Below are 288,358 nucleotides of genomic sequence, written 5' to 3'. Positions count from 1 at the left end.
CATTCATTTCTTCATAGTTTTCTTATTATGCTATAGGCCCATTTTGAAGTTTTTCTTTTCAAGTGTATAAGATTGATCACAAGTTTACCCGACACTGGATCAAAGTAATTCAGGTGAAATCAAAATGAAGTAGGTAAGCATGAATTGGTGATTGGCACTCATTCACTCACAGAACTTCCTCCACAAGCTCAAAGCCGAAGAAATATTTATAGTGTTTAAAATGTTCATGGAAGTGACAGGGGAGGCAGGAGGGAGCTGCATATCTTTAAAAGGCATCTTCTAAGAAGGACCTTACTGATCGTTGCTGATCAGTTGAACTTTTTTGATTGCTGGTCATTGCTATTGCATGTTACTAGCTTGGAACTAATTGAGGATATAGTTTAACCAACTTGTGTTTCCTTGTAGCTCTACCCATGAGAAAAAAAGCAGAACCAATATGGCTGTGAAACAAGGACGATTTTATTTGAGGCATAATACTTTGTCAGAAGATATACCCATTGTCATTATATTTAAGGTAAAGCTGCAGATATCTACTGAAAATTATAAAGAATTATTTTAATGGTTTATTTTCATATATAATTAGAAATTTGGAGCATAAGGAGTTCTAGAATAGAAAGATTTGTGGCATAGAGAAGTTGTCAGGCATGTGATATATTTTAAATTGAAAGCTAATAAGACTGGGTTTCAGGAATTTTTTGAAATAGTGATCTCTTTTTTAAAATAGGTACATCATAAAGAATTCCAAAGGTACAAAAGGGTATATATAGTGATGAGTAAGCTTCCCACCCACTTGTACCTAAACACAGTAGTTTTCCTACCCAAGGGCACCACTGCTGCTGGTTTCTTATGCATCTTTCTGGAGATAGTCTATGCATATACAGCACATGAATATGTAGTAGGTTTCTTCTCTGTTTTGTTTTTTACTTACGTACATTGCACACTGTTTTGCACTTGGCTTGCTTTCTTTTTTGTAGCTTGCATCTTGGAGATACTGTTATGTTAGTTCATACAGAACTACCATGTTCTTTTTAACAAATGGTTGCATTTATGGATGTGACATAGTTTACTTAATGTTCCCTCATCAGTGGACACATACCTCTCTTGCTCTTACAAAATTGCTGTAATATGTTATACAGGGCAAGGATATCTGTAGGCTAAGTTCCTAGCAGTGGGATTTTCCAGGTCAAAGAGTGTGGACCAAGTTTGTTTTGTTTTATGGGCTTCTGGATTCTGGTGAATTTCTTCCTAAATATGAATCTTTAATCTAAAACTGATTTTTTTCATCTTGTTTGTGAATTGTTGGCTTAGAACCCAGAAGAAATTTTCCCATTGAAATTATGTTTAAATGGTATAGTCTTCTCAGATAATTTTCAGATAATAGTGGCCCACTTCCCTGCTCTGGGACTTAAATATTATACACATTCTGTGAACAGTTTAATTATAGTGTTAATCATTAAGCAAACAGAAAAATAGTTGGCAGTATGTGAGACAGTTGATCCTCAGCATTTGCAGATTCTGTATTTGCCAGTTCTAATGCTTGCTAAAATTTGTTCATAACCCCCAAATCATTACTTGTGGTGATTTTACAGTTATTCGCAGACAGGTGCATGAAAAGAGCAGTGAAAAATTTGAGTCACCAAATTCTTATGTTCCCAGCCACTGTCAAGCACAGGTCTGCTTGCCTCCTTTTCAGATGTCATACTGTATACAAGTGCTCTTTTTGCATTCTGTTTAGTGCCATGTTTTTCAAATTTTTGTGTGTTTTGTTGGTGATTTTACTGTAAGATGGCCTCCAAGTATGGTGTGAAGTGCTGTCTAGTGTTTCTAACCACAAGAAAGCTGCAGTGTAGCTTATGGAGAAAACATGTATGTTAGATCAGCTTCATTCAGGCGTGATTTACAGGGCTGCTGGACGTGAGTTCAGTGTTAATGAAGCGATGAAATAAAGTAAGATGTCTTTCAACAGAAACATAGATAAAACAACTTTATGTATTGACCAGTTGAAGAAAATGTAACCAGAGGTTCACAGGAACCTATCTTTGTATTTCCCTTGGGAACAATGTTTCAGTATTCCCTAATTTCACTGTTTGTGGCAACCTTGTAGAATGTAACTACGGTGAGACTGTATATGGGTATAAAATGAATCTTGAGGACTAGGTTGATTAAAATAAAGAGCTCAGGTTATTTGAGGAATTACTGAAGAGACACTGAGTAATTCAGATAATTTATAAGTTGATAAGTCCCTGGTTGTTCATAGGTTTTGCATGCATGTTGACAAGTCAGGTGCATTAACTCAGGCCATATCCATGTCCTAAAAGCAATTATGTGAAGGAGGTTGTAGGAAATTTTTTTAGTGTTTAGTGTAGCTTAATGCACTTTTGATTTCTCTAAATGAAATAGTGCCATTTATTTTCTTTGTAGGGTGACGATGAGGATAATCATAATAGCAGTGCCATTATGTCAGGGGGACCAGAGAGAATTCTTAAATTTACTTTTTATTATCTTTCTTCAAAGTTTATATTTTTTAAGCACAGAAGTAATTTTGTCCTTTTTTTTTCTAGGAATTGCACAGCACAGTGCACAATGCAGTGTCTTGGGTACATAGTGGGGTTTAGTGAATAAAGACAATTTTATCTATGTAGAATTACATCTCCAGCAGAGGGCAGTATGTTACCATCCATCAGAAGGACTTTTATGGAAGATTTCAGTGCTTGAAAATGCAGACGACTGCTTTCCTTAGACCAAAAATTCTAAATTAATTATAATTAAAAATAAATTAATTATAATCTTATAGTACTCACATGGAAAATGGATCATTAGACACATATATGTGTTAAAACCAGAAAACCTTTATTAAGTACTTTTTTGGCTAAGTGATAAAGAATTGATAAGACAGTTACCTCTATCAAATTTGTTTAATATTATATTGTAAATGTATACATATATTTATAACTGACTTAAATCCTTTTTAGAATAGGGCAATAAATTAGCAATGTGCATTTTTACATAATCAGTGGTTGAGATATCAAACTTCTCCCTTTCTGATTTATAAAATAGTCCTTGCATTGTAAAAATTCAGAAAGGCACTAGAAAGTATAACTATGTTCTTGGATTTTTTTCCCCCAAGACCTTTTTGCCTTTGCTTTTGTAATATACACATTGATTTTATTTTTTTCACTTAGTAGTGAACTGTGACTAGTTTTCCTCATCTGTAAATATAAATCTACATCATTATTTTTAGTAAGTATTATATAGAATGCTTATATGTGGTATAATCTATTTAACCAGATTTCTATAGAGGAATATTTTAGGTGTCATTTTCCCTCAAGATTTCCCTCTTATACACAATACTGTGTGTCCTTATATATACATGTTTGTGCGTGTTGCTGATTATTTTGTGAGACTTAATTCCTGGGAGTGGAATTATATATTTTTTTAAAAAAATTGGTGCATGTCATTGAATTTTTCTCCTGAAACATAAATCGTTACATTCTAATCAGCAATGTATAAGAATGAAATATTTTAAAATTTTCAGTTCAAATAAGTTAACTAAATATATTGGTCACACATAGTCACTTTTTTTGGTCTCCTACTATAGGGATGTTTTGATAAACTTGTTTGATAACCACTATTAAGTCTTTTCCACCTGTGAGGCAGCATAGAATATTGACTATCTTAGATGGCTCTAGGTTGAATTCCGGCTTCTCCACTTATTGGCTCTGTGACCTTGGGCTTTCCCAAGATAGATTTCCCAGTCTTCCTGAGTCTTGGATAATTCATGTATACAGTGAGCATTTCACCTAAGAGGGTTGTTATGAGGAGCAAATGAGATAATATATTTTTTGAAAAGTAGACTGTGTAGAAAGACGATGCTGTTTCTCTTTGTTTGATTCTCCATTTAATGTCAGAAGCCCAGGAAAGTCAAGTAAGATACCAGAAAAGTCACCTCATTTCTCTTTTTGTGTTGTGTGGCCCTAACACTAGACCTTGACAGTCATTAGGACTTGATGGTTGTTGATTGTAGCCAACAATTGGCCAAAAGTGACAGAAGCAGCAGGGTTTCCAGACTCCATGCTGAGTCTGAATATGATGGATAAAGCTTTTAAGACCTTGATCAGCCTTATTTATGGACTTGAATCACTACAAAGGTTCTCCTGCCCATGAATCTTTCCCACTTTAGATTTTGCATCCCTCAGTATTCAGCAGTTGCACTCTGATGGCATCTGCAGTCTGAAAGTTTTTATGGAAAAGAAGACAGATATCAAGGGTCCTGGGTGTTGTATTATGTTGAAATTTTTGATCTTTAAAGAGAAAAAATTACAAGTGGGCCATCACAGTTCTTTTATTATCTGCTAGGACTGCTTTTGGTAATGTTGACTTCTGTCTGCTTTAATGAAAAATTAGCCATTTCTGAATTTCAGATATTTTAAGAACTTACCCCCTTTCCCTTCTTCACATAATGTATTTCAACATATCACCGTTAGCCTGGATATCATACTCTTCTGCTCATTAGTATTCTTTCTGTCTCTAAAAGTCACACTTTTAGTTGCATGTAGTTGGTCTCCAAGGAGAAGACTTCATGCTACTTTTTAAAGAGCATCTCCCCTTATTTTTATTCTTATTACTCATTGCCAGACTGGGTGACCTTCTGCTGAAACATATTATCTCTGCTGTTTTTTCATAAGGTTATTGAATAGCATTCACTTTTGACTTATTAGGTGAAATGATTTCAGATATCTGGAGTACAAAGAGTTCTGTATAAAGCTAGTTTTCAGATGTCTGAATTATGTCTGTAAAGCAAAATGGTTGGGCATTTTGCTGTCGTTTCCATAGCAATATGTCATTTATTTGTAGCTGTGACTTCCGAAGGCTAAATAGTCATAAGGTCAGTTCCATCTTTGGAGCTGGAGCACTGTTGATGAGAATCTGACTGAGTTATCTCCCTGTGTTTCAGTGATTTGATACGGAAAGCGTTTAGGCCTTTTAAAGCAAAGTTTTGCCACTGATCATTCTTTTTGCACAATTGTTGTCATTTACCGTGTGCTTGGCATGTCTTTGCTTCAAGCTTAGAACTACCTGGAGGGCCTAATCAGTCTGTTCAGATCCATGTTAGGCCACTTGAGAGTTTTGTACAATTAAAAAATTACTACTTAGATCAGCATCAGGACAACTTGAAGTGACAATCCATATGTCAAATAAGGAAGGATTTTTTTCATTATTAAAACCAAAATAGGCAATGAAGTGTATAGTCTTTTTTACTTGGAGATTACTGAACTAAAAAGCATTAAAATAATGTAGTTGGCCTTCAGGAGATTTTGTTGTGAACGTGCCTAAAGAAAGGGGACTAATCCGGAAATCCGCTGCCATTTCAGCTCCAGGGTTCTGTTTATGTCTCAGTGAGACCTTTTCCTCCTGTATCACTTTGCCTGCTTGGTTTGGCATCTGTCCCCAGTAGGTCAGTTTTAGTGTCTGAGCTTTCCTCTGAGAGGTGAAATGCCTTAGTTACAAAGTTTTATATCAAAGATTTTAGAGAAAAGTGACTAGATTCTACTGCAAATTATTGCTTTAGGTTTTTTTGTTTGTTGGTTTGTTTTTGTTTTTTAGTATTTGAATTCTGTTGAAACCCATGTAACATTATTTTGAGAGATTGACAAGTAAAAATTAACCTATATTCTAATTAGCTTTCTACAGAGAAATAGTCTCATCCAGTATTTCTGACTGGGTATGGCAGACCAAGGAGAAAGTGTAGATAGTTCTATATATGCCATCACCATCAGAATAGATGCAACTCAGTGTGTTTGAGCAAAGGATAATCTAGCTTTTTTTCATGTGTTTAAAAATTAGAAGTGATCATTTTTAAGGACTGCTCTTTAATCCATGAAAGACTAAGTGTTTTAATGAATTTCTTTAATTTTTAGAGTTTATGTCTAGTGTCCATTTGAATAAATGCATCATATCAAATTAGAGATAAAAAGACCTAAAAATTAACGTATAAAGAAGAGATCTGTATACTGGGAATTTCTTTATTTGTTCACTAAGCAAAAATTTTTTTAGAATAAAACAAGTTGTACACTTCAAATATTTTCTTCAAAGGTTAAGGGATTTAATTCCTAAAGTTGGTCTGTTAATTATCTGTGCTGAATAACAAATTATAGCAGAGTCTCCGTTGGTCAGTTGCTTGGTTGAGTGGTTCTGGCTCAGGGTCTTTCATGAGTCAAGGTGTCAGCCAGGGCGCAGTCGTCTGGAGGCTGGGTTGGAGCCGGAGGGCTTCTGTGGCGGCTCACTCACCATGGGAAGAGTTCCTCACCACGGGACCTTTCCACAGACCACTTGAGTGTCTTCCTGATGGGGCCGCTAGCTTGCCCCAGAGGAACAAGCAGGAGGCTGCAGTGCCTTTTATTACCGAGGCTCCAGTCATACACTGTCATTTCCACCTTTTCTCTATAGAAGTGAGTCATTAAGTTTAGCCTACACTCAAGGGGAGGAGAATTGGTCTTTATCATTTGAAGAGAGTGTCAGAGAATTTGTAAATATTTTAAAAACCACCACAGTTGGCTTATAAGGGACATAGGATGTATTTAGCTCCCTCAGAAAGCTTCAGAACTTTCAATAAGTTGACATCTGATCCTAAGATAGAAATCTTACTTATGCAGTACAGACAACTGAAACTCAGATGTTGACTGGAGGGGACTTGGTTTGCCCTCTCCTGGCAGAAGTGAAGAAGCTGAGGGGAGGAGGTGATGTGACAGTAGGGGCTTCAGGTCTGTTGTTGACATTCTCTCCTCACTTGAGGGAGAAGCCCTTTCCCTTGTATTAAGGATGATGTTCTTGATGTTCTGCACTGGAGCTCAGAATCCAATTTTCCCTTTGTGTCTCTCTTGTGTGGAGAAGAACTGAGAACTAGATCATCAAAGCTTAACTAGACAGTTACCCCAGTTCTGTTTTGTTCTGCACAGCTGAGGGAAGAATTTTAATGCAAATGTAACTTTTCCCCTAACTTCTAAAAAGCAGGTTACTTCTCTGCCAAGAGAGGTTTAGTAAGATTATGCTCTATTTCTTGGTAAGGCAGAATACCAGGTAAATGTGTAAAGGACTGAGCCTTGGTACCATATGGAATCTACCAAAGACCTGCATTGCTGTCTGCCACCTTGAAACACTTAAAGATAAATGGGTTTCTTAAACCCAAGTGTGTTCTTAGTTTTTAAGAAAGCTCCTTTAAAACCTACGTAAAGTATAGCTTGCTATCTCTAGAATAGTGAGGTAAAACATTGTTTAGGAAAATTTCTTTTATCCTGAAGTTACATTATTTGACAGTTCTCAGAAAAAATCTTGTGGCAAAACTAATTGGGATTCTGTTTATTTTCAGCCATGCATGTTTTCTGATTTACTGCTCTTTGCCTGTTTTATTTTGGTTTGTGTTTTTCAGTTTGCCTTTGTAATTGTGAGCAATCTCCAATATACCTCCCCACTTCCTTTTTTCATAGTGAAACTCATAGGATATTTTAAAATTATAGAAGATACAGTGCACATGCAGAAGTGCTTGAGAATGTTTGTTTTCCTCTTCTTAATCAAAATTTCTGTTTCAGGTTCTTCTGCAGCTTGGGCTATGGCTGCCAATGCCAGATGGCACCATTTCTGAAAAAAGAGCTAGCTTTTGCTTAGAAGTAATACCCACAAACAATGCCAAATTAGCATAAGCAAATGTCAGTGAGTTAACACAAAGCCAACACTCTTTCTATCTTTTCTTTCCTTCCTAGGCCATGGGTGTTGAGAGTGACCAGGAAATTGTGCAGATGATTGGAACAGAGGAGCACGTGATGGCTGCATTTGGGCCCAGTCTGGAAGAGTGCCAGAAAGCTCAGATTTTCACACAGATGCAGGTGTGTCTTTTCATGTTTTCCTTTGCTATGAAAGGGAATTGGAGATTTAGTGCTGCTCATTGATAAAGCATCAGATGCAGTGACTTTTGGGGTATGGATTTGGGAAGGATGGATGTTGGTGAGACGGGAGGAGTGGTAGAGATGCTTCTTTAACTCATTTTTTTAGGAATTGGAGGAAGGAGTTTGCCTAGACTAGTTATCAGCCTATGGTGTCAAACTAACTTAGAAAGGTGGCCAAGAGGCTTTTGTTCTGATACAAAAGCAAGTACTCTTTTTTTTCCTTATTTGCCTGAGTGATACATTTTTTTAAGCTACAGAAACTCTACTGTAGGAGGTTTTTTGTTTTTTCATGCATTTCTCTTTAATATTCCTTTTTATTCCCTACCTCCAGTTGCTTTCAGCATTCAGTTGTATAGGATCTGTCCCTTCTCCTGAATTCTGCATGTTACCAGCAACAAAGGCCTAGATCAGAGTCCCCTTTCACTAAAGAGCCTTTGTTGACTTGCTTAGGCACTCCTAGTTGGAACCTGTGGACTTTAGGACAAGACTCAAAGATGAAGATAGGGAACTATATATATATGCTAGACATAATAAAAATAATTGCACTTCCCTTCCCATGTGACAGGGAGCTCTAACATACTTAGGATTTTTACTTATATATTTGTAAAGTGCTTTGCTAAGTGTAAATCAGTAGTGACATTATTTGTAGCCATCCTGGGAGATAGGAATTCCGTACTATAGAAGCACAATAGACACTTCTTATTTATCCATATGTACATTGTCTATTCTGTGGGCTGCGTACAATGAGGTATAAATTCCAGGCTGCTTTTTTCTTGTCACCTAGGATGCTCTTAGAGATAGCATTTTCCTACTTAATGATCTGTTAGTACATGTTCTAAAAAAAAATCAAACCAATCTTGTTAATTTCATAGGCTAAGCCAAACATTTAGGAAGGTTAATTGTCATATGTAAGCATACATAATTCCAAAGCACAAGTCAGTAGGGATTATTCTCATCACTGCCTTCTTCCCTTTCTGTAGTTAATTAGCAGTCAACTCTAGTTATCAGGCCAGCAGCATCAGGAAAAGTTATTTGAATTTAGGAGATTCTATTTTTGGTCTTCACTGAAAGTGAAATATTTAGTGATCATGCATCTTTGTTATCAGCTGAAAGTATTGTGTCCAGAGGTTCCAAGAACATGAAGAGAAAATGTTAAGAAATACCCAGAAATTGGCTCAATTTTGGTAGATAACACTCTGTGCTTTAAAACTATGTAATACCTTGAAAGAACAATTTACCTTAATGATACCCCAGTGAATTCAATGAGATCCTTTATTCATTTTATTACAGATATCATCATTGTTGGCCAAACAACCCTAGCATCGTAAAGCTATTTGAGCAAGGGCTAAACAGTGGGTTGGAAAATCATTTATTTCTCTTAAATAGGTACTGACAGAAAATTTTAGCTAATTGAATTAGAAAAGTTCAGTTAAAAGAGGAGAGGAATATGCAATTAGTTAACTTAAGAAAGACAAATGTTCCTAACATGAGAAAGACAAACAGGAAGTAGAAGTTTGAGATGACTTGTTCTCTGCATGCTGGATTAAAGTGAAGATTAATTATTTGCAACCATTAAGAGGTTACAGAGGCACATATAATCCAAAATGGTTGATAAGTTGTAAATATAAATTAGGGCAACATGAATATTTTATGTTATTCTAAATGAAAATGTAGCAAGTATACTTTATGTTACATAATAGGACTTCTGACTGCATGGCACTTCAGTGAAGTGCTTAAAATCTGTGTTTGGTTTTGTTTTTAATGCCTCCCTTTTTAGTCTCTTCTCCATTTCTTCTGTTCACAAAGCCTTTTTGCTATTATATTGGTCACGGACGTTTCATATCATCATTGCCAGGGGCTCTGATACAGGGAAGAAATCATTTATTACCTTTTTGGGAGGATAGGATGCACTAGGGGTGTCATCTCGGCCTGCTTATGAACAGATTGGGCTGTTACCCCAGCCCTCACACTGTAACCCCCTGGCAGCTTTATTAGGTCTTCTAGGGAAAAGGTTGCTTCCTGCTACATCAGAAGGGATACTTGGTTCCATGTACTCCTCTATTTCTTCCTCAAAAAGTGAAGAATCTTTAGCCTCTTTCCCAAGGTAACTAGAGGACCAAAATTTAATGAAGATAGCCTTGTTTAGGGAAAACTGAAGTGCCTGCCTATTCATGGTCCCAACAACTGTTGACTCGCTTTAATTAGTTATCTAGTTGTTATTAACTACTAGGTTACTGCAGCGTCTGTTTTAAGGGTCTTATTTCATCTTACACTCTTACCTTACACATCTTACCTTTTAACAGGGAAGATCCTAGATTTGATGTGCAAATCTTAACACAGGAGTTGCATTCCATTCCAGACACTATACTAGTCATTAAGAATCAAAGAAAAAAATGACAGACACATCACATAGTAAGAGAGACAAATGTGTAAATAGATAATTAAAAATACAGTGTAATCTGAACATGAATGGAAGTACTCAATTCTTTGTACATAAGGAATTAAAATAGCAGAGAGAAAGGAGTGTAGTTAGGAAAGGCTTCAAACAGGAAGTGATACCTGATCTAAGTTTTGAAGCGTGGAGAAGAAATTTCCCAGACAGGTAATTGGGGACAGGAATTCCAGGATAAAGAATCAGGGATCCCAGGCCTTTCTTCTGACTAACTGAAAGCCAGTTTAAAAAAACAGAAATGCATTCATTGCTGTTACAAAATAATAAGAACCATATGATGCTCTTCTTTTTAAACTTTTTATTATGGAAACATTTCAACATATACAAAATATACAGAGTAGTATTATGAACCCTCATGTGCCTGTCACCCAGCTTCAACAATTAAAAACAATTTGCCTATCTTGTTTTGTCTAGATCTGTACTACTCCCCACCTATTGATTAGCTTTTAATATTTTATTTTTAGTACTCATTTGTACACTGCTATGTATAAATCTTAACAGCATAATTTTTATAAGGTACAGAATATTTCCATTACCCCAGAAAATTCCCTCATCCCCCTTTATACTCAGTTTTAACCTCCATCCTCTGATTTTTTTTCCCCACTGTTCTTATTTTTTCACCATAGATTAGTTTTGCCTGTTCTAGAACTTTATATTTGGAATTATGCAGTATAAGCTCTTTTGTATCCAGCTTCTTTTGTTGAGCATACTGTCTGAGATTCATCCAAGTTTTTCCTCTTTATGTCATTCATCCATGTACCTTATTCCTTTTTATTGTTGAGTAGTATTCCATTGTATGAATATACCACAATTTGTTATCTTTTCCTGTTGCTGGACATTTGGTTTGTTTCACTGTTTGGCTGTTATGAATAAAGCTGCCATAAACATTCCTGTGCAAGACTGTGCCTGAACATTTTGGCATTTCTCTTGGATAAATAGCTAGGAATGAAATTGCTGGATCGAAAAAGCAGTGTGTATATAACTTTTATAAAGTTGGAACTGCCAAATCTTTTTCCAAAGTTATTGTACCATTTTGCAATCCTCCCAGCAGTGTCTGAGAATTCTGATTGCTTCATATCCTCACCAACTTTCAGTGTTGTCAGTGTTTTTCATTTAGCCATTCTAGTGGGTGTTTGGTGGTATCTCATTGTAGTTTTAATCATGCATTTCCCAGATGACTAATGATTCTGAATACTTTTTCATGTACTTATCGCCTTCCTTTGTGAAGTGTCTCTAAATATTCTGCTCATTTTCCTTATTGAGTTGCCTTTTTATTGTTGAATTTTAGTCCTTTTTAAAAATTATTTATATATCCTGGATATAAATCCCTTGTCAGGTTTATGTATTGCAAGTATTTTCTCCCAGCGCATTGCTTCCGTATTCATTATCTTAACTGTAATGAGCAGTTTTTAATTTTGATAAAATCTGATTGTCGAGAGGGTGTTTTTCATTTGTTTGTCTTTTGTGGTTATTGATTTCTGTGTCCTGTTTAAAGTAATCTTTGCTATCCCAGGAGCGGGAGCATATTCTCCTGTGTTTTCTTCTGGAAGTGTTTTAATGTTTATATCTAAAATCCATCTTAAACTAATTTTGCTATTTGGTGTGAAGTAGGGATCGAGGTTAATTTTTCACTTTATGGATATTTAGTTGTTTTTGACACCATTTGTTGAGAAGACTTTCCCTTGCTCATTGAATTGCTTTGACACTTTTGTCAAAATTGATTGACCTTAAACGTGCGGGTTAATTTCCAGACTTGTTTTTCTCTTCCATTGATCCATTTGTTCTTATCCTTGCATCCCATTGTCTTGATTACTGTAGCTTTGTAGTTAAAAATCACATAATGTAAATCTGACTTTTTCAAGATTGTTTCAGCTATTCTAGGTCTTCTGCATTTCCATATAAGTTTTGGGATCAGTTTTTGTTTTTTACAAAGCCTTCCAGGAGTATAATTAGCAATTTTGATGTATCAGTTTGGAGAGAATTTTAACTGTAAGCCACCTTAACCACTATTAAATGTTCCAGTCCTTGAAAATGGCATAACCCTCAATTTATTTAGGTTTTGTTTTCTCTCAGCAATGCTTTATAGATTTCAGGATAGAAGTCTTATATGGTGTGATTCCTTTTTGAGAGGAAAAAAATACTACCACGAAATGATAACTATAGACTGGGATTCTCTCTGGGTGGAGGATGAATGGCTGATATACACATCTCATCTGTATTTCCTGAATTTCCTACAGTGATCATGTATCAATTTATAGTAAGGAGACAAATTATACAGGAAAAAGGGAACCAGTGTATCAAACAGTGTATAATGTTATTTTGTCATTGGTTTATGACAAATGTTGATTTTTAACTAGGACCAATTCAGCTTTCTCTATAACCAGAGTCCTTGTCTCTTCTGCTCATAGTGTTATATATGGGTAGCTGCTTAATAAATTCCCTCTGATGATGTCACTCAAATATAATTATAATATATTCTGTTTTTATAGGCATTAAAATATATAGGGAACAAAGTAAGAAGGCAAAGGATGTGGGGAGGTGGACCAAAGAAAACCAAAATAGAAGAAGCAAGAGAGCTCCTGGCTTCTACCATTCTGACCCATGTACCGGTGAGTAACCCCTTTGCAGCTGTGAGTAATGATCACTGTGTGGTCCGTGCATTAAAGTTAAAGAATTTTGAATACAACTTTACATAAATTAAAGCTTAGTTCCTTAAGAAAGGAGAGAATCTAAATTGGACCCTCCAGTGGACTACCCCACCAGAAATAATCTTCCATTATCAACAGTTTATTTGTACTTATGTTAGCTGCACTGTATCATAATCTGATCGTGTTTACTCTCTTGGCTCTTCTTTCAGTCCAAAATTATAGTTTTTTTAATATTCATACATATATTAGTTCTGCTGTTAGATTCACTGTTTCGAAGGACAGGGATGGTGCCTTAGGTATTTTTAAATAAATTTAAATAAGCTTATAGTGCCTTGCCCATATGGACACTTTTTTTTTTAATTGTGGTAAAATATACATAACATAAAACTTATCTTTTTCAAAAAAATTTTACCATCTTTATGTGTTCAGTTCTGTGGCATTAAGTACATCCTCACTGTTGTGTTACCATCACTATCATAGATACTTTTATTAAAATACTGGATGGCTGATCCTCTAGACCTTGAATTTTAGGTTCACATTGTCTAGCCTCCTTCACTTACAGTGAAGATGCTCAGGTCCAGAAAAGCTGCATGATTTGCCTTGCCACCCAGCTAGTTACTGGTCATAGAGAGAGAGCTAGAATCCCATCTTCTGACCCTTGAAACAGTGCTTAATATTTATTTAGTTAACTTATCATAAAACTGAGATCAACCATGTTGGCAAGAATCATTTTTCCCCCACTCCCATTTAATACATATGCTACTCTTTCTAAATTATAAAATTGTTAGTCAGACTATCTTGTTCACCAAATAGTCTGGTTTATGATGAGTTACCATGTGTGTTATTCACAAATGATCTAATTGAGGGTTTGCAAACTCTACCTTCAGGGGCTGATGATAAGTAATGGAAAATTGGGAGAACTGTAGAAGTAGACAGTGACTCCCTAAACACAGTAAGATTCAGTTTTCTTATTTTGATAAACACCTTGTTAGCCAACTAATATGGGTCTCTGATTTTGCCCTTTGGCTGCCATTTATTTGTGTGTCCTTGATCTGATTCAAATAATTAGAAAGTCTTAATGTTAAAGCTGAACTGAATTGTAAACTCTTTTAGATGATTAGAAGGACAGTTTAAGACTCAAAATAGCAAAAATGAATAGTAGCAGCAACAAGGGCTTTAGAGCCAGAGAGATAAGGGTTCAAACCTGATTTCTTACTTCCTGACTGATTTAAATTTGGGCCAGTCAACTCTCCTAAGCTTCAGTTTTCTCATCTGTACAGTGAGACTAATACCACTTCCTCACAGGGTTGGTGTGATGATTCAGTGATGAGATGTACGTAAAGCCCATGGTTACTGGCTCCCTGACATGGCCATAGCGTCCCCACTGGGGCCTCGCTTAGCTTGGTATGATAACTGAGGAGACCTTTAGGTTAAAGAGCCTTAGCTGATAGAATGCTAGCCAGAACGACATTCATTAAATTGATAAAGCTGAACATTAGCACTTTTGTGTGGCTGCAGTGGGCCTAAGCTGTTTGTTACATATAATCCAGGGAGTAGTGAAGTCAGAATAGATAAATCAAGAAAAGATTTTCATTTTCAAGAATGGGTTAGGGCAATATTTACCTAAGTATACTATTAGAGGGGATTTTAGATGATATAAAGACATTTTAATTTAAATAATTACGTACTTATCAGAAAAAATAGAACTAGTACATCAGATCCATTTTTGTGGTATTTGGGGTTTTATGATATAATTGTGTAGGATGAAGCTGATGAGGCTTGCTTAAAAATTACTTGCTTTAAGTTGACTAGAAATGTTAAGTAATTAGTAATTTAAGTGTTACAGAGCTGTGACAGTAGTCCTGATAGTGGTGCTTGATGATTGAAATGTAGAAGGCACTGGTTCAGATGTTTCTACATAGAGGGAGAAAGATCAGCAGGACACTGCAGTCCCCTGCACTTGTAACTTGAGGGTGACCTGCAGAGGTTTTGGCTCCGAATCACGGCCTCTCAGTTCCTTGGAGGCAGTGGTTCTCGAAGTGCGTTTTTCAGACTATGCAGTAGAATCAGTGTCATCTGGGAACTTGTTAGATGTTCTTGGACTCTACCTCAGACCTACTGAAACAAACATTCTGGGGAGGGTGTGGCCCAGCAATCTCTTTTAACAGGCCCTGCAGTGATTGTGATACACACTAAAAACTGGAAACCACTGCTCTAAGCTTTTGCCCCACTGCCCCAAGATGCCTAGGACTTCTTTTTCCTCCAAGATAATATTAAAAGGACTTCAGAGTTTTAGTGTCAACAATTCTGTTTCAGTGTTCCAAGCTCATTTGGTAGGTCTTTTTTCTCTCCCTCTTTCAGATAATCCAGAGGTTAACACTCCACAACAGGATATCCGAACTATTATTGGCATTCTAACAACAAGTGATGTCAGTTACTAGATTAAAGGATTCCTTCTCTCCATATCAGTAGGAAAAATGGGCTCAGTATTAACTTATTTTTTCAATTTAGACCTAGCATTTCCTTTTCAGTACAGGCTAAATGAGTTAATGTTCAAGTGCTTTTTAAAGTGCAGTGGGCCATCTGCTACAAATACTCATATTTATTTCTACTTAGAAATGTCGTGGGAGAATCTGCCAGTATTCCAGCAAAATAAAAATGTGATATGGACTTTGTTAAAAGTTGAAAATTTGGTTAATGAAAGTTTGCATTTTTTTATTAACAAAAAAGGTAAATACAACTGTAAGAGTAACATGTTCATTGTAACTTGCCACATTAAAATAAGGGGAAAAAAAAAAGAAGTAAAATAGATGTACCTGAATGGAGGACCATACAGTTTTGTAAAATACCAATTGAGAATGTAAATTGCTTATAGCTGCCCAAAGACTGGGTTTTTCTATTTAGTGGTAATTGGTGTTATGGTTGTATGGTTGTTTTTGTTTTTTGTTTGTTTTTGCTTTTAGGGATGCACTAGAGATTTTTCTTTTTAAAGAACTAGATTTATTTCCAGAAATAGGCTCACAGACATAGAAAACAAACTTACAGTTACCAAAGGGGAATCGAGGGGGAGGGATAAATTTAGAATTTGGAATTAATGGATACACACTACCATATATAAAATAAACAACAAGGACTTACTGTATAGCACAGGGAACTATATTCAGTCTTGTAATGACATATAGTGGAAAAGAATCTGAAAAAGAGTGCATATATATGCATATAACTGAATCACTTTTCTGTACTCCTGAAACATTGGAAATCAACTATACTTCACTTAAAAAAAAAAAGGTAACAAAGCAAAGAACTACATTTATTCCAACCTTTTTTATTGATGTAACTGTTTTGTGAGTGCAAGATGACAAAATAGCTTTCAGGACTGCTTTTTCTTTTACCACATTCCAAAGTTAACACATCCCAAAGTTCTCAGTAATAGAAAGAGAATAAATTGACCTAAAGAAGAAGTGAAACTTCCTTTGGAGGAGAATGAACTTTTTGAAACATATACAGAAATTTCTAACATATTCAGTATAATTCCTTATTAGCAACTAGTTGCTGTTGTTCTTTTAAATCAAGATCCCCTGAATTAATCTGTGATAGTGATGAACTTAATAGGAACTCATTGGGATCTTACTCAGTGATTAAGGAAAGTAAAACAAAGTTTATGATATGAATCTTCTATAGACAAGCCTTAGATAGTCCTTAGAATTGGCAGAAGCTTAGGCCATACTCTCAGACCTTCTCATTTTGGATGTAGAGAAAGAATTTACCCATTACCTCAGGTTTTGTCTCCCCACACAAGCAAGTTCAATGATTTAACCAGTTCTCATTTAGCTTACTGATTGGGCCAGATTGATTAATGTTGATTTTGATTGTACAGGAGAATATTAAATGAAATGTTTGCAGCAAATTTACTCATCAATCCATTCATTCCTTCCATAGATATTTGTTAAGTCCTGACAGTATTTTAGTACCATTCCTGTTACTTATCGCTGTGTAAGAAACATTTCCAAAACTTAATGGCTTGATATAACTGTTTATTGATCTCTCATGGTTCTATGGTTTCACTGGGCTCATTAGTGGGGAAAGAGGGTCATATTGGGTCTCATGAAGTTGCAGATAGGGTCATCTGTAGGCTCAACTGAGCCAGACATTCAAGATGGCGTCTTCACTCACATTTCTGGCTCCTCAGTGCTTTTCTAGTGCATCCTTTCTCCCCAGCAGAGTATCCTGGACTTCTCATATAGTGCTTAAGGACTCTTAAGAGAAAGAAAGTGATAACTGCTAGTTTATAGGCCAATCCAAAGGGAATGATGGGTTCTACCTCTTAATGAAAGAATGGCATGAAACAAAAAGAGAGAGAAGGGGTTGATGGTGGTCGTCTTTGAAGAAGAGCTACCACGGGTATTGAGTACAAAGATAAAAAAGTCGTTATCTCAGCTCTCAGAAAGTTTAGACTAGTTGAATTTCTTTGAATAGCGAGAATCATAACAATTCATTATTTTCTTATTTAAGTATTGTAACATTGGTTCTTTTCTTGAGACACCTTAAATTTTAATGTGCATCATGTTAAAAAATTGTTTTCATTTCTGAATTACAGGTTAAAGAATTCAATTTCCGAGCCAAATGTATCTATACTGCAGTGATGGTGCGAAGAGTAATTCTGGCCCAAGGAGATAATAAAGTTGATGACAGAGATTATTACGGTAACAAGCGATTGGAGTTGGCAGGACAGGTGATTTAATTATTTTATGTCAGAGATCTTATTTTGTTTTCCTCAATAAAAATTAATTTAGCATTTATTTTAGATAGGGAGGAAGAGACAGCTGAATGGAATGTAGGTTTTCTGTATTTGAAGTATACATAAACATTTCACACATGACTTACTATTTCTTTGACTTAAGAATTTCTTTAACTGTGAAACTGTTTTAGTGCTTTAAATGTGTTAATAGTATGTTACCTGTATTACATCTTTAGTTGAGATGTTTACGTTCATTCTGTTTAATGTAGGAAATGAAGTATGACTTTAAGTAGTACCATTTATTCAATTGACAAATATTTATTAAACCCTTTGTCATGTGCCAGGCATAGTTATAGGAACTGAGCATATGGGGGAAATAAAACACAAAGGTCCCTTTTCTTTTAGTCTGTATAGTCTGGTGAGAGCGAAAGATGATAAACTAAACAATCCCCTAACCTTTCTGATGACATAGTAGAAGTGGGTTAGTGAGGATGTCATTTTAAATCTTAGCCTGATAAATTATATCTTATTTTGAGAGTATGTATCCCTTCCAACTGGGTAGCAAGTGTCTAAAAGTCTTCAAAACTTCATGTTTCAGCATTTAGATCAGAAATTGCCTTTAAATCAAAGCTAGAATACAGACCTGGCTGCTTTTGATATTTTCTATCTTTGGGTTTTAAAGAAGTACCTTGGCGTGGTGGTCTCTGTTAATGTCCTACTTAGGGTTCACTAAGTTCTTAGGTCTGTACGTTTATGTCTAACCAAATATGAGACATTTTTAGGCTTTATTTCTTTAAATGTCTTTTTTGTACTATTCTCTCTTCTCCTTCTGACTCAAATTATACTGGTAGGCCCTTTGATATTGAGGCTCTGTTATTTTATTTTCAGTTTTATTCTGTTCAGATTGGATAATTTCTATTGGTCTGTTTTTGGGTTCACTTACTTTTGCTTATGTTGTCTCTAACATGCTATTCACTTGTCCAGTAAATCTTTTAGTTTAGATACTGTATTTTTTGGTTCTAGAAATTTCATTTGGGTATTTTTTAGCTTCTGTTTCTCTACTGAGATTTCTTGTTTGTTTATTACTACAACCATCTTTTCATTTACATTCTTGAATTTTAACAGCTGTTTTAGAATTTTGGTCTAATTCCAACATCTCAGTCATCTTAGGATCAATTTCTTGACTAGCTTTTCTCTTGAATATGGGTCATGTTCTCCTTTTTCTTCATATGTGTAACTATCTTGTATTGTATCCTAAGGGACAATGTGGATGATGAATTGTAGAGACTCAGAATTCTGTTTTATTCCTCTGAAGAATGTTCAGGCTTTTGTTTGCTTTAAGGGAGTCAAGTTGTCTGTAAACCTCTGAATTGTGTGTCCTTGCAGCAAACAGCTGAAACATTCTGTTTAGTTCTTTCAGTTATAACTGGAACATCTTGCAGCCCAGGATTTATGCTAAGTTTTATAGTTCTCCTTTGGGGTCCTTTGTCAGGGGCAAGTTTGGAGTCAGATTTTACAATTTTAGAAGAAATTGTATAAGGGAATAAATTGTCTTTGTTAGTATGAAGTATATTCAAAGCAGTATGTCTTCTTACTCAGGGGGATTTAATCAGTTAAAAGGGTGAGTTGCTACAGAAATTGACATATGCCTGCCTTTGTGTATGTGCTTCTTAGTTATGAAAAGTTTCTTGCATATAAGACTATAAATAACATGTGTGTATTTGTGTATTAAGATTTATAAAGCAAATATTCACATATCCCAACTCAGCTTAAGAGTGAACCCAACACTAGTGTGTTTGAATCTTCTGTGCACCTTCTCCAGTTCTCTGCTGCCCCTCCCTTCTGTCTGTTCTGAAGGCTTTGGGCAGGTGCCTGCCTATTTACCTGGTGCAAAGCTATCCCAACATTCCTGAGCACTTGCTGTGAGGTTGGGTGAAGAACAGGTTCACGTCTCAGGAGCATCCCTCAGCAGACCTGAGCTTCAGACATGGGTTTCAAGGCTTATTAAAGTATGAACTGTTACTCAGAATCCTGATACTGAAATAGGTAAAAGTTGAGCCCCTCTGGTTGAGGTGGGGTATAAGGGCTTGTTTCTCTGCTTATTTGCCCTTCCCCTGAAACTCTGTGAAATTCATAAACATAATCTGACTGCTCTGCAGAACCAGGTGTGGATTCTTCAGGAGGCCTGTCAGGGTCTTTGATGACCTGGCCCCTGTGCGCCTTTCCAGCCTCATCTCATACCTGGGCGAGCTGCTCACTTTTTCCCAAACACACCATGATGCTCTTTCGTCCTCTGTGCCCTTGAGCTATGCCTTCTGCCTAAGTCGCCCCTCCCTCGTCTCCCCTTCTCCTTCCCCATCATGAAGAGCTCCTACCCATTTATCATTCTTTGAGTCACCCTCTCTGAAACCATCCGTGAACCCCAGGAGTAGTTAGTTGCTCTGTCTTCCAAAAGCCAGTAACACTTCATTCAGGTCTTTATTTGCATGTTGAGTTACCTTATAGTTCTCTACTTGCACACTTCTTCCCCTGCTTTAGACTGTAAGCTCACTGAGGGCAGGAACCATTTATATTCATCTTTCTATCCCCAGATAAAGTGCTAGTCACCAAAGATGCAATAGTGAACGAGACTTGATGAGTCATCTGCTCTCAAGAGCATACATTTTGGTAGGGGAGGCAGACAGTGAACAAGTAAACAGTAAATAGATGTGATAATATTAGATGGTCATAATGTTCAAAGAAAATCAAAAACAGGCTAATTTATGTTAGAGAGTTGGGATGTTGGGAGGGGGATGAGGTGTTACATTATTCTGGTCAGGAAAAATCTCTTTGAAAAAGTGACATTTTAAGCTGAGCCCTCAGGCATTTCAGCTAAAACCTGAGTGAGGAGAAACCAGTCTCACACAACCTTGGAAACTGCATTCCGTCAAGAGACCCACACATTCCGTCAAGAGACCCACACAAGCATGTACATCTCCAGACAGTGCCGACATTGAAGGAAGTGGAAGGAGACGAGAGGACCAGTGTGGCTAGAGTGTGTGAGGTGTAGCGGTGATGAGAACCAGCATTGTAGGCCACGGGAAGGGGTTTGGATTTAATTTTACATGCAGTGGGAAACCATGAGAGAATTTTGATCAGGGAAGTCTGATTTTCAGTTTAAAAGATCTGATTTGGAGATGAACAGGCCAGGAATGGACCAGTTAGGAGACTGACAGTACTCCAGATGACAGATGATGGTGACAGGAATGATAACAGCAGGTATTAATTACCACATCTAAAAATTTTTAAACTAGAATTGAAAAACTATAGCAATCTTAGGTTTGGGGGGAAAAGTTAATGTGTTAAATACTTGGGAAGTTCTTTTTGGTTAGTGGCTGATGCTAACAGGTGGGTTTTTGACCACCTTCAGATTGACCACTGCTCAGGGAGTTATACGTATCCCCACCACCATCAATCCCAATTTTTACAGTTTTTTTAGTTGGGGAAAAAAATCCTGCTGTTAAATGAATCCTTTTTTAAAAAAGTTAGTTGTGTGGAGAACTAAGGAATGGAGTCGAGAGGGGAGAGGAGAGAGGAAAGACTATCTTGTTGCTTGAAAAATTAGAATTAAAAAGAAGGTTCCCATGTGCAAGGAAACATTGCTTTATGAACAACGTAAAGACATAAAAGGCATTGTGTTGGCAAAAATGTGTAAAAACAATAGCTGCTAATTTCACACCCCATGGGATGAGGGAGTATAAATGTGCTTCAGCTTTAGATAACGGAGCTGTATCCACTGGCCAAGCAGGTTCACAGAGCTTTCCCTCAGTCTCTTGCCACCAGAGGGCTGGCCAGCCAGCCGCCAATAGAGGTGTTAGCAAAACGTACCGATTTCGGGCTTAATCTTTTCACTTACCTTTTCTTTTTTGGTAATGTGTTCATTATTTGCTGAGCATTACTCTATTCTTTGTCTGCAAATTTTTTGTTTCTAATTCAGCTTGCTTTGTATGGATGAGATATGGAACGGCACCAAAATCCGGCACCCTGGAAAGCCAGGGATTTCCACCCTGTGACAAAAGAATGCCGTCTTGACTTCAGAGATTGCCTAATCCCAGCTGTTCTGATAATGTAATTAAGGCTGCCTAATGTCTTTAATTTTGCAACCAGTTTGTGTGAAAAGGAGAATTTGGCACTCTGAAGGCTTAAACACTAAATAGCAATCTCAAGACGCCTAATTAGAATTCTCTGACATTAAGCTAATTGGTGAAACTGTATTTCAGAAGCTTAACTTCTTTATTAATTTTTTTTAGCATTTTCATTGAAAATCAATTGATGAGCTGTCAGCATTTTTTCTTAAATATAATTTGCTCTTTAGTGCTCCTGTCTTAGGCAGGCTGAAAGGCCTCATATGAGCAATGAAAGGTATTGAATATTATCACCAGCATTCCATTCCTTTTAATCATTTTACTCTTGACCTAAATAATGTGGCTTATTGTGTGACTTGGCCTTGTAGCTCCTCACTGCTCTGTGAACTGGAGAACATTATTTCTCTTAAGTTGAAATTTTAAGGGTGGAGAAATTTATTAATGAGGCAGTAGTTTGTTGAGTGTGCTCTTATTTTTACTTGTTTAGTACCAGGACATTTCCTTGTAATCAGGGCTACAGCAAATTCAGTGGGGATCCAAAAAACTTTGTCATAATTTGAGACACAAAAGTCTAAGTGTAAGAGACTAATTAAAATAGAGCTGAGCTTTTGTGGTTTAGGTTGAGGGCATTTGCTTCTGTTCAGGATGATTATTCAAATTTCTTTTGCCAGTTTCCACAGGAAGTTGCTGAAATGGGCTTCTTCATCCCTTTCCCCCACCCCCTGCACCTGCTTCCATCCCCATATTCTTTCTTTCCATGAGGGAAACTGCTGGGTCTGAGTGGGAGAAAGGATTAAGCTCTCAGAGGAGGAAGTTTTCTTTTTAGAACACTTCTGACATGGTAAATTCAAGTCCAAGATCCTGGCTTTCCCATCTGCAAAGCTGGTTTTAGAGGAAAGGTGGAATGACATGTCTACCTTAAGAGGGAAGAACATAAAATCACATTGCACTTAGGAAATGCTTTCTTCAGCAGTGACTGGAAGAGGAGACTCGCTGGCTTTGAATGTCTTCTTCATTATGAGTCAAAAAAACTACCTGTGGTTATCAACATTCGAGGATACAGTGTAGAATGTAGAAAACTTTTAGCTTATAAGATTTCACTGAATTTCAGAATTCCTGTTTAAGTAAATAATGAGCACATGTATAATAGCCCCAAGCATTACATTACTGTTTTAAGTACCTTAGATTCCTTTTGGGTTGTCTGTATTTTCCATATTGATTTTAAGGTTTTTGTATACTTTGGATCCAACTTTTTATCAGTTGCGTGTGTTGTTGATATCGTCTCCCAGTTTGGAATTTTTTTTTTTTAACTTCATGAGGTCTCTTAATTCTACAAGTTTATAATTTTAATTGTCAATTTTATCACCCCTTTCTTTTTAATAGTACTCTTTGTATTTTAAACTTATGCCTTTGGTATTTGTTCTTTAGTCTATCTGGAATCGATTTTTGTGTATGGAGTGAAGTAAGGAATGCATTTTCATTTGTTTTTCAAATGAATAAGCAATTGTCCTAGCACCATTTTTTGGTCTTTCATTTCCTTACTGATCTGAAATGCCATCTCTATTATATGACAAACTTTAACATATGTGTTGTTTGCTTCTGGGCTCTTTGTTCTATCCATTGGTCAGTTTATCTATGCATTAATTAGTTCATTCATCTTCTTTTTCAGAAGTGTCTTGGCTATTTTAGGGTCTTAGCTGTTCCATATAAATTTTAGAGTTAGCCTCAGTCTTCATTAAAAATCTAGGGACCTTGATTAGAGTTGCATTGGAATTGTCAATCAGTTTGGAGAAAATTAGTAATCTTTAAATATATAGTCTTCTCATCCATGAATATTTTCTTCATTTAAGTTTTCTTTGGTGTCTTTCAGTAAAAGTTTATAATTTTCCCTATGAAAGTCTTACATCTCTTTAGTTAGATTTACTCCTAAGTACTTTAGGGGCTTATTTTTGTAGATTTTTTAAAATAAAAATATTAAGAAAAATCTCAAACATATACAAAAATCGAATAGTAAAATAGTAAAATAGCTCCCATGTATTCATCACACAATTTTAATTATCAGTAGAAGTCATCTTTTAAAATTTTATTTTTTTATAGAAGTATAGTTGATTTATAGTGTTATGTTAGTTTCAGGTATACAGCAAAGTGATTCAGTTAAACATATATAAATAAATTCTTTTTCAGATGCTTTTCTATTATAGGTTATTACAAGATACTGAATATAGTTCCTGTGTTATACAGGATTACCCTTGTTGGTAATCTGTTTTATATGTAGTAGTGTGTATGTGTTAATCCCAAACTCCTAAATTGTCTTCCTGCTCCTTCTCCTTTGGTAACCATAAGTTTGTTTTCTATGTCTGTGAGTCTATTTCTATTTTGTAAATAAGTTCATTTGTATCATTTTTTTTTAGATTCCACATATAAGTAATATCACATGGTATTTGTCTTTCTCTATTTGACTTCACTTAGTATGGTAATCTCTAGGTCCACCCATGTTGCTGCAAATGGCATTATTTCATTCCTTTTTCTGGCTGAGTAATATTCTATGTGTGTGTGTGTGTGTGTGTGTGTGTGTGTGTGTGTGTGTGTGTGTGTGTATCACATCTAATAGAAATCAATCTTGTATCCTCCTCAGCTCTCCATTCCCCCCATTGCACAAACTGGATTATTTAAACAAGTTCAAGTTATCAAATCATTTTAGTATCTCAAATCACATTCTATAAATACTTTAAAGGTATTATATAGTAAAAAAAATGCTAAAAGGTACAATTAAAAAAAATCATAATACCATTTTCTCACGTAAAATTTTAAACAGTAATTGCTTAATATCATCAAGGATCTATTATGTATTCAAATTTCTTTGATTTCCTTATAAATATTGTTGATGTTTACAGTAGGATTGTTCAGATAGGATCCAGACATGTTTCACATATTGCATTTGGTTGATATGTCTCTTAAATTCTTTTTGATCTATAGGTTCTCCGTATGTGTGTCTCTGAAAAAAACTGGACCTTTTTAAATTTTGCTTCTACCCTTCTCTCAGTGCAGGTTACCTTTGCCTGGGACCATCAGCAGGAGGGCTTCCTGACCCTTCTCTAGCAACTTAAAGGTTTCTTTTCATGAAAAAGAAAGTCCAGGGAAGTAGACAGGGTTTTGTTGCTTGTTCCAACAAAGAGATCTTTCTCAGATCTGCCGTACTCCAGTCTTTCATGAGCACCCATGGAAAAGAATTTGTGAGTGAGTGTGCATCCTCTTGGGTCTGGAACGCCGAGGGACTGTAAGCTTTCAAGATAGCCCAAATTTTAGCTGATTTCTTCTTTTACGGCACACATCTGCTCTGTCATGTGTCGCATCTCTCCTTGAAGAGGCTTGACACTATTTGCAATTTAGTCCACCTGGTTGCCTGGCAGATTGCCTCTTTGTTAGAGTCATTTGTGATTTTATAGATGATTCATCTTTTAAAAAAATTATTAGAGTGGTAGGGATGTTGTCTTGTGGCTTTCTATATCCTAAGTGGAAGTGGAACTTGCAAAAATCTTTCTTAAGCTTTCTTCGTCTTTTCCAAATCCTAGCCTTCCTTCCACCTCTGCTATTCATCTATTCTGTAAGATCATTGATTAATCCTGTTTCCCACTAATCTCAGTGTAGGGGCTTAAACACTTTGATTTTTTTCCCCTAGCATAGCCTAAACTGTCTCATTTCATGCTTTTATATTGGTCTCTATTGTGTTTACATCATTTTCTGCTGATTTAGGTTTGTGGCACCAGGATCTGGTCTGAGGATTGGCATCCCCGGTCCAGTTTTCACTGGTCTGGAGAGTAATGAGTAAGGATAAATGGTGTGGGTTTCATCAGCAAACTGTACTTACTTTTTTTCATCTGAGATTATTTGCTTTGTTTTTCTTTGATGTTAAAATATCCTTTTTAAAATGAGATGATGTCCAAGTGTTGGATATTATTTTATTTTATAATCTTTTCAATGAGAAATACTACATACAGGAAGAGAAGTACATAAAACATAAATTTCAGCTTAACAAATGGTCATGAAATAAATACCTTTGTAAACAGCACTTGGGTCAAAAAATGAAATTGTTCCAACACTCTAGAAGTACCCTACCCTCAGCGTTCCCCTACCTGATCTGAATTCTTTCCTCCATGGTATAAGCTCTAACCTGATTTTTATGGTATTTGTGTCTTTTCATTTTGCTACCTACTTATACCTTCCTAAACAATATCTTAGTTGTGCTGGTTTTTGGACCTTATTAGAGTCATATTATGCATATTCTTTTGTGTCTGGGTTCTTTCACTCAGTATTATGTTTTTAAGATTTATCCATGATTCTGTGGTTATTTTTTGTTCATTTTCATTGCTCTCTAGTATTCTATTACATATTTACCTATGCTACAGTTTGTCTAAATATTATTTGTGTGGTGATCAGTTTTTAGGTGATACAAATCATGCTGCTATGAACATTTTATATATATATCCTGATGCACATACAGACACATTTCTGTAGGGCAATGATTCTCAAGTTATCCTTCCCCCACCAGCATCACTGGCATCTCCTGGGAACTTGTCAGACATGAAAATTCTTGGGCTCTACCCTAGACTTGTTGAACCAGATACCATAAGGTTAGGTTCAGCGATTTGTGTTTTAATAATCTTTCAGTGTGATTACCCTGCATGCAGAAGTTTGAGAACCAGCAGCTACAGAGGAGATACCTAGGAGAGGAACTGTTGGGGCATAGAGATGGGTAGATAATGGCAAACTGGTTAGTGGTTGTACCAGTTCATATTTTTACCAGTGATATAGAAGGGTTCAGATGGCACCTATCTTTGGTGTTGTCAGACTTTTTAATAGTAATTCTTCTCCCCTGATTTCTTTTGAGTTTTAATAATATTTATTTGTAAAATTAAAAGCTAGGTCTCTGGTTAGTGAAGTCTCAGTCTGGGAGTGACTGGTATAAATTAAATGTTTTTGAATGCAGGCATTATGTCACCATCTTTGTTCTTATTCCCAGCATAGTGGTAAGCACACATAAAGGTACATACTTTCTCAAATTGAATTTTAAAAAACATATTTTTCAATTTTAAGCACTTTCTCCATATTGTTTTTTTAAACAAAGTTAAATAAAGACCTAAAGTTTAGTAAATAAGCTAGTGATACATTTTGAAAGTTCACCGTGTGCTTTTTTTTTCCTTAGCTTTTATCTCTTCTTTTTGAAGATTTGTTCAAAAAATTTAATTCTGAAATGAAAAAGATTGCAGACCAGGTGATTCCTAAGCAAAGAGCAGCCCAATTTGATGTTGTGAAACACATGCGTCAAGATCAGATTACCAACGGCATGGTGAATGCCATTTCAACCGTAAGTCTCCAGTCATTTGGGTGAAGTTTTATAACTTATTTTGTAAATCTGTTCACTGGGATAGAAATCTAAAGTACTTTGAGAATCTAGGTGACGTGTATATATATATATATATATATATATATATATTTTTTTTTTTTTTTTTTTTTTTTTAAGAATGCTACAAGTCACAATTTTTCTGCTTTGAAAGATAGTCTACAGTTTCGGTATCATCATAGGAATTTTGCTAGTATGTGACTTCATTGCCAAATTATAGTTTGTTACATGAGGCAGTTAGAAAATAGACACACTCTTACATAAAGGAAAACCTTTTAGTTTAACTGTTAATAACCATTCTTTCTGTGGATACTTTTCCCCATTTTTTTTCTGTAATAAAAGTGACATATTAGAAGTAGGTTTATTAATGATAACTTTTGCCTAAAGTAGTACAAACTGTTTCATTTCATTGTAGGTTTATAGTCCTCAGAGGGCCATCAGCTGTTCCTCACATGAGTGATGAATTCAGGCCTCAGCAGCTGCCGTGTATTCAAAGCCTCCGGCTGTTCATAAAGGGTTATCAGATAGGTTTTTGCTCCCTTTCTTAAAAGCGTCACAACTATAGGTCTATCTGATAAAGTCTGGTTCACGTTTTGCATGCCAGACATAGAATTAGTTTTATGGATGAGATTTTGTCTCAAGAAAAGAATAGTGTAGTATAACACTTTGATTCCCTGAACAATGAAAGAATTAGTGGCAGACCTGCTGCACTGCCTGACTTTAGAAATTTGCAGCAGGTCTGTTTGAGCAGCCCTTGCAGTAGCCGCTCTGTCTAAACCTGAGGTGCACCTGGCCTTGGGGCCTGTTTAGGCACGTTACATTTTTGTGGCCCAAACTTACCTGAAGGTGGATCCCTGGATTTTTGAAGAGAAGCCTTCAAAGAACACTTGAGCACACTTTTGTTAGAATGACTTTTTCTTGCTTTCTGACCCATGATTTTCAGGTCAGAATAGCTGTTTTGAGTAGTTCTTTTACCCCTAAGTGACACTGTTTCACCTGTGGGAAAGGACTGCTGCTTAGAAAAATCAGTGGTACCACGGTCTTGTTGCAGGTGTACCCTTGTCTGTTGGCAACCAGGAAAAGATCAGCGTCTGAAATTGTGAGTGTTGCCATATATACAATATTTTCAACAAGTAAATTTTCTCAGAGATTTTAGACCCTTTGTCTGTTTCTCCTCTCTGCCTCTTGTGAAACTCCTGACAAGTATTGGAACAAATTCTCTTGCTGAAGATCTTGGCTTCGCTCCCCATTTACTTCCTATGTGCCGACAGCTGTTGTCTTAGTTTAGTTCTGTGCGGAATATTTATTTACTTTTCTTGCTCTTACCCTCTGGCCATAAGTCAGTTTACTAAGTTCATTCTCATTCAGAGCATAGAGGGAGTTAACTGAATAGGCAATATAAGGAGAAGGTAACTTGTGGGATAAGTGTGTTTGCTCTGTTTCTCTGCTTTATAAAGCATAGAGTACTATAGATTTTAGCTCTTTCCCACCTTATCAAAAACCAAGTTTCTGAGATGATAAATCTTCACTGCAGTAATGACTAAATTTTAATGTGTGAGGCGCTCCCCTGAAGTCACATATTTTAATTCAAACAGATCAGTTTTTCTACTGTGAGGGTTTTCAATCTGGGATCCATGAGTTCTCCCCTGAAACTAAATGAAAATTTTATGTTTGTGGTTCTGCATGCATTTTTCTCAAGAGAACAGTCATAGCTTTCATCAGATTATCAAAAAACAAAAAACAAAAAAACCCCACTGTTTAGCAGATGTAATTTTTTCTCTTTTGAGTCAGATCATTGAATCAATCATTTTGACATTTTATTTTCTACTTTGCTTTTCTTTGCATATTGTTTTCTGTTAACTTATGTTACCACGAGTTGAAACAATTCCTAACCTTAATCTTTAAATTACCCTTGAGGATATTTAATGTGTGCAATTAATGTAACTATAAGATAATATATATAATATATTTCAATACATTTTATGCATAGGAGATAAAGTAAATTTAATGTTTAAGATTTATTTCATATGACTCTCTTTTAAGATTGACATGATAGCAAAAGAGGATGTATAATATTTCTTAATATGAACATATGTGTAGTTTTTAGCCTCGATTAAGAAGCCTATAATTATTCATTATCCCTGATAACTGCTATTAGTCTTTTTTTCTATTGCTATATTTTTCTCTAATTAAGACTGATTTTGGAAGACATACAAATGATGGCACATTCCAACATGAAATTATCTCCTTGAGCTTTAAGCTAGTTTTACCTTCAATGTGTGTAGAAATTGCTAGTGTTCTACTTGTTAGCTTACTGCTTCCAGTGGAAATCTCTGGTTGAACTGGCTTGTAATTCAGGATATAAGTAGTTCTTCAGAAGATAACTTGCTCTGATGTGATAATGTTGCTAGACACAGGTAATATTCATTAAATTCCTAGAAAACCTCAGTGAGTAACTTGTCTAAGTTTTCATTTTAATTGTGACATTTTGATTTCTGAGTTATATCATGGCTCTGATTTCACAAATAAGTAGTTCCTGTGATGAGCTTCTCAGAATGACTGCAGAGTATCAGGCAGCATATGAATGGATCAAGGTAGATTCATGTCTTTCCTCTTTCTACAGGGAAACTGGTCTCTAAAGAGATTTAAAATGGACCGGCAAGGTGTGACTCAGGTGCTGTCTCGCCTATCATATATATCTGCGCTGGGCATGATGACAAGAATCTCTTCCCAGTTTGAGAAAACAAGAAAAGTGAGTGGTCCTCGATCCCTCCAGCCGTCTCAGTGGGGAATGCTCTGCCCTTCAGACACTCCTGAAGGAGAGGTAAGGTCCCTGAGGCGTCTCTGCTATGTCAGAGGTAATGTCTGTTGGTGATGTTCTGCTTCTGTCCATCCCCCAGGCCATATCCTTTTTTGGGTCAGCCACTTATCTGGCAGAGAAATGTTGGTGTAGCCTGTCAGGACAATATCAATATCTTTCCATAACCAGCACCTACAGAAACATTTGATTTAGTATCTCACCTAAATAGAAATATGTTTCAGATTTCCTTGCTTGTTTTAGTTTAGCCCAAGAGTCAAGCCATGCAATGAAGAGGGGATAAGAATGTGAAGGAGAATGACAGAACTATCACCTTTGCTCACGAGGAGCTCTTTTTCAGCAACACCTTATTTTCCTTGGGTATACTTAGAGGACATCATAGTCACGGTTGCAGCCAGCTAGGAGCACACAGCCCAAGACCTGAAGTGGATTCCAACTCACTTATGGAGGAAACATAAGCCATTACCTAAACACCAAGGAGTTTAAATTTGTTTACATCCATAGCACCCACTACTTCCTGTATCATGGCCCTTTCTCCCACGTGTTTACTTGATTTTATTCGTTCTATTTGTAAACTTCTGGAGGAAGGAACCTTCTTAGGTTTACCATTGTATCCCCAGTTCCTACCACAGAGTCTCATTTGAAGTAGAGGCCCCCTAAATATATGCTGAGTGAATAAATAAGTTAATTATGACAAGTAAAACCTGTACATTCCAAAGTGTAGGAATTTGTTATGACTTGGGAGAGGTGAAAAATAGAAGTCCATACCGAATTATAATTTTTAGAAATTACCATTCTTCTCCTAATTTATCTTAAACCATATAGAAATTCATGCTAAAATTATACAGCTTGTCAAATTTGCATAACTTACACATCTTGAACTTTGGAATACTAAATTTCCCAGAGATTGCTTCCGCTAGTCTCAGTAAAGTACCTGTTTTGTGTATCACTATAGCAGATGGTTTTTAAGAATTGAAGGTGTAATCTTCACATGTCACAGGTGTCGCAAGTGTTTTTTCCTCTTACTTTGCTGTATTGCATCCTTGTTTATATGTTTGCTTTAGCTTTTTTTTTTTTTTTGGTTATGTAGAAGTTTAAAAATATTTTAAAATTTCCTATTCACATAGAAATAATTTTAGACATACAAAAAAAGTTGCAAAAACAGTACAAAGAATGTCCATGATCCTTCACCTGGATTCCCCAAATGTGACATCTTATGTAACTATAGCAAGTTACCAACCTCATGAAATTAACAATGATAGTGGTATTATAATCTGCGGACCTTATTCAGATTTTGCCAGTTGTCCCACTAATGTCTTTTTTCTGATCCAGGATTACACATTGCTTTCAGCTGTCAAGTCTCCTTAGTCTCTAAATCTGGAGCAGTTCTTCGGTCTTTGACTTTTTTGACCAAGAAGCTTTATAGAGTACTGGCCGATTATTTTGTAGACTCTCTCATTTCAGGCCAGAAGTTTTATATTTTTATCAATATTTTCCTTTACTGTTTTTATACAGTGTCATCTTAATGACTATGATGTTCTATTTCTGGGATTAACAATCTAGGTAATCAGTTTCTTTTGGGAGGGGACATTTATAATGCCATCATTATTTTCAGTTAAGATTGTACTGTGTTGAGCATTTATGTGTTTATATCCTTGCTTGTTACCTTAAGATAAATTTCTCTGGCTTCAAGGGTATGTACATCCTTAAGGCTTTGCATGAATCGCCAAAGCATCTCCTATGAGGTTGTACTGTTTTACATTGTCCCCAGAAGAATGGTGAGCTGTTTTCAGTCAAAAGATGTACTTTGTGTTACTAATGTTCATGCTTAGAAATGACAGTCTTCTGTTTTTTTAGGCATGTGGTTTGGTTAAAAACTTGGCTCTTATGACACACATTACAACTGACATGGAAGATGGACCCATTGTCAAATTAGCCAGTAACTTGGGAGTAGAAGATGTGAATTTATTATGTGGGGAAGAGCTCTCTTACCCAAATGTGTTTCTTGTCTTCCTTAATGGTGAGTATTTTGTGGAGACATGATCCTAAATGGTCTGTAGGGGATGGGGAGGGAGTTGACTATTATCCATGCATTTAAAGCACAAATACACTTCAATTCTGGACGCAGGTTGATCTTAATTGAAAGTTAGAAAAAATGGGAACAGAATCAGTTATTCCGTTGGCTGGGTCATGTGGGTTCTGAGAGGATACTGGTGCTCATCAGAGCTAAAGGGTAACGGTGCAGAGACCTTTCGCTTTCTACCCTTTGGCAACTGCCAGCATGTCTACAGTGGAATAAGGCTCAACACAGTATCTTCAGATTAAATGTGTGAGATACTCTGCAAAAATAATCAGATCAGCCCTTACAGTGAGATGAATTGTATTTAGCACCTCGATAACTCATTGTCAAAGGCCTCTGTCAAGAGGGTCTCTTTCCTTCTGCTCATGTTCCAGTTGCTTCTTTCATGTACTCCTTCCACCTCCTTCAGAGTTCCCCAGAGACTCTGCAGCAAGTGTGCCTCATCCTTTCTGCATGTGACTTGGTGGTCTGGGTGGCTGTCCCCTCACTGGTGTGCTGCACGTGCTCATCGTCACCTTCCCCCCACACTCTTCTCTCTCTTCCTCCTGCTCTGGGAGGTGTTCACCAGTTACTGCGTGGGCTGGTGAGAAGGAAAACGGGGCTGTTCACTGCCTGCCTCGTTCAGCAAATCCCAGCAGCTAATGCTGAATGAACCCTTACTCTGAACTTTCACCCAGTAACCTCTGAATCCTCGCACTTACCCTGGGAGACAAAGTCCATTTTACTCACTACTCAGTTGATGATGGCAACAAAAGCAGTTTGTTTTTTTTAATTTTTCAGTTTTATTCGGTAGAATTGTTATAGGTTGTCTGCACATATATAATATATATTGCTTATAAATACATATACACAATATACTGCACATTTAAAAAAATTTACATGTATGTACTGTTCATTGTTTCTAAGAAGGTTTAGAACTTTAGCTTTTTAAACTTACATAGTTATCAAAGGAATAAAGCCAATCACAAGATAAGAGTTAATTCAAAAAGATACACTATTAACAGCAACATTCTTTCTAATTGCCAAGATATGGAAACATCGTCAGTGCACATCAATAGGTGAATGGAGAAAGATGCAGCATATGTATTGGAATACAACTCACCCACAACAAAGAAGGATACCTTGCCATTTGAGGCCCTTCATTCACTTTCCTTTTCTTCACTTCAAAAACCAGAATTTTATAACTGTCATAAGCATTTCCATTGTGTCATAAACAGCAAAATACCTAGAAATAAACTTAATCGAGGAGGTTAACTATACTCTGAAAACTGTAAAACACTGGTGAAGGAAACTGAAGATGATACAATGAAATGGAAAGATATCTTGTGCTCTTGGATTGGAAGAATTAACATTATCAAAGTGACCGTGCTACCCAAAGCAATCTACAGATCCAATGCAACCCTGTCAAAATACTCACATTTTTCACAGAACTAGAACAAACAGTTCCAAAATGTATATGGAACTATAAAAGACCTCAAAGTGTCAAAGCAATCTACAAAAGCGATTTAATAATGGCAGTTAGTAGGTCCTAGGTCCAGTTCTGAGTTCTTTACGTGAGATCTATACATTTAATCCTCACATTGACCTTGTGGAAGTGATAGAGCCAGTGTTCAAACCCAGGGTGTCTGGACCCCGAGTTCATAGCCCAGCATGGTGCTGACGGACTAGGAAAATGAGGCTGACTTTACCAGCGTTATTCAGCCCACGTGTGGTGGGGCTGGCTCTGGACTCCAGTCCCTCTGACTGCCCCTAACCTGTTGCTCCCTCCAGCCTTGTGGACTGGCTTTCCCAGTGCTTGGTAACAGGATTTTCAAATGACTGCTCAGTGCCACCTATCATTTTTACTGAGTGGATGTTTTAAATCCCATTAGATTTATTTTTTATTTCAGTCTTAAATATTTTTACTTCATTCTGCCTAGGTAACATTCTTGGTGTAATTCGAGACCACAAGAAGCTGGTGAATACATTTCGACTGATGCGAAGAGCAGGATATATCAATGAATTTGTTTCCATCTCAACAAATCTGACAGACCGGTGTGTCTATATTTCCTCTGATGGCGGAAGGCTGTGCAGGTATATGTGGCTGGGAAGAGTTCTTAAGATCTCTTTATGTTTACTTCTGAAAGAAATAGACATGTTTTTATTTTTGAAGCTACTTTAACCTCTTTCATTGTTAAGATAAGTTTAATTTGCTTAGCAAACACCTCATGAATATGCATACTGGGTACTGAGGATTCAAAGATTAATGGGAGTCAGTCTCTGCCCTCAGAAAGCTCAGTCTGCTGGGAAAAGGCAGAAATAATTAGTTATAAGAAACAACTATGCTAGTAATAAATACTAACCATTATTTATTTTCTTAATAGATGTACTATGTGTAAGGCTTTGTCTACATTCAGCCCTATAAGATTGGATTATTATTTTCATTTAACAAATGAGGTACTAGAGTTTAGTGAGACTAAGTAAATTACCCAAAGCCAGATAGTGGAGGAGTCTGTTTCTTACTCAAAAGTCAGTAGAATTCATTTGACTCCGACAGTCCTGATTTTACTTACTATATTCTATTTCTATGAACTGAGCTTTAAAGGATGAGTAGGACTGTGTTACTTGGATAAAGGAGGAAAGGAGAAAGGCTGAGGAATGGCAATAATGAAGAGAGTGGAAGCAGCAAGAGATAAAATAACATTTGACTCAATAGAAAAGTTAAGTGTCTTACATTCATTCAGCACATATTTAGAGCTTATTTTGTACAGGTGCTGTGTCGAAAGTGTGTGGGTACAGAGATGAATATGACGTGGTATCTGGTCCTTTGGGATATGCAGGGACAACAGCTGAGGACATCACCTTGTTTCATAGACCTTCACTTGTTTTACCAAAGTCATTCTTTGTGGACCTCCGGTGGTGTTAGGGCACTAGCCATAGTTAGAGTGGTGGACAGAGCTTGGAAGTGTGACAGAGCTGGGAGGGTGGACCGCCATTGTTTGTGTCTGTCTGGCATCCATTTTTCTTTCCAGTTACCTCTTCATTTTCCTTTGAGGATTGCCCTTCCCATTGGCAGTCTTCTTGGGACGGTTAGTCAGGTGCTCTCTCCTGCTCAGCCAAAGGTCAGGCATCTGCCCCAAGCCAGGCCAGTCAGACTCTCTCTTCAGAGAATTTGAATCCCAAATAAAATAACTCAAAGGAGGAATTGGTTGGAATTGACGCATCCTGTCAGTAGTGCATACAAGAGACTGCCTATTGCTCTTGCTTTTCTGCATCCTTGGGACTGTCCTAGCTCCTTTCCTTTCTGAGGCTGAGCATTTTACCTTTTTCTTTGAGTCTCATCCTTCTGGTAAATTCTTAGCTTTTTGGTAAATTTCTTTAAAATTTCTTCTTATTTTTTTTAGTAAATTTCATCTGTGCTTAAATTTTCCAGAAATTTTATGGTTTCCATTCTTTGCAACCAGAGAGCCCTAACTGATGCTGTCTATACCTGTGTTTGAATCCTAGCATCCCACTTGCTGACTTATGTGACCGTGAGTTTATTACTTAAGTCTCTGAGCCTTGATTTCCTCAACTATAAAAATGTAAATAACAGTGCCACCCTAAGGTTGATATCAGGTGTGGTAAGTGCCCCGCAGGGTGCCGGGCAAATGTTGGGTGCTTACTTACAACTATTAACATGGTGCAATTAAGGGTGGGAGAAACAATGATATGCTCTAGGTTACTCTTTTTTAGCATTTTTCTCTTTCATTACATCCAACATAATGTGGCATAGCCTAAAGAAAACAAATTCTTTTTTAGAAGTGATTTTATAATGATACAACATAGATCTGGCAGGAAGAATTAATAGAATTTATTGAGTAGAGTAAAAAGGTAACTGAGGCAGCTCAGTGTAATCCCCTCTCTCTCCTACCCCTGCTCTGTCATCACTTCTGAGTCTCTTAACCTGAACTAAACCACAGCCCCCAAATGAAGGAGGCAACAGGGTCTCTGCCTCCCTGCCAAGAAGCAGCTAGAATTTCGAGGTAGTGTTGATTTCCATGAAAAGTTCACCCCATTCATTTTTCAGCAACTTGTATCCCCCTTTGATAATTGTGCAGCTCCTCTTCTTAACTGTTTAAAAGTGCTCATTAGTCCTCAGATAGTTATTTGGACTTGAGGGTGGAGCGCACAAGTGTCTGCTGGTTCCTTGCTCCTCTCTGTAAGAGCCGCTTATCCAAATAGCAACAGCCCTTGACGTTTCAGTGCTGCGTGCCATCCTTTGTGTTGGTGTTTCCTCGTGGTGGTGAAGCCCTCAGAAGCAAATCACCACTGACAGTTACAGGTTAATCTACCAGAACGTGTGGACCAAAGCTCTCTACCTTTTTTGCCCATTACATCAGTAGAAGTCACAAAGTGAAAAAGCTTTATTCTCTGCAAACTCATACCCACTCTCTTTGGTCGTGTGTAGCTTTAGGTGACGTGCCCAGTGATGTTTATCCTAAATCAGACCATGCTAGACAATTGATAGTCATCAGATCTTCACCACAAAATGCCATTATTATTCTTAGTGACAATTCTCTGCCTGCTGGCTTCATGGGCAGACCCATATTCCCAGTGTGAAGTCAGGAGACACTTTTGGTATGATGCATTTACAGTTTTTTGTTTTTTTTTTTAAATGATATTAAAGGTTTTGTTTCCTTTCTACACTTTATTATTTCATATTGCCTTTTCACCCAAAACCAAGTATTTCCTAAGATACTTGGAGGAAGCACTGTGTGTATGTATATATGTGCACATGCACACATGGGCTGGTGTATGTGAGAGAAAGATAAAATAGGCCCCCATGTACTTACACATGCAAAAAATACCTGGCGTCTTCAAGCAATCCAGAAATAAGTGTGATTATATCTACAGCTTCCCTCATTTCACTGTAGTAAACTTACTTACTGATTTAATTCTCCTGTTGAACTACTATAAATCGTTTTTTTCCCTATTCTTTTCTATTCCAGACCCTACATAATTGTTAAGAAACAGAAACCTGCAGTTACAAATAAGCATATGGAAGAACTGGCTCAGGGGTACAGGTAAACAGCCAGAGTAACACTCCTCAGTCTCCTTAATACTCATTTATGTAATCTAAACAGAAGTAACATTATTTGATCTGAGCTTTTAAGAAAAGTATATTTTCATTTTTAGTCTCTTAATTCCTCTCTACCAACTGTAGCAACCTGTTAAAAACCTATTCTCTGTGTGAACTTGCTTGGACATTGTGAAATATTTATCAATTTAGATTGTGAGGATTACAGTCTTACAGTCTTGGTGAAGTTAATGCACTATTAAGTGTTTCCAGTAAGAGAAGGATATGTTGATATAGACACAGAGGGTCTCTTATCATAGGGGTTTTTTAAAGTATAGAAGGTATTTTTAGAAGTGGGACCGTATTGACAAGAATCACAGATGTTTTACTGTTCTTATTCTGGTGATTTGTGATCGCTCTATGATCTAAGAATAACGTGTCAAGTATCCCAATGTATTGATACTCTTTGGAAGAGAAAGATGCTTTGGGCCTAAATGAAAGCACATATCTTCCATTATTGCATATAAAATGCTGCAGTGAAATAATTTTTAATAATGTCCATTTCACCAATATTTTCCTAGAAACTTTGAAGATTTCTTACATGAGAGTCTGGTTGAATATTTAGATGTAAATGAAGAAAATGATTGTAACATCGCACTCTATGAACATACAATTAATAAGTAAGTAGGATCCATAATAACCATAATTAAAACCTGTTCTGATTACAGAAACTACCTACTTTTTTCATTCTATCCTCAGTTCTTCTATTCTGTGCTTAGTAGGAACTGTTAGAAGTATACTGTCTTATAATGAAGTGTAACCCACTGTTTATCCCAAGAGTGTGACAAAACCACTAACAAATTATCTTTTTAATTATCTTTCCTGTTCATTTTACACTGAGTGTGTATTTCTTACAAGAAATTGCTCCTCTGATTTTAATATTTGTTTACTGCCAAAATTGAACTAATGCATCAGGCTACATAATGTGTATTTCTCTCTTCTAGAGGGGATTTTGTCAGTAGATGTCTGAATTCTTATTGCCAGTGCAGGGATTCCCTACATATTGTGTTGTAAAGGTATCTTTAAACTTACACACAATAGAGACATGAAATGGTAATATGTTCACAGTATTTCTTCTAGAACAGTGATATTTTTAGAAACATCTGTGTTCCATTTGGAACACATTAGAAGACATTTATATAACTTGCTTGTCTGATGCATGTGGCTGATGTGCGGCTTCCCTGAAACTAGTGCAGTTATATTGTTAAATAGTTAGGGAGTTTAATACTACCACCTGATAACCATTCATATCTTCAACCAAGAAAATACTTTTCTGTTTACTTCTGTCAGATCAAGTATACTATTTTAGTTTTGTCTTATTATAAGTTAGTAAATAGTGCTTTTCTGTCAGAGTTTTTATTCCTTAAAGGTATGAGCCTCATTTCAAGACTGACTGTGTATAAAGGAGAACTGTTATGTAGTAACCCCACAAATAGGAGTTCCACCCTTGTTACTCAAGCCAGAAACCTGTTTCAGCCTTGACTTCTCTTCTCCTCTACACTCACATCTAATCTCTCAACATACCATGTGAATTTTCAGAATATACCCGGAATCTGAGCTTTTTCACCACCTCCCCTTCAACCCTCCTGCAGGCCATTGCTGGTTTGGATCCTTGGAAAAGACTCCTGGCTGTGTTCACACTTGCTCCCATATAGTCTGTTCTTAATAGATCAGAATGTCTTGTCACTCTCTTCTCAAATGCCACCTCTTACTCCCCCCCAACCTCACCACCACCCAGTGGCTTTCCATCTCCCTCTGAAGCCCTTTCAGAGGCCTTCGAGTTCCTCCATGGAACTTATGGCTACAACATCATTTCTTCCCTCTCCTCCCTCACTCTGTTTTAACCACTGGATTCTTCACACACCACAGGCATGCTTCTGCCTCAGCACCTCTGCCTGGAACGTGCTGGAACGTACCTGCGTGGTTCACTCCTTCACCTCCTCCAGGTCCTCACCCAGGCCTCACGCTCTCAGTGGGTTTTCCTGACCACCCTATTCAAAGTAGAAACCCTCCTCTGGTCACCCCTTCTAGCTGCTTTATTTTTTCAGTGCTTAAATCCTTAAATAAAATCTGTAAAATGTGTATTTTATTGATGTATTTGTGTATTGTCTCAGTATCACACAGTCACCAAGCTATCTCATATATCAAATTAATTTTATTCTGAAAGTAGGAAAATAATGATACCAATTCATAATACTTATGACATTTTTTAAAATGTAGAAATGCATAAAGTGAAAGCATGAGTCCTCTTCCTTCCCCATCCCACTAAACTCCATCCCCAAGAAGTAGCCAGTGTTAATGGTTTAACATGTACTCTTCTAGATTTTTTCTCAGTGAATACAAACATACATATAGGGTCTCATACAATGTGTGAGACAATGGCAATCAATGTATTTTCAGTGTCTTGATGTTTTAACTTAACGTTATTAGCATTATCATCCTGGATATTTTTCCATATTAGTGTATGTGTGTGTATATACATATCTTTTATTATTTTAATTGCTTTTTATTTGTCTGATTACACATAAATAACTTATTTTACTTGTTCCCCTATTGATGATTATTTACACTGTTCCCAATTTTTTAACTGTTATAAGCTACAAGTTACTTGGTCTTAATTTGAGCTAAATTTAAGGCCTTTATGTACAGTGAATAAGAAGTCTCCTATTTCCTAGAAACTAAGGGTGATTATAATTTTGAATAATAATATTCCTTTCTGATTTGTAAAATTTAAATCCAGACTGTTTGGACTTTCAATAATTATTGGACAATATATGATCTTATGTATGTTGTTGTCATGAAAAAAAAAAAAGAAACTTAGATCTATACCTTCTTCATTTTCAGCTTACCTAAATCTTTATGTCAGAAAAAGTTACTTTTATTTGCATATGGAATGTCAAATTGGCTAATATGTAAACAAAACAGTACATTTTAAACAAACTGTTTTATTCTAGGCTATAAAATGTCACTTTAAGCTGATTCTCTTTAAAAAAAAAAAAAAAAAAAACAAAGAAAACAAAACCTAGAGCCCTTTCCCTCTGCTGACAAAGGCCTAAAGTGTCTGAGAGGATTGGGGTTCTGAGAGGTCGTAAGGTCAGAACTATATTCTTCAAACCAAGAACTACATGGAAGGCATCCTCTCTAACCAAACTAGGGACATAATTCAACACACGTGTATTGAAAAAAACAGATGGATAACTGGATAAGTGGGAGATCTTTTGCCACATACATTGCAGCTAATTTTCCATGATGTGTTGAGTTATCTTGGAAATCACATCTCTTCAGAAGTACTGTAAACTTTTGAAACAATAATTAAAGTTATGCCTCAGAAACACTTGAAGGGATAGAGGATCATTGGAGACCATAGATCCTGGATGTGAAATCTGTTAACTTTCAGCAAGACCTAAAAACCATCTGATGGCCCTTTCCCTCTCAGATATCTGAGTTGCTTTATCATTTAGCCAAAACTGAGTTTTCTGCCAAATACATTATGAAAGAAACAAAGATTCTAACATCTACCAGGTAGAGTCTTACTTTGTGCTCAGTACCTATAGCTGAGCTGTCTAGTAAAAATATAATGCAGATTACCGTATAACTTCAAGTTTTCTAGTAGTGAATTAAATAAGAAGAAACAAACGCAATTAATTTTAGTAATTTTATTTACTCTGATATAGCTAAGATACTATCATGTCAATATATAATCAATATAAAAATATTGAGATATTTTAATTTTTTCCCTACTAAGTCTTCAAAATCTGGTGTGCACTTACCCCACATCTCAATCTGGATGCTAAGTTTTCATTGGAAATACTTGATCTGATTTCGTAACATATAAACTTGAAAAAGTAGACTAATAAATGTAAGTGGTTACAGATATAACTAAAAGGTTTTAAATAACTGAGCTGAGTTATTTCAATTTAAATTTGAGCTTTAAAATGTAAGATAATTAAAATTAAGTAAAGTTAAAAATTACACATACTAGTGTAATTTTTCAAGTGCTCAATAGTCACATTTAACCAGTGGTTACAGTATAGGTCCCCATAGGTGTATGGTAACTATTCTTAAAGGGGATATATTCCTTTCTCTAAAATGGTGATATAGCTTTCTCATTGATATAAGTTAGAAAATCAAGATACTCATCCATGTGGATATTTTTGATATTGCATTTCTATGTGCTTAATACAGCCATTTCTTTACAAGTGTTGTTATTATTATTAGTTAATATTATATAGGCATTCCATATTGTCTCCCTTGTATTTCTACAAATAATAAAAGTTTCACTTTTCAGTTTCACTGAAAAAAATAATTTACTTTACTTTATTTTATTTAAGTATTATTTTTTCTATCAGTTTTACTAGCATCAAATTTTATTTTTGAGGATTTATTATATAAATTTATAATATATGTTCATATATATAAATTTGTACATATTTACGTAAATTTAAATTTTATTATACCTTTTAAGAGATGTTTATTTTAGTACTTGGTGCCTAAGATGTATGATTCTTAATTAACTTGATAGAGATACTACCCACTTGGAGATTGAACCCTTCACTCTTCTCGGCGTTTGTGCTGGCCTGATCCCGTACCCTCATCATAACCAGTCCCCAAGAAACACGTATCAGTGTGCCATGGGGAAACAAGCCATGGGTAAGATTGCCTTGTTGAAATTGGTTCTAATACTTGGATAAAAGAGTTAAGTCTTTATTCTTACCTCACTGGTATCGCATGTTTGGCCAAGTCAGGTGTTGCTAACACCTGAGTGTCACCAAACTCGGGGTTGCCTGTGGAATTCTGCAATGCTTGCAAGTGCCCCTGTCATGTCTAAAGCTTAAGCAAAAATGGGGAAAACCTCCCTGAACTTGACCCCTTGACCAAAGGGACATATAATGAATGTCACAGAATTTTGAGAGGGTAGATGATATAAAGGGAAAAGCCCTATATAAATGTCAGTTGTTAACCAGGAGAGATGGAAGAAAGAGCAGAAAAACTTAAGGCTAAGGGAGGGGAGGGAAAGACAATAGAGATAAAGATGCACAGTGTGTATTAGAATGTGCTTAGTAATTTTCTGGATGACAGTCATTGAACCCATTGTATGTTTGCAGCTGCTCCTATACCTCCCAAAACATTCAATTGTCATACCAATTTCTGAAGTTATTTTCCTGTCTTCTTTCTATTTTTTCCCCTTTCATTCATTCATCTATTAATTTATTTATCATCTGTAATAATTATTGAACATCAACAATAGACGAGACAGTGGGGCCAGAAATGAGACAGAGCCCTGTCCTCAGTGAGTTCACAGTCTAACAGGAGAGTCCAGCAAATAAAACAGTAGTTCAGTGTGGTCTAATAAATGCTGTAATAGACTGATAGTTAGAATCTAAGGGAGTAGGAGCAGAAAGGATACCTAAGGTTAGAGGGTAGGTTGTTTCTGAAGAACAGAACTGAACTGAGTCTCGAAGGACACTGAGTATTTTTCACAGGTATGGAAACATAAGCAAGCAGAACACGGGAAAGCCTCAGTGCTTTGGTATGGCTGTTTTGTGTTGTGTATGTGGGCATAGAGGCGTGCTGGAGAGATGACGTATGTTGAGGAGTTTGGATTTTGTCTTGAAGGGGATCCAGAGAGGATACCAACAAAAAAAATTTGCTTACAAACTTTTTTCTGAAATGTTTTTAAGACTCATTTAAATCCTGATAAGTTTAATAAGTTTTATTTTCAAATGTGTCTGTGACATCATTATGACTTGCCATCTCTGATTTTAAGTACTATACAGGGAGGTTCATAAAGTAACTGTAAAAGATTTTTGCATTGCCTTTAGGTAACAACCAGAATGTAGTTTTAGCTTCTCAGTTACTAACAACTAGCCGTATTTGACCATAGCTTGACAATTAAGAAATTCTGTTTTTCGTTATGGATAAAGAGTGTGTATTTCTTTTCAATATTGCCTTTTTGTTGGCCACGAAGAAGTAAGAAGCATGATGTCTTCTTACCATTTACCTGAATGATGTAATGCCTGGACAGTTCAGAATAATTCCCAGTGGGAAAATCTAAACAGCGGCTCATCAATTTAGCCTTTCCCATTCATCCTCAGCAGCAGTGTAGGCTGATTTCCCGCTTGTGCTTCTGACTTGCTAACAAGTTGAAATATACAGTACTGAATCCTGTGTGTCATGAAAGGGCTATCACTTCTATTGGGTTTACCAAACCATTTTGTTTCATGATGTGAATCCTGGCTGAAACAATACACCTTTTGTGTAGAACCTTCAGCAGAATTAACGGAAGACTAATCACTTTATCGCTAATGCCTCTCTTTAATGTGTTTGAAGATTGAAACAGAAAAGGCTGCATCTATCTCCACTTAGGGGAAATTTTTTTTTTTTTAATAAAGAAGAGACTTGAAGGAAAGAAATAATATTTGTATTTTTGTAACTCCCCTCCCTACCCAAAAAAAAAAAAAAAAGCCTTCATTTTGTAGCCATGAGTATCTGAAACGTTCGGTTAGTTACCACACACAGTTAAGCAGGATCAGTGTGTACAGAAAGCCAATTCAGTGTCTGTAGAGTTCTTTTGTAGTTTTCTGTGTGAAGGTTTTTTTTCTCGTTTTGTTTTGAGTGTCATTTGCAATTCATTGTCTGTGTTTTCTGAGGTTGGTGTATTCAGCTGCTCTGACCCTGGGTCCTGCACATTTAGCTCCTTGGATACAATCCTCTGACGTTACTGCTGACGCTAGGAAGACAAAAGCCAGTGAATATCTTAAGTAATAAAAAAAAAAAAAGCCTTTGTTACTGTTTATTATTATCAAACACCTGACTGGAAAGAAAAGCCATGAGATAAAAGTACATTTAAAGTTGGCACATAAGATAGTTGCATTTGTCTTTTGACACTGAAATAGCTGCAGAAATATTGAGTGAAGTCTGTATGCAAACTCGTAAAAGGAAAGAGGCCAGCAGAGGGAGAGACCCAGAGCAGAGACCCAGGTCTAAAGGAGACCTGGCACTTTGAGTTGGACTTCTCGGAGTCATTTTAATTCCATATACAGTATTGACAGCTGATAACTAAAAGTCACACTATCCCATTTTAAATATTAGCCATTGCTGAAGACCATATATACCTCAGAGATTCTGTATAGATTTTCTAACATAATATTTTAGTCACTGTTCATCTATTAGTCCATGTGGAAAATGAGATACAGTAGCCTAGAATTAATTCACTAAATATGCTTGCCAACCTCGAAAGTTCACTATATACCTTTTACTACCAACTCCTTCCATTCAATAGAGTGAAAAGAATAAGAGAAAGTCACTTTCTATCACTACAAAGGAGACCAAGGCAGTACAAACCACAGAGACTTGAGAGCCTTACCTTGTGCATAAGAGAGGGCTGACTTTAATCCAACATGAAACACCAGCAAAAGGTGTTTCTAAAATCTAAGCCCTTTCAATTATTCATAAAGTTCAAGTTTCCACACAGCATCTTACTGTGCTATTGAGAAACATGTCCCTTCCATGGGTATGACTCTGTTTGTTGTGACATGGTTCAGAGCAAGAAGTCAGGTGTGTGCAAATGGCAAGGTCTCCCGGTCACTCAGTGCTCCAAGTGAAGGCTCTGTGATGGAGCTGCATTGTGTGCACTCTCCCTGGCACCAGACACCAAGTTCACATGAGTCATGCTTTCATATCCTGCCTATTTTATTAGTTGGCAATCCTCTTGTGGAAGACTTTCTCCTGTCTAAAAGGATCTTTTAGTCACTATCAGTTCAGTTAATGAATATGCATCACGCACCTCCTCTAGCCCCCGCTGCTTCTCACTGCTCCTTCCCCCTTCAACTCCAAATTGCTGGGACTTTTTTTTTTTCTTTTAAGTCAGAAGCTAATGCAGCTTCTGTTTTGGTTTTTGTTTTCAATAGAGTCTATTCCTAAGCGGGTAGTTCCTTCTCTTGTATTCCTCACTTTATAGTAAGATGGGATGTTCTAGAAATAGGCTGGAGAATTTTGAAATATTAAAAGCACATAATATACAAAGATCCTCATAAAATGCCGTCTTATTCTACATCTCCTCTTCCCCCACTTTCTGCTTGAATTTTTTTTTAGAATTTTTATTTTTTTTTTTTTATCCATTTGAGGGTACAAAATGAAAAGATGTCTTGACCAAATTATCCCTGGCAATTCTTTTTTCTCTTTTAGAATTCTGTTGTTTAAAAAAATAAAATAAAGTCACTGAAGCTGTTTTGAATGTAAGCTTATATGATAGTTCCTGAGACTAGAATGTTAATAATGAGTATTTATGGAGGTAAAATTAAACTGAAGTTCAGTACATAGAGTTAGAGTTGGAGGTGGAATGGGTGGTACTGCAAGGTAATAGGTATATAATTTTATTACTAATATAGCTAATATTAGTCATAATGAGTGTTGCCACTTACTGAGTACCCAGCTGATTTCCATACATTTCTTTTTTTCAATAATAATAATCCTGTCAGGTATAATGTATATCTTTTTTGTTTTTGACAGGGAAACTGAATTCCAGTTTGGTCGAGTAACTTATAAGAGGTTACATTATGTCTGCTACACAATGATATTTATAAAACTTACTGAAAGTTTTCTCAGCTGAAACTAAGTTCTTTCCTCACTTTTTTTATTCACTATGGATCATGGTGAAGTCCATAGACCTGCTAGACTGTAGATTATAAGCTCCTTGAGGACAGGGACTATATCTGTGTTATTTATCACTGTATCCTAGCATAGTGCCAGCTTAGTAGGTACTTGATAAAGGTTTCAACAGCAAATAAATGGATCTCTGAGCACATTAAAATTATTAAATCAGATGCAGATTTTTGAAAAGAATTTTTGAAATGAAGAACTAAGTTGGAAAACTTCTACTGCCTGATACTTGGGCTTACCATAAAGCCACAGTAATGAAGACAGTATGGTATTGACACAAGGGTAGACATATAGATCAATGGAACAGAATCCAGAAATAGACCCACACATTGATGGGCAGTTGATTTTTGATAAATGTATCAGGGCAATTCAGAAGAAAGGAAAATCTTTTCAACAAAAAGGCTAAAATGTCTGAATAGCTATATAGAAAAAGTAAACATCAGCTCCTACCTCATACCATACAAAAAATTAATATAAAATGAATCACAGCCCTAAATGTAACAGCTAAAATTATAAAACTTATAGAAGGAAACTTAAGCAAAAATCTTTGTGACCTCAGATGACTTAAGATTTCTTAAAACACAAAAAGCACAAACAGTAAAAAAAAAAAAAAAAGAATTGAAAAAAGTAGACTTCTTCAAAATTAAATTTTTCTCTTTGAAAGACACTGTTAAGAATATGAAAGACACCATTAAGACACAGAATGGAAGAAGGTATTTGCAATACATATGTCTGATAAAGGATTTGTATCTAGTATATTTACAGAAAACTCTTTGATAATAAGACCACTCGGTTAAAAGATGGGAAAAAATAAAACCCCAGACACTTAACAAAGAGTAATAGGAATAACCAATAAGCTCATGAAAATATGTTCAACATCATTAGTCATCAGATAAATGTAAATTGAAACTGCAAGATATGACTATACACATTAGAACAACTAAAATGAAAAAATCTGACATACTAAGTGTCAGTGAGGATGAGGAACAATCAAAATACTAACACACTGCTATGAGAATGCAAAATGGTAAAATTACCTTGGAAAATTCTTCAGCAGTTTCTTAAAGTGAATTGTACCCTCACCAAACCCCTGAGAAATTCCAATCCTATGTGTTTACCCAAGAGAAATGAACACACAAAGTCTTGTGCATGAATGTTCATAGCAACTTTTTCCAGTTTTGGACTACTTAGTGAATACATCCCAAATATTTGTCAACAGATGAATGGGTAGACAAAATGTATATTCATAATGATGGAATATTATTCAGCAGTAAAAAAGAATGAACTATGCTACACACAACCACATGGGTGAATCTCAGAATCATGCTAAATAAAAGAAACAGCATAAGAGTATACCTATTATATGATTCCTTTTATATAAAGTTCTAGGAAATGCAAATTAATCTATAATGATAAAATAGATCATTAGTTGCCTGGGGCCAGGGACAGAGGGAGGGATCTTTTGGAAGTGTTGGAAATATTCTGGATCTTGGTTGTGCTGGTGGTTTCACAGATGTATGTAAATGGCAGAACTCATCAATTTGTATACTTTAAATGGGTGAAGTTTATTGTAATACAATAGTATTGATTAAAAAAAAGAAATTGGGCAAAGGAGGATGGAAAAAATAATTAAATGTATCAAACTTCATTTTATTCTTTTCAGTATACATTTCCTAAGCTATGTGCATCCTTACTTTTTTTCACCACACCTTAAAATAAAAAAAAAAAAAACTTCTTTACTGATTTAGCCTACATTTACATACCTTGCTATGCTAACTTGTGACTCCTTAAGAAAGTTTTCATCAAGAAAAGACTTTGTAAGAAAGATTATATCCTGGGTAATAAGAAAATGAAATCTTGGAGACTATAGTTACGGCAAAATGGGGCAGTAGAAGGAGAATTCAGCTTATAGGTATTCTTGTTGTGTTAGTTTATTATATATATGTAATGCCCTTAAGGAAGGTGAAAATACTAATAGATGCATCCTAGTTTGAGCATGCGCTTCACCCAGACTAGTCTTATAATTTAACTTCAGCATGACATTTCCTCAAAACAGCTTGCTTATTGGTAAATAGTCAGTTGTTCATGATTTTTATAAAAATTATGGGGTGCGGTGGCATTTGGAAGTTTTATAATATAGAAGTCATAGTTTTTAAATCATGTTGTAACCTATATACCTGTAGTCAGTGCTGCTAAATATGTATGTACATATATATATCTACAAGTTCTTTAAAAAGGCTTTAAAGAAAAAATTTATGTTGATATCATAAACACCAAACATTTGCTACAGCATTATACTGTTTATCCATTCAGTGGTCAGTTGTGATGGCCAAGAATTATGTTCTGGGCCTGGTAGCACAATTTATAGCAGGATCCCATCTCTTTCACCATTGTTCAGAGGCTCAGTCATCTCTGCTTCCCTGCTGCATAATAGTGCTTGTCTTGGGTTTCAGAGGACATGTCTGGCAGCCTGGTGGGACATTGCCTGAACCCTGTCTCAAGCTGGGTAAAGTATACAATTGGAGCTGAAATCTCAGCATAAATTTTAAATGATTTTTTGTAAAACAACAAACTTATTGTCAGTGAACTTTACCACAGTCTGAACAGTAGTGAATTTATTTCTAAAACAATAAGTGATCTATTACCAGATATCTTGCCCAGCTTATTAGTTGCCACTAAAATAACATTAATTGGCAGTTTATAGTGTAAACTTGTCAAAAGGTTCATGAGGTTCAGTTCAGGCATTGATTTTCAGCTGAATCTTGATAAATATTCTAGAGATTTAAGCACAAGTATATACCATCATAAAAGGTAAATTGCAATTCTTCAATTTAATTTTCTTGACATTTATTGCACGTCAGTTGTGAGCCCAGCACTGTACTGAATACTCATATCCTACAGATTTCACTGTTTCTTTCGATGGTAATTGTCAAGGAGTACTGTATCATTTTTGCTGCCCAAATAGGTTATTTTCATCCCTGAATTGAAATCACCATTGATTTAATGACATGAGTAAGAGAAAAAGGTAAAGGAAATAAAGATTGAGTTTTCATATCTGCTCACTTTAGAACTTAGCTCCATTAAATGGCATGTGAGCATCTTTGGTGTGTGGATGTTGTGGATGTGTCTCTGTGAGAGCACGTGCCACTTGAGGGAAAAGATGAGATACCTGGGAGAAGTTAAAGAGGCTCAGCAGGAGGACAAACGTGAGTTTCCTGGGTTTAAGATCTCTGAGTAGGAGACACTGTGTGTTCACAAGCCCCAGAGACTGAAAGCCTTTTGGGGAGCAGGTCTGTGAACCCTAATGAACCCCAATGGGGAACAAGGAGAAGAGGTAACAATCTGATTTCACTTCGAGTTGACAGTGATACCCCTCCCAGGTCCAATCAAGTGGAAAGGCTGATTGCTAAGGAGAGAAAAGCCCATCCATGATTGGACAGGGCCTTGGATTCCCTGGGGAAGGGACCCTACCTATCCCCATTTTATCTCCAGTGCTGGGCACAGAGTGTTTATTAATTGCTTAATAAATGAATAGTTGAGCAAATGAATAAGTTTATTCTCTGCTTCGCTCTCCTCCTAATTCTGTTCCCTTTGTTTTTACTGCTTTCTTTTCATTTAGAACCTTTGTAATTGTTGATTTCTTTTTATGAACTCTGTCCCACTGAATAAGCTCCTTGCCTGTCAGCACTGGGGGCGGGGGTGGGGTGCGGCACCAGGTTTCCCAGTTGCAACTGGAAATGTGCCTGGGACATAGTAGAACCAAATACAAAATTGTTGACTTACTTGTAAAATCAACCAGTGGAGACTAAAACAAAAGTTTAAATTATTTAGATAAGTGTACCTTGAGTGTGATTTTTCTTCTTTGTAGGATTTTTAACATAACTGAGAAAAATTGTTTTTAAAAATTGTTTATCACTATGAGAGTATTGCTTTAAATGTTTGACCTGAAGAGCTTCATTCTAATTAGTAAAATTTAAGTGTTAATCTCAGAATTCACTGCTACCTAATTATTTGATGTAATAGAATGTTGCATTTTGTTGTTTTCTCCAATGTCAATGAAGGTACCATTGGATACAACCAGCGGAACAGAATTGATACTCTAATGTATCTCCTAGCATATCCACAAAAACCCATGGTTAAAACAAAGACCATTGAGTTGATAGAATTTGAGAAATTGCCAGCTGGACAGAATGCAACAGTGGCTGTGATGAGTTACAGTGGCTATGATATCGAAGATGCTCTTGTTTTAAACAAGGCTTCCCTGGATAGAGGTAAGTGAGTTTTCAAAGCTCTAACACCAAAGGTGCTTTGTGTGGAATTAGATACAGGCATGATCAATGTGAAAATCACTTGGTGTCAAAATGTTCATGTCAGTTTCAAGTGACTTGAGTTTTGTAATATACAAACAGGAGGTGGTTATGTTTTTGATGTTGGCATTTTTTAAATGAATACTATATAGAGGTATAATTAGTTAAATGTATTACTAAGGAATCTTTTTTATTCCTTTGTTTTTTAAATTTATTGGTGACATGAGCGAGTTCCTCAACAGAAAATGTGTAAGGATTTGTTTATTCCCTAGCAGGAATTACAATAAATTAAATGTTTTTTTGAAAATACCTAGTTACTAATTCAACACCAAATCTGTTTGAGAGGGCAACAACAATATTTGGATGTAAAAGGCTTTTCTTTAATTGTAGCTCTCAGCCCCATAATGTTATATCTTTTGGCTAGCAAAATGATGAAAGTTAAAAGTACATAAACACAGACCCTGGCTTATCGTTCTTATGTTTTTCTTTCTCAATTTTTGACAGTTTACTTTTGCAAGTCCCCACTTGGCAGTTTGTTAGCCATCACCTGATCTGCCGTCTGACTTCTCTCTTCATAGTCTGTTTCTCTCTTTCCTGCCTGGCATACCCACTCTGCCTTCCCCTTCACTCTTCGTAGTTGCTAGGCAGCCATGATAGTACTCCTAGACATGTGTCTTTGGCATTAATGTTGGCTGCTCTTAATTTATGCCTCTTTTTTTTCCTCCAAATAACAACAGCCATGCTTTAAAACTAGATGTTTTCCTTTCTGATTAACTGGTAACGTTTATGTGGAAATCTGAAGACTCTGTGATATCTGTCAGAAACTCCGCAACACAATGTAATGATCTGAGTTTACTGTCCTCTCGCTTTTAAGCTACCACCTGTAAATAAAATGTCCATTTACACTTAGAGGAAAATGCCTCTGATTTCACGCAGTTCAGATTCTCACTGCACTCCAGCACGTTGCACTTAATGGCCATTGTACGGAATTTCAAGGTCGTGTAATGTTTCCAAAGCAGCTGGCTCTCTGAGCCGAGTTTATTATGGCCATACACAATTTACTAGGAACTGTAATGATGAAGACCTTTCTGGAAGACACGGACGCGCCTTCATCTACCGTCAGTTGTAAAAATTTGTTGTTTCATCACACGATCACCTTCATATTTTAAAAAATACATTAGAGCACTGAGATTTTACTTAGAAATATACTATTCCCTGATTGATTTTCTAAACTCATATTCTTAGATTTCTTGAAAGAGTTCTGCTTCTGGTGGAGAATCATAAGTGAAGGATTGTACAGCCATGCATTTATTTCTTCAGTAATAGCTGACATTTCATCCTGAGACATTTTCCTATTTAACTGAACTCTAACATGGCTTGGTATATCCTGGGAAGATTAGAGAGAGAATCCAGTTTAAAATAACTGTGGGGCCAAAGGAGAGAAAAGAAAGTATGCAGCCATAGCATCTAGGGAAATGTTATTTAGTGGGAAGGATTGACAGCTCTTTTGAGCAACTGATGAATCTTTTTATGGGATTCAGTGGTTGAGTTTTTTACTTCACCTAAAGATTTTCTTCTGTTCATTTTGCTTACTTTTCTTAATACTTAGATTATTAGTTGGTCCCAGGACTTTTCCCTCGTCCACTAGATAAATATGACCTAAAATGTAATCAAAGTAAACTAATCTTCAGGGCAAAAGTGAATGATCTCTCCCATTAAAATCATTTGATTGCTTCTTTGTATTCTCTCTCCTCTTTGGAGAAAAATTAATTTTTTTGTCAGCTTGTTTGAGACTTCTCTGAATGCCAAAATCAGAAAAAGGAAAACTTTCCAGAGAAGTTTAGCAGAGGTTATGCACCAGAATGATATGTAGGAGGAATGCTGGCTAGTTAGTGGACTTGGTCTGTCTCAACTCAGACACCAACATGCTGGGTGACCTTGGCCTCTTAATTTCTCTGCACCTCACTCATAGCACCTGTAAGATAGAGGAATTAAGCCAGGTGATGTCTAGGGCCCCTCCAGTTTTCACATGCTGTGGCTCTGTGCTCTAGAAGAATCCCAGTGACATTCTTAGGTTTCTCTCACCTTCCAACATGACCAGGTATATTCCATGCTGAAAAACGATAGTTGAGATTCCAGTGTTTATATGGGCAGTAGGTAGGGGAGAAATCCTGAGCTAGTTCTTCAAGTTATCGGATTGTTATTTGGTTTGGCCAGTCTCAGGTTATCTAAATGTAGTGCAGTTTTGGTGTGTTTATTTTGGGGGTACGGGAGGTAGAGTGGGATGGGTTGTTGAATAACACAAACCTATAATTTCTCATAGTTTCATATTACTGGTGGTTCTGAACCCATTTTTGGTTTCATTTTAGGCTTTGGACGTTGCCTTGTGTATAAAAATGCTAAATGTACATTGAAACGATATACCAATCAGACTTTTGATAAAGTGATGGGGCCGATGCTGGATGCTGCTACAAGGAAACCCATCTGGCGACATGAGATTTTAGATGCAGATGGTATTTGTTCTCCAGGTAAAAGCCTTTAAAAAAAAACATTTAAATGTATACTTTTTTAAAATTATGAAAGTTATTCAACAACATTTTTTAATATTTGGTATCCAGGGCAGAAAAAAATAACAACCTGTAAAGCCACTATCGTAATTCAACCAGGGTGGTCATTTTTGATGCATTTCCCTCCAGTCTTTTTCTATGCATATGTTTTTACATAGCAGTAATCTGTTCTAGTTACACATTTCTGGTTATAATTTTGAATCCATATTGAATCAATTTTGAGTCAGTATAATTTGAATCAAGAAAAGCTGCTTTAAGGAAGTGTTTAGAATAAGGTCATGTCTCTGCATCTACACTGATTTTTCATCGTTTGTGCATTTAGCTTACAGACTGACTTTAGAATTGTCTTCTTAAAAGTGTGACTTCATTGTACTTACAAACTTGTGATGAATTTTGTTGATGCAGCCCACAACCCCAGCTTTATGAGTCCTGTGGTCTAGTGTGGGAGACTAAAGTTAATCTAAAGATCACATGCAAACATAGGTCAAATTACCTGTGGTTAGGAAAGTAAGCCAGGTTAAGGAATTATATAAGGAACTGTGAGACCATTTCATGGCAAGAGGATTTGACCTAGTCAGGAGGATCACCTTCCCCAAGGAGGGGACTCAGAGCTGCAGGGTAAGTGGAGTTAACTAATGCAGAGGGAGAGGTGTGTCTCAGCGAAGGAAAGGCTTGTGCAGGTGTCCTGCAGCTCCCTCATTAAAGGATCTGAAGGAAGGCCAGTGTGGCTAAAATGAAGAGAGTGCAGGGGAGCCTGGCGGATGTGAGTCTAGAGAGAGAAAGGAAGGGAGGAAGGAGGGAGGGAGGGGCAGAGGCCGGACACAAGGTCTTGCAGCCTGTGTTATGATTTTCATTATGATCCTAAAATCAGTGACACAATCAGATACACATTTTGAAATGATCATTCTGACTACAGTGTGGAGAAAAGAGTGGAAGGGAACCAGAATAGACAGGGACTAACTAAGCGCTCTCGAGGCAGACCAGGCAACAGGAGCCGGGGTGCGGTGGAGAGAAGGGCTGGCTTGGAGAGGTTGCTGGGGGAGGAAATCCACATGGCCTTATCATGGATAGTGCTGTGTGGTGAGTGCTGTGTGGTGAGTGCTGCATCCGCTGTGCTGTCCTGAGCCACGTGGTACATGGCTTTCCCTCCTTTTTGCTGCCTTTGTTCTTGGGGAATTTCTCTCAGTCTTAACCTGGGTGCTGTGACTGTGCTATAGTAGATGGTCTTTGAGCTTACCAGGAAAAGGTGCAAAGCAAAGGTGAGAATAGCAAGAAAATCAAAGAAGTATTTGTATTTCCTCATTGCCCAAGCGGAGTTGATGGTGACTTATTATTACTGGTTGAAGTAACTATCAAGTGGCCCAAACCTGTTCTAACACTTGAAGAAATATTTAAAATTGCTACCTACTGACACGAATTTTCTCTTGTTAATGTGGTCCCCTATATCAGTTTCTTAATTTTATACACACTGTGATCTTAATCTATGATTTTTTTCAAATGGGCTTTCAAAGTTACAGACAAGCTCTATTGAATCCTAGTTCCCACTGTGTGGACTCTTTTTCTTCCATGTCTGGATTTCATTCATCAAGTCTAATCACACAGTTTTATGCCCCAATAATCTTTGCATTCCACGCAGATGACAGTGATTTGTCTAACACTCTTCTCTCTTTCTTAGGTGAGAAAGTAGAAAACAAACAAGTGCTTGTGAATAAGTCCATGCCCACAGTGACTCAGATTCCTTTGGAGGGGAGCAATGTGCCACAGCAGCCACAGTACAAAGATGTGCCCATCACGTATGTGTTGGTTGTGTCTTGGAAATACATAGAAAGGTTTTTTTTAAAAAGAAGGAATAGAGGAAATTAGAAGTTAGCTCCTGTGGCTGGTGACTCCCAGATAGACATCTGCCCAGTTTCAGCCCTTGGAACAGCTGGGTGCCCAAACCCAGACCCAAACCTATCCCAGCCTCACACATGCTCCTTCTGGGTTCCTTTCTTGGTGAGTGGCACTGCCATCCAGCCAGTCACCTGCAACATACACCTGACTCCTTTCCATTACCTGCTGCACGTGTTAATTCAGTAAATCCTGTAAATTCTTTCTCCTTAGCAGTTCTCTTGTCCTCTCAGTGACAGCTGTGGCTGAGGTGGGCCCTCCTCTCCTGCTGGACTCTTAGTTATTGACAACTGCTCATCTGCCTCCAGGCCTGCACCTCTCCACACTTCTCAGGTTCTCTCTGTTACCGCCAGAGTGATTTTTTTCTAAATTACTCATCTGCTCACATTACTCTTTTGAGTAAATAGAATAAAACTTGAGTAGACTGGGTAAAACTCTCAATGACAATGTTCCCTGTAGGATAAAGGCCAAATTAAATAGTAATACATGCGAGACCACGTGTGACCCTTGGCATGCCTCTCTAGCTTTACCCTTTTGTACACTCGCCCCATATTTCTACTTAATTGTCTCATTCTCCAAACATTCCATCCAGCTTTAGGCTTCGGTGCATGTACTCATGCTGCTCCCTCTGCCTGAAATTTCATTTTCTCTGGTCAGGTCTCAACTCTAGGGTCACCTACTCCGTGAAGCTGTCCTTGATTGCCTGCCCCTCCCTGCCACCACTGGCATCCCCAAACCCTAGTAGGGTTGACTGCCATCTCCATTGGGCCTTTCCTGTTCCCAATACCACGGATACCTTTATTGCACTTACCTTTCTCTCTTCCTTTATTGGTTGTGAATTTCTTTGGGGCAGGAACCATGTCTACTTAATCTTTGTATATCAAAGGCCTATAAGGATCTGGCATGGAGTAGACTCTTAACAATATCTGTTGTATGAAAAACAGGTAAGAGGCGAAGTGTATAAAAAAATTCATAATAGGAAAGCTTGAGTACATGAAAGGAATATTTAAAAAATGGTTAGCAATTTGGAGTTGAGTCTAAAAGGCTGCAGCTCAAATCCCAGGTCCACTTTGTATGAGTCATGTGTGCTGGACAAGTTCTTAAGGTCTCTTAGCATCAGTTTTCCTATGAATTTTCCTTATTTCTTATTTCCTATAAGAGAATAACGTGTGAGTAGCATGTGTGGTGAAGATTAAACTGCACTATGCCTGCCTCCTAGTAAATGTTCAGTAAATGCTAGCCATTTTAAGTTGGGACTTTAAAAGGGAAATTGTAGCATTTGAACTTAGTGTCAAAAAACGAAAGTCATTTTTCAGAGCCCCATATGAGAATGTCAAAATGTTTTGTGATGGGTATTAAGTAATATGGCCAGGGTAGATAGGGTCACAAAGGGCTGTTTGAAAACTCTGCTTTAGTGACTTCCTCTTAATATTAGCTACAAAGGGGCAACGGATTCATATATTGAAAAAGTGATGATATCTTCAAATGCCGAAGATGCTTTTCTGATCAAAATGCTGCTGAGACAGACAAGGCGTCCAGAGATTGGAGACAAATTCAGCAGTCGTCATGGGCAAAAAGGTAACTTGCTTATAAAACTGAAAATAATATTTATCTGTTAACTACATATATAAGAACTATACTTTCTAACTTTCTCCATTAGAAAAACTTAGTATGTTTGAAAAATTATTACCTTGTTGTCGAAAGTATTCTTGTTTCACTCCTCAGGTTAACGTGTTTGCATTCTAATGATATTTTAAAATGTACTGTAGTATTGCTTCTCTGTGATATTTATTTCATTCTACTGCAACTGCTCAGCCCCAAATTATAATTATAAATACATTCTAGATGATGTGCCGACTGAAGTACATGTGATTGTTCAAAAATAAATAGTAATACTGATTTTTTAAATGAAATGTATATATTAAAAATATTGTTATGATCTGTTGGGTCATAGTATCAAAGGATGTCAGCGCCAGAAGATACCTCAAATTATCTACCTCTTTATTTAACAGATGAGGAAGTTCAGACGCTGCTTGTTGAGCAGCCAGTCCAGGGTATCCAGCTGGTTACTGAGCTGGTGTTAGACCTCTGGTCTCCCAGCTCCAGTGCAATGCTTTGTTAACCGCACAGTGACCCATTGGCAAACCTCACTCTTTTCATTGATAGTTACTGCTGGGTTTTCATCCATTTCTAGTTTTGTTTTGTTTTTTATCTTCAAAAAACGTGGCATTATGTCACCGTTGATTAACTCAGTAGGGTCTCTTTTAGTCAGTACACCTAGCGCTTGTTTGTCCTGGAGTTTGACTTTTGGCTCTGTCTGCCACTTGCTAGTTTTAAGAACAATAGCTGCACTAACACTTCTGTGGCACTGCTGTGTTCCTGGCAGCGTTCTCCGCACTTTAAGTGTAGTAACTCATTTGTTTCTCACACAATCCTGGGGGGAAGGTGCTGTTATTATCCTCATGTTATAGATGAGGAAGCAGAGACACAGAGATATTAGTAGCTTGCCCAGGGTCCCCAGTTGATGGCAGAGCTGGTTTCTGAATGCTGGCAGCCTGGCTCCAGAGTCCATGCTCTGTGACTAACCACTATGCTATCCTGACTGTTAAGCAGTTTGAATACATCACATTGTATTGTTGGTAATTTTGACTATTTATTTGCCGGACAAGTATATAAAATATTATAATTTCTTTAGTCAAGTGAATCTGGCCTTAGTTGTCATTCCATCTGTGAAACTGTTTCGAACTAAGATGCTGTTTCATCGAAAACATTTTTAGTTCAGTTGACAGGCCCAAGATTGTTGCAGCCTATCAGTATTTTTAAAGAATTGACTTTATCTATAAATGTGAATTTGATGCCTCCACTTAATCCCTAAGATGCTAATTCTTGCCTTTGAGTGGTTTTAAGTATATCTTGAGGTTCTAGTGTTTTCCCCTGCTTATCAGTGAAAATCAAGTTCTCTATATTGAGACTAGTTCTCCTTCTCTCTTGGTCTTGCCAACTTCTGAGATACACTGGACAAGAGCGAGCTTGATACTCCTTGTATGAAGTGTTGGCACTGGAAGCTTTACGAGAATGCACACCCTGAGAGAATATCTCTGTTCTGAATCAATGTGTAAGCTTAAAACATCCCAAATCCTTGTGCTTTATTCTGTCAGAGTATTGTGCAAAGAGCTGAGGGCTGACATACAGTTGAGTGATTAGCCACTGTGTTCTAACTCCACTGAACTTCTTGAGGACAGGAACCATGTCCTTATATTCTCACACAGCCTGATAGAGGCTTTTCCACAGTAGATACTTAGTAGGTAGTTGATAACAGTTGAATATATGAATGAATTGAAGGTGGAGAAGCACGGAAAGGAGCAAGATTCCTCACTCTTGATGGACTGATTATACCCATGTTGTAATCTATACATTACATGAAGTGTGTATATGGATAGTATAACTAAGCAGTGCTTTTGAAAACGAAAACCACACTTAATTAATAATTTCCTGTAAATACAGACCTCTAGGTAAAATGCCAGCAAGTCTTTGTGCTTTAGCATTTTTTTCAAACTCTTAATATGATACGGATAATGTTCATTGACAGAAGTGGTTTCCAGTGATCTGAATGGTAGCAGATTTTCAGAATCTATTCAATCTGAGAGAGGCTTTGACTAGTACATCTTTATACGGAACAGAAAGAAGTCCTCCTGGGTCCAGATGACCTTTCACTTGTAGTGAGGAGTTTATCTTGCCAGTTTTCCTTTTCCAGATGGCTTTTAATCCAAGGGTAAAACCTTCTGATTAGCCTAGAGTCCCTTGATAGTCTCCTCTCTTACAGCTTCATTAGATTTATTGAAAAGATTGGGGAAAAACAAGCAAACAGAAAAAAACAGGTCATGTAAACTTTAACAGAGAAATGAAAGGAATGACATAGAACCCTTAATTGGACGTGATTTTTATTTAAGTATAATTTTTAATCAGATAAATGCACATGGCTTAAAAAGGTCAAATAGTACAAAAAAGAGACTTTTGTACTGAAAAAAATCAGTCCTTGCCTTTCTTCCAATTCTGTTTCCCAGAAGCAATTTCTTCTCATTCTTACCTTCATGTTTCTAAATAGTATTCTTAAACAGGTTTATAGTCATTCAGCCATTTTGTATATGCCTACGACTTCCTGTTATGATATATAGGAGGACCTATATATCACTATAGCACTTTGTTACCTCTTTCCCACTCCCAGCCTTCATTCCCTGCGTAGATTTATCATAATTTGAAGTTACTTAGTTATTTAGATTGCATTATTATGACTGCATAAATATTGTTCACTCCCAAACCAAGTAATTATTGAGTCTGTTTCCTTTGTTACATAACTTAATTTTTCAGAAGTTGATGATCACCTTATTTTAAAAATTTTGCTTTATTTTCTTTATTCTTATTACTATTCTTCTGTACCATCAACAGCTTCTTAATTTATAGTCTGTTAGGACCATTTTTTTCCCCAGACGATCTCTTTTATAGCACCCTCACACTTCCTGCTCCAAACTGTGGTGGTTACTCACTGGGCCAGACCTTCCCAGCCAATGTGTTAAGAATTGGAAATAGATGAGCTGAGACATTAATCCTTGAAACCCTCAGGAGTGCTGGGCAGAGCCTGGGGCAGCTGAGGCCTGAGCAGCTTATCTTGTACGCCCTAGAAATGTTTTCTGAAAAGGTTGGAAAGCACTCTGTACTAGTTTGCTAGGGCTGCTATAATAAAATACTACAGACTGGGTGGCTTAAACAACAGAGATTTATTATCTCTCAGTCCTGAAGGCCGGAAGTTACAGATCAAGGTGTCAGCAGGGTTGCTTTCTTCTAAGGCCTCTCCCCTTGGCTTGTAGATGGCTGTCCTCTCCCTGTGTCTTCACATCATCTTCCCTGGGTACATGTCTGTATCCAAATTTCCCCTTTTTATAAGGACATTAGTCATACTGGGTTAGGGTCCAACCTAACGACCTCATTTTAACTTGATTGCCTCTTTAAAGATCCTGTCTCCAAAAAGGGTCACATTTATCCTGGGAGTTGGAACTTCAGCATATGAATTTAAGGGGAACACAATCCACAGTGCACTCTAACCCTGCAGAATGTAGTCCTTTATGAAATTCCCGTTTGACACCTGTTTCTTGGCTCTTCTCATGTCACTTGACTCCCTACCCCAGCCACTACTCCCATAGGAAAATAGCCCGTTCATTAAATTGCTGAAAAAGTACTCGTGGGAAGGAAATTTTTTGAGGTCATGTGTGTCTGAACATGCTCTGTCCTCATGCTTGATATATACTTTGGCTGAGATTAGAATTCTAGATTAAAACATTCTTTTCCCTAAGGATTTCACTGCTACGTTATCATCTAGATGCCACGTTACTTACATGACTTGTAATGTTATTCTTGCTGATCTTTGTGTGTGTGCTCTGTTTCTCTCTCTCTCTTTTCCTGCCTTCCTCCTTCCCCACCCTACCTCTCCCTCCGGAAGCTTCTACTATCTTCGTCCAGTCTTGGAGTCTGAAATTCTGTAGACCCTTTCCTCATTCCTTGTCCTTGGAAATCAGGCACCCTCTTATTCTGGAAGTTCAAGTTCCTTCAAGTATTGGATATTGTCGTATATTTTTTGTTGGTAATTTCCTTTTCATCATTTTCCCTATGCCCTTTCTGGTTTTCCTGTTAGTTAGATATTAAATCTTCCAGATTGATGCTCTAGTTTTCTTTTCACCTCCATTCCCCATTTCTTTCTCTTATTTTTCTTTCTACGCAATTTGATCAACTTTATTTTCCAGATTTTTTTTAACCTACCAGTCATGTTTTTAATTTCTAATTAAAATTTTAAATTTAATTTCTACTCCTTTTTATCACAACAGGTATATATTTATATGTTTTTAGTTTTCTTTTGGATTTTAGCATTAGTTTGGGGTTTGGTTTTTTTTTTAAGTTTTCTTCTGTTCCTAATTTTGTCTCTTATTTCTTCAGAGGATTCTTTCCCTGCTGTGCATTTTAGGGAAGCTGTTTTTGTTGTTGTTGGAAGCTTTCCTTCAATGCCTCGTACCCTCTTAAAGGTGGTTGGAAGCTCTATGTCCCAGGGATAAAACTCGTTGACTGGTGGACGTCCTTGTAGGATGGTTAGGCAGTAAACCATTTTTCCTGCTGGTGCCATTCATTTTCTACATAGTAGGATTTTTCTAACTACTGCCTGAAGGTTAGAGCTGGGGATGAAGGTGGGTGCAGTGCTTAAGGCTATCAACTAACCTTCTGGAAGCCAGATAGGGGCAGGGGGCTGCAGCCCACTGTTGAGTACACAAACTTTCACTTAATTCCTCTGTATCAAGCCAGCACCTTACCCCACCCTCTGCTGTGCTTTCTCCCCTTGGATCTTGGGTCATTGTGGTTCGATTTCTTAGGTAAGTGTTGGGGTGGAAGGGGAGTTTCTTGGCTGTATGGGGTGGAGAATAGAAACTTGGGACTTGATGATTTCTTATACAGACATTAATTTCTACAAATATTTATTAAGTATCTCCTAAGTGTCCAGTGCTATTCTAGGCCCTGGTGATAAGCAGTGAACAAAACAGACAAAATCCCAGCCTTTGCGGGACTTATATTCTCATGGGTGAGAGAGAACTGTTAAATGCTGAGATGAAAAAGATAAAAGATAAGGGTGCAGAACAGGAAGCATGTTGGGGGGAGTGATTAGTGATGAAATTTTAAGTCAGATGGTTGAGGAACAGCACTTCATTGAAAAGATGACTTGGAGTGAGAGAGAGAAGTAAGGGCCAAACCCTCTCTGGCCGAAGGGCAATGGCGGTGAAAGAAGGCCTGAGGCTGCAGCCAGCCTGGAATGTGGAGGACTGGCCAGGAGGCCGGCGTGGCCAGAGCAGAGGGAGTGAGTGGGGAGGAGTCAGAGCTAAGGCCTCATGGGTCACTCTGTGAACTTGGACTCTCCCTCTGAGGGGGAGGAACACAGCTGGAGAGGTCTGAGCAGATGAGAAATATGGCCGGTCTTTTCCTGGCCAGCATGTTGAAAACAGCGTAGGAAGCAGTGATACCAGTTAAAAGGCTATTACAGTAACTCAGCTGAGAGTTTGTGGTGAGTGGGAAAAGCGTCACAGGAGGGAGGTGGTGAGACGGCATCAGCCTAGACACATTGTAAACGCAGGCCCTACTGGGACTGCTGATGGATGGGGAGGCTCTGCTGCTCTTAGTGCCGCACCTCATCCCGCGTTCACAGTGCCTTGTGTCCGCTTCCTGAGCCTTCCCAGGAGCGGGGGTGAGGGCTGGGCCAGCTCGCCTTCTCGTGCCTCCTGTGCGGGGACTTAGGTTTCCCTTTCTCCTTCTCGTAAGTTGCTTACTGGTCTTTCCTTTGTTCATCAGCTTTCAAAATTGTGTAGTTATCTCTTGCCCAGTCTTTTTCCTTATAGGTTTATACCTTAATTTTATCAAGTCTCAAGTTGGTGAGGTTTTGAGGAGTAGAGATAAACATGTGTTTCGTCTACCCTGTTTACTGGAAATCCATATGTCTCTTATTTGAGAATGTTCATTACAAGAATGTTTAGTGTGCTTTGTTTTTTTCACTGCAACTTATAGAACTGACGTTAAAATTATTTTAATAAAAGGTGAAAAGGGTCTTTAGAGCACCGACCTTTTGTCTGCTGACCAGAGCCTTGCCTCCAAGATATCTTGTTTTTATTGGGTTTTTTTAATCATTTCTAAGATTGAAAACTAACTTAAAAATGTTTAAAGTTCACACACTCAGAATTACAACATAACTGCTAATTATCAGAAGTGTGTTAACCACATTTTGTCAACTCTTAATGATCTGAGAATGGCTTATCCTTTTCCTGGATTATTATCATGACTAAGGTCTACCGTTTTGATCCTTTCCTTGAATGTCATCCTTCTGAAGCCAGAGACATAACAGTAGCAGAAGGCAATTTTTCCAAGTTCTCTTCATTTATAAATAAAATTGTAAAGATTCAAAAATAGCAATGGTTTTGTTAAAATTCTTGTATATGTTGTAAATATCAGAATACCTTGTTGGCTAACTTAAGTATATTTTCAGTTTATTGAGAATAGGAAACATGCCCTACTAATTTACTTACCCCCCACCCAGCGCTCAACACAGTGTTCTGCATATCATACAGTATCTACTCAGTGTGTCTGTGGAATAATCTATTAAATAAAATATCTTATATGTACAGATATAATAAGCCAAAATCTTCCCTCCCCAAATTAGTGTAACGTATTCTTCCTGCTAATATCAGAAATGGGATGTCTCATCTTTATCCAGACTGGCACCAGGACTTTTATCACCCTAGGCTCATAGCTTCCCAGTCCTCATTGACCACACGAGCCCACTGAAGCTATTTCAGCCAAAATAACCAAATGCACATGCCCACCCATATGTGCACCTTGGTCTTCAGTGAGAATCTGCCTTCACAGCCCAGAGAAATCTACTTGGTTGTATTTAAGTCACTGCTATGGGCTCAAAACCATGTTAGGCTCTCTAGGAGGTAGAAAGAAAATTCAGCCCTTGGCTAGTGTCCATGAGAAGTTGGCAAAAAGATGACTACAAAGGATTACATATAGTTAAATACTAAACTATACGGTGAAGACCATTTGTGATAGGGAAGTTGAGAGTTTATTGTGGATAGGGATAAAATCTCAGAGTTTGAAAAGACCGTTTAGAAACCCATCTTCCCCAGTATAAGACTCTTGGCAGATGGTTTTCCACTTTGCACATGACCTGTGAAGGGAGGCCCGTGCTTTCTGAGGCAACCGCTCTGTGGTGGCACTGCTCTGATGGTTATACTGAGCTGAGTGTGCTTTCCTGTGATGTTCAGGCATTAGTCCTGCCCTGCCCTGTGGGCTTACTGAATGGACACGTTCCCCATTTCTTCTGTTCATCACTTAAAGAAAGCTTTCAGGTTGATTTAAAAAAAAAAAAAAAAACACACACACACACACACACACACACAGCAAAGAGGTAAAGGTCCTGAGTGCTATGTGAGCAATTTTATCCCTTTATGCCTTGGTCTCTTCCTCTTTGAAATGGGTGTGGTTTCCTAGGAGTTGTTTCCGGGATTAAACAAAATGATGTGTATAAAGCAGTGACCACAGTGCCTGGTGCACAGCCAGCAGTCAGTAAAGGTGACTGCTGCTAGGTCTGTCCCACGTCTTCTCTTGCAGGCTGGGCACAAAAGGAAGGCAGACTAGGTGGGGTTTGGACTTGGAGGGCTGTGGGGAAGATTTTTTTCCTGAGAAAGAAAAATGGGGAACCCCAAGAAAGAGCAAATCAGTGGAACCTGCTGACTGACAGGAAGGAAAAAGAGAGCAAAAGAGAGGAAGGAGGCCACAGTGACTGGTTTTAAGCCTGGGAATGGGGGCACCAATCTCAAAGCAACTTTGTGCCTCATTGAGCTAGAGGGGATGGAGGACATCTCAAGTGCTTATATTATTAATTAACTCACTTGTTTCTCCAGCTTTCACTATGTACCAGGCACTGTTGTACATACTAGAAATACAGTGGTAAACAGGACTGCCAGGATCTGTGCTCTCGTGGAATTTATGTTTTCTTGGGGAAGGAAACAGAAGAAGTAAACGAAAATACAAACGCGATAATTTAAGGTAGTGATAGTGCTGCACATGAAGGCTGATGTGAAAGAGTGACTGATTTGCAGGGGGCTGGGGGGACCTTGATTTGATAGTCAGGGACAGCCTCTTGGAGAAAGTGACACATGAGCTGAGACCTGGAGAGTGAAAAAGAGCCATTGAAGCAAGAGTCTGGGAGAGTTAAGTTCAACAGCCCTGATGCATGAATGAACTCCATACCTTCAAGGACCAGACAAAAGGCCAGTATGGCCAGGCATATGCCTGAGGAGGAGTGTGGTTTGAGATAGGGAGAGAGAAAGGATAGGGCCGCATCCTACATTGCCTTGTGGCAAAAGGAAAGGAGTTTGGCCTTTATTCTAAAAATACTGGGGACCAGTAGGCCTGTTTGATGGTAAGTGTAAGCAAAGGAGTGACAAGATCTAACTTACCATTTTAAGACGTCACTCAGGATTCCATATGAAGAGCAGACTGGAGGGGACCAAGGAGGGCAGCAGGGAGACTGTGCCAGTGGTCCAGGCAGGAGAGGACAGTAGCAGTGGAAAATGGAGAGAAGTGATGGATTCTGGATATGCTCTGGAGTTAAAGCCGACAGGACTTGCTGATGGCTGAGATGTCAGGGAAGGAAAAGACAGGAACTGAAGATGAGGTTTGTGGCCTGAGCAGCTGACAAGGCTTTTTACCAAGAAGGGGAGGACTGAGGAAGGAATGGTTTTTTGGAGTTAGGTGGGGCAGGGGCTGAGAGTTTGCCCCTCAGATTTGAGGTGCCCATTAGACTCCAGGTGAGGATGTTGAGTAAGCATTTGAATATTAAGAGTCTGGAGCTCCATGGAGAGGTTAGGACTAGAGATATCTGAGAGTCACCTACGTGCAAATTTATGGTATTTTACCTTTTGTGTATTAATAATTTACAAACATTTTCATCTATATTCCATACTTTAACCTTTACAGGTCTAGTTGGTATTGTTATTCCTGCTATACAGAGTAGGAAATTGAGGGTCAGAGATGTGAATAACTTGCCTGCTGTAGCTTAGTGCTGGCAGAGTCAGGATTCAAATCCAGATTTTTGATTCTGAGTGCATTGCCCATTCTGTTAATTCTAGTTAAGGTGGCTCTTTTCTCTTTTGATATCCCATTGTCACTCTGCCCTCAAGGTTACCATATTCCCTGGGCCTGGGATTTCCCCTTGGAATAGACACAGCCTTTTCCTGAGACAGAATTCCAATATTTCTTAATGTAATTTTGTATTACTAATATATATATATAAATTCTAGTATTTCTTTGAGGAGGAAACACAGAATTCCTTCTCTTCCCAGATAAGCAGCTTTCCATAGCATTATTCTGCCACTAACCCAGAGGAAATGCTATCCTCACCTACCACATTCCAGAGATGCCTGCCAGTCCCCCATATTAAAACATGCTCTTAACACAGAGTTGTGTTTTCATATATTCCTTTCTTCCTAAAATCAACTCATTGTAAAACACTGTCCCCACTCCCTTTCTTTAATTGGTCCTCTGGTCAGGCTTCAGTCATCTTGGTTAAAACTCCAAATCTATCAAGAATTTGAGCATATGGAAGTAAATTTTTGAGTCCTCAACTTTGACCATTCTCCTGATTCATCTGACAGGATGGGCCAGAATCTTGACTAACAGATGATAGTTAGAGCCAGAAAAGGAGGGGCACTTGAGGAAAGTGACTTGCATAGCGATGACAGTGAGCTGATTTGGAGTATTCACATGTGGCAGGCACAGCTGGCAGCATCTCTATAGAGCAACGCAACAACTCAGCCCCTAGTATGGGGCCCAGAGAGGAGCTGGATGAGGCCTGAAAGAGTTGGATGTTGGCAGGTAAAATGTGAATGAAATGGAGAGTAGTCCACAACATCAATTATGCTGTGGTTGTCATGAAATGAGCTGATAAAAATTTCATAGTGTTGTGAGTGTTTAGGTTATATGTGTCACACCATGATTCCTGCAGTGATTTCTTTGTTTTGGTTTAGGGCACACCAGAGTAAGAGCAGTAGGTAGATGAACTTAGTTTTTACTCTTGAAATGTAGAATTGTTTGGAAGTACTTTTTTTTTTTTTTTTTGGTAGCATTACTTACAAGCTGACACTTGTGTGTTTCCTATAAGAAAATGTAAAGACTGTCTTGATGTAGGTTATCTTTATGCCCATCTCTTTTTTTCCTACTCCATTTAGAGCATTAAATTCGTTATTCTTGGTGTTCGGAAAATAAGACCACCTTCAGGTGGCCCTGAGGGTGGTCTTATTTTTGTCTTTTGTTAAAAGTTTATTTTGACAAAGCTGTTGTTAGGGATTCTTTTTGCATATACATAATGTGTAGATGGCATTTCTGTACCTAATGCCTCTTAAAATATCCTAGCAATTAAAGGAGACTTGAAAATTTAGTTTCATGGAACAGGAGTGTCTATCCTGCTCAAGTCTGATCACTTCAAAGGTGGTAGGATAATTAGTAGCTAAATGAAACCCAGATGCCAAGAGGAAGCTGTTTAGCTCTTTGTTATAAAAGCTCAGGAAGGGGATCGAAGAGGATGGAGTAAGTGGGTGATCTGGACCAGGAGAGTCGGTACTACACAGTTGGGAGTCAACATTAGTGCTGTGTGATAAGGAAAGCTTGACTGTAATTGATCCAACAGAGAAGGACCACTGAAGAAGTGAAAGTGTTTGATCAATAGCTATTAAAAATGTGACAAATCCAGTAAGCAGCATCACTCTCTGTGACCTCAAGAATGGAGGAGGACCAGGCAGAGAGCCATGTGTGGAGGAAGGAGAAAGTAGTTCATGAGGAAGACAGTGTCATAATTAACATGAAGTCTACTCCAGCCTGAGAAGCAGACAGGATTCACTCACTTTTTAGATAAGGGAATTCCAATACAGTCTTCTAATGAGAAATTCAAAGAATCTTAATGAAGTACATTCGTCCTTTAAGTCTTTGTGAGGTCCATTATGCATCTCATCAGTAAAAGCACAGTGAATCAGCTTGTCCCCAAGGGATCTGGCCTTTGGTCAAGAATCTCTAGAACGGTTCATCCTTTAGTAATATGCAAGATACTGGAAAAGGTGAGATGACTTAGTAATAACCTGTACACCAGAGTTGGGCATTTGTTGTGTGTTTGTTTACAAAGGAAAGAAAGTTTTATTTAGCTTTGTTTTACATTCAGTTGAGGGGGGAAATATTAAACCTCAAAATCTTGATCTCCTTTCCAAGTGTTCTGTCTAGACTTTCAGGTACTTTAGAGTGAAGCCATGACTTACATAGTAGATACATAATGATGCCCCACAGGGGAAGATAGAGCAGAACATGGGTCTGGAATGTTCTTCCTGTTTTCTCTTCATAGTCTTTCTTGATCAGCTTTATACCTAGAGTTAAAGATAGGAAGAGACATTCACATAGAAGGCTGATGGAAGTCAAGTTTGGGACTAGACTTTTTATTAAAATCAAAAAACTTATGTAAGCCTCTTGAGCTTTGGCGTAAGTTCTGTCTGAAGGGAACTCATCAAAGGCAAGCATTTTTTTTCTTGAGCCTTGCTTTCACATGATAGTGCACTTATTAGAAGGGTGAGCAGATTTCCTGCTCGGTTAGGTTTTTTTGTTTGTTTTATTTTTTAATCCTTTAATAAAAATTATCTGTCAGCCTAAGGAATTCCCAAGTTAAATTTCATTTCATTGCTTAGGAAACCAAATTATTATATTTCCAGATTTCCTCTTACTTTTGCTGTCATTCACAATGAGGAAGGAAAAAGTGGACTCCTTTGATGTAGGGGGGAAAAGGCAATATATCACTTCTCTGAAAGGACATTTCTCAGTCTCTCATGTGAAAAAGGATTAGCACCTCCAACAAAGGTCCTGTAGATCACAGAATCGGCAGCAATACCAAACAGTATTCCTAAGGAGAGGAAAAACTGTATTTGAGCAAGAGTGTTTGTCCTGGCAAACAGAAGCTTTTTAATAACTGCAAATCTGAGATAATGACACACACTCCTCAGTATCACCCCTAAGCCCTCAGACAGCTAGTATAAACGGAGTGAAGTCAGCCTTTGTTTTAAAATAGAAGTATAATCTTATCAAAATGCAGGATTTGGTTTTTTTTTTTCACGGAATGATTCATTGTGTCTACCTTTGGTTCATAAGGGTTACACACTTATGGATAACATTATGTGGAAGATTCATCTTTAATCCTCTCTTGTTCAACAAAAATTCCAATATAAGGTTACTTTCTTCCATTTTGTACTAATAAAAGTTATTCAACCACCTGCTGAATTAGTTTATTAAGATTTTAACTGAATATTAACGAGAAGAAAAGAAAGCCTACCCTGACTTTTCAACACATTAAAGACTCTGTATACAGTAGGCGTGAAGAGGCTGTAGGAAACGAGAAAACGTTCATTTGTGTGTGGCAGAAAAACCAAGGGGAAAGTTTGTTTGTTAAACAAGACTAGGCAGAAACTTTGCTTTTTCCAGAACTTTGCTTGTTATTTCCTTTTTCTCCATTCTGTTTTCTGAAACTGAGAAAATGAAAGACTCTGATTTAAAGTAATAATAATTACACCTTGTACTTATGTGGCACTTCAGACCGTCCAAAACCCTCTCTGCTAGTCTGAAGCTTCAAAGTCTGGATGTCTTTGGCTCCCTACTTTGCTTGATCCTGCTTGAATGAAAGATTCCAAATGGGAGGGGAGAAGGGGGACGATGGAGCTAACAGTGTGAGCCCCAAGATGGGGTATATGATGCCAGACAGTCCTTCAGAGTTTGGTTCCAAAAAGAAATTCTGGCGACTCTTACTTTAATGTTGGAAATCAAGATTGTTTTGTCTGCACAGATACCTTAAGAAGATTTTATTAAGTTGACTTTTTTAAGAACAAATTTTGGTCTTCAGTAGCTAGCCAGTAACCCTCTGACCTTTTAGTAAATATCCAAGTAAAGCTTTGAAATTAGGGTGTTTAGTGTTTTATGGCCCAGAATAAAAATCTCCAGTTCTGTTTCCAAATAGTGTAGCCTCAACACATTTTATTAAGCTCTTGACACATTCAGCCGTGTGTATTTTGTAAAGTTCCTATGGTTATTGTTTTACAATAGCTGCTTCCAGAAGCATTGTAAGGGTTTCAATTAATCAGCCCTTTGTGTGCTTCAGACTATGCAAATTTATCACATCAAACCATTCAACTGCTCATGGGAAAGCCGTGTAAAAACTGTATTGTCTTCTAGCACCTCCTCTCATTTAGAGTGATGTTTTAATAAGAAAGCTAATCAAGTTTTCTTATGCATTATTTATCTGTTAACATGTAAGGAAGCGCCGAATTAAAATTATGTCAGCCGGGATATGGCAAGTGATGTGATAGATCTGGAAGTGATTCAACAACAGAACAAAGCTAATATGATTCAACAGTTTTTGTCTCCTCCCCTCCCCCTTGGAATTACTTAAGGTGGTGGGGTGAAGAATAAAAGAAGGTTAATTCAATAAGTGGAAAGGGGGAAAGGAAGAAAGGAGTAGCTACCTGTGTTAGCCTTCGGGTTTTGATTTAGAGATTTAAATTTCTGCATATGTAAAAGCTTATCAAGATGAGTTTGTTCAAAGTAGAAATACCTCTTATTTAACACGAACAATCGAAAGCATTCCTGCTGCTTCTTCAGCCCAATTTACCACCATAATCATCAGCAGTAAGCTATTTTGCGTTCGAAATCCGCAGCCCAGGTACTGTGAAGTTCTGAAGTTATTAGGAGACACCATCCTGATGGTGTGAGATGATCTGAACTGCCCAGCAGAGTGAGCTGCTTTCGGCCTCTTCAGCCACAGTTAATACAACTGCGCCTGCTCTTTCCTTTCATTAAGTTGGTTTGCTTTGCATTGCTAGTTTGCTCCTGCTGAGAGTAATTAGGTTTCTTATATAATAGTAATTCCTTGTATTTATATGCCACCGTTCTCTGAGGACCTTAAAGTACCTCTCAGACATTAGCTCATCTGTTCTTCGAACACAGTTGCCTCACGAGATAGGCGCTAATTATTCCCATTCCAAAGGCCAACCAACTAAGGCTCACTAGAAAGTCGTACTTTACCTCAAGGTAACACAATATTAGTTGCGATGCACAGAGCCAAATTAAGGTCACCTGATACGTCACCCCACACAGGTCTGAGAGTCCAAGGGAATGAAGCCCTTTACAGATGATGTCCCTCCAGTCCCCATTTATAAACCTCATTGAGATCGGGCTTTGCAGTGCTCACTCCTTCACTAAACACCAACCCTATTCTTGAACTGTGACTGATAGAGAAGCATTACAGCATCATTTCACCTTCATTTAATGCACAGAGTGTTAAACTGTGCAGAATAAATAGCCTCGTCTAACCAGTACCTACAGAAAGTAAAGATAGGCAATTTTGACTCTGGTTAGTGTTATTTCAACAGAACATACTGCCTGATTGGCTCTGCATCACTTAGAGCATGAGAATGTGGTAAGCTGAACTATATATAAGTGATTTCATTCTCAATATTCAGTTAGGTTAATCTGCATGGGACACCTCTCGAGTGGAATTGAGTCCCTGAACCACAGCACTTGTCACACAGTGGATTAATTGAGGTCATTGAGGGAAATTATTCTGTTTTCTCACTCACAAAAGGAAGAGTAATAATATGTATCAACCTCAGAGTGGTAAACTTAATCTCTGAGTGGTTATACATAGAAGGTACACTTGCTAAATAAAAATTTTAAGAATTAAAAAGTGAGGCGGAATATGATCTTAAAAGGAGACCTGGCTATCAACAAAATAGAAAACCCTTTGCTAGTTGGGTCTCAACACATTATAAGTCACACTAAAAATAGCTCTCGAATTAAAGATGTTGTTACCATTGTCTTTGGCCAGTTGTTACGTGCCTTCCTGTCTTGATACGGTAATGTAATGCTTTAGTTTTTCCTTACGTTTTTTCTCACGTTTTTATGTTTTTTTGTCCCCCGCCATTTGGATTGAGATAGATCCATTACTAAAACTAGTCCAAAAAAAAAAAAAATCCACAAGTGACTTTTGAACAACTTGCTATTTATAATTAGAAATACTTTCTAAGAATGATTCATCAGATTAACTGGGCTTTTGCTGGGTAAACCTATTCTTAAAATGATTTATATGTTGTTCTACAAGGCCACAGAAATAGAAATAGCAAATTGGTAAAAGAGCCTCCAGTATCTGGGCCGTGACACAGAGAACTGTGGCAGCAGGTCCCCCAGATTTGCCTTTCCTGTGTGGCTTGATGGTCAGACTTGTGGCTTCTTTAGACTCCCTGTGTTCTTAACCTTTACAACATGAAATTAAGATTGATGGCGATGAAATAGTATTTTTTTGACTGGGTATTTGTTGCACCTTTCTGGTCTGACTTTCTGTGTTCTAGTTTCCCCTTATTGTCTGCTTTCATTTGTTTAAAGTTCTGTAGGGTAATCTGTGGTCTAATTCCCATTTGGCCTATATGAGTGCATTAAATGTTCCTGGGCCTGTTAAAATGGTGTATTTGCATTTCCCTGCCAGGAGGTTGTGCTATAAACAATGGGGTTGAGACATCAGCATGAGCCGGGGGATGAAATTTTATTTTAAAATCTGAAATGCTGTGTAAGCATTTAAGGTACGAATCAGTAATTGTTTCACAACAGCTCCCATTAGATATGGTTTATTTGTAGTCCATCCTCTTTTCAAGGATCCAGGGGAGTGTTAACACACTAAAGAGACTGCATATCATTTACATTTTTAAACCAGCATTAAAGGAAAATGACGATAACTTTTAAGAGTTCTAAATATTGGAAGAGGTTTTTATGCTTTTGTCCCTGGAGAAAACACGGTTTTAATTTTTCACTTGAAAATAAGAAAAAAAAATCCTTCCTACTTTGATTAAGGATTTGAATAATTCTGAAACAGAAATACGTTTTAAAAAAAAAAAGTCTGGTTCTAAGATTGAGAGCTCTCTTCTCCCCCTTAATGAATTCAGTAAAATACAAACTCTAAAAAAATCATCTGTCTAATTTGAGATTCGAGATCATGAAATTCTGTCTAAATATTTTGTTTTAACTTCTAAGCTCATTATGGTTTCTTTGTGTTAACTTGTATTAAAATCTGTCAGCTATGACTGGTCTCATAAGCACAGTCAGCGGACCAGAATAAGTTAATTATTTACTTGTGTCACTAGTGCTCTTCATCTAATGAAATGCACAGCTGTGTTAGATCTGCAGTTGGATGTGTAGCTTCCATTGTTCCGCAAGTCAGCAGAGGGTAGAAGCCGCAATGATGGAGAGCCCTCAGTTCTTTCTGCTGTTCTGGCTTTCTGTGTCGATTTCATGGATCTTTTATCATTCACTTTCACACAAAACAAACAACACAGGCCTGTCTGCTATGGGAACCATCTTGGCATATAAAAGGGTTTTCAGAGCCTAAAGCAATTTTAAGTTAGCTAAGATTTAATTTTTGGCTTACAGGTGCCCTTGATTCAGATGTGGCTAAAGCAGTTCCTATAACGGAACGAAAAAATCTGAAAGCTCTTTATATAAACAATATATTTTTAAATTGCAGTGTCAGAAAAGGGCTGATAAGAAAGTAACTTGCCAAGAAAGGAAGCTCTTTACCAAATATTAATCAGATTTCAAGCAGAGTTATTAGAGATTCAGATTCCAGGGGAGGGAATATTGCTTTCATTTTAATAACAAAATAAAGTTGAGTTAAACTCGTCAGCTATAACTGAGAACGCAAAATGCAAATCATCTCTCCTTACCCTCCCCCAGCTTAAGTGTGTCGTGCTTCCATGGTGTGTTTCTGTACCTCCTGCACCTCACTCCCACCTTCTCTTGTTGGGAGTGAACAGGCAGCTTCCTTTTGAGCAGACGCCGGCTTCCCCCTGTGAACTGCCACTGAAGGGGTGCCGAGGCTTTTCTCTGGTTTTGTTTTTAAGGGATGTAGCTGAACCCTCCATCTCCTCACCAGCCAAAGTGGCATTCTCACCCAAGCACGTCCCAGGACCGGCCTCTTTAAGGAATTGCCAGTTTTAACATTTTGTTCACTGCTAAACAATGTTGTTGTCGGTGCACCTAGATTTACAATTTGATCTCTTTCAGAGTAGATTTCCCAGTAGCCCTAGTGTTTTGTCAGATAATTTCAGTGTGGACAAGATGGATTTTTGGAGGGAAGAAAGGAGAGGCACACAGTCTGCTTGATTTAAATTCTAACACATTGTTGCTGAGTTTGAAATAAAGTGAACTGAATGTTTCTGTGCTTGATGTAAAAGAGCATATGTTCTTTATAATAAACAGTATAATTTCAACCAAAAAGCCAATTGAAGTACGTTCATGCTCTAGAATTCAACTCCATAAATCTAATTACCATATTGTTGGCAGCCACTAGAAATCCGAATATTGATAATGGATGTTAAATGGGCACATGGCACTCTTTTTCTTTAGACTTCAGCTCTTGGTGATTATACCACATTACAAAAATTTTATTTTAAAATAATTTGAGTAATTATGTAGAAATCAAACTGAGGAAGGAAACATTTCTTTGAGAGTAGTTTCTTTTCAATAGGTACAGATGGTTGATAATTTTGTATACAAGAGAAAAGGAATTTTATCTTACTAAATATAAAAGCATTTTTTCTTGGTCCAATGCCATACACTAGTTTTCTAATTCTGAATTATGTAGATTGTGGTTAGCAATTTAAATTATACTCCTATATCCCTCCTACCAAGAAAAAGAAATCAGGAATTAAAAACTATTTAAGAAACAAAATTCCCTACAGGTTAGAATAATATTTAGGGAGTGATAAAGTACAGCTAATTTAGGAGACTGTCGGTAGATTGCAAAAAGTTGGTGAGTTTTTGTTTTATTTTCATTCTTAGAATTCCATTCCTAATTCTAGCTTTTTTGTCCGAGAATAATTTGGTGTTTAATTTTCGTGTTCAATTTTATAACTTCAATCAGAGGTCACTTTTCTAATGTGCTGTAAGCTATAGGAATTAAAATTCCTTCAGGCAGTTTAGCCTCGGCCAGGAAAGCCCTGGCAGAAACCAGCCAACCAGCCAGGGCTCGGCAGCCAGTAAGTAGGCCTGTTAGCACACTAGCCACACACGAGTAGTCCTTGTCACAGTTTTAAAACCGCAGTTCAGACACACCCCTCGCTCAATCAGTTCTATGTTTGGTAGTCAGAGAACTTGCATTCCTGTGATTTGGGTACAGTTTGTAGCCAGTCATGAACTGGCTGGGGAGGAGTGAAATTGCTGCTGACTTGCAGTTTCAGGGAACTTGACAGGGCCGGGCCCAGTGAAGTGGCTGCTCTTCCATCTCCGCAGCATGAGAGGTGGGGCAAAGCAGCCTGACAGCACCATTGGGTGTCATGCCAGCAGGCTGGTCTACAGGCTTTCTGCAGGGACAGTCGTTTGGCAACTGTTTGTCTAGAAGGATTGTTGGAAATTGCTTTTGTTGCTCTTGATTGAGTCCATGGTAAAGGTTTGAGAGCAATGGAAATAGAGATGGCAGCGGGGAGATCCCAATTAAGTACGGTAATGATAATTCTTCCTTTCTGCCGACTTGCTTTACATAGCATGAATTCTTCTCTCTACCAGGTGTTTGTGGCTTGATCGTCCCTCAAGAAGACATGCCATTTTGTGATTCTGGCATTTGTCCGGACATCATAATGAATCCACATGGCTTCCCATCTCGAATGACGGTCAGTACGTTTTTCAGAGGCGCTGCTTTTAAGGAAGAAGGCAGGCAGTTGGTTTGTAGTGAGCGGAGGAGATGGGACCCTGAAACTGATTTTTAGAAAGGGCTCCTTGACCTCTTGCCAAATAAATAGGTTCCTAGACCCTGACAGTGGTGGACTGATATCCTCTGCAGAGGGAGTGGGGAGAGATCTGCCCTTCCCTTCAGGAGCAGTCTTCTGAACAGTGAACTCACCCCCTCAGCAGAAGAACCCCTTACATCAAACCTAATGCATCTCCCTTTCTGTGGTTACTGTTTTGTCATCCTGGCTCCACCACCTACCATTTATGGGACTTGAAAGTTGCTTAACCCTTCCGTACTTCAGTTTCCTCATATCTAAAGTGAAGGAGATGATGGTACCTATCCCACAGGGGTTTTGGAGGCATAAACTTAGATCACATGTCAAGCTTTTCTGACAGTCTGTTGCACAGTAAGAGAGGGATAAACATTTGCTATTATTAATTTATAACTCATTAATAGTTGTAGTCTTATAATCTTTGGGGGAAATAGGCCACAGCTAAATAAACAAACAGAATTCCTATACTACATTCCTGGGGCTCACTTAATTTGTTCACATCCCACAGGTGGGGAAGTTAATTGAACTGTTGGCAGGCAAGGCCGGCGTGTTAGACGGCAGGTTCCACTATGGCACTGCATTTGGAGGCAGTAAAGTGAAGGATGTGTGTGAAGACCTTGTTCGCCACGGTTATAACTACTTGGGGAAAGACTATGTCACATCTGGCATCACAGGGTGAGTGAGTGTTTAGACATTTTAAAGAAAAAGTATGATTTTATTAAAGTAAAAGTATGATAAGATAAAAGAGCCTTTAAGATACATAGTTTTTCTCTTTTAAGTAATCTGATACAAGAAAATCCAGATTTATGATGGAGGTGCTAGCTAATGCTATGGTGACAATCATTTTGCAGTATGTAAGTGTATCACATCAACACATTGTACACCTTACACAATGTTATATGTCAATTATATCTCAATAAAACTAGGGGAGGAAGAGAAAAGAAAGTCCAAATTTAGAAAACTGATAAATTGTTTTGTTGGTGAGGTGATCATTTAAAAAGAAGAAAAGATCTAATTTACCAAAACAGGATTTCAATGTAACTTTTAAAGAACACAGAAGTTGTGTGTAATGCAAAATCTCTTAACCATTGGCTTTTCTCTGCATTTCTATGATTAATGTCAGATACTTAGTGCTCTGACAGATAGCCTGAGGCCTCATATTTGCACATTCATTCACTAATGATGTGTTAAACACCTAACATGTGCTAGGTACTAGGTATATAGCACTGAACAAAATAGATGTGATCCCTGACCTGTGGAGCTGACCACTGAGATTTGTTACTAGACATTAAAAAATAAGACAAAAGGTAGCTTCTCAGCAGGGCCTACCCTGACTACTTACTTTAAAACTACAGCTCAGTATTGCCCATTTCCTGCTTTATTTTTCTATGTAGCATTCGTCATTATCAAGTATACTATGTAATAATACTATATGGTATCATTACCTGTCTCCCTGACAAGAACCAGGACATAGCCTCCATGAGAGCAGGGCTCGTCTGTTTTGTTTACTGTTTTATTTCCAGTGTCTGGCACAAGGTCTGACATACAGCAGGCACTCCATAATATTTGGTGAATAAGGGAATGAAAACATATAAATAAAAATATAAATAGCTCTCACCGAAATGAAGACAAGGAATAGGTTAGAAGATCCCTGTGAGGAGGCGAATATTTCAGTGAGGATATGAAGGATGGGAAGAGACCTTTTGAAGAGTGTTTCCTGCAGAGGAAACACATGTTGAACAAACACACACCTTATAAGGGACAGAGCTTGGTAAGTTCAGGGAACCAGCAGAGCCCAAACTGGCTGCTGTGCAGGGAAGAGGCAGTGGCTGCAGCCTGAGGGGAGGCTGGAGAGCGGGTCACACAGGCAGAGTGTGGGTCTTCCTGGTACCCTGGGAGAAACAGATGTCCCTGAAATTATCGAGAATGACAGGGTTTTGAAACTTGACTCATACATGGGTTTAAAGAATCAAATCAGTTGCTTAAATTAAGACACCTGTATTTTATGCCAGATAAAACTCTCGGACATAGTGTTTATACTGTTTTCTGAGGTTTTAAACTGCTTGAACGTAAGGGAATCTCAGCACGGGGAAGCGCGTGTGAGAACACAGAGTTGATTTTAGTGCTGCAAATTGAGTATCCAGATGTGATTTAAATGGTCAAAGTCTAATCTGTTAAAAGTACTGATTGCTTTCTGAAATGACCTATCCAGACTGTAATGATACAGATGGATGTCTTTAGGTATATCACAGTTGAGAAGTTACAGAAAATCGCATTACAGGAAAAAAGTGATACTCCATTTCAGAAATGACTCAGTGAAGTAGCTAAGGTCTTTTTCAAAGAACACAGTTGTCATTGCTAAACTGATCATGTTAGTCTTTGCTTCTCATCCAGAAAGAATGCAGAAGTTGACCAGAATGTGTGCAAAACCAAAAAATCAATTTGGTGGGCCTTCTAAACATAATTTTACTGGAAGATTTGGTTGAGTTATGTTTTGCTTCTATAGACAGCTGTAGGCTATGTCTCCACCACCCTCGCCTAGGCCCCCAGACAAGTGTTTTCATTTCTTTGCCATTTATCTCGGTGGCAAGGTTTAAGAGACACTAGTTTAGCTTGTTAGTTGAAAGTTCCACGAAGGGCTCACAAATGTCACCTGCCAACTTTCATCCCTTGTCACGTTTTTGAGCATAGCTAGGAGGAAAAATGGCATATGCATATGGCTTTAATCACTTGATGGAGGGGCATTAGGTGACAGAGTTCTAGAAATTCTGCCACGAGCAGCCATACAATACAGGAATAGAATCATATATTATTAAAGCTGATCTGACTCCCTTGTTGTACAACTAAGAAAACCGAGATAAAGAGATCATGCAGTTACCTCATGACAGAGCTGTGGGACAAGAAAGGGTCTCCTGACACCCTGTCCTTTGTGCCTTCCACTCTGTCTTCCAAGAATCTGGTTGTACTTCAGGCATCGGAAGGGTTTGATAGCTGCACAAGCCTTTGCTAATGGTACTTAAAGTGCTTAAAGTGTGATAAGGGGTGTACCAAGCAAGCAGGTCAGATGTTTTGATGTCCTTTCTGCCGTGTCTGTTGCTTCCTTTGCTCTTTCCACTATGGGATCTGCTGTGGCCCAAATTTACTTGGCTCAAGACTGGCCAGCGTGGCAGGAGGAGCACTAGATTTGCATCACTGTACCACTCACCAGCTCTTATTTAACCCTCTGTGCCTATTTCTTTTCTTAAAAATAGGGAAAACAGTCCCTCCCTCCCTGGATTGTTGTATGGATTAAGTCCTGGGTCAGTGGCACATGGTGGATGCTGCCTTTCTTCTGAGGAAGGAAATTCTGGGGCAGTTAAAAAAATTTTAAAGGCATCAATCTTCTGGCTACTCTTGCTCTAAACCGAAGAAAAAAGCTTTCCACTCTCAGAGCACTTAAATATTTACTTCCTTTTTAAACTCTTACTACAGTTTTTCTAAAGGTTCACTGAGTCAGCTGTGTAACAGACATTTACCGAGTACAGCTGTGTGCCAGGCAGGGTCATTAGCGCAGGGGCCACAGCGACAAGGAGACAAAGTGCTTATCCTGCAGAGATTACTTCTTGTGGCGAAGACAGGTGATAATCAGAGAAATAACAAGTGCATACTTTAATAACAAATGGTGACAAGTGCTGTAAAGAAAATAAGAAAAAAAGAATTGAGACAGTGTGTTGCTACTGGGATGCTGGGGTGGGAGGAAAACTTCTTCACAACCTGTTTAAATTTTTCTATCTTTCTTTTTTTTTTACTTTTTTTTTTAACTGAATGAAAGAGTCTTTACATTCTGTAGTGCTTTACAATTTTTGGAAGTTTCACACACACGATTTCATATACTCCCATAATAACCCTTTTTTTCCCTACCCTTATCTTACCCCTCCTCCCTTTCCTCTCCCCACTAGTAACCACTAGTTTGTTCTCTGTATCAGTGAGTCTGCTTCTTTTTTGTTTTACTCACTAGTTTGTTGTATTTTGTAGATTCCACATATAAGTGATATCATACAGTATTTGTCTTTCTGTGTCTGACTTATTTCACCTAACGTAATACCCTCCAAATCCATCCATGTTGCTGCAGATGGCAAGATCTCATTCTTTTTTATGACTGAGTAGTATTCCATTGTGTATTTATATATATCACATCTTTTTTATCCATTCATTTGATGGACACTTTAGTTGCTTCCATACCTTGGCAATTGTAAATAACTAAAAAATTTTGTATGGAAACAGGAGACTCCAAATAGCCAAAACAGTCTTGAGAAAGAAGAATCATGCTCCCTGACTTGAGACTATACTACAAAGCTACAGTAATCAAAACACTGTGGTACTGGCACGTAAACAGCCACATAGATCAATGGAACAGAATTGAGAGCCCAGGAATAAACTCACACACTTGTGGTCAGTTAATCTATGACAAAGGAGGCAAGAATATACAATGGAGAAAAGATAGTCTCTTCAATAAGTGGTGCTGGGAAAACTGGACAGCTACATGTAAAAGAATGAAATTAGAACATTCTCTAACACCATATCCAAAAGTAAACTAAAAATGAATTAAAGACTTAAAGGTAAGACCGGATACCATAAAACTTCTAGAGGAAAACATAGTCAGAGCACTCTGACATAAATCACAGCAATATTTTGGGGGGATCTGTCTCTAAAAGCAAAAGAAACAAAAGCAAAAATAAACAATAGGGACCTAATTAAACTGAAAAGCTTTTGCATAGTAAAGGAAACCATTGACAAATTGAAAAGACGACTACTGACCAAATGATATGACTGATAAGATGTTAGTATCCAAAATAGGTAAACAACTCAACATCAAAAAACCAGATAACCTGATTGAAAAATGGGCAGGAGAACTGAACAGACATTTCTCTAAAAAGGAAATGCAGATGGCCAACAGGCCCATGAAAAGATGCTGAACATCACTAATCATCAGGAAAATGCAAATCAAAGTGAGAGTGAGATATCACTTCACACCTATCAGAATGACTATCATCAAAAAGAATACAAATAACAAAGCTGGCAAGGATGTGGAGAAAAGGGAACCCTTGTACACTGTTGATGGGAATGTAAGTTAGTGCAGCTGCTGTGGAAAACAGTATGGAGGTTTCTCAAAACACTAAAAACAGAACTACCATATGACTCAGCAAGTCTCCTCCTGGGCATATATTCAAAAAAACCAGAAACACTAATTTGGAAAGATACGTGCACCTTGCATCAATGGTACTTTTTTATATTTTCATTTCTAACGTTTTTGTTCACTGTAGACTGAAAATCTTCTTTCCCATTCATTTAGTGATAATCCTGTTCATACACAAATCACGGCCTGCCAGTGATGAGTCCTAGAAAAAGCTGTCTCTTGTTAGCCCAAACTTAGTTTCTTAACCTAAAACTCTGACCTGTCTTTCAGGGAGCCCTTAGAAGCATACATCTATTTTGGCCCCGTGTACTATCAGAAACTGAAACACATGGTGCTAGATAAGATGCACGCCCGGGCCCGGGGACCACGAGCTGTCCTTACCAGGTAAGAGAAAAGCATTTATAATGTGGTCAAGTCGATCTTTCATCTCTTGGGTATAGCAATAGGCAGGAGTCAAAATTTGGGATGTTAGGCATCAACAAAAATGACATATATCTGATTAACATGAAAAAAATAGCAACCAATTAAAATCAATTCATAGACACAAGAGCAAGCCCATCATAGGTCTTGCCAGTAGTCTCCTGACAGTCCTTTACTGTGTACCAGTTTACAAATATGGTCCCATTCAAAAAGGTTCATTTATAGGAATGTAGATACACTTTACACGCACACATATTGATACACCTGCATGCTCCCATGTGTATACAGAAGACACATACGTAATGTTATTCAGTAGCCCAAGCCACAACTATCATTTTTAAAAACTGTTACTGGAGCATAAGGCGCGTGTATTTGCATGCTTATTTGAATAAGCTCTGGGAGGTTTGGGTTCACATGTGCCCCATTGGCCAGTGTTTCTTCAGTTTCAAGCATAGTGTCTGTGTGTTGGTGAATGGATATAATTGTTGGGAAAGGGAATTATAAATACTAAGTTTCACATGTTCTTAGTACTACATTTTATAGTTGGAGAAGCATAGTCTAGGACAGTGGTTCTCAACTGGGGCGATTTTTTAATGTCTAAAGACATTTTGAGATGTCACAACTTGGGGGGTGGGGAGGAAGCTACTGCATCTAGTGGGTGGCGGCCAGGGATGCTGCTAAACATCCTGCAATGCACAGGACAGCCCTCACCACAGAGGGTTACCCAGCTCAATATGGCAGCAATGCCGAGGCTGCCAGAGAGTTTGGCCCAATGGAGCCAGGTAGACAGAGATGTGAACTCATCTCCATCATGTAGCACTTCCAGGTGCCTTGGAGAGATGGCTTAGCTTCTCTTAGCTTCGGTTTTTCTCATATATGAAGAGAAGAGAATAATACCCACTTTTCAGCGGGCTAGTGAATGTCAGATGTTTGAACATAGAATGTACACAGTGTTGATCCATGGGAGAGGCTCAGCATACATGCAGTTCCCTGCCCACTTTCCCTGGCACTGCCTGGGTGTTGCAGTTCAGGGGCAGGGGGCAGAGGATGAAGCAGCTAGTGTTTGGGTTTTTTTAAAACCAGGGGAGAGGTATAGATGACTTAATTCCTTGACCATGTGAAACTGAGCAAATGCACATGCCTGTTGAAAAGACAGGCATACGTGTGCTTAAAATTGCAGAAGAGGGAAGAGAAGCTGAGATTCTTAAGGCAGTAATGACCTCAGTAATGAGACCCTACCTGCGTTAGGAGCATCTTTCCCTGAGTGCCATCCCCTTTAGAACTTCCATTTCAATTACAACATCCAAAATTATTTCAGAGTAACATTTCAAAATATGTTTCCTATTTTTCTTGCTTTGTTGTATAAAAAAGTTACTACTTTAGAATTCGTTTCGTGTATTCCATATGAATCTGCCTGGAGTGTATTTGTCTGTAGTCATGGATCTCAGTTGGTTAAAATCCAAGTTTGGGGTTCTGCCCACATGTGATCTGACCACCTTTACTTGTCTGGTGACCACAGGTGTAGGGATCCCCCTACTCCCACCCCAGATAAAAACATGTAGATGTTGTACTCAGTTATGAAGTGTCCACTACAGTGTGTTTATTTTGTAAGTTTTTCATATGTCAATTTTCTTTCAGCAGATAATCTACAACTTAAGTTGATTTCCCACTGTAACTTTCCACAACAACAAATATCAAAAGATGCTGTGGAATAAAGCAAGCAATAGGTTTATGGCCCACTCCTCCCTCTCAGACTCCCTGTAAGAACTGTCACTCCAAAATCAGCCAACCAAGGAGCTCCCTTTTTTTTCTTTTTTTCTTTTCTTTTTTCTTTTCTTTTCTTTTCTTTTCTTTTCTTTTCTTTTCTTTTCTTTTTTCTCTTCTCTTCTCTTCTCTTCTCTTCTCTTCTCTTCTCTTCCTTTCATCAGAACCTAGATGGGGTTGCCTGAGTTGTTTCAGAATCCCTTAATTGTACCTACATCTCTGGATCTTGGATTCTTACCCTTTTAAGATATTGTCAAGCCCAGCAGATACATAAACCACAGAGTGTCCATTCAGGGGGACTAATAGCTTCTCGGTTGTCATACAAGGAAGGAAGGACCTGAATGGGACAGACACAACTTTCCCAGCCTCTGGGGAGCCTCCCACCTGCCTTAGTTACACTGTTCTTCCAGATGATTCCTGATCTATTCTAAATTTTATAAAAGTCTGCTTCTTTCCCTATTTAATTTACTTCTTAATAATAAAGTTCCTTCCTGGAGCCCTGGCAGTAACTGCTGGGGGACCTGGGTTTCTTCCATAGTCCATTCTGCTTGGTTTTTCTGCTTTTAAATAATAGAGAACTCAGACATCTTTGAAAACACTCAAAAGACGTTCTACCCTGATTTGAGGACTGTACTATCCTGATAATAATGATAGAGATGGTGATAGTAATGCTAGCACTGCTGTTTTATATGATTATATATTCATTTATTATTGCATCATATAATATTATGTAATTACTACTTCCAACTAATATAGCAACTCCTAGTGTTACATCTCTTCTCATTTAAGGCTCTTTGGGATGGGTATTCTTACATGTCTTTTACAATGAGGCTGAGAGGCTGAGCAGCATGCTTTTGGTCACTGTCTAAAAGCACTTTGAATCCACTTGAGCCCTGCTCTAAAGCCCTGTGCTCTTATCCAGCACGTGATGTTGCTTTTTTTGGTTTAATATAGTAATGACACATTTGTCTAACTTGTTGTTTCAAAGGCAACCCACTGAAGGTCGATCTCGTGATGGTGGTTTGCGTCTTGGAGAAATGGAACGTGACTGTTTAATCGGTTATGGAGCCAGTATGCTTTTGCTAGAGAGACTAATGATTTCAAGTGATGCCTTTGAGGTTGATGTCTGTGGGCAGTGCGGACTTCTGGGGTACTCTGGCTGGTAAGTGGATACCACATGTCTCTCGTACCACATCCTTTGCCTCTTAAATCACTGTCCGGGGATTGACCCTGGATCACACCACATACTCGCCAGTCTTCGCCATCCAGGCATTCCTGGAATTCGGAATTTTATATGTACATGCTTAGTTTGTCTACCTAATGTTCTGCTTTCTACGACTGCTAGAGTTTAAACTCCCAGGGAATACAGGTTTTATCTTCTTTTTAAAGAAGCATCTCAAGTACCTTTTATAACACAATTTACCTATAAAGATACTAGCAGATTCATTGTTAGATGTCAGAATTACAGCATATTTTAACTAGAAACTTTTTATGAAGATTGTGTTGAATGCTCGCTTTTAAACTCGGACCCAAAAAGCCAGGTATGTTGCCCTAGATCTTATAGTAAATTGGTGACAGAGCCAGGACCTTGTCTGTACTCTCTCTGCTTTACACTTGGACTGTGAATTCCACGAAGACAGAGTCATTGTCTGTCTCAGTCATTCACTCAACAAACAGTAAGAATCTGCTAAGTGCCAGACACTGTTCTAGGCCCCAGAAATACAGGGGTGAATAAGACAGATGAATGGCTGCTTACAGGGAGCTTATCTTCTAGTTCATTCTAATTACATTCTGTCTTGTTTACCCCTGCTTTTCCAGCCTGGGACTTGGTAGATGCTAAATAAAATATAATTGCTAAATGATACTGACCCTGCATATGGATGATTGCCAATAGGTAAATTATGTAACTCATAAAGTTTTTAAGTTCTGTGTAGAGTTCAGTAGATAAAAAAGCCAGCTTAAAAGATGATGCTACATATTTCTTGTTGGTGTTTGTGTAGTTAGATCCCCTTTCCTTATTGTAATGGTTCACTCTACCACCAAAGAGCAGCCACTCTGCTTAGGGTTAGTCATTATCTGGAGCCCTGAAATACCCCTGTAGGAAGGAGGGCTGGTAGTTCCCTAGTTTCTTCTTACTTTTCTGCTAGAAATGAGGTCCAACAAGATATAAGGCAGTTGCTGCAGGGACAGGGAACAGCCCCAGCTCCCTCATCAGCCCTCACTCAACCTCTCAGAGCCCCTTTTCTCTGGGCAAGGGTGAGGGTGCATCCTCCGAAGGACAGAGTTAGGCCCAGATGAGCATTCATGGCTAGAGTTTGAGAAATACAAGGGCTACCTTTTTCCCACCGAGTCTCCCATCAAAGCCTCCTTCCAGAGAGAGCCCCAACTTTTTGCCCTCCTAAGCTACCAGTCTTCATGGTGAATAAAGCAGATCAAAAGCCAGAATGAGTAGGATTCTTAGAACACAGTATATACCTTGCTCATTAAATGACAAAACCTTTTAGCCAATTATTTTATGATTTTTGGTGTAAAAGAGTTGATTAGACTTGTCTGTGAAATCATTTCATTTTAAAAACTAACACAAGAGGTGCCATTTGCAGTTCGTTCCTTTCATGAGGTTGCAGAGATAGGGTGACGTTATTCTATGCATTAGCCTGGCTTTTTCTTATATCAGTGACACGGGGCGGGGAGGTTGCTTCAATTCTGAGATGTCTATTTGTCTTTTGAAATGCATATTGAGTTTGCTTTTTATTGTCCTGGCTGTGTAACAACAACAAAAGTGTAATAGGAAGATGCCTGGAACCTAATTTCACTATGCTTAGATCTTCAAATTTGGCACAAGGATTTTTAAATAATTTACTTTGAAAAGATGGTTCAGAGAAGTCATTTTATTAAGAATAAGGATCAGAAAACTTCAAAGAGTTTCCTTTTCTTCTCCATCTTCCCCACATTCCCTCCTGTGCCCCCGCCCCCCAACCAAAGAAGAAAGAGAGAGAGAAAGGCAGAAAGAGAAATAGAAAAAATAAAGCAGAACACCAGCTTTACTTATGCACTTTGAAAACCTTCCCCTCTCTTCCGCTGAATACTCAGGGAAACTCAGTGTAAGCAGTAATTGATCTCAGCGTTATTCTGTTAAATTCATATCTCCTTTCCTGCTTCGTTTCTGTCTCATTTAGAGATCATCTGATGGCAGTGCCTGATTTTGAAGCTCATGTGTTCAATGTGTATTGTATTTGAAATCCTTTGAAAGAGGACTAAATCAGGTTACACGGTTTAAGGGTCTTTACTGTAATTAAACAGGCCTGGATATACTGTATGTCTGATTTTGAGTGGCCTACTTATACCCTTGTTGCCAACAGAAAAAAATTCCTAATCCAGTCTGGTAGTCTAGCAGCCTCCTCGTGCTGCTTCCTGGCAGAGGAGCGTAATGATGCTGTCATTTTCCCGTCGTTACCTGATCGTGTGTGCTGGGTTGTGTGGGAGGGAGCACGGGCGTTTGTTGGAGGAAGTCGCTCTTTAATGAACAGCACAATGGAGGCTGAGTAATTAGAGCAGCTCAGAACCTTGAAACTGGCCTTTTGTCAGTGATTTGCACATTAGTAAGGCATTGCTATGGGGATGTTTACAGCAAGACTGTTGTTCTGCAGAAGACACGGAGGGCAGAAGTCACAAAAGAGAGGTCCAGAAGGAAAACAGTGGAGAAAAGAAAATCCCTATTAAGATAATTAGCTCTTAGAGGACATTTTACTGGACAGCCATTCCTCATGTGAAGCCACAGTCTCCTTCTTTTGCTGCCTTTGCCCTAAAAAATCAGTTTGTTTTCTTGCTGTTCGGGTCAGGTTTCTTCCTTTGGACATTTTCTAGACATAGAGAAAAAAATTACATATTTTTATTATGTGTATGTGTTTATATATACATGCATCTATGTATCTGTACACATATGCATTGGAACATTTTGAATGATGGAGAAATATTTAGTAATAGAGAAGATTAGTGGGCTTTCTGGATTATGAATCAGTACATATGGAAAATTTAAATAGATTAGTTTGTATTGAAGTCATGGGGTAATGTAATGGTCAGGAGAATCAGCAATAAGTTGCTCCAGTTAAATCCACTTCTCCAATTTAATTAAAGCATGAACATGATTCCTGAATAAATTAGATCAACCTAGGCACATTAAAAATGTAATTCTTAAACTGTCATGCATTGAAGAGGTCTGTAGGTAATCTTTTAGGAAAAGGTCATTTACTGTGTTTCTGTCGTTGCTACCGATGGAATCAAACACTCCACAGTGCTTGCTGAGCCCCTGCAAGTCCCCCAGTGGGGGCCCAAGCATGAGTCCATCATGGCTCAACCTGTTTGCATTCTCTTCTCACGAAGTTCTTGTCTGTGTAGTCACTCACCACCACATTCAAATTCTCAGCCTTGGTGCTTTTCTTTTCTAAAATAATAAAACTTTACTGATTGCAAAAAGTGACCCCTGCTCTTTGTAAAATACTCAGTGACAAAAAACGTAAAGAAAAAAATACAGTCATATTAATTCCTGTCACCCACAGATGACAACTATTAACATTTTCGTGACTCTTTTGGGGACATGTCTGTTAGCCAGTAGTTCTGTACTCTTTAAAAAAAAGTCATAAATTCTTTTGAGATTCTGATAATAGCAGAATAATTAAAACGTATACTCACACAAAAGAGTCTTTATTACATACGATTTTGGGGACTTCATACATTTACTGAAATGCATCTGAGGACCCCCTTGGGATCATGCTCTTTAGCAAACTGCTTTTTCTACTCCACAGTGTGTCCTGGACACTTTTGTATTTCAATAGTATGATTCTACATCATCACACTTAATGACTGCACAGTATTCTTCTGCATAAATGTCTTCTAATCACAGAACCAATTGCCTGTTGGACATGTGAGCCATCTCCTGATTTATGCTGTTATAAATAGTGTGACCGTGAACATTCTTGTGCACATATTTTGCCACTTTTGCGATTACTCAAATAACATGCACATCTACGTGTTTAATACATATTGCCTTACTTACCCTCCAGAATGGCCTTTTTCATTCACGAAGGAATCTCTCTCCAGTTCCCAGTCAGCAATGACTCTTCTAAGCCTTAGTTATTATTCCTCTTGCACTCACTTTCCCCTCTGTTAACTAGGAGGTTGTAGTTTTCTACCTATTAAGTCTCAAGATTTCTACTGGAAACCTATTGCCCCAGACTGTTGAAATGTAGGGTGAGGACCTATTTTGGTCTGAAACCTGAGAGAATAACTCGCTTTCTCCCCAGGGACTCTTCTTCAGTTGTAGCCATGGATTAAGACCTAGATTCAGTTCACTGGCTTTTGCTGAAAGAAGAGAAAAGAAAATTCTAATTGGAATAGGCAGGCACATTGGTTAGGAGCATGTGCTGTTATAAGGATTAAATGGGAATATATGCACACACACAGTTCTTTAGTTTTGCACAAAGGCCAATGTGCTGTAAGTACAGTAGCTTCCAATAAAAACAAGTAATCAAGCTTGAAGAGCACTGGAAAAATAAATAACATTTGATTGGACATCACCTTTCTATATGAATGTCTTATCTTTCCCATCACACTTCAAGTATCTCAGTGACAGAAATCAAATTAAACATCTTGCCTAGAATAGTATGGCATAGTAAATGCATTTCAAATACATGGAGATGGATTGAATCTGTTTAAAACACTTTCAACAACAAAAAAGTAAACCTGAGTAACTTTCAGATGGTTCAGATTTCTGGGCCTCATTCATAACAAGCATATAGGCAGCTATTCTGTATTTTAAGGAGAAAGGCCTAGAAGTGTGGAAGTAGCTGATTAAAATTTCGTGCTTTTACAATTGGGGGAGTGATACTCGTTTTGCTTTTACTTTTGTTACCTTGGATGCTTCTTTTTATTTTGGGGGCACATACATACTTATGTGACAGTGTGACTGAACGCTGAGGAATAGAAAACTGATGAATCTGGTAGAATGGTGATAGAATTTTGTCGAGTGAATCGTCACTTGCTCCACACCGGCCTCCGTTTCTGAGTTACTGTCCCTCTAACATGACTGACTTGGGTTTCAGGTGCCATTACTGCAAGTCGTCATGCCATGTGTCTTCCCTCCGCATTCCGTATGCCTGCAAGCTGCTATTCCAGGAGCTGCAGTCAATGAACATTATCCCCAGGTTAAAACTGTCCAAGTACAATGAATAAGGATGGGAAAGATGGTTACTTAAAGAGAACAACTAATGTGTCCACAGTGGTGAGGAGCAGAAGGGATAAGGACCACTTCTGCTCCTGTGAATACTGTTCTCTCTCTCAAAAAAAGAAAAAAGAAAGAAAGAACCACGAAATTGTTGGAGAGGCTTTTTATACATTAGAAGACTGGCTGAACAACCCTGATCAACGAGTCCGGGCCATGGGAGAAACACCAACAATGAGGACTGTAGCAAAGTCTGTCGTCCGTATTCTGAATTTGATTCACAAGTGAATGTGACCTAAAAGATAAATAAACTTTTATTTATGTTCTGGTATCTTGAAATTTATTCATTACAAAGACCTTCCTCCTTAAAAAGAATGTTTGGGATTAAATAAAATGCCAGATTCTTATGACACGTGAAGGACATGGAGAATCTGAGCAGATTAACTCGGCCTTTGTCTGGGGAGGCTGATCTGAGCGGTATTTGAAGGAAAAACACCTGCGGGAAGCCGGGAGTGTGGCTGATAAGCGGAGGCTTTCTTACCTGGTTCTCTGAGGGGTGAGTGTTCGCAACAATTGAATCTTACCTTTATACACCCAATTTTTAAATTCTAATCTTGGTTAAGATAATATCTTCCTGCAATCTTCAGCAATTTTACCAGATGTCACCTTTTCTTCAGGACTAATTGCCACTCATTTGAACCTCCGTGATCATACCATGCAATATTTGTTGAATATCTGAAAATAATTCCATAGACACTAAATTTTCCATCCCTTCCATTCCTGCCAGGATGTTAGCTGTCCACTTTCTTTTTAATCTGACAACCTTCTTCATCCATTTCTAAGTTGTTGTTAATTGCTCTGCTCTGAAGCCAGATAAATATTTGTGTTAGGGATTGTTTATAAAGTAAGTCAAAAAAGCTTTGAATAATGATCTAAGGCTGCATTCCCAGCATGTCACATTGAACATGTCCCACAGAATATTAATAGGTATTATACACCAACAAGAATCAAGGTCCAGTGTCAAATAAGTTTGAGAAACTGGGTGTCTCCAAGTTAAACATACCAAGGACTTTTTCAGAGCCTTTACCGAGCTACCGTGTACTGGGACTCTCCAAAAGGGGGAGCCAGGCTAGTCACTGAGTTGAGAACCCAGCCTCGACAGCACTTCATTTCCTTCACAATAAGTAGCCCTCACTTGGGTATGAGAGTCCTAGAGGCTTCACAGAGGGACGCGCTGCAGGTGAGCAGACCTTCCCCGCCGTCAGCACACGTCTCCAGTCACTTCAGGGGCTCCACAGGCTTTACAAATGCAGAGGCGTTTGAATGCCCAGGTCTTTGGTTCTGCCAGTGGTTCCTTCCTTGCACCCGGCTTTGTCGTTCTCAAAAGTTATGGTGCCTGAAGAAGACTGTACTAGGTTGAATGTATACGTACCATACTTTGTGGGCCATTTAAGGAGTTTTGTAGGGGGATTTTGACTTTCCCATTATGTGACAACTCCACTTATCAACTCTGCAGAAGACGCTGTTGCCCTGCCCTGTGAGGCACTGCATGTCTGTGAACACTCAGAGGGTCAGCCTGGGAAGAGCTGCACTCAGAACCTCCCCTGTGTGAGGCACTGTGCTGAGGTTAGAAAGAGCAGGACATGGCCTCTGCCTTAAGGAGCTCTGAACCCAGTGGAGGAGGCCGAGACGTCAGCGAGTCATGGAACGCTGTCCCACAGTCAGTGCTAAGGCTTACCCTCGGCAGTGCTGACGGAACTCCCAGGGCAAAATGATTACCTGTGCCCTGGAGATCTGGGAACACTTTACAATCATGATTATTCCCTTTTTAGAGCTGAAGACACTGAGCCACTAAATGGCTAACTTGCCCAGTGCCCCACCATTAATAGGGGAACAGCATGGGCTTGAGGCCAGGCTTCCTGATGTGGAGGCCTTCTTTGAGTTTCATCCATGATTCTGTTTTTCAGTCACTAAATATGACAGTTTTTTTTTTTATTCAAGCGCTGCTGAGTATTTGAATTTCTTAAACTTATTTTTTCAAAAACAATTCAGACAGTTCGGAGCATTTTGAGGGGAGTCGCCTAATCTAGGAAATTCTCAGTTCTCTTAAGTTAACAAAAATCTAGGAAGGTGGGCTCCAAACAACTATTCTTAGAGGGAAAAATTATGTTAGGTAGATATTTCAAAAATTAGCAGATGCTACATTTGAGTAACTAGTTGACTCAGAAATACTTAAATAAAAAGAGGCCAGAATTGGTATTAGTCCTACTACAGTTTTATTTTGTTAAGTTATTTGTAAGTTCCTTGCTTTAAAAACTACCATTTTCACTTCCATTTCCGGTAATGTTAGAGTAACCTTTTACAGGCCACCCTAGGAGCGCTTTTTCCCTCAAGGTTTTGCCAGGTTGAAAGTGGCACAGGGACAAGAGGCTTAAAAAAGCCAGGCCAAACCCACTGAGTGGCTGCAACCCTGACCTGAGCTTTGTCAGAGCCAAAGAACTGGGGAGACAAAAGTATGGGCTCGGAGTTGCCAAGACGCCAGGACTGGAAAGGCCAAGATCCCAAATAGAAAGAAAGCTCGTTGAGGTGAACCGAACTTCTCCACCACTTCTCCCCTTGTATTAGTCTGCTCTGGCTGCCATAACAGGATACCACAGACTGGGTGGCTTAAACAATAGAAATTTATTTTCTCACAGTTACGGAGGTTCAACGTCCAAGGTCAAGGTGCTGACAGATTTGGTTTCTGGTGAGGACTCTGTTCCATCCTGGCTGCAGATGGCCACCTCTCACTGTGTCCTCACCTGGCCTTTCCTCAGTGTGTGTGAGGAGAGAGCTTTGGGTCTCTTTCTCTCCGTAATAGGACACCAGCCTGATTGAAGTAGGGCCTCTGTGACCTCATTTGACAATACCTCCTTAAAGCCCCCATCTCCAAGTACAGTCACATTGGAAATTGGGGCTTCAACATAGGAATTTTGGAGAGATACGATTCAGTCCATAATATTCCTCAATGCATTTGCCAACTCATAACAGCACTGGCTGAACTGCTAGCAGTATCTTTTAAAGCTGAACGTGTCCAGCAATCCTGTTCCTGGGGTGTGTGTGTGTGTGTGTGTGTGTGTGCAGCAGATACATGTGTGTTATCAGTAGGCATGTACAGAAACGTTTCTAATAGCACTATTGAAATAGCCCTGACTTATAAATAACCTCTGTCCATTAACAGTGGAATTGATCATTGTGGGGGGTTTGCACCGTGGAATACTAATACGGCAACGAAAAGCCTCATACAGTGTTGTAGATAATCTCACAAATATAATAATAATGAAAAAAAGTTAAACACAAAAGAATATATGTTGTATTGGTTCCATTTAAATTAAAAAATAAGCGAAACTAGTCTATCATCTAAGAAGTCTTGGTAACAGTTCCTGTGCATAGTGGGTGGCTAGTGACTGTAGTACAAGAAAGGGGCTTCTGAGATGTTGGTCATATTTATTTGGCCTGAGTTGGTTACATGGATGTGTTTACTTTATGAAAATGCACTGACCTTATACATAGGATTTTTCACTTTTCTGAATATAAGTTATACTTCACCAAATAAGTTTTTAAAAAGAAGATATCTTCTAAACCTGTGGTGGTCTCTTAATAGCTTTGTCACCCCAAATATAGTATATTATCTTTGTTTTAGTTTATCCATCTTCAAAATGGAAAAAAATAATGGTACTGACACCTAAGGCTGTTTCTAGGGTTAAATGAGCTAAAACATCTAAGGAGCTCAGCCCAGTGCCTGGCACGTAATATGTCCAATGCTTATTACTGTTTTCATTGATGATATCATACTCCTCACAGACAGCTGTCAGGACTGGCCTTATCCTGTCCAGCTTCGTCAGAAAAGGGTTAGGAAGAGCAAACCTCAACTTTGCTTTGAGGAGGGAGTTTGGAAACCAGGCCAAGTGCAGGGACTGTAGGGTTTTGCAAAAGCTATTTGTGAAAGCTGCCCTGTTTCAGGGTGATGGGAGGAAGGAGGGTGATGGGATTAGAGAACACACTTCCCTGGAACGACCATATACCACCGACATCAAAGTGAGGCCCGTGGTCAGCGCGGGAGTCCCAGAATAGTTTCATGAAGCCCACAGAACCAGGTCTCAAAATGCTTCCATGTGCTGAGAGTTAAGTAAAGGGGGAGGGGGCTTGAGTGGGTGCTGTATAATGGGATAGTTTTCAGCTGCTTCAGAGCATTTGGGGCCAACACCTTGATTTGCGGTAATGAATCACATGAGAATGAGCACTTGAGGGCTGGTGGCTGGACCCGTCCGCTTCTCTGCCGTCTGAGTAATGGAGAAGCCAGTTTCTGAGAGATCTGTAAATCATTCCTTTGTGAGACGGATGGTCAGAAAAGTGACTGTAAAAGTAGCACCTCTTTACCATCCATATTTACTCCATATGTGTCTTGAAAGCAGTTTGTTTCATTTGCTGACTAACAGTTGGATTTTTACTGCATCAGTCCCATGAGGCCAAGGTTGGTGGGAAATTAATGTCAAGCCTCTTAAGAGGCCATTTTAAGTGGGGAAAAAAATAAGTGGTGGCAATCTAGAAGTGTATACTGTTTGTTACCAAAGCCAAGCTACCAATTTGGATTTCGGACACAGATCCCAGAAGCAATTAAGAGATTTGCTTCAGCAAATCAAATTTATTGTAATCAGGATGTCACAGCAGAAATCCTCAGAACAATCTGAAAGTCGCATTTTCACTCAGGTCTAAAATCTCAGACTGTAATCAAAGGAGTTAAAGTGTTTTTCAAGTCTAGGTAATAGCTCTCATTCCATGCATATAAATTTTAAGTCTGGTTAACTCCCAATCATCCACATTAATAAAGACTAGAAGTGAATAAATTAAAACAGGTGATAGATCCAAAAATCTTTTGTATTGGGTGCTGGGGTGAAGTTTATACTCTCATTTTTAATATAACTTGAATGGAGTTTTGGTGAATTTGCTATACTTTAAATAGGGACTGCTGTGAACACTGTATTTGAAGAAACTGGAATACTAGTACTCTTCAAGGTTAAGTAATGGTGACAGATCCTTGGAGGGGATGGGGTAGCCTGCCTCAAAGTGTGGTCCCTGGACCAGCAGCATGAGCATCAACCTGGGAACTTGTTAGAAATTTGGGTGGATCTATGTTTTAACAAGCCCTCCAGATGGTTCCAGTGCATCTAAAAGCTAAGACCCACTGTCGTAAGCTACATGAGGAGCTTTGGATACCATCCTTTCTTAGAGCCAGCCTTTAGATTTTTAGGGGTGTCAAAGAACCCACCCCTTGGGAACAGCTCTCCACGTTCCTCTCTGTCTTGTGGCGTGACTTCCCCTTAAGCAGCAGAGTGTATCGGACCGCACCTCCCTCAGGGCTCCAGCCCAACCTTCCCAGCCTCCCACACCCCTACCATTGCTGGTGAAGAGCCTGCACAGAGGAAATTGTTGGGTAAAGGCCAGATTTATACAGGGAAAGCTCCTCTCCGGCAGCCTGGGATGCTGCTTCCTTCTGCTGACTAGTTTCTGACTCCGGCCCTGAGGTTTCCGCTTTCTCCTTCTGCAGCTTCTTTCCACTCAGTACGGGATCTGCCTGCCAGCCCCGCAGACACATCCCACGTTAAAAGTGGCCTTTCTGAAGTGGCTCTTTGAAAAACTCCAGTTTCTGTCTCTGTCCCTGCTGGTCATTTCAGTCTGGTGTCCAGGTCCTCCCAGGAATGCCACCATGTCACACCCCACCCCCCCAAAGCAAAGCACAAAGTCAGCAGAGATGCTCTGGGTGCTGCACGGCTTCCTTGGGGCCCGCAGGGGAGCTGGTGCTGTGATTTTCCAAGTCTTTCTATGTGCTGAGCCTGCAAGAGTGGGTGGGGAGTCCCAGAGCCCCTGACCTTGGAGCTGCTGACTGAACATGAATTGGCAGTGGTGTTACCAACAAAGAAGGAGAGAATGAAGCCACTGTGCCCTTCTGTTCTGTGCACATACGCACAGCAGAGGCACCGCCATGCCCTGCACTGGAGCTGGAGGCCCCGATCTTCCCCTAAGACGCCAAGTCTCAATCTTCTCTGTTAGAGTATAACCTACCTGCCTCCCCACCCAGGCTCGTACCGGGGAAGAGTAGTTCCTACACCACAGGTTTGTTGTGCTGAGATGAGGAAATTCAGGTGAACAGTGCCTACGGCATAGTAAACACTCAATAAAGATTAGCTTTTCTCTTCTCATATATGTAAATACCAAACAAGACCAGAGTTTCTCAACCTTGGCACTATTGCCATTTTGGGCCGAATAATTCTTTTTCATGGGGCACCGACTTGTGCACAGTAGGATGTCGAGCAGCATCTCTGGCCTCTACCCGCTAAATGCCAGTAACATCCCCCTTGTCATGACAATCAAGACTGTCTCCAGACAATGGGTATGAAAGTGGTTTAAATTACAAAGCAAAAAACTGAAAAACAAAAAATTACAAAGCAAATGAGAACAATTTCCAACTGTTGTTACATGGATTTGTCCTCAGCAGACTGACAGCTGATGTGCCTCTGGATGGTGGAGTGACTATACTAACAAATGTTAATGTGAACCACAAAACCCTTGTTTTTTTTCAGCGTACCAGTTGTAATGGCATCAAATAAAACATGTCAATCCATGTCAGTCATTAAGTCAATTAAGTTTCATTTCTATTGTAAAATGGGCTTTTATATATCTGATGATAATGTTGCAGATATAAAAAAAAAATGTTAGTTATAAGCTCCATTTTTATTCACATCTGCCCACAGCCTGACGTAGTTTTAGATCTCGCCTATTTTTTTGCTTTTGTCAAAGACGCGTGCTGATTTTCATCTTTTACCCACTCAAACCTCAGCTTTGTGTCTGCCTCCCTGCCATGTGGCAGGTGCTGCTCAGCCCGGAGTCTACCCTGAAGCCAAAGACTCCGCCTTCTCTTTGAATGGTCCTATGGGAGTAAACAGGGTCATAAAGCCCTCCTAGCAAGCTGTAGTACTGTCTGCGCTTTAAGACGACAGCAGTAGGGCTGGGTTTCCAGAGCAGGAATCTCAGCAATTTTCTGTGTTACTGGAAATTTTCCTTCATCATTACTCTGGGTCTTGCATGTCCCAAGTAGGTCTGTGATCTGGCAGGACCTGAAATAGATCAACATCGGTCCAGAAAACAAAACAGGAGGCTGTTGGTGATTCATTACCTGCTCTTCCTGCAGGGAGAGTTACTCTAATTACGTCACTCAGTGTCAGATGTTACAAAAATCTGAGTAAATATTTGTAGATTGAGACAGGCACGGTTCTTTTAGTACAGATGTTGTAGGACCTTCTTCTTTTAAATAAAGTCAGGGATGCAGGTACACACACATGTGCTTCTGCTGTGTGTCTAGATCCCCTTGGCAGCTCTCTAATCAACCATGGCAGTCTACTCTGCTTTACCTGAATTTAGCCTCAGACCCTTGAATACCAGGCTCAGACAGACATCACCTGTTAGCTGGAAGGCAGGAGTGTGCCATGGTCGAGAGTGAGGACTCTGTAGTCAGGCTGCCTGCCTTCAAATCCTGGCTCCACTACCTACTAGCTGTATGATCTTGGGCAAATTATTTTGCTTCCATTTCCTCATCTGTAAAGTGAGGTAATAATGATACCTACTCATAGGGCTAATTGAATCAATTTATGACCCACATAATGAGTGCTCAATAAATCACAGCTCTCATTATGATTGATTGGAAGTAGCTTCTGTTAGGGAACCCACTTGCCATTCCTGTATAGTAGCATTTCTTCTCTTTGTGAATTAAGTCCAATTCATCTGTGGGATTTGTTACCTGTGTGAGGCAGCCTATCGTGCTGATAAAGCAAGGGTTTGATCTTGGTTGGAGCAGTAAGTTTAAACGTGCCCCTCACTTTTATTCAGACACTCCCAAATGTGCACGTCGGTTATACTGGAGACTGGGTCAAAGGTTGTGGTTGACTGAAAGTGAAGCCATTTGCACTCTTGGTAAACAGCTTCAAGTATGTACCTAATACTGGGTTAGGAGTGCAGTCTTCTTGTGTGGAAGAAATTCAAGATGTGCACATGGTGTCATTGGCCTTCCCATCCGGCATCTCCACTCCCTCAGTTACCAGATATATATGTATGTATTCATACTCAGCTATGTGCATTGAACTCAGCATCAGTGTCCCCCACACAAGAATCTGATGACCTCCTGAGAAAAAATTTGTGTATGAAGGATTATTTGGCTTATGTGCAAAGGGAAAAGTCTCCCTTGGAAAAACGCAGACCTTACACATTTAGCAGACCCTCATGTCCACAGAAACAGTCATTGGCAATTAGGCAACTGCCAAAAGATCAGAGGCAGCAGCCCGCACATGAAACAGGCAGCGCGGAGATCGCCGCCTTCTATCTCTGAGTTATGGGCAGCCGCGGCTGCCTCCCCCGGGCCCAGTCTGCTCTGAGTTTTTCCTGCTGTGGACAGAGGCCCCGGGGACTTTTACGCACCCCAGTTTTCATGCAGCTCACCGATCCTTTTGCACATGAATGAAAACCGCCTTTGATTTTGAATACTCACGTCTGTTTTGTGTAACACTTAACTGATGTGCCAGAATCATTCTGTATCTTAAAGGGGGTCTCGCACTGGGTTATTAAATCAGTCCTTCTGTGAAGAGTCACTTGCTCACTTAAAGGATAACCACCCTGCCTTTCTTAATGATGCTTATCTCGTTAAACCTGGATTAGGGAAAAGAGAGGCGAGCAGAACAGCAGCTGGAACCCAGCCAGAGCCCATCGATGAGTTGGTCCAGCCACAGAAGAGGCTTCAGAAAGATATTATTATCAGCTGACCAGCTGATCTGGAGCCCTCTAAGCCTTTCAGTCCTGCTCCTCTTTGGGAACCCTGCTTCAGAGCATTAACTGCAGTTAGAATCCTGGGAAGGCAATACAGACCTTGAATCAGTGGGTCTACTTCATTTGTTCAGATGATATAATGGGCTGTTTCATTCTCAGTGGAATTCCCCATCTCTGGAGAGATCCTAGGAGAAGTTAAATCATTAATCCATTCAACGAGCATTCTCTGTTTCTTCCAACTGGAGGGCTTTCTCCTAAGTCCTGGAAATGCAGTCATGAGTTAGATGCTCAAAATTGGGAGGGAAGACAGAGAAGCTACAACATAAAGGGGGGAGGCTGCTCTTTGCATATGTAACTTTGGCAAATTCAGCTACCTGCTCAGCATTGGAAAAGAGAAGGAAGCGTAGTATTTAAATAAGGCAGACAACTCTGCTCTCACCTCCCCAGTATCAAGTCTGGATTAAATGAAACCTAATCTACTGTCTCTTCATGCTTCTCAGTGTGAGAATCTCTGCTCTGGTGTGAGTCTCTAGGACTAAAAAGATTGTGGATGATTTTTGTTTTTGTTTTTTTTGTACATTACAGGCTTTAAATTTAAGACACTGTCCCATTAGGTGATCAACAAAAGAAATAGCCAGTTGTTCCAATGCTGAGTAGTTTATATTGTCTTCAAGGGTAATTTTGACTTTATGGGGTTTTCTCTTGAAATACTGACTGTAAAAAGCTAATTTCCCAGTGAGACTCGGTTCCTCTATCAGAGGGCGGAAGGAGAAGCAAACCTGTGACATCACAGAGTGGCAGTTCCTGAGCAAGTTTCCCAGAGGTGGTGACTTTTGGCAAGTGAATGGACATTAACCAATGGAAGGATAGTCTGGGGTGGGACGGAGGTGAAGAGGAGGAGGAGGAGGATGACGGGGACAGAGAGTAAGGAAGTAGAATCGACAGGACTTTGTAGGAGGTGAGAGAGAATGGAACCCAGGAGAAACTCTAAAGTAATGGCCTGGAAAGATGAGGAGCTACTGGCAGGAAGCCAAGGGTCGGGGGTGGGAGGTGATAATATGTTTCATTTGAGCATCCTGAACTGGGTGCACCTGAGTGCACCTGAGTCCGTAGTCCTTCGGGAGATGAGAGATGGGGCTGCAAGGCAGATTTGGAAGTTACTGGGGATTGAGGTTTCCACTTACAGTCTAGAGCTAGGTTCCTTTATTTCATTTGATTGTGGTCTTTAAGAATTTCTTTTTTATTTATTTTTGTTTTATCTTAAGTCTAGCTTCTATGCTTGTCTTCTCCACCCTATTCAATTGTAACCATTTACTGTTTATGTTTATATTTGTATTTTTTAGTATACACGGATATCCTCCTTTTCAAAAAATAGAAACATACTACATATACTTCTCCACTTTGATTTTTTCACCCAACGCTATATTCAGGAGACCCCTCCATAGTAGTCTGTAGAGTAAATGGGTCTCTGTCCATGGAATCACATACGATATACTACTTTGTCGGCTGCCTGTTACCACCTAATAACCCAGATGTCTCTTTCCTTCTTCCTCTCATGCTTTGGAAAAACAATCAGATGCACACCAGCTTTGTGGGGGTGAGGGAGTCCCCATGACAATACTTCTCAGACTTTTGTTTTCATCCATCAGTTAAAGATTACACATGTGTAGTCCATCAATTTTAGGTCAAATAATATGTAGAGTTTCAGCACATTTTGTAAGCAATAAAAACAATATTTTAAATTATTTCCACTTGTTTTAAATCTGTGAAAGGGATATTTGCCATTTTTTACCCAGGATTTATATGCAGCTTGACACTGAATGGCTAGAGACCTAGGTGAGGGTTCCCATCAGTCTTTTCTTATTTTTTTCTCAACTATTAATTTTTACTCAGTTAGAAAATCATAGGTCACAAGTCTTCAGTGGTTCTATTAGATAGTTCTGGATGTTAATTGTGGGAAGTGTTTCTGTTGCTTCTTCGAAGCACTTCAAAACTTAGCAGCTGAAAACAATAGTTTATTTCTCATTGATTCTGTGGGTCAGGCACTCATGCAGGGCGGTCCTTCAGCTCCATGCCATGTCAGCAGGGGTCTCTCAGCTGCATTCAGCTGTGGCTAGGCTGGGCTGGAAGCTCCAAGAAGGCCTCACCCACATGTCCGCGGCCTCAGCTGGAGTGTCTGGAATGACTGACAGCCTCTCGCTCTCTCTTCCTGTGGCTCCCCAGCAAGTGTCCAGACAGTTTACAAAGGCAGCTGGGCTCCAAGGGTGAGTGTTCCAAAAGGACAGCCCCAAGCACTTATCAAAGACAGCTTATTATTTGCTAATGTCCCAGTGTTGGTCAAAACAAGTCATGTAGCCAAGTCCAGAGTCAGTGTGAGAGGGACCACACAGGTGTGAACATCAACCAGAAGGCATAACTGGGAGCCACTAATGTAATAGTCTACACAGGAGACTTTCTTGGTCAAGCCTCCTTTCAGCTCTGTGTTAGACCCTAACTTCTGAATATCTCCTGCCCAACAGCTGGAATGGTAAGTGTTTCCATTTGGAATGCCGTGATAAATGCACCCTTCAGTGCAGCCTTAGGATTTCACCCTGGAAAATACTTCCTCGTTTCCACTGCAGCACTTGGATGTGGTTTTTTAAATGCTGTGACTATTGGTTTGTTCTGACAAGTAAAGAAGATGAAAGATTGGAAAGACTCAAATTTAGCACTTAAGTCATCTGTACCAGTTTGTCCTTAAGAAGTCTTTTTTTTTTTTTTGAGATAGAGCATTAATTTTTTTTCTTTCTTTATTTCTGTCAAAGTATAGTCAGTTTACAATGTGTTAATTTGTAGTGTACAAGCATATTGATTCAGTTTCATATATATATATTCATTTTCATACTCTTTTTCATTATAGGCTATTACAAGGTATTGATTATAGTTCCCTGTGCTATGCAGTAGGACCTTATTGTTTATCTATTTTATATATAGTAGTTAGTATCTACAAATCCTGAACTCCCAATTTATCCCTCCATCCCCTCCTTTTCCCTTTGGTATCCACAAGTTTGTTTTCTACGTCTGTAGAAGTTGTTTTCTAACTGTATTCAATAGAGTCCAGTCCTTTCGATAAAATGGTTACATTTGTGAGAGCTCCTCTGGGATCCTTTATGTTAAACAGAAGTGCTCAAAGTGTTAAAAAGGATTAGGGGACCTCAGGTTCAGTTCTCACTTGTAAAGAACTTGAAATCTGTCATTCCCATTCTTACAAGAAAAAATAGAATAAACTGAAAATCAACAACTTTTCTTGGACCCAGTAGAGACATGAGTCTGTAGAAATCTTGGTCCATTCAGGCTGCTATAACAAATTACAGTAGACTGAGTGGCTTATAAACAATAGAATCTTCTTTCTCACAGTTCTTGAGGCTAGAAGTTTGAGATCAGAGCCAGCATGGTTGGGTTCTGGTGAGAGTTCTTTTCTGGGTTGCAGACTGCCAACTTCTTGTTGTATCCTCATAGTGGAAAAGAGTGAGGGAGCTCTCTGGGCTCCCTTCTGTATGGGCACTAATCCCATTCATGATGCTCCACCCTTATAACCTAATCACCCCAAAGCCCAACCTCATAATATCATCATATTGGCTGTTGAAATTTCAACATATAATTTTGAGGGGACACAAACATTCATCCTATAATAGTAGGGCAAACTGCCACCTGAAAGCTAGAAAGACAAGTAAATTCAGAGACACATAAGATGTGCTTACTTGGAGCAGGGAAGCTGATGGAGCCATAAACTAATAGGAAAATTTAAATGGTAATTTGATGAATTTCAGGAGGATGAGCATGAACTAGCCTGAAAGTGAGAAACTCTGGAGCCTACAGGTTTAGAGGGGGGCGTCCACCTTTCTGTGGGCTTTACCTCCAGTAACCCCTGTAGGTTATGATGAAAATGCCAGAAAATCCCCTCATGGCTGTGGCAGAGGCAGGGGGAGAGTAATCACTGTGAAATATACCCAGAGTATTCTCCATAACAAGGACCTGTTCTCTAGTGGAAAAAAACTCTTCCATAGCCTTATCCCTCCTGGGGGAAAGGCATTCCCCCCTCTGCAGACTCCTCTAACCTCTTGTCTCCCTTAGGGGGAAAATCTATTCCAATAGAGAGTCATTTATGAAGGTCACAGGCCAGAGCACAGCTTGCCAGAACAAAGAGATTGAATCATAAGGTTATGGAATACACTCCCTCTACTCCAGCAGGGCTCCAGTACAACAACAATGGAATATAGCAGAAAGAGCTGTAAGATATAGACTTTCATTTTCACAGGTAAGCAGTGTTTAAGGAAGCTCAGAGTCAAAGGAGGAGACAAAAACAAGAACACGCGAAGAATTTGAATCCTTTACACGTACAGCTACAGCAAACATTGAATACAGTCCAGCTCCTAACCAGATTAAAGTAGTCCTCACACTAAAGACTCATTTCCTGTTATTCAATACAGCATGTCTAGATTTTAACAAAAAATTACAAGGTACACCGAAGGCAAGGAAAAAAAAAACAGTCTGAAGAGATGAAGCTTCAGAACCGGACTCAGATATAACACTGATGTTGGAATTATCAGACAAGGAATTTAAGATAACTCTGATTCACATATTAAGAGCTCTAATGTGAAAAGTAGACAATATGCAAGAAGAGATGGAAAATGTAAGAGAGGTGGAGATTCTAAGAATCAAGAGGAAGTGCTAGAGGTAAAAAACACCTTAACATAAATAAAAAATGCCTTTGACCGGCTCATAAGGAGACTCATCACAGCTAAAGAAAGAGTCAGTGAACTTGAAGATCAGTCAGTAGGAACCTCCCAAACAGAAGTGCAAAGACAAAACAAACAAACAGAAAACCCAGAACAGGACGTTCAAGAATTAATCTATCAATTTCAAATAATCTGTAACAATTTCAAAATCTGTAACATACATGTAATTGGAGTATCAGAATTAGAAGAAAGAGAAAACAGAAGAAAAGAAATATTTGCAGTAATAATGGCCAAGAACTTTCCAAAATTAATGCCAGATACCAAACTACAGATCCAGGAAGCTTGGAGAACACCAAGCAGAATCAATATGAAAAAAACTACAACTAGGCATATTATACTCAATTGCAGAAAACTAAAAACAAAGAGAGACTCTTGAAAGAATCTAGAGGGGAAAAAAAAGACCTTACCTGTAGAGGATAAGAATCATAGTGGACCTCTCATCAGAAACCAAGCAAGCAAGAAGAATGTGAAATTAGATGTTTTAAGATGTTGAAAGAAAAGCACCACCAACCTAGATTTCTATATACAGCAAAATTATCCTTTAATAGTAAAGAAAAAATAAAGAACTTCTCAGGCAAATGAAAACAGGAAAAACTGATAAACCTACACTGCATGAAATATTATGATTTTCTTCCAGCAGAAGGAAATCATATAGGACAGAAACTTGCATCTACATAAAGAAAAGAAGACCATTAGATAAGGAGTAAATGAAGGTAAAATAAAATCTTTTATTTTTATTTTTCTTAATTGATCTAAAAATAACTATTTAAGGTAATAATAATAATGACTTACTGGGTGATTATAGCATATGTATAAGTGAAAGAAATGACAGCAATGTCATAAGGGGATGAGTAAGAGGAATTAGGAATGCTCTATTAAAATATACCTACGCTACACGTGAAGCAATATAAGTGTTATTTGAAAGTGGACTTAGAATAGTTAAAAATGTGTTTTGGAAACTCAGGGCAGCCAGTAAAAATGTTTATAAAGGAGTATTATTGATATCCTAATGGAGGAGATAAAATGGAATCATATAAAATTCTCAATTAAAACCAGAGAAGGCAAAAGAAAAAGAGAAAAAGAAACAACAAATGCAAGGAATAGAATACAGTTACAAAGGTGGTAGATATTAATTCAACTATAGCAACAATCACTTTATTTTTAATATAAACTATCTAAATATGCCAATTAAAAGACAGAAATTGTCAGAGTGGATTTTTTAAAAAGACCTAATCATGATACTGTCATTATCTACTTTGTGTTCTTACATACACCTTATATCCTTAAAATAAATTTTCTATTTTTTATTAAGTTATATCCTAGTTTACATGTAACCCATTGAGTTCAAACTAACACTCTACAGAAGACTACAGTCATCATAAACAAGATAATACGTGCACATCCATTATAAAGAGAATCAAAAACAGAGAGTGCATGCATATTGAGGAAGGCTTCCTCAGATAATTTAGAACACACATGGGAAATGTGGCAGAAGCAAGCATAAAGGTTGCCATGTTATAAGCACAGTGACCAGGGGCAAAAAGTAAAGGGGTAGAAGACATACTACTCTAACACTACTACCCAAAATAAATCTGCAGTAGCTGTGATAATTTCACAGAAAGCAGACTTCAAACAAGGAAAATTATCAGGAATAAAAAGGTACAGTATATAATAATAAAAGGATCAGTTCTCCAAAATAATCCTTAATGTGTATGCACTTACAAAGAAAGCATCAAAGTACATGAACCAAAAACTCATAGAATTGAATGGAAAAATAGATAAATCTACTGTTATAGCTGGTGAGTTCAACACTTCTGTTTCAGTAACTAATAGACCACGCAGACTAAAAATCAGTAAGAATATTTAACCTGAATGGCACTGTCAGTCGCCTCAATCTAACTGATGTTTATAGAAAACTCTATCCAACAAGAGCAGAATATGTGTTCTTCTCAAGCTCACATGAACATTCACCCAACAAAGACCACTTTCTGGGCCATAAAACATACCTTAACAAAATAGATATAAGATCTCTATGAAGAAACTGCAATACTCTGATTTTTTAAATCACAGAAGATCTAAATAAATGGAGAAATATATTCCATGTTCATGAATTGGAAACTCAGTATTATTAAGATGTCAATTTTCCCCACTTAATTTTTGATTAACACAGTCCTAATCCAAAGTTATTTTGTGGATATCAACAAAATCATTGTGACATTTACTTGGAAAGGCAAAAGATTTAGAATAAGCAAAACAGTCTTTAAAAAGAACAAAATTGATGAACTTACCTACTCAACTTCAAAACTTACTATAAACCTCAATAATCAAGACATTGTGGTATTTGTGAAAGAATAGACGTATTAATGAAACAGAATAGAGAACTCAGAAATAGACCTACACAAATATAGTCTACTTATCTTTGACAATGGAGAAATAATAGTCTTTTTAACAAATGGTGCTGGAACAAATGGATGTCCATATGCAAAAAAGAAAAGAACCCAGACCCTACACCTTACACTTTTCATAAAAATTAACTCAAAATGGATCATAGACCAAAGCTAAAAACTTCCGGAAGAAAGCGTAAGAGAAAACGTAGGTGGCATTGGGTTTGGTAATGAGTTTATAGATACAACACTGAAATCATGAGCCATGAAAGAAAACTTGATGTTAGGCTTTGTTAAAATTAAATATTTGCTCTGCATAAAACAAGCCACAAACTGGGACAAAATATTTGCAAGACACGTATCTGATCAAGGACTTTTGTTAAAAATATACAAAGAATTCATAAACTTCATTATAAGGAACAACAGCTCAATTAAAAATGGGCAAAAGATCTGAACAGACACCTCAACAAAGAAGATATACAAATTTCAAATAAGCATGTGAAAAGATGCTCAACATCATTTGTTATTAGTGATTTCAAATTAAAACAATGAGATGTCAGCACACACCTATAGAATGGCAAAACTTCCACCGCCTTCCCCCCAGAAAACCTGACAATACAAATTGCTGATGAGTGTGCAAAGCAACAGGACTTACGCATTGTTGGTGAAAATGCAAAATGATACAGCCACTTTGGAAGACAGTTTGGTAGTTTCTAACAAAACTAAACATTATCTTACCATACAATCCAGTGATCATGCTGCTAGGTATTTACCCAATTGATTTGAAAACTTATGTACACACAAAAGTCTGCATAGGAATGTTTATGGCAGCTTTATTGATAATTCCCCCCAAAAGGGAAGTAACCAAGATGTCCTTCGATAGGTGAATTGATAATCAAACTGTGGTAGATCCATATAGTGGGATATTCAGCAATGAAAAAATAAGCAATAAAGCTACTAAAAGATATGATTGAATCATAATGGTATATTGTTAGGTGGAAGAATCTGGAAAAGGCAAAACTTTTTGGTAAAAAGATGGTAAAAACATCAGTGATTGTCAGGAGTTTGAGGGGAATGCAGGAGGTGGAATAGGGAAGGTGAAGCACAGATATCTGTTCTTAGGGTGGATAATTTATTGCATATAACACTGTAATAGTGAGTACATGATATTGTGCATTTGTCAAAATTCATAGAATTTTATAGCACAAAGAGTGAACCTTAATGTATGAAAAGTTAAAAAAATCATTAAGGAAGTTTGGGGGATGCCAGAACAGGATATAGAATATGACAAAACAATCTATGTTACAGGTTTGAAGCAACTTCATTGAAGAGAGTGGGAGGAAAATGTGCTGACCTAAGTAACTTTGGAAATTAGTAGTCTTTAAGACTATAGGCCCTGTACTCTAGTTGATAAAGTTGTTTCCTATGGGATATAGGTTAACAATTTCACTACCACTATGCAATACTGGAATTGGACAATTAAGAAAATGATGGTGTATGGTGAGAGCCAGGTTTCTTACTGTTGGAGAGGGAGAGGCAAGAGGGTGCCGAGAGGACCCTAAGGAGACATGATTACTAAATATAATATGTGTCTTAGGTGCGATTCTAAAATAGGAGGAGGGCATTAGATGAACACCAAAGAAATCTGGATAAAGGACTGACTTTAATGAATAGTCACAAATCAGTGTTGGTTCATTAGTTAATAAGTATACTATACCAATGTTAGATGTTAATAAGGGAAAATGGGTGTAGGTTTATGTGAACTCTCTGTATGATCTTTGAGATTTTTCTGTAAATTTAAACTGTTCTAAAATTAAAAGTTTGTTTAGAAAAAAGCATTGTAGAAAGTAAGAGTTCCTTGGAATTGCAATTAAGAATGATCTAAATTGATATTTACTATGGCAGCAAAGTAAGAAATGAAACAATATTAAAAGACAGAATTTTGAAGAAAGGATTAGAGAAAACCGCAATGAGATATGAATAAACCCATTAGAATAACTGAATTTTTTTAACTTAACAGTATTAAATGATGATACTGGCTTTGATGTGGAGACACTGGAACTCTTATACATTGTTGATGGGAATGTAACATGCTACAACCTCTGTGGAAAACTGTTTGACAGTTTTCTTATAAGTTAAAGATGCACTTACCCTATGACCCAACAATTTAATTTCTAGGTCTTTCCCCAAAAGATATAAAAGCGTATGCACACACAAAGACTTGTTCATGAATGTTCATACAAGTTTCACTCATAGTTTTCCCAAACTGGTAACCCCGCAAATAGGTGAATGGCTTAAACAAATTGTGGTATTTTTATGTAGTGGGATACTACTCAGAATTAAAAAGGAACAAGCCTACTATATATGAAACAAAGTGGATCAATATAAAAAAAAACAGTATACTGAATGAAAGAAGCTAGACAGAAAAAGTACATATGATAGATTCCATTTTCATAAAACTCAAAGGAAGACAAATCTAATCTATAGTGCTAGAAAGCAGATCAATAGTTGCTTGAGGCTGAGGATGGGAGGTGGAAATTGAGAAAGAGCAAAAGGGAACTGTTTAGTATAATGAAAAGATCACATATTGATTGTGGTGGTATCTACACATGAGTATATGTTTATCAACACTCAACCAACTGTATATTTGAAATGTGTGCATTTTGTTATAAATCATTTTATAATGAATTTTATTTTTAAAAAGAAGTAGAAGAGGAAATGGCAGATTAGAAGGTGAAGGAGATTAAATTTATGCAAAATTGACACCCCTGAAGAAGGATACCAAACAAATACAATAACAACAACAAATCTTCAAAGTACAATTCAAGAAAACGTTCTAGGGGGTTAAAAAAAAAAACCCTCAAAACTCAGTTTGACAGACCTGTCATATTCCAGGAATAATTGATACAGAAAAGTCAACACTGAAATTAGAATATCTACTAGATAAAAAAGCAAAATAAAGACTATTTGGAGCTTCCATGTAAAAAAAACAAATCACCTATGATGGGAGAAATTAAAGCCGGCTTCATACTTCTCCACTATGACATTAGCCCTGGAAGAAAGCTGAGCAATGTCTACAAAGACCTCAGATTGAAAAAAAAATGATCTATACCCAGCCAGATTTTCTTTTAAACATAAAAGCAAATAACAAATATTTTGAACATGCAGAATATATAATACCCATGAGCCCTTATTAAAGAAACTAAGAAATTCTGGCCAACTACAAGATGAACAGAGAAACCACAGAAAAAAAGAAGTAGGGGTGAGGAGTGAACTTTTTAAAAAAATGTAGAGTCATGCCTAAAGAAACTTCAGAAATTACATAAATATTATAAGCCATGACAGCTTAGAAATAACATAACTATTAAATGCCTGGAGGAGCAAAAGGGGAAAGAAGTATGAAATAGTTTAAATGTACTGATGAGCCCATCTTTTATAACCTGAATTCAAAAGGATTTTAAAATTGATGTCAACTAATAGATGTAAAAGGGTATTTAAGGGTATAAAGTTCTATAAAGATATGTAAAGGTAGAAAGGATATTTAAACATAAAGAGAAATACTAGAGGAACTAAAAATCATAATATAATTAACTGAAAGTTGGTGATAGAGGGAAGGAACCAAGACAGGAGTTGGGAGGGGGTAGAGATAGACAAGTTTTTTTAGAGTCAGTTATTGCTATTTGAAGAAAAAGAATTATATATTAATTATATAAAAGTAAGCCACTAAAATGACTTTAAAAACACTAATCCATTAAAATAACTGAAAACCTTCCATATCATCAGGAAATTCATGTACTAAATGAAATATAGAAAACACAAATCCCATAGTAAAAAAAAATTTAAAGGAATAAAAACTACATATTATAGCATAAAAAGACTTAAAAAGCACCAAATATATCTGTTGCTATTGATAAATTCAAATGCATAAACTAACTTATTAAAAGGAAAACTTCTCTGATCACAAAGTGGAACTCTTTTGCTATTTGCAGGAATAAGCAGACACAAAACATGAAAACCAAGAAAGTTTAAAAGAGAGATATGGGACAAATTCTGGATTTATAAACAAAAACAACTCAAAAATGATCACTTAATGAAATTCAGGGCAAAAAATATTAAACGGGGGTAAATGAAGGCAACTTATAAGAAGGGGCAAACTCCACAGTGAGGGCCTTACATTTATATTTATTTATACACCGATTATAATATCCTAATTCATAAAGCAAAAATATAGGCAATAAAAGAAGAGATAGAAATAGAAGTAGGAGACTTCATCTCTCTTAGCCTAAAAGATGAAGTTCACAAAATAGTAAGCTGAGAGAAGACCTAAATAAAATACTAAAGACACATTTAACATACTGAGCTTTACATAACCAAAGCAGATAATCATTATCTTCTCAAGAACTGTTCAACATATAACATTCTCCAGTCACGATGCAGGAAAACTAAAAAATCAATGACAAAACTAGAAAACAAAGAAAAACAAAAAACCATCACAACTGTTGAATCAAAAAAGAAATCAAAGCAAAAATTTTAGAATATTTAGAAAATAACAGTAGTGAAAACACTTCATATTTAAAATGTTGAAATATGACTAAAGTAATCCAGAGAGAAAAATTCACAGCCAAAGACATAATATTTATAAATAAGAAAAAATGAAAATTAATTAATAATCTAACTCAAGAAATTAGTAAAAGAACAATAGAATAAATATAAGGAGAGAAGAAGGAAAAACTAATATAAAGGTAGAATTTAATGTATTAGCAAGTAAAAAAGATATAGCTAGTAAGTAAAAGGGGTTATTTAGAATAGAAACAAGACTCTAATCAAGAATAAAAGGAGAAAGCACAAAAGCAAAATGTAAAGAAGAGTGATGAAAATAATCTTTGACTTAGAGTAAACTGAAATAATTATATATCTTATTTGTTCAGTTTCAAAATGAAATAAGTTTATTTTCCTGGAAAATATGACTGTCTAATATTAACTTTAGAAAAGAGAGAAAAATCTAAACAGACCATTACATAGGAAAAAAGTCTTAAAGATTTAGTCAGCTCACACCAAAACTAGCCCACATGGTTTCCCAGGGGAAACTGAACCAAAATTTTTAGGAACTGTAATGCTTTAAAATTTTTTTCTAGAAAATTAAAGAATATTGTTCTGTAAGATTATGCATTGAGATACTCCCTTTTTTCCCCAAAAGAGTAATAAAGGACAAAATACTCAAACAGAAAATTTATAAATATAGCTAGGGTCAAAAACAAATATCTCTGCACTGGGAAACAAGACAGTAACACAAGCTATAAACTTCAGCTAAAGAAACTGACAAACTGGGCTCAAAACCTGCTGTGGCAGCTGGGAGTTTGTCTTTTGCAGAGTCGCTTGGGTCTAAATGTAATCATATGCAGTCAGGGTCATCACCAGAAACCAGAGGCTGTACCAGGGCTTCTTCATCTGCGAAAGGAGGCTTAAAAATCATTGCCACCCTTGCAAGACTGGCATGAAGCTGTGGTCCCGGGGAGGTATAGTTTATGACCAGGAATTAAATCAAGCTGTCTGCTGACAGCTTGGGAGCATATTTGCCATTGCTTCAGTATCACCGTAGGGCAGGAACCCTACCTTGCCAAATAGGACCTGGCTCAGGACTGAAAGGACATGGTGGAACCACTTGGCTAGCTGGTAAGAGGGTAGAGAAAAATGGGATGGGGGAGTTTTGACAAAACAGACACACAGAGACTGAAAGAGTTTATTACCCATTAAATGTGTCTTCAGCAAGAAGAAAAGAGGAAAGCTGTGGGATTCAAGAAACAATGGTGAACACAGAAATTAATAAATGTGTAGATAAATTTAATTAACTGTAGACTATAAAAGCCATTAACATTTTGTGTATAGAAAAGTGAAACACATAATGGGAATCAGTATTAGGTGGGGCAGTGTTCAATGGGCAGTTAAAGCATGTTAAGATTCTTGTTTTATTTGTGACTTTAGGCTTTTTATAAGAAGATTAATTAAGTATATGTGCTAAAACTTCAAGGGCAACCATTAGAACAGAAATATACTCAGCACAGAGGAAAGTGAAAGAATATAGAAAATCTTATTACCACAAACTTGGTAACTTAAAACAACTGACATTTATCCTCTCAGTGTTCTGGAGGCCAGAAGTCCAAAGTCCAGGTATCAGTAGGGTCCTGCTCCCTTTGAAGGGTCTAGGGGAGAACCATTCCCTGCATCTTCCAGCTTCTCGTTGTTTCAAGCATTCCTTTGGCTTGTGGCTGCATAGCTCCAACCTCCACCTCCTTCACATGGTCTTCTCTTCTCCGTATGTCTCTCCCTTGTGTGTTTCTTATAAAGACACTTGCCATCAGGTTAGGGCCCATCTAGATAATCCTGGATGATCTCATCTCAAGATTCTTACTCACATCTGCAAAGACCCTTTTTTTTCCAAATGAGGTCACGTTTACAGGCTCTGAGCGTCAGGAAATGGATATGTCTTTTGGGAAGTTACCATTCAACCCACTATTACAGGTTAACTTACCTACTATAACAAAAAAAGAGATGCTAGCAAACTGGATTTTTAAAATACAGCTATACACCAATTACAAATAATATGCCTAAAGGTAAATCATCTTAATTTTATAGAGGCTAATTTATTTTCTTTCATAGTTAATGCCTTTTGTGTCTTATGTAAGATACTCTTATCTCCCCCCAGATCAGAATATTTTCACCTATATTTTCTATCAAAACTTACAAAGTTTTGCTTTTAATGTAAAAGTTTGTAATCCATATGAGTAGATTATTTTTATGGTGTGAGGTAGGGGTCAATTTCATTTTTTTCAATATAAACAACAATTTTTTTTCAGATTCACTTATGGAATAATACCTCTTTTTGATACTGATCTGCTGTGACAGATAAATGAATCTGTTTCTAGGATCTCTATTCTATCCAATGTTCAAATTGTTTATCCGTGTCCCTATACCATGTTATCTTGAATACTATAGCTTCATAATAAGTCCTTATAGCTGGTAAGACAAATCTTTTCTCTCTACTTCTTTCTCTAGTAGGTTTTGGCTTCTTTGGGCCTTTCATTTTTCTATATTAATTAGGAGACAATAAAGATCTAAATAAAGAAAACTATTATGTTCATGGACAGGAGATAATAGCATAAAGATTCCAGTTCTTCCTAAAATGATCTATGAAATTCCAATCACAATTCCAACTGGATGTTCATGAAACTTGATAAGCTGATTCTAAAATACATTTTCTCTTTGATCCAGCAATTCTGTTTCTAGTAATATATCCTACATATACTAGCACAAATAGGCAAAGTGAATGTACAAAGAAATTCACTACAGCATTGTTGATACTAGAAAAAAAGATTAGAAATAATCTAATATCAACACAGAAGGAACTGATTAAATAAATTATGGGACATCCATATGAAGCAATATTATAAAACTTTTTTTAAAGACCAAGCCAACTGCATATACATATATTATGTCATGAATTCCAACATACATTGTTTAGTGACAAAGGAACATAATAATTTAAATTACATTTTTAAATTATTAATTTTGATTGTAATTATTATCATTAATATTTATTAAGCATTTATTATGAGACAGGCACTTTTCTAAGTGACAGAGCGTGGCTGAAATGGTCTTACCCTAATGGAGTTTTGTTTTTTGTTTTTGGTTTTTTTAGGAAAAATAAATTTCCCAGGTACTTTATTTCTTGTTGTTGTTTCCTGTATATATATATATGTTTTTTTTAATCGACGTATAGTCAGTTTACAATGTTGTGTCAATTTCTGGTATACAGCACAATGCTTCAGTCATACATGAGCATACATATATTCATTTTCATATTCTTTTTCACCATAAATTACTATAAGATATCAAATATAGTTCCCTGTGCTATACAGCATGAACTTGTTGTTTATCTCTTCTATATATATCAGTTAGTATCTGCAAATCTGTAACTCCCAATTGATCCCCTCCCACTCCCTTTCCCCACTGGTAACCACGAGTTTGTTCTCTATGTCTGAGAGTCTGTTTCTGTTTTGCAAATAAGTTCTTTTTTTTTTTTTTTTAGATTCCACATATAAGTGCTATCATATGATATTTTTCATTCTCTTTCTGGCTTATTTCACTCAGAATGACAGTCTCCAGGTCCATCCATGTTGCTGCAAGTGGCATTATTTTACTCTTTTTTATGACTGAGTAGTATTCCATTGTATAAATATACCACAGCTTCTTTATCCAGTCATTTATCAGTGGACATTTAGGTTGTTTCCATGTCTTGGCTATTGTCAATAGTGCTGCTATGAATACTGAACCCTAATGGAGTTTTGAGAGGCAGCATTACCAGTCATCTACTATTACCAGAGAGAAGGGCAGTGCAATGGAAGCAGCACACTCTTGTATTGAACTTGGAGGATTCAGCCCTGTGTTTAGGAAGAGGGAGCAAGCAGGAAGACACCATGTCTATAGTGTGGGCAGTCCTACTCACCATTCCACTCAATGAGCACATGGTCAGAGAAGAAGGACCATCAGGAGATTAACATTGAAATAGTAATTAGAACATTGACTGAGTGTCTAAAATGAGAAGAATGGAGCATGATGAAAGTCTATGACATAAGAAATTATTTATTTGGGGCCTTTTGGTTGCAAGCAGCAGGAACCAAATTCAAACTGCCTTAAGGAAAAAAGGTGAATTTATTGGTTCCCATGTATGAAAAGTCCAAAAGATGAGAGAACTTCAGGCATGGTTGGATCCCCTGAAAAGGCATCATGGAACTCTCTCCCTTCATTTCCTGGCTCAGCTTCCATCCAGGTGGGATTTAGTCTCAGGCAGGTTCTCCTCTCAGGTGGCCTCCAGCAGATCCAGAATTTTACCCTTCCAGTTTAAACTCTTGTTTGTAAGAATTATTTTATTTTATTTATTTACTTATTTATTTTTTGATGGGGGTACTGGGGGTTGAACCCAGGCCCTCATGCATGCTAAGCATGTGCTCTACCACTGAGCTATTTTCTCCCCTCTTGTTTGCAAGAAATCTGACAAAGGCCTTGGCTATGTTTGGACCACATGCCTACACCCTGGCACTGGGAATGGAGTCAGTTCTGTATAGTTCAACCACACAGACTGAAGTAGATGGTATCAAAGAAAAACGGAGCGGTTTGCAGTAGAATGAGTGTGAATAAGTAGATGCTGAGCAGGCAGAACCTACAGTTGTCTGCAGTTGAGGCTGAAACTGTTTGGAAACCTAGGAGTAGCTATTTGGAATGTGGAATTTAAGATGAGGAGCTCTACCAAACATGAAAATATTTACCACTCTTCTGAATAAATGTTCTTGGAGTTGCTAAGCTGCCTTTTATTGCTTCTACCCTTGTGACAGTATTGAAGGGTCCCCTAAATTGGAAGGTGGTTGAGGAAGAGCCATGATAGCCTTGTCTTTTATTTTTGCCTTTACTTTGCATCTATCCCTGAGATTAGGAACATCATCTTCTTGTTACGTTCCTTGCACTTAGCCTGGTTGATAGTGGGGAGTAAATGAATATTTAACAATTAATGGATAAACTGATGAATAAAATATAATTTCTAACAGTATCTTTTGTTATTAAATCTTCTAAACTCTATTCTTGAAATGAGCTGTTTTGTCTTCCCACTTCAATTGCCATTCTTTTTTCTGGGTTTCCTGGCTCTTCTGCCCCTTGATTTTATATCCTGGGTCCTGATAACTTCAGGCCATTCATGTTTTGATGACTCACTTCAACTCTGTGTTAGATTCGTCATTCTTCTGTAGAAGTTGAACCCTCAGTTTTTATAGCTACATTTATGCTCAGTTTAAAAACTATATTTTTCCAGTCTCCCTTGTAGCTAAGAATGGTCATGACTTAGTTCTTGGTGATAGGAGATAAGCAGAGGTGTATGATAACTTCTGGGAAACTTCCGTGGTGTTTGGCCTCCAAAGATGACTCCAACCATTCCTCCCCTCCTGTTCATGCCACATTTCACATTAAGAGGTGTAGTGTGTCCACTGGTGCCCCTTCTCTGGGCTGGCCCTGTGATTGCTTTGATGAATAGAATGCAGAGGAAGGATATTCAAGGACTTCCAAGCTCAGGCCTTAAGAGGTTTGGAACTTTCATTTTCTTCCTGTTGGGACACCTGTGCTTGGAATGATCCCTTTTGAATGCAACTTCCATACTATGAGGGAGCCCAAGCAGCTGTGAGGAAAAAGCCTCATGCAGGAGACCTGAGGCTTCAGGCAATGGTCCCAGTGAGCTCCCAGCAAATAGCCAGTGCCAACTTGCCAGCCATGTAGTTGAAGTCACTTGGACCTATCATTTGTTCATTTGTCCCAGAATGTTGGCCAACACCAAGTGAAGCAGAGCTGTGCTGTCTACTCACAGAATCATGATATACAGTAAATTACTGCTGTGTTAAGCCACTGAATTTTGGGGTGGCTTGTTATACTTCACTAGAAAATTAAAACACTTTCCTTAAAATATAGTTGTCATAAACACTTTGCCTCTTCTTTTTCTCTTTCTCCTTCATGTGTATAGGAATGTATACATGATAAATAGAGCTGAAACAGCCATACTGGACTATAAGGTAATCTTAGGAATGTAGGTTATGCAATAGAAAATAACTTGAAGTATCTCTACTTTGTGTAAGAAATAAGCTTCTTTCTTAAATAAGCCACTGTTTTGAAGGGATCTATTCAAGTTGAATCTAATTCTAACTGTATTGACTCATTCTCAGGCACCATTCAAATGGTAATTTGCACACCCCCTCAGTTTTTTCAGTTTGCTTGTTCTTCTGTTCGTTTTTAAAATTAATTTTTGTTTTATCAAATATGTTTGTGTATACAGTTTTAAAGTCCAAGTACGTTGGGAATTCCAGGTTCTGACAAGGGGGACTAGTTTGAGAAAACATCAGGATGGGTTATATAGTTGAAATAGAAAAAGGAAAAGTTAAGAGATGTGGAAAATAGAAATATAAGCAGCAACATTCAAATAATGGAAGTCCCATAAGAAGAGGAAAAATAGAAATAGTAGAGTATTTTAAATGATATAACAAAGGGTTTCTCAGATTAGAGAAATTTTTAAAACCTCGAAGTACAAATACAGGTACTTAGACAAATAGGATCAATGAGGAAAAACATACCTGCATACATTTTTGTATCATTTAAGAGCATGAGAGATGAAGGGAAAAGTCTAAACAGGTCTAGATACAAAGTAAATTGCCTGCAAAGGGAAAAGAATCAGATTAATACCATATCTCTCAAAAGCAAGAAGACCACAGGGCAATATTATCAGTGTTGAGTTAAAAGAACTCAGGACCTAAAATTCCATATTCAGCTAAACTACCATTTAAATATGATGTCAAATAATTATCTTTTTAATCATACAAAGACCCTCTGAAAACCTTCTTAGAAGAAGTGCTCCAGCAAGGAGGGAAAAGATCAAAACTGGAAGGTAAATAAATAACTTGGTGAACTGTTATAAAACTCAGCAAGCATTACAAAAAGATAAACAAACAAAACTTCACATGCGTGGCAGTTTAACTAAAACTGATCAGCTAGATTGAAATTTCTTTTGCTTGAAATTACACATTCAATTTTATTTTTTTTTGGTGGTTGCTCATAACTACTAAAATACAAACTTGGTTTGATTTTACCCTGTGTAATGACAGGTAACAAGGAGGAAAAAACAAAATGTGATGAATAGAATACATGAAAGAAGACTGATATTATTTTTAAAGAATTTAAATATAAGAATAATTACAATAAGTAGAAATAGATAAAACAGAGGATTAATGTGTAACATTATTTACAAGATAAACACTTAAAGGAAAAGGATACAAAAAGATTAGAAGTATAGGGATAAAGAAAGACAAACCAGAGAAATATGAATTTTTTTAATGCAGCTATTTTATCATCAGAACAAACAGATATGACAAAGAAGGATGCTATATATTTGTAAAACACATTTCACTAGATACAATGATGATCATACATGTATATTCACATAAGAATTCTCTGAAATATATATATATTTCTTTTTTTAATGTCCATTGAAAGAAATAACTAAGTCAACAAGTCTAGTTAGTAGTATGAGATACATCAGTGTAAGCATTTGAAATACTCATGCAACAGAAAATCAGATCTGTGCATGTTACTGTATGTAAATTATTCCTTATCTCAGTTCAAGTCCTCCAAGAGCAGGAGCCAAAACAAGATTAGACATGCAAGACATTTACTGGGTAGAAGTTCCCATAAAGGGTAAAGGGAACAGAACAGAAGTAGATGGGGAGAGTCTTCATACTTCAGTGCACATCTGGTACCTGTGAAAGAAGAGGGGGAAGGCAGACTGAGTGGGAAGACTCACACTTCAACATGATTCTAGAATGTGTCAGCAAGGTGAAGAGGGAGACCTCAAGCCAAAGCCTGCACCCTGCACAGATGAACAGCCCTATCCCCCTGCTGTGCCCAGTCACTCAAGTGTGGCCTCAGCAGGCAAGAACACAATAGTCGTTCAACTATGTTCGTCAGCCATGCTTTCTACAGCAGGTTCTCTTGAGGGAGATCTGAGCACCACTTCTCCATGATTGTCACATGCCTAAATAAAGTGAAGAGAAAAGGACCCAATAGTGTTCTTCTACACCAGCAATAACCACTTGTGAAATGCAACAAACAAGATGTCATGCACAATAGCAATGCAACCATGACATCTCCTGGAATAAATCAAACCAAGGCAGACTTTTACCAAGGAACTCAATTTCAATGAAAGGGCACACACATTTTTTTAATGAATGGAGAAACTATACTATGTTCATATATGGAACAACTAACATGTAAACATGCTGATTCAACTCAAAATAATTTTAATTTTAATTGAAGGCCAGTTAAAATTCCTCAAGGATTTTTAAAATAAATCTGACAAATTCTCAAATATATATGGAAAAATTAGTGCCACGAGTAGCTAAATCTGTTTTTAAAAAGAAGAGAAGGGAGAACTTGCCTACCAAATATAAAGAAATGTTGCAAAGCCATAATAATAAAAATGGAGTAGCATCAGATCAGAAACAGGCAGAGATGAAAGAAAAATACTAGAGAGTACATGTGCAGAAAATTAGAATATGATTGCATTGGTACCAAAAGCCAGTGGAGAAAGTATGGATGATTTAACGTTAGTTGCTGTGGATGGAGTTGTGTGCCCCTCCCCTGCCAAAATTCATGTGTTGTGGCTCTAACCCCCAATGTGACTGTATTTGGTAATAGGGCATTTAAGAGGTAATTAAGTTTAGATGAGATTATAAGTGTGGAGCCCTAATCCTATAGGAACCCTCCGTCCAATGGCCTTAAAAGAAGAGGAAGAGAGAAAGGTCTCTCCATCTCTCTAGGTGCACACACCAAAGGCCATGTGAGGACACAGAGAGAAGGCGGCCATCTGCAAGCCAGAAGGACAACTGTCCTATGAAATCAAATCGACCAGAACTTTGATCTTGAACTCATAGCCCCAGAACTGTGAGAAAATAAAATTCTGTTGTTTAAATCACCCAGTCTTTGGTATTTCACTATGGCAGCCTAAACTGACTAAGACAATAGTTTTGGTGAAACAAGATGGTTAACTATATTGAAAAAATATATATGCAAAGATGAACTGCAGATGGATTAAATGTCTGGATGGAGTGGTAAAAAGATTAAGCTAATGAAAGAAAAATGGAAACTTCCTTTGTGATTTTGGAGAAAGATTTCTTAAATAAGACCCTCAAAGCATAAACCATAGTGTGGAAAAAAAAAGTTGGAAGTGACATCCCATCACTTTTGTCAAATTCTGTTCATTAGATGTAAATCGCTAGGTCCAACTCACCCTCAAGGAGCGAGAATTACAAGTGTCTGGATACCAGAGGTGGGGATGTAAAGGTTGCTTAATACAGGATCTAAATAAGCAGTTCACTAAAGATAAAATCTGATAAAACAAGAAAAGGTGCTGAACCTCAGTACAAGTTAAAACAGTAATTATTGACCATTTTTACTCCATGTTTGGCTAAAAAATTTTTAAGTAATGACATTTAGTGCAAGCAAGGGCATACATGCACTTTCATGTATTGGTGATGGAAGTGTGAACTGTTAAACTTTTGAGGAAAGCAATCCATCCAGGTCATTCAAATATTAAATGATCTAGCACTCTCCTTCATGGCAGTCTATCTGATAGAGACAAAAGCACCAGGGCTTAAGAACATATGTGCAAGGATGGTCTATTGTAACCTTATTCATGATGGTAAGAAATAATAACAAAAGAAATAAAACTGGAAACAGCCCAAATAACCTTCAGTAAAGGAAACATTGGAGAAATTATGGTACTAAAATATGAAATAATCTTATACAATTAATTTGTTTATGTTTGAGCATAGAGAAAGGTGTGGAATCACATATACTAAACTATTAGTCTGTGTTACCACAATAGGATTATAAGGGAGAAGGGACATTATCAAATAATAATTTCAATACATACTTATATATGATTTAAGTTTTTATAGCAAATGTATTAGTTTTGTTATTTAACAAAGGGAACAATAATTTTTAAAAGATAAATTTACATTTCCAGTTGAATTAAAATCTCATTGGAATTTCTTTTGAAATTACATTTAAGTGTGTACATTTTTTCTCCCAGTCATTTATGCATTTTAAAAGCACATATAGTCCCCAAGTATGACCTGTCTACTATATGTAGGAGCAGCAGCTACCAAGAGTAAAGCATTTCACTGTAATAAGTCAGTTCTTCTAATGAACAACAACGAGGAGAGAGATTTTTGCAGGACTGGGGACTTGGGTCTTCTCTGCATCTGTCAAATCAAACCAAGGAACTGAGTTTTGAAGACTCCATCTTGAGAAACGGGTGGAGTGCGAAGCTTTGTGCCGTTCTTAGTGAATATTATTTCTCACAAGTGAACTGCTGATGGAATCAAACAGGAGAGTGTTGGAGGTCATGTGTTCCGGCAAGGCAAGGACCTGGAGTGAAGGTATTCATGGACAAGATGTATGTTTTGTTAGTTGAGCAGAGGGCTCTTCCCACTACACAGCATGAAGTTATGCAAGACTGATCCTCTTTTAAATGGTATGGCAGACACTACTGGCTGCCTAACCATTCCTCTCCTTCTTCCCTGGTAACTGAACACAGATTTGGTTCGTGTACCTGGTATCTGTGTATTTCAGAGGAAGATGGACCCCCTTCTAGCTCCAGGGGAGAGTTTTGGCTCACCTTACTCTATCATGGTATTTATTTGCCCTTTGTCTGTTATTTGTTAAGGAATGAATAAACAAATCAAATTTTCAGTGGGATAGGAGGAAAAATCTTCAAAAAGCCTTTTGAGAAAGTTTTCCTACTCTTAAGAAAGGACAAAGGAAGAGAGATATTCTCTTTTCTCCTTCTAGTCTTGGCAAGGTGGTTATTTATCTTATAATTCTCTTTTTCTTGGTGTGTGTGTGCGTGTGTATATAAAATATATATATATATATTTTATTGGCATGTAGTCAGTTTACAATGTTGTGTCAATTTCTGGTGTATAGCATAATGCTTCAGTCATACATGAGCATACATATATTCATTTTCATATTCCTTTTCACCATAAGTTACTACAAGATATCGAATATAGTTCCCTGTGCTATACAGCATGAACTTGTTGTTTCTCTCTTCTATATATATCAGTTAGTATCTGCAAATCTCTAACTCCCAGTTTGTCCTTTCCCACTCCCTTCCCCCACTGGTAACCACAAGTTTGTTCTCTATGTCTGAGAGTCTGTTCCTGTTTTGCAAATAAGTTTGTTTGTCTTTTTTTTTTTTTTTTAGATTCCACATATAAGTGCTATCATATGATATTTTTCATTCTCTTTTTGGCTTATTTCACTCAGAATGACAGTCTCCAGGTCCATCCATGTTGCTGCAAATGGCATTATTTTACTCTTTTTTATGACTGAGTAGTATTCCATTGTATAAATATACCACAGCTTCTTTATCCAGTCATCTATCAGTGGACATTTAGGTTGTTTCCATGTCTTGGCTGTTGTCAATAGTGCTGCTGTATATTTATCTTGTAATTCTCTGAATTTATCCCTTCCTTCTTCATTCTTTCTCTTCCCTCTCTGAACTTCTTTTTGCAAACGCACATTTATTGACTCCCTCATAAGACATCTCCCTAAGACAGTGTTTCTTAAAAAGAGTCTAAGAACCCTCTGCATCATATCATATAGGGCATTTATTTAAAAATAATAAGGATGGGAGAATAAACCAAACTTAAAATAAAAAAAGGTTACTATAGGAGGAGGAGAATACAGAATCAACAGGACAGGAATAGAATAGAAAATCTTTCTTAATATACCTTGTGCAGATTTGATCTGCATATTTGGCTTTGGAAACATGCAAATGATTTACATGTGCTTTAAAAAAAAGAAATCGAAGTGGAAAGAAAAATCTAAATGAAACAAATAAATCAATTTCCAGTTTCAGTTCTCATGTAAAGAGCTTGGAAATCATTTGCCCCATCCTTACAACAAGAAAAGCAGACTGAAAAGCAATGACTTTTTGGATCCATTAGAGAATTGAGGTTGCAGGGCAAAGCATCACTCCAAAATATGGAGAGATGTGAGAACCTAGATAGAGCATCATAGCTGAGATCTACTTACCAGGAGCAGAAGACACTGGAGCCATGAACTGATAGTACATTTAAATGGCAATGTTCATGAACTGAGAGTGGAGACTGAGTGTAGACTAGTATGAGAGTGAGAAGCCCCTGGGGATCTCTGTCTGAAGGAAGGGGGCCCCTGAGTTTCCTGGGCTTTACCTCCAACAACTACACAAGGTCCTCAGGTTAAAGAGCTGAGAAAGATCCCTCATAGCTCTGTCAGGGGGAGGGAAAGACTAATAATTGTGAAATAGGCCCAGAGCTTTTTCCATAAAAAATGCCTACTCTCCAGGGCAGAAGACGACTAGAGCCTTGTTCCAGAACCCTGGGAGAAGGGCATTCATTACTCCTGCTGCAGCCCCCTCTAGCTTTCTCATCTCACCTAAGGGGAGGGAAGGTGGGAAGGACACTATAGAAGAATAAACACTTGTGAAAATTATAGTCCAGAGATACAGGCCCAATAAAAGACTGAGATTTAGTTGGAATATTATGGAAGGGTCCCCCTCCTTCACACCTTACCACCATACCAACGGGGGTCCAGTATAATAATGGATCAACTGAAAGAGCTGCAAGCCGCAGACCGTGTGTGAGGAGGCGTACTTAATGGAAGCCTGAAGTTGAAAGGGGAGCCACAAAGAAGGACACTAAGTGAAACTGAAACCTTTGACACCTACAGCTACAGCAGACATCAAACACAGCACATCTCCTCGCCAGATTAACATAAATCCTCACACTAAAGGCTCAGTTCCTATTTCCCAATGCAGCATGTCCAGTTTTCAGCAAAAAATTACGAAATGTGCCAAAAGGCAAGATAAAAGCAGAAGAGACACAGCAAACGTCAGAACCAGACACATCTGTATGGCACTGATGTTGGAATTATCAGACAGGGAATTTAAGATAACTGTGATTAATATGTTACAGGCTCTGGTGGAAAAGTAAACACCATTAAGAACAGGCAGGTAATTTAAACAGAAAGATGGAAATTCTAAGAAAGGATCAAAAAGAAATGTTGGAAATCAAAAACAGTTTAACAGGAATGAAGGATACTTTTGATGGGCTCATTAGTACACTGGACACAGCTGAGAAAGAGTCAGTGAGCCTGAAGATAGGTCAATAGAAACTGCCCAAACTGAAATGCAAAGAGGAAGAAGAATGAAAAAAAAGGAATGTAATGTCCAAGAATTTGTGGGGCAGTTTTAAAATATGTAATATATATGTTATTGGAATATCAGAAGGAGAAGAAAGAACAGAGCAAAAGAAATAGCTGAAGTAATATTGGCCAAGAACTTTCTAGTACTGACAGACACCAAATCACAGACCCAAGAAGCTTAGAAAACACCAAGTAGAATAAATACAAAAACAAACAAACCCCATCACACCTAGGCATATCATTCGTGAAATGCAGAAAATCAGAGACAAGAAAAAATTTTGAGAAAAAAGTCAAAAGGAAAAACAACACCTTACCTAGAGAGGGACAAGGTTAAGAATTACAATGAACTTTTCATGGTACATCATGCAAATAAGAAGAGAATGGAGTGATATACTTAAAGTTTTTTAAAATAGGACACCAACTTAGAATTCTGTATCCAACAAAATTAATGTCCAAATTGAAGAATAAAGACATTCTCTGACAAACAAAAACAGGAAATTCATCGCCACCAGACCTTCCTTTCAATAAATGTTAAAGGAAGTTCTTCAGAGAGAAGGAAAATATCAAAAACTCTGATCTATGTAAAGAAAACAGGAGCACTGGAGGAGGAATAAACAGAGGTTAAACAAAATCTTTTATTTTCCTTATTCTTAATTGATCTAAAAGCTTACAGTTATTTAAATGAATAATGGTGACAATGTAACAGGTGATTGTAGCATATGGATAAGTGAAATAAATGACAGCAATGTCGTAAGAGACAGGAAAGAGGAATTAAGAATACTCTATTACAAGGTACCTGCACTACATGTGAAGCAGAATAGTGTTATTTGAAGGTGGATTTAGATTAGTTATAAATGTATATTGAAAACTCTAGGGCAACTAAAAATTTTTTGAAGTATAATTTACTAAGAGGGGAGATAAAATGCTCAGTTTAAACCAAAGAAGGCAGACAAAGAAGTTTCTGGCAATGAATAGAAAACAGTTACAAACATGGTTGATGTGAACCCAAATACATCAAGTAATCACTTTAAATATGAATATTTAAATATGCTAACTGAAAGACAGAGATTGTCACAGTAGATTAGAAAAACAAGACTCAACTATTTGCTGTCTATAGAAACACACTTTAAATATAAAGACTCTGATATGTTAGAAGTAGAGGGATTGAGAAAGATATATGTACTCTGCTAACATCAATCAAAAGAATGCTGGGTAGTGCTACTGATTTCAGAAAAAGCATACTTCAGAATAAGGAAGATTATTGGCAATAAAGAGAGGTACTATGTGATAATAAAAAGGTCAATTCTCCAAGAAGATACAACAAATGAATAAAGTCAATAACTTATCTACACAGATTTTTTCCTGAGACTTAAAAACACAGTTATTTGTACAGTCTTTGCCTAATGACAAAATGCACCAAAAGAAAAAGATCTTAAACGATTTTCAGTAATCACATTGTTAATATTGACATTGATATTCTGAAACCATCACACGCATGCACACAGCTATAAAGAGCACTGTCCGATCCTTCAGGGACTCAGGGCCAAGTGCAAGGGACAGACGTAAAAGCTATTAATCGTGGCAACATGGTAAATAATATAACAGGGATATGGACAAGATGCTGGGGTGATATCCAGGAGGAAACGCTTAACTTAGCATACTAAGATCAGGAAAAGCTTCCCAGAGGAAGTAACGATTGAGCCATTATTTTTCCTTAGGGGTTGAAAAATGTAATACTTAATTGTATAACTCCTTCTTCACGTATTAGCTGAAATTCTCAATAAAAAAATTTTCCGTCAGTTCTTTTGTTGCCTTCAGATAGAATTTATATAAGAAAGGCAAGATAAATGTTTGATTTTCCTCTTTACTTATCAGTTTTCAAAATAGTAATTCTGTTCTCTAGATTCCTCCAAAGGTGAATCTCTTTGGGTATTTTGTTGTAGTGTATTATGTCCTCATAGCATTAACACATTTGATGTGCTTCAACCCATTAAGTTACTATTTTCAGTGCTAAAACTGTCCCATCTTTAAGGTGGCCCCTGTACCTTTTGACATGACCCTTGTGGTTTTTCATAACTTCCTTTCTCTTTGGCATGACCAAATGATCCAGGCTCATCTTTTATATTTCTTGCCCAGACATGGAATCAGCCATTTCTCCAAGGAGCTGGTTCCTTCCATGGGAAATGGTGTTTAGAGCATTTAGAAAGCTTTTAAATGGTGGTCTCCTGTCTCTAGTTTCACTCTGTTTAAAAACATTCTCTGTCCTTTATGCCACTGTCTGATGATCTTTGTCTAATGCAGATCTGAGCATATCCCTTACTTGATAATTGTCCAAGCTGCATCATCCTCCAGATGTTCAAGTCTAAGCTCCTTAGATTGGCACACAGGACCCTTTTTGGGCCTACCTTTGTGGTTCACATTTCTGTCTTCTAGTTTACCCACACACTGCCCTCCAACCATGTTGAAGCATTTTGTAGCTTTCCAACTGAGCCATGCATTTTGTCTTTATAATTACATATTTGAAACCATGTTCTGTTCATTGCCAGAAACTTCTTTTTCTGCCTTCCTTGATTTTAATTGAGCATTTTCTGACTATCAGTGACAATTGTGGGCAGCAATCAATTCAGCCGCAGGTGGTTCCAGAGTGAGCTGGAGATCCCTTCCTCCCATAGCAGCTCCAGGCACCCCACATAAGGTACTTATCCAGCTGTTTTATAGTTCTTCTTGACTCTCCTTCACTGAACCAAGACAACGTAAGGTAAACACAGTCTTATTGGACTATTTATCTCCACACTTTGCAGGGGTGCACCAAAAGTGCTCCAGCAATGTTTGTTGAAGTAATTACTTAACTATGTAATTAACAAATGAATTATTACCAGACATAAGGTTGTGCTCATATTGTTAATATAAGATCCATGAAGGCAGGAATTTTGTTTATCATTTGTTTATTTATCATCAGCCCTCCCAACATCATGTAAACTCCAGGAGGTGGAAGGGAAGGAAAGGAAGCTTGTCTATCCTATTCGCCACTGAACCTTTGCCTAGAACAAGACTGACTGTTCAGGTATTGGCTGAAATACAGAAAGGAAGAAAGAAGGGAGGGAGGGAAGAAGGGAGGAAGGGAAGGAAAGGAAGAGTGAGTCTAACTCTGCAGAGGCTTCTCTACTGAAGATGATCCAGGCTTAGACCCACACATAATGCAACTCTATAATGTAAATGTGCAATTGGAGATTTTTAGAGAGGGGATATTGTTTTTTAGATTTCATTTTTAAAATCAGTTGCACAGGGCTCTGAGTTTCACTTAGAATAAAGTGTTTCAGTCCTGTGCAAAGTGGGAAACTTGTGTCTAGTGACTTCACTGCACAGAGAAATCCATGATCTTGTGCTCTGGCGGGTCTATGTCACCTGCTAGCAGTCAGACTAGTGGACGGGCCATTCATAGTGATCAATAAGTGCTATAAATAAAGAGATAGGCTGACAGTAATAAGGAGGACAAGGTTCCAGCCCTCCTGCAGCTTGTGTTCTAGAGTGGAGAGGCATACAATGAACAGGGAAACAAACAATTTTAGACAGTGGTAAGTTCTGTAGAGAAAATAAAACATCAGACAAGTAAATAATTTCAGGAAGGTGAATGTTTTGACTGAGAATGACAAGGCTCTATGGAGACTAGAGCAGTGAGGACAGAGCATTCCAGACGGTCTAGAGGGATCCATCCTGCACTTTCCACTTCTCTGCTGCTCCTTCATCCATTCCAAGGGCTTCAACAGCCACCCAGGTCTACACAAGCAGTGCCACTCCATGCTTTTGTGGGGCTACCTGACTGTCATTGCTACTAGGAAGTTTTACGAGCACTCAAGTCACCTCTCCCTTGCTGCTAAATCTTCCCTCCTCCTGCCACTCCCCTCCTTCTCACATTGGACAATCTCTGTGAATGGTGTCAATAGCTCAGTTCGGAAACATGGACATCACTCCTCCATCCTGCCCCTCACTGGCTATAACCAATCAATGCCAAGTCTGATGGGTGAGACCTCCTCACTATCTCCTGAACTCAGGCATGTCTCCCTGTCCCCACTGCCATGTCCCTATTTCAGGCTATCAGGACTCTTCTCTTCTCTTTTCCCTCCCTTTCTTTCTTTCTTCTTTCTTCTTTCTTTCTTTCTTTCGGGTCTGGCAGTTATTGCAGGATCCTTCCTTCAAGGAGTCCGAAGGGGTACTCTTCCTGCTTTCGGGATCTGAAGGTGATTCTTTATTTGCTTTATTTCTTTCTTTCTTCTTTCTTTCTTTTCGTTCTCTTGCTTCTCTATCTCTCTCTCTCTCTCTCTCTTCTCTCTCTCTCTCTCTCTCTCTCTCCTCTCTTTCTCCTCTCTCCCTTTCTCTCTCTCTTTCTCTTTCTCAGTGACCAACACCTCTAGCAACCAGCCCCCATCTTGGTGTCACACTGTGGCCTCACTGATATCCCCAAAACATAAATGTAGTCCTGTATGCTCAGAAACCTTCCAGGCCAGGATACATTTCTTAGCATGACCCTTCTGATCTGATCCCCACCTACCTCCCAAAGAAGTGGCCTGTTTGTTACTCCTTCCTCCCATTCTAGGTGCAGCCGTGCCAGGGTCCAGCCCCCAAACATACTGCACAACTTCCTCTGTCCATAGCAACCCTCAACCCCCCTGCCTGGTGAATTCAGCTCCTGGCTTAGTCGTCACTTCCTGGAGGAGGCCTGCCTTTACACCACCAGCCTTGTGTCCCCGTTCTTGGTTCCCACAGTACTCACACTTTACCCACTGCCCCCCTGTGCTGTATTTGCTTTGGATTTCAAGCTCCTGAGGATAGGAGCTGGGTCATACATTGTTGTGTCCACAGCATCTGTGTAGGGCAAGAGAACTACACTGAAGCCTAGCTGTCCTCCTGTCTAAAAGTGAGGACAACAGTAATACGTATATGTTAGCTGTATTGTGAGGATTAAATGAGATAATGCGTGGAAAATGCCCATCACAGTGGAAGCACAGTCAGTATGTAGAGAGTAAATGATAGCTATTATTACTGTATAATGTTGTTAGCACTAAATCTGAACAAATGTTTTATTGAAGTTTGAAATACATTCAGGAAAATGCATAAAATCATAGGTGTCCAGAGCTTAATGAATTTTCATAAGTGAATGCCCCCTTGTCAGCAGCCCCCAGATAGCACTATTTTTAAGCTCAAATGTTACCCTCTCAGAGAGGCCCTCCCTGATCTCCCACCCCCTACATAGCACTCATCATCAGACATCCTATATAATCTAATTATATATTTCATATATTATCCATCTCCCCTCACTCCAACATAAGCTGCAGGAGGGCAGGAATTTTTTTTAAATCTAGTTTGATTATGCTGTGTATCAGTAATTGACACATTTTAAACTGACTATACTTCATTTTTAAAAATAGTTTGTTCACTGCTGTATCTTCAATTCCTAGAATAGTGCTGGGCACGTAGTAGATGCGCAATAAAAACTGACTAAGGAATGAATGAATAAGTGCTTATATTAATTTCTTTAAGCTCACGAGTGCTGCGGCACTGTCATGTCCGAGAACTAGTACCCTTCCAGGTTAGACAGCACACAGCAGGGACTGGGTGCACCCAGCCCAGCCTTCACCCTGAACTGTGCAGGGCAGGCTCTTTCTCCTCACTCCTCCCAGGCGAACTTGGCCCACCCCACCCCCACCTCCATTTTGCGTGTGTAATAATTAAAATAAGAATAATAGCAACAACCATAATAATAGCCCCATCTTCCCTCTGGAGACCACCCCCCTCTCCTCCCCACTGCATCCCTCAAGGATTTTCCCTGGACCTGAAGCACTCTGGGTGATGCACTCTCCACTCTGAGAGCATGCTCTCGGATACCACTGGAATGCACCTGGTCAAGCTCCCTGCCAAGTCTTCTACCTCTGGATGGGCCCCCTGCAGCCAGGCTGATGGAGGCTTTTATCATTCACCCATTTCGCTGAGGGAGAAACTGGCTGAGAGAAGTCTTGTCCACTCGGATCTTCTGACTCGGAAGCCCGCCGTCTTTGCCGCCATGCACACCGCAACCACGTGTGGTGATCACCACCGTCTCCTTTGGTAAGTAAAGGTTTTCATCCACCTCTTTCACTTCTCTAACCATCGCGGCCCGGAAGAATATGCTTGGCCCTGCTCTGGGCTCTGGGCAAATGTCTGTGAACAAAGTTTCTGCGGACACAAACTGGTAATGAACCAGGCACCAGCCGGAGCAAGAGGGGCCCCTCTCACAGCGGTCAGGCACAGTCATTCCGAGAAGCTGCAAGAAGAGAGTTGCAAGTAGAACAGTGAATGCTCAGCTCCTTTTACAATTACTATCTCTTTTTGTCTTCCCCCAAACCTTGAGAAGGGACACTTTTGCCTCATTTTACAGACGAGGAAACTGAGGCAAGGAAATAGTAAGGAATTTACGGAGTAGGGATTCGAACCTAGAGCTCTGAAATACGCCGAGCCCGGACTCTGTCCAGCCCGCATGCCGCGCCTCCTCCTTCCTCCCGCACCGTGACCTTAACTCGGCACGTGCTGGCCCCTTGCCCCCCCCCCACACTGTCCCGCTTAGCCCTGCTTGGGGAGAGCGTATTGGGGGGCTTTCGGAGGGACCAGGGAAAGCTGCGTCCCGCTTGAGGTCCCGGCTTAGAGACTCCCGTCTCACGGCGTTAGGGACCCCGGCCGCCCGCCCCGCCCCTTCCGCGGCCGGGCCGGCGCTGCCTCTGTCCATGGTCAAAGCACCCGGGTAATCCGCCTTTCTCTTCCGCCCGCCGAGCCCCATTCATATTCTAATCACAGCGCAGCCGGCCCGCGAACAGCCACTTTATCGGGGCCCGCCGAGACGCAGCCTGCCCCCTCACTTTTACTTCCAGCCCCCCAGCTCCTCGTACTCCCTCCTCCTGCACTTTACACTCAGCCGAGGAGGGGGTCCCTGGGAAAACCGCGTCCCCACTCGGGCTCCGGGGCTTCTCACAAACTTCATGGCTGGCTGGGGGGCGGGAGGAGGGAAGAAGGGACGGAGACAGACAGACTGACAGAGTTACAGGAAGAGGCGGGGGCTGCAGGGGGGTGTCAGAGAGACCAAGGGGGATAGAGACAGAGAGGGGCAGAGTCCTAGGGAGAGACAAAGAGATGAAGGGGCAGGGGCTGGACAGAAACTCAGGCAGCCCAAATCCGAGAAATAGAGGGGGAAGGACAGTGATGAGAGACACGGAGACGGGCGGAGAGGGAGAAACAGGGAAAGGAGGCACGGTGAAGGAGGAAGACAGAGAAAGTTCTGGAGATGAGTCAGCCTCTCACACCCTCGGTGCCAAGCTGCCTTCTCGCCGCCCAGGTTGAGGGGTGGGGTCTTAGGGCTGCAGTTCCCCCCCGCCCCAGCTCTCTTCACTTCTCCACGCGTGTCTGCGGATCCGCGTGGAGGGGAGTCAAGGCTTAACTCCTCCCGCAATCCCAGGGCCCTCACTCAAAATCTAACCCGGGACCAAACTAGGGTGGGGATACAAGAGGAGAGGGAAAGGAGTGGGGCCCACTCGTGGCCGCGTAGATGACTCCTCAGGCTCCTCGGAGTCCCCTGCCCCCTCCCCCGCCCCAAGCCTGCGCCGCGCCTGGCCGGATCGAGGGAAGGGTAGGGAGGGGGGAGGGGGCCACATCTAAGCCAATTTTGATTTCGCCTATAATGAGTGCCGGGAGAAGGCTGGAGAAGGCCTCTGGAACTTTAAATAAGAAAAACGTTGCTAATGCTATAATAGAAGGGGGAAGTCGGAGGGCTGGGATTGCGTCGCTCTGAGCCCCCCTTTTCGGAGGCGGCTTTTCTTATTCAAAACAGGCCCACAATGGGCTTCACAGTGCGCCTCGCCACGGCCCCATCTGACGAGCGGCCATTCATCAGGCCGGCTGGCCTATCAATGACATTGCTCCCATCGGGGCTCCTATAAAATGATGCTTTTTCCCATGAAACATCCGCAAACATTTTGACGGGTTTGGCTTTGCCCGGCTGGATTACTGAGTGTCCCCTTGCTCGCTCGCTCTTTCCCTCTCCCCCTTCTCCGAGCTCTCTCCCTTCTCTCTCTCTCCTCTTTTCTTCTTTCTCTTTTCTTCTCTTTCTTCCTTTTCCTTTCCTCCTTTATCCTTTTGCTCTTGCACTCCCTGCGTCTCTCCTTCTCCCGTCCTTCCTTTCTGGGCAGCTCTAGCACAGGGGATCCCCAAACATCAGGACTTTTGGGGGGCGCCTGTGCTGTCCATGGGAAGAGCATGCATTGTGGGTTACTGGAGGAACCCGACATGGATTCCACAGGTTAGTCCTACTGGTGGGGGTTGGGGGAGACACTGGGAGGGAAAGAAGAGGGAAAACGGGAACTTCAGAAAGAGTTGCAAAAAGTTCAGGAGGGTCAACTTGACAGTGGAACCCCAAGAAATAACGAAGCGTGCAGAAGTTTTCAATCCCATGCGATATGTGATGTGTGGAAGCAGATGCGTGGAAGTGTGTAAGTGTATGATTGTGTGTGTAAATGTGTGTGTGTGTGTGTGTGTGTGTGTGTGCGCGCGCGCGCAGAGGAGCGCGCTTTTGCTTGTCCTGGACACAAAGTTACGTAAAGATTCGCTGGCTCGCGGCGAGCTCGAGGTGCCACTTGCAGAAACCTAGCGAGTCGACCGCCCCCTCCCGGGCCCGGCTCCTCCCCAGGTTTTGGGGCCTCGGAATAGCGGTGCGCTCTGTAGCTGGTGGCTAGGGCCAGGAAGCCGAGCGGAACGCCCCAGAGGCGGGGGAGGGCGAAGGCTTCGCACAGCGCCTGGGAGGTGGGGACCGAGGCTCCGACTGGTGGAGATGCGCAGCTGGAGGGAGTGGCGGCGGCGAACCCGGTGGTCCTGGGGAATCCGCGCCCGGTCGGGAGTGGGAGCCCCGAGCGTCTAAGGCGGGGTGTAGCCTCCCTGTCCCGAAGGGGCACCAGATGATGCGCTTCGCTCGGGACTGTAACTATGCTGGAGGGAGGGCAGAAGGATGTGCAGCGGGTGAGGCCTGGCGTCAGGGTCTGCAAACTACTTGGCATTTGGGGGGCTGTTGGCTCTGGGCGTCAGATTTTGGGGTCGCGGCGGTCGGTAACAACGGAGAAAGCAAGCCAAGGGAATCTCTTACAACGAAAAAGGCCAGCGTCTCGGTTCTTCCTCCAGTAGAGCCTTCGCCACCTCCCACTTCTAGCATCTCTGAAGAGCGACCAAACTTTAAGATCAGAGTTATGGTCCCTATGCCCCTTCCAGGTGGAAGAAATTCTCTGGAAACTCACCTACTCCCCCAGCCGCAGTCTTCCAACCAATGCACTCTTTTACGGGCTCTACTGCAGCCTTGGGGTTTCTTGGGGAGAGGCAGAAACAGAGCAGTGAGCTCAGCCTGGGCCGATATAGCAGCTTGACGCGATGCTTGGGAGGATGCCTAGGAGCATCCGCTGCTGGACTTCGCAGCGCGAAGCAACAAGTGCCTTCCAGCCTCTGTTATCCCCTAACACACGCGCGTCTCTTCCGTGAGCAAATAAACAACACACGATTGTTTCCGCACTTTCACCTCGAAGCAGGCTGGAAACGGATGTGGGGTGGGAGTAGGGGTCATCTAGGCATCGCCCCAGATGGTCTTTCTTCTTCCCTGCAGAAAGATTTCTAGCCCCTCCTGGCTTCTGCTGAGGCCCTGGTGGTCAAGACACGCATCCCCTCTGGCCAAGGGCATCTTCGGTTTTCCGGAGTAGTCGTCTATCTCTGATCCCCAAAATCCGTCTCCATTACGTTCTCCTAAGTGGGTGTGGACCCCCTGGGAGTGGGGAGAGGCTGAGCCCTGCAGTTCTCCTTACTATATGAGATGACAAATGAAGGCAAGAAGAGGTATCGCCTGCCGCGCGCGGGGCGGCGAGTGCGCGGCGGGCCCTGCTGGGGTCCTCTCCGCTGGCGGTAAAGAAGGCGCCCAGAGAGGGAAAAGATCTCCTCCCTCTATACTTCTATGCCAGGTGCATATGCCACTACACACCTCCTGAGCACCCCAACTTTAGAGGTGAATATCCTTGAACAAAATTAAACCCATGTCTGCAATGTTTGCAGCCAAGTATTTGCAAAGGATCCACTTAGGGACCTGGAAGTCTCCTCGCCCCACACCAGCCATGGCCCAGCTGAGGGTTTTAGCCGCTCCCTCAACATGACTGGAGTTTCTCGGTGAGTTTTTGGGAGAGTTGTGGGGCTATGGAAACATTCTATTTTCTGTCCTCTAGCTGGTGGTCGTGGAGACACCTGGTCACTTTTACTTAAATTGTAAATATACCCAACGGATTCTGAAATCTTTTCCCCCAATCCACTCCCCTCCCCTCTTCGAAAATCTGGGATCTCTGGATCGCCATCCTAACAAAAAGTTCTGGGAAACGGCAGAGTGAAGAAATGACACGAGGCGCACAAGATGACATTTCACCAGGGTCTGCAAAATCGACAAGGGAAGTGCGGCTCGGCGCGGTCCGGTCCAGGAGCCTTCCCTCACCTCGCCTGGAGAGAACTTAATCCAATTAGCTTTTCTTTGGAGTTCCCCTTGTTATGTAAAGGCTCTTTCTCCCCGGCTTGCTGAGACCAGCGCTCCTTGGAGAAATTCGATTCTGCTCCTTTTACGGCAGATTGCGCGCGAACCTACAGCAGGACCACGAATATTATTGTTATTATTATTTCAGTCCGAAAGGGCTCGAACAGTCGATTCACAGCAAGTGCTGGGGCGAAGTCGGGAGCATCCAGGGTCGGAAAGGCCGGCGGGCCAGGCCTCCGTCTCCTACTCTTAAAAGGAAAATCCCTGGAAAGTGCCTCGGGCCCGGGAGAACAGTTTTGCAGGGGCCGGAGCTCTAGTGGTGGGCCTGGGGGCCACTTCAGCGTGACCTGCGGAAAAGCGTCCTCTTTGTTCCGCGCACCGAGCGGGTAATATATTCCTTGAGTTTTTCCAAAATACTCAACAAGTGTGGGGCCAAGACAATAACCCCGCTGGCAGATTCCGGGGAGCCGGCGCGCTCCTCTGGGCCCTGGGCTAGCTCGCCGCGGAGCGCTACAAAGCAGACCCCTCTCCGAGAGCCGCGACCCGGCGGAGCTCGCGGAGGTAGCGAAGGCCGCAGGCGCGCGCGTGGGGCCGCCGACGTGGCGTGGGGCCGTAGACGCTCCGTCCTGCCGGTGCGCCGTTTGCAAGTTGCGTCCCTGCCCGCTCGAGCCGCATCCCCGCGGAGCGCAAAAGCCTGCGAGGAGCTCGGTGTGGCCCCCCACCCACCCACGCGGGCCGCCGGCGGCGCCTAGGTGTTTATGGCCTGAGGGTTCAGTCCCGGCTGCCGTGCCCAGACGAGCGTTGCTCAGTTACTCAGGTACCGGGAAGTTCGAGAACGAGGAGGGAATAGTAGGCAGAATTTTAGGCCACGGAGGAGAACTTGTGGAAAGTGGGCCGGGGCCAAGTTAGTCGCCTACGCAACAGAAGGGTTGTTTCTTGTTAAACGGGATGACGCTTTAGACAGAGGCACAGCTGAGGCCGAACTGGAAACTTCTGCCTCTGCTCACTTAGCGCCCCGACCTCCAAACTCCACAGCTGGGGCGTACAAAGTACCCTTAGAGCCGGATTTGAGCCCCCAGGGCCACAACGGCAGGCAGGCACTCTGGTCTAGAGGCTCCCAGCTCAGCACAAGGCTCGACCTGGTTTCGTGGGCCCGCAGGTGGGGACATTCAGTGGCTTTGGCGCGGGGCCGACGGGGCAGAGAATGTCTGGGTGGGAAAGGTCCTGGGCCTCCTCCATCCTCTTCCAGGCGGGTCCAAGTAAAGGAGCCGCTTTCTCCGCCGGCCCGGGGACTCGGACAGCGAGCTCGGGGAGTAAGGAGGGGTCAGGGGCCTGAGCTTTGCCCCCAAGCCCAAATCACACTGTCTCGCCCTCCCTAGACACTGTGTGTGTGGCCGGCTAAGGGGGCATGCCTGCCCGCCTGCCCCACCCTCCCCACCTGCCAAGCGCCGGCGTCTGGGTTTGGCATCAGGGTCAAGTGAGAGCCGCGTGGTCACCAGATCCCCAGGCCCGGCGGCTGCAGCCCTAGCCAGCACCGACGCGGCGCGCAGTCTGGGCCGGGGGAGCCTCGCACGCGACTTGGTGCGGTGGCCCAGGGCAGCACGCTTTCCCACCATGCCTGTAGGACTTGGAGACCCGGAAAAGTTTGCAGAGGCCGCCCGGCGGCTGGGCCCTTAGATTTCCATAGCTGCACCCGCCCCCTCCCCAGCGCGTCGCCATGGAGACTGCTGGAAGTTGGTGGTGGAAAACAGACCCGGCGCAAAGCAAAATATTATGAGTGCAATTGGGGTGACTTCAGGGGGGCAGGGGACTGGAGGGCAGGAGCGGGAGCCAGAGGCAGAGGCCGACAACAAAGGGCCGAGTACGAGGAGAGAGGAGTTTGCACGGGGCCTCCCTGCCGCTGTGTGAGAGCTGGACCATTCTGCTTCCCAGAGGCGCCAAGGTCTCTAATTTCTCTCCAGCAGCTACACCTTTTCTCAGCCCGCCTGCGCGGCCTCTCTCCCACCCCTCCTCCTCGTCCTCCTCCTCCTTCTCCTCCTCCTCCCCCTCCTCCTCCTCTGGGTTCTCTTCCAGCCTCCCTCCCTGTCCCGTCCGGAGGTTAGGCGCCAGCTGGGCAATGAGCCCGCCTCCCCCACGAGGCACAGGCTCACCGACGTGAAATGTTCTGGCTTTTCTTCCCCACGACCCGTGGGTCGCCCAAGATGAATTTCTCACCCCCCTTCTCAAACTGGATCTGAAAGGGTGAGGGGTTAGGATAAGGCGGGAAAGTGAAGAGAAGGAGGTGCCTGATTAGAAATCTTGGGGTGGGGGTAGTGAGGAGGAGAGCCTACGGATTTGTTTTTCTCCTTTGTACAGTGGGGAAAGCTCTGAGTTATAATTCTGACTCTGAACATTACTTGTAATGTTACTTTACGTAAGCCTTCTAGCCTTTCAAGATTAATTTTAATTGCCTGTAAGGTGAAGGGTTAAACAGTTCACAGACTGGGATTCTCTGACAAGTTATAAGTATCCCTCTTTACTGTAGAACCCAGGAGGCGTGGTTACACTATCTGAACTATCTCCACTGCACAGTTAGTGAATCTCTCCCCTAATTATACACTAAAATATTTTTACAGGTCTTTTAGGATTTTAAGAGTCAAGAACCTTGAATAACCACTTTTTAAAGGCTAATAACTGCCTTTCTCAATTACACCTGAGGTGCATTCCTTAAGGCATTCGATTTTATGGGGCTGTGCCCAGTGTCAATTTAGGAAACACTGAAATGCCTCTTGATGATGATGCCATGGTCACAGACTGTCACATATACTGAGGAGGAAAACACAGTGGCCCATGTGATGAGATGTTGCCATCAAAAGAAAACCAGACTTTATCCTCCATTGCTCAAGCTTTTAGAAAGGGCTGAGTCTCTTCTCACACCTGGTGGCTCCTCCTAGTGATTAGTTAAGCAGAGGAGTCCTTCCCTTCTCCCTGAGACTTTGTTCCCTTATCTGTAAATGAATAGGTTGGATGTAAAGATTGCCATGGTCTATCTAAAATGTTGACTCATTTACATTTCTCTGTCTGTGTTTGTGAAATGTGCCTGGTATTTTATTAGTTAATTGCACACTGATCCTCACAGGCGCTCCTCAAGAGAGGCATTATTGTGACCTGCATGGAGCACAGGGCTTCTCTTCCATTTCCAGTGCTGTAACATCATGATTCCAAGTCAAGCTGATAATGTGTGTTTGCCTTGGTGTCTGTGCAAAAAAAAGGCTGAAAAGGTGTAGAATGGTGACATCACAAGTTGAGCCGCTGGACAGTCAGGTGTCTGCTTGCATAGGCCCCTGAGAGCCCAACCGACATGTTCTACAAGTCACTTGGGACACTCTTCAGCTGCCCCTCTAGGGCTCCACAGCTCTGTAGGATGGAAAAGGTGGGAGGAGGAGTCTCTGACATTGCTTTCATCTATTCCACTCTATTTAAGATATCTTTGCAATTTTGTTAAGGTTGGGGGGAGAGAATAACTCAAAGACAGATTTTTGGAGGTATCAGATAAAAGTGCAAAAAAGGTTTGGGTGAATTTATCAGTCTCACTCAGTGAACACCTGTTGGGTGGCAGACCCTGGGGATGAATAAGACCACAGTCCCTGCTGTCAGGGACTTTAAAATGTTTTGATGAGGGAAGCCATGGACATATTGAGAGCAATGTGTGCTACAAGGGACATAAAAATAGAGTCCCCTTGGAGCCTGGAGGAAAAGATGCTGTCTCTTGAGTATCCACCGAGTGGCAGCCCTGTGACAGGCACTTTTCCACACATTGGCCATTTGAGCCTGACTACAATTCTGTGTGGTCCCTTTTTAGGATGAAAGAGGGTCTGAAACTTCCCGGGGACACTACTTGTACATGGCAGAGCTAGATTGGAGGCCAGGCTGAGAAAGCCTGATCCCTCACCCTACCCAGCCCACTTCATCTGGACACTGTTGGAGTGCTAGCCTGGCAGGGCTTGGTGATGACGCTGGTTGTGAGGTGGATTTAAATGCTACTTTTTAATGGGAAAGGGAAATGTATGGATGAGAGTGGAGGATCAGGGAATGTCTTGCCTTTGAGCTCCAGAGAAAACCTCTCTCAACGAGTTATGTGGTTCTAGATTTGAAGAGGATTTTAAATGATGGCAGTGATGGGAGGCAGTGCATCATAATGGTTGAGTATAGGTTTTGGGCAAATTTAAGCTTGCTTCATTCATTCAGGAACACTATGTGTCTTCTGTGCTTTGTGCCCCACATTTTGATAAATGCTGGGCTTAAAAATGCCATCTGTGCTCCTCCGGAGCATAAGTTTTAGATAGACAAACAGGTAAACACAGAAACATCATTTCAGCTAGTGATACGTACTACAAAGAAGAAACATCTGGAGTGATGAAAGTAGTGCGTGGTGTTGGGGAGGTTGCTGCGTTTCACAGGGTGCCTTTCTGCTGCATGTGGCTGTGTGATTGGGCTGGAAGCTCGGTATTGCTGAGCCTTAGTTTTCTTACGGAACTTATAGGATAGTCTGATAGGGCTGCTGTGAGTATGCAACGTGAAAGTGGTAGTAGGTAACATACATTCAGTACTTGCTGTGTGTCTTCACTTTTTTAAGCATTTTAATTTAAATGCATTATATAGGTATTGCTCACAACAACCCAATAAAGAAAGAACTGTTATTATTCACAGTTTAAATGGGGAAACCAACAGACTAAAGACAAAAAAGCAAAGCAAGAAGCTGAAGCATTTGGTGAGTTTCTGAGCTCTAGAAGTTGGGCTGGTGAGACAGATTTTGACTGCACAAAAAGCAAGATCACTCCTTATTGTGTGAACCAAACCTTCCTGAGGCAGAATACAAGTAATAAATGTAGCTTTTTAACTTGTACTTTTAAAGCTAATGTTTGTCAAATGCCTTTCATGTGCCAGGCATGTACTAAGCACTTCAAATATATTATTGGTTGTATTTTAAAATATATGTTAGGAGTACTATTATTATCCATTCCATTTTATGCAGTAGGAAACTGAGGCAGATCAAGGCTGTCCTAGAAGGGGCTGAGTACCCTAACCTGCAGTCATTCACACTCTTAGTCACAAGGCTATACTGTCTTTGTCTTTTGTTTGTTTATTTTAGTGATGGAGAGGGTTGTGGTGGAACGGATGTCCAATAAAGAATATACATCATCTCAGCAATAGCATGCTATTTTCTCCCTGTAAAGAAGTATTTTGAAAGTCATTTACACAGTGGAGACAAAATTTTAAATTATTGTTGGCAAAAATAGGGACATAAAGGGACATATCTTTACTACAGATGTGAAATGTACTGTAGTCTTCTTGGGATTCATTTGAAGTTTAGTTTCAATTCGGTTATCTCTGAGAATGTCTAGCTAGGCTTCATTCATGCTGACATACAGACATACCTCAGCCAGAATGAACTAATGAGACAGAAGCCATTAAACAGTATGATAATATATGTGGCCTTTAGGTAATTTAACAAACCATGTATTACAGCTAAAAGTCATTCACAGATACATGTTGACCTCTGACTTCAGATGGATATTTAAATCCTAGTTTGGTTGCTTGCTAGCTGGGTGACCCAGGGCAAAAGACCTAACTTCTCTAAGCCTCAGCTTCTTTGTGAAAAACATCCACTCCTTACTTTTCAGGGTTCTTAAGAGGATATAATTGGGAGGGGTGGTGAAATAGGGGAGGGGGATTAAGAAATACAAACTCTGGTTATAAATAAGTCACAGAGATGTAATATACAGCATAAAGAATGTAGCCAGTAGTAATGTAGTAACTTTGTGTGGTAACAGATTGTTTTGGGGCTTGTGATGATCATGTAGTAATGTGATTGTCACATCACTGTGTTGTACACTTGAAATTACATAATATTGTATGTCAACTATACTGCAATAAAAGCAAAAAGAGGATATAATAGGACTGTACACGTTAAGCCTAACTCCTAGAAATTGCTCAGTAAGTAGCAGATCTTATTATAATTAAAAATAACTTTCTGATCTTCCTGTGCCAAATCCTAGGTCTCTAGTTGGGAAAAGGGGATAAGAATACAGAAAAAAAATTAGACATTGCAGCATATCTAGATGTTTTTTCTACTATGTAGAAATAGCCTCAGTTCTAACATCAAAGTGAATCATTCTTTTCTAAACCTTTTGGTTTAGACTGAGGGATTCTTCTCATTTTCATTTTCTCTTCCTTTCCCATGAACAAGGTATTTTATGTGCTCCTGTTTGCCATGGTTTCACTCTTGTGTTTTCCAGTTTGTTAAAGGAAGTGGAAATTGAGTCTTTGTGGAGACAACACCTGTTGACTGGGATTTGAATCCTGGAATAGAGTTCCGGGAGCTCTCGGGGAAGACATATGTTACACACCTCAGATGGAGGCCCCTGCACAACTCCTGATGCCTTCCCAGTTCTGGGATGTGATGGCCCACATTCTTCATCCACCATCACCCCCACCTTATACTTGTAGGCATCACTGTTTTAAAGACTCAACCACTTAATATTTGATTTTCAAGAAGTAGAAAGTTCAGTTTCAAGTGAGCCTTTCTCTAAGACTCATTTTAGCAGGAAACTCATTTAGTTCTTTTGCCTTTCTTGCAAATTTTTCTAATGTGAGGAGAAAATGTCCATTTGTTATGTTTCTATCTTTATAACTTGATTTTATCTCCATTGTGGCTTTTGAGTTTTGAAATATTAACAGCTTTCTTTAAGAAAGAGAGATCATAAAAAGCAGAAAAGAATGATATTCAACCACTATGTTTTCAGTAGAATATGATCCGCATTTAGGGAACTGGAACTGGATTGACCTGTGCTAGTAGATATGTGGTTTCTGTTGTCCAATCTGATCCTTAGGGCAGAATTTCTTAAAGAAAAAAGTATATATAGTATAGTTTCCATTTTTGTGATTGGTTAATCCTTAGTAAAATGTAAAGCGTGATCTGCCTCTGAGCAATCAATAATTATTAGTAGACCAGGTGAACCTGGACATGTTGGGTTTGTATTGTTGTGATTGTTTTGCTTTAATTTAATGGGGTAGTAAGAAAGCCTTTGAAAAAGCTGCAACCCAGTGAAGGTTAGTTAGGGCTTAGTGTCCTGCGTGTTTTCTGACTACCAATTATGCTAAAGGTCAGCATTGTTTAGATCAGCCTAAGTGAGATTGATGAATATAGCAGATTTTTATTTAATTGGAAAGGAGAATTACTGCTTTATAAGCATCAGTCCCCTGAATCCATCATGTTGGAGAAAATGCACTATCAAGTACAAGCGAGCTACTCCTGAACTAGATTTTGGAGTATCAGTTGAATAATCTAAAGAGTGATTAGTGATTGTTAATTATACCTCCAGCAACTAATTTTTGAGGCACAGATGCATTTCATGAAGAAACTTACGTCAACACATTTGTTTTGAATCTTGTGACTGCCCTAAAATCATTTCAAGCTAATATTAGTCTTTTAAAGAAGGATGTGTTTCTTTGAATGTTGAAGTTGTAGAATTCATAATTTAAAAAAAATAAACATGAGTGATTTTTTTTTTGAGTGCCACATCATCTTTTTCTGAACGATTAGTCTAAATTTGGGCTGTTCCTACATGTAATGTATTTATAATTTGTGTACTGATTCTGTATGCTGATGAGGTAGGTCAGATTCCTATTGAACTTATTAGGGTTTTATAAGGTTCCAGACTTGGGCCCATGGCATAAACTCAAACCTATTTACGATGGAATCAATTGATTAAACATTTTGCTATGTTTTCTCTATGCTATTCAGTTCCACTGCTGATAATAAATCAAGAGTGGGGGAAGAATTAGGATACCTCTGTAAGTTCTTTGTTCTACCAAAAAGAAAATCAACTAATTTTGTATCATCCTTTCATGATGACTAAAAAAGCTAAAATGTCTATTTCTGGGAGTTTTATTTCCTTTACTTGATGACTCCTTTTACAAAGGCAAAATAGTTTCTACATAAAGCATTATTAGGTATCGTAAAAATAAATAACATTGGCTGAGAAAGCCCTGGGAGTTTACAAGGAAGAAAGATTCCAGAGGGCTAGAGTTAAAACATTAGAACTTTTAAGCATTGGAAAGAAGATTTCTAAAGCGTTGAGCTGTTGTGAGAGGGCTTTTGGTCTCCACGAACTTTTATTTTCAACTCAGTGGGCAGAGTTTCTGAGGTTGCTGTGGTTTGGATAGGGGACCTTTTCAGAAATGCCAGGCTTTTAGGGAAAAAACACAGCTTTCTTCTAATCAAGGATCCGTTTTAAAGTTTGAAAACTTTGCTGTGATTAGAAGAATGAATTATTTCTCTGCTTCGTTGGGGTTTCCTCCGGGTGCCCAGGCTGCAGGGCATTCTCGCCTGGACTACCTCCGCAGGGCACTGCTGAGGAGGTGCTGGGAGCGAGGACAGCTGCCCGCCCAGAGCCAGTCCCACCTGCACCAGGGCACCAGGCATGAGCCTCACACGGAAGCTGGCTAAGCCCAGAGCACAGCTGGGTCAGCGCACAGGGCAGAGGGGTCCAGAGGATCCAGGAGATGAGGAACCTTAAAAAAGGATTCTCTGTGGGCCTGTGTTTTATTCAGAGTTCTTGGTATTGAGAGATATTAAAGAAGAAGAAAGAAAGAAAAAAAACTACCAAAGCCATATGATTGTAGACGGTACCTGGAGACTATATATTGATACACAGACCATTTTTGAGAAGGAAAGAATGAAGGAAAGGGGAACGAAGAGAGAAAAGGAAGGAGGGAGAGGAGGGAGGGTAGGAGAGAAGGAGAAAACTACACTGAAATCATTTTGGTAATTGAGGGCAGGCTGACTTAATGAGTTGTTTTCAAAATTATTAGTTACTTTTTAAATAAAGTGACTCCCTTTTTGAAATTGGGCAGCAGATTAATAACATTTATAATCTTTTCCATGCACTGTGCTAAATGCTTATGCATGTTAATGCATTTAATTCTCATACTCAACCTGTGATATTATTTTCCCCATTTTAAACGTGAGGAAACTGATTAAGAGGGCCTAGCTAACATGTCCAGGCCAAATGGCTAGTGTCACATGAGAATGTAAACACAGATTATTCTGATTTCAGAGCCAAGCTACCTCTTTGCCTCCTAAAACCTTGAGCTAGAAGGAAGACCTTAGAGATGTCTGTTCTAGCTCACCCCTCTGCTTCATGAAGCAGTTCAGGTCACACACTGCGGTTTTCTGGAGCACACTGTCACGGGTGTCAGTGGCTTCTGGCTGCCAGGGGCACCTCGATGTGACTTTGGCAGCAGGCTGCCTACTGAGGACAACCCCAAGTGCTCCTTCCCGCGGGGGCGCCTTTGTGCCATGTGTTTCTTTCATCTCAAATCATTCTCAGACCTCCTGAGTTCAGCCTGGCACCACCGCTAGGGAGGTACCTGCTGCCCGCCAGTTACTCTGGCAAACTTGACATCCTACACTTTATCAGAGGCTTCATATCCATTTATTTACAGACATGATTTTCCTTATAGTAGGTTCAGCACAAAACCTTGGGTGTTAAAATAACAGCACCTTTCCTTACATAGCATGTTACAGTTTGTTTTGTGTCTTTTTTTTATTTAACATTTTTTATTGATTTATAATCATTTTACAATGTTGTGTCAAGTTCCAGTGTTCAGCACAATTTTTCAGTCATTCTTGGACATATACACATTCATTGTCACATTTTTTTCTCTGTGAGTTATCGTAACATTTTGTGTATATTTCCCTGTGCTATACAGTGTAATCTTGTTTATCTGTTCTACAATTTTGAAACCCCAGTCTATCCCTTCCCACCCTCCACCCCCCTGGTAACCACAAGTCTGTATTCTCTGTCCGTGAGTCTATTTCTGTCCTGTATTTACGCTTTGTTTTTGTTTGTTTGTTTTTGTTTTTGTTTTTTAGATTCCACATACGAGCGATCTCATATGGTATTTTTCTTTCTCTTTCTGGCTTACTTCACTTAGAATGACATTCTCCAGGAGCATCCATGTTGCTGCAAATGCCATTATGTTGTCGGTTTTTATGGCTGAGTAGTATTCCATTGTATAAATATACCACATCTTCTTTATCCAGTCACCTGTTGATGGACATTTAGGCTGTTTCCATGTGTTACAGTTTGTAATCAACTGATACAATCATTAATAGTGGGGAGTCTGCAATCACTTATGATACAGTCATTAACAGCTTTGGCTCTGGAATCCCACAGGCTTAGTGAGAATCAGCTTTGCCATGGGCTAGATGTATGAACTCATCAAGTTACATGACTTCTCTGAGCCTCAGTTTGTCAGTAAAGTGGGTCCATGCATAGTACCTACCTCATAGGGTATTATGAGGATTAAATGAACTAATGCACGTAAAGAGGTCTGCACAGGGTCTTGGCACATTGTAAAAGCTCAGTGAATGGAAGGCTCTGCAGCACTCGCTGCTTGTGTTCCTCTAGTGGCTTCCAAGACCCACCTCCTCCCTGTACCACCCTTTTTCCCCTCCCTCTCTCAAGGACTACATAGGAGAAGAAAACAAAATTTTATACAACACTTCCACTTCAGTCTTTTCAATACACGACCTCGTAAACATTTGATCTAGGCAGGCTCACTGCCATCTCACACTTAGTAAGACTGCTCCTCAGTGAGATTCAGTCACACGCATTGGTTCACACAGCGAGAGTATCCAAGCTGAGGTCATTGTGGCCTCGAAGCTAATCCTGCTTTCTTTCTACCAGGCCGTCTCTAGATGGTGGTCCACATTCTGCATGGAGTTCTGTCTTTGCCTTGTGATGCACTTACCCACTTGGGCCTAACGTACACACACTTCCCACCCGTGCATGTTTCTCAGATCTCCACCTATGTCGTTACTGTTAGTGCTTGGCCTAGCGCGCAGCATCTGCTCGAGTGTCTCACACAAGTCAGTGCTTAATAAGTATTTACTTAAGGTGTAAATCAATCCCTCCTTCATAGTGTGAGGAATACTGCATAGTACCTACCTCATAGGGTATTATAAGGATTAAATAAACTAATGCACATAAAGAGGTCTGCACAGGGCCTTGGCACATTATAAAAGCTCAGTGAACGGAAGGCTCTGCTGCACTCGCTGCTTGTGTTCCCCTAGTGGCTTCCAAGACCCACCTCCTCCCTGTACCACCCTACCACCCAAAATCAGTCTTTGCTTGATTTTGAGGAAGCCTGGCTCAAGGCTCCATGCAAGCAAGTACTTGGTAGATTAACTGTAGATGAACTGATATTCTTGGGCCCCTACGAGGTGCCAGGCATGGTGCTGGTGCTTCATTTGTTCATTTCTTTCCCTCCTTCCTCTCTGTCCTTCCTCCTCTTCTCATTGATCTGCTCTTCTGTGCCAAGCACTGTCCTAAGTGGGGGAAATAGTGGGTGAATAAGGTACCATCATCTCTTAAGGAGCTTATATTATTTCTTCTAATCCTCATAGTTACTTCATAGGGGAGCTTTTTTTTTTTTTTTTTTAAATATAGGAAGGAAATTGAGGCCCATGGGATTAAGTAATTTACCCAGGGTTACAGAGTTTATTTAGTCCCTTGTAAGGGGAACATTAAAATGAGTGTCTCCTGGCTTCCAAGGCCATGTACCAGGAGATCCAAGAATCAAACAGAGTGATAGGAAGGGAGTAAAGAGTGATGCCTGGGAGGTGAGCATGATATAAACATTCTAACAGCTTAGACTTACTTAGTGCTTATCATGTAAATACTCTCTGCACCTTACTAATTCTCATACAAACTCCAAGAGGTGCTGTTATTACCACTCCTAATTTGAAGGTTAAAACAAAACAAGACAAAACAAAAACTGAGGCTCAAGGAGCTTGAGTTGCTCACCCAAAGTTATACAGCAGGAAAGTCAGGCTTGAATCTGGTAGCTAAGTTCCATGGTCTGTGTCCTTAACTACTACACTGTTACTAAACCAAAAAAGTGCCTCAGTCACAAACAGGTGCTTGGGACTTGTAGTGGTTCCATGTATCTGGAGCTTGCTCTGTGCCGGGCACCGTGCTGTAAGTGCTTTCCATGTGTTTGTTTGCTGAAATCTCACACCACTAAAATGACGTAGGCAGATTATTATTACCCACGTCTCACATAAGGGGACACTGAAGTTTAGAGAATTTGCCAAAAGTCATTCAACTAGTAAGTACTTAGGCTGGAATTCAGACCATTGGTTTGTAGCCAGTTCCTAAGCCCACGTGCTTACTTCTTCTCCGAGGTGATTCTCAGGAAATGATTCAAAAGAAAGAAAGAAACCAAGTCGTATGCACCAAGTTGTATAATATTAAAGCATTATATAATTAGGAATGTTAGCTCAGTAGAACACTGGCCATGTATTGAACAATGATGAACATGAGGACCGTAGCAACGGGAAAAATCCACATGATAGAATGTTAGGAGGAAAAGGGATAGAAATTATATGTTCTCTGGGATTATAGTTCACATGTGGGCACATACGGACATGAGGCTGGGGAGCAATGCAGAAAAAAGACCAGCTGTTCGCAGGTTAGAAGGGTGGGGTTGTGGGTCAATATGCTTCTCTTTTCAGTATTAAAAATATTCCTGGGTAATTTGATAGGGATTGCATTAAATCTGTAGATTGCCTTGGGCAGTGTGACCATTTTAACAATATTGATTCTTCCAATCCAGGAGCGTGGGATATCTTTCCATTTTTTTAAGTCTTTACTTTCCTTTATCAATGGTTTATAGTTTTCCATGTATAAGTCTTAAAATATAATTTCTTTGATAGATTAACACAGGAAAGAAAAGAGTGCTTTGCCTAAGAGAATATTTTGGTGATTTATCTTGAAAGTTTAGGCTAGTTTGGAGTCTCTTGGTGGCCAGCAGTGCCTGACTCCTGAGGTTTTGGAAGGAATCCACATCCCCTAACAGAAAGTGTGAGAAGAAATGCAGAAGAGGTAAAAAACAAACAAAAACCTAGAAAAGGCAGTGATGTCAAGAATTGAATAATATCAGATGCTGTGTGCAGCAAGTAGCCTTGGCTCCAGTAACATTTTTCAGATTTTTCTATGGTTTAATAATACTGTAATGATAGCAATAGGAACAAAGGAAAAGTCTGCTGGCATTAGGTAGAAGTAGGCATGTTCCCCCCAAAAAGTGAAGGGGAAATGAGATTTTTACAACCTGGTTATGCAATTTTGCATGTTAACTCTGGTGTTCTCAGGGATGTTTTCGGAGCATAGATCTGCCTTTACATTGAAGTTATCCTCGACAGGAGATGGCACTGAACACCCTAGATTTAATTTCCTCTAGTGTCTGGAGACGGTTGGTGATCTTTGAGCTATGGGCAGTGGTGTACCCTCAGGATTCCCTGCTTACTTCTTGTATATTGCAAATAATGAGACCCTAATCTCTTTGCCCACTGTATAGTTTTCTTTATTGAGTTTGCTTAAAGTGAGAAGGGGCAGTAACATTATTGAGCACATATTGTGTTTGGTATTATGTTAGACACAACTTAGTACTCACAATGGGACTGGAAAGCATGTGTAGTTATGGGTATTATAGCACAAGTTAACGGTTAGGTTAGAGTCAGATTCAAATTCTAGCTCAGCTGGTTCCTGGCTTTGTGATCTTGGGCAAGTCACTGCTGTGATGATGATGTTGGTGAGGATAACGGTGCTTGCACTGGGAGGCCACAGTCCAGAAGATGTCATTAGTGTCACCTTGGACTCACTTGTATCATGCTGTGATTGAGACCCCAGCTGATGAGGAAGAGGCATGGGGACACTGGTCACGTGGATTGGCTAGAGGAGTGAATATAGTTAGCTAGAAAGAGAACAGAGTTCTTATCTTTTATCATTATGCTCATCAGTTCTAGTTCAAGTCTCTAAGACTTAGACTCTTTTGTGGCCTTCTACCGAGGGGGACATTAAGTCTTAGTTTGCCTGGGACAGTCCTGATTTATACAAGTGGTCCTGGTAAAATTACTACTAACGCTGCTTTTCAGTCTCAGAAGCGTCCAGGTTTAGATGATAAGTGATATGTCTCCTGCTTCTCTTTCCCTCCCCTCTGCAATTATGTTTAGCAGCACCACATGGAGCTGCCCATAGAACGGATTTGCTTATGCCACACTCTACTCAAAAACTTTTAGAGGCTTCTATCCATCTCTTGAATAGAAACCATACTTCTTAACCCAGCTCTGAGTAAAAGGCAAGTCTTATGTGTGCATGCCCCATAGCATATTACAGAGTGCTAGTCAAACAGGATAGTCTCAATAAACACATGTTGATGATTCATGAATGAATGTGTGCATTTGCACTCAGGCTGCTTGTCAGTTTCTTGAATGTGTCATTCTTCTGCCAGCTTCAGGACCTTTGCACATGCTGTTCCTTCTGCAACGAATACTCCTCCCTCCCTCTTTACCTGGGGTAGTAACATGTGCCTTGTTACTCTTTAGCTGCCAGCTTAATGCTACTTCCTCTGAGAAGCTTCCCTGATTCTCACAGGTCAGACTTCCCTTTTTTTCTTCTCTCCCCTTGCTTTCTTGGTATTTACATCTCTATCTGTGTGATTTTTGAATAGCTGACTCCTGCACTAAACTCTAACCTTCCATGAAGACAAACTGTCTTATTCATGGATGTGTCCCTACTGTATAGCTCAGTGCCTGTACTCCACAAATAGTTGCTAAGCAAACAGTGGGATAAATGAGTGTAAATCCCCTTGTAGGCTAGCCTTTCTGGCCAGTGTGCAGTTCATGTCACCTATTTAAAGCTCTCCAGTAGCTTCTTAGCTCACTGGGAATAGATGTGAAGTTCTTACAATGGGCAGCAAGTCCCTACAAACTTTGGGCCCTTCCTAACTTTCTGACCTCATCTCCTACTGCCCTCCCCCTTCCTCCCTCCTCCACTGCACTGGTTTCCTGGCTCTTCCTCACTCACTCCAAGCCAGCTCCCACCTTGGGCTTTTGCACTTGCTTCAACATCACCTCCTCTGAGAGGCCTTCAGTGTCACTGCCACTTAAAACAGCACTTCCGTCTCTCTATCCCATTCTGTGGTTTCATTTTCTTCATAACATTCTTGGACTCTAAGTCACCTTGCTTATTTGTTTTTACCTCCACCACAGCATACAAGCTCCCTGAGAGCAGGGACCTTGCCTCCCATGTTCATCCCTAGAGACTTAGCCTGGCAAACAGTCAGTGCTAGATCAGTATTTGGTGGGCGAGAGAAGGAATCAAAACAGGGGCAGGGTGGGACTGCCCCTTGGAGGCAGTGTGGGGACCCTTTCCTGGAACCCAGCGGCCCCTGGGGCAGGGCCTGTTGTGTCGCCGTGGCAACCCACTGATCTGAGACACCCCTGGAGGGGCCACGTCTGCCTGCCTCTTGGGCTCACTTGCCACACAGTCCTCTGTGTCACCATCACGGGGAGTCCAGGGGAGAGAGAAAAAGGGGCTGAGAAAGAATGATCAAGAGGAGTGTACACCCTGGAGCAGGGGGAGATAGGAGCAGGCCCTGTCAGCATGGTTCCGCTGGTAATGTCCAGGGCCCTGGAGGAGGGGACGTGGGGTGCCCTCTGGCACCTCCAGAGGGGCCGGGGCCTGGTCCTCCCTTGGCAGCTGCAAGTGTGGCAAGTCGGCTCTTTTATGTAGCATTTCTAAAGCTGCGAGTTCCTAAAATAGGCCCCAGCACAGTGCCCTCAAAGACTGTTGATGTAGAGGATGAATAACGCCTTCTATTAAAACCCGGTGACACTTTGTAAGTCAGGCGGCGTTTTCTTCAGGTATTGCATAAGTCAGGAACTCCCTGTTCTCATCCACTTCCTCAGAAACAAAGCTCGTCGTGTTACTCCCCCACTGCTTAAAAATCATGGCTGGCTCCCCGCTGCCTGCAGGCGTCTTGGCCTTGTGGGGGAGGCCTTTGCAGTCTGCTCCTAATGGAATCTCCCACCTGTCTCCCTCCACTCCTTGGGGCACGGGTCAGTGCACTCTTCACCTCTCCCAGGACCCATTTTATGCCTTTGTCTGTGACGGTGGCATTCTTGCCCGGAATGCCCTTCTTTCCTCCTTGGTCTGGCAGTTGCTGACTCCTTGAAGGACCAGCTGAAATGCCGACCTTCTGTGAAGCAGGCAAGGCCGAGTGGGAAGGTCCCTACACTGTGCCCCAATAGCACCTTGTTGTAATCTAGACGTACTCCTGTTACCTGCTGGCTTAGTGAGACAGGTGCCATGGTGACCACAGCGTTGGGGACAGACAGACCTGTGGTGGTGACTTCATGTAGCTTCCCTGAGACTCACTTTCCTTCTCGCAAATCAGAGCTGTTCGGGTCTCAGTTTCAGAGCTGCTGTGAGGAGCAGAGGCGAAGCAGACTGACCAGCATGGGAATGACAGTCTTTAAATGCTGGATATTGCCATTACTGTCCATCCCAATCACGGCTGTGAGCGCCTGGTGGGTAGACGATGCTTTCCTCTTCTTCCCATGGCCCACAAAGCCAGGCATGATCAGTGCTTCACCTGTATCCTTTCAGTTAATCTTTGGAGAAGCCTGGGAGACAAGGCTTTAGGAAGGTTCAGGAACCATCTCAATGTTACATAGCTAGTAAGTGGCAGGGCTGGGATTTAAAATCCATTTGTTCTAACTGCAGACCCCTCATTCTTCCTGGCAGGCTTCTGTCTCCTCTTTTACTTGCATTGTCTCCCCTGTGGTCACTCTACATCAGCCACTGGACCTTCTTCCAGTTCCTTAAGTAGGTCACGCGTGATCCCATGGCAGAGCCCTTGTCTTTGTGGTACCCGCTCTCAGAACCTTCCAAGGCCTTGCTCCCTCACCACACTCAGTCTCTGCTCACATGCTGTTTCTTCCCAGAAGCCTTCCTGGGGGAGGAGTCTCTGTCCACCATTCTCTGTTCCTTCATTCTGCTTCACTTCTTCACAGCCATCGCCACCAGCTCTGTGCCTCCACACTCTTGGGGACTAAGCACTGAATAAGATACATAGCGTTGTTAAAACTTACATTTTTAAGAGTGAAGGAACTAAATAATAATAACAAAGATAAACAGACAAGGTACTTTGAGGTCCTGAATCCCTGGTCCCTCGGAAATAGCCTGCTGTAATATATGGCTTCCTGTTAAATAGTTTTTGTCCATCTCTTCTGTTACAGCTTTACACCAAAGATACTTGGTAACTATTTGCAAAATAAGTGAATGGATGGATGGATGAGCCAAGAGAGAACAACTGGTGTGTGCCTAGTAGGCTGCAGGAAGAATAAGCGTCAGTTAGGCTTTGGAGACTGATGATCTGGGTTCAAACTCTGACTTTAATACCTTCTAAATGTGTGACCTTGGCCACAGGGTGCCACACCACTGCCAACAAAGCCACTGCCATGTTCAATTTCTTTATCTGTAATGTGGTACAAACTTCTGTCTCATGAGGTGGACTGTAAAGCTCAGACCAGGGTCTCCACGTCGCTGTGCTCTGTAGACTCCAAGGACTGCCTGTTTGTTGACAACCAGCTTAGTCGGCCCCTCCTGCCAGGCCAGTATATGTTCCTGAGGTGCTGCTCTGAGTCTTGGACTGCCTTGGTTGTGCCATAACCTGATGCAGCTACTTCCTGGCTGTTTTGGCTCCTGCAAAGGGAACCAGGCCTCCTAGAAAACCTAATAAGCATTTATGGCTCTGCTCAACCTCATTCTATGAACTTAAGAAAGTCATTTCAAATTGGGGTTTGCAAATCTTTGATCTGAAGTGGGGAGGCATGAGGATTTGCCTCTAAGGAAATGTGGGTTAAGCTCCTTGTAAAATGAAAATCTACAAGGTATTATCTGCATCTTCCTTCCTGCTCGTGATTCCCAGATGAGTCAAGTGAAGGGATGCTTCGCAGCCTGGGAGCCTACACTCACAGCCTTCAGAAAATCCTGTTGGGCACTTAGAGCAAGCTTGGTCCTTGCTAAAAGGTCAGATAATTTTTACGGATCAAGAATGAGGCAGTTGGGAGCAGGAAGTTATCGAAGTGTGAATTGAACTCTCCTCCTATGTCCCAGAACACAGCACCAAAACTGCAGCACTGATCACAGTATTAGAATTTTTATTCTACCTTCTATTAGAACTTTCACTTCAAGCCTCAGTTTTCATATCTATAAATAGAGATGTTAAGACATATAACATAATATTGTTCTAAGGTATAACTTAAACCACACATATGAAAACTTACATAGTACCTGGCACACGGTAGGAACTTAATGTTGTTTTTTGAAAGAAATAACACACTCAACAACACATGTTTATAGCAAAATATCTATGGGGCCAGGCACAGTGCCAGCCACTGGGTAGAAGGTGAACAAAAACGACAGGGTCTCCGCACTCATGAGCTGGGGGAGCAGCATCTGCCTTGCTTTCTTGATGGCAACTAGAGGGCAGAAACCAGTCTTACTCATGTTTATATCGCACTCGGTTTACTACAGCTTCTTGTATCTAGAAGATACAAAATAAATTTTTATTGAATTTTGCTTTCTTTATTTGGAAACTTGTCTTCAATGTGTAGTACTTTTTCATGCCTTTTTGTGGCTAAAAAAATGATTAGGAAATTCTGTGGGTAGGTGGATATATCTACCTACATGCTGTGCATTCTTTGATATCATGTATGTCAATAATATAATGTTTATTGAGGCTTGACTATAGGAAAAACGTTATACCATGTACTACGTAGAGTCAAAAGAAATAAAATAAAATGGATTACATTCTTAAGATGCTTAAGTTTGAAATGAAGAGCCTGTTATGTATAACAAAGATTTGCAAAGAAATATGTAAATGAATTTCGCAAATATTATAATATGTAAGTAGAGTTTCAGCAGAAGTTCTAATGCAAGGCAGACTATGATCAGTGCTGCAATATTGGTACCATGTTCTGGAGACTCTATGGGACATAGGACATGGAGAGCTCAGGGCACACTTGGAGAGAGTGTTGTGGTTATAGCCTGAGTTTGAATGCTGTTCCTGCCTCTTACTAGCTGGGTGACTTTGGACAAGTCACCTACTTTCTGAGCCTTAGTTTTCTCATTTCTAAAATGTGCATATTATAGAACCTACCATACAGACTTGTTAGGAGGATTAAGTATGAAGTATGTAATGTATTTGCATAATGCTTGGCCCATGAGGGTACAATATATGGTGACTTCTATTATTATTAAGTCACATAATCTACAAATGAATAAGACAGATGAACACAGTGCTTTATTACAAATTCACTATACCTGTCATTCTGGCTGAGTAACTCTTGATCTTTGCAAGACCAAAATCCATTGCTAATAGTTTTAAAGTTTATAAAGTTTACTTCAGATGGCCAAATAGAGGGCTTCCAATCATACGGAACAACCTGACTTAGGGGACACTGCAGCACAAGTTGCAGATGCCAGTGTTGAGGGCCCCCCTAGGGAAGGAGACAGAGGCCAAGGCTTCAAGGCCCAGGTTCCGTTTAGATATTTCAGAGTGTAATATCCATGCAGTCTGGATCACAAGACCTTTGAATGCTCTGAAAACTCCCATGTCCAGGCCAACAGAGGGGATCGTTCTGCCATACTTGGCACTGCTCAGACCCCATCTAAACCCACAGAGCTCATCCTGAGTGCCACATGTTCAAATGAACATTGATTAGGTAGAAGACAGCCAGAAGTAGTGAACAGGATGGCAAAGGCATGGGAACAATTTCTCCAAAAGAAAGAACTGAAACAAGTGGGGTACCTTGACCAGAAAAATAGAGACATGGTGGCTTCTTCCTGTATCTGCCATATGCAACAGAGACCAGACTTACCCTGTGTTGCTCCTGGGAGCAGAGCTGGGTAGTAGAGTGGCTACAGGCATAAAACATGGGTCAGAGAAACCTGAGAGGGGGCATTGGGTGGGGGAAAGGAATACTTGGTGAGATTTCTTCTGTCAGCCCTCTCTCCCTTGTGGTACCTTGCTGTCAGCTCTCTCCAGGTTTGGGGTTGGGCAGTAAGGGGGAGAGGTACAGCTGTCAGGAAAGTTCTTACTTGAACTCTCATGCATGGGCTGTATCTCTTAGCCCACCTGGTATTCAGAGCCAGCTCCTCTCCTGCATGTTACCATGAGTTCTTCAAAGAGTGTGCCTCACCCATCACTGGGAATTCTCATCTGCAAGAACAGGCCCTTCCAAGGACTCCAGTGATGACAGGCCTGATCCTGGCACAGACAGATGGTGAGGGGGGAGTGTTTCTCTAGTTCCCTGTTTCTGATGAAGGGAGGTGGTGGTGTAGGTGTGTACCCACACGTACATGAGAGTAAGTATGTGTGTGTAACTAGCTAGTGAGACCAGGGGTTAGCCCAGAACAATGGAAACTGCTTTTGGTGCTGCGGTTTGGTGGAGGAAGGGAGTGCAAATTTCAGGAGGCGCCATCCAAAGTCAGCCATGGCTGTTGCCAGGGAAAATGTGCCAGGACTTGAATGGGTAGAAGATCTGAGTAGAGGCATTCTGGAGAGTTCTGAAAAGAATTCTGGAGATTTGTATCCAGATGTGGTTTTGCATAAGATGTGATGACAGATACCAACCCTGTGCCATCACAGGTTTGAAAACATTACAAGCCATTTGTTTCTACAGTGTGCATTTGATATCTGGAAAAGGGTAGTGTTTTAATGTTTTGAATCTCTCTGTTGCTCAGTGTTTCCTCAGAAATACCAGATTTCCATATCCTCTTAACAAGCTGGCTCCTGTTCCTCCCCTTGGATATTTCTCTCCTACTTATTTATAACTTTGGAAGCAGCATTTAAAAGAGCAGTTTGTTGGGACATAAAATACAAACCAAAACTGTAACATTTCTCCCTGCTGTTTGCATTTGCTTTCCCCTCACTACATAGCTTACCCGCCAGCATCAGCGTGGCTTCTTTTTATGATATGTTACCTAAAAGCCAAGAAAAAAGTAATGATCTTTTCCTTGGCTCTTTGAATTATAAGTCATCACATTTCTCGATTAAGCTTCGGTTGCTTTCTAGGGAAACTGGAGATGAAAATCCTTACTTCAGAGAGCTGTTGTCAGAGTTCAATGAGATAACATATGTAAAGGGCCTGGCATGTTAAAATAGGTGTTCAGTAAATGCTATCTCCCTTACTGTAAAGAAGGTAATGGGAGACAGCACTGTTCAAAAGCACACATCCATAGGCACAAAGTCAGTTCTGCTACAATACCACATATGCATTCCTAAAAATCATCACCATTTCACAGAATTGCCCAATAAAAAGCAGAGAGTTCACTGGAATAATAAGCTAGGAGTACAACACTTAAAAACTCTGTCCATGACACACGGGCAAAAAGATAGGAACCTTATTAAAAGGATAGCACCATTTGGCGTATGTTAAATGATTAAGAGGCATGTAAATACAATAAACATGGCACTTCACAAAGACTTCAAGTTTGCTTTTGGAAGTGGACTTTGGAAGGGCTGCAGCTTGTGAGTTTTTGTGAAATGGTAGAACGTGGGTTGTCTGGGCAGGTGCAGCTCATAACCCACACGTGAATTGAAGATGTTTGAGATGTGAGTGTGTGTGCATTTTACATATTATTACAGGGCTCAGTTCAGCTACGTGCAGTTTTTTGCATTCATTTAGTGTTTTTAAAGGAAGAAATCAAGCATAAGCAAACACAGAATTTGTGCTATGTTCAAATTGTTCCTTCATATATCACTTGCATTGGAACACATTCGTATTTTCAAAACAAATATTATAGCAGAACTGATTATACTTACCTGATGTTGTTGAGTTAGGGAATGAATGAATGAATAATGGACAATTTAGATGACAAAATAAGCGTTATGCTACACCATGGAAAGTACATGTGTAGCCTTTGGAACTGGATTTTAAAAACTCACAGTCTTGCATTTTAAAAGTAATGCATAGCTGCTATGGAGCTTTTGATGTTTCCTCCTGCAGTGACTTTCATTTTGTGCTTCGAAGAGCCCCCTCAGGGGTCACTGGCAAAGAGGTGGGGAGCTACAAGTTTTCCTGCCCTCCTTCTCCTCTTCAACCAGAGCCTCAGGATTGTATCTGCTTTTCTTTTGTTTTCTTTTGAAAAAAGGGTTCTACTGCTAATTTGCAAGTCTCCAAACCACCGCTGGTAATTCAGTTGACCAAATTTTGTATTACAAACTACTTTTCAGGAACATTATCTTCTTTTTGAAGAAAGATAATCATTAGTTGGTACTATTGGGCTATGAATACTCTAGAATTAGTAGAATTTGACCAAGAAATACTCCAGCAGGGCTTCAAATTACCACTTTGCCTCCAAACTACTCAGCAAAGTCTCGTCAAAACAGTGCATGTGGAGCTGCATGTCAGATCCAGTTCCAGTCTGGACACACCTCGAATGAAAGCTGATGGGCCTTTAAATCTAGGGCATTGATGTTGTTCCTGACTCTTCACAAACACCAACAGTGTGATTTTATTTCTTTTTCATTTTTAGAGAGCTGGATTGAAAGATGTCTCAACGAAAGTGAAAACAAACGTTATTCCAGCCACACATCTTTGGGGAATGTTTCTAATGATGAAAGTAAGTGCTTGAAACTCATTCTTCCAAGACGTCCTAGATGCGGCCTGTGTCCTGATGGGAGGAATGGTACTTCTAGAATGCTAGGCTGGGGCATGTCACCTGAAACAAGGGATGTTCCAGTCATTTATGAAATACCCCAGGCCCTCCCTGTAATATCCTGCAGTAAGCAGTGCAATGCAGTCAGGTGGACATAGAAACCAAGGCCATGGAACAAGCTTGATGTTTATGCATTCATATTGTCTGAGTCCCTTAAGATTCCATCTCAGTGATGCTCCAGTGGGAAAATGTGGACCCTGAATGGGAAAGGCCGTTCTCCGCCTCACTGTAGATGTGAGTTTAAAGTAGTGTGTTGTGGGACTGTTGTTTCAGAGTCATGGATGTCCTTGCTATTTGAAAGTAACAGTTTCTGGATCTTGGAGTTAATGGAAAGATATAAACTGCTGTGCTTACGCCTTTCCCTGGGTTATGTCGGACTGGGGCTTCTGGGTGCCTTATTAAAAGCAGAAGGTTGCTTGGGACTTACATTTGCCCCTAAAGTGCTACAAAAGGGGGCAGCTTATTAAGAATGTTATTTCCAGCAGGCACAGAAGTATCTTTCTCCCTTGGTTGGTAAAATGCATCTCCTTAGTTCACTTTTCTCGAAGAATGGGTCAGGGACCAACCAGTTCATAATCCACAAGGGTGTTTGTTAGACAGGCTGAACAGCTTCCTCCGAGTCCCTTCTGGCATTGTGGCTCCATTGTCACTATTTTGCTTCATTTTATAAAATTCAGATATATTGAACATAAAGTACATAAATCTTATGTGAATAGTTTGTTGAATATCTTTTTTTTCCCTTTCATATTATATTCACCTGTATAACCACCAACCAGAAAAGATACAGAACATTTTGAGCAACCAGGGACTCTTCCTCATATCTCATCCCTATCGATAACTACTTTTATCAGACTTTTATCAGTGTGGTTTTGCATGTTTCTGAAACTTCACATAAATAGAATCATAGAATCTGTATTCTTTTGTGTGTAGCTTTTTTCACTGAACATAATGTCTGTGAGATTCAGTCATGCTGCTCTATGTCACAGCACGACATAGAGCAGCATAGTATTCCACTGTATGCAAATATCACAATGTACATCCATCTAAATGTTGATGGATGTTTAAATTGTTTCAAGTTTTTGACTATTTCTTAAGCATCTCTGAACATTCTTTCTTTGAAGTTTATTTTATTATGGTAGAATATGTGTCACATAAAATTTATTGTTTTAACCATGTTAAGTAAATCAGTGGCATAAAGTATACTTACCTTGTTGTGCAACCATCACCACCATCCATCTCCGGAACTTTTTTTCATCCTCCCAAACTGAAATTCTGTACTCATGAAACAGTAACTCCTGATTCTCCCTTTCCCCTGGTCCCTAGCAACTGTTCTTCTACTCTCTGCCTCTATACATTTGACTGCTATAAGAATCTCACAGGCAGAAGAACTCAATAAACATTTCTCCAAATAAGACATCCAGATGGGTAACAGGCACATGAAAAAATGCTCAATATCACTAATAGGGAAATGTAAATCAAAACTACAATGAGGTATCACCTCACACCATTCAGAATGGCCATTATTTAAAAGTCTACAAACAATAAATGCTGGAGAGGATGTGGAAAAAAAGGAACCTTCCTACACTGTTGTTGGAAAAGTAAATTGGTGCAGCCAATATGGAAAACAGAATGGAGGTTTCTTTAAAAACTAAAAATAGAGTTACCATATGATCCAGCAATTCTGCTCCTGGGCATATATCTGGAGAAAACTCTTAATTTGAAAAGATACATGCACCCCAATGTTTATAGCAGCACTTTTTAGAATAACCAAGACATGGAAGCAACCTAAATGTCCATTGACAGAAGAATGGGATAAAGAAGCTGTGGTATATTTATACAATGGAATATTACTGTGTAATGCTATGTTTACTATTTTGAGGAACTGCTGTATTTCCATGCCAGTTGCACCATTTTACATTCTTACCAGCAATGCGCTAGAGTTCCAAGTTCTCAACATCCTTGCCAATACTTGTTATTTTCTGTTTTTTTTTAAATAGTCATTCTAATGGGTGTAAAGTAGTATCTCATTGTGATTTTGAGTTGTATCTCTCTAATGATAAGTAATGTTGAGCACCTTTTCATATGCTTATTGATCATTTATGTATATATACTTTAGCGAAATACCCATTCAAGTCTTTTGCCCATTTTAAAAATCAGATTGTTTATTTTTCCTGTCATTGAATTGTAGGAGTTTCCCTAGTGATTAGTGATGTTGAGTATTTTTTCATGTGCTATTGATCACTTGTGTATATTCTTTGTAGAAATGTCTCTTCAAGTCTTTTGACTGCTTTTTAATCAGATTGTTTACTTTTTTGTTTTTAAATTGTAGGAGTTCTTTATATATTCCGCATTTTAACCCCTTATCAGATATATGTTTTGCAAATATTCTTCTCCCATTCTATGGGTTTTACTCTGTTGATTGTGTTCTTTCATGCATAGAAGTTTTTCATTTTGTTGCATGTGTGTTAGTGTTATGTCCAAGAAATCATTGTCAAATCCAGTGTCATGAAGATTTTCCTCTATGTATTCTTCCAAAAGTTTTGTAGTTTTCACTCTTATGTTTAGGTCTTTGATCCATTTTGAGTTAATTTTTATATATGATATAAGGTAAGGGTTCAAATTTATTCTTTTGTTTGTGGATACTCAGTTTCCCCAACATCATTTGTGAAAAGACGTTCCCTTCCTTGTTAAATGTTGACACCCTTGAAAAATCATTTGACCATATATGCAAGAGTTTATTTTTGAACTCTCTATTCCATTGGTCTGTATGTCTGTCTTTATGCCAGGACCACACTATTTTGATTACTGTAGCTTTATACCAAGTTTTGAAATTAAGAAATGTGAAACCTCTAATGTTGTTCTTTTTCAAGATTGTTTTGGCTTTTCATGGTGCCTTGAGATTCTATATGCATTTTAGGATAGATTTTTCTATTGCTACAGAAAAAAAGTTGGAGTTTTTATAGGGATTGCATTGAATATGTAGATCTCCTCAGATAGTATTGACATCTTAACAATATTAAGTCTTCCAATCCATAAACACAGGATGTCTTCATATTTACTGGTGTCTTTGTTAATTCTTTCAGCAGTATTTTATAGTTTTCAATGTACAAGTCTTTTGTTTCCTTGACTAAGTGTATTTCCAAGTATGTTATTCTTTTTGATGCTACTGTAAATAGAATTGTTTTCTTAATTTCCTTTTTGTATTGTTCATTGGTAGTGCAGAGAAATACAACTGATTTTCATCTGTTGATCTTATATATCTTGCAGCTTTGCTCAGTTCACTTATTCGTTCTAGCTGTGTGTGTGTGTGTGTGTGTGTGTGTGAGAGAGAGAGAGAGAGAGAGAGAGAGGGAGAGAGAGAGAGAGAGATCTTTTTGTCTAACTACCCTGGCTAGGACTTCCAGTACTGTGTTGAATAGAAGTGGCAAAAGTGGGCATCCTTGTCTTGTTCCTCATCTTAGGGGAAAATCTTTGTTGAGTATTTTCATCATAAAAAAAGCTTTGAATTTTATCAGATGCTTTTTCTGCTTCAATTGAGATGATCATGTGGTTATTCTGTTAATGTGATTTATTACATGGGTTGATTTTTGTGTGTTGAACCAACCTTGCATTCAAGGAGTAGATCTCACTTGGTCATGGTGTATAATCCTTTTAATACACTGTTAAATTATGTTAGCTAGCATTTTCTTGAGGATTTTTGCATCCCTTTACAAAAGGGATATTGATCTGTAGTTTTCTTTTCTTGTCGTATTTTCATCTGGCTTTGGTATCAGAGTAATGCTGGCCTTGTTAAATGAGTTTGGAAGTGTTCCCTCTTCTTCCATATTTGGAAGAGTTTGAAAAGGACTGGTGCCCTGAATATTCTTATGGACATCCTGTTTTGTGAACTACCTGTTTGGGTTTTTGCTTGTCAGGTTTGTTTGTTTTTTTTTTGTTTGTTTGTTTTTTGGATTGTGCTATTTGTCTTTTCCTTAATGATTTGTAAGGGTTGTTTTTATATTCTGAATAAGATATGTTTGTCAGATTAAAAAGTATTGCAAACATCTTTCAGTTTGTGGTCTACCTTTTTATTCTTTTAATGGTATCTTTTGATGAACAGAAGATTTTAATTCTGATAAAGTCCAGATTATCAATGTTTTTCTTTTATAGCCACTATTTTTGTGTCATATTAAGAAATTTTTGTCTACCTAAGGTCATGAAGATTTTTTTTTCATGTTATTTTCTAAAAGTTTTATTATTTTACATTCACTTTTATATCAACAGGCCATCTGGAATTTTTGTAAATGGTATGAGGGAGGAGTCAAAATTCTTTTTTTAATTTTTGACTGGTAGAGCACCATTTTTGAAAAAAATATCCTTTACCTACCAGTCATAAATCAGGAGATCATATACATGTGAATCTATGTGTTGACCTTTATCCTGAACCATTGATCTACTTGTCTGTTTTGGAGCCAGTACCATACCTTTTGTAATACATTGTGATACTTGGTGGAATAAGACCTCTTTTTCAAGATTGTTTGGTTAAGTTCTTAATGTTTCCATGTAGATTTTAGAATCAACTTGTCTATTTTCACATGCACAAAAAAAATTCTGCTAGGATTTTGATTGAGATCACATTGTATCCACAATTAATTTTCAGAAGAATTAACATCTTACATTAACATCAAATTACATTAACATCAGATTTCTAATCTATATATGTAGCTTTAGACCTCCATGTGTTAGATGTGTTAGTTTCTCTCAACAGTGTTTTTGTAGATTTCAGTTTGGAGATTTTGCATGTTTTTCATTAGATTTATTCCTAGGTGATTGATATTATCAGTGCTATTTAAGTAGTAATATTTAAAAATTTTTTCTAGTTGTCAATTGCTAGCATATGAAAGTGCATTGATTTTTTAGCTAATGACTGTATCTAGGCACTTTGCTCAACTTGCTTATTAGTTACAAGTTTCCTTTTTAAATTTTTCTCTGAACATAATCATGTCACCTGATAAAAATGATAGTTTTCCATCTTCTTTTATGGTCTTTATATTTTTATTTCTTTTCTGTGCCTTAGTGCACTGGCTGTGACCTCCAGTACATTGTTGAGTTGAATTGGTGATAGTGGACATTCTTGTCTTGTTCCCAACCTAAGGGAAAAGCATTTAATGTTTCACCATTAAGTGTGATGTTTGTTGTGGATTCCTTGTAGATATCATCAAATCCCTGGTTTGCTGATTTTTCTTAAATGGGTGTTGAACTTTATCAAATGTTTTTCTGCATCTCTTGATATAGTCATTTTGAGACTTGAGATAGTCATTTTTTTTTCATTTATTCTGTTAATGTGAATTACACTGATTAAATTTTGAATGTTAAACTAATTTCTGGAAGACACTGTGCTTGGTGAGGAGTTTAATTTTTTTAATTTATTTCTGGGTTAGATTGACTACTATTTTGTTAAGAATTTTACCATCTATGTTCATGAGATTTATTGGCCTATGATTTATCTTTTTTAAAAATTTCCTCCTCAGGTTTTGGTGTCAAGATTATATAGGCCTCATAAAAAGAGGTGGAAACTTTCTTTTCTGTTGCTTTGAAAAGTTTATGTAAGATTGGCATTATTTATTTCTTAACTGTTAAGAAAAACTTAACACTGAAGTCATCTGGGTTTGGAGTTTTCTTTGAGGGAAAATTTTTAATGATGGATTCAATTTTTAAAATAGCAATAGAATTACTCATATTTTTCTATTTCTTATTTTGTTAGTTTAAGCAAATTGTTACCTTTAAGGAATTCGTTTCATCTAAATTTTCAAATGTATTTACATGATACTGTTTAAACTTTCCTTTCAATCCCCTTTGTCATGTTTTTATCATCTACAATGATGTTCCCCCTTCATTTCTGATATGTTTTCTCTGTTTTTCTTGATCAGTCTTACCAGAGTTTATTAATTTTATTAGTCTTTTTAAAGATCCAGCTTTTGGCTTTTGTTTTTTCATCAGTTTACATCTTTTAAAAATTCATTTACTTTTGATGTTATTTCCATTTTTTCCTTCCTTCTACTTTCTTTGGGTTTACTTTTTGTGTTTTTCTATTTTGAGATAAACACTTAAATCATTGATTTTTAACCTTTTCTAAGACAGACATTTAAAGTTATAAAATTTCCTCTTACTACTTCTTAACAGTAACACATAATTTTTCTGATGTTATACATTCATTATCATACACACTTATTTTCCAATTCTCATTGTGATCTCTTCTTTTACACATGTTTCTTTAGAAATTTATTGCTTAATTTCTAAAAATTTGGGGATTTCCTAGTTGTCTTTCTGTTACAGATTTCTATTGTTTTTTTTTTTTAATTGAATTATAGTCAGTTTACAATGTGTCAATTTCTGGTGTACAGCCTAATGTTTCAGTCATACATATATGTAGATATATTCCTTTTTAAATTCTTTTTCATTATAGGCTACTACAAAATATTGAATAAGTTCTCTGTGCTATACAGTAGAAACTTCTTGTTTATCTATTTTATATATAGTAGTTAGTATCTGCAAATCTCAAACTCCCGATTTATCCCTTCTCACTCCCTTTCCCCCCAAGTAACCGGTGTTTGTGTTCTATGTCTGTGAGACTCTCTCTGTTTTGTAAATAAGTTCATTTGTGTCTTTTTTTTTTTTTTTTTTGGATTCCACATATAAGTGATATATGGTATTTTTCTTTCTCTTTTTGGCTTCCATGTTGCTGCATCCATGTTGCTGCAAATGGCATTATTTTATTCTTTTTTATGGCTGAGTAGTATTCCATTGTATAAATATACCACAACTTCTTTATCCAGTCATCTGTCAATGGACATTTAGGTTGTTTCTACCTCTTGGCTATTGTAAATAGTGCTTCTATGAACACTGGGATGCATGTATCTTTTTGAATTAGAGTTCTCTCTAGATATATGCCCAGAAGTGGGATTGCTGAATCATATAAGTCTATTTTTAGTTTTTTGAGCAATCCCCATACTATTTTCCATAATAGCTGCACCAAACTACATTCCCATCAACAGTGTGCAAGGGTTCCCTTTTCTCCACACCCTATCCAGCATTTATTGTTCATGGACTTTTTAATGATGGCCATTCTGACTGGTGTGAGGTGATACCTCATTGTAGTTTTGATTTGCATTTCTGTGATAATTAGTGATATTGAGCATTTTTTCATGTGCCTATTGGCCATTTTTATATCTTCACTGGAGATTGCTTGTTTAGGTCTTCTGCCCATTTTTGGATTTGTTTGTTTTTTGTTATTGAGTTTTATGAGCTGTTTGTATATTCTGGAAATTAAGCAGAATTTGTCAGTTGCATCATCTGCAAACATTTTCTCTCATTCTGTAGGTTGTCATTTTGTTTTCCTTATGGTTTCCTTTGCTGTGCAAAAGCTTATAGGTTGAATTTGGACCCATTTGTTTATTTTTGCTTTTATTTCTATTGCCTGGGTAGACTGCCCTAGGAGAACATTGCTAAGATTTATGTCAAAGAATGTTTTGCCTATATGTTTTTCTGGGAGGTTTATAGTGTCTCGTCTTATGTGTAAGTCTTTAAGCCATTTTGAGTTTATTTTTGTGTATGGTGTGAGGGAGTGTTCTAACTTCATTGATTTATATGCTGCTGTCCAGCTTTCCTAGCACCACTTGCTGAAGAGACTGTTTTTTTTTTTCCATTGTATATTCTTGCCTCCTTTGTCAAAGATTAATTGACCTTAAGTGTGTGGGTTTATTTCTGGGTTCTCTATTTCTGTTCCATTGACCCATATGTCTGTTTTTGTGCCAATACCACCCTATTTTGATTATTGTAACTCTGTAGTATTGTCTGAAGTCTGGTAGGGTTATTCTTCCAGCTTCTTTCTTTTTCTTCAGTATTGCTTTGGCAATTCTGGGTCTTTTGTGATCCATATAAATTTTAGGATTATCTGTTCTAGTTCTGTGAAAAATGTCCTGGGTAATTTTATAGTGATTGCATTAAATCTATAGATTGCATGGCCATTTTAACAATATTAATTCTTCCAATCCAAGAGCATGGGATATCTTTCCATTTTTAAAAATCATCTTTAATTTCCTTAATCAGTGTTTTGTAGTTCTCAGTGTATAAGTCTTTCACGTCCTTGGTCAGGTTTATTCCTAAGTACTTTTTGATGCTATTTTTAAAGGATCTGTTTCTTTTCTTTTCTGATATTTCTTGTTAGTGTAAAGAAATGCAACTGATTTCTGTATCCTGCTACCTTTCTGAATTATTTTATCAGCTCTAGTAGTTTTTGTGTGGAGCCTTTAGGGTTTTCTATATATAGTATCATGTTATCCATATATGGTGACAGTTTTACCTCTTCTCTTCCAATTTGGATCCCTTTTATGTCTTTTTATTGTCTGATTACTATGGCTAGGACTTCCAATACTATGTTGAATAGAAGTGGTGAAAGTAAGCATTTTTGTCTTGTTCTAGATTTTAGTGGGACGGCTTTCACCTTTCACTGTTGAGTGTTATGTTGGCTATAGGTTTGTCATAAATAGCTTTTATTGAGATATGTTCCCTCTACACTCACTTTGATAAGAGTTTTTATCATAAATGGGTGTTGGATTTTATCAAATGCTTTTTCTGCATGTGTTGAGATAATCATGTGATTTTTGTCCTTTCTTTTGTGGATAAAGTGTATCACATTGATTTGTATATATCGAACCATTCTTGTGTCCCTGGAATGAATCCAACTTGACCATAGCGTGTGATCATTCTTATGTGTTGTTGGATTCTGTTTGCTAATATTTTGTTGAGAATTTTTGCATCTATGTTTATCAGCAGTATTGGCCTATAATTTTCTTTTTCAGTAGTGTCTTTGTCTGGTTTTGATATCAGTTGATTTCTTTTGTAATTCTGCTGTAGTCAGAGAATATTCTGTATGACTTCAATATTTAAAATTAGTTTAAAAATATTTAAAAAATTTTTAAAGTTAGTGAGACTTGCTTTTTGTGCAAACATATGGACTGTTTGACAAATGCCCATGTATGCTTATAAAGAATGTATAGTTTACAGTTTTGGGGTGTAATGTTCTGTAGATACCAATTAGATCAGTTTGATTATTCATGTTATTCAAATGTTCCATATCCTTATGAATTGTATTGTTGTTGCTTGTTCTCTCAGTTACTGAGAGAGGTGTTATGATTGTGGCTATCTATCTTTTCCATTCTGTTAATTCCTGCTTTACGTGCTTTGAAGTATTCATTCTTAGAAATTTAGAATTGTTACATCCTCTTGTTGAAATGATCCTTTTAATCATTATTAGATGTTCCTCCTTATATCTAGTAGTACTTTTTGTCTTCAAGTCTACTTTGTCTGATAGTAATATAACTATACCAGCTTTCTTTTTTATTTGTATTGTTATAGTATGTCTTTCTTTGACTTTTTATTTTCAACCTTTCTGAATTCAATATTAAGGTTTTTCATATAGTTTTAAAAAATCCAGTCTGATAGTCTTATCTTAACTGGAATATTTAGATCATTTAAATTTAGTATAGTTACTTACACTATTGTGCTTAAATCAACAAACTTGCTATTTAATTTTGATTTGTTGCATCTGAGTTTATTCCGTTATTCTTTCCTTGTTCCTTTTTTGGGAGGGATTAATGCAGTTAAATATTTTCATGCTTTTCTCTGCTAGATTTCCAATTAGATACTCTTTTAGAGTGTTTCTCTTAGGGAATATAGTGTGCAACCTTCCTTTCATGTCTACCTCATGTTTCTCCTTCTCCCACTTCAAATACAGTGCATGATCACTCTCACAAGTCTAACTTCATTTACACTTTTCTGCCCTCTGTGCAATTGCTTTAATATATTTTGCTTCTACATATTTTATAAGCCCCTCAATACATTATTATTGTTTTAAATATTCATCGGTATCTATTTATATTTATCTACACACTTACCCTTTCCAGGGCTCTTCATTCATGTCAGCAAGTCCATGCTTCCATCTGGAATCATTACTTCCTCAACCCAAATAAACTCCTTTAATATTTCTGGTAAAGCAGTATAGGGTAGTGTAGATCATTAAAAACATCTTTATTTCACCTATATTTTTGAAGGACATTTTTGCTGGATATAGAATTTGAGATTAGTACATTTTTTTCTTTTCAACACTTTATAAAGTTTTCATTGCATTGCCTTCTGGTTTCTGAAACTTAGTCATCAGACTTATTTTTACTCCTTTGAATGCAGTTTGTCTTTTTGTCTCAGGCGAAAGATTTTTTTTCTTTGCCTTTAGTTTTGTTTTTAGTTTGACTATGATGTACATAGATATGGTTTCCTTTTATTTTTCCTTTTGGGGATTCACTGAACTTCTTGCACCTGTGGGCTGTTGTTCATCAGATTTGTAAAATTGTTGACCATTGTCTCTTCAAATATTTTTTTCTCCCCTTTCTCTCTTACCTCCTTCTGAAACTCCAGCCTACATGAATACTAGATCCTTTTACTACTGTACCTCATATGTTTCTTATGCTTGCTTTGGGTTGTCCATTTTTCTTTTTTTGTACTTCAGTTTGGTGTTTCTTGTTGATCTACATTTCAGTTCTCAATTTCGACTTTCTTTTGTGTTTAGAGTCTACTGTTAGGCCCATCCAAGTGATCTTAATTTCAGATGTTGTATTCTTTCTTTTATGGTAGAAGTTCATTTGATTCTTTTCTCCAAATCCCAGTTGATAGTCTACATTTTTTTCATCTGTTTTGTCCATCAGTTCCTCTATTTTGACTGTCTTTTCCTCTATGTCCTTAATCATATTAACCATAGTTATTTTAAAGTACCTGTCTGACAACTCTTACATGTAACTCATATCTAGATCTATTTCTAGTATATGTTTTTCCTAGGATTTCAGGTTTTTGGTCCTATTTTTCAGTATGCCTTAACATTTTTGATTTAATGCTCAACATTGTGAATGCAAAGTTGAAGAGGCTTTGAGTGATGTTTACATCATCCAAAGAGTTTTAAATTTTGTTCTAGCAGGCAGATAGAGAACCAGTAAGTCCACTTGACCCTGTTAAGACTTGGTTAAGTCCAATCTATTTCAGTTTTATCCATACTACAAGAGTATGGTCTCTACTCTTAGGTCATAGCCTTTTTGGGTCCGCAGCTGAAAGCCCTGGATTTTTACCAAGTTCCTTCTACCTTGACTCAGTTTGAACTCCAAATTGTGGACTTCTTAGCTAATCAGTGTTTCTCTTAGAGATTATAGTATGCAACCTTCCTTTCATGTCTACCTCACATTTCTCTTTATCTTTAGCCTCTAAGCTAATGTTTTCTCTGGTTTTTTTTTGTTTTTTTTTTTTTTTTTTTTGGTTTCTCACTCTCTGCATGTGCAGTATAGGAATAAGCTAAAGACTTGAGGGGAATTTGAATGCAGGCATGTTTATCTTCTTCTCTATGGTTCTCTTCTCTCTGAACTGTTGCTCCTTATATCTTAGCCCCTTTGTCATCTCTAAATTCTAACCTCAGTCTCTTCAGCCTAATAGACTATACTCTTCCTGGGTTCCAATGTAACAATTTAGAAATATCCTCAGGAGAAAATCAGGGTTAATGTGGAGATCATGTCAGTGCCAGTGCTAGATCTAAAACATGGGCCACCTGATTCCTATGTGTGTAAAAGAACAAAGAAGTCTCAGTCCACATGTTTTTATTTTCAAAATGCAAAAATATTACATTAAAGAAATATATCCCCTGGCTATAAGAGTCATGTGTGTATATATTTGAAAAAAATAGGAAAAAATATGAGGAAGAAAAATAATTGCCTCTAATCCCATTGTCCAAAGGTAATAGGATGTTTTTTGATGTTTCCTTCTAGTCTTTTTTTCTAAGCATATATTGTTAAACAAAATTTTACCTATGTATATATTTATAGTTAATATGTGTATATGGCTATCATCTATTAAGCAATAAGAAGTGCTTTAATTCCAATATCTCATTCAATTATCACAGTAGTCCTAGGAGGTAGCTTATTATTATGAGCTTCATTTTGTACATGTGAAAACTGAGGCTCATAGGGGTTAAGTAACTTTCCTGAGTTACACAGCTGGTAAGTGGTAGAGCTAGGATTTGAACTGAGGTCTGTACATTTGCCTTTGAACATCAGGCAATTAGTCTTTGCACTTTTCTGCCACTTAGAAGGTAATGCTTCAAAGACTTGCCATTGAGAATTTTGCAACTTGTCCGTAGGAATTCTAAGACTAGAGCTAGGGAGTCTTACTCCCCCCTCTCAGAGGCTGATTGGTATGTTAATACTTGCCTGCACCTTACCATCTCTTCCACTGAAAGCCCCACGAAGGCAGGAATGTTGCATGGTTCACTGCTGTAACCCCAGATCCTGGCACATAGATTGGGGGCTTAGAATATGGTTGAAGTTTCAAAAGTTAAGAGAAAGACTCCTCAGTTTTATACTTTAAGAATATTTTAGATTGTAAAATACAGAAATCTGACAGTGATTTAAACCATGTAGATATTTACTGTCTTATTTAAGATAGGAAGTAGGAGGTTCCAGGGTTTATTCAACAGCTGAGCATCACCTGGGACCCAGGCTCTGTATGACTTTCTGCTTAGTCTTCCTAAGTTGTTGACTTTTTGTCCTCATGTTGGCTTGTGACCTCATGGTCACAAGATTTCAGCTTCAGGTCCAGGCATCAGGTCCATGTTCAAAACAGATGGATGGGACAAGGGAAGGCACCAGGTAGTTTTCTTATTATGTGTGTTTCTTTTATCGGAAGGAAAACAACTTTCCCAGACACTCCCAGTAGACTTTGCTTACTTCGTGTCCAGAACACTATCATCTGTAGCTGAAAGGGAGAATAAGAGAGTGAATATTTGTCAAAATAATAGAAAAGAATAGAATTATGAAGGTTGGATCACCCCCACGTCAAATCCAGCCTACCTCTTATTTTTATACAGCCCATGATCTAAGTTTTGTTTGTTTTTGTTTTGTTTTTTAAAGAGTAGAGAAAAAGAAGAAAATGCAACAAAGACCATATGCCTGAAATATTTACTACTTGGCTCTTTACAGAAAATTTTTGCTGACCTCTGGGTTAGACAAATCATGAATACCCCTGGGATTGTCATTTTACTGCCTTGAATAAAACTGGGGTTTGATTAGCAAGCAGGAAAAAATGGAAGACTAGCTGTTGAGTGTCCAGCTAAAGAATATACTGTAAAGTTTATCCCTGAACCAGACCAGCAGGTAAAAATGCCTTCCTGGGATGATTTGAGAGAGATTGAAGTTCCACCTGCTGAAAAGTATTTCTTCTACTGGCCTGAGCAAGAGCTGGGTATTAGCACCAGGAAGTCCTGGTTCAAATGAAATGGAGTAGGTGGATAATCAGTTTATTAGCCTAGAATTAGAGACGATGAGATTTTATAGATATCATCTTGGCTCACTCTCCAATTTTACAGATGAGGAAATTGAGGCTCAGAGAAAGAAAGTTATTTGTCCAAAATCATACTCTTAGATAGTGTTAAAATCAAAACTGTTACCCAGGTCTTCTGATTTCTGTCTAATGCTCTTCCTGTTATGTCCCTTTTAGCAGCTCAGAAAAGATGGATTTAACTGACTGACTAGAGACTCAGTGAGCATGAAGAAATGGGACATGGGACATTTTGATGGAATACAGTTGGGAAGAAAACCCTGGGCTAGTGAGGTCAAACCGTGAATGCCCGAGAGTGGATGGGTTATTTACTATAATTGGGGTCAAATAAATTCTCATTTCCAGTCTGAATGAATTGCATTTTACCCTTGGCAGATGTCAGTAGATCTTCATGTTTCTAATGGTATACTCACCAACAAATGGGAAGACTGTAACTGTAAAGTATTATAAGGCTCATGACTGGTTAGAGCATTATATCCAGAGAGGAAAACTTAGCAGTGTGGATTGAACAGAGTTGTACAGGTGGAACAGAAGTTCCTGCAGAAGCTGAACCCAGAAGATTCCTTGAGCACTTGACTGTGTAGAAGACTCTGTGAATAGCCCAAAGTTGTACAAGAAAGAAAGAGCAGGGAGCTGAAATTAAAATATATTAAGCATTAGGCAGTCCTCTAGGCATAATCACAGCCCCTGTTTCCTCTAATGCTCTGGGAGGGAGGTATCTTTCAGCTCCATTTTACAAATGAGGAAACTTGTAAAATCATACTTAAGGGAGAGAAAGGAGATGATAATAAGTACTTTTTGTAATGTGCATACTACACATGAATTCTTATAGAAAATTTAAATCAATTCCCAGAAAGTTCATAGAGTATTCTTTACTCTATGTAAATATTTGAATATATTGAGATTTTAAATACAAAGTTTTTACCGTCAAGGTTGGTAACCAACCATCAAAGCCAACCAATAAACATGTAGTGCACAAAGGTTTATGATGGAAGAAAACTTTAGACTGGCCTCATTGAAAAATGAGGAGTACTTACTAGCAGCCTGTGGAAAGGGGAAAGGTGTTTCAGGGAGAGGGAATGACAGGAGCGAAGCACATGGTTTCAGGAGGGAGCAGATCTTTGAGGCTGGTGCCTGGTGAGTATGGAGGAAAATGCAGGAAGGGGAGGAGAGTCTAGCAAGTAAGGGTGAGTTGAGTTTTTAAGATTTTCCTATGCAGGCAATGAGGAGTCAGAGAGTGTTTTTATAAGTACATGTTTTAGAAAGACAAGTTCTTAAGATTCAGAGGTTATGTGACTTATGTCATAGCAAATAAGTGGCAGAGTTAAGAGTCAAACTTAGAGCTGTCTGATTTTATAGCTGGCTTTTTGTCTATTGTGTAAACTGTCTCTTCTGTGGGTCCTTGCTCTCAAGGAATTTTCATTTCAGAAGGGAAGCTAAGGCACATGCTTGAGTATTAATAACACAAGGTCGTATGTAGTAAATTCCACTTGAATTCTGCAAGGTGTTCTGCCTTGCCATACCAAATACGTTCCTGGACTCCAGGACGACCTCCCTGGAAGCTTGTTAGAAATGCTGAATCTTGGGTCCACTCCAGACCCGCTGAAGCACACTCTGCATTTTAACAAAACCCCAAGTGGTTAGAATGCATGCTGAAGTTTTGGAGAAGTCACAAGGTGGGAAGGTGACTAGGGAAGGCATCTTGGAGGAGGTGCCATTTGTGTTGGGCCTTATAGGATCCATGTGGTTCCTTTAACTGAAGGGCTAGGAGGCAGAAAGCCATAGGCAGGTTTTGAGCTTGGAGAGTTTTCCAGATTGTCTTGAGCAGAGAGATTGAAGAATCATGAAGGGAAAAGCTGGAAATGGGAGCTGGGCCATATTGTTGGAGGACTTGAACTCCCACAAGGGGTTGGATTTGGTAGTTAAGGTGCCACTGAAGGAGCTGGGTGGAGGTGACAAATCAAAGTGTCATTTTCAGGTTAGTGTGGAGGTTCTCTGCAGGTGGATTGGAGCCAGGAAGGGACTTCAGGGGCTTCCACCTGGTTCAGATGAGGTGATGAGGCTATATACCAGGGTTGAGTCAGCAGGATGAAGAGAACTGGAGAGACTGGGACCATAGGATGTGTCCAAAGAGCAGGAACCCAGTGGGATTCCTGTTTCCCTCCTTGGGAAAGAGGACAAATTAAATGTAACCCTGATGTCCCCAAGTCCTCTAGCCTTCGTGCCATCATATTCTTAATATAATAAATTAGATGACTTCAGCTTCTATGTTACATCCTAGGCAGGAGTACAGAGCTTCTTTCCCTTTATCTCCAACTTAGACTCTGAGTATGTCTGAGTGTGTGTGTGAGAGTGTGTGTGTGAGACAGTCCATACTAAGTCCTGTTCCCTCTGCTCTTTGACAGCTCCTAACAACTGCCATTCCCCATCCTGCCTGCCTCACTGGAATGTACCCTCCACAACCCTTCTCTAGCTCGTCATGGCTATTACTGACTGACTGGTGACAGAGGGTGTTTATAACATAGGGAAAGGAAAATTTGGAATTCAGCAGCATGGTGGCATAGAACTGGGTTCACAGTGGGTCACAACTTAATGTGACTCATCATTATGATGTTAAAATCTCATCTCATTTCAGGGCTGTGTATGTGAAAGTTACGTCTCTCTCACTCCACTCAGCTCACTCAGTATGTCAGGTTATTACCCAACTTGGAATCTTGTTCCAGAGAAGAGGAAATGTGGTTAAACTCTTCCATATTCCCATCGAATTGTGGACAAAACCCCCCACCCTGCCAGTAGCAGAAAGGCACTCAGACAGCTCCTAGAGCAGGGGCAGTGACTTAGAGTGGGAAGTCCGGGGTGGGAGGAGTTCCACAGAGAGCCTTCCCATGATGGCTTTTAAAAACTGGATTGCCCTTGTGGGGTGAATGCTGCAGTCTTAGCCCAAGCTGGGAACCAAGGTGCAAGACTAAAGGAGGGCTGATGAGGCCCACTGCTTAGGTTAGGGTTTAAGACAACCCCCAAGCTCTTCCCCTTCCTCCCCTCTGTATCTGAGAGGCTGCCTTCTTTGCCCCTGAGTGTCTATCTGTCCTCTGCACTTGTGGAGAATTAGGATCATCCCTCCTCTGTGCGTGGACTGCACCTCCAGGCCTCTCTGTACCTCCACTCCCTTCCTCCACATGCCATAACTCTCTGAGGGGAAGGGAGTGAGTCTGATTGACTGTGTCTCACCACCACTTAATATGGAAGGACCTGGTACATAGTAGGTGCCCAGTAAGTGTTTATTACATAATGGATATTAGCAAAGCAAAATACTGCAAAGCCACGCCAGATTTTAAGTATAGTTTGCTTTCAGTTTTGGGCACTCCAGGACCACTTAACCATTTGAAGAGATTCTTCCTTCAGATGGTGACTCCCTAATAGAATCTATTAATTTGCTCAGAATTAAAGTATTTTAAAATAGGTAATACATTCCTGTAGTTCAAAAATCAAAATGTTGTAAAGGCACTCACTGAGAAGTCTTGGTCCCATCTATCTTCCTCCTCAACTTCCTAATGCGAAGCACTTTTGTTTTATCGTGCATTCTTCAAGTATTCCCAGTGTTTATTGTGTATTCTTCCAGTGTTTGATTTCTTTATATAAATAAAATATTCAAATATATGTTCTTTTTGCCACTTTCTTATGCAAAAAAGTAGCACCCTATATGCATTTTGCTGTGATTTGCTTTTTTCAGTTAATAATAAAGCCTGGAGTGTTCTGTATCAGAAAGAACAGAGAGAGCATTCTCATTCTTTTCTTATTTTTAATCTTCTTTTCTTGCAGTTGTGTAGTATTCCACCATGAGCATGTATCATAAATTAGTTAACTAGATGAGCACTGAGCTGTTTCCACACTTTTGCTGTTACAGCCTAGTTGCAATGAATAACCTTGTGTATGGTCATTTCCCATGTGTCCAGTTGTATCAGCAGGATCTGTCTGCAGACATGGGACTGCTGGTTAAAGAAGTGTGGGATTTCAGTATTCTGCTAAATGTCCTTCCATATACGGGAGGCACCATTTTGCATTCCCCCTGTAAGGTGGGAAGGCACCTGTTTCCCACAGCTTCACAGCAGAGTTGTGTGGTCATGGTTTGGATTTTTGCCTATCTGATAAGTGAGAAAAGGCATTTTAGTGTAGTTTTCATTTTCATTGATTGAGAGTATCTTTTCACATTTCAGGAGTATTTGCATTTTTTCCCTGCCAACTATGTATCATGTGCTTTGCCTAATTTTTCCTCTTGGTTCTTGGTCTTTTTCCTTCTGATTTTATTGGGGCTCTTTCTATGGTGAGGAGGTGAGACTGTTGTCTTTGGTATGACTGCAGTTTTCCCAAGCAGGTCATTACCTTTATACTTATGGTGTGAGTTTCTTTCCCCCCACATAGAAGCTTTGGATTTTTTATGTAGTAAAATTTCTCAATATTTTCTTGTATGGCTTTGGGATTTGTATCAAAGTTAGAAAGACCCTTTCCTACTCCAGGATTCTGAAGGAATTCACCCAGAGGAGGTGAAAGGAAGCAGGTGTGGGGCCCCCTCAGAGCAGTGCTGCCAACATCACAGTTTTGTTTAATACTTAGCACTGTTCCCACGGGGAGAAGCGTTTGCTGCCAGGGGCTGATGCCCACTGCCAAAGGCCTGGGTCCAGGTGCCCTGATCAGCTGGTGCTCTTTGCATCGCTGGAAAGGAGGTGGATAAGGGGAAATGAAATGTTTGGCAGCCCCATGTTCCCAACAGGTGAGGTCTGGCCAGGTGCAGCCTGATTAGTATAATGAAAGGAAATAGAATTAGAACTTTGAAGTGAAACTTGAGACTCACATAAATTTGAACCTTTCCTGGGATTTGAAAAGAAGTAATTAATTTAGAAACTTTCTCCTTCAATATTAGACTCTGCCACACTGGCTCTAGGCAGGAAGTATTCTAGAATAGGTACCCAATATCATGAATCCTGTCAGCCTAGAGGCAGAAAATAAATGATCAGGTAGATAATATGTTCCCTAAAATCTTTAGTCCAGTGCTGCAGGTTTGAAGAGAGAATGAGTCTCCTAAATGTTCGGATTTCAGGAAGTCTGTACGTCAGCTAGACTGGGTCCCTCTCCTGGCTCCACTGCTAAACTGTGTGACCTCAGACAAATTACTTCTCTGAGCCTCAGTTTCTTCCTCTCTAAAATGAGATAATACTAATTATCAAACTTAACATCGGTTAAGCACTAAGTATATATCAAGTACCATATTTGATGTTTCAACATACATTAAATCATTCCCTGACTCAGGCAGCTATGAAAATTAAATGCAATAATATAAAGAGCTTTGCCCAGTGCCTGGCACATTATAAAACCTCAATAAACGATCCCTAGTACTATTGGTATTTTACATGCTTACTGAAATCAGATGGGTAGGTTCAGCATTTAGTTGTAGTATTAGCTGTTCACTAATTCCACAAATACTGCCATGTGTGGGTGCTGGGGACACAATGGTGAGTGTAGACTGTGCCCTACAGAGCTTACAAACTAGCCGGGCAGATGTGCAGATGCACTGTCAGCACACAGTGACCAGTCTGTGATGAGGGCTTTGCCTAGGGACCAGCCAGGGTGCTTTAGGACCACAGGAAAGGGATGAATAACTCTGGCCCAGGTGAAGGGCTTGCCAAACCCAGGCCTGTGGGCAGAACAGGGATGCAGGTGCAAGACCTCTCTGGAGGAATGGTGACTATTATTGTGATAGGGAACACTTAGGTAGCATACCCTGTGCCAGAAGTGGTTTAATTAGCCATCACAGTTAGTGCTTGGTACTGTTATTACCCCTATTTTACAACTAAGGAGACTAAGGCACCAAAAATTTGTTTGAGGTCACAGCTAGTAAGTGATAGAGCCAGGATTTGAGCCTGGAAATTTGGCCTCAGTGTTAATATTAGGAAATAGATCCAGAAAAGGGAGCAGAGGTGCTCATCACTGGGCATTGGACCAGGATTCACTCTGAGAGGGCAGTGTATTGGAACTATAATTGCAAAGTGGGAGCAGAACAGAGTGACAAGGAGAAGACCAGGCACTGAGCAGCATCTTGATGGGAGGATTTTTAAGCAGTTGGTGCTGTGGCTTTGGTAGGACAAGCAGGGGGACCTTGAGGCTCAGTGTGTACTGTGAATGGCCCCAGAATCTTGTTGGTTTGAAATTCTGCCTTGCAGGATGAATCTTGTTTGGTTTGAGACATTTCTGCCTGTCAAAATGAAAAGGCATCTGTCAAGACCAGTTCCTAAGATTTCTTATCAACCATGGCTCTTTCCATCTTCCTAAAATGTGCTCTCCTGTCCTCTTTGCCTAGCTGGCTCCTGCTGCTCCTTCAGATCCCAAGGCTGGGCTCATATCCCACACTTGGTGCTGCCATAGCATCTTGGACCAGCCCTTCTCAGCTCTTTCTTAGGACTTACATTTTATTTACTGACAATTTGAGCTCAAGAGAGCAGAGACCATGTCTGTTTTTTCTCACCCTTTAGTTCCTGGCATAAGGCTGGAACATACTAGATACTCAATAAATATTTGATAAGTGAGTGCATAAGTTAACATGACTTCTGATGAATTAGGATTGGGAGCCATCAGATAGGAGGTTCAGGCCTAGGTGTGACACACACCCCCTTTGGGGAAATGACTAGGAATTCAGACCCTGGGCAGGAAGTCTTTCCATAGGGAAAGAGGCCTGCAGAGATGGAAGGCACCTATTTGATGACAGAGCCAGCAGGTCCCTGTTGTCTCCAGGTAGACCTGTTCTTGTCTAAATACTGTCAGTAGCCACCATATGCCAATCATTAGGTGAGGTCCAGTCTCCACTCCTGGGCTGCATGGCCTTCTGCAGGTTTTTCAGCTTCATGCAAAGCTCAGTTTCCTTATTTATAAAATAGGGATGTAAAACTAATTCATAGCACTGGTGGGAGGAACAAAAGGAGATAGCATATGAAAAGTGATGCTCAGTGCCTGGCTTAAGTACTCGGCCAATGAATGCTATTATTATTGTTATGATATTCTTTTTAAATGTATCTAGTTTTTAACATATTTTATTATATTTAACCCTTGAGCCATCCTTGTGACATAAGTTTTGATTCCCATGTTTTAGATAAGAACCCTCAGGCTTGCATGAGTCAAGTGTCTGCTCAGGTTCCCACACAGAGTTAGGGGCAAAACTGAAATTTAGACCCGGTTCTGCCTGCCCTCAAAGCCAGTTCTCTTTCCATCCATTGGTATCAGGAATGAACCCTAACAAAGTTTGGTTGGGAAGAAAGTCTGACACAACAGAGACAGGTTATCACCTGAATGGGAGACACTGTGGTGGATTCCCAGAATGGGGATGTTTCCTGGCTCCAGACGACAGACCATTTGCCTTTTCCCTCCTCTATGCCTTTCCTCATGCTGCTTGCTCCCCCTGTAGCATCCCTCCCTCAGCATCCTCCTCTCAAAGTCTGACCTGTCCTTGTAAAGGTGAATGAGACAGGTTACCAGCCAGGATGTGCCATGTGATTGATTCTCATTTGTTTTAAGTTAGGCATGTGTGTGTGCTTGGATGTGAAAGAGAAAGTTGGGAAAAGACTAGCGGTAAAAGGATAAAGAGTTGACAACAGCACTTTCTGTTGAGAGGCACTTGAATTTCCAGAGATTTCTATTTTCCATATATTTTCAAAAATTAAACAAGTGAACATGTATTATTTTTGCACACAGAAAACAAAGTTATTTTTAAAAGCCTGACCATCTCTTCAAGGCTAGCTCAAATGCTCCTTCCTATATGGAGCTGTGATGTCCTCTGCTATGTGTTTGCCTCGCAGGGTCCCCGTCGATGCGGTTGTGTTTGTTTGCCCCTATAAACCTCCCTCCCTTGCCTGCTTCCCACGGTAGATCCCTACTGAACAGAATTGCTCCAAGGCCTCCCGCCAGCTGGAGCAGCCCAGGGCAGCCTTTGCCATGCAGCCCCTGCAGCTGATGTTTTTGAGCTCTGTTAAGTTCATTTCACTCAATCTTCCCAAGTACCTTTCAAGGTAGGCATTATTATTACCCTCAGTTAGGGACCAGAGACTGTCTTGAAGCTTGAACAGGATTACTAGATGTCAAACAGCACTTCTCCTGCTCCCTTGCTACACTCCACCACTCGACCAGGACCTGTGCTGCAGCCACCTTGCTTCTGGGAAGGTGGTCTCATCTTTTGGGTCCCCATGGCTTTGTCTGTCCCTTGCTTTCTCCACCCTACCCCTGACTTCCTCCCACCTTCCTTGACAGCTGGTTTGCATCTCTGGGCCACTCCAGGACTCCCCCCACCCCAAGCCCTCTGGCAACAATCAATCTGTATCTGTTCTCTTCATCTGTAACCTTTTTTTTTTAAATTTCACATATAAGTGAAATCATACGTATTTGTCTTTTTCTCTGTGTGACTTATTTCACTTAGCATAATGCCCTCAAAGTCCATCATTATTGTTGCAAGTGGCAAGATTTCATTCTTTTTTATGGCTGAATAATATCCATAAATATATATAAAATATTTTCTTTATCCATTCATCTGTTCATAGACGCTTAGATTGTTTCCATGCCTTGGCTATTGTAAATAGTGCTGCAGTGAACATGGGATGCAGATATCTTTTCTTATTAGTCTTTCATTTTCTTCAAATAAATACCCAGAAGTAGAATTGCTAGATCATGTGGTGGTTCTATTTTTAATTTTTTAAGTTACCTCCATACTGTTTTCCATAGTGGCTGCACCAGTTTACATTCCCAGTGACAGTGCACGAGGGTTTCCTTTTCTCCTCATTCTCACCAGCATTTGTTACCTCTTGTCTTTTTAATAGTAGTCATTCTGAAAAGTGTGAGGTGATGTCTCATTGTGGTTTTGATTTGCAGTTCCCTGATGATTAGTGACACTGGGCTTCGTTTCATGTACCTATTGGCCATCTGTGTGTCTTTTCTGGAAAAATGTCTGTTGAAATCTTCTGCCCAATTTTGAATCGGATTTTTTTTTTTTTTTTTGCTGTTGAGTTATATGAGTTGTTTATATATTTTGAATATTAACCCCTTAACAGATACATGATTTGCAAATATTTTCTCCCATTCAGTAGGTTGTCTTTTTGTTGTTATTGATGATTTCTTTTGCTGTGCAGATTTTTAGTTTGGTATGATCCCACTTGTTTATTTTTACTTTTGTTGCCTTTGCTTTTGATGTCAAATCCAAAAAAATCATCACTAAGACCAATGTCAAGGAGCTTACTGCCTATGTTTTCTTCTAGGACTTTTAAGTGGTTTCAAGTTTTACATCAAGTATTTAATTGATTTTGAATTAATTTTTGTGTATGGTGTAAGAAAGATAGTGGTCCAGTTTAATTCTTTTGATTGTTGCTTTCCAGTTTTCCTAACACCATTTACTGAAGAGACTATCCTTTCCCCATTGTATATTCTTGGCTCCTTTGTCATAAATTAATCAACTGTGTGTCTGGGGTTATTTCTGGGCTCTCTATTCTGTTTCATTGATCTATATGTCTGTTTCTATGCCAATACCATACTATTTTGATTACAGTAGCTTTTGTAATATAGTTTGAAATCAGGCATCCTTGCCTTCTTAAGTGGGATCTTCTTAACTAGGATACTCAAGTCAGGGAGATGGATATGGCTATGTATAGAAATAATGATCCAGATGGCTAAACTGTTCAATTGAAAGACAAGTAATGGGGTATAGAAGAACAGAGTCAGGATCAATGATGCCTGACTTGGAGGGTATCAAGGAAGGCTTCAAGGGGTGGTAGTGTATATTCTAAACTGGAAAGGATGACTAACATTTAAAAGTAACTCCAGGTTGGCAAAACAGCATGAGTAGGTGTTAAGCGCATGATGTATTAGGACGTTTTGTCCCTGAGAACATTTAGTCTTTATACTAGTTAGGATAGTTTTGGTGGCAGGGAAATGAATACCCAGTGAAAAGAGATTTTATTAACTGACAAAATTGTATTATCTCACAAAACAAAGAGGCAGCTATTTTGGAGGTTTGTTAATCAGAGGCACAGCATGACACTCAGAATCCCCAGTCTTTCCCACTTTGTCTCTCTGCCTTCCTCGGGGTTGACTTTGTCTTCAGGCTGCTCTTTTCCCAGTTGCCTCACTCCAGTTATCATGTCCACTCACAACCATGTTCGAAAAGCAGGACAGACCAGTATCTCTTCTGTCTCTTCCTCCCTTCTTCCCCCTCCCTCCCTCTCTCCCTCCTTCCCTCCCTCCCTTCTTACCTCTTTACTTCCTTCCCTCCCTCCGTTCTTTCCTTTCTTCCCTCCCTCCCTCCTTTCCATCCTTCCTTTTCTCCATTAAAAAAAAAGGCTCCCCCCGCCACACTTTTGGAGGCCAGAAATATGAAATCAAGGCCTCCATTCCTTTTTATTAGGGAAAAATAACCTTCCCGAAAGCATCCAGGAGGCTTCTCCTTAAATCTGATAGGTCAGTACCATGTCACATGCTGCCTCCCAAGCCATCAGGGCGAGGCTAGATGACATAAAATTACCGGGATAGATCTAAATTAATCAACATTCACCTCTCTAGGATTTGAGAGGGGATAACTCTCCCTGAACAGATGGTCCCCTTTAAACTGGGATTCTATTAATAAGGGAGAAGGTGAATATGTACAATTGTTGAACAAGCAACAACAATATCTTCATAGTTTTTATAAGTAGACATTTTAATCAGAATTATACCAGTGTTGATCAATTTTCATCAAGAAAATATTTTCTGAACTCAGCTTCAATAAGCTAATGCATTAAAACGTTTTTAATGCAGTATATTTCATTTTCTTCCATTTTCATTTTTGTTTTACTTAAATTATTTTCATGGGTACAAATTCTTTCCCATATAAATCTTATATCACAGATTTATTTCATTGACTGTTTTTCATGTTATTAAATTTTGTTGATTTTATTTGTAGGTTTTGACATTATTTTCTTATAATATTTATTTATACTAGTTTTCTTCGGTCAAATTTTATCGATCAATAAATTTTGTTTTACAGGGAGTATTTCTATCAATAATCTTCATTAGGAATTAGATGAGACTGATTAAATGTATTTCTCAGTTAATCCATGATAAAATTGTGAAGAGTTCTTCTTAGGTATGCAAAGATTGATCTGTTATTCAGATTACTATATTGCAGAGGTCAGCAAACTAGAACCCCACAGACCAAACCTGGCCTGATGCCTGTTTTCATAGGGTTGTAAACTAAGAATGGTTTCTACAGAAGAATATTTGTAATCTTTTGGATAAAAGAGAATGTGAACCTTCAACCCCAGCTAAGAAAAATGTTGCCCTCTCCCCCAAGCTAATTTCATTTTTTCATTAATAGACTTATATTACAAACATTGTATTCAGTTATTATTATTATATTTTAAATTTTGTCAGTGAAAGTTTTGTTTGAATTATATAATGTTCTTGATTTTGCCTCTTGGCCCCTAAATCCTAAAATATTTACTAACTGACTCCTTACAGAGGAAGTTAGCCAACCCCTGCTCTATTGTATTGCTAGCCTGATTTTTCTAAACACTTACATTCTCCCGACCCTATACTGTCTATTCCATTGGAGTTACAAGAAGCAAATGGTGCATGAGGTCAGTATGTTCTTTGGGTCAAAATGATCGACTCAAATGTCCAGCTTCATTTGCGAAAATAGCAAGTTGGGTGAGTGCAGTCATACTGTTCAGTGATGAAGAGAGATGGCTCTTCAAGCTGTAATGTATTACATCAGATAAAAATACAAATTGATGTTAGAGTTTTCTATAAAATCAGTTTCTCCTCTCTTTCTTGTTAACGTCTGATAAGTCTAACATGTTGGAAAAGTGGAAGTATCGTTGCTTTGAAAGCATCAACATTACAGGGAAATGTAGTCTTTTGAAACCTGAGAGAGCTGAAAGGCTTTGTATGTTTTCCTACTGAAGTTAGCTTCTTTTTCTTTCATTTAACAGATGAGGAAAAAGAAAATAATAGAGCATCCAAACCCCACTCTACTCCTGCTACTCTGCAATGGTAAGTTCCATTATGAGCAAGTTCTCTTGTGATGGGAAGCTCATATAACTATGTCTTGCTGCCGATAGGACAGCATATTACTTGGCTATTTTGACATTGTTGCTTACATCCCATAGCCCATATGCAATCAATTTAATTTGCAGGTATGTATAAAATACTCAATCTAGATATGCCTGGAGATTTGAATTTTCATATTTATTTTACTTGGGAGTAGATTTTTTTTCTGTCATCAAAACACTGGCAAAGACTGAATTCCAAATAGATGTTACTAATTGATTTTAATAGAGTCCATTATTTTAATTAATAATGTTGCAGCAAATTATAGAAACATAGGTCTATTCACCACTACCAGTGAACCCTTAATAAATTAATAATTAATTGCAATTATACTACAATTATTTTAACATTAATAATATTAATGTGAATTATCTACCTGAGTGGCTCTTTCTTTAATATTTGGAATTCCTGGACATGATGTAATATTTAATGCTATTGTTTAAGTGGTTGCATTCATGTTTGATATTTACAGGTAAATTCTCCTCTAAGAACTTTACTTAGAACTTATGTTGTAGCTTTGAATACCAAGGCTGTCTATGCCTGAGGATCTTGGCAATTAAGGTCTATTACTCCCCTAGCAGCGCAGCCCCGCAAACCTGAAGGAAGTAAGGAACAAAGGGGAAGGAAAGAGAAGTGGGGAGGGGAAAGGAACCCATCTACTGTGTGCCAGCCTACGTGCTAGGCACTTTGTACACATGCCTCATTTCATTCTCACAGTTCTATGAAGCTAGTATTGTTATGCCCATTTTACAGTTGAGGAAAATAAAGCTTAGACAGTTAAATCATTTACCTGAATCTACACATAGCCATGAAGTGGCAGATGCAGGAACCCTTTATGTGCATAGCCTCTGCTTTGGGAGAAAGGAAGAGAAAAATCAGGAAGGATGGAGGAGAGAGACCAGATCAGAAAAGGAAGCAGATGGGCTTTAATGAGCAAATCATATTAGATTCTCTTCACTAATCCATCCACAGGTGAGAGGAAAACAACATTGGGAGAAAGCATTCAGGAATGTAACTCAATCTTCTCTAACAAGAGTCTCAGTAGTCAACTTGTTTTGCTACAAGGATAGCAAAGGTTATTTTCAAGAACTCCATTTCCAGCCGTTTGGCTTGTTTCTGTATTCTGTTTCCCATTGCATATGCTGCTTTTCTGTTTTATTTAAAATTCTAGTCTACTTCCTTGGTCAAATCTCCCTCTGCACTCTTTCCCCCCAAATTATGGCATAATTACCATAATGCCATAATTCCCATAACTATGGCACAAATTCCCTTAATGTCAGCACATCGAATGAAGCATCAATGTAAAGGACTAGAAATGGGAGTGAGAATTTATGGAAATGCTGGGAGTCAACAGACACTCTTACTTTAATAATCTGAACATGTTGTACTTTTCAGAATAAAAATTTTGAAAGGGGCTTGAAGAAAATCACCTTGTTCATGTCTGTTTTTCTGTGATTCTCTGGCATCTGCCAGACAATGGCAAAGCTGTAAACAGTGTAATGTCTTAAATCAGACTGCCAGGAATTAACTCCCAGCTCTGCTTTTCCAGCTTTGTGACCTTGGTCCAGGTCCTTCACATCTCTGTGCCTCAGTCTACTCACCTGTAAAATGGAGATAGCTGTAGTATCTACCTCATAGGGTAGTCACAGAGAGGAAATGAGTTAGTATGAACAAGGTGCTTGAATGGTGTCTGGTGTAGAGTGAGTGCTGGGTGAATCTTAGCTGTAGATCCAGCAGTTCTGTGGATTCAGCAGACTTCTTCCTTCTGAGTCCCACAGGGACACCCTGGAGTAGGGCTTCTCTCCTTCCTGATATATGCATATCAATTCTCCTTCTACTGTACCTAATTCTGTACAAAATATCTGTTTTTCTAAATACATGGTCATACAGATCAGTCCAGAAGAAATTTTATCCTCCAGTTCACAAAGTCAAGCAGTAGATTTTTTGAATGAAAAAAATCTATTTTCGGAACCTAATCAAATTTGAAAATTTGTTAGTCATTATTATTATCAAAATGCATCAAGTCGTTCAAATATCAAATTGTCCTCCAATTCCCTTTACATTATATTTTTAAGATAGAGTTTTAGTCATTAACTAATTTTACTGATTTACTGAGCACCTACTGTTTGCTAGGCCCTATTTTAGGCTCCGAGAGTACAGTGGTGGATAAGATAGACTAAGAATAGAGGCTGACGAGAGAAAAAATTGGGTGATAACTTTTAAAGTTGTTATATTAATGATAAATAAATAAACATGTAATACATTAGATAGTGGTAAGTGCTGTGCAGAGAATTAGGATTGGCTGATATCTCAGAGGCTATTTTAGGTTGAATGGTGAGGGGAAGCTTCCCTGAGGAGGTGACATTTAAGTGGACATTTGTGTGGCAAGAAGTCCTTAGGACGCCATGAGAGTGTTAAAATCAGGGAGACATTCTAGGCTGGGGAGCAGCGCAGTCGGGCTCTCCCAGAGGCAGACTATGAGCTGAGGTGTGCATGCAGGTGGTTTGTTAGGTAGGGCACCCAGCATTGACAGCATGAGGGTAGGAATGCAGAGAGGGTATCGGGCTGTGATAGCAGAGGCTTCAGCAGTCCCACAGGGAGTTCTGAAACCAATGTGGCCCTTCAGAGGACAAGTCCAGGCAATAGATCCAGGTCTTTTTCCCCCAGCCTTGCTCATCACGGATGTAGGATGCCCCCAGGGAGGGGGCGTATCTTTGGGCAAGGCAGTTGCCTTCACGTTCTCCTGATGACAGCTCCCCAGGGAGGATTCAGCCTAGCAATCAACCTCTCAGCGGTGGGAAAGGACGCCTCAGTCCTGAAAGGTAACCTGGGCACACCACAGCATCCACTACTCTCCCCAGGATGGAAGTAGGCTGAGCTTGCTCACAGACTTGCAGAAGGCCACCCGTGTGGTTGGAGCATAACCAACAAGGGGGAGAGTGATACAGATGAGGTGGGAGAAGGAGGTGGGGGAGAGGGTCTGTAAACAGCAGGAAAGAAAAAATGAGATATTTCTCTAAGATTAGGAGCAGAGACATGCTTAAAACCATGGTGGAGGACAAGTGACCTCCTATATCAAGTTCCACATGTGTAAATTTTTTTAGACTAAGTTTCAGTATAAAAACTTTGTCTCAGAAGGAACTGGATGCACCCTCCATTTCACAAGGGAAAATGACATTCCCTTTTTGCTCTGGCTGCCAGGAAATTCAGAGCTAAATCTGATGTTTATATACTTTTTAATCTCCTTGTCTAATTTTCTTCATTTTGTTAGCTTTTTAGAAAAAGGCAAGACACAAATAAATCCAGCAAATACATATTTTTATTTTATTTACACAAAATACAAACAAAAACATTATAGATAAGGTTAAAGTCCATTCTTCATGTAGTTTCTTGCCTCCTCCTCCAGAGCAGCACTGTTACCAGTGAGAAATATGTGAATATGTGTGTTTGTGCATGCATGCATATGTATGTATATATACACATATGTATGTATTTACTGTCCCTTGCCTGTGCACTTACATGCATATGCACTGATAGAAGTTTCTGAACTGTGATTTTTTATTTTGTGTTTTCTCCTTTTTAAAAGAATACAAACATATAACTAAAAATATTGTTCTACAACCTGCCACACTGTCCTGATCCACAGCTTGCTTGCTTCCTCAGTCGAATGTCCTAAAGCAATACCCATATTAGTCTACAAAGAACAACCTCATTTTAACTGCTACACAGTGTTTCATGTAAGACAGCAACAGAATTCATTTCATCATTGCCCTTCTTTTTGATGGATGTTGAGATTGTGTCCAATTCTCATCTTTGCCATTACAAATAGAGACCCATAGAACGTCTCCATATGTTGCATCACACATCTGCTGAATTGTTTCTTCTGTGTGGGTATCAGGCAGTGGAAGTGGTGGGCATACAGAAAGTGTTAATGGGACTGCAAAATTGCCCACTCTAATGGCCTTTCCATTTTGCATCCTCACCCAGAGTGCAAAATGCTTTTTCTGAAAAATAGGAACCTAGCTCCACAACACGGCATTTCATTCTCCATGGCATCTACATCCTTCATGTTGTCCCCTCTCCAGTGGTAGCGTATAGCCCCTCAGGACAGTGGGGCGGGCAGGCCCAGGAAAGTACACTGGCCTCACTGCCAAGGTGGTAGCTGCCAGCCTGATAGTGCCCAAGTTTCCTGGGACACTTGGCTTGTTTCTGGAATTGGGTTAGGAGCTATTTGCCTCTCTAACTTCCCCCGCCTTGCTGTGAGCCCCCTCCCCATCGCCCTAGAGACCATCCCCGCTCTAAGAACAAATAATACAGCAGCCAAGCAGCTGAAAATAAGCAGGCCCATGTGATCTGGAGGCAGCTCCCAGCAGAAAACAGGCAAATATTGTCAAATGCCTTCTGCCAAACACTTTCCGGTATCCTCGGTCATGAGGTTAGTAAAGCCCAACCCGCTGGGGATGGTGAGCCCTGCTGGAATCCTGGCTGCACAATAACATCTATTCACACAGAGGATTTCGGCATGGAAAGCAGCCTGTTCCACCATCCTGGCCTGCTTGCTGCCAGCACATGTCCTGCTCCCCAGCCCCGCCCTCTCACACCTCCCCTGTTGCGGGTGCGGTCAGGGTGGAGACACTCCCCTGTCTGCACTTTGCGGGGGGTGGGGTGAGGGTGGTGGTGAGGCCCTTCCCCAAAGGAAGGGGACTGAAGACTTCTGTCACGTTCATGGGAGGCATTTTCCTTTCTTTTGAAGAATTAAAGATGGGACTTAGGTGATTGATGAGCTTTTAATATTTCAAATCAATATGAAACAAAATTAATTTACTGTTTCTCTTTAAAATGTTCTTGGAGTCCAGAGGTAGAATATTGGGCTGGGTACTGTTCCGAAGAAGTACATTGGAGTTTTAGACCAGGCTACAGCTGCTAGACCAAACTCATTGGTTGTAACCAGTGCTTGATGTTTTGCACCCATTTCTGATTTACTTCTTTATTTAGTGGTGACATAACCGTATTTTCTTTTGTAATACAAGTTAGTCCACCTCATTCCAGAAAGGGAGGCAAAACATTTTTAGTTTTCAATGTAACCAGAAGCGATTAATAATGCCAGTAGGTGTGACTGTATCCTGCGAGAAGCCCTCAGGTAGAGATATGAAGGAAAATAAATTAAGCAGAACAACATGTGGGTGTAACTGTCTCAGAGAATGAGATGCTATGTTGTAGAGCTAGGTTCTTATTTTTAAAAAGGAATTTTGTACTGTGAGTGAAGGTATAAAATGATAAAGCCATTTAAGTGGGCAATTTTGCAATCCCATTAGTGTTTTAATATGTGCATCCACTTCTGAATATTGACATGGAGAAACACTCCCCCAGGTGTGCAGGGGGCACATATGAAGATGTTCTTTCAGCCCTGTTTGTAACGGTGAAGGGGAGATGAGTAGAGACAGGGAATAGATGGAAAGGGAAGATTGAGGGGGTGGTTTACAGTAGAACATGGTGGCAAAATCCCCTCCACCAGCACTCTGGCTGCCAACCCATAGCCTAGGCCCCAACAGATAGATTAGCAACAGCATGGAACTTGTGGCACTGTGTTATTACACTGCCTAGTTTTTGTCACACACGAAGAAAGGGACTTGATTAACCAAAAAACGAGCAGAGGGATTCCAGAACCTGGCTAATTCCAGGCCTTTCTGGAATACTAATTTGGTAGCTTGTAGATGAAGCACAGAATTTGGACTAGATTATTGCAGATTCTGGTCCAATTTAGTCATTACAATGGCAGAGATAAATCTCTGATTCAGGCTATTGATGAGCACTGACCAAAGCTACAGGTTGAGCCAACACTAAGAAAACCTTCAACCAAGGGGATGCAGGGCTAGCCTCGGCCCTGGGAGAAACACCAGGGACCCCCTGAACTCAGGTTTGTCTGCCAAGCAGCAAATCATGGACTTAATTGTTGTTTCATAAAATAGATTGGGGTTTTTTGGTTTGTTTTGGCATTTTTTAGAATCTGCCTCAGGCCTGACCAGAGCCCACATTAGCCAATGCCACCACTTTGCATTTATTTATCACCTAGTAGTGTTCTTTCCTTGGTTCCCATCTTCCTTCCTTGTTGGCTTCTTAAAGGCAATGGTGGGGATCACGTCTTCTTGTTCATGGCTGTATTCTGCAGTACCTGGTGCATAGTAGGTGCTCAGTAGATAAATGCTGAGTCACTGACCACATGGATGTCAGACCGAAGCACAGAGTGAGAGCTTTAGAAGCACCGTCCCTCAGTTCATACTCCAAGTCAGGCTTTTCCTAGCTGAGTGATTTGAGGCAAGTCACTTAGCCTCTCCGACCCTCCATTTCTTCCTCCATGTGATGGGGATAATGTTACCCATCTTGTGGGAGAAGTGATAGCAAATATGAACAACTCTGGTATAGAGTAGGCACTTGAAAATGTAAATCTAATTTGTTAATATAAACAAGCTTTTCCTTTAACTTACCTAGGTCTTAAGATTCTTTTTTTTTTTTTTAAGGGCTTTTTGATTTGTGCAAAAACCTGCTTTCCTTCCTTCCCACCCTCTCTCCTTCCTCCTTCCTTCCGCAGTGTTATTGTTTTGTGAGCACAGTGCTAGGAACTATACTAACATAAATAGGAATTTGATTTGGTCCCTGCCTCCAAAGAACCTTCAGTCTAAGATGTAGTGTTACCTGAATATTCCACAATAATAATATAGAGTAGTACCAATAGTTACCCCTTCTACTGAGTGATCTGCATATGGCTGAGGGCTGTGCATGGATTCTTGTTTAACCCTCACAACAACCTTGGGAGCTGGGTATTGGGTATCGTTTCTTCATTTAACTGATGAAGGGAGCGAGAGTGAGAGTTCAAGGAACATATCTGAGACCGTAGTGCTTCTAAGTGATGGAGGCAGGATTCACCCTCAGTGATCCCTGACTGTAAAACTGGTGCTTTCTCTCAGGGAAGCCTGTTAGAGCTATAAAAAGATACAAAGAGCTATAGAAGTCTCCAGGAAGCAGTGAGAGCTTTAGGAGCAGGCATTGTATCCACTCAATCAAGGTGTTCTCCTCTACAGACATAACTCAGCACTCTACATGTTATCAGCTGAATGAATGAATTTGGCAAGGAGGAAATTATTAAGAAGTGATTAGCAGATGGGACTGGGTGGGAATTAAATGTAGCCTCATGGAAGAGAAATACGAGCTGAGCCTTGAAGGCTGAGACCCAGCAGAAGGCCATGGAACATGTGTAGGGTGGAATGTGGCAAGATGTTTTTGAGGAACAGCAAATAGTCCAGTTGGCTGGAGAGACATGTATGTGTAGGGGTGTGAGGCCAGAGAAGCCTGGAGAAGTAGAAGTAGTCAGGGGTCAGAGAGAGGAGGCCTTGGATGCCAAGGTAAGGAGTTTGGACTTCTGTGGAGAGGCAGAGGGGAGCCACTGAAGGGTTTAGACTACTGTCTGCCTCTGATTGCTTGGCTAGTTTTATTTTTTCTTTCCATGTATTTTACAGTCACAGATCTCTTGGACAAGCTCAGTAATAAATTATGTCTAGCAAAGTAAAAAAAAGAAGAAGAAGAAGAACCCTATTTTTTCTTTTGGTAAGACAGAAGAAAAAAGTTCCTATTCCAGACATGTCTGCAGAGACTCAAGAAATGCATGCTGAACTGAAAACCCATGTGAACATATAAGAAAACATATGTTTAAAATTAGAGCAGAGGGAGAAATTATGTTGTGTGCTGAGACATTCGCTCTACATTGTAAAGTGCTGATACGAAGCTTCCACCACGTGCCCTTGGATGCTGCATCCTGAAACCTTGTGAGGAGGTCTTTTTAAAAATGCATACTGCAGATAATAACTCATTGTTGGCTAGTAGGCTGAGGTCATTATCTCTCCATAATAGGATAGGCTCAATTCAAATATGATCAAGTTGTTAAATAGAAGATCAGAAAATGGAAGAAGTGGGGAATGTTTTTGTGATCATTAAAAAAAAAATCCAGATATAATAGAGTATTGTTCACCATGTCAGACTAATGATGTCCTGTAAAAGTGAGGTGGAAAGGGGGAAATTTCATCAGATATGAAGAGAAATAATTAACTGCCTTTCTTTCTGCCATGCCTTGGTCAGGAAAGTCAGCATTCCAATTAGCGACTTCAGTACACATATGGACCCTCTAGAGTTTGTAAGGGGGTTTAGGGAAAGGTGTCATGGTGCTGTTCCTGTAGAAACTCATCAAGCATCAAAGTTGCCATTAATGCCAATTACATTTCTTCATTCATAGAGCTTATTAAAATGCTTCATAGTCATAAGCCACCTAGATACCTTGAGGCAAAGAAGCTTCATAAGAGAAACAAAGCGTGGGTAGGAATGTAGCTGTTTAGCAGGCAATGGCCTCTGGCAGGTATCTGCTTAATTAGCTCAGCCTGTGTGCACTGTGACTAATGCCCATAGGATTCAAATAGTTTGCTGTAGCTATGGGTTCATTTAATGGGAGGTACTTTAACCTTGATCTCATATTTAATCCTGATTTCTTGACCAGATTTAGTGAGCATACAAGTCACACAAACACCAAATAGAAACTGAGGCACTGGGGACTTAAGTAAAGTAACTAATGAGAGGAAGAGCCAGGAACTTAGCTGGGAGCCCGTGCTCTTTAACACACTTGGAAGCGTTGTTCCCCCCATAACTCAGCGTCCTCGGCATTTCTTAATCATGGAGAATGGAGCACCCTTTCATCCATTCAGCCCAGGTAGGAGCTTTAGAGATTCCTTGGTTGCTCCTACCCTCCTCACAGCCAACAGCATGACACCTACACCCTAAATGTTATCTCTGTCCCCACAGCCACTCCTTCAGTTCATGCTCCTTCACTTCCTTCCTGGACTATTGAAATACCTCCAAACTGATGTCATTTTTTCATTCATTCATTCGACAAATACTACCCGGTCAGCCACTGTGTGCCACGCTTCACTAGTCCACCTTGTCCACCCACCATAGTGGTGCCAGGGTGACCTTTCCAGAGAATAAATTTGATTATGACACTACCATCTTTAAACTTAACTGGCTCTCTATAATTTTAAAGGATCATATGCTTTTTATAAGATGAATTCTGAATGGTTTGAAATGCATGTTTGTTGAATGTGTCCATGGATTTTTCTGGCCAAAATTAATTTTAGGAAATCATTAGCAAAGATAAGCAAAAAGCAATACTTTACCCCTTTGTGTAGCTGGTTATGCACAAAGTTCTAACTGCCCAGATTATTATTGTGTATGCATTAGGCTGGAAAGTGTCCCACACACAGTAGCCTAAAGAATTGAAGTCAAACTTTATAATGAAAATGCTCAATGGAACTCTCAGTAGCCTAAGATGAAACCTATGAGACTTGGTGGTGGTTGTTTTTTTTTTTTTTTAATGTTCTTTTATACTCAGTCCATTGCTGGCAAATACAATATATTAAACTTAAAATTAATACTAGTTACTGTTGTTGATGATTACATTATTATTATTCCTACAGCATCCCAGAAACACTCTTCCTGCCTCTGAGTATTTTTCAGTCCTCTCCAAGTACTACACCATTGCCTTCTGAAAATAACACTTTCATAGTAACTCTTCAACTCTGGAGGTTGCTAAATTCTTATGCCAAGTCGGATTCTTTTGTGTGGCACTTAAGGATTCTCCATGCCCTTCCATGGTTCTTTCCTTTTAGATTCTCCGTTACAAGCCATGGCAGAATACCACAGTGGTTCAGAGTGAGACAAACTTTCCATTTATCAGCTGCATGACTATGGACAAGTGAGCTTCACTCTCTGAGCCTCAGTTGCCTCATGTAAAACATGAGTACAGTACCTCCCTCGTATGGTTATTGTGAGGGTGAAATGAGATAATGGATACCCAGTGTCAGGCACCTAGTAAGAGCTCAGCAGGTGCTAACTGCTGCTGTTGTTACAAAATTCCAGTCCCAGTTTATCATGAAACCTTTATCATCTGCACTATAATCTGTTTTCTCACCTTCGACTGCACTTGTAGTCAGGAGTTTGTAGTACTTAAATATTCTTATTTCTGTGCACTATTCTCTCCAAATAGAATGCAAAGTAAACTAGGGCATAGATCATGTCATATGTCAACACAAGAGTCTGCAGGAGCCTGACAAGAAACAGAAAATAGATTGGGTGTTAAAAAAAAAAAATAGGGAGGAGTGAGGACTCTGGCCAACCTGAGGGCACATGTAACTCTGGCCAATTGTTGTCATGCGGGAATATGGGCCCAGGGTTGCCAGATCTCAGTCTTTTCAAAAGAAGCCAGAAATCCAGATTCTTATGTGAAATGTCCTGAGTTTTAAAAGTTGGGCCAACACTGTTCAGGCCAAACAAAGAATGTTTGTGAGACCCCATTTTGTGAAAGCTGCATTATTCAGATGGCCCCTGTGAGTTTGTACATAATCTGGTTATTTGGACCTTTGAACTCACTTTTATAGAAAAAAACAATATTTTGAATGGCATTTAGGGGTACAGGCTAAACTAGAAGGCTGATTCCCTTTCATACCAGCCCTGAAGCTTAGGATAGTCCTAAGTAAACTAATCTCTGTGTGAAACCATTTTCCCACGGAAACAAATTTAAAGTCCCAATTTATAATGTTGGGGACACATATGCTAGAATGTAAACCCTTTCAGAACTGGGCCTTTGTTTTGTTCACTGTTGTTTCCTTAAAGTCTGTAACACTACCTGGCACTCAATAAGTATTTTTTGAATTGAAGATTACCTGTGTCTTTATTCATCTGTCCACCATTAATCTGTTCTCTGAGTGCACATCTTGGGCCATCTTGCGCACCATGGTGTCCCCAGCACCTAGTGAGTGATAAGAGATCAATAGATATTTGTTGAATGAATATATGACTGAAACAATCTGTCCATCAAATACTGAGCACCTGCCGGGTGCCAAGGAATATGTGGGACTTGAAAAATGCAGAAGTGAATCAGACACCACCCCAGCCTCAAGGAATTAGGTTGCCTAGAAGAGATTGCATAAACTGTTTCCTGGAACACTTCTAAAAATTGTCAGGAGTTACTCAGTGTTCCCCTTCCCAGAAGTTGGGGGTGGCGGGGGTGGATGAGACGACCTGGGACCATTCAGCACAGGCTTCTTCATTTATCCAAGCGTCCCTCGGGTTGTTTGGTCATTGGCGTCATCTGTGGGGTTGGGATATGAAATTATTGAACTGATTTTCTTTCAACCACGTGTTGCAATGAGCCGAATGAGCACTGCCCTTTCAAGTGGGCACCTCAGGAGGCCGCGTCCTCATTCCACTTCAGTTACGACAGCGCTGGACCACTTCTTTGGCAAGTGCCCTCAGAGACAGTTAGAAGCCACTTGAGGACATTTATTTCATTGCTTTAGCATCATGCCTTATTTTTGACCCCCTAGAAAAATGGATGGGAGGAAAATGTTATTCTAGTCATTTTCTCCCTCAAACTTGGTTCTAAATGACTTGGGGTTATTTCCTAAAAAACAGTTCAGAATCAAAGGAGATATATTTTCTGTTTTGAACAGAAATACTTTTGAGTTTATTGAAAAGTGTGTGCTCCACACTGGGCCAAATGGCATTAGGGCCCAAAGAGAAGCCCCCAAACTGTCATGTGCCCAGCGGTTTTGTTGGAAGAGATATTTAACCTTCCAAAGCATCTGTGACAAAGCAGGCCTATTCTTTTGGATACCTACATTCTGGTGTTGGGGTTAAAGAGGAGGAAAAACACTGTATCTAGTTTACTTTTATGTCCCTAGTATCTAACACAAATTCTGGACATGTTAGTGCCCAAAAAAGTTTTAGGGAGAGGCAGAGTGGGTGATGATGAGGTCCAGCACCTACTGAGGGCTCATCATGTGCCAGGCCCCATGCTGGTGTGTGTCACACGTTACAGCTGATCATCATAACAACCTTGATGGACAGTTAGTCAATACCTCCAAAAGGAAACAGGCCTGAGGTTAAGTAACCTTCCTGAGGCCACCAAGCCAGCAAGTGACGAGGCTGGGATTTGAACCCAGGTAGAAAGTACCTACCCTGAACCCCTAACGTGTACTCATTAAGAAGGTAATGGGTATAGAATCATATAATCCTAGTATAGCAGAGAAAGTAAGCCTAAGAAAAGAAGCAGTTCAGCTCTCTGCTGTGGTCCTAAAACCTCCCCCAGTCAGTGGGTTAGTGGCTGTCTAGCTGTCCAGCCTCTCCTGGAGCATTTGTTTTCCTACACTGTCTCACTCTGCTTCTCTTGTTAGCCAGAAAGCTCCAAGATTTTGACACCTACTAGAAATGGCTACATGGGTGGGTGACTTGCCCAAGGGGGGACACCTACAAGATCCTATATCATTTTTTGGAGTTTGGTATAACCTGATTCACCCAGAATGTGGTCAGACCAATGACGAGCTTGAAGTAGAGGGACTGGAACTTGGACTGGAAAAGTGACCTATGTTATACCCAAAGGGGCTGTGTGTCAAAAACTGCTAACTTACTAACTCCATGCCTGACCTGGGGCAGCTGGCTTTGTCTTCCTGGGCTTCGGTTTCCCCATCTGTAGGAGAAGAGTTATTTCTCAGGTCTGCCCCGCTCTGGAGGAGGACTAGAAAGAACAGATCCTTCTTGCTTGGGGTTTGCTCAATGGGCTTTTATTTCCCCAGGCTGGAGGAGAACTATGAGATTGCAGAAGGGGTCTGCATCCCTCGCAGCGCCCTCTACATGCATTACCTGGATTTCTGCGAGAAGAATGACACCCAGCCTGTCAATGCTGCCAGCTTTGGAAAGGTGAGTCCAGCCTCACCAGGCCTATTCCTTTTCTGACCTCCTTCTAAGTAATTTATGCACAGTTCTTGATCATGGTTTAAAAAATTTAATTGCTTTCTTTAGGTTACCAAAATAAATACTTTGGTTACTTTGCTGTTAAAGTTTCAAATAATTGTTAACAAAGTAATACCAAACCAAATACCAAGACAGAGTAATGCCAAAGTATTAAACATTTCAAACAATTCAGATGTGTTGTAAAATAAAAATGAATGTCTCCCTTGAATTCCTTTGGTACTTAATTTGCATATAGTAACTTCTTTTCTCTGAGAGACAAGTACTGAACTCACAAGTGTGTTGTATGCATATCAGTGAGCCTGGAACAGGCAAACTGCTTGGCTTGGAGAAACTGGGAAATGGCCTTGTATCATTAGCTTGGAGGTCTGGGAATCCTCAGCTGGGAGTGGTACTGTTTGTAATGTCACTTCAGGCCTGACTGTTCTCTCTCCACATATGATAAAAATACATTCCACACTTGGGGCTATCTCTACAAAACATCATTATCACTGATCGCTCATATTCAACAGGCCAAGGAAGGCTGTTGGAGACCCATCTTGTGTTTATTTGATAGGTAATAATCTAGATTTTTTTACATCCCGAAAATACCCAACTTAATTTGAGTCAATACATCAAAACTCTTTCTTCTTTTGTTAGCTTCTTTTTCCTATGTACAATTTCCACTGCATCTGCTAACAAAAAATAGGCAGGCTTGTCCGGCAGCACTATTCCTTACTGGTTTTCTGAGTGCAAGCATAACAAGGACTGAAATGGCAGGAAGAGGTCAGAGTTTAAGTTTCATAAATTGCCTTTTCAGATCCCCACCAGATAAATCATCAGCAAGAATAAAACAAAGAGCGATGTTAGGCCCGAGCCAACCACTCCAGAGAGTCTGAAACTGAGTGGCTGAGAATTGGCTCTACTCAATAAATGGGAAGATACTCTGTGGTGATTTAGGGCAGCAAACATGTTTGTGTGATGCGTTAACGCTATTTCTCCAAAGTGAAAATAATTTTTTAAAAGGTCAGTGGAAAAAAACACCTTTGCCATTTTGTTCATTCATTTCTTCAGTCCAGCAGTGTTGGCTGAGATGGCCTGTGCGGCAGGCAGTGTGTGGGGCAGAGGAGACTCAGAGGGAACCCGGCATGGGTCCTGTTGTGGAGGGGCTCCCAGGCTAGGGAGGGGGACTCTGAGCCCCTTGGCAGTGGGAGAACGAAGAGCACAGCAGGAGTGAGTCCCTGTCCTGTGTCTGTGGTCCTGGAACATTCTCTTTGTATCCACATGCTTCCTCACAGAGGCCACAGTCTAGATAAGGCCTCTCAGTTGGAGGGACAGGTTGGGTGAAACAAAAGACCAAGAACCCTAACTCTCTTGGACTTGTTACTTAACCTCTCTGAGCCTTAGCCCTCACAGCTGTGAGATGGGAATTAACCCCTGCCTTCTTCATGGGGATGTTGCAAGATTCATGTAAGAGGATGTCAGGTACTGTTCACTCATTCATCTGATAGCTCAGATATTCAATCACACCTACCATGTGCCATTACAACTGTTGATATGAATTCTCCATGAGATGTTTGTGCACAGATACAAAGAGACATTTGTTAGCTTATATTCTGAAACAAAAATAAAAAACATCATTTCTCAAAACTCCAATTTACCTGAATAAGGACCTTCTATTCTCTTTTTCTATCAAATACCTTGAGAGATAGTGTTGTCAGTTCAGGGTTTCCTTGACCTCATGATCTAGGTAAAATCAATTTAACTTTGCCCCTCCTCCCAGCACCTCAGTTCTCTTCCCATTTCAAGTCTCAAGTCTGTACCCAAGATGTCAGCAAGCCCCAGGGTGTTTGAATCCACCTTTACTTGGGACTCTTCCTTCTCATATACCACTCTCTCTATACCTGTGCTGTTCAGTACGGTAACCACTGGCCACATACAGCTGTTAAACAAAATTGAACAAAATTAAAATTCAGTTCCTCAGTCACACTAGCCATATTTCAAATGCTCAGTAACCGCATGTAACTAGAGGCTACCATATTGAACACTGCAGATAGAACATTTCCATAATCACAGAGAGTTCTGTTGGATAGTCCTGTTCTGTACCATCATGAGCCAGGGATGAAACTCACGGTCCTTTTTGCTTTGCACAAGACAGTCCACAGAAAGCATCTGTGATCCTATAAGACTGAAGTTTGTAATGGTGGTTTATATCCCAAACAATTGTCCCATGGAACCTCAAATGTTCCGTAGTTCTCCACCTGCCAGTTCCCCACAACTTGTCCCAGCCCTCTCTACTTTACCACCTCCTCTTTCCTCCTTTACCACCTCCTCCTGCTCCCCTCACTCCTCTCTCTCCTTCCTTCTTGGGACAACCTCCACCAAATTCCCTCTGTTCTCTAATCCTTGGTTCCTGTGAACATCTCTGCCCACAGGTCTCATTTACCCCAAAAGGCTTTTCGAAACACTTTTCTAAATAATAAGTTTCCTCTCTAAGAAGAATTACAGTGCCAGCTGCTTCCAAATAGTCATTAAAAAGAAAAAGCATTCAAACTCTGTCTTATCTTCAGCCCCAAAGCAAGGAAATACTCTAATGAAATTAAAAGCACAAATGCAAAAGCTCTCTGCAGCTGCCTTGCCATCAGTTTCAAATGCACTGGAAATCAGGGCTGTCCTTCCAGCCGCAGAGGACAGGAGGTGCCTGCCGAGGGTTTTCACACTGAGCTTGTTGAATTGAAATCCCAGACACATTTGCCCTTCCTGAGGGCTCCCAGCATGCTGCAGCTGCCATCTCCTTAAGAGAAAGGGACTAGTTGTTCTGTGAAACCTTGGAGTGTAATCGTGGACAGTCTTCCTTTGAGCAGATCCATCTGAACTTATGATTCTTCTCTGAACTTTTAACTCAGAACAGGCAAAGTTCACTATTGCGGCTTAGTTTTAGAGAAAAATTAGATTGGTGGTCGTCTTCCCACCCAGCTTACAAGTGGGCTGAGGTGAAACAGACATCAGTAGTGAGGCTCTCCTGCATGTTGCCTGACTGGGATCCTGTTCTTGACTAAGTGGATGGCAGCAGTTGCTTTGCTGCAAGTAAGATCTGAAATAGAAATCCTCTTTCCAACACTGTGGCCAAGCTCCAAAAGCACTGGCTTCCAGTAATGTTGTATTGACTTTGGGTCCCGGAATTAATTTAGGAATTGCAGAGAATGCTGAGGCTGCTAGCTGAACTGGTCTTGTGCCTGCTTTTGCTGTTGGCTAGAGTCATGAAAGGTCACCCAACTTGGAGTCACTTAACTTTTCTGAGCTCCCATTTCCTTACCTTCAGACGGGAATAGTCCCTCACCAGATTACTCTAGTGATAAAACGAGACACTGCTAATGAGAGCATTTTTTAAAAACTGTAAAGTCCTCCACCAATGGAAGAAATCACTATTATCTAAAATTGGCCCCACTCCATTCTGTCTCCTCTATTTCCTTACCATGCTTTTTTTTATAGCGCTCATCACTGTCTGAACTATTTTATATATATATATATATATAAAATATATACACATATGTGTATATATATATGATATTACTAACATATATGTGCAATTGCTTATATATTATAATCTTTATGTTACATATATATGTGTGAAATTTGCTTGTGTTTTGTCTGTCTCTTTCTGTAGAATGGAAGCCCAGTGAGGACTTTTTTGTTCACTGTGCATCCCTAGCCCCCAGAAGAGTGCCTGGCACATAACAGAGCCTCAAATATTTGAAGATTGAATGATTTATGTTATTGCTGTTTTCAAGGAACACTATGAATCATTTGACATATGGGAACTTGTTTAACCCATACAGTCACTGTATGAAATTGGCATTGTATCCATTTTCCATTAGCCCATTTTGCTGAGCAGGGATGCACTTGTTGAGGTACCAATGGAAACTGGTTGTATTCTCATTTACTTTGAAGAGCTGCCTTCAAAGCCCTCTGTCTGTCCTTCCTGCTCTGCCTTCTGAGGACGTGGCAGGTCAATCCCATAGCATCTGACTGTGGTCAGCCATCACATCAGTCTTGGTTGGATAATTAAAACTCATTCTCAGCTATGAAAAAAGCTCAGTTCTGTACAATTTAAAAGTTCCATCTCACATGGAAGTCAGAGCCTCCCTTCCCTGTGCCCTAGAATTTGCTCTGTAAAAGGGGAATGGGTATTCCTTCTCTCTTCTTGACTCTTGCAGTGTCAGGGGAGGGGGGGCAGTGGGGAGGGGGCTAGAAGCAAGGCAACAGGAGTCATTTTGACCAGCTAGTGCTCTTTGAAAGCTCCTCCCAGCTATCACTTCCCTCTACCAGGGGAAGGGGTCCAGTGATGGGTTTTGGGGGAGCCCCTGTGGATCTCTGTCCACACTGTCAAAAGGGCTGTGCTCTCCAGCTGACCCCCCCCCCACTAACCACTGCTCTTGCTCCCCACCGAGGATTCACCCTGTGGCCCTGTTCTTATGTTGGACGGTTTTACCAGCTTTCTGCATACCTAGTGCGACACTATGTCTTAGAGACGCCCAGTGAGCCCCTACAAGGTAACAGGTATGAAGCAGGTTGAACTCAGTGATGTATAATCAGAAAATGGCTTTGCTCTGTTCTGATCATTCCTTCAACTATGTTTTGGCCAGACTTCCTTCCCTGACCTCTGATGGTTTCATGGCAGGTATAATAGCTCTTTGGTTGTTGATTATAGAAACAGACCCTTTTCAGTAATTTAGATCCTCTTTTTGATGTTAAAGTCAAGTCCAGTCCAGTGCTCCATTTGAAACCTGCAGTCTCTCTTCCACTTGCGTATTCCTCTACTCCACTGGTAAGTCCGACCACACGTGGCCTAGGGACCTACAGTGGGGGAGGGGAGAACGGTCTGACTGTCTACTCTTCTCTGACCTTTCCTTCCTGCGGCTGGTGCCTCCAGCCTTGTCAGAGTGAGACAAAATCCTTCTAGAATGATAACCCTAGTTCTCCAGCAAAAGTAGTGAAATAAATGTTTAGAGAACAACAGAGCTGTAAATGGAAACAAGCACAAGCTAATAGGGATCAGAATTGGCCTGCATTTGACATCAAACTCAGCTAAATTACCCAAGCTTATTAAAGACGATTCTTTTTAACAGATGTTAGAAGTGTCTAGTTATGTTTAATTATGAATGCAGCATTCACAGATTTTTCATAAAATTAGTAAAAATATCAAGCACTTACATAGGGCTTTCTATGTACCTGGCACTATTCTCAGCACTTTGCATATACCAACCATGTCTAATCCTCCATACAATTCTAGGATGTAGAAACTGTTATTATCCCCGTTTCATAGGTAGATAAACTGAGTCCCAGAGAAGTCAGGTAATTTGCCCAAGGTCAAACAACCAGTAAATAAATTTGTGATTCAGAATGTGAACCTGAGAAGTCTGGCTCCAAGTTCATGCACCTAACTATCTCATTTATATAGAGCAAGTTTTGGGGGGATAGAGTGAGTATATGTGGAGGCAGATTTTGTGTAAACAGTTGAACTTTTGACTTTGGTATAGTCATTAGCAGTCACCTGGCAATCTCCTAGATGATCAGATTTAGGAGTGAAGTCTCAGCCTCTCTTGTCTGTCAGGAGTCAAGTGTACTGGCCATTGCAATTGAGAAATGCCCTGTCAGATCTTCCCCATGTGGTATTCCAGGCACTGGGAACCTCCCTGCTGGTATTTCCAATGATGCTTCCTCCTCAACACTTGGGTTCACTCATTTATTAGGTATTCCTTTATCTCAGGATGTGGCAAATGGAGTTCTGGAGGGGAGGAGGCTGCAAAGGGACATATGAACTTAAGAAGCTGCAAAGCATGATGGCAGATGTGCCTCCTGAGCTGTGAACCCCCAGGATTAAGGGACACAGAGAAGGAAACTGCTGCCTTGGGGGTGGGGAGTGAAGAGCAGCTTGAGAACCAGGTCAGTCCTGCCATGCTCTGAGGTACCCAGTATTGCCTTCTCCCAGCCCGCAGCCTGGGTCTCAGATTTCTGAGCAAAGGGAACATCTCCAACTTGCAGGTGGATTGGTTTCCAAGCTTCTGTAACAGGCATTCCAGTGGCAGTTTAAAGGCAAAAGAATGTCTTCTTTCACAAACCTTTATTGAGGGTCCACCATGTGCAGGAGGCCAGAAGTTTCCAGTAATGCCAGGGATTTAGCCCTGAATTTGAGGATCTGTTGCCTGTACTGTCTGTATTCTCTATGTGACTCTCTATGGGACAGGTCCCATTTCCCTCTCTGAACCTCAGTCCCTCCATCTGTTAAATGGGGAAGTTAGTCTACAAACATATGAGGATCTTTACCATATTAGCTGGAAACACTTTTCAACAAGAAATCATAGTGACAGTAACACTGACTCTTTGCCAGGCACTGGCCCAAGCCCTCTGCACGCATTACCTCATATAATCCTCACATGGCCCTGTGAACTAGATGCATTTTTGTTCCCATTTAAAGATGAGACAGCTGACTCCAGGGCCACTGGAACCTTCCCTGTAAAGTAAATCCTGGGCAGAAATGAGAAGGTGTACCAGTTAGGAATTGTTCTGGGGCTATGGGTAAAAGATGTCCCACCCCATTCCCAAACAATGGCTTAAATAAATCAGTGGTTTTACTTTTCTTCACATAAAATACATCTAAAAGAAGATAGCCATGTGTTGGTATAGCAGGTCAGTAAGGACCTGGGCTCCTTCTCTCTCTGTGCCCTGCCATCCATAGCAGATGACTTCTAATTTCTAGGTCACCTCATGATCCAAAGTGGCTGCTGGACAGCAAAGCCTATATCCCAGGCAAGAAGTAGAAAAAAGGGTATAAGGAGAGAACGGTAAAAACTTTAGCTGAGTCAGCTCTCTTTAGTAGCTTTCCCAGAGCTCTGCCCAGTGATTTCCCTTTTGTCTCACTGGCTGCCCTTGGCTGTCAGAGAGGCAGGAAAATGTAGTCCATTGCTTCCTGGAATAAAAAATTAGAGTCTGGTTAGAAAGGGAATAGGGGTAGGCAACTAGCCATTTTATCTACACAAGGACTTTTCAGAAATCCATGTGTCCTTTTTTTTAAAAAAAAATGAGATATAATTCACATCTAACATTGTAGTACTTTTAGATGTACAACACGTTGATTTGATATATGTATATATTGCAAAATTATCAACACAGTAAATTTAGTTAACATCCATCACCACGCATAGTTACGCCTTTTTCTCTTGTGATGAGAACTTTTAAGATCTATTCTCCTGGCAACTTTCATATGATACAGTAATGTTGACGATAGTTACCGTGATGTACGTGACATCCCAGGACTTATTTATAACTGGAAGTTTGCACCTTTGACCGCCTTCACCTATTTCTCCCCCGTGTATCCCTTTATGTGACACAACTATAAAGTGGAACCTGAGAGAGTGTAGGGTATACTCTCAAATGTGGAGCGCATGGGAGGCAACATAGCTGGCCCGTCTACGCTAACATCAGCTCAGACTGGGGGGGTAACAAGGTTTATGATCAGCAGTTTGTTGAACTTGTCAGGAAGAGGCCAGTTCACTGGTAGGCATCTAGACAGCTATGACACAGTGTACTTTGAATACAATGGGAGGCCAGTTAGCTTTGCAAACATACTTTCCCTGAAGGTTTGCTGATGTCTCAAAATCCTCAATTTCTTTCATTTAAGTCTGTGAAAATGCAACTACAACAGAGCAGGATAATTCATTAATACTTATCAGTTACTAACACCTCAATATAAGTAAGTATAATCTATTAAGGGGACTTAGAGATCTGTTGGTGAGACCCTCTCATTTTCCAGACAAGGATATTAAAAGTCAAATGGATTGAGTGGGTTTCCCAATGTCATACATTTAGTGACAGAGCTGGATCTGAGGAGGTGGGAGGAGATCACTGGATGCCTGCTGCAGGGCAGGGACCCCAATAAGAGGTAGAGATACTGGAGAAAGGGAGTCTGGGGTTACAGATGTACTGGTATGAATTGAATTGATTTATGTACTGTCTTTTCCCCATGAAGACTTGAAATACTAGGCAGTTTGGGATGTGAGTGGCTTTCCTTGAATATATGGCTCCTTTCTCTCTCCTGTCCATGACTGAGCAATGCAAAAAGAAAACCAAACCAATATGTTCTGGGGACCTGTGCTTCCTTCAGCCACATTTACCTGGAACAGAGATGAAGCTAAAGATTCCTCTTGTTTTACATGACTGCCCTCTTCCTCAAGAAGTCCTTACAATCTGCCCTCGGGTCACTTGCACACCTGTGGAGGGGCACAGAGGAAGATAAAGTTAATCTTGAGGCATCATTAGGATTCTTCAGTGATGGACTTTGCTTCAATCTGTGAAGGAAGAAAATTAAGCACATGGACCATTTCCTCCTACTTTAAATTCTTGCATATGTTTTTCTTAACTTTTAGTATCTGCTGTGGCGTGTCCACATCAGAATGTCTGATTTCACACCAGATTCTGTATTTTGTTATTTCATGTGTCTTTACTGACATGCAGTGTAAAAGCTCAGAAATCAAATTGTTTGGCTTTGAATCCTGTCTCCACCATTTTCCAGATGTGTGAACTCAGGAGATTTCTTAATAACTCTGAGCCTCAGTTTCCTTCTCTGTAAAATGGAAAAATGATAGCAACCACCTAAGGATTGTTGAGATCATGACCATTAAAAGGTTATTTAGCATAGTGCCTGGTAAATATAAACACTCAATGCACTTTAGTGGTAATTACGGTTTCAGTTTACCATAGCAACATTTCATGACTTTAATACATCATGTTTTTAATAGATCATCACTAACATATCAATGTTTCAAACCTTCTAGCTGTTCTTCCTTCTGAACAATTTTGAGAACAATTGTTCTAAAAATTTCCTACATCGCACACATGCTGCCACCACCACCCTCACCCTTTCTTATTATCGTCTTGAGAATTATTCCATTTTTGACTTAACCTGTGTCTTACATAACTCACCTCATTCTAGCTAAATCGGTGTGTGATGACTGCCTTTTCTCATATTCACACACATGACACTTCATCCAGTCAGCCTAAGGACAGTACTGGGCTCACAGACAGATTTTTGGACTTCTTTGCTACTTACCAAGGGGCAATGGATTGTTACCTTTCTAGCCCGTGGATTTTTCTCGGAATCCTTCATTTGCCCATATGCATGATTTGAAATTCCTCTTCTGTCTCATTGTACTAGGTATAAATTTCTTTCAATTTTTTGAAATTTCCCTTGTGGAATTTGCTGTGGGACCTGCAGCATTCTACTCTCTTCAGCTTCCAGTGCCTGGTACCCAGTAGGTGCTACTCTCTGAAAAGTTGTTAAGTGGACAGAATTACATCAGCATAGTAACATTACTCTGGCAAACACCCATTTCAAGATGGTAGTGTTGAGATAGGGTGTTTAGGAATCCTTATTCATACTGCCATACTGATTATTTTTTCTTCTCTGAAAAGAAGGGAGGGTTTATTGTCAACAAAGAAAGTGAGTATCCCATTTTCAGAATTAAAGATGTGACAATTAGAATTCCTTTAGCTAACCTCTATCCCTAATCATTTCTCTCTCTCGTTCAAAAAATTGTTGTGTCTGTTTTTCAGTGAAAATGCAAAACTTCTACAATAATACATGGTTATAAAATAGCAACTTGTCATTGTACTAAATTTATAGTTTCTTGCTGTTCAAAAAGCCCTTTTCCTTTCCCATATCCAAATGACCTCTGACGTAAGACCCACAGCTCTTATTTTAAGACTGTTTTAAGCATCCTTGATTCTTTATACACATGCATCTGTCTCCTTCAAAGTGTGTGAGGATAGCCACTTATTCCATTACACTGGAACTTCTTTTGGATCTGTTCTTGGTGGCAAATCTTTGCCTTCTGAGGGTGGATTGAATTTTTAGAAACAATTAAAAGCCTTTTTTCAGAGCATCCCTTCTGACCGAGTTGGTGACCAAGCTGGATCAGGACCATATGTTTTGGGGTCAAAATCAAACAAAACCTGTCTGCAGAGTAATGAGACCAAATGGCTTTACTTCGCCGTTCTGAAGGTGTCTCTGAGGTGTCACCTACCAGAGGACGGTGAAGGTTTCATGCACAGTTAGTGGACACCTTTCTGGCTCCTGTGGGCGTCCGCTGAAGTGATGAATAGGAGACACAGTGGAACCACATTCCTGCTTCTGCTACTTGCTGGTGTCCGGGAATCTGAGCAGCCTGTATCACCATGGATCCCAGTTTCTCATCTGTGAAACACTCTCCTTCAGTGTGATTTTTAGGAGAAAATTTAATACCAAGAGTAAAACACTTCATCTAGTGCATGGTGCCCCAGTGATGCCCATTGAGTGTCAGTTCGTCTCCTCACTTTTTCTCTTTTTTTAATCTTAAAGTAAGCCTGTGGTTTGAATATGCCAATTTGGGAACATTTGCCCAAAACCACTCATGTTTCTTAAAAAACTACACCCACAAAATTATGGCAGGATAGCCTGTGGGATGAGTCTCCTTGCACCTGGAGCAATGTGTTGGATGGAGAGAAGAATGGACGGGGTGGGGAGGTGAATAACATGACCACTACCGAAAAAAGAATTCCAGCAGCTCCAAAGAGATTGGTTCTCCAGAGCTTCTCTGCTTCCCACCCCCAGCCCGTGGAGCCCCCAGCCCTGTCTGCCCAGGCTGAAAGAGCAGAGGGTGGGATTCACGAGTAATTAGAGGGAATTTGGAAGGCTGGGATGTTGCGGAATGTTAGATCAGTAGCTAGAACAGCATGTGGTGTTCTTTAGGCAGGCTTCATTGAATCCATACAAAAAAAAAAAAAAAAGAAAAGAAAAAAGAAAGAGGGGCTGCCTGCCGTCTGCTCATTTATCAAACAGCGAAGCTCAACTTTCACAGCTCCACAAAAGTGTTTGACTGTTTGCTGAGTCTTGCTCCAGAAATTAAAAGCTGAACAGCCTTAGCGGGGCTGAACCGACCCTGCGTTTTGAGACTCAGACTAAATTGTGCTGGGCTTTCAGATTCAGGGACCAGTTGATTATTTGGTGAAAGGAGAGGAGAATAATTTGTAATTTGTAGTCCATAAGAAACACTTAAAAAAAAAAAAAAAAAAAGCAAACTCCCTTCCCATAGGTTTTTGTTGTGGCTGGAAGGAGGAGGTGCTGTCGGCAACAGCTTTCTTTGCTCAGAGTGGGAAAAGTCTTGACCTCTGGTTGGGCAGAAAGCGATGTGGTGCAGCAGCGCCTCTACCCATCCCCCACCCCCAGCTTCTAACAGACTTCCTTTCCTCTCAGCTCTTTATTTGAAATGACCTTTCTCTCTATTTGGAGGAGGAGAGGATTTGGCCATCAAATATTTTTTGATAAAAAGTGTTTTCACAAACAGAACTGAATATTCTAACCACACAAATGCATTGCTTGGGAGACCATAATATACCACAAAAGTCTGAAAGCTGTGTGGAGTGAGAATCCTCTGACGACCCATCAGAGGATGGAAGTAGAGAGTACTCCTGCTGTCAGTGAGGAGAATGTGCTAGAAAAGGGGGCTGGCTACCAGAAGACATCATAAGGGAGACAGGGAAATGTTAGCAGGGGTGCCCCTCCCTGGTGGCTGGTCCCTCTTCTCCACCCATCCAGCCATGAAATCCCACTGAGGTGGGTCTCCTACCCTCCACCCTCCTCCTACTCCCCACTGACAAAGCCCTGGCGTCTGCTCCCTAACTCCTCTGACCCCACTACAAGCCTGTGAGATAGGCTGAGCAAGTGTTATTATCCTTGTTTGGTAGATGAAGATAGTGATGCTCAAAGGGAAGAAAGAGAAAAAGGTCTTTTTTTGGGTCTTCAATTAACACATTTTTAAAAAGTGATAATACCCTTCTATGCTTCATGGAAAGCAACTTGGCAGTATGTTGTGAAAACCTTGAAATACCCTTTGATCAAGCAGCTCTCCACTAAGAAAAATAAGGAGGGCAAAAAACCCAAACAAAATACCAACAATAAAAATAAAAATCATTATGCCAGAGGTACTGCTTATAGCATTATTTATATTAACACAGCACTGGAAGCAACTTTTCAGTGGCCAACAAAGAGGAACGATTGATTCTTTCTTTCATTTACTGAGTCAATGAATTAATGTACTGAGCCATAATATCTCCCACTGGACCATTGCAGTGGCCTTCTGACTGGTCTCCCTGCTTCCAGCCTTGCCCCTACCATCAGTTCTCCACACAGCAGCCAAAGTGATCCTTTTGAAAAGTAAGTCAGATCTTGTTCCCCACTATCCTGCTTAAAGCCTTCTAAAAGCTCTTCATCTCTTTCAGAGTAAAATCAGAAGTGCTCACAAAGGTCCACAAGGCCCACATAAATTATGTTCCTTCAAACCCTTGTGGCCTCCTGACCTCATTTTCTCCATCTCTCTTGAGTATTCATTCTGCTCCAGTCACAGTGGGCTCCTTGCTCTTCTTGAAATGTCTCAAACAACCTCCCACCCCAGGGCCTTTGCACTGGCTGTTCTCTCTGCTTGTGACACTCTTCTCCCAGATATCCACAAGGTTCATTCCCTCACTTCCTTCAGGTCACAACTCTAATGCCACATTTGATCATCAAGTCCTTGTCACCCTAAATAAAATAACATTCCCACCTCCACACTCCCCATTCCCCTCACCTTCCTTTTTTGTTGTTGTTCCTCCTCCCTGTAGCACTTATCTGATATAAGATATATTCACTTTTTGTTTGTTTATTTTTGGTCTTTTCCCACTAGAATATGAGCTTCTTAAGCAAAGGCTATCTCAGTTTTGTTCAGTGTTATATCCCCCAGTGCCTAGCAAAATGTCTGGTCTATAGCAGGAACTCAGTAAATGCTTGTTGTTGAATGAATCCAAGCTATATACCATAGGCAACCTCTTATGGTTATTGAAGCTGCAGCTTGTCCAACATGGGGAAGAGCAGTAGACAATGATGCTGGAGATCCAGTTCATGTAGAGTCTCACAGGCCTAGGGAAGGACTTTGAAGAGCTGAGTAGACCATTGATTCAATATGAGGATTCAGTAGATCATATAACTGTGTTCACTCAAATCAAACAAGTGGCCCAGGGAAGATTTCTGGGAGGAAATGAAGTATAAGTAAGATCTGAAGGATGAGGAGACATTAGTAGACAAAGGGGAGAGGGTTCCAGAAAATGAGAACAGCCTGTGGGAAAGGCCAGAGTAAGAGAGGACACAGTGTGTTCATGGAACTTGAAAGAAGATCCATGAGCCTAGGGATAGGCAGAAGAGGAGAGGAGAGGTGAGCCAGGGCGAAGGCAGGACCTGGTCGGCTTGGACTTTGTCCGGAGGATTCATGGAGATAAGGTTGAAATGAGGCATGACTGGCAGCAGGGGCACTGAGGAAACCGTAGCTGTAATCCAGGTGCGAGATCATGGCCCTGGAACTGGTGGAGATGAGAACTGTGGAGAGAATTGGGATATATTCACGATAGAGGGAGGATGGAACTTGGTCATAGACTGGAAGTAGCAGATGTGGTGGTTTAGAGAAGGAGGAGCTCTTACCTGGTCAGGGAATCAGGGAAGGCTTCATGGAATAGTGCCATGTGTGCTGGGTTTGAGGGCGCAGTGGTGAAGAGGGGAGGCATGTACAGGTAGAAGATACAGAGGCATGGAGCCCAGAAGCTGGGAAGCATTCAGAGAATTAAGCTACACCCAGTAGTCTGATGGGGATGGAGTGTGGAAAGGAAATTTCAAGAGGAAGATGAAAGGAGGAGGGGGAGCTACACAGGGCATTGCATCTCCAAGTGAAGGAACCTCTGTGAGTCAGCTGGCTGTGGATAATTGTCAGAGGTCATTGAGTAGATCGGTATTGATCTGGATTATTCCCTCAATGAATCCACTTGGGGACCTCAATTATCCAAACAGAATGACTTTTTCATAGTATTAAGCAGAAGTGTTTAATTGCCAGATTTCTACTTTACTGGAAGTGAGTAGATTTAATCTGAGAGGAGACACTGGGCTGTCTGCTAATGTCAGTCCTCTCTGCTGTTTCCCACCTTCCCTAGCATGTTTGGGGGCAGGGCTCTCAGATCCTGTTCATACCAGAGGCTACTAGAACATTTCTGAGAGGATCACAGTGGGGGGAATTGAAATGAAACCTTCGTGGAAGAGTAGATGGCAAGAAGAAATCATTTCATTCCTCAGACACACCTAACGCAAACAAATGCAGGAGTGGGACATAAAAGAAAGAAAGGTTGCTACTAAAAGAATGAGGAGCTTTGAGGCACTTTCATTCATCCAGAGGCAATAATGTGGTAGAGTGTCGAGTCACACTGGGTGCGTTTGAATCCCAGGTCTGTATCTTGTGAGCTGTGTGGCTTTGTGTGGGTTACTTAGCATCTCCAAGCCTTGGTTTACTCATCTGTACATAGGGAATAGCAATGGAACTTGGTTTATTGTAATGATTAACTAAGAAGATACATGTAAAGTGATTGGCACAGTGCCTAAGCCAGGACTTCACTCCAAAGCCTGTGTGCTTAACCGTTGTGCCCTACTGCTTCCCAGCTTGTTAGGAAAAGAGAGATAGGGGACATTTAAAGCTTCATGGGAAGGATCCCAGGAGAAGTGGGAGAGTCTCAGAGAAAGAGGAGGAGTTCCTCAGGGGCAAGTCAGGGACAGCATGGGTTTGGCATTTCAGGCAAAAGGCATTCCAGGCATGTGTCTGGAGTTCAGGGAGCACGTGAGGGAAGAGGCTGGATTTGAGGTGGGGGAGTTGGGCTTGGGGAGGTCACAGAGGCATCATGGACCAGCCTGAGGAGGCTGAAATTTTATCTAGCCTGGGTAGTGAGAAAGCACTCACTGTTTTCAACAAGGAAATGAAATGATCGTATTTGGATTTTAGAAAGATACTGCTGGCAAGGCAGCAAGACCGGAGAGGCAGGGCAGCCAGTTAGGAAAATGTGTCTGTGATCCAGGTGAGAGATCACCAGGGCTGGGGCAGTGGCAGGGTGTAAAGAGAAGTGGCTGAGTTTACCAGATGTCTTGGGCAGAATCAACAGGGCATGGGTTGTGCAGTGTCAGCAAGAGAGAGGAGTCTGTACTGCTTCTGTCTTGGGTGACTCAGCAGAGGGTGATGCTGGTCACAAAGATGGTAAAACTGCATGTATTGATCTACGTGTTACTCCAAAGGAGATCATGAGTTAAATTGATTGGTGAATTCACAGGTCCTATTCCACAACTTGATACTTCCTCAAGATCATAGTGCAAAGAATCACACACACTGATTGCACATTGTATTGTCTCATAGAGAGAGGCAGAACAAGAACAGGGCCTACAGAAGGTCTGTCCTCATTTCCCCGGGGCTCTTGGCATGTTTCTAGACCAGAGTATGTGGCCCCTGGTATCTTAGCTGAGGGCCAGGTACTGTTGTTTGCTTTGTGGACATTATGTGAGATACCATTTGTATAACCACTTAGCAAGATTTCAGAACTTTGCCCATTCTCTTAAATCAAGTAAGAATAAAGTCCAAACCCTGCCCCCCAAAGTCACACATTATTTGGGAGGGAATGATATATATTTTTTTTAAGAAAAAGAAAAAAGAAGAACATCCACTATAGCATTCTGATAGATTTTTGGTACTTCTTTCAAGATTGTCTTGAACTTCCCTTGTCAATTAAGAATATTTCTAGTAAGAAATTTTTTTTTCTTACAAGAAAAATAGTTGATTCTGTACACAAAATGTTATACAAAAATCTTTTTGTTCTACCCACCATCCTACTACCCTAACAAATACCCATTTTTATTTTTCCATTCCTATATTTGTACAAACATAAATTACAGCCATAGCATAAACATAGTTTGAGGTCTGCTATTTCATTTAACATTATGTCATAAGGATTTTCTGTGTTGTAACATAGATTTTGTTACCATCATTTTTAATGCCTGCATAATATTCTACAGAGTGTATGTACAAGCATTTATTTAGCCTGTTCCCTGTCATAGCATATTTATGTTGTTTCTAACTTTTTCACTCTCAGTAATGACCCTGCACAGAGATTTTTCTTATTTTAGGTTATTTTCTTAGAATTAATACATCAAAAATATGATTATTTTGTGGCATTTGATAAATATATTATAAAAATGCTTCTCAGAATGGTTGTACTAATAAGGAATGTTACCAGCAATCTATGAGCTTTTCAGTTTTACCATATCCTTGGCAGCGCTCAGTATCATCGTTTTCAAGGTGTCTGCAAATATCAGAGCATTAAACGTGGCACCTTACTCTTGTGCCCATTGCATGAAATTTCCCAGATCGAAATATTTTTTAAAATCCCTTCTTTTCCTAAGCATTTATCTTATGGATACTGGGACTCTAGTAACTTTATTGTATTAATTTCTTTGCTTGGGTAGATGGGAAACTCAGAACCCAGATCGTAACCCACTTTTAAATAGTATGAAGAACCCCTAACCTGCCGTTACATTTCCCATGCTTTTCCCTCCATCTCTGCTTGCATGTCGGGTACCTGTTCAGTATTGTACCCCTATAAATAGTTGCTTCACATCTTGGCTGTGAAACCAGTCATGTCTGGAGGGTGTACTTGGCCAGAGGTTAGTATAAGTGGCTCAAGGTGATGAGGGCACTAGACCTTGGTGTGGTCTTAGACTACATAATGGATAATGGATAGAGTGTTTAGGGAGTACCATTACTGACCTCCTGGGTCATACCCTATCCTGAATACTGCATTTTCCTTGAGTGGCAACAAGTTTTTAATTGAAATATAGTTGATTTACGATATTGTGTTAGTTTCAGGTATACAGAAAAGTGATTCAGTTATATATTTTTTCAGATTATTTTCCATTATAGATTAATATAAGATATTGAATATAGTTCCCTGTGCTATGCAGTAGGGCCTTGTTGCTTGTCTATTTTATGTGTAATAGTTTGTATCTATTAATATTATACATCTAATTTGTCCCCACTCTCTTCCCTTTTGGTAACCATAAGTTTGTTTTCAATGTCTGTGAGTATGTTTCTGTTTTGTATATGGATTCATTTGTATTATTTTTTAGAATATAGATGTAATTGATATCATATAATATCTGTCTTTTTCTGTCTGATTTACTTCACTTAGTATGGTATTCTCTAGATCCATCTAGATCCATTGCAAATGGCAATATTTTATTCTTTTTATGGCTGAGTAATATTCCACTGAGTAATATTCCACACACACACCACATCTTCTTAATCCAGTCATCTGTTGACGGGCACTTGGGTTGTTTCCATGTCTTGGCTATTGTAAGAAGTCCTGCTATGAACACTGGGGTACATGTATCATTTTGAATTAGTTTTCATTTTTGGGGGGATAAAGCAGTCACAACAGTTTTAAAAGGATGTAGGCAAAGTGAGAAGCTCATATCCTATGCTTGTAGGAGTTAGAGTTAAAGAAGTCAGGGATATATTGCCTCCAAAGTGACACCCTTAAGAATTCAGAGGATTATACCATCGTTTTGTTCAATATCACCACTATGCAATAACATTTTAGAAGCCCTTCTTACTTCCAAAAGTGGTATCAGTGTATTATCTTGTTAGATTCTCTAACCATCCTTGTTAGGAATTCAGCTTTTTCCACCTATTTTCAGATGAGGAAATGCTGTGCCATCCACTCTCCTGCTGAAGATGGTCAGCGGCTTCCTAACATACAGAAATAATCAGTCTTCACAGTACCCATTACAAATTTTCAATTTCTCTCTGATTTGTCCACTTCTTTCCATCCTGCTGATGCCGATGTAGCTGAGGCTACCATCATCTATCCCCGTGATTAGGCGAGGACTACAGAAGACCCCGAGTCCCCAGACATCAGAGGAGGGAACTAAGGCACAGAGAGGTTAGATAGTACGTCCAATTTCAAACAGCTAACAGGGTCACAGTAAATGTTTGTTGAATGGATGAGCAAATCAATCAATGAGAGTGTCAGTGTGAATACAAGAGGGTGTGAAGTAGATCAGTAGAGATTCATCCCCACCTCTGAGAAGGTGTTCACAGTTCATGCTCTACTGGTGGGACATCAGCAGCAGCATCTCATCTCATGAAGGACCACGTGCAGGCTCACTCTCTCTGACCAGGCCTGCCTGCACGGTGCTGGATATTAGAAGGGAACAGAGTTGGAAGAATTTGGCTATACTTAAGAGAAAAGTTGTTGGAAATAAAAGGGAATGAATGAGTCATTAAGACAATCACTGGTAATAATGCATAACATTTATTGAGCCCTTACTGAGTGCCAGGCACTGTTGCAAACTATTTACATATGTTTACTTTTAACATTTTTACAGAAATGCTCTGAGGTAGGGGTTATTATCATTCCCATTTTACAAATGAGGAAGCTGAGTCATTTGAATGTTAAATAACTTGCCCAAGGGCCTCCAGTCCACAAATGGCTGAGCTTGTATCTAATCCAGGTAATCTAGTTCCAGAGCCCTTGCATGGAACCCCTATACTATCCTACCTCTTCACAAATATCATTGCTGTAAACACCATGGGAAGAAACCCACTGATTGTGTTTCCAGCTTGGCTGATGGCTCCCTCCATCTAGGTTTCTGGCAAATGTATGTGGTTGTCTTGGGCAGCAGCAGTTAGCATCCTTCACTCTGCAGATGAGAAAAGGATACTCTCCAGGCTAAGGGTCAGGCTTCATTCCTTCATTCAACAAACACAGATTGAGCTCTTTGCATGTGCCAGATCCCTGGTCTCATGGAGCTTATGTTCAGGGGTTGGGAGATGTAAAACAAGCACTTGGAGGGTAAGTGAACAGGACAACTTCAGAGAGTGCTAAGTGAGAGGAAGACATAAAGCAGGGTCACATGATGGCCAGGGTCTGCTTTTGTTACTCTACACTGGCTGGTCAGAGAAGGCCTCTGGGCAGAGGGACCTTGCCCGAATGTTGTAAGAGAAGGAGTCAGTCTTGTGAAGATCTGGGTGAAATTGCATTCCAGACAGAGGGGACTACAGTACAAAGGCCCCTAGAAGGGAGGACGCCTGGCATGTTTTAGGAATGGGAAGGGAAAAAAGCCAGTGTGGCTGGGATCTGGTGAGTAAGGGTGAGAGTCGGAGGCAAGGAGGTAAGCAGGGACTGGGTTACAGAGGCTGAGGGGCGGGGGAAGAGGGGAGTTAGTTCCAGGTGCAGAAGGAGCCATTGGAGGGCTTTAAACAGGGGAGTGACAGGTTCTGGATCAAGGGATACACCCCCTACATTGTGAGTAGGGGGATGAAGCACAGAGCCACCAAGGGAGACCCCCTCAGGATCCAGAGCCCCACATCACTAAGGTGCTCCCCTTCTGCTTCCCAGGAACCAGTGATCTTCTCGAAGGTCCCGGCAGACTCCTAATAAGTCATCACAACCAAGAGTATTTGGTTTCCTCCCTTTTGATTGCTGTTTGTAAATGTAGTCACTCTGCTCCCAGCTTTTCCCAATGGGTAACTGATTCTTGTGTTGATTTACAGATCATAAGGCAACAGTTTCCTCAGTTAACCACCAGAAGACTCGGGACCCGAGGACAGTCAAAGTAAGCACCGATAGCCTTTCCACCTGCAGAGCCACCTTTCATCGTGAGCTCCATCTACAGGCCTAGTGGGGAAGTCTGTGCCTGGTGGCAGCAGCTCCCTCTCCCAGGAGCCCTGAGAGAGGGGCTCTGCAACAGCCCACTGCTTTAAGGACCCTGACTTGGTGCACCCTACCCTTGGGCTTTTTTGAAAAATAGTCTTGGGCATCCTTTAAAAAGAGCACCTGTGGTTTCTTGACCAATCTCCAGATTGCTTGGATTGTTTTGGCCAGCAAATTCTCTACTCTGTTAGTATCCAGTTGGCCAGAGAAGCAACCCTGTACTAATAGCTGCAGGGGAGATGGGACAGAAAGGTCCAGCTGTGCATGGTACGCAAGGCATACTGCTCTCTATGCACTTGTCCTGTCAACCAAACAACCAATGTTGGCTTCACATTTTCTGCGTGTCAGATAAATGATGCTAAGTGCTGAGAACACACAAGCAAACAGGTCCTGGATGCAGCATATATTCTGGTGGTGAAGACAGACAAAAAAAGACAATTGGATGGTGACAAAGAGGGTTGTCATGGAGAATTACAGAAGGGAAGTAACCTGGTTTAGAAAGGATAGCCCAGGAAGCTCTTAGGAGGTGACCTTAGGAGTAAGAAGGTTGTGCAGATGCCTGTCTCCCACCTATGAGTCAGTGGGAAGGGAATCTCTACCTATTCTGCCCAGGCTTCACTAAAATCTGGATTTATAAAGACTTGCCTTGAAGTGTGTTTCAAAAATTGTTGTGGATAGGTGTTCCATGAAGAAGGCCTGTTGGCCATGTTAGTTAGGTAGACACTGAGTTAAACAGGTTCCTTTATGCAGGACTTGTCAGAACCTTTATTACGCTAATGTACATGGTGACTCCACTAGAGGGTGCCTTATTATGCAGCAATTCTAAATGGTTTGACCATGTTAATTAAGCAGCAGACCAGCACATACTGACTTATAAAACAGTGGAACTTCTTATTAAAAAATAGCAGGCGCATAGGACTTGTAAGGCTTGTCACTGAAAGTGTTTCAAAAGCAGTATGTCCAATACTGTCCCCAGCCCCTACCCCTGGCCATTCCTGAGCAACATATTCCCATCCTTCAAGTATGTGTTTAACTTTGGAGCTAGGCTAGGTAAAGAGAGTGGAAAGTGGATGATCAAACTGGGAAAAACCCTTTTTAGTAAAGTTCTGAAAATAATGAGACTAGTTTTGTTTTGTTTTTTTTTTTCATATGTGGCTCAGAAGCTCTGGGGGCGGTTTCCAAAGAGATTTATAGAAAATTTTTGAGCAAGGAACATTTTGGAATACATTTCTAATAATTTTTCAGGGTGACGCCTCTGAAGAACAAATCTTATTCATAATGCAAATTTTAAGTATTTGTTTAAAAATGAGGTTTCAGCTCTGGTAAGAGTATAGAGTAGAAAACCCTGATTCTTCCTTACTTGTTTGCTGGTAAGCACAGAGGTTGGTACACAAGGGCAATTCAGTCGACAGATAAGTGGATGATTGGAAGACTGTTGAATAAATTGAAATTATTTTTCTCCAGCTCATGGTCTTTGAAGAGTCACTGGCTCCAATTACATTGTTGCCCATTTCTGAGATGAAAGAGTATAAACAGATAGTAAAGATAGATACTTAGTAAAGACAGGCAGTAAAAATAGTAAAGATAGAACAGAAAAATTTCCCATTCTACATCAACTTGAAGAAAGTTTCCTTCTGTCTACATATAAGAGCCTGCTTTTGTTTGTTTGTTTTTTCTTTAACCTAGAGGTTGGCAAATTGGACAATATCTTCTTTAAAAATTCTTTTTCATTGTATCCTATCCATAAGGATCCTCCAAGCTTGGTCATACCTTCCACAAATTGAAAGGTAATAAGAAGCTCTAGTCTTCAGTTTTCCACTCAACCTTATAGAGAAAATCCCTCAGCAGATTTACCTTGATAGAATAAATTGGGGGCAGGGATGGGGAGGGGGGCTGGTGGAGAGTATGTTGAAGTGCCCTAAGGAGCTGAAAAAAGCTGAAAAGTGATCAGAGCACTAGCTTCACTATAGTTGCCAATTCTAGCAACACGTACTCTGAAAATTCAAGAAGTGGTCTAATCTGAACATGTTATAACTATCTTGATCTTAAGAAAGTATAAGGGGGGGACTTTGTTCTTACAGTTAGGGAGGCGTGTCATAACTGCCTTCCTGCCTGAGGGGGCTTCTGGAGCAAAAGGAACCCACCCCCTCCCCCACCAAAGGAGTGCCTTCCAGGTGGAAAGGCAGTTATGACAGTTGGGAAGTAGAAGGCGCAGAAGACAGAGATCAGCTCAACACAAAGAAGAACTTTCTGATCACTATACCGACCTAAAATGAACTGGGCTGCCTTCAGAGGGTCCGAGTTCTTCGTCCCAGGAGGCATTCAGATAGAGGCGAGATGCCCACCAAGCAGAAGTGTCACAGAATGGTATCAGGAGTGACGGGGGAGTAGGGAGAGGGACGGTTACAGGTGCTCAGCTCTCCCCTACCAGGGAAGCCTCTCTGAGAACTCAGAGTGCTCTCTCATTTGTGTTATTTTGGGACTATCACCATCATATCTCCACGAGTAGAGGAGGAGAGTAGTTAGTATGTTTTACAGTGTTTCTGAAAGCAAAGTCCGTGAATTACTTACCTTAGTGTTGCCGTGTGATTGTAAAAATCTACTTTAGACCTAGTAAATCAGAATCTTTGGACGTGGGGCCCAGGAGTCTGTAATTTTAATATGTTTTGTAGGTGATTCTTACTATTAGTAAAGTTTGAGAATCACTGGCTTAGTGGTTACAAGCACTTTTAGAGGTTCAAATCCTGCCTCTACTACTTACTGGGTGATCTTAGATGTGTTACTTAAATTCTCTGGACCTTAGTTTTCTAGTCTGTAATATGGGGATAATAATGAGTTCTTCAACGGGGGTTTATGAGATTAAATAAGGCAATATGTGTAAATCACTTGTTAGCTGCTGTGGCGAGCATCCCATTTACAGTAGTAGACAATGACAGGCTCATTGGGCTGGTGCCTAACCCAGTAGGCTGGCTGATCTCAGCTGTGCATCAGAATTACCTGTGGTGCTTGTTTCAGTGCTGATTCTTGGGCCCCATTCCCTTGTTCTGAATCAGCAGGTCTGGGCAGGGGCCTAGGAATCTGTATTTTTATTACACTCCATAAGCACTCTGATAAATATCAAAGTTTAAAATATCACCATGCAGTGTTTTCTGTTAGTATAACACAGTGACTTTGTAGTCAGACAGACCTGCTTCCTCCCCTAAACAGCTGTTTGACCTTGAACAAATTACTTAGCTTTCTTGCCTCCATTTTCACATCTGTAGAAAGATGATTATAATCCCCATTTCATAGTATTATTTTACTGTATATAAAGTATTAATGTAAATAAAGTGCCTAGCATGTAAGTGCCCGATAGTTTGTAGCTAAAATCCAAACAAAATGCAGCCTCCGTCCCTCATTAGTCTTAATTGAAAACATTGCTATTATTAAGCCCATTCTGCGTTAATAAAAGGTTCTGGTCTTTGTTTTACATTCAGTGTCAACTGAAACACTGAATTTATCTTTTTTAAGATACCATTCTTTGACTACCATTTATTAAGAAAAACATAGGTCAAATGAATTTTTGTTGGTGGTACAAGTTAGCAGTCATGAACACACTCTTCTTCTTGGGTCCCCGCAGAGGGGGACACTCAAGTGCTGTGCCTCTGGGATCATATTTGGCTAGATATAAGAGATTAAGTACCAGTGGAAATTTTTTCATCCCACTTTCTGCTTTGCAAATTATTTGACTTAACATTTTCTGTAGGAGGCAATTTTGGTTATTTTTACCTGTCTGATTGATGGCTGGCAACATGGAAGTTTGGTTTAATTCTAGATTTCCAAATATTGAGCCTTACAGGGGAGTTAACTCTTCTAGCCCAGGGAGGATGGGTCCAGCCCTCCTTGGCCTTGGGCTACCCTGGCTCAGGAACCCCCACCTGATAAGGGTGCATGTGGGTCTCTCTCTCTCTCTTTGTGGCCCAGGTACCATTACTACGGCATCGCGGTGAAGGAAAGCTCCCAATATTATGATGTGATGTATTCCAAGAAAGGAGCTGCCTGGGTGAGCGAGACAGGCAAGAAAGAAGTGAGCAAACAGACAGTGGCATATTCACCCCGGTCCAAACTTGGAACCTTGCTGCCAGAGTTTCCAAATGTCAAAGATCTAAATCTGCCGGCCAGTCTGCCTGAGGAGAAGGTGACCATATCTGAAGTGTTGCTGGGAGTGGGTGGTCTTTTCTCTCTCTCTCTCCCTCTTTCACACAGCACACACTCACACAAACATACACACTTTTGTTGCAAAACGGTGAGTTTTAAAAATATAAAGATAGAAATCTGAATCAAGTAATGGACTTCAGTTAACAGTAATAATATATTCCTGTTAGTTCATTAGCTGTGACGAACGTACCATACCAGTGCAAAGAAATTAACAATAGTTGGGTGTGAGATATACAGAACTGCCTGAACTATCTTCACAACTTTACTACAAACCCAATACTATTCTAGATCAAAAAGTCTATCTCTCTACCTGTCTAACTTACATACCTACCTACCTACCCACCCATCTATGATGTTGCACTGTCTCATTTCAGAAGGGAAGTACCCCTCTCCCTTGCATTGCTTTTTTATAGTGTAAATCTTATTCTCCCTTGTGTTGCAGAGGATGTGGTGAAATCACAGTCCTATAGACAAAGGAGATTTTATAGGTATAGTGAATCAGATAGTTTGGGCCATAGGGTATTGAGAGGAAATTATTGGAAACACAAATTTGGGGACAGTACCCTGGGTGATCGCATCTCTAGTGCACCTACCTTTTTTTGTTTGGTTGGTCGGTTAAATTATTTTAATTTTAATTTTTAATTTTTTCCTTTTTTTTGAAGTATAGTCAGTTTACAATGTTGTGTCAATTTCTGGTGTACAGAATAATGTTTCAGTTGTACATATACATACATATATTCCTTTTCATATTCTTTTTCATTATAGGTTACTACCAGGAGGGTAGGGGGTAGAAGGGATAAATTAGGAGTTCAAGATTTGCAGATACTCACTACTATGTGTAAAATAGATAAATAACAAGTTTATACTGTATAGCAGAGGAAACTATATTCAATATCTAATGCACCTATCTTGATGCAGCCCAGTGTGCCAATAGGTGTAGAGCTTCTACTTAACCACACTGGGAGCTGGGATGCAGTGGCAAATGAGACTTGAGTCCTGTTCTCAGGAAGCTTACATTCGAGCAGGGAGGTAGATGCTTGTATAAGCAAACTTAGCTTATATAAAACACATATCTATGTTCCAAAACAAAAAGAATACCTGTAAAGAATGCTTTAAATTGAAAACTAGATAAATTTTTTTCCTTGAATTTGCTTTTTTTCCTCAACAAACTTCTTGTACCATTGCTTTGAAACTCTTGGACAAACGGAGCTGGAGATGAAATTCTTTTGTTAAGCAGTTTCCAGAGAATTTCCAAATGTCTTTTTGTGATTTTGGCAAAAGCACCTCTTCTTATAAACACACACAGGGTTTTAACTTTTCAGTATCTTAGCTGATGAGCATTTAATTCAATAGGCCCTACTGAACTCTACTATGTGTCAGGCGCTGTACTAAATGCTGGCTACACAAGCATGAATAATACACTATTTTAATTTTCCCATTGTGCTCACTTCAGCAGCACATATACTAAAGATTTTCTCAGAGTCCATAGTTCAGGGGGTGGAGATGGGGCAGAGAGAGAAACCTGTGCTTTCTGTACCACAGGATGAGTGCTCTGATGGAGAAACACACGCAGGTGCTGTGGGAGCATAAAGGAGGCAGCTGAGGGTTAGAGAGCCCCACCTAACGATAGTTTGGTTTGGGTCTTGCAGGATGAGTAGGCATTAGGTGAATTTCGTCCCCTTAACAGAGAATAAATGACTTGAAAATTGAGATTCCAAGGGTAGTGGTAACCTGTATTAATGTATGCCTTTATTTTTTACCCCTCCCTACCCCACAGGTTTCTACCTTTATTATGATGTACAGAACACACTGTCAGAGGATACTGGACACTGTAATAAGAGCCAACTTTGATGAGGTAGGTCAACAAATGTTGAGCTGTGAATACTCTGCATTAAAATTTTATAAGAACAATGGCTCCTATTTCACGAGCTCCTACTAGTTGCCAGACCTCTGGAAGCACTTGATGTGCATTAGCTCACTTAATCCTCACAGTTATCCTGGGAAGCAGGCACTCTTGTTATCCCCACTTTACAGATTCTTTGTGTGAGCAGCAATTGGCGTGGCCTTTCCCTTGATCTTACAAGTGACCTGCATCCGGCCCCATTGGCCTCCTAGGAGCACAGTTTTGCCAAGGTATCATTAAACCCAGAATTATAGACTCAGAAAAACTAAAGGAAAGCTTGCCTATGTTTTGGATTTAACCTTTTCCTGAGGCCCACCACTTCAGTGCTTTTGGAGCTGGTTCCCCTCCATTCTCAAGGTCTGGTCCACATGTCCATAAAACACTGCCAGTAGGGCCATCTTGAATATGGACAATGTAAAAATTCCATTTCATTTTTATTTTAAAATATTACACTTAAAGAATGGAGAGGAAAAATAAGAAAGGATTGAAGCATGGGTTACATAATCAAAGAGAAAAAATCCTCTTGCCCTAAATGCCATCCAAAAGAGCCTTCCAAAGGGTTGGCAGGAAATCACACATTTCACCCCATAAACCTGAAGCCTTCCTGTTTAAAGAAAATGCCTTTCAGGCTAAAAAACCAAAACCAAAACCAAAACACCCTGGGATCAGGTATAGACATTTAATTTGAGGGAAGATAAGGCAAGCTCTAAAGGGGCTGTAAAAATGAGTAGCTATTAGTGGAAGAGATACCAGAGGTTCCCTTTGTGTGTGTTTCCGGGCCTGTGTGCTGTTGGAGATGGAGGGATGGAGAACGAGGTAAGGCAGTGAACGCTTGTTGAGCACTGGCCCATTCTTGTGCTGCTCATTTACTGTCCCATGGCAGGAACCCCATGTAGTAGTGGTACCACCTTATATGAGCTGTCACTCAGTTCATAGACACGGCACCAGAAGAGATGGCACTGGGTTGGTAGAGAAGTAATATTCTTCCTGCTCTTGCTTTCATCGACTGGATTTTTAAATCTTTCAAATTCCTTGAGCAACTATTTAAGTGGATTTTTGTTTAAAAAAGAAAACTCACTGCTTTCTCTCATATTTTAGTTTGGCTACATCTTACATATTCAAAGACCACTGAGATCTTAACAAATCATGACTCATGATTGGTTAAGACAACACTGGCCTATGTAGCAAATAACACCCACATCTTAATACAAAGCACACAGTTCACTGTGGACACCCTCAGTTGGAAGGCTGGTTGCTGGGACTAGCTCAGGGACCCAGGCTTCTTCCACCTTGTGGCCTCACCCTGCTTTAAAGCCTTGGAGTTCAGCTAATGGATGGGGAAAAGTATTACAGGCAAAACGTCCTCTCTTCTTAATCAGCCCAGAAATGAGATGCATTGTTTTTGCATTGTTTATGCTGGTCTCATAGCCCCACTTTGATGGAAGGGGAGCTGGGCAGGTTGGCCCCTCACTAGGTGGCAGGCAGCTTATACTACTATAGAAGAGGAGCTCTAGTGGATAGCTGTCCCTCTCTGCCATATGTACTAGCAACAAAACTAGTGACAATCCTATGTCCATATGTAGCTTTATTCATCCCATTTCACTGAATTCCATTCATTAATTTCAACATTTAATTGGGTGTCTGATGGTGCCATATGCTGATGTAGATCCCAGGAATGGAGTGATAAGACACAGCCTTGTGGGGGAAAGAAAAGGCATGTGCAACAGCAATGAGGGTGCAGGATATACGGTGAGAGGTCCAGACTTTTCACTGGGAAGAATGCCAGACTTGGAGCCTCAGACTTGGGTTCAAGACCTGGCTCTACCTCAATTCCTCATCCTAGAAACAAAGATAAAAATATCATCCCTGCAGATTCAATTCACAGGATTACTGGAAGAAGGAGATGAAACAATGCCTGGTGAAAGGTCATACAAATGCTTGCTTTTATCAGATATGTCAACCAGAGCATTAAAAGAGGTCACACAGTTGGTTAGGGCCAGAATTATGACTAGATCTTTGTCACCTGGCACCATTAGTCCAGTATTTTTTTCCACCTCCTGGCAAGGGTATTTGGTGGCTCTTTTTAAGATGGCTGATCAAGATGTGGTTCATTCTACCCACACACAAGAGAATGAAGAGGAATGTTGTACCTCTGATGAGCTGTAACTTTTTTCAACAGCTGAGAAAAATTAATGGTCAATAGATGATGGATGATTCTGGTACACCTTGATGATATAGTTTGTTTCAGGTCTTCAAGATCTTTAATATCTGTTGAAGTCACAAATGTATGCTAGGTATCACAATCTTAAATTACCTTATTTGTTTGCTTGTTCATTATTTGTAATCAGAGCTATTTCCACGAAGTACCAATATATTAAGAATGAACTAAACATGGACGTGGAAAAGAAACAGAAAACCTACTTAGGTATTCTTAAGGAAATCATCTCTGGACATTTCGTTGAGCAGAGAGAAAAAGGGCTGAGAGTTCAGGGTACTGAAATAGAATTTAGGAAACTTGCTTTAAATAATCATTTTAAATCATTTACCTCTGATTCTTTCACCATTTATGCTTGCAAGGAGTAAGGAGAACCTCTCCCTTCTGTCTAATTATGTTTCCACTTGTTAAATGCCTACATGATGCCAGGCATTTAAATTTTACATAAGTAATCTTATTTCAGCCTGGTAATAAGTAGACATCATCTCTATTTTGTGAAAGCTAATAACTCTTATATTTATATATTTAGTTGCAACCTCCAGATTCAATTGACTTGCCGTCTAACTTAACATGACCAAATCAGGGCTCTAATTTTCCACCCTTAATCTATTTTTCCACAAGTCTCAGATTGCCACTACCATACACCCAATTGCTTAGCCACAAACCTTGATTTTTCTTTTTCCCTCCTGCTTTATATCTTAGTTTATCAGGAGATCCTGTTGGCTCTACCTCCTGACATAAACACTGTGTCCGTTTCACATCTGACTTCCAGTTATTGGCTCAAGAGCTTTATACTGTTCTTCCTTTTTCTTCTCACTCCAAGGAACCAGTCCATTGGATATTAAATGGTCTAAAATGTAGATTTGAAAGGGAAGTCAAAACTGGATAATGCATCCTCTACAAGGGCTGCTCTGCAGACGGAGGACTGATCAGGGCTCCCTGTGCCACTTGAACAGACTTGGAACAGACAGCTGGCTGCTATTGAGAGTGATTTTCTACAGATTTGTTTTCATATACGTAACTGCTGATCTTTTCCAGAATTTCTGCTAGGAATTGACTGCTCATATAAAAAAGAAGGGTATGGCTGCGTGCAAGGAGACCTTAGAAAGGCAGATGAATTCAGAATTCCAAGTAAGAGGAATCAACTGGGCAGTGCTTCTTACTCGGAGTTAGAACGGCAGGCAGGGAGATCCAGGACCTGGACAAAGGCCAGTGCCCAGGGACAGACTAGGATTTGGGGCAGCAGAGGGTTGTCTGGAGGGCAAGCACCTTGTCTAAGAGATGTGGCCATCTCCAGGCCCAAGCCAGGTTAACAGTCAGCCACCAGGTATCCCAGTGACAGAATAAAGGCCATGGTAGGTAAGGAGAGTCACAGTGGGGATCCTGGCTGGGTGACACTCAATAACTCAGACAAGGGTGCCTCAAATGCTTAGGGCAGTGCACTGATATCTTGGGCCTAGTAGTGATAGTGCTTGAAGGATAATTACAGGTCCCCAGGGCAGGGGCAGAAAACTGGGAAGTGGGTGGCAGTCCAGGGAGAGACACAGGTCTCAGGAACTGGGTAGATGCCCAGTTACCATGTGAAGAACAAACGAGCCATGAGACTAATTGATGGAAAGACAGGAAAACATGTGCTGTATTCATCCATTCCCTGACTTGCTGTTTGGCTTTAGGCAAATAAGTTAATGTCTCTGCAAAATGGGAGTAATGATCCTCAGCTGTAGTAGTATTATGAGTATTAATTAAATGAGAGAACCTATGCTGAGTTCCTGGCATATAGTAGCACCGATACATAAAGCTAATGCCGATAATAATACCACCTCCAAAGTGTCAGACTAGGGTGCTAAATTACCTCTTGCATTGGATCAGGATTGATCTGGGGGACCAGGGATGTGGGCAGTGTTGTACATGGGGGTTCAAGAGTGCCCATCTGTGAAGGAAAGGAAAATAATGTAGTCCAGGAACCAAGTCGCACCTGTAAGAATTCACACAGATTCAGTTACTTTTCCCTAACTTTAAGATGAGCCACTCCTCAATGTTAGCTGAAGTCTAGATATTGTTAATGTTATTATACACACCAGATGACCATCTTCTACTTCCCTTATCTGGTCTCATCCCTCCACCCCCACCCTGCTCTTTCCCTCACCTCCAACTCAGACACTAGAAGGTATAGGTGCAGGTCCTACTATCCTCATACTAATAACAGTAAATCCATTTTGAGTGCCTACTAGATTTGTGCTCTGCTAGTGGTTGGGGTTGAAGTGCCCTCGTAGCTTCCTGTCCATCTAACATTGCATAATGACACCAACCAGCCAAGGCCCCCCCAAGGGCTCTTTGGGAAGACAGTGAAATTTGGATACAAAGGGGCCCTGGCACTTTATCCAGTTTCTGGCACACAAGATCGAATCAGGAGACTTCTGTTTGTGGCACCTACTCCTTTCCCTTCTGGACATATTCCTCTTGCCAGCAGCTCACACATTATTCTCTTCCTTTTGCAATACCCAGGGGCTCCCAAGGCACCAGCAGTCCCGAAGAGAAGTACTAGTGCTCTGGGCTTTTAGAAAAGCAGTATCCCAGACCACAGTAAGCATGAAGGGATTGATGGTTAACATGCTACTCCTCTCCCCATGGCAGAGCAGACCCCGGGCTGCCAGGCCAAGTGGTTCTCCAGCAGTGGGCATGCCACACAGATGGGCAGAGGGAGGACTTGGGACAGGAGGACCTTCTGGGGCTTCCTGAGCCACACCAGGCTGCAGTGGCCTCTGCTGCTGCAAGGGAAGGAGATAATGGCGCTGCAGACTGGGTTGGCCTTGGCCAAATCCCAAGGCTCTATTGGGAGGGCCCCGTGTAACCTCGCGGTTCTTCTCCTCTCCGTGGGTCAATACAGGTTCAAAGTTTCCTTCTGCACTTTTGGCAAGGAATGCCGCCCCACATGCTGCCTGTGCTGGGTTCCTCCACGGTGGTGAACATCGTTGGTGTGTGTGACTCCATCCTCTACAAAGCTATCTCCGGAGTGCTGATGCCCACTGTGCTGCAGGCGTTACCTGACAGGTGGGCACACTTCTTCTTATATCCCCTCATGTCTGGACCTTAGCAGGTGTTGTTCCTGCTTCTCACTTATTGAATATAACCATGCACTGTTTGGGAGCTTCCCTTGTAAAGATCATTAATATTGGACTTTAAAAAATTCAATGTTATTTAAATTTTTGAAGATAAATAAAAAATGTAACATTTTGAACCACTTGTATCATTCAAAATTCAAAAAGTATAATATGATAATCAGTAAAAAGTCTCCCTCCTACTCTTCTTCCCCAGATACCCAGGTCCCCTCCCCAGAGCATCAAATATAATCATTTACTTGGAGGTCTATCCAGATCTGCTATGCACATGTAACCAGTGCATATATTTTTCTTACTGGAATGGTGACATGCTATATATACTGTTCAGTACCTTGTTAAAAACAAAAAGTCTTGGAGATTATTGAACAGCTTCCGTGTCCCTCCAGATGTGCACTGCACTGTGCTCCGTGCTGCCTCTGCCCTGCAGCAGGTGAGGGGGTATGGGAGGACCACATGGAGCATCTCATGGGGCTCCCTTCCCTCTGACTTCCAGCTCAGATCAGCCAACAGTGGGGATGGGGGATCAGAAGGGAGGTTGGAGGGAGGGAGGAGGGAGAAGTCAGGAGATTGACTCTATGCCTCCCTTCCTATGAGGTCACCTCCGCTGGCCACATCCGTCCGTCTGCAGGGTTCTGCTGCTTCCAGGCAGCCTCTCTTCCAGGTTGTCCTTTGGGCATGGAGGTGGGTGAGAACCTGCTGGCCCAACCCCCGGTTGCAGCAATCTCCCTTATGGGTTCTCTTAGGCCTCTGTATGCCTTTATGACATACCCCTTATAAATAAACTTTACTGTTTTGAGTGGCATCTGTTTCCTGTTGGGACTGTTCCAGAGAGGATTCTACATCAGTCTCAGTTCCATAAAGAGCTTTTTTTCTTCTTTTTTATACCTGCATGTTGTTCTGCTGTATTGGATTTAATCCGTTGTCTTGATGTTTCCTGTCTTGTCCTACTACAGTGCTGTGATGAATGATGTTTTAAGTACCTTCTTTTACATGGTGTTAGTTTGTTAACACATGCAGTGTGTTAGTTTCCTAGGATTGCAGTAACAAAGTACACAGACAGGGTGGCTGATAAAAACAGAAATTTATTCTCTCACAGTTCTGGGGGCCGGAAGCCTGAAATCAAGGTGGTGTCAGGGTTGGTTCCTTACAGAGTCTTTGAGGGAGGATCATTCCATGCCTGTCTCCTAGCTTCTAATGGTTGTCATCAATCCTTGGTATTCCTTGACTTGTAGATGCATTGTTCCAGTCTCTGCCTCCATCTTCACATTGACTCCCACTCTAGGTCTCACTTTTCTATTAGTAGGACTGTCATTGGATTTAAGGTCCACCTAGTTATAACATCCAAGTTGCATTTCAAGATCCTTAATTTAATCACACCTTCCTTTCCAACTCTGTATGGCTTATTGAAATATGCTTTTAGGTGAATAAGTGATAATGGTATAGGAATAACCATGAATACACACTCTGATTTATAAAAAACATTGGTCATTCACAGACTTGGCCTTTTTACCTTTTGTTACCTTTAGCACAGTGGTTGTTAATGACAGGTTTAGCAGAAGTAAGAGAGCGTACATTAACGTGTGTGTGTTTTGCGGGGCAGAGGAGGAGGTAGATGATCAGGGAGGAGAAGATAGCAAAGAAGCAAAGAGAAGACTGAGGACTGAGCCTGAGATGCTGAAGCAGTAGCAGTGCCCCTGACGGAAAGGCAGAAGGCACTGGTCTGGAAATGGGGAGAAACAGGGAATCTCAATGTGCACAGCACAGGAATTTTCATCGTCTGAGACTGCAGTAAGTTAACGGTTACGGCTTCAGGCTTTGGAACCAGGCAGATCTGAGCTTGAATCTTGGCTCTTCCATTACTTGCTGCATCTCTTTGGACAAATAAAATAATTTCTCTAAGCCTCAGTTTCTCACCTTTCTGCTGGGACTAACAATAGTACATACTTCATAGGGTTGATGTGAGGATGAAATAAGAAAATGTGGGTGAAGTATATAATGCTTGGCACATTACACTTATTAAAAGGTAGCTGCTCTGATCACTGCTTTTGCTGTTGTACTAGCATTACTGTTGGAGGTCATTCAGGGACGTACAAATGTGGAATTAAGATGCAGGAGAAGGGCCGAAGCTGGAGTTGTAGATGTGGGAATCGTGTGCACAGAAGAGAGGAGAATGTGTGTCACACACTTGGGGAGTAAAATGGAGGCAGAAGAGCCAAGAAAGTGAAATGAGGACCAGTCAGCAGGAGGAGATCAGGCTGCAGGGTGTACACCATCCATCGGAGGAGAGATGTCAGGAAGATGGGGTGTTGTTCAGCATCACATCATCTGATGCTACAGGAAGGTGGAGCAGGGCTGGGAGCTATCTCTTAAACTAGGTGATCAGGAGGCCAGTCCTCACCTGCTCATTAGTGACTAGAGCAGAGTAGCTGAAATGTTTAGGTTACTCCTAAAAGTCTAGCAACCCCAAGCCTGAGTCCTAAAATAGAATCCTTTCTGAGTGAATCCCTCCCAATTCCAATTTTCTTCAGCTTAATGAAATCAAACAACTGCATGAAGTGAGAGGCCTCATCAGTGGTCCTGTTGCTTACTTCCTGCTCCCACACAAAAGCCAGCTCCCCCATTCCAGCTCCGAGTAATGCCTGTGGCCAACGTTTCTTGGGTGGAGGACTACCAGCCACCCTCCTAATGGTCCGGCAGCCATAAAACAGTCACTCCTGGCACTCCTGTGAATTTTGACCTCTGCCAATAGCAATCAAATATTCTGAGAAGTCTTTTACTTAGAAGTTGGACCCAGTGTGCTAGTAACAGATACTGTTTTTGAACTTTGGCTTTATTACACATGTGGTACTTCTGGTTCACTCAGTAGTCAACATTTATTAAGCACCTCCTGTGTATCAGGCACTCTCCTAGGCATGGGGGATGCAGATACCCCTTTTTTAGGGGGGAAGAGATACTTGACTCCATTCTTCCCTGATACATTGACATCCACTCACCAAGAAATCCTGTTGATTCTGACTTTAAAATATTTTACTCTGACCATATCACACATTTCCACTGTTACCACCTTCATCTAGGCTACTCTCTTGCCTGGATTATTGCAGTAACCTCTGAATAGATCTCCCTGTTCTGTCCTGCCTTCTGGTAGTTGATTTTCATCACAGAAGCCAGAGTAATCTATTTAAAACATATGGCAGGATCAACCATGTTGAGATAGTAGGAGGAGCTGAGAGTAGGGAGACCAGGGATGATCAGTACTGTAGTCAGCACTTGAACAGACTCTTGAAGTTGGTAAGGAGGGATCCATGCCACTGTCTGGGCAGGAGCTTTCCAGGCAGAGGGAACAGCAAGTGTAGAGGCCCTGGCGAGGAGGGCAAAGGCCTGGAGAAACAAAGGGGGCTGGTGCTGAGGGAATGGACTAAGCTAGGGAAAAATAGGAGGAGCTGAGGTCTGAGATAAAAAAGGGGAACAGTTTGGGTAGGATCTTGTGGGAAACATCTGAGGTCAGTCCAGTTGGGGATTGAGAGCCACTCATTCATTTATTTCACTGAACAAACTTTTCTTATGTGCCTACTCGTCTGGCACTATGCTAGGTACTAAGGATACAGTGAGAAGCAAAATAGACAGTCTCTGACCTCTACCTGGAGCGTATAGTGGGAAAGATGGACATTAATCAGACAGTCACACAAGCTAGCATATAGTAACAAACCATCACAACTATAGGGCCCTTCAAGAATAACGGGGGCTCTGAGCTAGCCTAGGGGGCTTTAGAGAAGATTTTCCTGTGGAAGTAATGTCTAGTCTGAGATCAGATAGATGAGGAGGAGTTGAATAGGTGAAGAGGGGTGTGATGCTCTTGCATTGAAGGATGCTAAGGGCAGAGGCCCTGACGAGATAGATGGAGGCTACTGGAGCTGAAACATGGATGAAGGAAAAAAGTGCAAGATGAAGCTGGAGAAGAAAGCAAGGCTAGATTATGAGTCTTGGGGGTCATGTGAGGATTTTGATTTCTATCCTAAGAATAATGTAAAGGCATTGGAGAGTTTTAATCAGAAGGTGAAATAATGAGAATTGCAAGTGTTTTAGAAAAAATCCCTCTTACAACATAGAAGATGGGGTGGAGGTAGGGAGGTGAGCAGGGCAGAGTAGACTTTAGAATCTACTGTGGTGGCCCAGGTGAGAGATGCTGTGGTAAGTAAGGAGAAAACTGGATGAGGTTGAGAGGTAACCTGGAGATAAACTCTGCAGTACTTGGTAATGGAAGGGAAGACTATTTAACTCTCAAAACTAGATCCCCAAATAGAGGAACGACCAGACATCATTGGCCTCATGACACAATGCACAGGGACCACCTACGAGGTTTTCTTGCTTAAAAAATTGTAACTGAATTTAATCAAGTCTTTAGACCTAAATGCTGGTTTACAGGAAGCACACAGCATAGGTGAACAGTTAAACGGCACTATCAGGAAGAAATCAACCAAATCAGAATGTGGGATATTCCAGAGAACAAGTAACATGATGTTGCCAATAAACCAATGGCCTGAAATAGAATTTGTTTTAAAGACTTAAGGAATAGAATGTTATATATATTGTATGCAATGGGTTGGCTTTGTTTGAATCCTGATTCAGACAAACTAAAAGATGTCTTTGAGAGAAATAGAGAAATTTGACTACAGACTGGATATTAGATAATATTAAGGAATTACTGTTCATTCTGTGAGGTATAACAATGGCATGGTGATTTTGAATGTTTGTGTATGTGTGTGTGTACATATGTAAATACACATTTAAAACTTGTCAGATATGCATACTAAGCTTTTAGGGGTGAAATGTTATAACATCTTGAATTTGCTTAAAGTGCTCTAGAAAAGAAAGAGTATTGCTAATTGTTGATGCTGGGTCATGGGTACTTAGAGGCTTGAAATTTTTCATAATAAAAACATTGGAAACAAAAATTCATGGCAAGTAGAGCTCACACTGAAATAGGGAATACAAGAAAAGACCAGATCTAACAAGGAAATGTTGAATTCAGTTTGGACACGTTAAGTTTGATGGGCCTTTGGGGTTTTGAAATGGTGGTATCCTTCGAAATGGGCCCGCATACAGTTGGCCTGGAGTTGTGAAGTCCTCTGCTCCAGAGAAATGAAAGTGCGTGTAGATGGTGGCTGGAGCTGTGGGCATGGAAAAACTCTCCAGGGAAGGAACACGACGTGCTAAGAGAGGGCCCAGGACTAGACTTGTAAGAACTGAAGGACAAGTAATGGCCAGGTAGAGGGGGCTAAGCTTTGTGACTGAGGAGAAGTAGCTAGAAGATGGAGAGGTCACAAATGCCAAGGGAAGCAAACGTTTCCAAAAGGCAGAGAGAGCTAACAGCCAAATGCTGCAAGATGTCAAGCAAGATGAGGACCAGCATGAGTCCACTGGGTTTGTGTCACGGATGGAGTTTGCTGCCTGGGTGGGAGCTGTGTAGGCTGAGGGACAGGAGTGAGGTGAGAAATGAGTGGGAGGTGAGGAAGAGGAGCCAGAGAGTCTAGAGACGTCTGCAGAAGCATGTCTGTGAAGTGGAAGAAAGAGAGAAGTAAGAAGGTTTTTTGTTTTCAAGGTGAGACATTCTTGAACACATTACAATGATGAGAGGAATGATCAAGAGAGAAGACAGGGTGGAATATACAAGAGAAGCAGCAGTCAGTAATGGAAGGTTCCTGAGAAAGCAGGAGGGGAAGAGATGGCGCTGGCTGCTTGATCCACCAAGAAGGCAGATGGTGGAATACTGACTTCTTTGGGGGTTTGTTTTCCCTGAGAAGGAGGAGGTGATGCCACCTGCTGGTGGAGAGGGGGGGTGTTGGGGGATTGGAAGTGTGAGGGCCATGGAGAAGGTTGGAATTTGTCATGGAAAAGGAAAGAGTGAGTGAGCAGAGAAACACACTAGAACTGCCCAGCTTAGGGGAGAATCAGTGAGAGACTGAACAAGGGCAGGGTAGGCAGTGTTGGTGGAAGGCAAGGATGGTGTGGATGGTCAGCATGGGAAGAGGTCCCTGTGGCCAGTATGACTAAGGAGGACCTCATGGAGGACCCTAGACCTAGGGCTATGAGCAGCTGTTTTTGGTAGTGAGAGCCTGCAAATGGTGCTCAACTCTAAATCCCCAACTCATATTGCAACTGACTGCCCTCTCAACCCTTCACCTCTTCAGCCCCCCTTCCACCTCCTGCCCCCCAATAGTCCTTGACTTTCCAAATCTGACATGGTTTCAAGGTCCTTGTCAGGGTTGTTTGCCAGTTTAAAAATAGGCAGTTGCTTCCGAGTTCCTGCCAAGAGGCAAGCAGTTCAGTAAACCTGAGCCCGGGCTGGGCGGGCAGGCATGGTGATACGCTGCAGACGAGGCTCCTGCCTGGCTGGGGAGCTCAGAAAGACTAGGCAGCATGAGGAGGATGGGCCAATTGTAAAATGGCCCTCTCAGGCCCGCTGCCCACTGTCATCATCCCTCCCACAAGCCTCTTCAAAGACACGAAAGTTGGTGTTTTGCTCTCAGGAGGAGTTCTGGATGCTGCCAAGCCTTGCAGTGGGCTTTTCCCCACTCTTGTGTGTTCTGTATCTCCCTTGTCGACCAGCGTTGGCACCAGAGCACATTCTGTCCGCACCCTTCTCAGACCCAGCAGTGCTCTGCAGGGCTTGAGCTGCCAGCTCTGTCCCTGAGGTTGCTGCTGTCAGTGGCACTTAATAGTTGCAGCCAGAACATAAGCAGAGGAATAAGTCCTCTGTAAGGGCCTTCTGGGAGGACTGGGCAACACATGAGGTGCTTAACACGTGTCATTTCTCTTTCTAGCTTAACTCAGGTGATCCGAAAGTTTGCCAAGCAGCTGGATGAATGGCTAAAAGTGGCTCTCCACGACCTCCCAGAAAATTTGCGAAACATCAAGTTTGAATGTAAGTACTGAGTTTGGGAGCAGAGTGAGAGGAAGGATAACATTTTAGTGCCAAGCATTTTACGTAGGTTGTTAATAAAATAATAGTAACAGCTACTGTTTACTGATGCCTACAAAACACCAAGTATTATGCTTAGCACTTTCCATGCATTAACTTATTTAATCCTCACAAAATGTTTATGATGGATGGCACACCTCTCCTGTACAGAAAATGAAACAGGCTTAGAGAGGGAGTAAGCAGCAGAGGCAGGATTGGCCGTCAGGTCTGTCTGTCTGAGGCCAAAGTTTCTGCTCATCACTGCCACGCTCCTTATCCCATTTAATCCTCACCCACCTCTGTGACATAGGAAGCAGTATCCCTGCTCTACAGATGAAGCTCCCAGAGGCAAAGAAACTTTCCCAAAGCCACACAGCTGGTAACTAGGGGCCAGGAGTCAAACTCAAATCTGTCTGACTCAAACCTGAGATTTCCCCAAAGCTCCTGCCCACAAAATGGGGGTAGCAGAAGACAGAAAATGGCTTCAGGGCTTGCCATATTTAACTCTCTGCCTAATGAGAAAGCAAAATCAATAACTTCATGAACCTTTTCTCTGCTGAGCATCAGCACTCATTCCCCAGTGTTTGTTTTGCCTGAGAAAACTGGTCCTGTTTCTCTGTCTCGATGCGTTTGTACTTGTGGGAAGACACGTGCTATTAAACAGAGATGAAATGATTTTAAGCAAAACAAGCTTTTAAGATATATGTTTCTTAAAGCCCCATTTGAATACAGCTTGCCATTCTTGCCCAAAATAAGTGCCAGCAAGGAAAATGAAGGAGATCAAATTACCCTCTCTCCACAGGCACAGGGGGCCCTTTCAGACGTGCTTTGAGGCCGCCTGCAGTGCCCATCACCTATTGATAAAGCCTGCTTTATTTCACGGTTCTCAGTTCTTTTCTTTTCATGAGCACTAAATTCCACATCACAAAGTTAAAGAAAAAGTAATTAAGGAGAAGGATTAACGATTGATCGGCCTAGAAAATTAGAAGTTCATCTGTCCCCCCATTCTACCCCCCTGTTCCTCTACCCCACGCCTTATTTTTCAAACCAAGCTGGCTCTGAGTACAAATTAGAATAATCCCAGGGAAATTTCTGTTTCTTGACCAGTTCAGAAATTAATGAGAAGAATGCCCCGCACATTAATTACGCTGGCAAAACAGACCTGTAGAAAGTCTGCTGCCAGGAGGTTTGTTGGACCTGCCACCTGTGGGTGCCTGTAGGTAACCACTCTTCTCAGGAAGCCTTGGGGGCGCACTTCAAGAACGTGCAAGGAGTGGAGACACACAGCACTCCGAATGACTCTAAGGATGAAGACCTTAGGCTGGCACATGGCCTGTCTACTTCTAAATCTACAGATAAGAGATCACCCCACTTCAAAGCATCAGCCTGTTATGTCAGCCAAGGGCACAAGATCATCAGAACACACAATAGGTCATGGAGATCGTTGGATAAAAACGACAGATTATGAATGCAAAGCCACATTCAAGGTGCTGCCCAGGGTTCCATCCTAGAAGCAACACCAAACACCACACACCACTAAGGCTCAATCAAGGTTTCCTAGTAGAGATACTACTTTTTAAACGGCCTTTTTCAAAGCTTCCACTTGATTTCTGCAATTATTTATAGGAAGAAGTGATTGAGCTTGCAATTAGCGAAATGAAAGACAAGTAAATAATTGCTCTTACTCACGGTTGATTGACGCCACAGTTTCTCACACCTGCCAGTGTGGTGTGTGGGCAACTCTGAAATATGTACTGCAAATATCACCATTTTAGGAAACAGCTGTCCGAATGGGAGAACAAAGAATCAAACGCAGGGTTTTGCCAGTGGGTGCAGAAAATGGTGTTGGACAGTGAGACAAAGTTAAGCAATAAGGAAGGTACTTCTTGAAATCTGCCTGCAGAGAGGCCACAAAGAATGCAAATATTTCATACTCATTCTTTTCTTCTTGCAGTGTCGAGAAGATTTTCCCAAATTCTGAGACGGCAGACATCACTAAATCACCTTTGCCAGGTAGCTGTCCTATGTTCTATCTACTGGTAAATCATTGCAAATGAGGGGCAAATCCACAGTAACTCTGGGGAGGATCTGTCAGGGTGTGGCTATTTAATAATACACTCTCGCTATTATCTTTAATATCTACAGGTAAGAAATAGAAATGTCAGCCAATCACTAGTTTTCAGCTAACATACAAAATGCTTTCTGACGTTAGTTGCCCCTTAACCTTTCAGATATGTTCTAGGTCCACAAGTTTGTGTTTCACTTAAGTGCATTGGGGTTTCTCAGCCACTGTTGCCATTTGGGGCTGGATAATTCTTTGTTGTGGGGAGGCGTGTGTGTTGTAGATGTTTAGTAGCGTCCCTGGCCTCTATCTACTAGATGCCAGTGAGACTACCCACCCCCGAGGACTACCTGGGTTGTGACAGTCAAGAACGCCTTCAGCTACTGCCAAATACAGCCTGTGGGATGCAAAACCACCTGTTTTTTATTTCCAGATTTCTGTTCTTTTTAGCACGAAAGTGACATGTGCTTACTATTAAAAAAAATTAAAACTAATAGGAGTATATACACAGTAAAAGTGGAAGATCCCACTACAGCTCTGTAGTTCTAACGGAAGACATAAATTTTTGCATTTCTGTTGATTTTACACTTCAAGGAAGGGAACCTAAGTCTGTTAAGGCAGCCCATTAACATTCATTAAACTAGTAAGAACCTTAAAGCAAAGGGGACAAACTGGTGGCTGCAAGTCAGATTTCGCCCTCAGATGTGTGAGGTTATTTTTGTTTTTTGTTTTTTGTTTTGTTTTGTTTTTTTTTAACATTTTTTATTGATTTATAATCATTTTACAATGTGTCAAATTCCAGTGTAGAGCACAATTTTTCAGTTATACATGAACATATATATATTCATTGTCACATTTTTTTATCTGTGAGCTACCATAAGATCTTGTGTATATTTCTCTGTGCTATACAGTATAATCTTGTTTATCTATTCTACAATTTTGAAATCCCGTCTATCCCTTCCCACCCTCCGCCCCCTTGGCAACCACCAAGTTTGTATTTTATGTCTATGAGTCTATTTCTTTTTTTTTTTTTAACATTTTTTATTGATTTATAATCATTTTACAATGTTGTGTCAAATTCCAGTGTTCAGCACAATTTTTCAGTTATTCATGGACATATACATACTCATTGTCACATTTTTTTCTCTGTGAGTTATCATAACATTTTGTGTATATTTCCCTGTGCTGTACAGTGTAGTCTATTCTACAATTTTGAAATCCCAGTCTATCCCTTCCCACCCTCCACCCCCCTGGTAACCACAAGTCTGTATTCTCTGTCTGTGAGTCTATTTCTGTCCTTTATTTACGCTTTGTTTTTGTTTGTTTGTTTGTTTTTGTTTTTGTTTTTTAGATTCCACATACGAGCGATCTCATATGGTATTTTTCTTTCTCTTTCTGGCTTACTTCACTTAGAATGACATTCTCCAGGAGCATCCATGTTGCTGCAAATGGCATTATGTTGTCGGTTTTTATGGCTCAGTAGTATTCCATTGTATAAATATACCACATCTTCTTTATCCAGTCACCTGTTGATGGACATTTAGGCTGTTTCCATGTTTTGGCTATTGTAAATGGTGCTGCTATAAACATTGGGGTGCAGGTGTCATTTTGAAGTAGGGTTCCTTCTAGATATATGCCCAGGAGTGGGATTCCTGGGTCATATGGTAAGTCTATTCCTAGTCTTTTGAGGAATCTCCATACTGTTTTCCACAGTGGCTGCACCAAACTACATGCCCACCAGCAGTGTAGGAGGGTTTCCTTTTCTCCACAGCCTCTCCAGCATTTGTCATTTGTGGATTTTTGAATGATGGCCATTCTGACTGGTGTGAGGTGATACCTCATTGTAGTTTTGATTTGCATTTCTCTGATAATTAGTGATATTGAGCATTTTTTCATGTGCCTATTGATCATTTGTATGTCTTCCTTGGAGAATTGCTTGTTTAGGTCTTTTGCCCATTTTTGGATTGGGTTGTTTGGTTGTTTCTTATTAAGTCGTATGAGCTGTTTTTATATTCTGGAGATCAAGCCTTTGTCAGTTTCATTTGCAAAGATTTTCTCCCATTCCGCAGGTTGTCTTTTTGTTTTACTTATGGTTTCCTTTGCTGTGCAGAAGCTTGTAAGTTTCATTAGGTCCCATTTGTTTATTCTTGCTTTTATTTCTATTGCTTGAATAGACTGTTCTCGGAGAACATTTTTGAGATGTATGTCAGATAATGTTTTGCCTATGTTTTCTTCTAGGAGGTTTATTGTATCTTGTCTTATGTTTAAGTCTTTGGTCCATTTTGAGTTTATTTTTGTGTGTGGTGTAAGGGAGTGTTGTAGCTTCATTGATTTACATGCTGCTGTCCAGTTTTCCCAACACCATTTGCTGAAGAGACTGTCTTTATTCCATTGTATATTCTTGCCTCCTTTGTCGAAGATTAGTTGACCAAAAGTTTGTGGGTTCATTTCTGGACTCTCTATTCTGTTCCATTGGTCTATATGTCTGTTTTTGTACCAATACCATGCTGTCTTGATGACTGTGGCTCTATACTATTGCCTGAAGTCTGGGAGAGTTACTCCTCCAACCTCTTTCTTTCTGTTCAGTAATGCTTTGGCAATTCTAGGTCTTTAATGGTTCCATATAAATTTTATTATGATTTGTTCTAGTTCTGTGAAATATGTCCTGGGTAATTGGATAGGGATTGCATGAAATCTGTAGATTGCCTTGGGCAGTGTGACCATTTTAACAATATTGATTCTTCCAATCCAAGAGCATGGGATATCTTTCCATTTTTTAAAGTCTTCTTTAATTTCCTTCATCAATGGTTTATAGTTTTCTGTGAATAATTCTTTCACCTCCTTGGTTAGATTTATTCCTAGGCATTTTATTACTTTGGGTGCTATTTTAAAGGCAGCCCATTAACATTCATTAAAATAGTAAGGACCTTAAAACAAAGGGGACAAACTGGTGGCTGCAGGTCAGATTTGGCCCTCAGATGTGTGAGATTATTTTTGTTTGATTGGCATATGTTCCAAATTTTTTTTTTTTACTTAATACAGTTAAAACTAGGAGATGACAACTAAACACCCAAATTTTCTGTAGAAAAACGCTGAAAGCTGGCAACCCCACAGCTCCATTTCCCCATGGCAGTCCTCAGCTGGCTGGGATGAGCTACTCTCCAGCAGGCAGGGTCCACCTTATCACCCCTGCTTTCACTTACCCTTGGCCCACCTCACTCACATATGTCACCTGCCTGCCTTCTGTCTGTGTTTGGGTTTGTAACCTCTCCCTTATACTGTTGGTTCTGGGTTGATGCTAGTTATTCAAGGTCAGAGGAGGAGGGAGAGGTCTCTAGTTAGAGTGGCCTGAAGGAAGCCTCCAGGCCGGGAACCAAAAAGTGTACAACTACACCCACACAAACCTCCCTATTCCAGCCCTGCCCCTGGCATAAATGGCACAGAGGGTTACTTGGAAACCAGAGGGAAACTCTTCCACATTCATGCTGTTACAGAGGCCACACCTGGGCATTGTTCTGGGATTGGGAAGCACCTCACAGATTAATGGGATTCAGGAAAGAAAATGAATATTAGCAAAATAAAGAAACACTGACATATTTCTGAGAGTGCATCTATTATGGTTCTTTTCCCTAGCTTGGAAGAGCTGGTCTTGGGTCATATTAGGGAACTAGACATGGATTTAGGATACAGATAGGATAGACACACTTTAAGAGGGTCTTTGATCCTTTAATGTACATGTATGAGCATCACAGGCTTTTACCTACATGTACACAGAAGGCGGCTGTAGAACCACTTGCACACGCACACTCCACTTCCCACACAGACAGTGCGTAATTTAATCAGCAGTTACTAATTTTTCATCTTTACTGGACAATTATGAGACATATTCTTGGATTAGCCAAAGGACGGGGATTAGTGCTGGGAATGAAACACCATGAAACATCTTAGCTAATATCCCAGCAAGCTTTCCTAAACACACACAAGGCAAGTCAGACTATACAACATCCAGCCCAAAACTCACCTCCAGATGCTTAAACCCAAGGGCCGGATATTCAGGCCCTTTTGGATATACTAAGCAAGCGACTTGGCATTCATATCTGAGGCATTCATTCCACAACATCTTTTGAGTTCCGACTGTGTGTCAGACCCTTATGCTTAGTGGTACTTGTCCTCCACAGGAAAAAAAAAAAGTGATAAATGTTATGAAGGGAAGAGAATGAGAATAGAGGATAATGGGGCATTTAGGTCCTATTTAGATAAGATGATTAGAGAAGGCCTCTCCATAGGTGCTGTGTTTAAGTTGGAGCACACATGATGGCAGGGTGGCTGGGGCAGGGTGAGGGAAGAATATTCCTGTAGCAGGAGCACCCTGTGCAAAGGCCCTGAGGTGTCAGTGCAGTCACAGCTGAGAGAACCAACCTGCATGACAGTGGCTTTGTTTATTGAGCTCTTGCTTCCTGAACTATGTACCTTTCAAAATTAGCACAAGGAATCCTCAACAGTGGCCCTCCTTAAGAGATAAGTACTATTACGTCTCCATTTTATAGATCAAGAGACAGGTTAATCTGCTTGCCCTCCCAAGTCAATCAACGGTCAGCAGCAAGGCCAGAATTTGAACTAAGTATATTTGAATCCAGAATCTTAGACCTTTACATTCAGTTCTTTTCTTTATCATTAGAGACTGACCCAACTCATTTTTCATATATTTGTATATTCTGGGCCTCTGTGACATGCAGAGAGTTCTGCAGTGATTTAAGTAATATTTTACCTGTGTTTGGACAGTCTAGATGTGAAAGGGGTTGTCAGTATTTACCTTTGATTGGAAATTCACAAGCATTAGGAGCCTAATAATGTCCATGTGTCTTTGAGATCTTGTTTCATTTTACCAAAGACATTTTTGAAAACATGCAAGTAAAGGAAATGATTCTGGAAATGTTTTTCTTTGCTTTTATCAGTATTGTTCCAACTTGATTCTAAGTATTGTTCCGAGTATTGTTCCAGCTTGCATATTTAAGTTCTGCTAATGAGGGTTTGCTCAAGAAGCCATCGGTTAAACACACACACACACATACACACTCACGTAGACATTAACAAACCACTGAGTCATAAGGAAGAGTTTCCCTTTTCTTCCATCTCAAATATTCATATTTGTTTTAATCATTATAGTTACATAAAAAATAAAAAAGCAAAACCAGGAAGCTAGACCATAAACCACTTCAGAATGCATTTAATATGAAAAATATACATTGTAAAATTTCTAGGGTTAAATCTATCATAGGCCCAAGGGTAGCGGGACCATTCCTAGATCTAAGTCTGTTGCTTCTCAGGCACTAGAGACACACAGGTTATTAAGCACAGAGCTCTTACCCCACACACTCACACCAGGAGGCTGACAGCTCTCTGGGCTTCATCCCATTGTTCCATGGGGTCAATACCAAAGGGGCTGGGAACAGCAGGTTTGGTCTTGACCAGGCCTTCATGGAGTAGTTTCTTATAAAGAGAGATGTGAGAGAGAGCCTCAGAGAAGGCAGTATACAAATCTTCTGAGTTACAGACTCATCTACTGATTTCCTGAAATTGAGTTTTCTTGAATTACAAAGTAGTTTGCAAGATACCATAGGCAGATTCATTGAAAAGGACTAAAAGAAAATACAGGGAGGGTTTTAACCTAACAACCCACGAACTAATGAGTTGATTGGATTGGATTATAGGCATCTCGCACAGTGATCCACAGTGCAGACATCACATTCCAAATGCTGGAAGACTGGAGGAATGTGGACCTCAACAGCATCACCAAGCAAACCCTTTACACCATGGAGGACTCTCGTGATGAGCACCGGAAACTCATTATCCAGTGTAAGATGCTCTACCAGGCAGCGTGTCTTTCTATTTGTTTTAAAAAGAAAGGAGTATCCTGGTGAATAATTAAGTGGCATTCCCACCCTGTCCTTCTCCCTGGGACCCCATGCCTCTGTTGTTCATGTTAAATGTGTCGGCCCAGATGGAGGGACTAGTTCATTTACGAGGACATGAGTCAGCATTGCTGGGGAAAATGGGTTCTGGGGTATTTGGCAGCACACAGTGTCAGGCAAAAGGCCCCACTCGTGACTCTCGATGCCAAGCACAGTTCCCTAGGTGGCATCAACAAGTAAGGACAGAAGCTTGCTGCCTCTCTCAGTGTATGACAGCCTGGAGGCAAGTGGACATGCTGCATGCTTTTCAGTGGAGGGTCATGGGAGTCAGCCCACCTGTTGGCAGGTGAATCTCTCAATCACAGTAGATGATTGAGTAGGGGGATGTTGATTTACTTCTGCAAACACATGTTCATGCCCCTGTGAACAGAGACTGGAAATACTGCTCCAAGTATCATCCTGATGTGTTTGGGTTGCTGTTCTTAGCCGCAGAGGTCATAAGAGGGCCAGAAAACACCACCATCCACAGCACAGCTCTGCTCTTCCTCAACAGCCCATCACAGCCTCTGCCTGGGGAATCCCCTAGACCAGAGTCTCTTGGCTACTTTCTTACTTTGTTCAGCCTTCTTTTCTTATGTCTCTGGGGGAAAGGGAGTGCAGGGACGGAGGGTGAGTCTGCACTCCGACCATCAGCTCTGGGAAGGGTCGGTCCTGAGATTGTCTAGAGGTGGGAGCTCTGGCGGCTGCTGCGCTCTCACCTTCTGAATGGGTGAGGCCCACAACCCTAATAGTGGCATTCAGGAAGCTGCAGAGTTGCTGTCTCCCCGAGAAAAGGGGCCTACTCCTCTCAGAGCCCTCAGTCCCTTATGTCACCTTTATAAGCAAATTAAGTTCCCTAAGATGTTCCTATTAGAGACCTCTTATTAAAAGCAAATGGAGCAACTGAAACGTTGGACCATGTGGACCTTCCCTGAGGCTTCTTTCCTGATGACCCCAGAGCTACATCTCTACATCAACCCTGTGGGGAAGATTCACTTATCACCCTCATATTTCAGATGAGAAAAGCCTCAGAGAGCTGGTTAACCTTTCCCAAGGTAGGAGAGCTGGACCTGGAACCTAGGTCTAGTTTCGGTGTCACTGCCCTGCACTAGTGCATGACCAGAGGAGACAAAAATAGTGAGATGTGAACAAGCTTTAGAGATTCTAGGATTTTTCCAAGTTCTTACAATCATGCTCTCTGTTCTGTTTTTCCTTCAAGAAGGCAATGGAAAGCATGGCTATACGCACCCTAACAGTGCTAGCTATACCCCTGATGGCAGTGTCCCCCAGGCCTCACATAGGGTGAGGCAGTGTTTGTGCAGGACTAAACAGATGGGTGGAAACCCAGAGTGATCCAACTTCCTAACCACTCCTATCAGCATTAGATTTACCTCTCTTCTCCCGTCAGCACCTTTCATGGTGGAAGACAATGTGACCTAGACTCATAGGGAAAAATACAGTCACCATTGCTTGTTTTGGGGACCAGGCTTTGAGCCTTTGCTGGAGCAGCACAGAGATCACCAGCTGCCTCTCCAAAAAAGAACCTTTGGGGGCTTTCTCTTCATGCTCTCTTGGACTGGGAGCAGTGTATTGCCCTTTAAGTCTGTGATTTTATTCTTCTAGAGGGAGGGAGTGATGAGGTTCAGTTCAACCCAGCTGGTACTTACTGAGTGCCTGTCCTGGGTCTAGCACTGTGTTAGACACTGAGCATGGAGCAGTGAATAAGACGGACACTGCTTACAGCTAATGGCAAATCAGAAACTGAACACATAATTTACAAATGGTTGCATTTTACCAAAGAGGACATGCTGTGTGATGCAGTGCTGGGATGAGGGTTGAGGAAGGGCATCAAGCCTTAAAGCAGATGGCCTGGCACACAGGTGTCATCCCTGCTCCTCCCTGACAGCTGGGATGTGAGCCCCTAAACACAGTAGGCTGGGCTGAAGTTCAGTTTGAATAGGACCAGGGGAAAACTATATGCTATGCTGCACTCTCCTTACCTTACAACCAATTGACAAATCTGCAAATTCTTGCTTTGGAGGTATGGGGAGCGGTTACCATCACATCTGTGATATAAATGCTGACTAGGGTTGCTTGATTTACCTTAAGTTAAAAAATGCACTTTGGGACTTGAGCATGCTGATTAGAATGAGCATTAAGTGGTACTGTGGTTGGGATGCCCGACAGACCTTGATTGAAACCCTGGCTCTGGTGCTCTGTGACCTTGGCTTCCAAATCTGTAAAATGGGTAAAATGCAAAGGGATTAAATCAGATAAGGTGTGCCATGTGCCTGGTACATAGTGTAGGACTAGTGTAGAGAAGAGGTTAGGAGGCAAGCACTTGAGTCAGGTTTGAAACATGCCTCTGCCATTCACCAGCTGTGAAATCTTTGGAAAGTCACTCATCTCTGAGTGCCTCAATTTTCTCAATTGTCAAATGGGAGGTCATTATAGTACCTACGTCTGTAGGCTGCTCATCCATTCATTCAACAAACATTTGAGCAATTACTATGTACCAGAACTATTCTAGGTCCTGGACTCATGACATGCACATCCTAGGGGTTGTCTAAGGTTAAACAAGTATGTACATGTAAAACATTTTAGAAGAGTGCCTGGCAGGTGGCAAGCACTCAGTAAATGTTAGCAGTTAGCACTTTCATTGCCACCAGGATCATTAGCATCATTGATTGAAGCACAATAGCTCAGATACACATACAATGTTGTAAAGAATGAAGGAACACCAAAGATAAAGTCAGTGACTTGGGTTCTAGTTCCTACTCTGTCACTAACTCACCCTTGGACTTTGAGTGGGTTGTTTAACCTCTAAGACATAGCTTCTTCATCTATAAAATGTGACAGATCAATTAAATGGGCCTCTAAAGCCCTTTCTCACTCTAAAATGTATGACTTCAGGTCCTGGAAGCTGACCTCTTGCAGGAGTTATCAGTCAAGTAAAATATGTTCAGGTAAATGAAAACTACTGGAATGTATAAATCTTGAATTGTGGTTTGATTTTATTGAGCTCCACGTACAAAAGCACAAAAAAATATAATAAAAAGAGATACTTTGAATTAGCGATCACCACGGTGATGTTTCTGTTTTCTACAGTGCTTCGCTGATTTCAAGTCCTTCCAGATTCAGTTATTTGACTTGCACCTGAAGACAGGGTGTAAAGTGTTAAGATTACCCTCCTTTTACTAATGCGGAAACTGAGGACAAGAGATTGTTTCCTTTACTCCACCAGTATTTACTAAGCATCTACTACATGTCAAGCACTGAGATGCTGGTTAGGCTCCTTACCCTACCACAGGGCAGAGAGTGAGAGAGCAGCAGTGCCTGTATCCACTCCCACAAGCGAGCTCCACCACAGGTAATGTACCAACTAACAAAGGTATCAGACAAAATAGTTAACAGGGAGCAGACATACCCCCCCACACACACATACCCCCCTAACTTCAAGACAGTGCTATTAGTGATTCAGCGAAAGTAGAATACAGTCATAAAGTGCTGTGGAAGTACAGAGGACGAGTGATCGGTTCTGCTGACGAGTGGCATGGGAGGGCAAACAGGATTTTGTGGAAGGATCATTTCAGCTGGATCATGACAGATTAGACAGTCCAAACAGAGGGACCTGCCTGAGAAAAGAAGGGTTTGTTGGGGCAATGGCAAGTGACATGGGATGGCCAGGGTTTAAAGGTAAGTTGTGGTGTGTTTTCTAAATCCTTGAATGCCCTGCTAAGACTTTAGAGATTTATTTTATTCAGTTGTATCCCTGTGTTCTTTTAAGATGTATCTCTGTTTAAACACAACTGCACAGTGTGTGGGTTCTCCTTTGTCTGACAGTATATCAGGAGTTTGACCACCTCCTGGAGGAGCAGTCTCCCATAGAGTCCTACATCGAGTGGCTGGACACCATGGTGGACCGGTGTGTTGTGAAGGTTGGTAAGCTGGAGCAGAAGGTGCAGCCCGGGTACAGCAGCCCAGCACTTGCCTCGATGACACTTGGGTAATACAGAGTCCCACAGTGAGCAGTCTGAGAGTCCCTCGGCAGCCTTGGAGCGCTAGGGTTTCCAGGAGAGGCCTGGGCCCCCCTCAGGGTTGGGGTGGGGTCACAGGAGGCAAGGCAAAGTCTCCCTTCCCTGGGCCAGTCAGGTCAGAATCACTTTTATCTATTGTGCACGTTGGGTCTTGACATAAGATTTCATTTTTTAAAGTGGATTTTTGCTGCTAAAAACAAGTCAGAAACCATTGCTCTATAACATTGAACTTTGAGACCCATAAGCCTTCATGTTGTTTTTATAAGAGACAGTAATAAACACAGGTCAAGTGAACCACTCTTAAAGCCGTTCACTCTCTTGTAGGTGGCTGCCAAGAAACAAGGGTCTCTGAAGAAGGTGGCCCAGCAGTTCCTCTTGATGTGGTCCTGTTTTGGCACGAGGGTGATCCGGGACATGACCTTGCACAGTGCCCCCAGCTTTGGTAAGGCCACCCCAGCCCTCCCCACATCCAAACACTTTCTCTGGCTCCATGTATCAAATCCACCTCTCAGGAGTCAGCCATGGTCTTGCTGTCTCTGAGGCCACAAGGATGTTACCTGGAAATGTTATCTGTTCTGGGGGATGTGACTTTGATAGGATTTTCAGGGAGAAAGATGGCATTGCGTGCCAAAGCAGAAGTATACCAAACTGAAAATGATAGGTCTGCACACAAGTCATATTATTTAAGTTTAAGGAGGAGTAAATAGCAGTGACTGTGCTCCCCTTTTTCTGGAAGCCCCCAGTGATGGCTGCTTCCACAGTACTACTTTGCCAAATTTCATAGTGTGGATTTGCCAAGACTGGGCACATGGAGAAGCCTCTGAGTTCAAACATTTGCGAATGGCTTGATTGACACGCCAGCAGTGGGTAGACTGTCTAAAGTTTTCTTTGAAAACATGTCCCAGTCTGATCCCTAGAAAAAGGACTTTTGCATTCATTTTCCCTTTTGTTTTACTGACCCTTTGGGTTTTCATCACCTCCAGGAGACATCCCTACCCCAAGTCCTTGTCTCCTGTTTTCCAGTGTAACGGGACGGAAATCTCTGCCCAGAGGTGCTTGTAATATTCTCTGTGGGCAAGAACCTACTCACTGACTTGGGGTGAATGCTGTTTTTCAGTGGAAAGAATGGTGTGTGCATTGAGTCCGGGTCATCATTAGCAAAGTGTGGTGGGACTTTAAGGCATTATCCAGACATTTAAAATCTCAAAACACTTTGGCTTCAATTTTCTAGGCATTTCAGCAAAAGGCTGTTGGTAAACTTTCTGGGTAATTGCTTCAGTTCTCTGTTTTACTTTGCAAGTAGAGATGTGGTTTTGTTTCTCATTATCTCCAATTAAGCCAATCAGCTCTCGGTTTTGCTCTGGGTTTAATTTGACACTTTTCCATCTAGCTTTTTATGGTCTTGTCACTATTTTCCAGTTGTGTTATACAACGAAGTGAGTATGTGGTGAAACAAAGAGGGCACTATTTTTTCTAAACAGCTCTGTCCATGAAAGACTGTGTTTACCCAATTGGAGAAGCGTTTTGTTGTGGATTTCTTTAATCTCAGCATTGGGAAGTCCTCTGAACCTGCCCGCACCATGGCTACAGATGGAAATTCTCTTTGAGCTGTATAGAAATGCTCTGGTGCCTGCTACCTGGGCAGTGCCATCAGGCATGGCATTTTGATGACTTCCAGTTCAGCATAGTTAGTGTTAGCACATGTTACCTCTGGCTCTGGGAAAATCATTCATGTATAACTGCTTTCAGTTAAGCAGATGGTTGAAAAATATTTGAGATTTTTTTCATTGCTTCAGAATCAAAGAATCAGTGATATCACACAAATAAACATATCCACATCGACAAAACAAGCATCTTTTCCTTGCTTTGTATCTTATTCTTCAGTTTGCAGATTCTTAAACTGTGTATGTTATCAAGTGCCCTTGCACTTGATATTTGAAATTCATTTGTATTTACTAAGTTAACAGTGTGATAAAAAGAAGTTTGGACAGTAGAACAATTAGGGTTCAGTGAATGGGTTGGATTTATTACTGAAAAAAATATTGTTCCTTAAAATGTATTTGTTTCTCTTTGAACCACACACTATTTTAGGATACACTGGAAACTCAGGAAAATGGCAAAAATGGTCACAAAGATTCTTTTAGAAAGGGAAAGAAAAAGATATTAACCCAATTTCACTTTTACGGAATTTTCCAACTCTGAACAGATGGAAATAATACCTGTCTCCAAGTCCATTTAGCAAACTATCTAAAGTGGTCCTGCTCATCCGACTCATTGTTGAGTTTTGCAGCTTGGGATGACAGGCAAGTTGAAAGAATTTGTGGCAGACAAAAGCCCAGCTCCCCCTTTCTGCCTGTATATGTCAAAGACACAGTTGGTGGTTGTGTTTGGGTCATGTGTTCCCTGTATAAAAACAGCTAATTAGGAAAAAGAGCCCTCTGTTCCCTGGCCCCTCCTCCCAACCACAGGGGCCAGCTCTATATATCTTATAACCCCCACACGATTCTTGTCGCTGTGAATGGTAGAGGGTCTGTGTGTCCGCGTAGCAGGCTGACTGTCACAGTGATCGTGTGGAATATCACAATGATCCAGCGGGGGGACTCTATCACCTCTTCCCAGAGCAGCCGGTTTCAAAGGTAGTTGACTCCTTTCTTCTCCTTAATTCCTTTTCACTCTTTTCTCCCTAATTCCTTTTCACTGAAAGAGCCTATGCTGTGAACTAAAGTAGCCAGACTTTCTTTCTGTGCTGCAAGCAGCACTTTCTAGCAAAATTAGTCAGCAAAGGTAGGCTAGCAGGCAATGAACTTTTCATCCTAATAGGGGTTGAGGAAATTAGAGGTTCTATTTAAAACAACAACACATTTTCTGTTGATTACTCTGATACCTGTATCCCAAGTCAGTGCAGGCGCCTTTACCCCTTCACTCGGGTGCTCACCAGATGCCCCTGTTTCACTGTGAGGAACATCCAGGAGGCAACAATAGTTCCAGAAAGTACTTCAGCACCAAACAGTCGGAAAAGCAGCCCTGGACTTGACGGCTAAGGGGGCAAGACTACATATCAGTTCCCAAGTTTTCACCTTGTTTTCTGGCCTAGCATCAAAGCTCACCCACTTGGGCAGGGCCGGGGAGGCTGTGTGGGAGCAGTTCTGTCAGGGAGCAGCTCCCAGACCAAGTGGCCATGGCAGGGCCTTCCAGACAGCTTCTCAATGTTCAGATGTCCTGGTCTGGCTGTCGCACCCAGAACCTGCTGAATTAGAGAATCTTGAGATTTGAAATGTCACTCAGGCCCCTGCCAAGCACGAGGAGGAGGCAGGAATAGCTTTCCCTGTATTCAGGAGAGGAGGCAGAGACCCAGAGAGGAGAGGGGGCTTTCTGAGGACACACAGAAAATTGAGCTGAGCTCCACCAGGGACGTATCCCATGCTAGAGCCACATTGCCACCACTTCGTCTAACTTTCTTCAGTTGAATACTACAAATAAAAGCAAAGCAATGTTTATTCAGGGCTTAGTATACACTGGGCCTAATATTAGGCACTTTCTCACTTAATTTTCACAGCAACTTATGAGATCCACTATTAACTGCCCTCAGTGTAATGGATGAGGAAGCCATGGTAGCACATGAAGCAAAGACAGGATGATGGTACTCTTTATAACAAGTATTTAGGAAGTATGTACTCCCATTTAATTCTCACATTAACTCTGCAAGGCGGATAATTACAGAGATGGAGAATTTTCTTGCCCAAGATCAATATGGCAAGTGGTAGAATTCTGTTTCAAAATCGGATCTGCCTGAGTACAAAACCCATGCTTTTTCAGTTACCATAATTAAGACAAATACCTTCTGCTCAGATGCATGGCACAAAAAGGCTAGAAAAATTTGCTTGATCTTCACTGATGGTTTTTCTAAAACCATATTGATGGATTAAAAAAAATTTAAGCTATAAGAGAAAAGAATAATAATTAGACTATCATGAGTAATTAGAGATGCCAGAAGACAATGGAATAATATCTCTTAAGTGTTGAGAACAAAGAACTATCAACCAGTATTCAAGAGTGAGGGCAAAGAAAAGTATTCAGTTACACAAAAACTAAGAAAATTATAGCACTTATAGAGCTTCGCTTTAAAAAATATTTCAGTAAGAGGAAAAATAAACACATAGCTAAAGTCTTGTGTGTAAGAAACAATGAGATTCTAGTTATTGTTGCTGTTTAACAAATTACCACAAAGTTTAGTGGCTTAAAACAATATTATACGTATGGATTCTGTGGGTCAGGAATTTGGACAGGGTGGCTTGTCTCTATCCTGTGATGTCTGGGGCCTTGGAAGGGAAGACTCAAAGGCTGGTAATGAATCAACACCTGGAGGCTGGAATCTTCTTGAGGCTTCTTCCCTCATGTGTCTGGTGCCGGGGCTGGGATGACTTGAAGACTAGAACTGCTGATCAGGGTGCCTTCAAGTGGCCTCTCCATGTGGTTCGCTTTCCTCACAGCACAGTGGCCTCTGAATAGTTGAACTTGTCACATGGTGGCTCAGGCCCCCCGTGTGAGTGTGCCGAGTGGGGAACCACATTGCCTTTTATGACCCAGTTTCACAAATGAACATGTCACTTCCCCCATACCCTGATGATCAGAGAAGTCACAAGCCTACCAAGATTGAAGGGGATGCATAGATCCCCAGTTTTCCAGGGAAGGAATGTCAAAGAAATTGGGGGCCTTGTTTTAAGACAAAAGAAAATTTAAAGTACGTAAGCACATTTAATTAACTTTTGGTTATAATTTAAAACCTAATTTTTGTGTGTTTCAAAAAGGTAAAAATTCTAGGAAACAATACAACGTGGGGTGGTGGGAAGAGAATTTTCAAGGAATAGTTAAAGGATGCTTAAATCTTTGTATTGGAATACCAAATAGTTGTTGAAAATTTATAGTTTGGGTTTAATAGACATATAGGATATATGTCAACAAATGAAGAGATCGTCACTAAAAGAATAGAATCATAATTTACCGAGGAAAAATGCAAAAACTTAAATGGCAAGAGCTGAGAAGGTAAAAGAAGTATAGAAAAAGGATGGTAAACTCAAAATATAAAATATGATATTGGAAATAAGATCAAAGAATAATCACAGTAAATGAAAAGATCTCTTCCCTCAAAAAAAATCAGGCATGAATTGCAACTTTTACTAAACTTCTAAGAAACATAAAATCCTTAGTTTGTGAAAATGAACATGAAAATCAGTATTTTAGAGAGTAAAAAAAGAAGGAAAGCTATACAGTTAATTTTATGAAATTAACATAACCTCAGTTTCAAAATCTTGGAAGAGCTGTAGAGAAAAAGAAAATTATGACCCAATCACACATAAATATAGATGACAAAATTCTAAATAAAATACTAGCAGATCAAATCCTGCAGTAAATTTTTTAAAACTGTGATTAATAAGGCCTATGCCAAGAATTAAAGTATGGTTCAATGTCATAAAATTACTAATTAACATATTGCATTAATGAATTAAAAGAGAAAAATCTTATGATCATCTCTTTAGATATAGAGGAAGAAACTTATTTGATAAAATTCAGCTTTCAAGTGTAATATTTTAAAACTCTTGGCAAACTATAGAAGGGAATTTACTTAATATGTTGAAGAGCATCCAAAAATCTGCAGAAAACATTATACTAAGTCATGAAACTTAGAAATTTTCCCATTCAAGTCACAAATAAGACATGAACGCCTTCTAACACTGTTTCTGATAGATATGTACTGGAGGTCCTGGCCAATGCAATAAGAAAAGGAAATGAAATATAAGGATTGGAAAGGAAAACACAAAATTGTCTTTATTGATATCATGATGGCTGCCAAAGAGAAGAGAATCTATAAACTAATGGAACAAATAAGAATTCAGCCAGGTTACTGAATTCGGTTTTTAAAAAATCATTGGCATTCTTAGCATTAACTAGAAAATATAATTAAATTTCTACCTGTCTGTCTATATCAGTCTATCTGTATCTATATTCATTCATAATAGCAACAGAAAGTTACCCATAAAATGATTATAACAAAAATTGTTTTTAAGACCTTCAAGAAGAAATTTTTTTTAATAGTGTTGAAATATACCCTCTTCATGTTTGGAAAAACTCAACATCAAGAAGATACACCCTTCAAATGTATAAATCAAGTGGTATTCCAGTCCAGTTCTTAACTTTTTTCCCTTTGATTTTGAAAACCTGATGTTAAAATTCATATAGAAAAGCAAACAGTCAAGAATAGTAAAAAAAAAAAAAAAAACAAAACAAAAAAAAAATCTTGAAGGTAAGGGAGAACAAGGTGTAGAGACTTGCTTACCTGATAGTTTTATTGAGGAGTCAGATGATATGGTCTTCTAACAGGGCTTGACAAAGAGTAATGAAACAACAGAGATGCCCAGTACAGACTGACATGAAACTTACCTTCGCTTCATCAGATTCTTGCTTTGTTGTCTCAAAAACGAGGATTGTAGAGATGATCTATGTGACAGAGATGGCATGAAAAAAATCAGTGGGTAAATGTTCTGGGACAAGCATTTTAGGATAAATAAAACTAGATTCCTTGCCTATAATTTCTGAAAAGAGACATCTAAATGGAAAAAAAAAAACTTAAACCTTTTAGAAGATACTGGTGATATTAATGACCTTGGAATAGGAAATTATTTCTTTAAAAAGGCACAAAAAAAGAACAGATCATAAGGGAAATATTGCCAGGGTTGACTGCATTTGGATTTTGAATTTCTATATAATAAGCATAAGATGAACAAAGTTAAAAGACAGAAGCCACAGAAAGGGGGAAGATATTTTGCAATGCATGTAACTAACAGAGGATTATAACCAGAATGTATGATAAATCCCTTCAAGTACTTTTTTAAAAGACTAGTATCCCAATAGAAAAATGGACAAAGAATGTGAATAGACAGTTCACAGAGGAGGGAATTCAGATGGACAATAATCATGAAAAAAGGTTGCACCTTTTTAGTAATTATGGTACTACAACTTACAAAGACGATAACATTTCACACCCTTCAAATGGCAAATATTATATTTCTTACAGAGGATGTGAAAGATTTTGCTTAGCAATTTGGCACTATCTTGTAAGACACAGGTGCTCTTGGACCTGGTGATTCCATGTCTGGGCCTAGACACAAGGCAACAGGTACAAAAAAAATTCATTAGAGCCAGTTTCCAATAGTGAAAAATGTAAATAACCTAAATTCCATCTACAGGAGAATGGACAAATAAATTGTGGTACACTCACACAGTTGCCATTAAATGAGAGCTACGTGTGTCAATGTGGATAGATCTAAAAAAAACCCAAAGTATCAAAAGCAGCTTATAGAATGCTTTGTAAAGTATGGTACCATTTCTGTCAAGTTTGAAAATAAAAAAACAATGCCTTCGTCTTCTTCGTCTTCTTCGTCTTCTTCGTCTTCTTCGTCTTCTTCGTCTTCTTCGTCTTCTTCGTCTTCTTCGTCTTCTTCGTCTTCTTCGTCTTCTTCGTCTTCTTCTGGTAGGGGGAGGTAATTAGGTTTATTTACTTATTCTTGGAGGAAGTACTGGGGATTGAACCTAGGACCTCACGCATGCTAAGCACGCGCTCTACCATTTGAGCTATACCCTCCACCCCCAACAGGGGCTTCATTTTTATCTTCAATTAAAAAATATGATTCAAATATGGTAAAATGTTAAGATATTATAAAGCTGGGTGTTCTGTACAATGGTATTCATTTAAAAATTCTTTTTTTCCCACATTTGAAATTTTTCATTGGAAAAAAGAAACGCTTTGATTCCCTAAGATGCCTATGATTAGCTATGTTACTATATAACAACAACTATCTCCTTTCATCTCTACGCTAATGTCTTTTCCCATAGCAGGCTCTGATGCTCACTAGCTCAGTGACTTTAGGCAAGTGGTTTAAACCCTCTGAGCCTTCATTTCCCCATATGTTAATTGAAATTATTAATAATACCTTCTTCATAGTGTTGCTGTTGGAAGAGTAACAGGGCTTAGCACAGTGCATATGGTAAGTATTCAGTGCTCACTCATTTGATTCACTCATCTAACAACTGTTGCACATCTACTGTGTGCCTGGCACTGTTCTAGACACCAGGTGCAGAGAAGGGGAAAAAAACAGATAAAAATCCCTGCAATTATGGAGTTTACCATCTAGTGTAGGGAAGCACATGATAAAGAGAAATAAGTTCACTACATAATATAGCAGATGGTGTTAAGTGCTAAGGGGAGAAATAAAGCAGGAATGTTAGCTATGATTGCCTATCTCCTGTCTGTCTATCTGTGGTGTTTCTCTCCCTCTCATCAGTCTCTCTGTATCTCCTTTTTTGCCTTTTCCCCCTTCTATTTGCACTGCTTCCATGGCCATGACACCTGGCACTGAACTCTTTATTGTCTAATAATCTTAAAGATTGATTTCTGCTTACTAAGGACACTGTAGCTTTTATGGAGTCAGTGACTGAGCTTTAAGTTTCCTTTGTACTCAGAGCACTTAGCACAATAGTAAGCAAGCAGCAGTAGTTCTACAAACTCTCCTTGTTTGAAAGCTGATTGAAAATTATCAGACCAATTGGGTAACAGACCAGTGCTATTAGGAAGAGAGCTTGAAGCCCCAAATCAACACTTTCCCTGAAGTATTGGCCTCCAAGCTCGGCTCTGATGTTTTCTAACAGTGTGGTCTTAGGCAGGTTTCTTAACCTCATTAGATCTTTGTTTCCTTATCTGTTAGGCAGGGGTGTTGTATAGATGATTTCCAAGGTGCCTATCCATACTAAAACTTCTAAGCCCATTTTTTTATTATCTAGGTTTTTCTGTTCTAATTCATTGTTTCACAATGTCTTTTTGATCTATCTCCTTCTGTCCTATCTCTTTCTATCCTTATTGACTTAGAGCCACATCTCAGGAAATATTTCTTCGTTTTGGAGATCCTTTCCTTTTATGTATTTGATGCTATCTTTTGACTTCTTTGGTTCTATGAACAAAGCAGTCACATCATAGGCTCTTAGAACATTAGTAGCAAAAGGGATCTTAGTTACTATTTTTTAAGCATCTAGTGTGTAATTTTCCTCATTATGGTACTTCTGTAATGTAGATTTTACTGTTCCCCTTTTAGAGACCTATATTGTGTGGTGGAAGAACAACTTTAGAATCAGACCGTCTTGGGTTCAAGTCCCATGTCTGCCACTTAATAGCTGTGTGACACTGGGCAGTTACTTTACCTCTCTGAACCTCAGTTTCCTCCTCTGCAAAAGGAGATTATCATCTCCAATGGTTGTGATGAGGATTAAATGCAGTAATAAATCTATAGTGGTTAACACAGCGGCTGCCACAGAGCAAGATTTCAATAAATGGCTGGGGTTTTTTTTTTTTTTTTTTTTTTTAACATTTATAAGGAGTAACTGATCCAAGGTCTGAGTTACTAAGTGGCAGAGCTGGAGCTCAAACTGGGTGGTTTGATCCAGCCCCATGCAATTACCTACAATGTTGTACCTCCTCAGTGGTTCACAGACTCATTTGGGGGAAGTGGATGGAAAGTTTAGTTTTGGAAGCCTGCATCTCTGGCATTGGGGGCTGTGGCTCACAAACCCGAACCTTGCTGAAATTCCGAATGGGGTCGAAAAATAGACATGCACTCTGGGGATGGAGGAAGAATGTGAAGAAAGTGTAAAACCATGGACGTGGGCCTGGAGCTCTGTGGGGGCATGAGGATTGGAGGTTGTGGCAGTCTCTGAAGAGAGGGGGTATTGGAGTGGATGTGCATGACCTGCTGGGCATCCAGCGGCCTCGGAGTTGAGCCAGGGATTTTCTTCTGTAGCCTTTCTGGACCAAAAGAATCAATCTATCTGAAATGAAGAGTATATGTGTATGCACACAGGAGCCAGGCACAATTAAACAGGAGAAGATAAACTCCACCAAAGAGGAGTCATACAAAAACCCCCAACTGGCCCTCATTGCCTTATTTTTGAAACTTGAAAAGGTATAGCACCCAAGTTAAATGGCCCTTCTGGGGATCAAGTCCTTTATTTTCCATCTGTACTATGAGGAGACTGGACTAGATAATCTGGAGGGGAAATGGGAACAGATTTTTGGAGCCAGACCAAACTGAGGCAAATTTCTGCTTAATTCTGAAGGAGAGACTCACCTCCCCATCTGTAAGAGAGATAATACCACCTGTCTTACAGTTTGTTGTAAGGATGAGACCTGTGTTGAGTGCTTAGCACATAGTAAGCATTCAGTAAGTGGTAAGTGTGACAACAATGATGATGATGACAATGACAATAATAGAGGTGCTGATGACAATGATAGGCTCACAGGATAAATAATGCTGAAGAGTCTCACTCTAAAAAAGCACACTCAAGGGAAATAGGAAGAGGAAGTCGGCTTGTAAATAGTGGGTGAGATGTTTTAGACACTTCGTGGGACAGCAGGATATGCATATGGAAATGTCCCTTTGAGAGGTGGAAACATGGAACTAGAGACAAAAGCTTGGCCCCTGTCTCTGACTCTGGCATCCATGACGTCTTAAATACACAAACATGAGAGCTGCTTCCATATGTGGGTCATTGCACTGCCCATAGTGGCAACATGACATGCAAGTAAAGATGGTTTTGAAGTAATGTATTATCTATTAATTGTGTCATCTTGCACAAGTACTTGACTTGCAAAACAGGAATAAAAGCATCTACCTTACAAGGTAGTTGTAGAGATTAAATGAGAGAATTTAAGACTCTGAGCACAGAGACTGGCACACTGGAAGAATCTTTTAAAATGTTTGTTCACATCCCTATTTGTGAAATAATCTACTTATCTAAATTTAAAATAAAGAATACTACTTGAGGATACCAAATCTTTTCAATGTAATATCTTTTATAAGAACCACATGCTAAACTGACATCTCAGAAACATTTAAGGAAATAATTCAGTTGTTGCTAATATAAAATGTCATTTATGCTCCTGGAATTATGTCGTGTACATTGGTAGACACCAGTGAGCTAGAAGGCCAAGTTCCTGCCACAGATACCTTAAAGTCCTGCCGGGGGAATAAGATGAGCTTGTGGAAGAGAGAAAAATGCAAGACACTGTCAACAAATGCTGAACAAGGTGAGGGGTGCTTGGACGGGGATGAGGCCAGTGCAAGTGTAAGAGTTCAGATGCACTTTGACAGATGGCTCAGTGGGTGCCGTTTTTGGTGGTGTCACATTAATAAATTGAGCAAGAAAAAGATTCAGTTGCCATAGTGTGAATGACACTTACCTTATGCCAAACACCAGGCTAGGTGAGGAGACAGCAAAGGAGAGCAACCTTCGACCTCAAGGAGATCATAACTGAGTGGGGAATGCCAGTCTCAACAGATCGTTGGAGTGCCTTGTAGCATGTTGTCGGCCAGGCAGAGGGGCAGACCTGAGCTGTCATGACTTACCTTTCTGTTTGAATCTCCTCTCACCAGGGTCTTTTCACCTAATCCACTTGATGTTTGATGACTACGTTCTCTACCTGTTAGAATCCCTGCACTGTCAGGAGCGGGCCAGTGAGCTCATGCGAGCCATGAAGGGAGAAGGAAGCACTGGTAAGCTGGCATTTCACGGAATTGCCCTCCGTGTCAATTTAATTTGTATCCTTACTTCTGTGCTCTGTGTTTCTTTAGCTTTGAATCCCAAAGAATTTAGTTATGGTTGAACAGGGGAAATTGTTGGAAACTAACAGTCTTTTTCTTCTTTAGAGTGGGCATGTGTGTACATGGGAATTGTCTTGCATGCCACGATGGAGATGGGGAACTATCGAAGTTTAAGTGGAGGAATCCACATGACACAGATTAGAAAGAACATTTCATTTTTAAAGTCCCTTAAAGACAACTTGCCTTGACCTTTGGCTCTAAGAACCCACCTTTTCTCTACCCATAGCAGAAGTCCGAGAAGAGATTATCTTGACGGAGGCTGCCCCACCAACCCCTTCACCAGTGCCATCGTTTTCTCCTGCAAAATCTGCTGCATCTATGGAAGTGCCACCTCCCTCCTCTCCTGCCAGCAACCCATCCCCTGAGTACACTGGCCTCAGCACTACAGGTAATGAACAGTCTCTCAAAGGCATCGAATGGGAAGTTGATGTTTAAAGCAAGAGTCTTCTGGAAAAGTGTTGTCCTTACAGCCCCCCTCCAGACAATGCCAAAACCCGAGTATCCTCCTGGATTTATGGACTACTTGCAGTTATTCAGTCATTCGTTTGTACACATTCCTTATGCTTCTGTTTCAAGTTGGCAGATTAAGTACATAAAATCTCCACCCTCCCCCCAAAAAACCCAAGTCACTGAAATGATTAAAATGATACAAAACATAGAACACAGCCTTTCTTGAAAACAAGAAAGGAGCTCTCTATGAACCAGAAACTGAGAGGCATCTCCGGAAAGTGAGGCAGACAGGAAGCCCTAAGCTAAGATTTGGCAGCCCTGATCAAGGCAGGGGCAAGGGCCTCTGGGCAGAGCACAGCGTGTGCAAGTGCACAGGAGCGGGAAGCGTGGGGCTTTTTTTGGGAACGGTAAACTCTAGCTAAAATGTAGGTGGTGCTGAAGGAGTGTTATAAGCCTGGAAAGGTTGAGTTGGAGTCACATCCTGGAGGATCTTGCATGCCAAGACAAGGTTGGAAAATGGAAGAGATGTTACAAGGATAATAATAGCTAGTTGCTAATGTCTGAATGTTGCTTTACCACATACAAAGGACCTTCTCCTAATTGTCTCCCTTGATATTCAGTGACACTACATAGTAACTATTGTTCCATTTTACCAGGAGGAGAAGTAAAGGGTGAGAAGGATTAATTCCTTGTCTCAGTAACCGTAGTCAGTAGTTGTCATAACAGATTCATTCACTCGGTTATTCAGCAAATGTCCTTGTTCACAAGACTTGTGGAAATGGAATATACAGTAAGTGTTAGCTAATATATAAGAGTGTTTGTGTGTGTGTGTGTGTGTGTGTGCGCGCACGCGCGTGCATGCCTCCAAGTTTTCTCATATGGTTGCTGTGGGGATTAAATGAAGTAAGAAAAGCCAAAGTACTTTGATAACAGTGTAGTGCTATCCAGACAGAAAGGGTGACTGTTATGAATGCCTCTAAAATGAGAGCTGCAGCCAAGAGTGCTACAGGAGTTCAGAGGGTGAAGCAGACCCTTTCCACCTGAACTCGGGCAGGCAGGTGGGAAGTCTTCAGGAGAAGGGTGAGACTCAAAGGCAGCCTTAAAAGATGAGAAGGACCCAGCTAACAGGAGAGAGGTGAACACACACTAACCAAAGGCAGAGACAACCTTCTGCTAAATGGGCCCCAGGTGATGGTGAGGCAGGTGAACAGACCAGCATCTGTGGAGCAGAGAACTTGATAAGTCTGTGATGATTCATTAGCCTTCCATCCAAACCTGCTCTTCCTTTCTCCCAATTACCCCAAACCAAATCTAGGGGTCAGCTTTCCTCTCCCTCAACTCCTGTATTAGTTAGGGTAGGCTAAGCTACCATAGCAGATAGATCCAAACATAGATGGAGTTAACACAATAGAAATCTATTTCATGCTTGCAGACAGCACTGGCAGGGTGTTTAAGTCAGAGAAGAGAACTTGAATGTAACCATTTGAAAACACATGTTCCTCCAATAATAGGCTCCACCAAACCCCAGGGCAGTGGTTCTTGGAGTATGGTCCACGGACCAGCAGTATCAGCATCACCTGGGAACTTGTTAGAAATGCTTATTATCAGATCTCATTGAAGACCTACTGAACCAGAAACTCTAGCTCAATTTCTTGAGCAAATGGCTGGGCCCAACCTAGACAGCCTCCAGGTGATTCTGATGCTCACTATCTTGAGGGCCGCTGTCTTAGGGCTCTGTCAAGCCTGCAACCAGCTGACAGAAATGGAAATTGGGCCTGGAGGAGGAAAACCGACTCTTACAAGCCCTAGCCTGATGGTGGCACATGTCACTTCTACTTATATCCCAGCAGCGAGGACTTGGCCACGTGGCCTCATGTAACTGCAGAGAGACAGGGAAATGTAGGATGGGGGTGGTTCCCGGGTAGGAAAGAGGGAACAGATTTCAGAGAGACAGCTGGCATTCCCACCACACCTCCCAGATCCAGTTGCTCTAACACATGTCTTGACTGACCCATTCCTTCCCAGCCCACTACTGCCCTCCAGTTGAGGCCTTCCCCACCTCTCATGGACATCCACAATGACTCCAGGTTTGAGTCTTCCTCCAGACCCTCACAGCATGGGCTTAGTTATATCCTAGTTCTACTTTGAAGAGACTGGAAACTAAAGTATTATTTTTTAATACCAAATAAATAGAATGAGATTGTGATACTTAGCTGCTGTGTTTTATCCATTCATGTGTTTTATCCACTCACACATCCATCCATTTATCTATTCATTTATCCAATAAATATTTCTCAAGTGGCTTCTATGTGCTGAACACTTCAGAAGCTGGTGATATGAACAAGTGAACTGTGGTTCCTGCCCCTGGGAGTTTACTGTTTGGAGGTTAGGGCTCTGATGAGAAGATGGCAGTTACAGTATAATGTAATGAGTGCTAAGTTGGGAGAAAGGTCAGAGTGTTAGGGGAGCACAAGGGGGACCTCCAGCGTATATCTGGAGGGTCTGGTGGAGCTGAATAACGAGAGAAAAGGTACTCCAAGCGGAGGAAGTAAGTAGTACAAAGGCCTGGAGGTGAGAGAGAGCATGTCATTTTCAGGGAATTTAAAGTATATATCCCAGGAGTCTTTTGATTAATTCTTTCCCTAAAGTTTCCAGAACCAGGGCTGCTCAGAGAGGGAATGAACAGGTGCTTAAGAGCCTATAAGGTGCCTGCCCTCTTTTGCATGTTGCCAGAGGTGGAAACCTGCTAGCAAACCCAGTGGCCCTTTGTCAGGGACTGCTCAGGAGCCTGGGATATTCAGAGCAGTAATGAAAAGCAGTGTTCTCAGGGACTGGCTTTAGATCGAACTGTGACTTCACTTTGAGTCCACAGCTAGAGAGAGTCCTCCTCTTCTGTGGAAATTTATATGTGAACATCACCATATTTGCTTACATAGATGCACCTCAAATCTCGTTTTGTCTTCTACTTTGAGGAAGAAGAACATGACCACCCCCACCACCTCCCTCCCATTTTCTCTCCATAAGGGTTGTTGTAGTTCTGGCTTAGAAGGCTTAGGAAGAAAAGTTGTACAGAAAAGAACAACTTTATTCACTGAAAATAAAAAGGGAAGAGAACTTGAGCACTGTTCACAGCTCTGCAGCTGCTCAGGAGTCCTTCCATGACTGGCATTTGGGGCAGCCATCCCAAGTCTCCTGCCTCACTCAGGAACGAGGGCAGTAAGAACAGCTAGGAGCCAACTGATCACCTGAATAATCCTGCCCACATACCCCCACTACTGCCCTGGGGGACACACACGTAAGTCAGTCGTGATAACATCCTTACTTCTAAAATAAACAGGGAAATTATGCAAATGAAACAGTTCTGCATTATGAAGCAGAAACAATTTGAGTGGAACCTTTCTTCCAGTGTAGCAACATATCAAATAAGGAGACTCTAAGGAAATAAGGGGAAGGAGGAGTGTGAAAGAAAGATTTCTAGGATCTCTTCATAATTCTCATCCAGCTAGTGAGCCTGCCTGGCTTTCTTTGTAGCAATGTGGAGCCCTCAAGGTATGGCAGGTGTGATAGTCAAAGTCACAGGAATATCATAAATGTGTTCAGAGATTTCTGCGCAATGTGTTCAAGAGTCGTAAAAGTGGCTCCTTAGAAATACAAATGTGAAACAGGTTCTCTTCAGATGAGCGTAACCTTTGAAGATTTTGGCACATTCCAGCTTTGTTCTCAGATATCTCGAGGGGGCATTAAAAATGTCATTCTGTATAAAACTATCTGTAATATTTTTCTCAAGTACCACTTTTGAAATACTTCATTGCTAAATTAGACTGGATCCTGGCATGCATTGTGAGTTGTAGTCTTAGAGGAAATATAATTTCCTAACAACATGTATGGCTTTAATAGATACTATAATGCAAAGCACAAATTATCCATGATAGACACCTAACTATTACAAAATCTGTTGTGGTAGGCTTCTTAAATTGGGGAATTTGTACAATTTTTTCATTGAACAATGTTGTAAATTGGAAAGCAATGATTATAAATCTTATAAAATGCATTTTCCATGTTTTTTTAAGTTAACTCAGCATATGGTTTTCATGCCAAGTTAATTTTTATTTCCATCTTTAAATTATTGCTTGATTTATAGACCATTACTTTCCAAAAAGAATACAAATGGTTAACAATAAAAAAAAAAAAGCAAAACCAAATTTTTAAAAGAGGACTCAAACCAGGAAACAAGAAATAAAGAGGAAGTAGAGAAAATTAAACAAAACAACAGTTGGTTGAAACAGTTTATTAACACCGTAAATGAAATTTTATGTGATCTAGTGATTTTGTTGGGTTTCTAGCTCTCTAAATATCATTGCTCAGATGATGTATCAAGTTCAGCTTATTGAGAGTCAAGGCCAATCAGGTGTCTGCAACTCTTCCACATATCAGTGTGTTACTGTTGACGACTTGTCCCCATTTTTCAGCCGTGAAAAAGAGAACAGTATTATGTCTGCTTGGTGAGCACAGAGGAAATTAATTCATTGCATATAACCTTTTTGGGATATAAGGACTTGATATAAGGACTAGTGAATACAAAGTAGTGTAGAGAATGAGTTATGACTCACTAAGGAAAGAGCCACTCATCTACACCTATATTTGGCTCTATGTCCATACCTATATGTATTCCTAAATATGTTTTAAGGTAGTATCTATTAATTGCCTTTTAAAAGTCAGGGGGGGAAAGGAGGTAAAAGAGAAGGAGAATCAGGCACCCCAAACTGCAGCTGATGCATGGCCTATTTTGATTGGGTTTGTCAGAGTCTGTGGTAACACCATGATGAGAGGTTGGGTAAAGGGTTCCATTTCAATAGATTTCCAGAAGGTAGAATCTAGCCCATTTATCTTTTTTCCCCTCTAACTGTGGGCTTTCCACCTCCCTCATAGCCCAGCAAAGTTCAGAAACCTTAACTTTCTTTAAGGAAAACTGGCTCTTTTCCTCCTCAGGAGCATGGCAGGTGGTACCCAACTGAGCAGCTCACTTAACATGAGACTGGGCTGCAATCTTTAATGCCTTTTAAGGCAAAATGTTAAGATCCCACTCTGTCCAGGTCAGACCACCGAAGGGTTCTAAGACTTCATTTATGATGTCATTTTAAGTATTCTCCCCTTCAGCAATGACAATAAAAGTTAACTATTAAACTCATGTTTTCAACTTCCCACCATGGGTTCCCTGCAACACAAAACCAGCAAATTAAATCACAGCGATGCAAGGCTGCCTAAAGAAATAAAGGCAAATTCCTCATAAATAGTCCTAACTGTAGAACATCTGGCCTGCCCAGCTGCGTTTTCTCTGCATCAGTTGAGGATGTAACAAAGATAACTGGCCCCTAGTCTTTCCAAGTAACAAAAGCTCAGTTATTCTGAGGGCAGCTAAAGTGAGTGGGATATGGTGGACACTGCAGCCCTGCCACAGAGCCGCTATGACTCATTTATAAAACCTTAGAGTTGTCACTGCCAGGGAATTCCTCCTCCTCCTACACCCCTGTTGCTTCCTTGTCTTGGAATGGAGTTAGTAAATATAAGCTGGGGTTGAAAATAGATTGCTTAATCTGCCTCTCACTTCACATCATCCAGGTCTTGACTTCCTGTTGGATTTACTCATTCATTCATTTGTTCATTCATTCAGCAAATAGTAATTCTGTGTCTAGTCTGTGCCATGTCTCCTGGGATATAAAAGTGAAAAAAATGGGCACAGTTGCTTCCCCCATGATACTTACATTCTAGTGGATGTTAAGAGTCAATACAGAAGTAAACCACTAGGTAAATACATAATTTCAAATGGTCATAAGCACTATGAAATACCATAAAATGGGGACCCATCTTAGATGGCAGTCAGAGAAGGCTTCTCTGAGGAGGTGATATTTATCTGAGACCTGAGGTATCTCAAGGCTTCAGCTACATACAGATTGGGGAGAAGAAAAGATCATGTTAGGTAGCGGGAACAGCATGTACACGGACTTGAGTCAGAAAAGAGCCTGGCATAGTGAGGACTGACAGCAGGAGAGGAAAGTGTGGAGAGGGGCAGGGGCCAGATCATGAATCAACATCTGTCTCTGGGAACTGATTCATTTGCTGCCCCTGGTCAGTTTCATTGGTCAGATTTTGGCCTTGGAACTATTGGTAAAGTGTAACTCAAACAGATGAGGTTTTCAGCTTCAGCAAATATTCTCCTTAAGCACAGCTACCTTATGATAGATGATAGCCAATGAAGGTAGGGAGATGTGCGTGTGTGTGTGTGTGTATGTATAATCTTATATATAAATAAAATTTTAAAAATAGATATGAAACATAAGATCTTCTTTCCCTTCTCAGTTTTGAAGGTTACAGGAAATGCTTGTTTAGCATCAGATACTCTCAAGCAATGCTGCTCAAATAGAAATTTCTGTGATGATGGAAAAGTTTTTTGTTTTTGTTTTTGTTTTTTATCTAAGCTGTTCAAAACAGTAGACACTAGCCACTTGGGGCTTACTGAACACTTGAAATGTGGCTAGTGCAACTAAGGAACTGAATTTTTAATGGTATTTAATTTTAGCTAATTTAAATTTATAATGGCTACTTTATAGGGTAGGACAGCTCTAGAATTTAGACTTACTTAAAGGAGCTTATTTCTCAAAAAGGTACTAACAAAGACTTAAGTTAGCCCAAAACCTGAGCAACATCTGTGATGGGTCATGGAATCCTGGTGGGGAAAAGTTTCAAACGATTTAGTCCAAGATCTGAAGGGATGGTATGGCCAGGTAGGCTAGGAAGGAGTTTAAATTTTCACAAGTCTGTACCAGAGTCTTAACAACTTCTGATTTTTAATGGCTCTCAGCATGTAGGAGACATGATAGGAGGCAGTGTTTCATCGAGCCTTGCTACCAAAGCTGCTCCACAGACCAACAGCTTTGCCATCACTGAGAAACTTGTTATAAATGCAGAATTGCTGGCTCAACTCCTAGTCTCCCAATCGAATCAGATCTGCATTTTAACAGGATATCCCGTGATTCAAATGCCTATTCAAGTGTGAGAGGCAATTGTTATTGTGGAAAGGTTATGGAGTTGGGCAGATCTGGGTTCAAATCCCAGCTCTGCCACTTACCTGACTAAGTCTTGGGTCTCAATTTTCTCACCTGAAAAAGGAGGGTAGCACTACTTACTTCAAAAGATTGTTGTGAAGATTAAATGAGTCAATATATAAAAAGAAACTTGTATGAGGCCTGGTGTATGTTGGATGATCATTCACTCATTTGTTCATGTAACAAATAATTACTTTTTACCTGTTCTGTTCTAAGCACTCTCCCTGTCCTGAGGTACCCCCTTTCTAAGCACCCCCTTTCAAGATAAAAACCAGAAAAACAAACAAAAAACTTGGGGAAGAAGAATGTTTTGTTGGGGTTGGGAGGGAAAGAAAATGTTCCTCTCTAGCAGTTAGTTTTAATATAATGTGGACAACTTATCTTTATAGGATTCTCAAATACTATAGAATCCTTAGAGGATTCTCAAAGATCAGGGACTTTCACCACTGTTCTCAGGCTTTTAATAGCAATGGGGAAATGGGGAGGGGAGAATAGGAAAGATACAGGAATTAGACAAACAAGGAAGGTTTGTTACTGTTTTATCAACAAATAAAAAGCATTAGAGCTTTTAAATATTAAGCACAAACTGTTAACTGCACAGATTTTCTTTTATTAGTTTCCTTGAAAAAGCAGCAGCAGCAGCAATTCTCACTGGAGGTCCCACTGGTAGGAAAGGGAATGCAAGGGGTGTTCTTTTCTGCTCCCCAGGCAAAGAGGGTTTCTCACCCAAGCCAGTAGGTGTTAATCTGCTTAAGCCTGCCTGAGTGGATCTGTTAGATTGCTGGCACATGGCCATTTAGGGGTTTTGTTTCCCAGACCACAGGAGCCCATTTTTCCAGGAGTTCCACTGGCTTTTTGTTTGATAACGTCTATTTCTAGCAGCATTTACTCCTTCAACAACAAATTCAATGGAACAAAAATTTACTGAACACCTACTATTTGGCAAACCCTCTGTTGGGGATACAGAGATGAATAAGGAACAGTTGCTGTGCTTCAGGAACTCATACAAAAGTAACTTCTGCTTCATTCTCTCAGGTGATGGCTGTTCTCACTGTGTCTTCTTACTGCTGGGGGCTGGGGGTGGGTGGAGAAAATCCTTTGGCTTCCTTGGCTGCCCCCTTTTAAATACCCACTGACCTCACTGTGCTCTCCTGAGGTCCCAGGGGCTTGAAGGGTTAATTACTTGCTTGCCATGGCTGGTTCATTGTTTCCCCAAACTTCCCACCCCCTCCAGTTCCATTTCCAGTTGTGAACTTTGTTTAATATATTTAAGTAATGTTTTTCTTTTCACAGAGGCAATACACATTCTTTATAGAAAAATACAGATACAGAAAATAAAGAAAAAAACTTTAAAATCATCCTTAATCCCACCATCCAGTAATAACCTGTTTTAATTAAAAGGGTATTTTTAGAAATTATAAGACATATAATTTAATATGAAGTTCAAAATATAGAGGAGGGCAGTCATACATAATCTGGTCATTTGAGACAGGATCAGCTTGGGTTTTTTTTTCCTCCAGTCCTCTTGCAGTTATTATAAATGACACCTAGCATACAGCCTGCTAAAGTCATTATCTTTGGGGGAAAACTGTGCAAACCAGGAAGGGATACTTTTAACCATACTGGTAGATAAGGACATTTGTGATTTTACAAAAAACATGTTTAGAATTTTGCCATGAATATTTAAATCTCTGTTGCTATTCAAACGTTTCATCCCTGGTGACAGAATCTGACCCAAGAAACTTGTCTTGTCTTTGTTCCTTGGAATCTGAAATGGGAAATATAGAAATTTCTACTTTAAGAAAGTCTAATATAAGGATACTTGAATTCATAATGAAGAGCGCTTGAATCATTAAAAGCCTACCATGTGCCAGGCTCTTTGACAGGTATTATCCTCACGACAGTCCTATAAGATTGGTGTTATTAATCCTACTTTGCAGATGGTGAAAGAAAGGCATATAAAATTTAAGGGGCTGGCTCAAGACCTTGCAGCCAGTGCGTGGCAGAACTAGGACCCACAGCAAAGAGACGTTATGGTAGAGAGAGTGGAAAGCGTGTGGTAGACAGGTTCAGGGCCCCCTGGGCCACCCCCTCACTGTGGGACCTTGGGCAAGTTACTTAACATCCTGAGTTTCCCTGAACGGGACTTTTGTGTGACACCACTTGCCTGCAATTGATGTTGACGTTAAGGAACAGTCCCAAGAACCAAGACGTGGAGTGCATTGTAAGGGTTGTTGAGGACACTGCTGAACAGTTCACAGGGTGCCTGAAAGAAATTTGTTTGATCTTAATTCCAAGGACAGTATTCTCCTGAGCTACTTACTGTCAGGTGACTCCTAACTTGTCAGGCTTCCTTTCTAGCACAGGCTCCTGGAAAACTGAGCCAACCTAAGGCCCGCCTACGGGAAGAATTGAGACCTTTAGGGTATGCATGTTTTGCCTTGCTCCTGATTGTGCTTTTTGCTTCAATTTTGTTTTAATTTCTTCTATCACTCTCATTTCCATTTTACCTTCTTGAATCTTCTGTATTTTAGATTTAATTCTTGGCTTCCTCATCTATGAACTGGGGATAATATTTCTTTGGAAGGGTGTCTGTAAAGCACTTAGCACAGTGCCTGGCCTGTATTAGATGCTCAATAAATAATGCCTCCTTTTGTGCTCTTGAAATGAATCTTCATAAAAAAGAAAGACAGTATTTACATTCTAAAAGATTCTCTAATTTACAACAAGGTTAAGTACAGAGTTCTTTTAATACTACACAAATGTATTGGAAATAGGGTGCCGTTTTCACGCACTATCTTTCAGGGTATCCCTCACTGAGTCTGTCACATAACTGGCTGTGCTGATCCACCAACTCTTTGCTTCCTCCTGCTGCTCCATGTCAGTGCAACTAATCCTGCACTATTCACGGACTCCTTGGGTAGAGTAGACTGAATTTTTTAAAATGAAAACCTTCCCTTTATCTTCCCAGATGAATTTTAAAAATGATATGTTGCAGAAAGTACAGGCTTGGAAGACCAAAGTTTTCTCTTTTACTTCATTTTAAAAATGGCCTCCTTTAACCAGTTCTTCAGTTTTCCATGTGCCTGCAAGGATGGATTGAATCCTATTCCTGCTACCTTTTAAAATAGGTTTAATTATCAACAGCCTAAAATTTGTCAGAAATTAAGTTGATGAGTTTATCATCACTATTAGTGATTTCTTAAATTACCATTTTTAAATTCTAACCATCTCATATAATCCTTAAGCCTCTTGAGAGTGTTAAATTTGTCAGTTTCTTTTCCCAGTCCCTAGCACTTTGAAGGTATCCAGTTAAAAAGCAAATTAATGAAATTAATAATATGTATGGAATAGGTCACAGTTAAGGTCACTGTCTAATAATCTTTTTAAAAAGATCTGGGCAGGCAGAGCCCAATAATCTGCTTATGTTTGCTTAAAGCAATTTGTTGGATCCTTAACACCTGTTGAGTTAAGTGTTGAGAAGTTATTTGGGGCGCCCGTTTGAGCTACACTGCCCTGAGCTTTCTTTTGTCCTCTCTCCCTCCCGCCCTCTTTCTCTCTCTCCATATTTTTCCTTTCTCTTTTATTTCTTTTGAATTTTTTATTGAAAATCTTCTGGTCACCAGTCTCTGTGCTAAGCACCAGGGACCCATTGGTGGGCAAAATAGACAAGGCCCCTACCCTCACAGAACTTATAGTCTGGTGAGGAAAATTAGGCATTAATTAAATCACATTCATTGATTAAATTGTGGTAGGCACCACCATGCAGTATGGGATATGACTTAGTCTGGGGTTGGGAGACAGCTTCTCTGCATTGAAATATGAAGAATGAGTGGATACTAAGGGAAGACTGAGGATTCTAGGCAGCAGAAACAGTGTGTGCAAAGGCCCTGTGGTGCTGGGAATCATGGTACTCTGGAAAAAATGAAAAAGAGATAACTGTGGCTGGATAAGACACTACAAAGGCAGGGAGTAGGGAATGCTTCTGGTGAGGTCTGCAGGAACCAAGACATATGCTTTGTAAAGATTTTGACTTTCAGCTTAAGAACAATGGGAAGCCACTAGCATTCTAAGGAAGAACTGGAGATGTGAGAACTGTTAGTGACTGTTACATCTTCATCTGTCTCTGCAGGAGCAATGCAGTCATACACGTGGTCTCTAACATACACAGTGACAACAGCGGCAGGGTCCCCAGCTGAAAACTCCCAACAGCTGCCCTGTATGAGGAGTACTCATGTGCCTTCCTCCTCGGTCACACACAGGATACCAGTTTATCCCCACAGAGAGGAGCACGGGTAGGTGACTTTCCTGGGATGTTGCCTTACTTTTTAAGTTTGATTTGAAAGGGCAGGGTTTACTCAGCAGTTGTTTTCTTAGAGGACAAGAAGGACTCGGCCTTTGTTGAGTTCTCAGTGTGCTCAGCCCTGCACCCTGTATGACTGTCTCATGCGTCCTCACAACAACCAGGTGAGGTAGGCTTGGGTGACCCTGCTTGACAGATTATGAATTTGAGGCTTAATTAAGCTCAGTTCCCCAAGGCCACATGGCTGGGAAGGGTAGGGCCAACTGAGCATCTGTCCGCCTCCTTTAGAGCCTCAGCTGAAAACTCCCTTTCAGCAGCTCCCCTGGGTGGCTCTTTGTGCACTTAGTAGCCTTATAAAATAAAGCTTCATGGTAGGTCCGAGTCTTTTATGACTCAATCAGAGGAGGGCTTCCCTACCTGAGGCTGGAGGTCCCTCAAGGGCAGCAGTTATTCATGGGGTTCAAGGAATCCCTGTGCGTTCCAGTGGTGCTTTGGACCCTGAATAAATAAATTGTTTGTTTTGCCACCTTTTTTCCCCCAATGTACATGGTGATGTTACTGTGATGGGTAAACTACAAATCCACTTTAAAGTGTTACCTGAATCATAACAGCTTTTTGCCATTATGTTTGTCTTTATTAAAAGACACTACTTACACAATGTCTAGTGTGCAGTGATCAGAAAACCACTTACGATGTTAAAAAGGGCCTTTCATCTCAAGAAGTGAGGCTCTGTTGTGTGGGTGCACTGAGCCTCACAAGCCAGGTTCCAACAGACCAGCTGCACAGGAGGAGACGGAGGAGGACCTCTCAGGCCCCTTCCAGTCAGCAGCCTGAGGCCTCGCTGTTAACATACTTCCAGTTGATTCCACAGGTTCAGGTGCCCCAGACCAGTCCGTGGGGTAGCCATCATTTTCTCAGGGGGCCTCTTAGAGTATTTTCCACACATTTAAAATCAACTTTGAAATTGTTTCAGAGAGCCTTCAGTTCTGCAGGAATAACAGAATAGACACCCACTGGTCATATGTCAGCATCTTTGCTATAAAGCTGTTATTAAGAAGACCAGTGATCGTAGTATCATATGTTTCCATAAGACTTTCTCTTTTATAAAGTGTCTTCACATATATGACCCTCAGAATAACCATGAGCAGCATTTTTACAGATGTGAGAAATGAGGATGTGAGAAGCCCAAGGTCCCACAGCTAAGCCAGGCTTAGAGCCAGAGTCTGAGGCCTGGTTGGCCATTGCCATGTTGTTTTCCCCCAGGGGAGAGCTCACAGAAACATACTACATCCTTCCCCAAGATGGGGAAGCAGAGGCCTGAGCAATACAAAAACAGAAGTCCCAAAGTAATTTCTTTTTTTCATCCCCTATTTGACTTCAGGCTATAAATATGGGGCTTTTAACCACAACAGGAGAAGAGGTTTCCATCATTAATGATGTTTTGCTCAGGGCTGGCTTTCATTCCCTGTACACGTGTCAGGTGGTAAGGGAGGTGTGCTGGGGGAGAAGGAAAACCCACATGGGAGTTTAAAACTACTACAGCAGAGCTGCAGAGTGGAGATGGTAAGAATCAAAAAGAAGGAAAATGGAAGGAGAAAAAAAGAAAGAAATGAAGAACAAAAAGGAAAAGGGGTAGATGAGGTGGGTTTTTAAAGGTCAAACTGATTTGTTCTCCCTGCTATTACTCACAGTATTCAATGTGCTTAACGCGTTCTAGATACACAGGAAGCTATAACTACGGGAGCTATGGCAACCAGCACCCTCCCCCGATGCAGAGCCAGTACCCGGCCCTCCCTCATGACACAGCCATCTCCGGACCACTCCACTACTCCCCTTACCACAGGAGCTCTGCACAGGTGAGTTGGCGACCCTGCTTTCTCACCCAGGTCTTGATCTAGTCAATTTAACACAATTAACAAGCACCTTCTGCATACAGTGTGTGCAGCCTGTGTGCCTTCAAGGAAAGGAAAGTCTTTTTCTCAGTACCATTTCTTCCTTCCAGTGTCTGTGCCTGGTGGCTGCTCAGCCAGCGTTTACCCTCACTTGTTCTCACGCATGTGGGTGCCGACCACGTGTCTTTAGCTGTGTCCTCCCTTTGACCTCTCTCCCAGGATCTGGTCAGCCACCATGTCTGATACTCTTTTCTGGGCAGCTGCCTTCAGACTAGACCTTCTGTCTCCTTTGCCATCTTCCTCCCTGGTTCAAAGAGACCCTCTTTGAGTCCTGTCAGGACTATCATCTTAGCATCATCCTAACAGGTATCTCGGTTTCACGTCTGTTCCTTTTCAGTCCTGCCCACACACATAATCTGACCAGAAGAATCCTGAGACAGACCCTTATCAGCTCCTTCTCAGACCACACATTGCTTTTGGCTCTTCACTGTCTACCAAACCAAATTGGCCCTCTGTGGCCTTGGTGAATGGGAATTGTGACTGCACCTGTCACACCAGTGTCGGGCACTCTGCTTGTCTCAAACACTTTCCTGTGCCCGGCCCCAAACACAACTCATCACCGATTCCATCAAGTTCTACATCCTCAGTGTCTTTGCACTGTCACTGTCCTTGCCTCAGATCAGGTCTTTATCCAACCTAGATGATGACAGAAGCCATCCCATCTGTTTCCGTGCTGCTAAACTTGCCCCATCTCTGGTCCATCCCTAGTACTGCAGCTAGCAAATTTCTAGAAGAAAACCCAACTGGCCATAACACTCTCCCTCTTTGCAATGTCATCGCTTTCAGAGGCAAGTTCAATTCCTTAGCACATCTCTCAAGACTCATCACATCTGGGCTCCACCTACTCGTCTGGCCTACCAGCGACACCTCCTATCTTTGCCCCAGCCATGCCAGCCCACCTGCAGTTCCCCCACCTCTTTGCAGATACTGTTGCCTCAGGGCGGGGTTCTCTTCCCTGACCTCTTCGTGTTGTGTCTGTGCGGCACTTCCTGACACCATCCCGTCCTTCCTCCAGGACCGTATTAGGTGCCCATCTTCTGTACTTGCATGGCACGTTGGGCTTTCCCCTATCAGTAGCACTTCTCACACCCTGTTATTACTAGCTTTCCTCTGTCCCTTCTCATACAGGGGCATTCACTGTTTATTGAACAAAGGAGTGAACAGGAGGTGGGTCAGCATAAACAACTATGGTGTGCTGCAGCATGGGAGCTGCAGCAGGTTTGGGAGGCAAGGTGAGAGCTTAAGAAAGAGCTCCCACATCACTAGCAGGATGGCCATCCAGAGAGGGAACTGGTAGAGGAGGGAGCGCTGCCATGAAGTGCTTGCAGGAGTCTAGAACAGACATGGTGGGACTTGAGTTGGGGTGGAGGCTGCAGTTTACATCAGCTGTCAGCACAGACTTGCCTCCGAGGGAGGGCATCTAGCAGAATGTATCCACAACACACGGCACGCAGGGCAAACAGGCGTCTTGTTTTGATTTCCATCTGCAGTACCGGGGGAGACCTGGTATAATCCCCAGATAAGCCAAGAAGTTGATTCCACTAAATCATCACCTGGGGAATTCATTGTAGGTCTCCACTGCATCACACAGCCTGCTCCTCAGGTGCTACTGCTCCTGGGAGCAGAGTCTTTGCTCCTCACAGTGATCCCCTCAGTGACTTAGAACTGCTACCACAGACTGGGTGACACAGGCTGAGCAGCCCATTTGTTCATTCATTCATTCGTTCACTCATCCATCCATTCCCCAAATGATTGTCATGCCTGCTATCTGGCAAGCACTGCTCTCGCCACTGAGAATACAGGGAGAAAGAGACAGAAGCCTGCTTTGGGAGAGCTTCTGCTCTAGTGAGAGGCCTTGGTCTGAGCAGCAGTGGCAAGATCAAGCTGAAATCCCAAGTCGCAGCCCCCAGTACTACCTTCCCTCTTTCTGCACTCCCTCATCCCTCCTCGTGAAATTTCTGGAGCTAGTTTTTCTCGGAGATTACTTTTAAAGTCTTTGCCATAAAAAGAAGCCAGTGGCTTCTGAAGGCCCATGAGGTACCCGGTGATCAAAGGCAGGTCTACAGAATCCACTCTAGAAACCCTAGTGGTCCCGAGCTGGAGCACTGTCATTTAACTGCTGGTCCTAATCAAAGGGTCAAGGACTAAATGAAGGCCCAAGGCGAAGGGCCTGCTCTGAACCCAGGGTAGGTGTAGGGGGTGACAGGGTCCTGCCGGCCTCACTACCACCATGCCTGTGGCTCTTAGACACGGTCCTTTCACAACCTCCAATGCCCACCACACACACGCTCATGCTCTGCACTTCACAGTTAATGTCTTTGTCTCCATTTGTAAAATGGGGGTGGGGTTAGTTACATCACATCTCTTCCCAGGTTGATGGGTGAGGTCAGTGCTTCTCCTGGGGAAGGTACTGTCTCAAGACAAAGAATCCTTCATTTTGTTTTTCATTAACACTTATGCATCAAGCACTGTTTTAGTCACTTTCAAATACACAGGCTCACTTAATTCTCAGAGCAACCTCAGGAAGAAGGCATTTTCTCCAGTTTTTAAAGATGAGAAAATCCTCGGAAGGTAATTTACCCCATACCATGCATCCAGCAAGTGAGAAAGCAGACTCAGAGGCAAATTCTCCAAATCTCAACCCCAAGCCCATGGCACTGAACACTACACAATGGGTGTTTTGGAGGATGGGAGGTAAATTCAAGAGGTTACTACAACTATTCTCAATAAGTTTCAAGTTCCCAAAGAGAAGAATTGCACACCCAAAATATTGTATTTCTTTCCTTTCCTGGTACTTGGGTTTAAGGTTTAACATGTAGAGGAAAATCCACTGCAGGGCTAATTAGTTTTAGCTTTCCAGAGCAGAGGTCAAGCTGTTCCAATCCTAAGTACCAAATATCACACTTCATTATATCAGACTCAGTGGGAAAAGATTAGTCTGAATTGAAGAAAAATCACCATCACAGAATATGGTTAAAGAATGCAGTCGGTCATCAGCACAAGAAACTAACTTCTGCAAATAAATGTCTGCCCAGGTTTGCCTTAGAGAACTGATACAACACCTCTGTGAAGTTCAGTAATCACAGACATTGCAGCGTTTGCTCACAATTATGTGATGCTATTTTTTTTTTGAAATAGGATATTGTATGTCCTCGTTTGTACTACTCATTTGAGCAAGACATGCTTTCCTCATGAGTACTACCAAGGTTAACCTCCAGCCCTGCTTGAATTCTCATAATTTCTGAATGAGCAAATCCAGATGAATGAGGTTGCACAGGGTTAGGTTTGAATTATTTCAGAAAAACACCCTTCTTACCACTGTGCTGCACTTGTCCACATCAAAAGACATGAACAAAGGATGGGATCAGCTGCCCCTTCCCCGGTTCCCCATTCTCACACCCAACCAAGAAGAGAAAACAAACCAGACCAAGTACACAACCACAGAATGTTTCTGAGCCTCATTTAACACATGCTTGTGGAACCTCTACCCTGTCAGCAGCCATGAATGTGACCTGGGCCCCTGAGCTCAAAAGCCATTTGATCAATCAGAAGCTATATGGCTAGAAAGACACTTAGAGTAGACCAGAAAGTTGCTTCTCATTTCTCATCTGTATGGCCAAGACCCAGCCTTGCCAAGGAGTCACACGGCTCTCACAGCATGTCCAGCAGACCAGCCCGGTGCCAGGGGGTCCTCGATCTCAGAGGCTCAGTGACTGCTACAAAGTTTGCTTAGGGTGCTCCCTTTTGGGCCAAAGAGAATAAAAATAGTCAACCATAGTGGCATAAAATCTCTGACTATAGAGCCAGGCTTCCTGAGTTCAAATCCCACCTCTGCCTCTTATTAGCACTATGCCTCCATCCCCTCATCTGAAAAGCGGCGATAATCTTAGTACCTATTTCATAGGGTTATTGGGAGGGTTGAGTGACTTAATAAAGGTTAGAACAGAGCCTGGCTTATAGTTAACACTATTTGTGTTTATTATTATTATTATCATTATCATCATCATCATCATCCTTATCATCATCCTTTGTAACACCACAGTTGTTATATTTTGTGTAATTACAGAATTAATATCTGTCTCCCTCACTATACTAGCTCTGTGAAGGCAGGGACCAGGTCTTTTTTTTTTTTTTTTCTGACCATAATATTCCCAGGACTCAGAACAGACTTGGCCCTTGGTGCATACTCATTAAACACTCGTCGATGAATGAATGAATCCTAATTCTGGTAGTAAGCTGCTGTGTGACCTCAAGCAAGTCACTTCCTCCGTCTTGAACTCAGTCCCCTCATCTGTAAAACGAGAGATAGCACCAGACGGTCAGTCACTAAGGCTCTTCCTATCATGATCCTATGACTTGAAGAAGAATATTAATAGCTACCATATTTTGAAAACTGACTATGTGGACATTCTAAGTGTTTCACATATATTAACTCAATTAAGCCTGGCCCTAAAAGCTCAGCAGATGTGGACTCTGTGGCAAAAATTTGGGGGAGCAATGTCCTGGGAGGGGGCTGCCCGCTGGTAGACCTTTGGGCAGTGAGAGCTGCCTTTCATAGGAAAACAGTTTGTGCTCCCGACGGGGCCACCTTTCACCCATGCTCAAGGAGCAGCCCATTTGGTCAGGGTCAGGGATAAAGGGCTCATTCTTCCCTCCCCGTGTTCAGGGAAGTCAGCCCTTGGTGTGGGGAGTCTCTTCTCAAAATAGAACTTCCTAATATGGTTCCAAAGAGGCCCAGGGTCAATCTCAGCTGACATGGACTCACACCACAGGCACTGGACAGAACCTTTGTCCACTTGTACACACATGCCCACACACACATGCCCACAGCACCCCTCACACACCTCTCTCTCAGGGTGGGAACTGGTGACTCATCTCCACTGTAACATCAGTAGCAACAGTGTGTGATTTGACCTTGAAAAGCATGACTTCCGGTTACGGGTCCTCAACAAAAAGCGCCTTTATTCTGGACAGAGCTCCCTGGACCCCAGGGTTTGTGCCCAGTGTGCTCGAGGATCCCACATGAAACCGGATGTGAAGTGTGAAAGGTGAGGCGGGTGCTCCCGCCAGACTAAATAGAAGCTTCACTGGTGGCATTAACCGTCAGGCCTGTCAGCCTCTCATCTTTCAATGGTCTCTTCAACACGGGGAAAACAAGTCACTGACTCATTTGCAATTAGCTGACCTAACAAGACAGAATTTTCCAGGCCGGATTCTGTGGTAACAGAATTTTATTGTCACATTGGAGATATTTTGAGCCAGTCTCATTTCCAGGCAATTACTCTTTTGAGTCTGTGACACAACCCCTGGGCACAGCTGCATCCAGGGTCCTTGGTGAGGCACAAAAGCCACACTCTCTCGGGGTCTGTGGGAAGGAGGCTGTCAGTCCACACTGTGACATTTTATCTATACAAGCCAAGGCAAGTGAGGGCTCTGCCAGAAGCTCAAATTGAGGCCTGATCATAGTTGGAAGACCGTGTGGTCTGGAGGGGAGGAGGAGTGTAAAAGAAGAGTGACAGATTCAGTTTCAGTGGGATGTGTTCCAGAAAAGGAGCGTCTTCCTCTCTGAATTCTGTGTAGTTCAGTTGTGGTGGGTCATGCCTAGTTTGGGCTGGTCAGATTGATGTGCAGGAGAAGTGCCACCCCGGGACTGGGTTTGCATGCCAGCTCTTCCCCTAGCCTGCCAGGTGACGCCTCACCTCATGGATCCTTGTTCTCTCATCTGTACAACATGGGGTTTGATGATATGACCCCCTTCAGGTTCTTTCCAGTGGTTAACACCCTCTTGTTCATTCACCCAGTAGTTATGGAGCACCTGCTAGGTGCCAGGCATCATCTCAGATGTTGGGCCTGTGGTAGAGACCATGACAAAGCCCCACTAGGAACTTAGGAATATAAGCCAGTGGAAGGGAACAGCTCACAAGCAGGATGCTCAGATCTTGACCAATAGGTGGAGGGTAGAACACTTAGCTTGGTGAGATAGGATGTCCAGAAGAGTCTCCCTCAGAAGGTGACATTTGAGCTGAGATCTGAAGTTGGATGAAAAGGCAGGCACGGAAGGAGCTTGGGGGTACAGGTGGGAGAGAGGTGTTCCAGGCAGAGGGAACAGGTGGGATGAAATTCTCTGAGATGGGAACCAGCTTGGCATCGAGAGGACCAGAGAGGAGGCCTCTGTGCCAGGGAGAGCACCCTGAGGTGAGGGGACATGTACTGGGGAGACTATCAGGAGGGGGAAGCAACCTTTTTGAAAAAATTAAAGATCGTTTTGTAATATTTGTTAAAATTATCTGTTGAATACCTGGGCTCTTGTCTCTTTGGGCAGGACCCAATCTTATATGGTTTCCTTGGGATTTAGAGTGGGTCCTGGGCTGGAACCCCAGCGCTCAGGCCTGAGGGTCCACCATGGCTGCTGCACACACAGCAAGTCTGGGGATTATGCGCACCTCCACATGCTTTCTGTCCACAGTCTCCTTGGCAACAGCCCTTGGTGCCTTCTCCCCTGAGTTCCCAGGTACCACCTACACCATTGTCCCTCTTTCCTACCTGCTCTTTTGACTGTGAGTGGCTGCCCTGTGCTATGGAAGGCATACTGTCTGTCCTATTAGGACAAAGCCCCCACTGCTAGAAGTTGGAGCCCTCTTTCTGGACCTGTGAATAGCTGGTTCTCTTCACATGTTTTGGGCTTAACAACCTTCCCCTGCTTCCCCTCGGGCTTCCACTCAGAGGCAGAACAGTTCCCTTTGGCCCCCTCGACTACAAGGAGCAGCCATTGTTGTCATAGCCCCTTCTCCTGGCAGTCTAGGCTTCAGCCTGTCTGTCTCCCTCACAGGAGGCAGCCTCCTACCTAATCCCTCGGGGCTCCACTCTCCAACTGTCAGGGAAGACAGATGGGGAGCAGAAGAACTCAGACGTTCACCCGCAGACTCTCCCCTGCTCGCTGCCCTTGCCATCCTTGGTGACTGGCTCCTGCTCTTGTTGGGGTGGCCCTTAGCACAGCAAGGAAAGCTTTGTGTTGACCAGCCTGCAAACTGGGAGCTCTCAAAGGAAGCCCGGAGCTCCTCCCCTTCCTCCCCTCCGATTGTACTATGAGCTGCTTATTTGCATAGCTGTCTTGGAAACTGAAAAGAACATAAAAGCAGTAGCACTTCAGGGACGCTCCTCTTACTCCTGATTCTTTCTAGAACTGCTTCCCTTCTTGTAGCTACTAACACCTGTTTTTCTGACCTGCACAAAAGCACCCCTCCCTCCCATCCCAGTTGGCTTATCTTGACTACTCCTTCCACTGCATCCACGTCAAGCCCAATCATTTACCATTTCCTGCTTGTGTATCTTCCAGGACATAAGTGAATGTGAACCAAAAAGAGAGATATTCTCTAAATGATAGGCAGTAATAATAACCTTTGAAAGCTATTGACTTGCTTCCTCTTCAAAAGCCTGCTTTTAGGCTGCAGTTCATAATTGAATTCAACTGTAAAATGCTATTTTTAATGATGTCATTGTGTTTTACTTGGCAGTATTATTCTCTTGGGATGGAGTGGGACCTATCACATCTCCATAAATGATAAAATGATAAAGCTCAAAACCATCCATCCATCTATACATCCGTATCTATGTGGACATGCTGTTACTCGTGTTCTCTCTCTCCCCCCACCCCTCCCTCCTCCCCTCCTCCTGTATTTCCACTGGGATTATTCCTTCTTTTGGGTTTGACTTCCCCAAATATTCCAGATTAAGAGCACAAAGTCAGTATTACTGGTTGAGTGAACACTAGCCCAACTCTGGCTATGAAATTCTCTGTATTTCTCCTGTTGGATACTTCATAGATCAAGATTCAGTCTTCCAGAATTCCATTGGTTATTTCCTATCAACTTTCATTAACAGCATCTTAAGAAATTTAATTTAAACTGTGAACATTACTGCTATTGTGTATATGTAACTTCAAGCTGATTTTAACTTTGTGGACTTTCTTTCCCCTCAACAAGTACCCTTTTAATAGCCCCACTTCCCGGATGGAACCTTGTTTGATGAGCAGTACTCCTAGACTGCATCCTACCCCAGTCACTCCCCGATGGCCAGAGGTGCCCACAGCCAACACGTGCTACACAAGCCCGTCTGTGCATTCCACGAGGTATGGAAACTCTAGTGACATGTACACACCCCTGACCACACGCAGGAATTCTGAGTATGAGCACATGCAACACTTTCCTGGCTTTGCTTACATCAACGGAGAGGCCTCCACAGGATGGGCTAAATGACTGCTTTCATAGGAATTTGTATTTAATATTAATAATAATTATTAATAATAATAATAAACCCAACACCCACCCCCTGAAGACTTTATCTCTATACATCATAACTCCTGGACTATTCCTAGACATTCATTTTCCTAATGAACATGAGGCTGGGATTCAGTGTGGGATGAATAAACTTTAGTTCAGAAATGGGACTCACTAAAAGTTGGTGAGATTGGGTTCCTGTACCCAAGCCAGACTTGACTATGTAGAGCACTATCTCGGGCAGGCCAGCCTGTGCCTTTTCCCTCTGTTCCATGACTTCACTTTAATGTTGGCAACCACTCCTGGTAAACTACTTATTTTCCTGTTGACAAAAGCTCTTTAGTCTTGAAGGATGGATACTGGAGACAGGATCTGGTTTGTGTTCTTGGATGAGCACATAATTTACCAAGAACATTCACCTTTCCGTCTGTCATCTTACTGTACAACGAACAGCCCTCAGATACATCCCAAGCATCCTCCTTCCTGGTGGTGTCATCCTGATTTCTGGAGCATCAGGGCTAGATGGAGGTGCCTGGAAACCTAGATTCCCTGTTACACTCGTGTCTGTCCCTGTACCTGCATTGTCTTGGAATGTAAGCACTGTTTAGAGGGAAGGAAGAGGCCTGTTCTGTATGCCTTAAGTTGGTTGAGGTTTGTAGGGGACCGGTTCTTCTACATGCAAGTATTTGTCCTAAGTTTGCACAATGGCTAGTGTCAGCAAAAGGCAGGAGAGGGGTTTTTTAAGTTCTGTGAGAATGTGGTTTTATGGCATTGAGTATCATACTCAGCTCTGCTGTATTAACTTTGTGGAACTGAATGGACCAAACTTTTAACTTACCAAGCGCCAAGTGTGAAGATGGCTTTCATGGTTCCTTCATAAGACTGTAATAATTTCCGACACTTTGATAGAAAAAAAATTCAAAGCTGTGCCTTTGAGCCTATACTATGTATGTGTGGAAATAAAAATGTATTGTACTTTTGGAAAATTTTTTTCTTAGGCATTTTTCTGTGAGATTTGTAGCAATTTGTGAGGTTTATTAGAGATTAACATAGGTTTTCTTTCTGTATTATAAAAAAACACCAAGAAATTATGGTGGACCTATTACCCTATGGGTAAGAAATACATGGAAATATGACATCGGATGTTTTAGCAATTGTTCTGTAAATAAAATCTTTGATCACACCACTCAGTGTGATAATCATGTCTACAGCTAAAATGGAAATAGTTTTATCTGTACAGTTGTGCAAGATATGAATGGTTTCACACTCAAATAAAAAGTATTGAAATGACCCGCTTTCTTCATTTTTCATTTTGCATTTGATGTGACCTCCGTGTGTGTGTGTAAGATAAACAACATTCTGAATACTTAGGGTAAGTAGGCAAAACAAAACTAAGTGGTCTTGTATGGTTGTGCTTATCCAGTTCCCTATGGTCTTGTCATCATTAAGATCTGGATAGGCCACACATGGAGTCCTTAAACAACGATTTAGTACCTGCAGCCTGATCATAGGGAACCAGTTCTACATACAGGAGTTTACCTTAAGTTTGCACAATGGCTAGTGTCAGCGAAGGGCGGGAGCCTTCTAGCTGTTACAGGGAATATTATTCTTCAAAACCACCATCATTAAGAGATCCCCTAGTACTTAGTTCATTATGTTTTAATGATCACTGGGTATAAGGATATTTCAAGGGGAGTGCTTTAAATGCTAATAAGTCTCTGGAACAGAATAGTAACATTACTGAATACTTCATACGTATCAACAAATTCTAATCCAGAACTGCATTTTGATTCTAGGGTTGGGAAGTGAGGCTATAGCGGTGAAATGATTAAATGTTTTGCCCAAATGTTAAGAGTCTAGGATCTATGAGAAATTCAGAGCCATGGATTTCCAGAAATGGCAGTAGTGACTATTTTAACTAAAAGGCATGAGGATTTGACAAGTCAATTTGCATTTTAGGAAGATTTATTTTTAAAGCCAAGTTCTTACTCGCTATTACATAACATATTTATACCTGAAAATGATTTTAGGATTAAAATTACGTATTTTACCTAGCATCTCCTTTAAAAAATTTAGCTGTTTCTACCAAAAGAAAGCAGATGTTGGATTTCAGTCTCTGATGATATATTTCGGCTAAGGTCAATTAGTTGGCTTTATATGAGGAAAGTAAGGGAGAGGAAGAATAAAATTTCTTTCTTTTTTTAAAATTTCATATTTAGTCACTGAAAGTAAGTATGAGCATAATCAGACCTATTGCTCTCTGGCAATCCAGAGCTTGTGCTCCATAAATGAAAGGGCGGAGTAAGTCTGACTGTTGACCTACTAAGCACAAAAAATTAAGCAATTACCAAATTCTCTAGCCACGTGTGTAGCAGCAGCACATAATAAACCACACCCATGTACAAGTAACAACCACGGGCTCTGTAAATGCACAGGTATTTAGGCAAAAACAGTCACACTCAACAAGGCCCTGAATCCCAGAGAATTACAGTGATGGCTCCAAGAACTTTGCAGAGGAGAGAGTGTGTGTCTCCCTGTCATGGCACAGCCAGAAACTGGGAGTCGTCAGCGCCTCGACGTAGAAAGAGGCAGCTTGAGATGAGGGCAAGTGTCACTGGGCCTTGTCTCCAGAGCACAAGGTGCCCATCTCTTGGGAGCTGAGCATACCGCCTGTGCTCCCAATTATTCTAAAGCTTCAACTTCAGAACGGCAAGGGATCTGATTAGGAAAAGACAACAGCTGCTGTGAGCTCATGACTCAACTGCACCTTCTCTCCCTGTGGTGGTTCCTCGCCAGTCACCAGGATGGAAATGGGCGAGGTTGGCAGCTGGGAGTGGGGCCAGCCGCTTGTCAGAGGAAGAACAGAGGAGTCTTGGCAATAAAGGGACACTCCTCTCTTTAGGACTCTTTCTGAAAAGGACTCTGCCAGCTTGAAACTGGCTGAAGTCATGAACAGCAGCCAGGATGGCTCACCCACGTCGCAGGCCTGTGGCATCCTAGGCATCCATCCTGCTGTGTCCTTGTCACGCCTCTGGTACAGCCCAGGTCTGGAAAGAAAGGGGATCTGTGGCCCCTCAGAGATTGCAGCCCAGTCACAGACCAATCAAAAATGTCTCAATCGGGTAAGCCCAACCTAACTGCTGGGAGGAGCTGAAATCATGGAAAGAGAACTGAGAGGGAGCCTTGGCTTGCCCACCATGTGACCTCAGAGGGGTCACCTCCCCTTTCTGGACCTCGAGCAGGCCTGCTATCTGACTATGACATCCTGAATTACAGTTTGTGTGCTGACGGACCAGGGCCGGCAGATCTGGGTGAGGAGGGTGGACAGCTTAGAGAAAACAAAGAACAGACTGGCAGCTGGGCAGTGATTCAGGGAGGCAGCCATGAGAGAGAAGGCGACGGCTCCACCAGCTGGTGCTAAAAAACGGCCTGGGGTTCATGCCCAAGAGCTGAACCCGTGTACCTGCACCACTATCACCAAGCAACACCCTTTCCTCATATCCAACCCCACCCTTTCTGACATGACACCCCAGATTGTAGTCTTCTGTTATCTTCTCCTCCCTCCAGATTTGTCCTATTTGCTTGAAAGTAACATCAATCTAAATGTCTGAACTGAATCAGAAGAAGGGAAGAGCAAAAACAGGTTATTTGTTCCAGCTTCTCATACCTATTAAAGGCAGAATTGAAAGATTGAAAAAAAAAAAAAAACCCTGGGAAGGGGATAATCTAAACACTCCCTTATTACAGGGGAAAGTGTGTGGGGAGGGGCTGCTGTAGGTCTCTTGAGGCACAGAGTTCAGACTAAGTCAAGAGCCTGAAGTATGCAAATCATCATCACTGGGAGCTTAAAAAAAAAAGATGGGTATATTTATTGGCTTCAAAGTGAGGTAGAACTGAGACTAAAACTCGGTTCCACCAAAGGCCTTGTCGAAGTGACATTCCTGCTCTAAGCAGGATTGGACTTCAGTGGTTCTCAACCCTGGCTGCCTTTTAGAGTTAGTCTGTCAACTCTGTAAAAATACTGATGTGGAGGACCCACCCACAGTCAATGTGAGGGGACATCAGTAGTTTTTTTAAGGCCCCTGGGCAATTCTAATATGCAGCCAAGGTTGAGAAACACAACCCCTTCCACCTTGAAGTTCTAAGATCCAAGGACTGCTCTTCTCTCAATATGCACCCCAAATTTCTTCTTTTACAGGGTTCCAGTCTGCCCAGAGTGGCCAAGAGTGGCAGATGCCAATTATCCACGCTGTTTACAGTTTTCCCACACCTGACAAACCTTCCCTGACTACTGTTTTGCTTGCCCTTCAGCCCGGCCCACCTCCCTACCACTTTGCCACCTGCCCTCCTAACCTGGACCTTCTCTGCTTCAGTTCCTTGGTAGCCTCCCAAGCTCAGCCAGCCCTGTGGTATCCTCTTCTTCTAAGGAGGTCAGAGTCTTTTGTGCTTCATAAACCTCCTCCCTGAAGCTCGTCCCCCTTTCCTCCTCCTGCATCTCGACTCACCCCCAGCCTTCTCACCCCCATATTTTGCTGCTCCTGATGGAGGTGGGATGGAAGATGTAGGCCCAAGAGTTGAGAAAAGAGCTGTTGCTAGGAAAAGAGTGTGGGTGAAGAGATGGTGGGTGGGAGGAATAGGGCTCCCCAGTTTTATTTCTCCCTTTGTCGTAAGTGCTCCAGAGCTAAAACCAGTTGTTTAAGAACTATTATGAAAAATTATGAGGTCTGACCGTGACAGCAAGGGTGAGCGAATCAGCCTCAGAAACAGCCGCAGTGCTGATCCTTGGTATTTATAATAGTCTCCTCATAGAAGGGCCAAGCCACTGAGAGAAGTTTAGAAGAGTGAATTCTCAAAGAACTGCCAAACTGTGCCGCTACCAGAGGTGGTATCCAAAATGTCTTGGCCCATGCTATACCTCTCAGAAAAAAGAAACTGCAAAACGTCTTCTTAAGAACGGAAATGCAGTTGAGACAGATAATCTTTAAATGAGGAGGCACACCTTCCTCATCACACTGAGTGATACGTGGTCCATTTCTGAAACAGCTCTGCCTCAATCTATAGAGGTTCCCATTCCTTCCGGTTGGCTACATGCCAGGCACATCAGAGCCATCATCGCCACTTCTCACAACCTCCTTGCAATGTCAGTGGTATAATCATTTCTGTTTCCAGGTGAAGAGATGGAGGCTCTGAGCAGTTTAGTGCCCCAAGTCACACACAGTAAGTGGCAGAGCTGGGATTTGGAAACTAAACTGCTCCACTCCAGAGGCTGTGTTCCTTCTGCTCTAGCACCCTGCCTCCTTCCTCCTTCCTACTTTTGTTTTCACCCCACCCCACCCCCATTCCTCTCTCCTAAGCAGCTTTGCTGTTTTTAAATCAACCTTGACCGTGGTAATAGAACCTACTGGGGTTGAAGAGAGTTTCTGGAGAATTGTGGTGTGTGTTAAATGAAGGCAGTTTCTAAACTGTGTGCCAGATCTTTCCCCCACACAGGAGGTGGCATTCTGCTTGCTGTAAGTTAACAGCAGACTAGCTTTCCCTCTATCATTTCCCAGAGTACATACAAACCAATGCATTATCAAGGACGAAGACCTGGATGTTCTATAGAGAAACAGGAACAAAAGAAAATCAATAATAATGTAAAAAAAAATACCAGGTTACAGGAGGATTTTTATTACTAGGTCAAAAAAAGCTCTGCAGGGGAGATGCAATGAGCCAAGTATTCACTAGAATGAAGTCGTTGGAGGGGGGTGGAACAGGGGTGGGGGGTGGAGGGGAGCTGGCTACCTCTTGCTGTTCAGGTCACTACCCTTTGACAGCAGTGGCCTCTGACCTCAGCAACCCTACAATTCTGTTTTGCTTGACCCTGAAACCCATGAAAGTCAGAAGTAGGCATTGCCCAAAAGTTGAGATAAAGCTGACTAATATGGGAAAAGCTCCCGGTATGTGCCCCCAGCTGAAAGGAGATGGCAGTTCTTTGGCGGGAGATGCAATGTATTCTGTCTTCCTCCTTTCAGGGAAATGCTAATCATTCATAGGCAACTGGAGGGGAAGACTAAAATGTGTTGATGATGAATGACAATAATCCTTTGTCCACTGCCACCTCCTCCTAGGGTTGAACCTTAAGAGTTTAATCAAATGTTGGTAAGTAAATTAATACTTTACTGCATAGAGTCAAAAAGGAAGTGGTGGGAAGAATGGGTTGTGAGAATATATTTCCTCTGACATGAATCTCCAAAGCTTAATTGCAAAGACATTGATATGGGGTATGAGTTTGTGTGTGTGGTGTTTTAGGCTCCTTATTTACATACATACACATATGACAGTCACCATCCCAAAACTGTCTTATATCAAAGCATGTCAGTGTTAAAGACGTTAACTTCAAGGTTTAAAGATCAAAGTAGTATGTTGGAATTACATTTTGTTGTTAAAAACAATATCAGCAACAACAAAACTCATGCATTTCTGCACCAATAAGAATAACATGACCTTTATCCCCAAATCCTTATGAGGGAGGTTGCATTTTCATTCCAGTTCAGCTAACATTTGAGTGGCTAGTGCATGCCAGATCTGCTGTGCTGGTCACTTTGACAGCCATCTCTTTTAACCCTTATGACATCCTGCAAAGTAGATATTATTATGTTTATCACAATTGAGAAAATCAGTGCTCTAAGAGGGAAAATAACTTATCTCTGAACACCCAGAGACAGAGTAAAAATTCAAAATAGAGTCTTTTGGCATTCCGGTTTTCCTCTGAGATACAAAAACAAACAACCACACACACACACACACACACACACACACACACACACACACACACAAAACACAAACAACGGGTAGCCAGAAGAGTTTTAAGGAATTTGACAAATGATGGGCTTCTGAGACTCACACAGTGAGTTGGGACTAAAAACTAGGTTTTCCAATTCCCAGTCCAGGTTCTTTCGCCACATTACAGCATTACCACCCAAAGCGCTGGGTTTTCCCAAGAGGTGTTTGGATGGGATTCCAAGCCAGCAAGATGCAAATAGGTCTGACCCACATTCCAGCTCTTGGATAAATAAAAACTCCTAAAGGGCAGAGCCCATTTTGTGTGCTTAATTTGAGAGCCCCACTGTGGATTGTGTATCAATATTAAACAACCATAGGTACATTTGCCAAGGACTAACAGCATGGGTTCATTTTAGCAGTTAGAATACTGGGAATATTATGGAGGAACCTCATAAAGGTGCTGAAAGGCTGATCAAGTAGTCATAAATTTTTAAGATTTAAAAAAAACCCTCTGAAATCATCTAATTAAACTCTAATTTTATAGGTAAGATCCTGAGAAATTAAAATAATGTGCACAAGGATTTGACACCAGTCAGCAACAGACCCTTTTCTGTCTACCAGTTTTATCTAACTTAATGTCATACAGTATTGTAAGATAATATTTTCAGGAATGTAACATGTTGTAAGCTGAAGTTTGACTGGCGGGTTATAGAGTCATCAGAGATAAGAAATATCTCTCAGATTTAACTTTTCCTTATCCCACTGACCAAGTGAATGCTAAGAAATCTCCCTTGCTGGATTTCAAGTTCAATTAAGTTGGTATCATTTCTTAATTAGTGTCTCATTAATTCCAGCCTCCTGAACTTCTCTCCTGGCATTTCCCCTATCTGCTAGCCCTCTAAGCTCTCTGCATTGTTCTCTTTATACTTCACCTCTTCTAAGCTGGCTTTTCTGATTACTCTTCTTCCCATCAATGCTTATCTTGCTTTGATTCGCTTAATATTTATGTTCAAAGTGTTCCTTCCTATCAGTAGAAAAAAATTGCTTATTGCTGGATGTTTCCTATATCCCCAAAGGACAGAATCAATTGTTTCCACTTTTAATTTTTTTTATGCTACCTAAGACAATGCTGTACTCCATGAGCACCAAATATTTGTTAAAGGCATAAACCACGTTAATTTACTTTGCTACAAAAGGGAGACTTCATTCTTGACAGAAAATGAAATTAAGATAACTTTCACTTTGCGAGATTATTCTAATTTCTCAAAGACTAATTAATGATTCACATGCATATCAGTTTGATAGTCTATCAAAAAATTAGTTCAGTGGTTGATACTCTATCAAAATATTGGTTCAGTGGTTCTCAACCCTGGCTGATCATTCAAATCAACTGGGAAGCTTTTAAAAGTTCCAACACCCAGGCCTCACCACAAAGCAACTGAATCAGAATTCTTGCGGGTATGTCCAAGCAAAGATTTGCATATATCATATTGATATTTGATTTGCACATATTGATTTGTACAACTTCACTCTTACGAACAGATTTCTCTGAAGAATGAACAGGTTCAAATATGGTTTTGTGGTTGTCCTTAGAATCACAAAATTTTAAAACTGAGAACTAACACACTGTCTGGATCAACCCCTTTATTTTACAGGTGAGGACGCTGTGGTTTAAGAGAGATTGATAGATTAGCCTTATACAATGGCGTGGTGATGGCTGACAGTTTGTATCTTGAATCAGTGAAATTCTCTAAACTCCCATTCTGGAGTCAGCGACTAGACCAAGCTGTTTAGGTTTTAAAATTTCTGCTTCCTTCTAAAGAAAATGTATTTAAAAAGTATTGAATGTGGAAGATTTGGATTCTAAAAGCTGTTAGTACCAGGTACTCCTTAAAGACCTTCAATTTGGCATATTCCAAATAGTCTATTGTCATGGCAGAGGAAATGCCACTGTATAATATACCAAAGTCCAAAATAAATGACTCGTATCTATTTGCAGTGTTTTTCATTGGCCCTAACCTATGAATCCATAATATTTTATGCTATCAGAGCCCAGAGTATTTCTAGCCCTTAACTATACCACTTGTTAGCAGACTTACTGCTTATGAGCACGCTAATCCACACACTGAACTTGCCTTTTTTCTATTAAAAGGAAGATCATACCTACCCGACTGACCATGCATTTTTCATCTATTACAAGGGTTAAATCAGATGATCTGTATGGAGATATTTTGAGAATAGTAAAGCACTATCCACATACATATATAGAATCATATTACTATCTCCAGAGCAGTGACTTGTGAATAAATATTTGTTGCTTTGATTACCGAGGCTCTGAATTCTAATTCCTTGGTACCATGCCTCCCCAGAATCAACAGGAACTGGAGTTACTTCTGGACTAGAAACTCTAGTCACTGAAAGTATCACATAACTAAATATTTAGGGAGGTAAAGTGATGTAGTGACCCAGGATTTGGCTAGTCTAGGCTCTGGTCCCAGAGTCTGCTTTTAACTATTGACTTTGGACAAGTCACTTAATTTTTCTGGGACCAGAGTCTCGTCAGTGGTCAAAGGATGACTTGAATAAGAGTCAAAGATCCTTTTGATTTATAAAATCAGAATATTAGTACTTAATTAAAATTACTAAAGTGCAATTTCCCAAGCCATTAATTCATGTGGTTTCACATTTTTTAAGTCCCTTTTTAGAAGTACAGGGTTGGAGCCTAAAAACATAAGCCTGTTTCTGGTAAACAGACATTTCAAGCACATGTGTATAAGACCCTCTTTAAAAGAAACATCTCTCCTCAGATACTTTATGCTTGTTAGTATCCTGTCCAGGAGCCCTTGCTCCAAAAATAAATATATGGTTACCCAAAAAGCAAGTAATACAGTACTAGACAGAGTAGGAACCCAAATATTTTATGTTACAGTTCTTTCAGTTGATGTTATTTAACTAATCTGAACCTGATTGCCTATATTTAAATGGGAATGATACATTCCTCAATGATTCATTGAGATAGTATATATTAAAATATTTTATAAATGATGAAAAGCAACTGCAAGATATAACTATCACCTAAGGAGTACAGCTTACTATACCGTGTTCCTTCTAAGAAGTGCGCTTTTTCAAGAGATAGACCAAAATCTTTCTGACTCTACTATAAACACAGCACTTACTCCGATGCCTGGCTCAACAAATATGCTCAATAAGGTCTGCCGCATGAAAAGCATAATCCACAGAAAGACCAAAAGCTCCGTGAGCTCAGATTCCATACTTGTTTTTATTTCTAAATTCCCAGAGCCTAGTGAAGTAACTAACACATAGAAGAAACTCAGTAATCATTAGATGAATAAAATTTTTGCCCCCTCTAGTTCCTCTTCAGCACACCTTAAGAGGGAGAGGCAAGCATGGGTGGCATGAAAGATGATTTCTGGTAAAGGTTGCTTGGAATGGAAAACTGGAAGTTAAAAACTTGGAAAATTTATCCCCTAACAAATAGCTTGGGAGAACAGAAAAGCATAGATAGGTTCTGAGTTCAAATTCAGTTCCCAAATTCTGCTATCTTGGTCAGTTAATCTATTAACCTCTCCAAGACTCAGTTTCCTCATCTTA

The 288,358-nt window shown here is 40.5% G+C and overlaps 2 protein-coding genes and 3 long non-coding RNA genes across 15 annotated transcripts in view; 2 read left to right on the top strand and 3 right to left on the bottom strand.

Annotated features, from left to right (window-relative positions):
• Positions 1-89,067, top strand: part of POLR3B (RNA polymerase III subunit B) — a 105,325-nt gene extending 16,258 nt beyond the window's left edge. For 4 of the 5 annotated variants that reach the window (XM_032493416.1, XM_032493420.1, XM_032493418.1 and 1 more), the window contains 21 exons: positions 406-514; positions 7,758-7,880; positions 12,882-13,001; positions 17,638-17,772; positions 27,106-27,267; positions 28,355-28,402; positions 29,927-30,127; positions 31,979-32,141; positions 34,121-34,274; positions 37,172-37,246; positions 37,821-37,919; positions 41,822-41,949; positions 50,022-50,231; positions 52,637-52,795; positions 54,510-54,627; positions 56,160-56,302; positions 74,945-75,048; positions 75,668-75,834; positions 80,606-80,719; positions 83,508-83,681; positions 88,618-89,067. In XM_032493416.1, the coding sequence (XP_032349307.1) occupies positions 406-514; positions 7,758-7,880; positions 12,882-13,001; positions 17,638-17,772; positions 27,106-27,267; positions 28,355-28,402; positions 29,927-30,127; positions 31,979-32,141; positions 34,121-34,274; positions 37,172-37,246; positions 37,821-37,919; positions 41,822-41,949; positions 50,022-50,231; positions 52,637-52,795; positions 54,510-54,627; positions 56,160-56,302; positions 74,945-75,048; positions 75,668-75,834; positions 80,606-80,719; positions 83,508-83,681; positions 88,618-88,747 (2,836 nt within the window). In that variant the 3' untranslated portion in view covers positions 88,748-89,067. The remainder of the gene's footprint in view (positions 1-405; positions 515-7,757; positions 7,881-12,881; positions 13,002-17,637; positions 17,773-27,105; positions 27,268-28,354; positions 28,403-29,926; positions 30,128-31,978; positions 32,142-34,120; positions 34,275-37,171; positions 37,247-37,820; positions 37,920-41,821; positions 41,950-50,021; positions 50,232-52,636; positions 52,796-54,509; positions 54,628-56,159; positions 56,303-74,944; positions 75,049-75,667; positions 75,835-80,605; positions 80,720-83,507; positions 83,682-88,617) is intronic. The other variant, XM_006193711.3, reaches the window with a different exon arrangement.
• A 37,965-nt stretch (positions 89,068-127,032) lies between these two features.
• RFX4 (regulatory factor X4) lies at positions 127,033-279,271 on the top strand. Of its 7 annotated transcripts, none has more exons than XM_032493410.1 (18): positions 127,033-128,685; positions 155,587-155,673; positions 181,170-181,230; positions 193,959-194,082; positions 213,591-213,652; positions 217,714-217,927; positions 219,725-219,802; positions 224,953-225,116; positions 232,006-232,106; positions 234,097-234,155; positions 239,916-240,060; positions 243,999-244,093; positions 244,517-244,634; positions 255,670-255,789; positions 256,124-256,285; positions 267,583-267,745; positions 269,471-269,609; positions 277,688-279,271. In XM_032493410.1, the coding sequence occupies exons 4-18, from the start codon at positions 194,017-194,019 to the stop codon at positions 277,958-277,960; spliced, it is 1,959 nt and encodes a 652-aa protein (XP_032349301.1). In that variant the 5' UTR covers positions 127,033-128,685; positions 155,587-155,673; positions 181,170-181,230; positions 193,959-194,016; the 3' UTR covers positions 277,961-279,271. The 7 variants fall into 7 exon arrangements, with proteins under 7 accessions (XP_032349301.1, XP_032349300.1, XP_006193775.1 ...); XM_032493409.1 differs by lacking the exon at positions 127,033-128,685 and adding an exon at positions 130,458-130,903 and having other exon boundaries at positions 256,127-256,285; XM_006193713.3 differs by lacking the exon at positions 127,033-128,685 and adding an exon at positions 130,458-130,903.
• LOC116667680 lies at positions 132,784-148,236 on the bottom strand. The gene is made up of 3 exons (XR_004324651.1): positions 148,152-148,236; positions 147,374-147,379; positions 132,784-132,794 (listed from the first exon to the last, which is right to left on the bottom strand). It is a non-coding gene; the product is annotated as an uncharacterized LOC116667680 (long non-coding RNA).
• LOC116667681 lies at positions 224,199-242,709 on the bottom strand. Its single transcript, XR_004324652.1, has 3 exons — positions 242,286-242,709; positions 231,560-231,566; positions 224,199-224,211 (listed from the first exon to the last, which is right to left on the bottom strand). It is a non-coding gene; the product is annotated as an uncharacterized LOC116667681 (long non-coding RNA).
• Positions 246,452-257,692, bottom strand: LOC116667679. The gene is made up of 3 exons (XR_004324650.1): positions 257,435-257,692; positions 252,754-252,757; positions 246,452-246,462 (listed from the first exon to the last, which is right to left on the bottom strand). It is a non-coding gene; the product is annotated as an uncharacterized LOC116667679 (long non-coding RNA).
• Positions 279,272-288,358: the final 9,087 nt, after the last annotated feature.

This window comes from Camelus ferus, chromosome 12, assembly GCF_009834535.1.
Source record: "Camelus ferus isolate YT-003-E chromosome 12, BCGSAC_Cfer_1.0, whole genome shotgun sequence".
NCBI classification, from domain to species: Eukaryota; Metazoa; Chordata; class Mammalia; order Artiodactyla; family Camelidae; genus Camelus; species Camelus ferus.
This window is presented reverse-complemented; position numbering and strand designations above follow the sequence as displayed.

Bases quoted from the DNA above. Each gene is read 5' to 3' on its own strand.
- RFX4 (XM_032493414.1), top strand. From the start codon at position 148,587: ATGATCAAGAGGAGTGTACACCCTGGAGCAGGGGGAGATAGGAGCAGG. The intron at 213,653-217,713 runs GTAAGCACCGAT...TTTGTGGCCCAG, and splicing joins GGGACCCGAGGACAGTCAAA to GTACCATTACTACGGCATCG. The intron at 217,928-219,724 runs GTGACCATATCT...CCTACCCCACAG, and splicing joins CCAGTCTGCCTGAGGAGAAG to GTTTCTACCTTTATTATGAT.